A 259,706-nucleotide genomic window follows, 5' to 3' on the forward strand; every position below is an offset into this window, starting at 1 on the left:
GACCCTCCCCCAGGACTGTTTATGGGACGTCGGGGGCTGTCCCTTGAGGGGGGTGGGGGTACTGTCATGGTTCGGTGTTGATCTGCTGTGCTGGGGTGTGGCAAAAGAGGCCGAACTTGTGAAAGGAGCCTCGTCTCCTCTGCCTAAGTCCTGTTTTGACCATTGCCCCTGTCTGAAGTTTGGTTTTCCGATTAAACCATGGATGAGAACCGCTCCACCCGTGTCCTGCATTACGGTCCTAATCCTGCTCACTGTGACATTTATTTTATTTATGGTAATTTAAACGTGTATGAACCCTCCCCACATTGATATTAAACCACCTTTTATCTGTATTACCTTTTCCCGCACTCTTACTGACTGTTTAAAACACTTTTATATTAAAGAAAAGTTGCAGGAGGAACAATGAGTCTCCGAATGCAGTCCACACACTGATGCTGTCAGCAAATAGCATGCGCGTACGTTATCACATGACTACCTACTGAAAATCTGAGATGTAGTTAAGCTGCACATCTTGAAGCACAAATAAGCGAAAGATTATTGTATTGCAGTGAGGAGGACGACAAATGGAAGCTAAGACACTTCAACCATACATACCTGTGTTCATCCATTCATCTTCTAAACCCGCTTTAGTCGTTGTCACAGGTTGCGGGGAGCTGGAGCCTATGCCAGCCAACTGGCAGGTGTGAGGCAGAGGACACTCCAAGCATGATGCCAGTGCACCGCAGAGCCACACATATACAAACACGCATGCACACACTCACACCTACGGTCAATTTGGGACTGGACAATTAACCTGAAGCGCATGTTTTTTTGGAGGTGGGAGGAAGCTGTCTTGGGTCCCTTTTACAAAGCAAGTTTAGTAGAAACCCTGGGTATATTGACCCTGAAATGAGAGAAACCCAGGGTTACCAGTTTGACAAAGGGATGTAGTCCAGAATTTGTATATATATATTATTTTTTTATCTATTCTGCATTAATTACAATTTCTTTTCAATGTTTCATTCTTAAATTCTCAAACTATGGAATGAGGAAATGAAGATTTGTTATTTTATGTTAGTGTTCAAGAAGAATTTAAAATCTAAAATTATGATAATTGTGTATTTGTATTGATGCCTATCATGAAATGTAATGTGTGTGTGTATGTGCATGCACACGAACTTGTGTGTGTGTGTGTGTGTGCGTGCGCGCGTGCGTGTGTGTGCGTGTGTGAGTGTGTGTCTGTGTCTGTGCGTGTGCCTATTTAAAGAACAGAGACAAAACTCCCAAAAAAGAGAAACCCATAGTGTACAGAAGGGTTGGGAAAAAATTCAAGAAAGTAAAATGTATCAGAACAGAGAAAAACAGGAAAAAATATCAGGGGTTAGGGTTAGAAGGGGTTAAAAGGGGGTTAGGGTATTAGCCGTTAGTGTGGTGGTAACATGGTAAGAGTACTTTGAAGAGTTGATGAATGAGGAAAATGAGATAGAACAAAGACTAAAAGAGGTGACTGTTGTGGACCAGGAAGTAGCAAAGATTAGTCAGGATGAAGTGAGGAGGGCATTGAAGAGGATGTAAAGTGGAAAGGCCCTTGGTCCTGATGATATACCTGTTGAGGTATGGAAGTGTCTAGGAGAGGTGGCAGGAGAGTTTCTGACTGGGTTGTTCAACAGGATCTTAGATAGCGAGAAGATGCCTGAGGAATGGAGGAGAAGTGTGCTGGTGCCCATTTTTAAGAACAAGGGAGATGTGCAGAGTTGTGGCAACTACAGAGGAATAAAGCTGATGAGCCATACAATGAAGTTATGGGAAAGAGTACTTGAAGCTAGACTAAGGGCAGAAGTGGACATTTGTGGGCAGCAGTATGTTTTCGTGCCAAAAAAGAGTACTACAGATGCAGTATTTGCTTTGAGGATGTTTATAGAGAAGTACAGAGAAAGCCAGACGGAGCTGCATTGTGTTTTTGTCGATCTGGAGAAAGCTTATGACAGGGTGCCCAGAGAGGAACTGTGGTATTGTATGAGGAAGTCTGGAGTGGCAGAGAAGTATGTTAGAGCGGTGCAGGACATGTATGAGGACTGTAAGACAGTGGTGAGGTGTGCTGTAGGTGTGACAGAGGAGTTCAAGGTGGAGGTGGGACTGAATCAGGGATCAGCTCTGAGCCCCTTCTTGTTCGCTATGGTGATGGACAGGCTGACAGACGAGGTTAGACAGGAATCTCCATGGACTATGATGTTTGTAGATGACATTGTGATCTGTAGCGAGAGCAGGGAACAGGTGGAGGAGAAGCTACAGAGGTGGAGGTTTGTCCTGGAAAGGAGAGGAATGAAGGTTAGCCGCAGTAAGACAGAGTACATGTGTGTGGATGAGAGGGACCCAAGTGGAAGAGTGAGGTTACAGGGAGAAGAGATCAAGAAGGTGGAGGATTTGAAGTACTTAGGGTCAACAGTCCAGAGCAATGGAGAGTGTGGAAAAGAGGTGAAGAAGCGTGTATAGGCAGGATGGAACGGGTGGAGGAAAGTGTCAGGTGTGATGTGTGATAGAAGAGTTTCAGCTAAAATGAAAGGAAAGGTGTACAAAACTGTGGTGAGACCAGGGATGTTGTTTGGTCTAGAGACAGTGTCACTGAGGAAATGACAGGAGACATATTGTCCCAACTTGACAGCCCTTTCTGTCAAGTCAGGATAACATACTATATCTCTGAGCATGTTTTCTCTGTAACGAGAAACAATTAAACAAAGCTGCACTCAAGGCTCACAAAAAAGGCCTTAAATAACATCCTGAAATTGGCTACCATTGTGATGCCTGACATTGACACACTTGTGAAAGCTAAAAGATGCCAGGTTTTAGGAATTAAATAATGGTTAACCCCGCTTAAAATGCTGAATGAGATACTGCACCCTGATATAGTTCTGTGAAAATGATTGTCTTCTGTGGAAATTTAAAGAAAATTAACAGTGTGAGACTTACTGTAATAATGTCAGCCGCTGCAGTTCATAAGTTTGGTTTGTTGAAATTATTTGTGTATTACACAGCTTTTAGCTTTCTATCAATGAATAGTGTAGCATACAAGACAGAGAGTAAATCAACTCTCTTGAATAGTTTCTACCTAGGTTTGTATGGTTTGTTGCATCAGCAAAGGATTAATACATGGAAATTACAAATGAGAAATTTGATTTAAAAAAGTAGTTTTATTTATTATTTTGTATTTTGTTAAATCCCAAATAAGCTGTGACCTAAAGTTTAATAGTGTTGTAAATACACTGAGACAAAGTATAAGGGTTTTTTTGGGGGGAGTAAGACAAAGACAAACAATCATACGCTGTTATTTTTAAGTTTTTATGCCATGATTTAACTTTTCTAGCCCACTACAGAAAAGATTTTCCTCGGTCATAACATCAAAACATAACATCAGTATTCACAATACCTTTGGGTTTAACTTTATGGGTGTGTCAATCACTATTAATTTCTTCATTTATGATGTAAGACTTCTCTATGCGAAACATGTTTTGTTCTGACTCCCAAAAACCAGAGAAGTGATATGTCACTGTGGTTAACTTGTTAATATCAAATCAAAATCAAATCAATTTATATGGCACTTTTAACACAAGAACACTCAACACAAAATCCATCCATCCATCCATTTTCAATACCGCTGTATCCGCTGTCGCAGTGCTGATCCTATCCCAACTGACTGGGGTTGTGAGGCGGGGGACACTCCGGGTACAATGCCAGTGCACTGCGGAGCCACATAGAGACAGACAACCATGCACGCACACACTCACACCTAGGGAACATTTGAAGCCATCCAATTTGCCTAAAGTGCATGTCTTTGGAGGTGGGACGAAGCCGGAGAACCCGGAGAGAACACGCGCAGACACGGGGAGAACATGGAAACTCTGCACAGAGCGGGACGCAAACCCAGAACCGTCTTGCTGTGCGGTGACAGCGTTACCCACTGTGCCACCATGCTGCCCCATGCAACACAGTGATTCACAAAAAAAAACAAAAAAAACAAAAAAAAAACAGGGTCACCACACACACAATACATGGAATGGCAATATACAGGATACCCCTCCCTTCCCCCCCAAAAAACAAAATACGGACATCTGATGCAGTATGTCGCTCAGCAACGGACAGTAGATCAACCACCATCATCTGTCTGGTTCTTGGTTGGATGAGGGTTTCTTTTGTCGCCATCCAGCTTTACGCTCCTGGTCCCTCTCTCTTGGCTTCCCCCTGCCCCACTCCTCCCTGTTTTCCCGGCCTCCACGACGCCAAGAACCTTGTGAAGAAACAAAGATGGTCTGTAAGCAGAATCATGCTGATTTTATCATGCTGAAATATCACTCTGGTAAGATAAAGGTAGAAAGGTAAATTGTGCTCTCTGCTGATAATTACAGTATCTCCTGTTGTGCTGAATTGAGGTCACATATCAGATTAATAGGTACAGCTTGAAATGTAACTGAAAACTTTCAGCGTTTCAGCGAAAGACAGTGATTTGAAGAGAAAAAAAGACAGATGTGAAGCAGAAATGTAGCGTCTTCCACAGCTTGAAAGTACAACACACAAAATTAGTTAGTTTATGTTTCATAGATGAAAATGATGAAAGAAGTCCTAGGTTCCAAAGTTCATGTGAAAACAGTGATTAAATGTCTCTTTTCAACATTTCATTGGGTCTGTGGTGACATTACAAATTCTCTTGCCAAGTTTAAGAAAATACCATCAGGCAACTTTTGTGTATTATGTGGAACAGGTGCCTTTTATGTATGTATAAGATACTGCAGAGAGTTAATGGGAAGTGAGTTTCAAACAATGTCGCTTCACTTACAGGGGTAACAGTCTCGTTTGTCTTTCTCCGTTATAATAAACACAATACAACTAACCTCTGTCATCATCACTTCTGTGAGGAGCATGGTCTTTAAAGAAGCCTCTGCGAGGAGGATAATCATTATAGGAGCCTCTGCTAGGATCACGGTCATTATAGAAGCCTCTGCGATGAGCACAATTATCATCGAAGCCCAGGCGAGGAGCACAATCCTCACCACCACCTCGGCGTGGACCACGTTCCTCATCTCCACGTCGGCGTGGACCATGGTCCTCATAACCACCTCGGCGTGGACCACGGTCTTCAGCGCCCCCACGACGAGGTCCTCTGTCAGCTCTATGAAGACCTTCTCCTTGTCTATAGGGCATGTCTCTCTCCTCTCTGTCATTATCACGGCCGTCCTGTCTACAATACCTGGACACAATAGGTCTTGGTGAGAAGCTGTTTGTGGTTCAGCTGGGTTATCATCAAATGGTACAATTAGGTTAAGGTAAACAAGTAAACAAATACCTGTCAGAGATGGGATGACACCTGTCTGAATCACCTCCGCCTGTTTTTCTTCTCAATCTTCCCTCCTCTTTAATTTAGATAAAAAAGGCAACCAGGACAAATCATTTAGAACTTATTTACACATTAAATCAGAAATGTTATCTAATACCAACTGTGTTAATACCCGGTGAACGTGCATGGCAAAAATAGAGTTAGCTTTTTTATTGCTGTAACAGAATAAAGTGTAATTACACATCCGCTACAGTAGGTGGCAGTGGCGCTTTAACATGTACATGCTATGTGCCATTAACTTCAAAGTGTGTGAAGGGAGTATTTACTTCTCTGTTATGGTGTAGGTATCTTTAATTCTGTGCACATACGCATGTGCACAAACAGGGCCACCATAGAATGCATGTGGTGGAAGGTAGGGGGTCGCAAAATGGTTTCTTTCTTCTAGGAAAGCTTAACAGAAAACAATTGAGAAGCACTGCCCTAGACCAACACTGTTCAATCAAATCACCTGAACAGACCATTCAACCTAATGTACCTAAAACGCATGACTGGGGAAACTGGAGTACCACGAGAAAACCTATTCAGACAGGGAGTTTCCTGAGACACAAAAGTGATTTAAACAATCTATCAGAGTGTGGGAAAAGGTAATACAGACAGAAGGTGGTTTAATATCAGTATGGGGAGGGTTCATAAACGTTTAATTATTGTAAATAATGAGATAAATAGCTCATCACTATATCTCGGAATTCGTGATTCGAGTGTGGTTCCTAGGATGCATTAACTGCAAAGAACGGGGGCGCGCTGTACCTATGTATATACAACATGGTGAATGTCATTGCTAAACTGGAGCACAGCACCCCATTTCGAAAAAAACCCATCATGCACTGCCGAGGTGCCCTTGAGCAAGGCATCACCCACCCTCCCAGCCACAAAAGGCCTTTTCATTAGAAGCACTGTGTGTGTGTGTGTGTGTGTGTGTGTGTGTGTGTGTGTGTGTGTGTGTGTGTGTGTGTGTGTGTGTGTGTGTGTGTGTGTGTGTGTGTGTTTCTTTCTAGGGCCTATACACACATGTACATGCATAGCATTAGTCAAAAAGATCATTTCCCCATGGGGACAATAAGGATATATTTCTTCTTCTTCTTCTAAAGCAGTGCCACAGATTGGAATTCATTTCTGCGAAACTTGTCATGTCCAGTTTCACTTACCATCATCCAGAAAAATGAAGAAGTTGAAGATAACCTTCTACCTGAATTACACAAAAACACCACTTGCCACATTGTGACTTCATCAAACATGTCTACTACAGGTTCCTACATTTTCTTCCTCAATTAATTTTGTACTAAATGAAATCATGTCCCTCAGATCACGAGTGGATGGCTCTTGTGTTCCAATGTAAGCAGAAAAGAATTACCTTTCTCAAGCTGCTCCTTCCTGATCCGCTGTGCTTCCTCCTTCTGACGGTAGAAAGCATTACATCTGTCCTTTTTGCGTTGACCCTTTCTTTGTTCCATACGCTTCCTCCGTTCCTCCACCAAGCGCTCCTGGAAAACTTTCAGCTTTTCCTTCGAAGACAGAATAATATGAGTGAACGCGGTGCTCTGTTTGATTGATAGTGCTTGTACACAGGAGTGGTCTAAACACTCGATTGACGGATTATTCTAACCTAAATTCTTTTCATTTTCATTTTAATGTCCTTCATCAAGGAGGCTATATTCTAAACAGTAATGTTTTGTCTGTCTATCAACAGGATATCATAAAGTTTACCAGAGGAGTGCATGTAGCATGGAAAAACTCTTTGGAGTGGATGTGAAAGGGCCAGAACTTTGCTTCTAATTTTTTAACACTGGGAGAGGAGGTCTTTGGATGATATTTGTCAATTACTTTCATTTTCATGAAAATTGGTGGAAGAGTGAACAAAATTGAGTTTAATCAAAACAGTCATTGGCCTCTACATAGGCGCTAAAAACCCTTTTCACACATACAGTATGTAGCTCAGACTGGAAACAGATCAACACAGCAGAATTAAGCGCTTGAAGCCAAAGGCCAAACACTCTGTCACTGACCACTACTTAAAATACTCATGTCTTTAAGCATGTTAACTTGCAGAAAGCTATACTATTCAACATCCACGTAATAACTTCACTGATTGAGATAAGACAAGATGTCACTAAAAAAAACTTGCGCCATCAACTTGTCACTAAAAAAACGTTTGAAGGGTGGCTGACATTAAAACTGGAAATGCATTCGAGTGGAAAGTGTGAAAAGCGCAGCAACCACAATCTGTAGGACTCAGACTTCTTACCTCAAACTTAAATCTATGGGCAGAAAAGAAGTTGTTTTTGTCTTCTGTCATCCTGGACATGCGCTTCCTGTGCTCCATAGCCTTCTCCCATTCAATTTTCATGTTACTTATCTACAAGAAATAGAAGAAAATTTACCGTATATGGTGCATTACATTTCATTTTATGATATGCAATTTTAATGTTTGATTAATGAATGTCATTTTCACATATTGCTTCCTTAATACACACCCTTTTTTCTTCCTCGAGCTCCCATAGTTCCATGTCCTTGACACGTTGCTCCTCATAAGCCTTCTTAATAAGAGGAATTTCTTCAAGACGTTTTGCTCTCTCAAAGTAGTCCATCTGGAGAGACAGAAAATAGTTGCTTCCCATTCACATGCAGATGATCAGTTTTTTCCACTGATCTACCACTCAGGTACCTTCTTCTCCTGGTTCTTCAGACGCTCCTGAAGTTCTTTCTTCTCCTTCTCCAGCTGCTCCACTTGTTTGGCAATGATGAACTTAGGATCCAGCTCTTCAACATCCTGTGAAGACAATTTCTTAGTTTCATTTGTTTGTAGCGACTGAAGGCCTGCCAAGACCGTTCATAAGCTTTTGCAAAAATTTGCCCACTCAACATTTAAATTTACTAGGAAGAAAATAATTCAAAGCTTCCTTGACAAAATAAATAAATAAATAAAAAAATAAAAAAATAAATAAATAACCATTTGAGAGCAGACATTTGGTCCGACCCATTTCTAAAATTTCTTGCAATGGGCTCTACAATAATATCTAGTCAAAGACACAACGTTGAGAGTACTTGTTTAACAACTTGCAGTTAGACTAAGTACTGTATGCTGACAACTGAACTGGAATAGATCAAACACCATTTTCTGCAGTTAACAGTGAAAAATTGTATCATTATACTTGAGGTCAAAATCTGGATCTCCTTTGTAAAGTGCAAACAGGTTTGCAGGTCTTCACTTAGTTCTGCAAAAGGTAAGTCCACACCTACAACCTGTATGCATATAGACTGCACATAGATGTCGTTACACTATACCTCAATGCCAATATCTTTGAAGGCCTTAGCTCCGAGTTCAGTCTTCTTGATTTGCTTCAGCCATTCACCAACTGCCTTTTTCTTGACCTGCTCATGTTCTTGCATGATGCATTCCTTCTCCTTCTCTTTGGCCTCTAGGCGCAGATGCTCCTCTGCCTCATTAAATTTTTGTCTTTCTGCTTCCCATTGCTCCATCTCCTCCTTCTCACGCTGAATCTCTGAGCGCATAATGATCTGCCTGCGAGCCAAGATGCGCTGCTGATCTTTTGGGGCATTTTTAAGATATGCAGCTATGGCCTGCTGTTTTTGCTCCTCACATTCTCGCTGAAAAGAGACAAGAACATAACGCAGTTATGACCTGAAGAATAAAGCAGAAGATTTGTGGCACAATATACTGTGAACTGAAGTTGATGTATACATTTCAGAGTATAATGCAAGTTAAAGCTAATCTGAGTCAGTGATCAGGCGTCCAGTCTCGGTAGCTCTTCATACAAGGCTGGCCAGGACTGTAACGCCTATATGCTGGCACACTGTTGACAAACTTGATCCTACAGTATGAGGTCCATGTTGTTCTGTTTCTGTGATGGCACCAAACAATGTCACAGCGTTGGACATCTGAATATGTGAGCCACGTGCTGGTAGAGTAGAACAAGAGTGTGACAACCAGGACATTTAAAAAGGTTAAAAAATAAATAAGTCAACAACTGACAGAAGAGAAAAATAAACCAAAAACATTATAAAATGGGAAAGAGCACAATGTCCAGAAGCTCCCTCATATACAAACAGATGAAATCACATGCTACATGTCAGATAATGTGAATAACAGCTTAGTAAGAGTGAACTCACCAGGATAAGGGCAGGCTTGATGACCTGGGTGGCTTTGGCCAAAGATGCAGATATGACAGAAACTTGGTTCCTGATGTGCTCCGAGGGCATGTTCTGTAGGAACGGACCGGCAGGGGCGTCCTCTTTGGTGGAGTAGTTCAGGTCAGAGCCAAAGCTCAGAGTTCGAGAGATGTGATCGATACGGACCTAATGAGAAAAAGGACGCCAGCCAAGTAAAACACATCAAAACTGAACATTGGACATCGTCTGGACTACACTAACATTTTGTCAGTTGAACAAAAGATGTAATGCATTAAAACCATGGAATGTCTTCTAAGCTTAAAACTACCTGCAGATCATAGTGCCGGGCAGCATCCACAATGGAATGCTCCAACTGGAATGCATCCACAAATGGAAGAAGGGAAGCCAGACGGGTGAACTCGATGCTCTGATATATTTGTGCAACCTTGATAGAATGGATGCAAAACAATGGGACAGATTAATACCATTTGACTGTTGATATGATTTATGGTTAGAGGGATTTAGGTGAGCAATCCTCTGGAATTAAGTTAATTACCTGTTGCAGGACCCTCAGGATAGTATTACTTTGAAGATGAGGGATATACTGCTGCAAATCAGGATCCTTTCCAGCCTGGTCTCTTATCCAGCTCATCACCTAGTTGGAAAGTATGTTAGCCTTTTAGTAGGATCTGACTTTCACAATAAGTCTAATTAGTATAATTATGATCTAACCTAACGTACATCTACAGAAATAAAAAAAGATAGATGGGCTCTTTTCTAATCATCAACCTCACAGTCACTCGATCATTTACCTTGGTCAGTTGTCCACTTAGCTTCAGAGGATCAAAGTCTACTTCCAGACAGTTGTAAAGTTCCTTTAGGTCAGTAACCACATACTCAAGCAAGTTAAATTTCACCTAGAAGGCAAACATCAAAAAATATTTGTCAAAACATTTTTAAGTAAGTGGGGGGGTGGGTTTTTTAAATTCAGGGTCTGTTCTATAAAGGATGCTAAGAAAAGTGGGGATATAAGTTCGGGCCTGACTTCAATGAACCTAACAATTATAAGAACTGCTTCTAATCTGCTCTAACTGGTTATGGCAGATCGACCTATATTCAATCACTTGCTTCTTTAAATTGAACCTGGCTAAAGTCTGACTAGACGTAAAGTTAAGCTGCAACCATTTCGGCCACTGTTTGATTCCTTGGACTCAAATATCCTACCTAAACAACAGAATCAAATTGAAATCATATCTTTAACATCAGGTCAGTCTAACAAAAGCTTGGGTTAAACAATAGTTGACTACCCTGTCCTTTCCAAGTCTGAATTAGAAGGAATAAGGTATTGTTATATCATATTATGATGTTTTGCTTTCTGGGACTTTCTTTCAGTCATTCATTTGCTACCGCTTATTCCGCCTTTGGCTAGTCACGGGCATTGCTGGAGCCTATCCCAGCTGACTTGTGGACGAGAGGTAGGTAACACTCCGAGTATGATGCCAGTGCACCATGGAGCCACATGGTAGACAAACATCCACACACACACATTTACACCCATGGCCAATGTGGAACGATCAACTCACCTAAGACGTATATTTTCGGGTGTTTTTGCCGTACACGAATCACTGTCTACGTTTGACACATCGTGTCAATTCGTTATGACACGCCCCCCTTTGCCATCACTGGCTGCAGGTGATCATGCTACATCAATTAGCCTACCTGTGCTACATGGGATTTTGTGCACTGAGTAGTCGATTTATGCCTGTCGTGATGGTATGTCATCTCATAGCTTTCTTAATATTTTAATTCATAGTAACTATTTTGGTAACTATGGTATTTTTATTTTTATTTTATACTGCTTATATTTTAATTTAATACTGTTATATTTTTTAAATTTTATACTGTTTATATTTTAATTTTATAGTGTTTATATTTTAGTTATAGTTTAGTATATAAGTCCTGTTAGTGCTGAATGTGTCTGTTAGTGTAGTGTATGTGTTGCAGTATGTCCTGTGATGTCAGTGTTTCTTTTTCTCCTGGTTTTTATCCAGTATTATTCGTTATGGAATGCCTGAGCAGTGGATATATACAATTTCCTCCAGGATTAATAAAGTATCTATCTATCTATCTATCTATCTATCTATCTATCTATCTATCTATCTATCTATCTATCTATCTATCTATCTATCTATCTATCTATCTATCTATCTATCTATCTATCTATCTATCTATCTATCTATCTATCTATCTATCTATCTGTCTATCTATCTGTCTATCTATCTGTCTGTCTATCTGTCTATCTGTCTGTCTGTCTATCTGTCTATCTGTCTGTCTGTCTGTGTTGAGAAAAAAAAGAAGGTGGTCGGACGAATATGTGCAATGTGAATTTACATGTACTGTATAACAGAACGTGATGGGAGTCAGCATTCTGCATGATTTGCAATGTCAAGTTGAGCATCTCTAGTCTCGCACTGGCAAAAATAAAGGAACACTTCCTTAAGCTGCATTGAAAACAAAAGAAACAGACTTTGCTGTGAAAATGACATAAGAGTAGCACTTGCCAAGGTGAAGCCACGCATATCTGAACAGGTCTCTCAATAACAACAGCAGAAGTCACACTGATTTGCAGGTAGGTCATTTCATGTGAGTTCAACTGTCTTGGTTTTTTTCTTTGAAAAAGGTGACATTAATGCACAATTCATTAAATACACCAGTAAAACATATACTTATGTCTTAAATTTGGAAAAAAACAGCAACTTTTTTTTACTAAAGAAGTGTCGGTGAGTGAGCATATGAAACTGGCAGGGTTCGGTACCTCCAACAAAGTTAAGAACCACTGAAAACATCTACAGTATAAGATATTAATACTGACAAACAAGAGAGAACCATCGGCCAAATGGGAATCAGACCTTTCAGTTTCTACTGATGCCAATTTCTGAACCCAAGCCTGCAAAAAAACTTGTGAGGCATATTTAGTCTCATTATCTACGGACCTACCTACGTAGACTGACCTACTTTTCTTTGATCTCACCTTGTTGTGTCGTTTGTTCACTCCCCTTGTGCTCTGATTTATAATTCTTTGTTACATCATACACTGCGTTTTAATCTGCGGCCTTTGTTATGAGCGTACAAACTAACACTAATGACAATTAATCATTCATTCATTCATTCATTCATGTTCTGATTGCTTCATCCACTGTGGCGGGTTGCGGGGAGCTGGAGCCTATCCCAGTTGACTAAGGACGTGAAGCGGGAGAAACTCCTGGTGCCACCCCAGTTCACCGCGGAGTCACACAGAGATACAGACAAGCACACACGCACACAATTTGGACAATTTGGAACAGCCAATTAACCTGAAGCACATGTTTTTGGAGGTGGAAGGAAGCCATTTCATCCAAATATCATTTTGCAGTGTATATATCAGTGTATATATTGTGTGTGTGCACATACATACATACGTACACATGTACGATTCTTCAATCTGAAATAAAATAAGTTAGAAAGTAAGAACTATTTTAAATGCCTATAAGCTAAAAGCAATAAGGTATTTGAAACACTACAAAAGTTAGATTTAACCAAATAAACTCAGTGCATTTCTCACTAAAAACCTAAGATGGTTCTTTGAATCTCTTGAACATTTCATAATGCCGTCACTTAATCAAATTAAACAAGGCAGTCATAGACTGCAACATCCTGCGACTTACCCTGACCAATTTCCACGGTAGTTCAGGGTACCCTGAAAGAAGTACCTGATAAGTGCATAACTTTGACCTTTCAGGGTAGGTCAAAGCTATGCACTAGCTTTGACCATAGAAACAAAGCTAGTGCATAGGTAGATCAAAGCACTAGCTTTGATCTATGGCCTTACTCACACTGGCCTTCTCCCTTGTCTGTCTTTCTATCCTATCCGGTACCTGAGTGAACAAAAGTTGAAATTTGACCTTGACCTAATTTTCTCAAGGTCAAGGTTATCATCTCATTTTAATCCCCTTTGCTGCCCAAGTAATGTGCTTTTTGTTTCATCTTTGTATCTGCAACAGTTGCAACGATATTTGGTGGATATATGAACGAAAGAACGAAAGAACGGACAAGCGAATGGACGAACGAACGGACGAACACATGAACACTGACAATTACAGTACATGACCGATTTGAAGCAGGATGTGATTAAAGCAAACTAACCGGAAGCTTGGCTTATTTGATAAGCTTGCTTTATGGAGTAGTTTAGTGGAAAATCCAAAGTTTTAACCAATTGTCTTTCAAAGAAGCCGAAGGAAGGAGATCAAGTTGGTTAGACTTACTGTGACCAGAAAGAATTCTGGGACACTAATTTACACAGATGATGTACTGATGTGAGCATGACCAGTACCATGTCATTAATGAGACTCTGTCGGGTTGGGGGCGATGGCAAGCCCAAAAGTGAAGCCAGTCGGCGATGTTTGTCCACAACGATGTTGTCCATGTCCAGCAGCCGAGCAATGTCGGTGCACTCAGGGATGATGGGAATGGACAGAGTAGCAAGGATGACCCTTGTGGACAACCAGAAAATTGAAAGAGTTATCAACCATTTGCTGATTACCATAGTTTAATTAGCATTTCTAACAATTAGCAACAAATTATAAATAAGATACCTCTGCATTTCATCTTGTGTTACATTATCGCGCATTTTTCTAGAGACGTTGTAGAGGCAGTGGAGAGTGCAGGCATGAAAAAGAGCTTTCCCAGATTTCCAGAAGACAGTAGACAACTTGGTGTAGTAGCTGGCCATCAGCTGGGGTTGGGGAGGCTTCTTGGAAAGACCAAACAGACGATGGATGTCTTCAATAGCTTTAAATGCTTCCTAAAAGAAAACACCAAAACACATCACTAATGAGAACCAAAACAGTCAGAGACTGCAAAATCCTCCGACACCCCTGAATTCAAAATTTTACCCTGACCTACTTTCAGGGTAGGTCACGGTAAGTCGCGGAATGTTGCAGTCTCTGAATTCAAAATTTTAGGTAGCTGTGATCTATGCACTAGCTGTGATCTATGGTCTTACTCACACTGGCCATCTCCCTCGTCTTTCTATCTTACCCGGTTCCTGAGTGTACCAAAGTAGAAATTTGACCTAGACCTAGTTTTCTCAAGATCAAGGTCATCATCTAATTTTCATCCCCAAACAGAAAGCCCAAGTAATGTGCTTTCTGTTTTATCTTTCTATTTTCAATGGTTGCGAAGATATTTGGGGGACTAATGGACAGACATATGGACGAACAGAGGAACACACAATCACGCTGACAATCACAATACATCCCCCTTCACGGGAAGTAACAAGGCAGTCACAGATTGCAACATCCCGCAACACCCCTGAATTCGAAATTTTACCCTGACCTTCTTGCATAGGTCAAAGATCAAAGCTAGTGCTCTGACCTACTTTCATAGATAAAAACATTAGCTTTCGTCCGTCTATACGTTCATTCGTCCGTCTGAACACACGAATACTGACAATTACAATACATCAACGCTTTGAAGCGAAATAAAACAAAGAAGCTTCACATGTATGAAGATGATATCTGCAGGCTCTAAAATAACTTGTGCATCTCTTCACAAATCACAGTTGTAATGTAGGTCCTGTTCTCAAAATATGATTTGAAATAAAATTAAGAAGAAAGCTATGTTGACCAGTTTGAAAAGAACTCATGAAAAACAAATAAAATCTTTATAAATCCAATTCAATAACCCAATTTATGAAGCATCATTTAGTTAAAAACAATATTTTTACATGGAAATCAGAAACTTTTTCATGGGGACGTAATATGAATCACAACCGTAACTGACTCAGTCAGAAAAAAATGATTTATTGAGTTGTTTTAGTCCCTTGAGCTGAAAAAACATCCTTCCTGAAAGTTCACATCTCTTTCAAGGATCACAAACATAAATGGGATACACGTTGTAATGAGAGGAATGATGTTTGTATCCATATTACTATAATATAACATAATACCTAAGTTAATCAACACGGAGGTACAGCCTAACAAATTAGGCATGGATTTATGTAGTCCAATGTCATATGGTTACTTCTTAGCTGTTAAGGGTTAAACAGAAGTCCAGGTCCTGCAAATTCAACCTTCAGGGAGCACCATAACCTGAAGGAATGAGAATCTATCCCAGCATATCACCCTAGACTGTTTCTGTTAGCCTGATTTAAATATGGAGGTGGAATAGGCCATCAAAAAATCTTTGGACTTGGTTGGCCTGAGCGCTGTCTCAACTTGACATTCCCCACAGTGATTTGGGACTTGCGTGAGACTCAAAGTAACAAGAATTGCACACAGGCTATACAGAATGATGTCAGAATGTGCAGCTACCTGTGGTTGGCAGGTAAGGATTCATCATTGCCACATAACCAACCTCACCACCAAAGTTCATGAGAATTCTCTGTAGTTGTTTATTTTAACCCTGCCATCAAAAAATGGAACCAAACCTTCAACCCCTTTGGTAGAGGTAATTATTAATCCGGAGGTAAATGGATGGAGTGCAGAAGGTGACGGACTACACAAGTGTTAAGTTTTCTTTACATGCAACACCACCACTATTTACATCACTGCTGGCTATTTACTGTGTCATGTTCTGTCATATGTTAATAGCAGGATCAACAAAAATGCTAGCAGACATGTTTTTTAAAGGCTGAGTGTTGTGGACAGACCTGCCAGAGCTCCAGGCTTATAGCACTGTCCACCTGCAACAAACGTGTCTCCAGGTGCATCGACTGGCTCACAGGGTTCAGGCTGATGGTAGGACTCTGGCTGTGGTGCCGCTGCATCTGAGCCAAGTGTATTTGCAGGTTGGCACAAAGCTTGCAAAACTCTGCTTTTCGGGTGTACCGAACGCAGTACATAAAAGCTGTGGAAAAGATGTTTAGATATTAACAGCTGTTAATGTATAACACCGAACATGTATATTTAATCAGTTATGGTCAACATAAAAGGAATGGTTAGAATGAACATGACATGCATCTTGCATCTTTATTACTGGTGAAAATTTGTTTTTATTTTATTAACTTCTTTCAACACCAAAACATATCAAATGTAAAGGATTTTGTTGATGGTAACTTTTATGCAGTCTTACAAACTAAATATCACACTTCATTTTTTGATGATTACATGAAGACAAATGTACCAAAAGTGTTTAGTGTTTCTCTACCTTGTTGGGCGATGTCGTGGTACAGACACTCCAACTTGGAGTTGTTACACAGAAGGTCCAGACATTGGCGGTAAGACTCCCACAAGAACTTTACCCAGGGAGCGAGCAGCAAGTGATCAGTACAATCCTGGGTGTCCTCTCCACTCACAGCGCTCAAAAGCACACTACAATCAAAAACTCTTTCAAACCAGGTGTAATCAAAATACTGCATGACATACAATTAGCTTGTCATTACACATTACAAATCGCATTACTTTAAAAATAATTACAATGTAGAATATAACAAAATAAATGTACATCAGTGGATATCAATGATGGATATGATATGAGCACAGTCACCTCTCAGGAGTATGGATATTGTCTAAATCCTCAATATCCAAGACCACTTGCTGGGATTCCTCCTTTGCGCTCTCAGTTCTCTCCTCTGCCAGCTTCAGGTAAGCCCTGACCACATCCTCCAGAGATTTGATATTCACCTGAAAGCCAAAAAAGTATTAAAGTTTGACTCAAAAACAACTTCAGCGATGACTTCATCTGTCCCAACAGCAGAATTGCCCTCACACACCTGCTGGCAGATATTCCTGTACTGGTAGAGACCCTCTTTGGCGAGTTGACTCTTGCGGAGATCCACGCAGAGCTCCAGGAACTTGAGCATAGTGGACTCGTTGCTCTTCTGCCATGTCCGATATTTCTTGCTTTTGATGACATCATACAAAACATCCAAAGCTGGCTGCTTATTGTTAGTCTCAAGGAGCTCTGTAACATCCAGAGTAGCAACAAATACACACAACAAATTAACATTTCAATGGTTACGTACTGTGGCTCTATAGTAACATCAGCTGGCATTGCTGGGCTGTTGTGCTTAGTAAACGTGATATCAGCACTGGCTTACTACATGTAATACATAGACATAGACAAATTGTTTTGACATTACTTATTTCAAAATATTTAATCTAACGTATCCATCAGGCAAGGCCAGGATAGGCTATCCATCCTCAGGCTTTCAGTGTAATTATTGTGTATATTTGTATAATTAATGTGTATGTTTGTACAATCTTTTTTGGAGGCAAGTGAGTTAACAAGTGAGATTATGGCTTCATGCTATCATTTACTTTTAGTTACAGGTAAGAAAACAATAAAATCTTGAAACATCTTGGAGTGTGCATGTTTTTGTGCACCTCTCTACTCAACTACAGCTGCTGGCTCTATATAATTCATTGATCTTCATTCATCTTCAGCTCTACATATTATACAATATAATTTGCTGCAACATTTTAATTATAATGGATTTAAATATGTAAACATGAACATTTAAAAATGATCAGTTAAATTATAATTTAAAGTAGATGATATTGGTAAATATCGGGGGGGGTTTACGTTTCTGTAGCATGGCAACTCCGTTTGTGTTAAGTCTTGGTTTGAAATTCTCATAGAATTCCAAATTCATACTTAAAGTGACTGTCCAGTGCAAATCACAGGTCTGCCATTTATATTGTACTAGATCAAAGCCAGGCAGCTAGAGCAATCTTTGATCATTACGGAACACATCTATGCAAAACCTCAATTGATTGACAAAAGTTGATGTGAAAGGTCATCTTATGATGTCAAGTCTTAAATGACAATCGTGGATCAAAGTAAAGATCAAAGAAGCCATCAAGCTGTCCAGTTTAGACAAAGAGGAGGAACAGGCAAAACAAAAAGGTATGCAGGTTTCTAAGAGTGATGTGACTGACAGTAGACTATAGTCTATTTACTGTATTAGCCTTTCGCTAATATGTTGCCAAGCAACAGAAGACCACTGTATTTGTTATTTAATTTTGCTGATCTAGCTACAATTATAATTGAGGCATCATGTCATGCAACTGATTTCACCCATAGGCAGCCTAGTCTAGTTTGTTTTTTCATCTTTTCCTTTTGGCTTTTCCCTTCAGGGGTCACCACAGCGAATCAATTGCCTCCATCTAACCCTGTCCTTTGCATGCTCTTCTCTCACACCAACTACCTTCATGTCCTCTAATCACTACATCCATAAACCTCCTCTTTGGTCTTCCTCTAGGCCTCCTGCCTGGCAGGTCAAAACTCAGCATCCTTCTACCAATATATTCACTATCTCTCCTCTGAACATGTCCAAACCATCTCAGTCTGGCCTCTCTGACTTTATTTCCAAAACCTCTGACATGTGCTGTCCCTCTGATGTACTCATTCCTGATCCTATCCTTCCTGGTCACTCCCAGAGAGAACCTCAGCATCTTCATCTCGGCTACCTCCAGCTCTGTCTCCTGTCTTTTCTTCAGTGACACTGTCTCTAGGCCAAACAACATCGCTGGTCTCACCACAGTTTTGTACACCTTTCCTTTCATTTTAGCTGAAACTCTTCGATCACACATCACACCTGACACTTTTCCATTTTCCTTTTACCATCCTGCCTGTACACACTTCTTCACCTCTTTTCCACACTCTCCATTGCTCTGGACTGTTGACCCTAAGTACTTAAAATCCTCCACCTTCTTGATCTCTTCTCCCTGTAACCTCACTCTTCCACTTGGGTCCCTCTCATTCACACACATGTACTCTGTCTTACTGCGGCTAACCTTCATTCCTCTCCTTTCCAGGACAAACCTCCACTTCTCTAGCTTCTCCTCCACCTGTTCCCTGCTCTTGCTGCAGATCACAATGTCATCTGCAAACATCATAGTCCATGGAGATTCCTGTCTAACCTCGTCTGTCAGCCTGTCCATCATCATAGCGAACAAGAAGGGGCTCACAGCTGATCCCTGATGAAGTCCCACCTCCACCTTGAACTCCTCTGTCACACCTACAGCACATCTCACCACTGTCTTACAGTCCTCATACATGTCCTGCACCGCTCTAATATACTTCTCTGCCACTCCGGACTTCCTCATACAGCATCTGAAGTACTCTTTTTTGGCATGAAACCATACTGCTGCTCTCAAATGCTCACTTCTGCCCTTAGTCTAGCTTCCACTACTCTTTCCCATAACTTCATTGTATGGCTCATCAGCTTTATTCCTCTGTAGTTGCCACAACTCTGCACATCTCCCTTGTTCTTAAAATGGGGCACCAGCACACTTCTCCTCCATTCCTCAGGCATCTTCTCACTATCTAAGATTCTGTTGAACAACCCAGTCAGAAACTCTACTGCCACCTCTCCTACACACTTCCAAACCTCTACAGGCATATCATCAGGAGGATGCACCTCCTGATGATATACCTTTCCACTGCCTTTCCACTCATCCTCTTCAGTGCCCTCCTCACTTCCTCCTGACTAATCTTTTCTATTTCCTGGTCCACAACATTCACCTCTTCTAGTCTTTGTTCTCTCTCATTTTCCACGTTCATCAACTCTTCAAAGTACTCTTTCCATCTTCCCATCACACTACTAGTGCCTGTCAATAGACTTCCATCCCTATCCTTAATCACCCTAACCTGCTGCACGTCCTTCCCATCTCTGTCTCTCTGTCTTGCCAACCTGTATAGATCAGTCTCTCCCTCCTTACTGTCCAACCTAGCATACAAGTCATCATAAGCTTCTTGTTTGGCATTTGCTACCTCTACCTTCACCTTACGCTGCATCTCCCTGTACTCCTGTCTACTCTCCTCAGTCCTCTCAGTGTCCCACTTCTTCTTAGCTAACCTCTTTCTCTGTATACACTCCTGTACCTCCTCATTCCACCACCAAGACTCCTTATCTACTTTCCTTCCAGATGACACACCAAGTACTCTCCTACCTGTCTCCCTGATCACATTAGCTGTAGTTTTCCAGTCATCTGGAAGCACCTCCTGACCACCCAGAGCCTGTCTTAACTCCTTCCTAAAAGTCATGCAACACTCTTCCCTTTTCAGCTTCCACCATTTTGTCTTCTGCTCTGCCTTTGCCCTCTTCATCTTCCTCACCACCAGAGTCATCCTGCACACCACCATCCTATGCTGTTTGACTACACTCTCGCCTACCACTACTTTACAGTCACTGATGTCCTTCAGGTTACACCGTCTAAACAAGATGTAGTCTTACCTGTGTGCTCTTACCACCACTCTTATAGGTCACCCTATGTTCCTGCCTCTTCTGGAAGAAAGTATTCACTATAGCCAATTCCATCCTTTTTGCAAAGTCAACTACCATCTGTCCCTCTGCGTTCTTCTCCTGGATACCAAACCTGCCCATCACCTCCTCATCACCTCTGTTTCCTGCACCAACATGTCCATTGAGGTCTGCTCCAATGACAACTCTCTCACTTCTAGGTATGCTCTGCATCACTTCATCAAAGTCCAACCAGAATTTCTCTTTCTCCTCCAGCTCACATCCTACCTGTGGAGCATACCCAATAACAACATTGAACATCACACCTTTGATTTGTAGCTTCAGACTCATCACTCTATCCGACACTCTTTTTACCTCCAGGACATTCCTGACAAATTTCTCCTTCAAGATAACTCCTACTCCATTTCTCGTCCCATCTACACCATGATAGAACAACTCGAACCCTGCTCCTAAGCTACTAGCCTTGCTACCTTTCCACCTGGTCTCCTGGACACACAGTATGTCTATCTTCCTCCTCTGCATCATGTCAACCAACTCTCTACCTTTTCCTGTCATAAATCCAACATTTAACGTCCCTACTCTCAGTCCTATACTCTCGGCGCTCCTCTTCTCTCTCTTCGTGCGAACACACTTTCCTCCTCTCCTTCTTTGACCAACAGTTGTCCAATTTCCACCGGCGCCCTGTGGGTCAACAGCGCCGATGGCGGTCGTTGTTAACCTGGGCCTCGACTGATCCGGTATGGAAGTCATGGGTTTGATTCGCATCTTTGATTTGGCAGAAGTTTTACGTAGGATGCCTTTCCTGACGCAACCCTCTGTATTTATCCGGGCTTGGGACCTGCACAATAAGACACTGGCTTGTGTCCTCTTGTGGCTACATTTAGTTTGTGTTTTCATCACAAGTGCAAATTCACACATATCCTGACTGTGGCCTGTTTTTTATTGCCATATGTTGTATGCTAAGTTAAAGGTCCCATTTTATACTCTTTTTAATTAATGTCACACTGCAGCCACATGTCCAACTACACTATTTTTGAAATATATTACCCCAAACTGATCAATTGTTTTCAATATCCGCTGCCATTATGCTCTGCTTGTCTGGGCTGCTCCCTCTGTCAATGCCTGCTATACACCTCCGTTGATGTGGTGCACATGCTCCATGTGCCAGAGCACTTTAAACACTCTATTGTATTTAAACTTTTAGTAACTTTGTTACTATTTTTATTATTACATCCCGCTTCAAAGCGGTGATGTATTGTAATTGTTACCATTTGTGTGTTCGTTCATCCGTCCCTCCATCTGTTAGTCCATCCATCCCTCCATCTTCCACCGCTTATCCGTAGTCGGGTGGCGGGGGCAGCAGCTTCAACAGGGAGCCCCAAACTTCCCTTTCCCCGGCCATATCCACCAGCTCTGACTGGGGGATCCCAAGGCGTTCCCAGGCCAGTGTTGAGATATAATCCCTCCACCTGGTCCTGGGTCTGCCCCGAGGTCTCCTCCCAGCTGGACGTGCCAGAAACACCTCCCTAGGGAGGCATCCCGGAGGCATCCACACCAGATGTCCAAACCACCTCAAATGACTCCTTTCCATGCGAAGGAGCAGCGGCTCTACTCTGAGCCTCTCGCGAACAGCAGTGTTTCTCACCCTATCTCGAAGGGAGACACCAGCTATCCGCCTGAGAAAGCCCATTTCAGCCACTTGTATCCGCGATCTCGTTCTTTCGGTCATGACCCATCGCTCATGACCATAGGTGAGGGTAGGGACGAAGATTAAATGGTAGATGGAGAGATTCGCCTCTCGCCTTAGCTCCCTCTTTGTGACAACAGTGCGGTAAAGCAACTGCAATACCGCTCCTGCTGCCCCAATTCTCCGTCCATTCTTCCCTCACTCGTGAGCAGGACCCCAAGATACTTCAACTCCTTCACTTGTGGAAGGACCTCATTCCCCACTCGGAGAAGGCAGTCCACCGGTTTCCTGCTGAGGACCATGGCCTCAGATTTGGAAATGTTGATCCTCATCCCCGCCGCTTCACACTTGGCTGCAAACCGGACCAGTGAGCGCTGCAGGTCACAGGCCGATGACGCAAACAGGACTACATCATCTGCAAAAAGCAGCAATGCAATCCTCAGGCCACCAAACTGTAAAGCCTCCTCACCACGAATACGCCTCGATATCCTGTCCATGAAAATCACAAACAGAATTGGTGATAAAGCGCAGCCCTGGCAAAGGCCAACAGCTGCTCGGAACAAGTCCGAATTACTGTCGAGAACCCGAACGCAGCTCTCACTTTGGGCGTACAGGGATTGGATGGCCCTGAGGAGAGGCCCCCCACCCCATACTCCCGCAGTACTTCCCACAGTATATCCCTGGGGAGTCGATCGTACGCCTTCTCCAAGTCTACAAAACACATGTAGACTGGATGGGCATACTCCCAAGCCCCCTCTAGGATCCCTGCGAGAGTAAAAAGCTGGTCCGTTGTTCCACGACCAGGACGGAACCCACATTGTTCCTCCTCAATCTGAGACTTGACAATTGGCCAGACCCTCCTTTCCAGCACCTTGGAGTAAACTTTCCCAGGGAGGCTGAGGAGTGTGATGCCCCTGTAGTTGGCACACACCCTCTGGTCCCCCTTTTTAAAAAGAGGAACCACCACCCCAGTCTTCCACTCTTTCGGCACTGTCCCAGACTTCCACACAATGTTAAAGAGACGTGTCATCCATGACAGCCCCTCAACACCCAGTCCCCCATTTCCCCCTCATAAGGTGTCAGACAGTCCTCCAGAACAACTTTGGTGCCGTGTCCTTCTCCATAGCCTCTCCGAACTCCTCCCACACCCTCTGTTTTGCCTCCATCACAGCCGAGGCTGCAGTCCTTTTGGCCTGTCGGTACCCTGCAACTGCTTCAGGAGTCCCCAGGGACAACGTGCCCCTGAAGGCCTTCTTCTTCAGTCGGACGGCTTCCCTGACCACCGGGGTCCACCACGGTGTTCGAGGGTTACCACCCCTTGAGGCACCCAAGACCTTGAGACCACAGCTCTCAGCTGCAGCTTCAGCAATGGAAGCTTTGAACATCGACCATTTAGGTTCAATGCCCCCAGCCTCCACAGGGATGCACGAAAAACTCCTTTGGAGGTGTGAGTTGAAGGCCTCGAGGACCGAGTCCTCCTCCAGACGTTCCCAGTTCACCCGCACTACTTGTTTGGGCTTACCAGGTCTATCCAAAGGTTTCCTCTGCCAATGGACCCAACTCACCACCAGGTGGTGATCAGTCGACAGCTCTGCCCCTCTCTTCACCCGAATGTCCAAAACACACAGTCGAAGGTCAGATGATACGATCACAAGATCAATCATTGACCTCCGACCCAGGGTGCTCTGGTACCAGGTACACTTGTGAGCATCCTTGTGTTCGAACATGGTGTTAGTTATGAACAATCCGTGACTAGCACAGAAGTCCAACAACATAACACCGCTTGGGTTTAGATCAGGGAGGCCATTCCTCCCAATCACACCCCTCCAAGTGTCTCCATCATTGTCGACGTGTGCAATGAAGTCCCCCAGGAGAACAATGGAGTCCCCTACAGGGATCCCTTCAAGGACCCCATTTAGGGACCCCAAGAAGGCCGAATACTGTGAAGTGATATTTGGTGCGTATGCACAAATAACAGTCAGAGTCCCCCCTCACCCCCACAGCCTTAAGGCACAGGGAAGCGACCCTCTCATCCACTGGGGTAAACTCCGACACAGTGGCGCTCAGCCGGGCACTTCTGAGTATCCCCACACCCGCCCTGCGCCTCACGCCTGACGCAACTCCGGAGTAAAACAAGGTCCAACCCCTATCCAAGAGTTTGGATCCAGAACCAAGGCTATGCGTGGAGGTAAGCCCCACCAGATCCAACTGGTAACGATCCACCTCCAACACAAGCTCCGGCTCCTTCCCCGCCATTGAGGTGACATTCCACATCCCCAAAGCCAGCTTCTGCCGCCTGGGTCTGGTCCGTCTTGACCCCTGTCATCACTGCCACCCATATGGCAGCGCACCCGACCCCATCGGTCAGCCCTGCGGGTGGTGGGTCCACAGGGGTGGGAAGAGTCCACGTTGCCTTTTCAGGCTGAGCCCAGCCCTGCCCCATGGCAGACCCGGCCACCAGGCGCTCGCTGACGGGCCCTCCATCCAGGCCTGGCTCCAGACGTGGGCCCCGGGCTTCCTCCGGGCAGGGTCACATTTTTCCCTTTCCGATTTGTCATGGGATCTTCTGAACCATTCTTTGTCTGACCCTTCACCTGAGACCTGTTTGCCTTGGGTGACCCTACCAGGAGTACAAGACTCCCGACAACATAGCTCCCAGGATCCTTAGGGCATACAAACCACTCTACCATGATAAGGTGATGGTTCTGTTAGTCCGCCAAATATCTACAACCGTTGCAGATAGAAAGAAAACACAATACTCGGGTGCCAAAGGGGATGACAATGAGATGATGACCTTGACCTTGAGAAAACTAGGTGAAGGTCAAATTTTAACTTTTGTAGATTCAGAAAGACAAGGGAGAAGGCCAGTATGAATAAGACTATAGATCTGCAGCAGATACTGCTTTGATCAATGACAGTATGTGAGAGCACTAGCTTTGATCTTTGACCTGTACAAGTAGGTCAGGGTAAAATTTGGAATTCAGGGGTGTCGCGAGATGTTGCAGTCTCTGCCTGCTTTGGTTCTTGTTTTTCTTTTGTTTTTCACTCTTATTTTCCACTATATAATTCTTAATTTTTCTACAGTAATCATGGAGCTACTTTCTTAGTCAGCTGAATGTGACGATCGAACTGAGATCGACCTGTAAACACCGCAGAGGATTTGTTGAGAAAAACACTGTTTGTAAATCAGTGTAAGAAACAACAGATGAGTATGGACGTCTCGACAGGGCTGGTACTGAAGAGGTAAGAGGAAACGTGGACGTCTTTGTCTTCTTGTGAACTACATTGAACGATTGACTGTTGGGCGCCATCCCTGCATCACCCCCGACTGCCAATCCTATTTCGCAGTGAGAAGGTGGAATGGAAAATGGAAGCTAGGACATTAAACACTGTACTTACCTGTGTACACATTTTTTATTGTCCTATCTATTCTGTAAATATGATGTAAATATATTTACATACACAACCAAAGCAGAGCTTACTAGTTAGCCAAAGTCTAGCCGACTTCAGCAACAGCTGAAAATTTCAGTGTCTAGTTCTCAGCTGGGACATTACCACACACTGCTAGACATTCTTCAGGACATTTCAAGACTCTTGGATGTTTTTCTAGACATTACAGTCGATACAGGAACATTTTTCAGATTCAAGGAGTTGGTAGGGAGTTGCTAGGGAGGAGAACTTTATAGCTACAGTATGTGTGTGTGTGTGTGTGTGTGTGTATGTGTGTGTGTGTGTGTGTGTGTGTGTGTGTGTGTGTGTGTGTGTGTGTGTGTGTGTGTGTGTGTGTGTGTGTGTGTGTGTGTGTGTGTGTGTGTATGAGTGTGTGTATGTTTAGTTGATAGAATGTTGTTAATGTTTTTTTATTTGGGTAATTGATACATGTACGGTGTCAGTGTGATGTAACTTTCTTATTGCATCCTAATTGTAAATGAGGCACAGCAGCCACAGACACGGTCCCGGAGTCTGATGAGGAGCCATCTACCTCCTCTAGTTTGTTGCAGGAGGTGTGTGTGTGTGTGTGTGTGTGTGGTACATGTGTATGTTTATGCATACTTTTTTTGACTTTTTTTTTTATTACAAATGGTGTGAATACATAAATACTACTGATAATACTATTTTCTCTTTATTAGAAATTCCTCACTTAGAAATCCCACCAAATCTTTTGCCTGAGGATGAGCCTCTGTCTGCTGACCCTGCTAATTGGCCTTCAGGTCTGACTGACAGAATTCAAACACAGCGGGTTTTATAGAGGACCAAGTGAGGTACTTGCTGACTTAACTTTCCCCAGGAATGAGTTGGATGGAAGAAGCTGGCATCACCAATATTTTAAAAAGACCAGAGTTGCATTTTATTTTGCTTTTGTCAGGGATTTCTCAACCATGTGAAATTTATATCCTGTCATTTATTTATTAATCTTGTTTTTCTTTGCTCTGGTTACGTTTTTGTGTTTAAGATTATATGTCATAAAATAATACAAATACTGTATATCGTTGTTTTGGTGGTGCAATTCTAATATACAGTAGATAATAATCTAGTAAAATGCACTAATTTCCTTTCTGGGATCAATATACTATATAAAATAAAATAAAAAAATATTTAAAAAATTTAAAACATTGTTTTGCCTGATTTTAATTCTTTAATTCATACTACTGTATAAAAATTAACTAATTGGAAAATTCATCTGGATTGAGGAGAAAAAATGAAGCATTACTTTGCAGTCAATTGCTAAGCATGTGATATTAATGACATGACTCTATTTTCAGCAGTCTCTGTCATTGATGACATTGTGATGTCATCTTTACACAAGTACCTTGGTTAAGATAAGATTCACACCCTGTGATGTAGAATTAGCCGTTACGTTAGCTAGAGATAATTGTTTCCGGAATGTAGAGATTACGATGGTGAGAAAGCCAAAGTTTTGAAGTATGACCCCATTGGTGTTTTCTATACTTGATAAGTAACCCAACCTGAGGTAATGTTTGCAATATTTCTGCACTATAAGACGCACTGGATTATAAGGCGCACATTTAATGAATTGTTTATTTTATAATGTATTTAATATATAAGGCGCATCGGATTATAAGGCGCACTACGGGTTTATGAGAAAATAAACTTTTAGGTGCGCCTTATAGTGTAGAAAATACTGTATTATTTTTAAAGGTTAGCTTTGAGTCAACAAAACAAGTAAAGAGATAAAACGTCCCAAAGTTTGTTGGTAATTTAGAAAGATGCAACATGTCTTTGCCTATCAAATATATGCCCAAATGGCCTATCCTCTGTGTCTGCAAGTGACACACACGCATTCATGCACGCACGCACGCACGCACACACACACACATACACACACACACACACACACACACACACACACACACACACACACAGTGCTTCTAATGAAAAGGCCTTTTGTGGCTGGGAGGTCAGAGCTATTGACCAGTAGATGTGTGAGTAGAGTCCAAGCGTAGTTTTCCCACAGTCTCTCCATCCACTCACGGCTTAATACCCTCAGTCAACAATAGAAGTGTGCCATGGGTGAACAAGCAGGAGCCTTATTGTTAGTGCACTAAAGACCAGAGCAAGGTGCTGGGAGGAGATTTCAGGGTTTTGTTTGATAAGTTATTTGATCCTCTGTATTTCCAAAATGTAATATTCACCATTAATCCATATTCTTTAATGCAATTTTCATCTGGATGTCAGAACCCTAAATCATGATTTTATACTCTTATTAAATTTTGCTTGCTGGGCCTGCAATTTGGAAATTTAATTTCAATTTTATCTTCCACAACGCAAACTATAAATTAAAATTAATACAGAATCATGTTGGCCCAGTTACCTACTGCTACCTAGAGGAAGTCAGCAGTCTCTAGCAGTCTCATTTTATTATTATTTATTCCTCCGTATTCAACAAATCAGTGTACAAGCCATCAGAGATTTCTTTCTCCAAGTTTGTTTTTGTATTATACTAATAGGTAACATTATACTTGTCAAAAAAAGTTCTCAAAATTACGTTTCTGTCAAATTTTATTCTAATATTAGAAGATGTGTAAGATCCTGAAACATTTTTAAATGAATCTGTCTCATTTCTTCACTAGAAACTACACACTTACATCATTACATGATAACTGTCAATACCTTTCCCTTGAATGCTCCCAATTCATTAAATCCTGACTAATCAATCCCTGGAGGGGATCCAGGATCAGTTCCCTGGTGTAACTGGATTGTGAGATAAGCAGCAGCCCCTGATTGAAGACTGACAACATATCATTCTGTCTGATACACATCATGGGAATCGTTTTATCTCCACTAGTCAGCCTGTGATTGCTTCACCTCTGAGTTATTGATGTGCATTCCATTGTGACAGACTGCTCTGTTATGCTAATCACTCTCTATAAAAAGAAGAGCTGCTCCTCCAAAGAGATCAGTGTTATCCAGAGGAAACTGGATTTACATGGCTCCCCGCTGCACCAACTCCTCTGTTCTACAGCGGAGCTCAAAGGGAGGTATCAGAGTGAGTACTGAAGGAGATCATTAGTCTTCACAGTCACTGCTATGTTTCAGGCATGATTTCAGGCTCATTTACCTGCCTTCTCCTTTACAGCTGAGGAAACCTGTCGTGGAGAAAATGCGCAGAGATCGCATCAACAGCTGCATCGAACAGCTCAGGATCATTCTGGAGAAGGAGTTCCACAAGCAGGAGCCCAACTCCAAGCTGGAGAAAGCTGATATCCTGGAGATGACCGTGAGCTTCCTGAGACAGCAGCTGCAGCCAGGCCTCGGCCACAATGATTTCAACCAAGACTACCCTCCCCGCTGGAGGGACTCTGTGCACTTCCTGTCTGCAGCATCCAAAGCTGACGTGTTTGAGGCTCCTCTGCAGGGCATCCAGCTGCAGCAGCAGCAGCTCCATCAGGCCCAGAGAGCCAGCAACTCCCCAGTCTGCTCCACCCTCAAGGCCACCGCCCTGCAGGACAGCAGCAGCGGAGGCACTGTGTGGAGGCCCTGGTAGAGAAACACAGACACTGAGACCTGAGAGGAGCTGCTCTCTCCTCACCATGTGGGAAACATCCTTCCAGTCTGCTCTTTCATGCTCTGTTTATTGTTTCATCATATTGATGCTGAGATAAGTGAAAGGGTTTAATTAATTTTACCCTGAGCATCATTCAAATATGTTTCTGCCACCCAGTGAGGTTAGCATTGGCGGTTTGTTCATCTGTGTGACTAAAATATATTTATTGTGTGATGTTAAAGTATTCTGATGTTAAACATCTGTGCTGGAAATTATAAAGTGGTTAACCAAATGTGTCCTCTTTTAATTACAGTACTTGCCTTTAGTAAAGGAGTGTGTATTTTGCTTATGCAAAGGAATCAGCTTATTATGTATGTTGTTGTACATGCTGTGCATGACCCAAGTAAAATACCATGCATTGGGAACAGGATTGCAAATATTTTACTCTCTCTAAATATTTTTTTAATGTTGAATGTAAGTGTTGTGCCTCTAGTTATGGTGTGTCTATAGACAAGGTGAATTCCAAGTGACTGTGAGGCCTGATCACCCAAGACCAAACAACTCATACTATCTAAATGTGTATAATTTGTACTATTTGTACTGTTTTCATGAATGAGTTTATAAGTCAATTAAAGGCTGTCATTTCTAATGGAGTGTGTGTTCTGTGTAAGTAATTGAAGTGCCAGTACAACACTTAACTTTTAGTATTTCTCCCAGTCTCATTCTCAGTGAAGCTCATATCACGAACAGCAAAGACAAGACACAATTTAATTTAAGGACCTTTGCTGACAGGAAGCTCATGTTGTTCTTTTGAGGCCCAGATACTGATCCAGTAAAAAAAATCATGGCACACCTTCAGGGGACGTACCAGCCTGTCACTACATCCTATTCTGGCCTGCTAATTTTGATAATTTTTCCCTTGGGTGCATGAGTTGCCATGACTTGTATTTTGTTATGTTGTGGAAATATTAATAAGTTGTGCTCAAAAACATGTATAGTCAAATCATTGCCACTTCATAAAGGTTTAAACAGAGATTTAAGACACTGACATGAACCTTTCATTTATCTAAAAGCGGAAGTAGTCACTAGAAAGAGACATTTTTAAAATTCTTTTGGTTAAATGAAAATTTTTTTGGAATACAAAAATGAATAACACAACTTTTCAATGATTGTATCTCTTTATTGTTAATTGTCATATACAAAAGTTAGAAATGACCTTTAATAGCCCAATCGTGATGGCAAAACAGCGACATCATACATTCACACATCATCATCATCATCATCATCATCATCATCATCATCATCATCATCATTCTACGTAAAATTTGGCATAGATAAAACACAAGAGAAATATTCTCAACGGCAGCTGTCAGTACAACACAGTATAGCTGATATACTGTAACATCAAGCGATCCAAAGATTAACTCCACTGGAGTAAACATTTCACAAGATTTGACAAAAATATCATCACTCAAAATCAACCAGTTTCAAACACGATGGAAAAGTAAACAGATCTGAATCAAAATCAAAACAGGACAATCTTCAAATAAGTCAGACGCTTTGCTTTTACAACTTGTCCATCAATGTGATGAGACAATAAGGAAACCCACAATGAAAGAGCAGGCTGGAAAGATGTTTCCTACATGGTGAGGTGAGAGCAGCTCCCCTCAGGTCTCTGTGTCTGTGTGTCTCTACCAGGGCCTCCACACAGTGCCTCCGCTGCTGCTGTCCTGCAGGGCGGTGGCCTTGAGGGTGGAGCAGGCTGGGGAGGAGTTGCTGGCTCTCTGGGCCTGATGGAGCTGCTGCTCCTGCAGCTGGATGCCCTGCAGCGGAGCCACAGACACCTCAGCTTTGGATGCTGCAGACAGGAAGTGCACAGAGTCCCTCCAGCAGGGAGGGTAGTCTTGGTTGAAATCATTGTGGCCGAGGCCTGGCTGCAGCTGCTGTCTCAGGAAGCTCACGGTCATCTCCAGGATATCAGCTTTCTCCAGCTTGGAGTTGGGCTCCTGCTTGTGGAACTCCTTCTCCAGAATGATCTTGAGCTGTTCGATGCAGCTGTTGATGCGATCTCTGCGCATTTTCTCCACGACAGGTTTCCTCAGCTGTAAAGGAGAAGGCAGGTAAATGAGCTAATGCCTCAAATTAAACAATGAAGTGAAAAATATTTGATGCAGAAACTGATAGCTCTTTTACTTACTCTGATACTGTCTCTCTCTGAGACTCGGATGTGCTGAACAGAGTAGTTGGAGCAAGGTGCCATGTCTAAGATAAAATGAGTAGCTTCTTCTGGAGGGCAGTGTGGATCTGATGTCTCTTGAGGTGCTGCTCCTCACTTTATACTGACACATTAGCATAACAAAGCCATGTGGCTCAGGCAGGGCTGGGGTTCCCACACTCTGACCAGTGGGACTCCCAGCACAACAATGGAGACATGTCAATAACCCACAGAGCATTTATCTGTGTGAGGCGTGTTTCCCAAGATAAGCAACAGGTAATTAACACATTATCGGAGTATTTATAATGCCCAGAAGGTCACAGTAGAATTTCGGAGAGATAAAAATAAAGGAGAGTGATTCACACAAAATTGTGCATCTTTAAAAAAAAAAGAAAAAAAAAAGGGAGGGGTATAACTCGGAGCACTACAACAATAAAGCGACAAAAACCCCAAACTGCCAATTTTTCTTCAGAAAAAGCTTGTTTTCCCACAAACACTTATGGTAGCAGATAGAAGGGCTGGGATATGTGAAAATATATTGTCATGTTTTTTTGTTTTTTTTAAATCACAAATTTAGAACGGTCAGGAAAGAGATTCAAAAATATAAGAATGCGCCTGAAGTGAAAGGCAGGAACAAGAGACGTCTGAATATTTGATATAATTTTGCACCTGTTGCGTTTGCGCGCCTTCTTCTCTCCTCTTCCTCTCAAACCTCACTGACGCGTGAAGAAGGACGTCAGAGACCCGCGGACCGACACGCTTATCACAGGTCGTCTTTGGCGCGTCTTTGGTGTCATGGAAACCACAGGCGCACGCGCTCGAGAAGGCATTAGGAGCGCGTGCGGTGAGGAGTGTCGCGTGCGCCGAACGCTACACATGCAGATTTTTACATTTCATTCGCTCACCGGAAGACCTGCGGCTTTGCACAGAGATAAAAATAGAGTAAAATGTGGGCAGTTGACGCGTATTTTAATAGAGAACCCCCAAGAAAGAAAACATTTCATTTCTAATAAGCAGGAAACAATCAGGACCCCCCCCCTCTCCAAAAAAAAAAAAAAAAAATTAATTTCATGAGTTATAGTATACATTTTAGATGGGGAAAAAAATGGAATTAAAAAAAAAATCTGAGACAAAACCAGCTCACTATATTATTCTACATTAGAAATGTAACCAAGGGAACTGACAAAGTTAAATTCACAAGATTTCCTGAATTAAATAAAGCATCAAGTCATATAGATCCTCACTTTGTTTGTTCCTCTGTCCTGTAATGAGGTTAAAAAGATAAGGAGTACTCCCAAGTTGTCAGAGCTGGATAAAGATTATCGACAGGCACCTGTAACATTATGAATCAATCAAAAATAATTTAATATCCAAATAATCAAAATAGTTTACAGTTTAATTTAGAAAGAAATATTTAGTATTATTTCTGTCACTACCACATATTGTTTCTTTATGTAAGCAATGGTCTGTGTTGAAACAGATCGCAGATGAGTAGATGTTTGTTAGGTGTGTGTACTGCATGCAATCTCCAAGCTCTCTTATTCCAGCGAGGGGTAAAACAAGTTGTGAATGAAAAGTGTCACATTAGCATCATGTTAATGGTGCTTCAAGTGGCCGAGCGGTGGCCCTCAAGGGGCCTCCATCATTGGTTGGCCCCAGATGTGAAGCTGGTCATGTGGGTGCAGTGTGAGTAGTCGTGCCGGTCCAATTTCCCACCAGTGCCTAACATCAGGGTGAATGAGCCACAAAAGCCGCACCGTTCCTCAGTGCTCCGCTGGGAATGTTAATTGATCTTTTGTTGAGGACCAACAGAAAGTCTGTGTCCTGGTCCATCTGGGAAAAATCAAGTCAACTAGCTTCCCTTTCTGGCACAGTAAAGTCTTGTCTGCCTTTAGTCTGTGTTGTCTCATTAGTTTAGGTGGGGTGAGATATACAGTGTGTGTGTGTATGTATATATATATATATATATATATATATATATATATATATATATATATATATATATATATATATATATATATATATATATACTGTATATTTCTCCCACCTATATATTTGAATAAGCTCACTTGAAAACCTCACGCTGTCTTCCGGCGTCTACCCGGAAGTTCAAGCCACTAGCTGAGTTAGCTCCTGTCTTCACATTTGTCCATGTCTCACTTGCGGAGCCATTTTGGCTTCGTCAAACATAGCGGTTTATATTGTTTAATTGTGACGGACCTAACGCTGTTGTGTGGGGAACCCCCGATGCTTTATTCACCAGGACTGAACTCATGAAGCCAGCGTCTACCCAGATGGCCGGACCGTAACGCCGAAGCGGCCTTCGTCTTCGTGTTCGTCTGTCCCACACTCACGGAGCCGTTACGGCTTCATCAGACGCAGCGGTTTGTTTTCTTGTGCCGGCGAAGAAAAAACCCAAAACAAAACGAAGATGACATTATTGTTTTATGGTGGAATTTCCACGGGTTCCCGCTAGTATATATATATTTCTATCAATAGTCACATCTTAGGAATTCTTTGTTCATTCATGCCAGTTAACCTGCAGCGTTTAAACATACAGTAACTGCCACGCTGCCAAGTCACATCCATGTTTGATTTAATGATCTGTCCTCTCTATTGATTACACTGTCAACAAGTTTGTGTGAAGTTGTGCCTCCTCTGAAAAGTTAGTGTGCACTACATGTCTGCTTGGGGTCTTTGTCTACAAGTGTGTGTGAAGACGAGTTCCCCTCCCACCAGCAGCCTGAGAGCTCTGAATTCCTGCCATAAAGTCTCAGCCATCTCTCAGGCCTGTGGCGGCACAGGGCAGCTTCCCGTCAGCCATCTCTCTGTGAGTGTGGTATCTCCTGTTTCCCACACTCTGAGCCTATTCATTTGCCCTGAGACGAGAACAATAGAAGTGTGTCTTGTTACACATCACATTAGCTACGGTGTTTGATCTCTTGTTGAAGGGGGAGGGGAGGCGGCTTCAGCCGGACCATCTGGCCCGGCCAACTAAACCCTGAGAAAGTCCAACTAGACCCTGAGAAAGGCATGCCACATTCTCCACAACTTCTGCACACATAAATAGCTGTGAAAGACTTTTGTGGTACTTGAGACATAATTCAAGCACTAGACAGCATGCCATGACCACCACAACAGAAGTGGGCCATGTGAGGATCGGGGGTGTCTCCGTACCCCAGTGTTTCAGTTGTCTGTAGACAAACAAGGTCAGAAATAAGCAGAATGTGTGGGAAATAGCACAAAACAAAGCATGATATAGCAAAAAAACAAAAAAAAACCCCCAAAACAAAACCCATCCAACATCAACAAGACAGAAAACAATTTGAGTCAAACATGGACCGGAACAGTTTAATTTTGAAACCTGACTTTAACTGACTGATCAAGAAAAATCAAGTCATTAAGACTAAAAGTGATTGATAGTTCAATATCAATACAGGCACCCCCTGATTATATACTATATATATATGTGTGTGTGTGTGTGTGTGTGTGTGTGTGTGTGTGTGTGTGTGTGTATACAGTATATACATATATACACACATACTGTATATATAACTATAATAACTACCATGAGGCCTTCACATTTAAAACTGTTAAGCCTCAAAGATTCTCACGAAATCCATTAATGTTTTAGGCCCAAACATGTAAATCATCTTAGCTACAAGACCAGATTCAAAACCATTCTCTTCTCCTCAAAGTGCTGAGGCAAATTATGTATAAATGCAATGGTAATAAATATATACTACTTATTCCTATGAAATCAGTCAGTGCTACTCTTTATGGAAGTTATATGCACCTGCCTTTTATATTACTTTGGAATTCATTAATTCTTGAATTTAATTTAATTTAGTAATAGAATGAACTGAACAAACTGAAAAAGGAATTGAACTTTGATTGAAGTGAAGCTCCTGTATGACTGAATGTTGTACTCAATTTGATTTATCTAAATGTGTTACAGAGCCATTATTAAAACGTCAACCAAAAAACAATTAGAGAACATTCCTGCTCCTCTTTACATGGGAAGTAAATGTTCATGTAATCGTAAATGTATACATTGAAATCAAACTACTGTATACTTTCATGTTTTGTTGTATCAGTTAATCCTCTGACACAGGAAATTAATTTCCCTGATGGAACCTCCTGAAGGGATGAATAAAGTCCTACTCTACTCCACTCTACTCCACAGAACTTCAGTTTTTTAAATCAAATCAGACACAACTCCGGTTTCTATTTTACAAACTTCACATGAAGTTTTCCATTTATTTTTTTCACATAGGCAAACTTCTCAAGGAAGCAATTCAACACGTTGAGAATCAACATAGAGGCCTTTTCAAAAGGCATTCCTTCAAAGATGAAAAATCATCTGTAATGAACATCACAAGTTACAATCCCTCAAACATAGACCAAATAAAGGTCACATATAGTCGTAAGTGAGTAATCAGAATACGATTTACAGCAAAATTAGATCCATAGGATATTTTTATGGAATGTTATCAATTCATCAACATCAAGCTGATGAAACAGTGGTGACACTCAGTATCAGAAATAGTTGAGAAACAGTGATTCACACAGCGAAATAGATTCAACCCAATCTGGGTGTAACAACAAAATTAAATGTTTGCGAAACAAACAAAGTTCAAGACTTGTTTTTCCTCACGGGAACAATTCATACAATCACACAGTGAACATATATGATGCATATATTCAGTAAAACCTGAATGATTTCATTTCTTCCAAAGAAATACTGGCACACAGTGCCTGAGTCATGAGTACAAAACTCAACAATATTAAATCTCCTGCCAAAGCAAAAGGAAAAGACTCTCATCGAGTCTTCAACTTCCTGTCCGTGACCATCACAGACATAGTGCTCTTTCTCTTCTTGGCATCGCCTCCGTTCTACCAGGGCCTCCACAGAGCTGCGCCGGCCTGGTTCACACCCTTGTTGGAGCTGACTTGACGGAGCGGGGAGCCCGGAGGAGAGAGGATGGAAGGCGACTGGCTGCTGCAGCTGGTTGACTGCAGACTCTGGAAGTGGCTGAGCAGTTTTTTGTGGGAGCGAGTCTGGACCTCGCAGTGGGACAGGAAGCTGACGGCCTCCTGCACGCAGCGGGAGTAACCATCCCCAGCCTTCAGTAAGACCGAACTCAGGCTGGACTGCTGCTGCTGCTTCTGCTGCTGCCAGCCTCTCAGGTAGGACACAGCCATCTCCAGGATGTCAGCCTTCTCCTGCTTGGAGTCGGGCTGCTGCCTGAGAAACTCGGGACCCAGCAGGGACTTCAGCTGCTCGATGCTGGTGTTGATGCGGTCTCGGCGCAGTTTCTCCACCATTGGCTTTCTCAGCTGAAGAAGAAAAAGGAGAAAACTCGATTAGATAAGAAAACTTTTTGAATGATAAAAGTTCAGCTCAACAAACACAATTAGGTTATATATTAGAAATTCAGTTTACCTTATGTGCAGGAGTCAGGTGCTCCTTAGAGTAGCTTGCTTGTCCAAAAACAGTGGGTGCCATAGCTGTTGAGTCAGAGCGCTTCTGCTCAGTTCGAAGACCTGGTTGAATCTGAGCTGCTGTCTCCTCTGCCTCTGGCCTGTATTTATACACCCAAATCTCCATATGAATGTGTGGGTCTTGGGCACGCTGGACTTTCTCACAGTCCCTGGACCAATGAGAGCGCTGGGAAGGGCTTTGAGGAACGCAGGGCTGCCACATGCTCAATGAAGTGTTTATGGCCGTGGGGACAATGAGTGTGTCTCTGGGGAGCAGGTGGAGGAATAGGCTGTGAAAGAAAGAGCCTGGGGTAGGGTGGTGGGTGGCGGTGAGGGGGCGAGGAGGAGTGTAGCTGGGAGGCTGACCCTGTGCTTGTGATGATATGGGAAAGTGGTGACCCCAGAGGGAAGCACACCGCTGTCTCATGTCATCTCTGCCGCCACGTAATTGAGTACAAAGTGCCTCCACCACCAGGCACACGTGGGGGCTGCAGAGCGCCAAACAGGAGTGAAGACCAGCACGCAGCCATCTCCAGCAGGTTGTCACAGCAGAGTGGAACAGCCTCTCTAGGCTTGACCATGTACCACAATGATTTGCTAATAAAATGAACATTCAATTATAAAGTATAAAACGTTTTTCTTCTAAGAGATGCTTTCCTGAACTTGAGGCATCGTTGTAGTTCGGATCATTTGTCGAAACTCTAGTGGTAGCAGTAAAGTCAACCTCTCATATCTGAGTAAATAGTTTTCAATCAATCAATGAACTTAATTACGCCAACAGACATTTCCTAACCCTAACCCCAAGCGTTTGTACAGGGAGAGAAACCCTGTGAGTTCAATTTTGTCAAAACACAGAAACAACAGTTGAATCAGAAAATGGCAACTTTGGAGTGCTTATTATAAAATACACTTTTTTTTTAACGAACTGAAGATGCTGTTAAATGATTCTTCTTTTTTATTTTTAAGCTCCAATAGAAGAAGATGACAAGGAATGGAGATTAACCCAAAAAAGTTCTCTAAAATCATCTATATTCCAAGTAAGGACAAAGATGACATTAATACCAACACTAGGTATTTGTTTTTAAAAGGAATGAGTGGCTTCTGAAGTTCAAGATTTTCACTTTAACCTATACGCTTCAACTCTAAACGGTCTCCACACTCCCCGCACATGTTCACACATCAGGCAGCCTCCCTGATATCCACATAGACAACCACAGCTGCGTTCACTTTCCCTCCCACACACACACACACACACACACTCTCTCACAGCTGGATGACCCGCCTGGCGCTGGCCACGTCTCAGTCACACGCTCCCATCCTGCCCGTGTGCAACGTGGGAGCCGCTCTGGTCCCAGGCTTCCCACACTTCAGTGTTAATGACACTGAGGCCGGCTGCACAAAGGAAGTGTGCCCCATCGAACAAAGGCTGATCTGCCAGCCCCCCTCCCAGCACACACACACACACACACACACACACACACACACACACACACACACACACACACACACACACACACACACACACGGGAACACAGTTCTGTCAACAGGGCTTCCAGGCACACCATCTGGACGAATCATATACTATTGTCAGCCAATCAAGCCGGGGGGGGGGGGGTTCTTGCCATGAGAAGTGGAGAGACTGAGATAGAAAAAGAAAGTTAAAGAAGAGTATGTGACTAGAACAATAATGACTGTTTATTTTATATTTGGTTGCTCTTTAAATGAAAGCTTTTACAATTAGTCCCATTTTCAGACTAAAATCTCAACTTTTGATTTTGTTCATTTTTGTTTGTTAAATTGTGTTTTCTTATCTTCCATGTTCCCACCACATATCACTTCCAGTGAAGGGCCCCTCCCACCTGTTTGTTTGGATTGAGGCCATTGTGCCCCCTGAATTCTACCAATTCATTCGCATCCCATTGTCATAATGCTGCTTGATGATTGGTTGAACCGTGTGGGAATCAGCATCACATTAAAATCTATGAGAAAGTTGGAATACGTATTTAAACGAGGGCGATCTGAGTAAAAAATCATAACCTGCCAGCCTCTTGTCACAGACGTGGACTGATTCCATCTGACTTCACCATGAGGGATCAACACACGATGTAAGGATAAAGAGGGAACCTCCTCTCAAATGTTTGTCTTATTCAGTTAGTCTGGGGTCACAGGATTGTTTTGGTGTCTTTGTTTAGAGCTTAAACTCTTGAAGTATTAGGAATGAAGACATTTGACTCAGATTTTGATAATAGCCAGGTGGTAACTATCCTGGCTTTAAGGAAGATTTAGTGACATATCTTTAAGGGTTAATTCACCTTAAAGTAACCTTTTCAGAAGTTAGAACATTGTGGATTTACTTCCTATGTATTATCTAATGTTTCGCTTCTTCCTCAGCATGTGTAAAATGATGGTTCTGGAGAGGAAGAGCACAGACAGAGCACTTAGGCTCCGGTCGGCAGTGGAAAGTCAGCTCAGCACTGGGGTGTCCGGCTCTGATGTGTGGGACAAGACAGTCTCCTTCTTCACAGTAAAGAAGGCTTTGATTTTCCATAATGGATATAATAAAACCTCCAGAGCAGCAATGCAGCTGTTCCATTCACCTGCTGAAGATGTCACTCCGCTGTGCTGCCAATGAGGCTAAGATGACGTGAGGCGAGACTGGACATCAGCATCATGTCAAGAAGTTGCCAATGGAAATTCTCCAGGTGGAAAAAAAAGACTTCATCAGATGTTTTGTGATAAAGATCAGTTATTTATACGATTTACTGTGAAGACTGGTGCCAAAACGGACCTTAAAAATGTTCATTTCATGCCTCGTGTTATGTTTAATCCAATAAACTGAGAACCATGTTGGGTTTTTTAAAGCCATATTCCTTTGCATAAAGGGTAACTGTGTATGCTAATGCATACTTTGTTTTGCATTTTCTTTTGAGTTATTTTCAGTTGTGTGTAAAATGACTCAAAGTGCAATATGAGTATTAAAATGCAAGATGAAAATAAAGTTTGATTTCCTGACATGACTGTTGTAACAAATTATTTCCTCAGAAGAAGAAAACCGCAGCTTTATTGTATATTAGAGATTTTATGCGATTCATACATGGACAGGTGGTTAAACCCCAACAGAGCGCCACCCTCTGGTCTTCAGGCAGCTCTACTGACGGCTCAGGAGGACAAAGTCATCAGCCACAATAACCCTTTAATGTCCCTAGTTTGAATTAAAGGGAGGTGAAAAATGCACCTCAAACTGACATTAACACACAGAACTACGGAAAGTTTGTTATTGTTGGATGGAATAAAAATCTATAGTTTTTCGCCCATCCCCTTTGAATTAGAATTTGTTCCCTTTCCAGTTAGTCACTATAAACTCTCTCAACCACTATAATTTAGTTTAACTCTTTCAGTTTGATGTTTATTTAAACAACTATCCTGGTTGTCCAACAATTTACAATTTTGATGCATAAAAACATTAATATACACTCAAAATTAAGTACTGTATCTTAAAGGTTGACTGAGCAGCTTCACAGGGCATTGGCACTCATCTTTAAGATGTAAGAGACTCATCTCATGTATGTTTCCAGGTCCTTGGAACTGAAGCAGCTAAATAAAGTTCAGCCGTCATTATTTTGATTGACATGGCAGAATTTATGTGAAAAAAAACCGCTCTTTTAAATGTATAGAATGTAATGCAACATTTCTAAAAGTACAAAGCAACTGGAAAAGAGGTAAACCATCCTGAATGACATTTGGAATTATTACTGCTTTATTAATCATCGGCTAAATTCAAAATGCAGACATTCAGCAACAGTAGAGCAGCAGCAATATGCAAATACAATAAACTGGGTGGACTCCACACCATGCAGTCAGGTCTTGAGTACAAGGATGGCATTTTAACGTTTTATAGAATGAAAAGTTTAAACACTGAGAATGAAGCTCAGCAGTACTTTGCTTTCCAGATATCTGTTCTGGGGATTGACACAAAGTGTTGCCAGTGATTTTAGGGAAACAAACACCTAAAACTAATTGTATTAGTGTAGAGGCCCAAGACACAAAATCACTGATCTGGGAAAAACCCCCCCAAAACTGAATAGTATAATAATAAAAGTGGTTAAGGATGCAAGTCAGCCTGTTTTATTGTCTGATATTTAACTTGCAATAGATGGAATCGTTTACAAGTTCTTTCTGTTACAAAAGGCAAAGCTTTATGGAAAAAAAAATCATTCTCTTCCCCATTTCACTTCTAGGGTTGATAAATTAAACCTTACACAAACACAGAACTCAAATAAATTTTATTGTCCATCACTCAAATTCCAGTTAGAACCTACATAACGACCAAACAGCAAATGTCTGGGAGAAACTGACAGGCTAGTTCCAAACCATCAGACACCGAAACCTGCTGCTGGTTTAAAAACTCCTGACCATAAAACAACTTCAACCAAACACAGAAAAAGGAAAGCAAGATAAAAACCGAACACGAGGTGGATTGAATTCCAAGACATTTTTAAGATGGGGGTGGGGTGGTTTCAAAGCCAAGATCTCCACCCTAAAACAATCATTGTAACAATATTAATTTGTGATTCCTTCAAAACATATTATTGAAACTTCAGGTTTGTTGGTGCAACCAGAAAATAAGCAAAAACACCTCTAATTTAACGATCAGCATGCTCTTGAATCTCATCTCAAGCTTGATGAGAAATTCCTCATGAACTCAAATGATGCAGTCTCATGATGACAGAGACAAAACAATTTGTTTCAGGGAGTCCCCCCCCCACCCTTGAGCAGGATTATGTTTTACATGAAACATTACAGATGTTGCCCAGTGGATGATATCTTTAGACTACTATTTGTTTCTGCTTAAAGTTATTTTGAAGGTGACATACGGGGGAGGGAGTGAGAAAGAAGAATGCTATGTTGTGTGTATCTCAGTGTGTAAAAACAGGATCATTTATTCTTCAGTTGGTTGTTGTCCCAGCATTATTTGTGGGTCAGCTGTATGTTTTAGGGATGTGGGTTGAGGTCGGCCATCAGGGCAAAGAGTTGAACAGATCCTGGAGAAAGAGGTCGGGGTCTGGGATTTCAGAGAGGAGACCTGGCCGAGAACAACAGAGTCACAACATTAACACACACACAGACACCAGATAAGGATGAGACAAACCATCGTAAACTATAAAATAGAGTGGATGAGTTTAAATGGATTTCTCTCATTTATCAAATTCGGTAAAATTTTAATATCACAGTTTGGGATAAATAAAATATATATATATACACTGTATATATCTAATGTAACCTTAAAGAAAGTGCCAAATGATCTGTGTTTTAAGTTCATGTTTGTGCAGGTATACTAACCTACAACATCGAAGAACTCTGACAAGGACTCAGCGGGCATGAGCTCATCCTGGAAAGCCCTTAGCACGCGCTCCGAGGCCTCGTAGATCGGCATGTCGTTATGACGGACATATTCGGCCAGTGTGAAGGACCAGCCCCCCTCTGTGTTGCTGGTGGGAACTTTCTGTGTGACCAAAAAAAGGAAAGACAGCGAGGTCATTTCCTGTACCTTTGGATGCCAACAGTCTCCTTTTAGTGGCAATGTTGCTTTATAAAACAAATGAACGAGAACATCTCCTCAAATTCCTCAGTAACGCAGAGATGTTATTGCTAAATCACACATCATTTTATTAATTAAGTGTATTATGTGCTTCTAAAATCTATACCTATACTTTATTTTATAGTTTTATTCATCTGTTACTTTCTCAAGCATTATATGAGGAAGAGCCTGTTTGCCAGCAACTTGTCTACATGACTGATATTGTAAATGAAAACAAAGCCTTGATGAAACCGACACTGATCAGCAGCCACTAAATCAAAGGGTCCTCTGAATGTTTGCATCATCAACGAGCTCAGTAGTTTCAAAGAATAGTTACCCTGAACATGTCGTAGACGAGATCCACCAGGCCCCAGAAGAGGAGAGGCGAGCGATAAACTGCATATTCCTTTGGTGTTTTATCTGTGAGTCTGATAAGTCAAAAAAAAAAAAAGGATGAAAGATGGAGCTTTTTTTAAAATAAATTACAATCAATGACTGATAATTATGAAATTTCTGCATTAAGACAAATTAGTTGTAAAACAAAAGAACAAAAGCAAAGTAGTCGAGGGTCATACTTGTTGGTGCAGACTGCTGAGACCTTGCGTACGTGTGCGTTCACAAGAAGTCTCCGGAGGAAATATAAACGTGAATTCCTCCATCGTTCAGGCGGCATGATGTGCATGGCCAAAATGGTGAAATAGTGTGGTCCTTCAACATCATATGAACTCTCCACCCATTTGTCACAAGGCTGCTCCTGGAAACTCTGCAGGTTCTTCTCCTCCCGTGACGTAGCCCTCGTACTGCAGCGATAGAGTGAGACAAAAGGAAGAAATGCATGAGCCACATCTCATCACTCGCTACAGACTGATCAATAATCCATGGATCAGATACATTTAAAAACTGAAAAAGGAGCCCCACTTTCTAAAAAAAAAGCAGGAAAACGTACGTGTTGAGGACGTAGAGCACAGTGTGGATGATGTAAGGGATGAGGTGGATATTGCTCTCTCGGCCGCCTCCTCCTGTGTCCACACTGAATGATTGTTCAGTAGCAAAGCGGAGGAAGAGCAGCTTGGTGTCGTGGATGTTGAGTTGGTAGGTGGGCTCCCGCTGTCCGGTGCACTCCTGCAGATATGTATTGTGTCTGTGGAGCAATTAGAAATCCCGTTGAAAATAATTTGCTGTCTGCAACATGAAGGGAACCTTCAGCTGTGTGTATGTACACACACACACACACACACGGATGCATCTTTTGTTTTTTACCTCGCTAAGCAAGTAGCAAAGGCTGATTCTGGCACATGTGGCCCCCACACAGGAAGCAGTCCATTGCACTTAGTGTTGGCATTTTGGAGTAGAGCACTCTCCCACTCCTCCCGCCCTCGTGCCAGCCTTCACCAAGGAAAGACAATTAAAGCTCAGGTTACATAAATGAGAGGCAAAACTACGGTAGAGCATTTATAAAAGCTACTCAAAAAACATGAGGGATGACTTGATGATGCTCGTCTCTACCTGACAGCTGCCAGATGGCAGTCATAGTGGACTATGTTAAAGTGCGACACAGTGCTGTAGCCATGCTGCTTGCGAGGCTTGTTTTCAAAGTCTTCCAAGTGGACGCGCTTCGTAAAAGTGTAAATACCCAGGACTTTGGTTGGCTACAAAAACAGGGACAAAAAAAGTTAATTCAGAAAACATTTGCTTCAGAGAACAAGACGACTGCAGAGGAAAAAACTTGGGTTTCAGAGTGCTACCTAGTATGTCACACTAAACGTGTGATCAACAGATAGAAACCCCATGAAAAACGACAACTGCTAACATCCATATTTAAGTGTGACAAAAAAATGTGAAGGGTCCTGGATGAGGAGAGTACCTGAAACTTGTAACCCTCCCTACAGATACAACAGGTCAAGCCTGGCTCTTCTATCAGCTCCTCCATTTGCTTCAACAGTGAGGTCTTGGTCACCACCTGACCCTTCTCATTGGTCTGAAAACACACAAACCACAAATTAATCGAGACTCAAAGAGATTATATTAATAATAAAAAAACGACAAAGACAGCCACAATAAAAAATAAAAAAAAATCAAATTTCAACAACGTGAATAATAAAGAGGAAAAAAAACTGAAACGTTAGAGCAGCGTACGGTCATGCCCAGCGTTCCCAGAGCCTTCTGTCTCATGGCCATCGCCATACGCTTCTTCTCCGCTCTGGTCTCTCTGCGGGCCGCTTCGATCTTCAGGTTAACATCACTGTGCTCCCTCAGGGCCTCCAGGAGATTCTCCGCCAGTGTGCCGATGCCTTCATCACTGGATACCTGCTCCAGTTTGTGCAAGTTGGTTATTGAATCTGTACCTATGAGCACCTGGACAAGACGAAGAGAACACCCAGTTCGGTTGAATGGTTCATCTTGAAATTACTTGAGTATTGTCCAGAACGAGCTCTTCCTTATTGCAGGGCATTAAATGTTAACATCTTTGATAAGTTTTCAGTACCTGTGTGGGGGGATGCTGGGTTGCCAACCCACGCAGCAATCTGAGAATGAAAGGTAGCGCTGGTCTGGAGAGGAACTTCTTCCAGACATCTGCATCCAAACTGATCCGATACAGAAAGAGAAGAAATGACTTTAAACAACTGAGAAAATGCAATTAACTAGAACCAAGGCAGTCAGAGACTGCAACATCCCGCGACTTACCCTGAAAGTAGTACCCAAGTAGTGCATAGACTAGTGCATATGGAGAAGGCCAGCGTGAGTAAGACCACAGATCAGAGCTACTGCTTTGATCTATGGTCTTACTCACGCTGGCCTTCTCACTCGCCTTTCTATCATATCCAGTTCCTGAGTGTGCAAAAGTTAAAATTTGACCTTGACCTAGTTTTCTCAAGGTCAAGGTCATGATCTCATTTTTATCCCCTTTGCCGCCTGAGTAATGTGCTTTTTGTTTCATCTTTGTATCTGCAACGGTTGCGAAGATATTTGGTGGACTAACAACCGAACGAACACAGGAACACTGACAATTACAATACATCACTGTTTTGAAGCGGGATATAATAATGTTCTGCAAGAGTAGCTAAGGGAACACAATGTGTGCAGAAGACATACTTTTTAGCGTTTGGGATATGTTTCTTCATGTAGTCCAGTGCACTCTGTGTGATTCCCTTCTGGAGAATAAGATCTTTCAGCTGATGGCCGTTGCTGTTGTTTTTGATTCCAGCAGCAATTTTACAGAAGCAATCCAAAAACACTTTGTCATCAGCGCTGTGCTCCTCATCGTACCTTGGAAAAAAAACAATTCAAGGGTCAGCTCTACTGAGGCACAGGAGGTATTAGCAGAACATATCCTGATGAAACTGTCAAAAAGTGACACAGGTTCATCTGAAATGAGTTTTTCAGAACTTAAAACTACAAAGAATACCAATCATTTAAAAAACAAAACTTTTAAGTTGTAGTCATTTACAAGCGTAGTGAGGCCTACTTGTCAAAGCTGCAATACGGCTTGAAGCGTTCCACCAAGATTCTCATCTTCTCTAGTTCACCAAAGGACAAGTAAGGGATGATGCGTAGCAGACCCTGCAGTACGCTGGGGTTGGAACGCACAAACGGAGTGTTGATCTGGTCTAACAGCATCACCAGCTGATCTTTGTCTCCTGTCAGCAACAGGTTACCCTGCAAAAAACAAAGCATTTCCAAACACTCAAATTTACACCTTTCCAGGCTTTGAAATCATGGTGCTGAAAAATTCAGTCAGGTTCATACCTTGTCCTCTGAAATTTCAGCATTGGCTTCGTCCAGAATAATCTCCATGATGCTCAGAACCTGCTCTGCTATTGAAGCTCCACCGCTATCTTTGTTCTCCTGTTCCGCCACCAAAGCCTGATAAAGAGGAACATGAAGACTTTTCAGAAGTTCTCAATGTCGTTGATGAGACGGCCTTACAACTTGATTGAATTGTACAGAAACGCACTCCTCACCACACAGTCACACTCACCAGATTTAGAGTTCCCAGCATGACGTTGAGTGTGTTCATCTCTGGCTTGACAAGCTGCTGCCTGTTGATCTTCACCTTCACACAGTAACTGAATAACTTCAGCAAAACCTGTCAGCGAGGCAGATCAGGGACAAATAAATGTCCAACGAGTGTTTGAAACAGCATAAAGTCATGTTGTGTGATTCCAATACACCTTTCATGAAGCTTTGAAGGTCGCAGAATGACAATTATCATTTTATCCTAAAGGAGAAAAAGGAAAAAGAAAAAGCTTACCGTCAGCAGATGTCTCCCTTGTTTAAAGTCTTTGATTCCAGACAGCCGGTTCAGCATGCACTCCAGTCCTCCACACTGTGCCATAACTCCTGCCATCTTGTAGACTTCCTCATCATCTTCCTCCTCATCTGCAATACAAGGTAAATATTCTTTCTTCAATTGTGATGCAGTATTGAACATTTCCATAATTTTTAGCTAGCACGGCAAAGAAGCAGCTCGCATTGAGCAGCAGCCTTGAGGACCAAAAAAAAGGGCACATGAGCGAATGTTTGACTAAACATTATGAACATACTGAAATCTAACTGGAGATCTGACCTGTGGTTGAGTCCAGTGACTCTATGAACTCCTCTGTTGCGTCTCCCAGCAAACCTCTCATTCGATAAATGATTCTCATTGGCTCACCCTGGAAACAAACAAAGTAACGTAACCCATCCCATGACAGGGGGTAACTACTGCTCTGTTAAACTCCGGAAAACTCTCACCTCATTTGTAGCACACCAGACCTTCTTGTAGACCTCGGCCACTGACAGATCCAAGCTTATGATTTTGTTGTTCACCAGAAGCTGAAGAAAACAGAATGGGATCATGATAAGTGATCGGGACAGTTTTATGAACGCTAGCACTACAAAGAGTACATAAATTTTAAGTATGAATGGGAGTGAAGGGTCGTCTTCCCTGTGGTTCAAAAACAGAATTCACCTCCATGCCACTATCGTCTTCCAGCAGTGCCACCAGGTCACAGTCTTGACAGATCTTATTCTTGATGTCTCTCATCAGTGGACCAATGCCAGGCTCATTGCTACTGTAGGGGTTTCCTGGCATGCGGCCCTGCAAGAAGTCCTCCTGCTGAGGATCCTTCTCCAGGGTCACAAAGAATTCTGTCACCTCATTCTCCTCCTAAACATAAAGGATGAGTTAAAAAAAAACAACAACTCTACAGATGAAGACAACAAACAGCTACTCTGAATATTAGAGCACTCAGACACTTCCTACTGAAATGTATCACAGTAAATGTCACTCACAGGATAGATGATGCTGCACAGTCTCTCAAAAATGAACACTGGTGTTCTGTAGTCATCCAAGTTGTACCGCTTTGCAGTCTCTATGCACACTGCCATGAAGGCTTTGGTTTCAGATTCAGTACCTGCGAGCAGAACACAATGTAGAACGCTGAGGAGCTAAACACCAAAACCATTGATGAACGCCTTAATTTTACACAAATATTCCCATCTCCAGTGATACAGAAGTAATTAAATTCTTTGTGAGTCTTAATTATGATTAGGTAAAAAGTTTCAAGTTCAAAAACAGAATTACTATAACACCCAAAATGCAGAAATTGTTAACATGCTTAGATCTGATGTTGGTTTGACTTGAGACGGTGCAGACCTGTAGTCATGTCCTCCAGCATCTCTAGAAGCATGTCCTGGGTCTCATCGATGAGTTTGGTGCGCTGCACCACCAACTTCCTCAGACACAGGTAGCCATTGAGCACGGTGCCAACCAACCTGCTCTTGAAATGCCGCTTAATGGACTCCACTTCCACAAAAGATGAAAGCAATCCTGCAGTGATACCAAACACATCAAAAATACATTAATAATATGAACATTAAGACACGAATCTGCCTGAAATTGTAAAAATGTCTTCTAGACTGAAGGAAACCAACCAGTCAAACTCTTGAGCGCATATCCTTGTTGCAAGTCTGTGCTCAGCGTGGCTTCTTCCAGAGCCAACAAATTGGCTATTTCCTGAATTAAGAAGAGAATCAAAAGATAATTTTAATTAGTTATATTTACATGAAGTATGACTATTGATATACACATCCCCCATTGGTTCACTTTTATTTCAGCACAAACACCAAATATCGGAAACGCTTTGAGGGGGAAAATATTTTTGGGGTGCCGTTACCTTTGTGATAAGGTTACCGATGTAAGGAAGGACTCCACGAGCTGCCAGATAAATCTTCCAGTGTGTTGGTTTGATCAGCTTCTGATAAAGACCCAAGTACTCTACCGCACACTCTCCAGCCACACTCAGCTCATCCAGATAACTGAAATGCACACACAAAATTGTCAAAGTTGTAACTCTCGCCCTAAAATTGAGTTTTTCTTCCCGTTATTTGTTAAGTCAATTTATTGAACACACTACATGTTGCATGCGGTATATACTATCTCAGGAGGAAAGCTTGGGTAACAACGTGACAGAATCCTTCATTCTGGTTATTTGCTGGCGGCTTGTACCTGGTCAGCAGGTCCAGGACCTGTTGCTTGCGGCTGGGGATTGTGGTTAGAGCCTCCACAATAGTGCACGCTGCTTGTCTGGCTGCTTGAGTGGCAGGTGTGAAGAGGACCTGAAAAAATACCAAATCATAAATTATTGACTATTAAAAAAAAAGTACCTGAAAAAACAACTCAAATAGTTCAGTTCTTTTCATACCTGCCGCAGCCAGTTGTTGTGGCTCAGTTTTAGTAGACGAGGGAAGAGGCCTTCACCTTTTCTGGATCTCATGAACTGCTTCCACTTCCATGCATACTTCTCCAACAGGTACTGCCTACGCATCTCTGCCTTCCCCTGAGGCTTTGACACAGCCTCTTGAGTTGTGGCTATAGGAATTACGTTGTGGAAAAAACAAAGAAAGATAAGACACGCAGGTTCCTCCACTGATTTCTAGTAAATATTTTCAAACAGTATTTACCTCTTGAAGGGAGACATTTTTTCCAGGCTTCATATGATGCTTTTGGGTCCTTCTTGAGCCAGAGTTGAGCTTGGGCATGTATTTCATTGCTGTAGGGCCTGACTGTGGTCAGAGACTCAGTAGCAGCATCCTAAAACAACAAGCAGACTCAAACGGTCATGTCATTCTTCTGAATATCCCCGTGTATTGAGCAGCACATATAAATGTTGAGTATTTTCCCATCTGTTGAAATTCAAAGTAATTCTACGGTTATTTGTCAAAATTAAAACCTCCACGTTTGGTTCAAGTAATGACCTTACATTTTTCTCCTATTCACATAGATCTAAACCACACATCATCACTGATATGGTAATTTGGATCGTCTAAAAGGCAAAGATAGCTGAATGTTTAAGTTTTAACATTTTTACCTTGTTCTTCTTGCTGGTGGGGGCAGGGGGCTTGATCAGCTTTTGGAGGATTCTCAGGCACATAAGAGTAACGTTCTCCACCACAACAGGTGTTTTTATATTCACAGACATGAGGAACAGACTGAGGGCTAGGGACAAAATATTACACACAGTCAGGCTGAATGTTGTCCAGCTCTCTAATTAGAGAATATGTTTCATAAACTAAGCTAACTATTTATACAGAAGAGCACAGAATTTGTCTTTTGGGCCAAAGTAAAGAACATAATAGAATTTATCACCCATACAATAATATACACATCGTCTTGTGAATGGAAGAGGTGAGGATATCAGCCTTACCACAACGCAACCGCAACTCCCAGCATCCTCCTTCTTTTGAAATGGAATCCGTCAGCAGCAGCATTTCATACTGAAGATTACTGACCTGTTGGGAAAGCAAAGACATCACGTTGATAAAGAAATCGGGAACAGAATCCTGAGCTTCTATTTTCTGACGAAGTTGTAACAGAAAGAACATCCTTCATCAGATTCTTCTTTTCATCTGAATAAGCGTACCAGATCAGGACTGGCCCAGTGGCCTTTGAGAGCAGTTGACACCTTAGCAATAATGAGGTCATTCATTTGTTGAGTGGCCTCTGGATGATCTCTGAAGCAAGAGAATGACAGGAAAAGAGGCAGTTATTTAGATATTTAGTGACAACATAAGTAGTAAGTACAAATTTGAATGAGTGTGTGCCTGTGTGTGTATATACATATATATACATATATATAAATTCTGAGGTAGGATACCTAGTGAGGAGACAGACGAGCTGGCGCACCTCCTCCCTCATTGCTGCTGTGCCTCGCCGCAAGTTATACTCAAACAGCTCACGGATGAGACCCTGTAGAACCAGGATCTGCCGCAGGGCTGGGTTGGTGGCCAGTGCACGGAGCAGTGTTATGCAGTGACCAGTGACGGCTGAGGCACAGCCGTAGCACTTGGTCGAGGACGTGTGGCCACAGCCCAGCACAGAGAGGGCGCGATACTGGCTGGCAGTGAAGGTGGGCTGGTGGCCGCTGTTGCTACGGGATGACTTGGTCGCAGCCTCTCTCTGCTGCAGATCGTACTCCAGAAGTTCTTTACGAGACGCAAGCACTTTCTATAACCAAAGAGGGATCAGAGGTATTTGTGTGCGGGTATAAGACTAAATGCTACCAGTAAGAAGGAAAAGCATTATTGTTCTGTAACCTGTATGATTTTGGAGAGTTCATCAAATGACGTCTTGCAATCTCCACTGTACTCTTGAGCCAGCTGCTGAATGTATCTGTTCACATTAGCAGAGGAAGCACCAAGTCCTGCGCCAGATCCACTGTCATCCTGAGAGTAAAAGGAAGGGATAACAATAACAATCATGTAAAAAATAGTTTTACTTTAACTATTGACCTAAAAATACCTTTGGTAGTTCTGCTAGACAAATATATGACAAGGCATCATATTACTGCTATGCCAATGCTGGTAGCTGCTATCAAAGCCTTAAAAGTTCTAAAAAAAAAAAATACTTTGGAGAGACTAAATTAAAATGAGTATTTGTAATGCAGAAAAAAAGCATCAGATGCAGTAAAATTTATGTCAGATGTAGCGTGACAAATACACTTTCGGTGTATTTCTGGTGCCGACCTGTGGTTTCTCCGGTGCAGCCTCATTGACTTTAGACAGGAGGCTCTCCAGCTGAGGTCGGTGGCCCATCAGCTGGTGGTAGACCCGGTCAGCTTTGTCCAGCAGCGTATTGATGTTTGTCACAGCCTACAGGAAAAATTATTTTGAGTGGAGTCAGAAAATTCACTTAACCCTTTAAAGCAAGTGTGTCTTATTTGATACACTTCCAGGGTTTTCAGATTTCACAAGTTTGATATTTTTTTCCCCAGAACACCCTGATGTAAACAATCAGACACATGCATCTGGATTTAGCAAATATTATACAAATTAAAGCTCATAATATTTGGACAAATCTTTCAGAAAGTTTCATGAAGACCCCATTTTCCACAAATTAGATCTTTCTGTCAATTATTTCATGTTTCAGGCTTTGAAAGGTTAAGGGTCACAACTTAATCTGAAACCTGATTTCACTTATTTCCCAGAGCTAACCTTTTTCCTGTCCTCCTCATTCTCAATGGGATCCACGGCACAGCATGGTTTAGCATACAGCATGAAATCAAATCGGGCATATTTGCAGAAACCACAGGCATTGCACAGGAAGGGGTCTTTTTCATCGTAGTTGATTGACCTGTTAGGAAATAACCATCACTTTAAAATACATTGAACTTGTCCAAACATCTCCATCGTTTTCAGAAGTCAGGGACACGTCGCTCCTTACCTGCACTTATGGCACTGATAGACATTCTCACCGCAGTTACCACACACCCCAGGATTGGCTGGCACAGAGGCACTGCAGCGCGGACACTGCAGTGTCTCTGTGGAGGCCTGGTAGTTCTCGTAAAAGTCAGAGAACTCAATCATTAGGTTGGATGCCACGATTGGTAGAGGAAGGTCGATCTTCACCTCCGTCTGTCCAGGGGTCAGCTGTACTTTCTTGGCTTTGTGCCAACGAGCAGGTCTAAAAACAGACAAGTATTCTTTGAATTTTGCAATGTATTAATTAAAAATTAATAAAAATGATCAAAACTGGATTAAGTAAGAAACAGTAGTGTTACGCTAACGCCTACTTGTTCTTCAGCTCCACAATAGCCTGAACAGTCCTATTGTTGTAGTAGAGGTTGATGGTCCGGACCATTTTGGTGCGTTTGAGGTCACCGATCTTAACTGTGACTTTGCTGATGGTGTGGCTGCCAATGAGTTTGACAACCTGCTGTGTAGTGGTGTAGCGGGTGTCCACTTTGATAGATGAGAGTTTTATATTCTGGATAACAAACAAGACAACATTTAAAACAACAGTCATGGCAGCGTGGTCTTACAAACACTTGTAAGTGTAACTGTATAAATATTTTTTGCCAGATCTGTATCATAGTTAACATTAGAGGCATACAGATGAGAACCCCAAGCCAGTTCAAAATAAACACCCAAAACAAATCACCGTCTCAATAAACTTAAATAAAAGACATGTAACTTCTTTTGGTACCATTTTTTTATTTTTTGACTTCTGCCTTTAAAAAGGAATAATTATCAAATTTAAGCATGTTTATGTCTAGTCTCATTACAAAGTGCATTAAGGCAGAATCACAATGTTGTTCATGTGACTTCATCTCTTTGACAAAGTACTTTTTATCAGTGTTATTTTTATCTACTTGCAAAGTTGATTGTTTTTCAATTGCCTATGTAATAAATTACATTGACAGAAACATGAATGTAAAAGTTGAGATTACATACTGAGAAGGGAACTTCTGGATTGTTGCACACCAAGCACGGATCACTCTCCAGATAAAATCCATCAAATTCCACCAAACCAGACAGAGTGCTGCAGCAGAAACATCCAATCAATGCTTTTTATGTAAATAGTGACAGCATTACACACTCCTTGTTATTAACTGGCACATTATTACAGTATACACAAAGCATATATCTACATACTTGTAGATGTTGGAGTTTGGGTGGTTTGTCAGAATATGGTTCTGTGCCCTCAGGATTTCTACAGCTTTCTGGGAATATTCCTTCAACTGAAACAGAAAAGGGGAACCATTCCAACACTTTTCTCCAGAAAACAACTATCATTATGACAGTTATGTTCTCATGAACGATAAGGAGGCTTAGACGTCAAGGAAAACACTTTTTTATTGTAAATTAATCAAACAGTGTGGATAGAGCTATGTTATATTACTGTTTTTTTTAAAAACAACAAAGCCAAAGCACATCAAAAAGAAGCCAACAAATCTAATTCAGACAGCATGTCAAATGCAGAAAGTACTGGGGAAAATTCCTCAGCCTTCAGTGACAGAGCCAAGACTCTCAAACTATCTTGGAGAAAGTATAAACACTAAGGAACATAGGTCCAAAGTCAAACTCATAATTTCTAACAAACTCCTAGCAAATATTGTACGAAGCGAGCACAACCACAAACAGATGCATTGGAACAAACCTTCTTCTCTGTTTGAGGAGTTTTCAGGGAGAAATATCCAAGTAAGTCAACAAACTGAGCAGCTTTGCGACCGTATGCAGGCAGCTCAGGCCAGATGGCCCAAGTCAGTTCAAGCAGTAGCTCCTGCTGAGATTTACTGGAGTTCCTAAAGGGATATTCACAGTAAAATACTGTCATTTCAGTACACAACCATGTGTTACTTATGCATTCAATCCACCAGTCAATCCTTTTTTGATAGTACCGTTCATATTTTATGTTTAACAACAAAAACTAATCTTTGGGTCCAGTTTGGGTCAAAATTCATGTCGGTGTTTGCCTGAATTGAAAAGGTGTCAGCAGTACCTGTAGATGTGAAGGGCCAAGCAGTGGGCTTGCCAGCGTACAGCAGATGAGTTTGACTCCAGCAGGAAGCAGCGTAAAAACTGGATGAGGGTCTCCTTGTCTGCAAACTTATTGAGCTGACTGACCAAAGCCATACACAGCTGATCCTCCTGACTGCTCACTCCATCACCTGTAGTCATGACACAAAGATCCGATGAAGTCAGGGAACGAGCATCAGCTCGTTTCCGATAAACAATTGTCAGAGTCCAGTGTACCATTTAAACAACAGAAATGTTCTACTTTACAAGAAAATGCAACTGCTCTTCAAAAAACCCACTAATGTTAATGTGAACAGACCATAACCACTGTCAGTGAAAAACGTGAACAAATTCAAAGCAAAAGTTGCTCTGTTCAAACTGGGCCACAGTGTTGGCCGATCTGACAGGTTGTCATAGCAATGACGGGGCGGAGGCGTCGTCCACACTCCGTAACGCACATTGCCTCTTGTGGCGCGGCGCGTCACCAACAGTCAGAACCAATCGGTGTGTTTGGAGCTGTTCAGACTGTTCAAATTCGATTTGAAAATACCTCCTGAAATTGGTTTTAGTCTTGCAAAAATCGGATTTTATGTGGTATGTGACTGTTCAGACTACAAGAGACATCCGCCTTCAATCTGGATGGGCTAGAAATCGGACTTTGACTGCTAGTCTGAACACAGGCTAGGTTCCAAGAAGCCGTTCATAAGCTGAATTGTTTGTAATTCTTTATACTGTATATGTAGTTCCCCTTTGTGCCGCAACGCTCACCGAGCAGCACAGCTCCATACACACATCTCCTACACTCATCTGTCTTGTCTCACCCACTTCATTCTTGCAATTATAGATCGAAAATTTAATATATTATGACTTAAGAACAATTCAGCTTACAAATGGGCTCTCGGAAACCAATGCGTTTGTAAGTAGGGCACTGTCTGTAAATGAAATTTCAATCTATAACTGCAAGAACGAACTGGGCGAGATGAGGAAAATGAGAGTAGGAGATGCATTTATGGAGCAGTGCTAATCGGTGGGGGTTGTGGCAAAAAGGGGAACTAAAGCAGTTTTCCAAGGTATGAGCGTCCAACTGTTCTTCAGTCGGATGCTCCTACATACAAACATCTGAATGTTTGTATCACAAATGCACAAGTAAGCAAACTGGAGAAACTAATCATGCACTACAACCTCTGGTCCAATGTTCTGCCCTCTAGTGGGGAAATTACAGCATGAAGTCAGATTTCATTTGCTCACCCTCTTTCTCTTTCTCTTTGTCCTCTTTCTTGCTCTTTTTACTTGAAGATTTGCTCTGAGAGGACTGAGAAGGTCCCGTCTGTCCAGCACTCCCCGAGCCTCCTCCTGAGAACGATGAAGAGGAGGAGCTGGCCAGCACCTTACTGCCACACAGGGCACAGGAGAGCAATTGCAATAGTACAGGGGAAACACCTTCATCGACCAGGAAGCTGACCTGCAGCAGGAAGTATAACACAGCTGGACAAAGAAGAGAAAAAGATAAGAGCAGGGAAAGGGCACATCAACCAAGTCAACATAACAGTCTTTAAAAGTTTTTCTTCTAGTAAAAAAAAAAAAAAGTAAAACAACTTACAGTCATCCTTCATACAGAACTTTTGCCAATTGATTGTCCTTTGAGTGGCAATTTCAGCACAAGCTTTCAGGTGCTCCATCTGTGCCCAGCAAAAAACAATGACATTTTACCGTGTTACATCCAGGTAAAGAAGCTAGCAATAACAGGCTAAATGTTAAAAAGACTCACCAGACTAATGAGTGTGTCATACTGCAGAGCGGAGCCAGATGTAGCTGTGACCACGCTAGCCCGAAGGAAGATGCCCTGCTCCTCCAGAAGCTTCTTGATGCTGCGGACGTGGGAGTCAAGGGTGTGTAGATCCCGCAGCTGACGATATTTTTCCTTCGAACCACAGATGAACAACAGCAGCTTTCTGACTTGTCTCCTGACGAATGGTGTCTGTTGAATCATCAGATACTGGTACCAAAAAGACAACAACAACCAAGCAAACAAAAACAACAACAACAATTAGTTAACTTGTGTGCCTTCACTGATGACAGATACAAAAAGCAAACTCACAGTAGAAATACACTCATTTTTCTTACTTCAGACAGGTAGTAGAACCAGGAATGGTCAAACACTGGAGGAGGGATGCGTGGGTTGGTATCAGCAATTTTTTTGATCTGATACGGCAGCCGTAGTACCATTTCAGTCAACAGCTGAGAGTAAGCTTCAAACACATCAGAGGCATGTCCCTTATAGGTAGGAGAAGAAATGAGAGTAACTAAAACACATTTGATCCTTTTTGAAGATTTTTTTTTTTTATAATGAGATACCTTCACATATTGCCGCAAAAAGAATGGACTCATGTCTGGGGGAGAGGAGGCGGTGTGTGGGCGGAGAAGCTGGCTGGTGGCAACAGGCTCCTCTTCACCCTGCTGGCTCTTCCAGAACTCCAGGAGTGATTTAAGAACGTGGAGACAGTAGTCAATGGCACCTAGGCTCAGCAAAGCAGTTGCGGTGGCATTTGAAATGAGTGACGATGACTGGAAGAGAGAAGGAAAATAAATCTGCTTTTTAGTACACCATACACGCAAGTAAAAAAGCTCTCTAGTAAAAAATACAAACAAAACATACATCAGTTATGCAAGAACTTTCTATTGGCATTTTAAAGTGGTTTTGAGAACAGAGATACTGACTTAGGTTATGCACTTGGGTTAACGTCACTGTGTTTTAGTGTTAGCATTTCTTTCAAATACTGTATCAACAACTGGTTTATAAAAAAGAAACTTGGGAGCACCTCAGAGGAGGACTTGGAGCCAGACTTGGTTCGAGACATGAAGACACTGAGCAGTCTCATGATGACCAGATGAACTTCATTGATGGAGCTACGGTCGTTCTTCTTGGACACGTCCTGTGTAAGAATAACAGGAAAAAGTTGGAATCCTTATCTTATGGTTGTAAAAGCCATCACACCAGTCATCCTGAATTTTTCATGTCTGTCAAGATTCATATTTGCTGAGGTTTAAAAATTGCCTGAAGCTCAATATCGACAAAGCCAATAACCTTGTGTTTAAGTACCCTTCATAAATTGACATTGCTGCAAAAGAAATGCAATTATAACCAATTCAAGATGGGAATTTATATCAATTCCTGAGATATGATGCTGAATAATAGCGTTTTGGCAAAAAATCATTATATTACATTACAAATAGGAATGTGTCTCTGTGCTACCTTTGTTTCTTTTAACTTAGAGTAAACATTGTGAAATGCGGCACGGTGGCGCAGTGAGTAGCGCTGTCGCAGCACAGCAAGGCGTTACGGGTTTGAGTCTCGCTCTGTGCAGAGTTTGCGTGTTCTCCTCGTGTCTGCGTGGGTTCTCTCTGGGTTCTCTGGCTTCCTCCCACTTCCAAAGACATGTGCTTCAGGTTAATTGGCCGTTCCAAATTGCCCTTAGTGTGCGAGTGTGATAGCATGTCATTTTTTCCAACAAAAATGAAAATTTTACATACTGCTCAGGCATACTCATGACTACTGCCCACATCTAGGTATAACACCCAATGTAAAACAAGTCAAACAAGGCAGTCAGACTGCAACATTCTGCGACTTACCCTGACCTACTTTCAGGGTGGGTCAGGGTACCCTGCAAGTAGTACCTGACTAGTGCATAGACTAGTGCATATGGAGAAGGCAAGTTTGATCTATGGTCTTACTCACACTGGCCTTCTCCCTCATCTTTATATCTTATCCGGTTTTCTCAGAGTACAGAAGTTGAAATTTCACCGTGACCTACTTTTCTCAAGTTCAAGGTCATAATCTCACCTTCATCCCCCCCTTTGCCGCCCGAGTAATATGCTTTTTGTTTCATCTAAAACGGTTGAGAAGATATTTGGTGGACGAACGAACAAACGCTGACAATCGCAATACATCACCGCTTCGAAGTGGGATGTAACAATGGCCTCTTGAGCCTTCCTCATCACAAGCAGTAATTACCTTCTTGTACATGCCAAGCTCAGCAATCAGCTGTGCTAGCAGGTCATCCAATGCACCCTTATCCTTTTCATCCTCACCATCCAGGTCAGAGGTCAACATGAGGATGACCTGCATATACGGGATGGCTTGAACTCCACCGACATTGTGGAGCTGAGAAAGGTGCTGAAGCAAGCGTTCCAGAAGCATGAGACGGACCATGTGTAGCCTGCAAAACAAAATAAAATAATCAGAAGTTGTAACCAACTCGACAAAATAAGTCTTTATATGGGATTATTTTGGGGAGACTGCACTGCTCCCCGAAAACATTTATTCCTCATAAACATGGATGATGGAGAAAAGATGTGAGATGTTTGCCATCAGTACAACTTTAACTTGACATTGTGGATGCCTCACCTGTTGCTGGTGTGGATGTCCCCCTCCGTCTCTCCTTCTCCCTCTGAACCGTCACCTTCTTGCTGGGCAGTGATAGTGCTGATGGCTCCAGTGCTGGAGCTTACACTCCCTGGCCCTGCAGGGTGACCCTCCACTGCTGTGTCTCCATATGCACTGCTGCGTCCTGACACTGTAGGAACATGAGCAAATATCACATTTAAGTACAAAACAAAGATAAACTGTATGATAATCAACGTGGTTTGATGGTGCTCAGGTTGTTGTAAATTTTATCAGAAAATTATCAAGGCAATTTTTTAATAACTTTTCCAAAAAGAGTAGAAGGTTCTTTAAAGTGTCTAGAAATCAGTATGTAAAGATGAATTACAGAAAAGCACATATCCGCTTCTGAATTCTGACAGCCTAGCATAACAAACACGATTGTGGTTGTGTTCAGGGTAATGGGTGTTTTTCCTGAAATCACCCACCACTGTGTTCCCCAGCCACAGAATCGATTGCTGAACCTCCACTCTCGGAGCCTACACTGCCACCATGCTCAGCTGGAGAGGTTCTCAGTGTTGAGCCATCTGTAGCAGCTGTGCTGCCCTCGTCATCTGATGCTGGGGCTGAAATCATAGCAATAGCTGTAACAGTACATAAACCACGGTCAACTGGCCAGAATAAATGATTTTAGATCATACTAGTGTTCCACAAAGCTATAAAGCATGCTTTAAAATGCATAAATACAACTATAATTCCTACTAATTTGATCAAATGTGACGTAAGAAAGGCAAACAAGCACATGAAGATAAAACTGATAAATGAAAACTCGGTAGCCACTGAGATCTTGTAATATTAAAAGCTTGTTCGCTGCAGATCATGTTCTACCATAGAAGTCATCTTGTTACCTGATGCTGTCGTGTCTGACAGGGTGCCAGCATCCAGTGAGGAGGAGCTTGGGGCCTGGCCAGACAGGCCAAGACTCTGAAGGCCAAGAGCACTGCTGCTACTGCCTAAACACACCAAAATATGTCACACACGTTAGCAGCCTGCATAAAAAATAATGATCTCCAAAGTAATACTTATTCTGTTTTCATTTACCAGTTTGCTTTATCATCTGAGTTTAACCAAATGTCATATTTTATTGATGCAGTGTATACTGTATGATGATCCATCACAAGTTTTTGTTTTTTACAGGACCGTAAAAAACAAAATCCCGCGATATAGCGCCAAACTATTTTATTATTTATGGTAAATTAAACGTTTATGACCCTCCCCATACTGGCATTAAACCACCTGATATCTGTATTACCTTTTCCCCACACTCTGATAGGCTGTTTAAAGCGCTTAAACACAAGTGTTTCTTTAATACACGGAAGTGCGCTGCGTTCCGTGAATCTCAGAACGCAGCGCACACATGGATGCTGTCTGCCAATAGCATGAGTGTACGGTATCACGTGACTACAGGTAGTCGTCGACTTACGACCGCGATTGGGACCGACAGACCGGTCGTAACTCGACTTGGTCGTAAATCGACTCTTAAGTAAAAATTAAATCCAGCAGCGCTGGTTCTTGGCTGGGGGTCGTCCGGATTGTCAGCTGGGGCAGCGTGTGGGTTGGTGGGAGCGGGAGACGATCTTTTCATAATCATTGTGAGCTTTGTCTGAATTGTTCGTTTCTTTTTCTCCTCATAAATTTCACGATATGGACGGAAAGCGTCGTTTGCCATCCGTTCAATCCTTGCAAATGTTTCTATGTTCTATGTCCATTTCTTCAAAGTGTGCACGGAGTTTATTTAACAGGGAAAAGCCTTCCGACAAGCCTTTGGTGGTGAACATTTTTTCTGTTTCCTCCTCTTCTTTCTCTGCTTCTCTTCTCTCTTCTTCTTCCACTCTTTCTTCTTCCAGCACGATCAGTTCTTCATACAGCGCAATCATTCGTGAGTTCTCCAAGGAGAGGTTTTTTGCCAGTTTCACTATTTTCTCTCGAATCTGATCAAGTTCTTCGTCACTTTCAAATCCAGCATAAGAGTTCACGTAACGCTTGACAGTTTTTCCATACGCCATTCATACATTTCTCCGTCACAGCCTCCTAAGCAGCCCAGCCCATCAGTAGTGGGCTGGGCTATTGATCTCAGTGTGACTGAACAGCGTGTGTGCGCCGTGGGGACTGAAGAGAGCGCGGGAGTCTCAGAGCGTGAGTACTGTGGCTGGAGGGAATGCCCGCGTTGCCCGGACATTGTGGTCGTAAAGTCGGTCGGTCGTAAGTTGCATAGGTCGTAAGTCGACGATTACCTGTACTTACTAAAAATCTGCAAAGTAGTGAAGCCGTGCATCTTTAAGTGTGACTAAGCGAGGGATTACTGTACTGTTACACATACAGAAAATATCTGAACTCTCAGGCAGTCACACCACACAACTATTTTTTCATATTTAATTTTAGGGTCACTAACCTTGTTGATCCTGTTGGAGGCTAAGAGCAATAGCCAGCTCTACCATAGTTTCATCATCTGCATCAGGAGGGATATCGAGCATGGGAGGGAACCCCTCAGCACCCGCCAGCAGGGCCTCCAGAGGAGATGGATTTCCATTGTTAACATTCTCTGCTGTCTCCAAGACCATGGACTCTGACTGGAGGAGTCAATCAAACTAATGTTCAACATTTGTATCCAATTTGAAATTTACCCAACATGCCAGGGAAAGCTATTTTTGTATTCATATTTAGAATTTTTTTCAAGATTTGTCTGAGGTTTGACGTGCATAACATTTGTACTCACCACCATCTCGAAGTCTCCATGGTCAACCTCACCCTGTTCCTGGCTCTCCTGCCTACCCTCGTCTCCTCCAGTCAGCACTGACGACTGCATTTTGTCATCAGCATCGTCATCGTCGTCATCATCTTTGTCTCCTGATTAGAAATAAACAAATGATTTTAATACAAGTTCACATTGTTGCTGAAAGTGACAAATTTTTTTCTAAATTCTATTTCCGTGACTGTCCACATTCGTCTTTTTATGTGACACACATCTGATATCAGTGTAAAGGGTCTGTATAATGACCAAATATTTACAACAAGCATACTGATGAACAGAAAATGTACTGTAATTGCCATAACATTCAAATAAATTAGTTTTGCATGTATTCATTTTTTGCACGGTTTGCATTGCTACCAGTAGTATGGTGACAACACATCAGCAATTTATCTATTTATCCTGTCAATCCTGCCTCAGCCATGTTGCAACTCCTCTGCAATTGCTGATAGCTTGAGTAGTGATGCAAGTGTGATCAGGAAAAAACACTACATAAGTTGGTAGTTGGTAAGTTGGTACATAAGATTGTGTTGGCATCATTTCAGAGGGTATATAATTGCAGGCCAACTTAGAAAAGTAGCCCAAATCAAAACTGAACAGATCAGATTTCATGATCTATCACAGATCTATCCTCTCCAATAAATGAGCAAACATACAGTACATCAAAAAATAAGACTATCATTTTGACCTCCAATGTCTATGTAGCCTCAGAGAACCAAATCCACACATGGTCATGGGAGGTTTTAACTACTCAGAAATTGCTTTACTTTGCATAAGCATGATATCGATATCATATCTATATCAACCCACAAGTACCCAAAAATATTTTAATGTCCCGCACTTCAGAAATAACATTCACCCACAAAGTACGCAGCCAGTGCAAACATACCCATGGGAGTGTTGGAGCGTGGTGGAGAGGGAAGGGTCACGTGTCGTCGTTTATTTCTTGGTCGAAGCACTCTGATCAGAGCCTGCTTACATGCAAAGCTCACTCCTGTGTCCTGAAATTGATTTAATGACAGATGTTAACCAACGACAGGCTGCCTGTGACGCCCTTCAAAGCAGTACCCCACAAAAATGCAATTATGCTACTAGCAATCAACAGAAGTACAATACTTACTGGACACAGTAACATTTGCATGTAGATTTTGGAGGCTACATTGATGTTATCCAGTTCACATGTGCAGTATGCATGAATAATGTCCACCAAGGCGTTTACTGTTGCCTCTACATGAGTTAGCCCTTAAAAGAAAAAAACATTGATTTCAGTTCACATTATAGAAATCTGACAATGTGCAATAAGTAAAAGACAGAATGCTTTATGAGTACTGTAAATGTTCCACATAATATTCCAAATCTGAGCTGACAAATCATGTTCATTATCCCATAGCAACTGTTTTCCTTTACATTGTGGTCAGTGCAGGAGGCTCAAAGCAGTTTTTCACAATATTCAATTAAGGTTGAAAGTCAAACACGGTCAATGTAATGAGCAGGTCGTCCAATGTTCCTGAGAACGGCGGTTCAATTTCCGCTCCCGCCAAAAAAAAACACCCGGAGTGTGAGCTGACAGTGGGACGTGTCAGCTCACCTCCGGAGCACTGCCAAGGCGCCCTTGAGCAAGGCGCCATCCCCCTTTACAAGTTGCTCATTTGGGACGCTCCACAAAGGGGCTGTCCGCCACTACCTCCCCTTGCATGCTTACAGGAACCCTCGTGTGAGTGTGCATATGCTACAGGGGCCAGGTGCTACGTGTTAGTTTGTACTAACATATATGCGTTTGAAGTCCAGTATTTACTAACTGGACTGTGCTCTTAATTTCCCTTTGGGGATCAGACGAGTGTATAAAATTAAATTACAATTTTAAAAAAATGAATCAAGCTTACAATGGAATGTAATATGACACAGAAGATATATGTTCATACCACAAAAAAAACTTGCTGTGTGTACGAAATTTGCAACACATTTTTTCCGTTGGATATACGTATTCTGAATGACAACTAGACTGACATGTGCTTATTGACATTGCTATCACTATCACCAAAAAAAAAATAAAAAATTTGTTGGGTCTACTAAAGCAACAGTCCATTTGGTTTTACTTCAAACCTTACTATGTGCAAGACGTGAGTTGATATTTCAAAATTCATCGACACAACATGATCCAATTGTAATTTTAACTACGAAGAGGTTGATTTGCTAATGCTAACTGTTGCTTAGCTGAAATGTCAAATATGTCATTTTAATTTCTACTGACTTCAATCAGGATAAAATGAGATTTGTCAGAACCCCTCTCTCCATGTGATAAATAACTTTTAAGAGTAAGACTAGTTTAGATAAGTTTTAGCAAAGGTATAGATCAGTTATAGTTAATCTCCACCTAGTTTGCAAGCACTTAATGTACTTGTAAAAGTACATTTAAGTGTGGTGTCCAACGCTGAACTTACCAGGCAAGCAAGCAGGAGCAAGAAAGGCATTCTTTGGTTTCAGGGCATGGAGCTTCCAGAAGTTATTCATTAGCTGCATTATGAAATTGCAGCTTTCATTATCCACTTGTTTTTGCCCATCCTCTGTCATTTCTAGGTTAGAAAGGAAAAAATAAAAATTATAATAAGCCATGCAGACAGTCAAAGTGACAAACAACTAATCAGAAGAATTTCTGTGACAAGTAAAAACATACTTACTGAATGTGTAACCACCGATGTGGTTACACATTCAGTCAATACGTAAATTGCTAATGAGTAATTTACACATAGACTTACACACTTTTATACTCCTTGGGCAAAGATTGTCTCAAACAAAAACTTACCATAGTCATGCTGTAAAGACTTTGTTTCTGTGAAATGCACCAAGTTGTTTGGTCTCATAATTGCAATGGAGCGAGCAGTGATCACAATTCTTTGGAAAACGTCAGGGTCAAGCTCCCTCCCTTCACGGCTGCAGCTATTCAGACACTGCACTGCATTACTCAACAAGGATTGATCCTGGAGTGAGGAAGAAAATATTACATTTTGCATTAGTTCTAAAGCCCGTCATGATGAAAGACTCAACTTCTGAGGTTGTTTTGGAACAAATAATTATGTATCTATTGGTATCCGAGTTTTATATACGAAAATTTCATTGCTTGTTTTTGTTTATGCCCTACTCTTCCACCAAGTGTCATAAAAATCTTTCAAGTAGTTCCCACGTAATCCTGCTATAACCCAAATATACATAGTAACTCGGGTGAAAACATTAACTGGCCGAAATGCATTGAGACGGGATCTATCCTTGGTTGATTCCTTGCTTACTTGATTTCGTCAATAACCCAGGAAACTTTGACAACCTTCCAAACCTACCTCCATAGGAGACTTCACAGAATGCTCCTATGTTTGAAAAGAAATGTGCAGCTATTTTTACTTCATGCACCTGTACAGTAAAAGCCTTCAGATCTGATCATTTAACTTTTTTTTAACAGTACTGCATGTTGAAGTTGTAGATAACAATTTACAAGAACTATCTGCCCATTTGGTTCTTTTAAGTCCTTCAATCAGTGGTCGGATCTGTGCTTTTGTTGATATTTGTGATTACCCATCCCCCAAAATGTACTGCATTAACTGAATATCAAAAGCAACCACCTCGGAATGCGATGGACTTCTTGATAGTGCAGCAGTTACGTTTCTACAACTTATTCTTTATCAGCTGATGCTAATCAGTCTTCTCAGAAATCTTTCAGCCCCAAATTACTGTAGCTTTTAAGCTCCATTTTTTCAAAATACATTCGAGCTGTGGGAGAGGGCCAATGCAGAAATTGCTGAGTCATAGTAACATTGCCATTTGTTTGAAATCGAATGTGCCAATATCTTTAGCTCACCAATCTGCAAACCAGTGCAGTGTTCTGATTGGCTTGCAGTCCAATCATAATCAGCTTTTGTAGAAAGCATAAAGTGTTTGGAACATGTAACCATAAGTTTGTACATAAGCGCATTTATCAAAACACCAAGTTGGTACTTCAAAATGTCGTTGGGTTGGTGATAGAAACTTCCTCTGTTGCGTGGAACAACAACACATCCTGAACAGGAGATTCTTGTGTGGTCTGATGTTTGAGTATTTCATTTAATGTTACTTCTCAACCATCTTCAAAGAAAACTACTGTAATGGGAGTTAGAATCTGGAGAAAACCTGGTTGGTTGCATTTTGGATTTGTCATCTTTGTTTGATTTTTTTTAATTATTGATTTTTATTCTCTGCAGTATTAACTGGCCATGAATCTAAGGTCTCTTGAGTGTTGATTGATCTCCAGGTTGACCTATAATGAACTGGATAAAACCTTTGACATTTGTTTACCTTGTGGTTGTGGTAGGCAGTTCGACTGGTATGCAGGCTGGCAAGAAGTCCCTTGGTTTGCTGCTGAACACCAGTAGGAGTTGGCATAGACAGAAGTAGAGTGGCCAACTCCAAAGCCGCAGCCTTATTTTTCTCCTATAAATAGTTGAAAACATGCTGCATGTTTAAAAGTATTTTTTTTCCTTGAAATATGCTATTAAGAAAAAAATGTCACCTTTTCACTGGACGAACCAACTGCAAAGCAGCTTTCCAAGGACTCAAGGGAGCTGACAACCAACCTGAAATGAAATAAAATCAATACTGCTTCTACTGTAGCCTTCACCTTAAAATCACTCAAACCAACAAAGAAACAAAATTCAACCTTTTGCAATCTGTGCTGATCTAAATGCGAAAACAACACTCAATGCAAGAATTTTAAAAATAAGTGTTTTTGTTGTACACAAGTGGAAATGGTGCGTGGCATGTTCACAGTCTCAAGCATGGACACACAAACTTGCACACATGCACAAAACCACACAAACAAGCAGAGAAAGGGCAGTTACTAACCGGTCCAAAGTTGATAATGACTCAGTTTCACAACTTTTTACATTATTTTTGGGAGCAAAAGAAAAGAACAAAAACAAATTGTGAGGATCACTGAAAGAAACAAGTGAAACTGTATGATTCAGTTGAACATAAAAGAAGCATGCCAGAAAAGATGATATCACGATAGCCATGCACTGATTACTCTAATGATAACCTAACCCCACTGTTAATATATGTGCTTAACTCCTGCTACACTGCTGGACCAATGAACAAGAGCTACGTCAGGGATGGGCGATATGGAACCTATTGCAGTGGTCACATGTCATATTAATGTAATTCTTCTATAAAAAACAAATATCATATGTTCTAATGAAAAATGAACACTGATTTGCCAACAAGGGTCTTACCCATACACAGACAATACAAAGAAACCATTTGGAAACCAAAGAAATGGTAACAGTTACATAAAGTGTAATTAACAAAATGATGGGGGACACTGCTTTTATGAACCCCCAAGTGAAAAGACCATACCTCTCCAGTACACTGCCGCTAGTGGTGGTAGGTGTAGCTATGTCTCCATCAGAGTTGCCATTGCCCTGGTTGAGGTTGGGACTGCAGACATTGTTCACCGAGGCAGATGAAAAGTCTTCTGGTGGATCTTCGGGCCAACCAAACTGCTCTTTAGTTTTACCATAGATTTTGACTGAATCAAGCATGGTGACTCCAGCAGGGTCAACAGATGCTCCAACTTTAAAAAAGAATACAAAGGTGAAATTGCATTACAAGGGTTTGTTTAAAACTGCAGCTAGTCAGTCTAATTTATGTTAAACACACTCAACATTTTTTAACTCCAGTAAGTTTTAAGCTTACTGCATAGGTACATTAATAATTTAATTGTGCTACAGAGTTATGATAAAGATTGCCCCATTACTGGAGATTGAATAGAAGTCATTTGAAATGAAGATCAAAAACTTACTATATACCCAAATATGTAAATGAACAAGCTGAATATTTTTAAGTTCCCTCAAAAAGCAAAAATTGTCAAAAAATTAAAACACAAAAGGATATAAAAACTTATCCCAACAAATTTTTGTGTGACATTCAGCAAAGCAAGGACATATAGTTTGAGACAAAATGAACTCTTCAGTCACCCAGTGGCTCCATGGAAACAAAAAAAATACTTTTTGAACATTTAAAATATCAAAAAGCTTTATGATGATTGCTATGTGTGTGGTCTGGAGAAAGAAATAATATTTGCTTTTATAATATGCCCTAAAGGGACTAAGAATGAATGGACATGGATGGACATACGGAGATACTGATGATTACATTCTTGTCCTGTTATGGGGATGATGGAAAAAAGGGGACTTTTAAGTAACAATGAATTTGGGGTGACTAGCGGCACCCCAGGTTATCCATTTAACATAATGCAATTACTTACTAAAAATAGACAACTTCTTGTCAGCCTGCAGTGCTTCTTCTCTGGTAAAGGGGAAATCAAACCAGCGGGCTCTCGTCAGGTTTATCTGCATGGTCCGACCAAAGACCTCCACGTAAGAAGGAGCTCTCTCGATGGCCTGAGTGCCCACCTGCACTCGCATGCCCGTCATCACCATTGAACTATTGTTGTTGACTGCCTCCACAGTGAATCCCCCAGGCTAGGTAGAAAAAACATTGATAATATACTGTTTGATGTAATCTGGTTATAGTAGTCACTAATACTAGCATTAATTCTTAAATACTGTAACTGACAATACCCTGCAGAAAAAAACAAATACATGCATAATAGAAGCAATCCATTACCCATAGCATCTTTTTTTAAAAACAGAATATTTTTGTTGAAATGTGCCTACCTTTGTGTTTGCCACATACATCCCTGTCGAATTAAGCCTGTGTTTGATCTGCTGTCCATTGTAGACCTGCAGTAAGTCATTGCCCCCAAACTCCACCTCTGTCAGCTGCTGATTGTGCTCAAAGAAGTCCACAGGAAATGTCACCTGACTGGAGGTACGGGTGGCTGAAAGTAACACGACAGCATTAAAGACGTGTGCATGCCATAAAAATATCAGTCTATTATCTACATTGGAATCCGCTTGTTTTCATTTTTGGTGATTAAAAATATTTGCACTTTCTCAGCCTCAAACTCACTAGTAGCAGCAGCCTTGCGCTTGCGGACTGGTTTCAGGATACTAATACCACAGCTGGGCTGTAATGATGGCTGGAGCCAGTAAGAGGTATTGTCCACATTGGCCATGTAGATTCGTAAGCTTCCATCCTCACAGAGAAGAATCATGGTCGTTCGCTGTTGCTCATTACTGGCAGTGTGTCGGATTGCGACCATATCTTGTATCTGTGGTACACAAAAAAATAATTTTAAAATACTGACAACAAAAGCAAACAGAGCATGTTAATACATTCAAAATGGAGATCAGCAAGACAAAATCATGTTAAAAAGTACTTTTATCAAATGGTATGTGCATGTTAAGGTTCAACAGTGTGCTTGCCTTAGCTTTGGCTGGTAGAGTTTTGATCTCTTGGATGAGGAAGGTGTCTGGTTTGACCATGATGACCAGTGGTATGCCTGTTGTCTGCTGCACACAGCACAATAAGCCTGGGTGGTTCATTACCTCAGACCATTGGCATAGAGCAGGTGACATTTTACCGCTGCTGCTGCCATTAGAGCTAAAGAAGACAGGACAATAAAGATGTCGACATGAGTAGTGCACTTGCTTACATGTTATACTTCTTAGATCCAGTGCACTGGCAGAAAGTATATTTGTACATATGGTGGACATGTTACCCCTTGACATTGATGGGGAAGAGCCTCTGCACATCAGTGGTGCTACGACTAACAGTGGCAGCAAAGGACTTTCCCTGGCTGTAACTAAAGAACAGCATCTGAAGCACATGGGAGTAATAGACTGACACACCCCCACCGGCCACCTGCCCATTGCTATCCTGGAATTACAAAGAAAAGTTTGTTTTCATTTTGCTTTCAAAATTTTCAAAAAACCCACAAAAATGATGTGAAGTAGCCACACACCACAGTGATTCCATGTTCTTTATCAAAGGACTATAACCTGCTAACCTTCAAATCTTCGTGGGTTATCTCCAAAACGTTTGTGACATAGAATGGTCCATGTTGGGCACTGCTGGATTCATCCATGAGCTGAGTGTACATGTATCCTGCTGATGACATGATGGCAATAACATTTTTTCCTTCTTCGTTGAAAAGGAAAGTAGCATCACGGATCTTTGAACTCGGGAGCAGGAAGTAGTACATGGGACTCAAGGCATCCACTGACAGATCATAAACCTGTAAAAAGGAGGAGATAAAAAGTGTATAAAATAGGTGTTCAACACAAAAAGCATCATTAGTGCTGTATGTTCAGCCGATGTGATGCTTTTCCATCACACACGTAATTCATACCTTTACAAAATCAGCTGTAATGATGGCAAGTTCTGTCTGGGAGCCTGGCAACCAGATGGCTTTAATGATGAAGTTTCCAGTAGCCAGTTGTGGGTGCAACACCAGATGGTCAGACACAGAGCCTGTGCTGCTGAAAGTCAGTACATGGCAGTCCTGAAAAAGATTGAAAAATCAAATCCCAATTTCTATACATTTACAGGAAATTTTCTACAAAAAATGAATAATCCAAAATTAATGTGAAGAACCACTTGATGATTAACAGGTTTTTAAGGTTGGGTCTTTTCTCATAAGTCAAAAAACAACCTTGTTGTCGATTTTCACTTCAATAGTTTCTTCTAATAATGTTGGTTTCCTGACCTTGAGGCCACAAACAGCCAGATAATCTTCATTACAAGGGTTTCCTGTTAGACTGAGGACAGTGAAAGGGACTGGAGCAGAGGCCAGACGGGTCAGTGTTAGCTTTCTCTTGCTTGAGTCAGCTTGTTTTAGGAGAGTAGACAGCTGCAGAACTGTAATCTGTTGAGTAGAAGATGGAGACAAAATAGCTTACAACAAACAAGAAAAAGAAACTATAAATTATAAATTATAATTTATAATATTTTTTATATTTATATGAATTTATTCATAAACTTTAGTAGGTTGAAAGCAACACATTATTTAAATTCAAAAGTAATGATAATTATTAAATTGACACTGTCTTCCATCATATTTTTATTAATTCCTTCATTCCTATAGTACTTAAGGCCATGCAGGAATAGGATCTGCATGGTCTTAAATACTATTTAAAAAAAAGAAAACTAAAAAAACTCCCAAAGATACGAGTTTATGTGTTATTATAAATTAAATTGTACATAAATTCTCAACTCAAGATGTAATGTTTAATGTTCTAAGTTTCAGCTTAATCATTTAAAATTCTTACCTTTCCCTTTTCATGGCTGACTGCAAGGTGCTGGCGGCGTCCATGAGGTGAAGACAGGACACACATGGCAACACGACGCAAGACATGTGCACTAATGAGTTGGCGTATAGTTTGTCCCTGGTCACCACTGTAGTTCATCCTCACATTCTCAAAAGCCCCTTCCTGAGAGCCAAGCGTGGGTACCTGAGGAAAAGGAATTTTAGAATTTAGCTTTTAAACCAGCTTACAGGATAACAAAGATGATCTTTTGTGTAACCATTCCAATTTATACAGATCATCTTACCATTAACTGGTCTGTCATCTCCACAGTTTTGTCCTGAGTGTGCAGTTCATTGAGGGCACGCTGAGCACGGCTGCTACTTCCTACTGCTGATGCCTGCTGGAAGTTAGCCTGAATGGCTTCCATTAGAAACATGAGCATCTCCAGTATGACTGCTGCAGTGGATGATCCCATCTTTGGAAGAAAAAGAGCATCAAAAGGTTTGAAGCACAAAGTATTAAAAAAACGCCAGTGTTATTGTTCATTTAAGAAGTAAAAGAGGAAGTACAAAACAGACAAAAGAAAAAGTTACGAGACAATGTTTTTCCAAAACAGAATAACATATCTTCTCTCACCACTTGTGTCAGCAACTCCTCCTGGCAGCCTTCAATGCTCTTGCACACACTGCTCTTTTTGGGTCTATCTTCATCACCTGGTTTGCCGTCACAGATGGTGACCTTACCCTTGTCAGAGGGTGAGGCGTTCTGGTGGCGGATAGCACTGTCAGGCATACGCAGCTCACTTTGGAATGCAGACGATTCTTTCAGAGTGGAGCCGATGCCGCTGCTGGGGCTGCGCTTCACCAAGGCCTGAGAATAAAACGACAACGTAGTACAGTTAGAACAGTAACATTACTGATGTTGGCATTTATACATGACTGAGTATGAAAGCACATCAAACAATTAAGATAACTTGCTTTTGTTTGCATTTGCAAATTATAGCTAAGATAAATGAGCATCAAAGTGATTGATGGCGGTTCACTTTCATCTACTTGCAAAGTCAAACAAAAACACGAAGATTCAATTTTCTTTACTGCATGCCAATATCGATACTCGGCTATCCATTTCAACAAACCACTATGAGTCAACATAATCACAACTGCAATCACAAGAATGACATTGGAATGAACAGAACTGAAGGTAAAATGTAACTGATGGTTGATTACATGCATATAAAAAAACAAACAATAATATAAAGTTAGCTAGGAAAGTTGGCCTTCTCACTTAACAAAATGCTGACATTCATTATGTGATTTTCTGGCCACATGCGTGGGCTAGCTAAGGCACTGAAAAAATGAAATGACTGGATGGAGGTCGATGGGGGAATGACTTGCAAGCCAAAGTTACCGCTGTTGTTCTCTTCCCATGATGACCTGAGGTATTCGGTCTCACCTGGCAGCTGCCATCCTCTTTGGCACCGCAGTCACAGAAGAAAGAGCCATATTTGGCATAGGAGATCTCATGGTCTTTATGACAGACCTTGGCGCACACTGTGCACACACCTACCCCATCCACCATTTTACAGGTGTGACAGTGGTACCTGCAGAATGAAAAGCACCAGGACAGTAGTTGCATATAATATCAATGATTTCGTGAGGACAGAATTTCCTCAGCATAGATAACACATTTTTATATTGTGACCATATTTCAGACATAACAAGTCATTAGGTTCCTTCAAGTTTTGGTTTTAAGTCTATGAAAAGAAACCTTTGCTGTATTATGGCCGGTGACTGTTAAGAAAAAAATCCCAACTCAGTCATGAGTGGCATTTATTCAATGGATTCACCATTGACTAAACACATCATAATGTGAAAAAAATGATAGACCTGTGCTGTTTTCATGGACTAAGAAATGTCACATTTTTCCAATTTCCTGGTAACCTGCTGCATAGATGATATTCATGGGCCGCTTCTCTTCATCCATCGAACAATAAAACCCCACAGGTGGTCACAGTTTGGGAAAGCTGGACAAGGGTTGTATGACTTTCTACTTCCAGCAGTTTTTCATTGGTTATTAGTCATGTTTTCCACAACAAATCTGTGAACTGCATTTTACATGTTTGCACAGCAACATGTGGTTTATTACCTCAATCTCAGCGTTTGACGCTGCACTGAAACTAAAGTATCTGTCTATGACCATGTAACTGAAGCAATTGTACTTGTTTGAAATCTTGGTAGTTTTTACAAAAATATCTTTAAAAGAGTGTTAAATTTTTCATAATTAAAAAAACAAAAAAATTAGTCTAAATTAAAATATAAACTAAAACCACAATAAATAATAAACATTATGTTACCAGTGCTGGTTCATGAACTCCTTCTGAGTAATGGTGAAGGTGCATAGTTTGTTGCAAAGGGAGTCTTCATCCTATCAAACATGAACAAACATGTCAAAATGGACAGCCCCCCATGCACTCATGTCATTTGTAAAAATTACCAACATTCTCCACCCCGAATCAGAACAGCAAGAGCACTCGGAGAGGCTACAGGGGGTCACATTTTTTTCGCAGATTATACAGTAATGTTCATAATAATAGCAGTGTGTCTAAAAATGAGTAAACTTCAAAATTCTTCAAATAATTTTTATTTTAATGCACACAAATGCATTGGGGACACTTCATATTCTATTTCAAAGCAAGAAAAGTTGAGAAGGTTATTGAATATGATAATATTTAACAGAAAGTCAACAATGTTCAAAAAATAGTGTTGGCATCTTTCTTTAAAACTCAAATGTACTGCATAAAACTAAGAAATGCTTGAAGATTCAACTTTCCTGACAATCAAACTAATATTTTGTTGCATAACCACAGTTTTTGATAGCTGCTTCACATTTGTGGTGCATGGAGTCAACCAACTTCTGGCACCGGTCAGCAGGCATTCCAGCCCAGGACAATTGCACTAGTTTGCACAATTCCTCTGCAATTCTTGGTTTTGCATCTTGAACAGCATTTGTTAAGTCGGCCCACAAGTTTTCTATAGAATCGTGGTCTGGGGTTTGTGCTGGTCAATACAATAGTTGGATGCTGCTTGTCTGGATCCATGGTTTTGCTCGCTTGTGGGTGTGTTTGTGGTCATTGTCTTGTTGAAACACATTTCAAAAGGCACTTTTCAGCGTGCCTGGTATTTGATAAGTAGGACCAATACAATAGTGTGAGAAACATCCCCATATCATGATGCTTGTGTCATCATGCCTCACTGTCTTCACTTTGTACTGTGGCTTCATTTCAGTGTCCGTGGTTCATCTGAGAAACTGTCTGTGGCCCTTAGACCCAAAAAAACAACCCAATGTGACTTTGGTCAGTCTACAAAATTTTACGCCATTTCTCCTTAGGCATGTGGATGTAGTCTTTGGCAAATTGTAACTGCTTTCTGGATTTGGCTGCCATTTTAAAGCCTTTATAACTTCAGTTGAACACCTATCATGTTTTTCCACTTCTTTATAGTTTTTCCCCTCTTTATAAACTTCTCAATTAAAAAGCACTCTTCTTCTGAACAATATCTTGAATTTTACTCTTTTTCAGGAACAAATGCACAGCCAGCATCTACAGCACCAGTTGCCTTGATCCTTAACCAAAGGTCACTTGTTTAACTTTTTTCCCCCCCCACATAATCAATGTCATCACTAACTGAACTCAGCAGTACTCTTTTTTGAACATTGTTTGTTGACTTTCTGTAAAATATTACATTCAATGACTTTTTCCACTTTTCTGGTTTTTAAATAGAATGTGAAGAGTCCCCAATGCATTTGTGTGCATTAAAATAAAAACTATTTGAAGAATTGAGGCTTACTTACATTTTAGACACACTGCTATTATTATGACATAACTGTACATCTTGCTTACTACTATGGACAGAGTGACAGTTCTCTAAAATATAAAAATGGATTACCTACCGACTCTGCATCGCCACTACCTAGAAAACTAAAAATTCCACTGAGTTTTAGGGTTAGATCTGGTTACTGCACAAAAAGGAGCGAGAACTCACAGAGTCCTCTGCTTGGGAATCGTCATCCTCTACTGCGAGCTCTTCCACCCAGTCCGAGTCCACTTCCATTGCCTTCTCTTCCCCCTCCATTAGCAGTGTCGACGTGCCTTGGCCACTGCTTTGCCGCAAGGCATTCATCACATCAGCCAGATAAGAGATGATATGGCAGGAGCATTCCAGCATGCTGGAGTGCTAAATCAAGCAAAAGGTATACATTAGATGTTGGTAAATTATTAATTATAATTAGGGCTGTCAGTTTAACGTTTTAATTAGATTAATTACGCTGCAAATTAACGCGCTATAAAAATTAACGCAATTAATCATGGGTGGCAAGTCAATGCGCAAGCATTTTAAATTTGGCCCATTGAGGGACCCGTAGGCTGCAGTGGCACGTCACTTCGTACCTGCGCCACTAGTGAAAAGCAGAGTGACTGACAACAGATGGACTGCAAGAAGGTAAATTATAGCAAGAAAATCATACCTTTCCTTGGGATAAGTTTGTGCTCACTTTTTCCACAACATTCTTCTGTGTTAAATACTTTTTGCTGCAGGGGAACAGAGCAAATGTAAATGGATATCATGAAAATGTTTTTGATTGCTGCTTATCACTGCAGTTATGTCAACTATTGAAAACTCAGTCTATGGCAATTAAACCTCATTTCCTTGTTTGGATAAATATCTAAACTTGACACTATTTTTCTTTAAACAGTTCATTTTTGCAACCTTATCCTAAGAAGTGATGACAAAAAACAAATAATCAGTTCTCTAATTCTACCTAAGTCTATTTCTTACCATCTGGTCAGCCAGTCAATAGCTGCTCTGTGCAGTTGTAGGTGGCCAGCTCCTTGTCCAGCACTGGCAAGTGTAGCCATGATGAACATGAGCTCAGGAAAGCCTGTTCCATCACCATTGGTCAGCATGTCTGTTGCCATGGGAATGAGTGTGCTAAGGAGGACCGTGCACACCCCTTCGCCCACCTGGCTGTTGTCACGCACAATATGAGTGGTGAGCAGCTGCAGAAGCTGTCGGTTTTCCTGCACTATTTCCAGCTGCTCCGAGTCCTTTGGTGGGGTGGCTGTCATGCGGGTCAGCCAGGATTGTAGACGAGAGGGTTCCACACAAGCCAGCTGGGCCAGGGAGCCACACAGACACAACAGACTGGGGTTTGGGCTCTTCTCCGCTGTGTAAGACAGTGTCAGCTTGAGATTTGGGCCAATTGAAAAACCTGATGCGTCTGCAGTTTTCAAGATATGCAATTTGAATGTAATCACTTCATAGGTGATAGTATAGTTCATCATAAAACTGTCTTAAAGCACACCTACAAAACAACATCCTTTCAGCTTGTCCCTTTACGTGTTGCTACAGCACGTTTTTTTGATAAACGCTCATATTTGTTTGTCAGAGTTTTGACACTGGATTCCCTTCCTGCCGCAACCCTTTGCATTTATTTGAGCTTGGGATGAGCCTACAGGTGGCACTGGCTTGTGCCCCTGTAGGTCTGTAGATGCTGGGGATTGAACCCAGAGCCTCATACATATGAAGCATGCGCTCTACCACTGAGCTACATACCTGTTCCCCATAAGTTCCATGCAAGTGTTAAAAGGAGTTTATAACACTACACTTACTGAGTTGGAAAAGCTTGGTGAAGAATTTCAGCACCCTGTTGCAGAACTTTGCTGACAGATTTTCATTGGCTGTCGCCATCATTATCTGGACGAGCTCACCACTAGAAAAAAAATAAGCACAAAATAAGCAGGGCAGCTATTTAAAAAACACAATGTAAACCTCTTTCATCATTTGAGTAAATACCTCAAAGAAAAGAACTCTTCCATTGCCTTGCGGACTTGACTGCTCTCCAGCTGCTTTTCAAGGTACTGAAGGCATTCTTCAAGGACAGACTCATCCAAACCACTAAAAAAAGATCAAGGCTGATTAGAATGAGAATCAACAAAAATTGTAGGTAAAAAAACAAACCAATAAACATCAGAATAAAACAACAAAGTTGCTTTAAAATTCCATTTCAAATTATTAGTATTCTGATTCAAGGATAATGTAATGATTAACACAGCTTTAATTCATCTCAATGTACCTGTTTGGATCAGAGTGATTGGCAATAATGTTATAACATCCAGTCACCAAACGCTCATAGATGCGGGCAAGGAAGGCATCGGACTCTGAGGGGCCCAGGATGCGCTCCAATGAAGTACTGCCGATTTCAGCCACACTCTCTGTGCTGCTCTCCAGGAGAAGGGGCAATAAAGTGTGAACAATCTGTGAAGGATTCAGCTCCTCCGTGCTGAGAAAACAAATGGCAAATGTTTATCTTGAATAAATTTCATTTCATAGAACATTCAATGACTTCAAACACAACTGGACAAGCACTTACACAATAAGGTCACCAGTGAGGCGAACCAAAGAAAGCAGAATGTGCTTGAGTGAAGAAGCTAGAGGTAAGGACTGACAACTCAGTGTACCCAGGTGAGCTGCTTGGATAGCAGTGATGTAGCTCTCAGATGGAATGGTATCATTGGCAAATGCATTTCGCTGACAAAGGAAAAACATCCTGCCATTAGTTTCATACCTGCTGCTAAAATTATCTATTTTAAAGGACATGCAAAATAGGGCTGTGCTACAAGTACAAAAACATCTCATGACAGTCAGATATCCCCCTAATTTAGATTTAAGATCCTTTAACAGAATTTATACTGTCCATAACTAAATCTAAATTACATAGAAGTGTGCATCATGCTATCTTTAAAGCCTGAATGTGTACATGTTTTATGTTAAGCATGTGAAGCATGCATGAAGTCATACTCATTTACAGTGTTATTAAAAGAAAAAAGTAATAAAATTGACAGGAATCATATCAAAAAATCTGAGTATAATTCTATGAAGTGCAGTGATATATTAGATATATTATTATTATGTATACTTAAGGATGTACCATTTTGAGTCATCTTGTCTGCAGAGATTTGGAATAGGAGTGTATTATGCCAGAAAGGACTTTTAAAACTGTACACTATGTAATGTGTAAATTTTATGTTCTTGTACATCAGGATTTTTCTCCTCTATGCTATAATAAAAACTGACATTCACGGAGTCAGCGGCTTTATAGGAAGCTTACTGTTTGCCTACAAACCATTAAATGTTTGAAAGTTGTTGTTCTTTGGAAGCAATTTTAATTTCGTACCCATGAGCCAATGTTGGGAAATTCATTGGTGTGGATGCTGTTCCAAGTCTCACATATTGTCTGAACAGCAGACGGCAGGTTCTGCATAACACTGTGACCTGTGAATTTAAAGTCAAAGTTTAAACAGTGTGAGTTCAGAAAAATTGCCAAATTCAGCACAATGTTTCACAATTCTCCTCTGAAAGAATCCCTTCACACACCAAGTGTGTTTGCCTTGCAGCGGGTGGATCCAATGGACAGAACTGCAGCATAGCCTTGGAGCTTGGCATCAGTGAGCTTGTTCTCCCCTTCCTCTGGGATGTTCATGAGCAAGTAAGACCTGGTCATTACAAACATGCTTGTATTATTTTCTTGGAATAAATGGATGGATGAATTATGTACAGCTTGAGCCTGAGGATCGGTTTTATAAAGGCAGAAACAGTGGGCCTGCTCTCACCTTGTAAAGGCAGTGTAGATATCAGTGAGCTGTAATGTCGCTGGAAGAAGATTCTTTGTGATCTCAGATGACTTGTGGCTGTCTGCCTCAATGGCAACCTTGGACAAATGCTCATCAAGTGAAACTTGCACTTTAGAGATGACTGCATCCAGTGTGTAGATGGCTTGTAGGGAGGGTAACTGATGGAGTGGAAGGATAACATTTGGGTCCACACTGGAGAAGGTAGAAATCTGCAAAAGATTTATAAACAGTCAATAAGGTGCAAATTTTGGTTCATGTGTGATCAAACTATAGTTACACAGTTATCTTTGTTGATTGACTAAATAATATTACTTGTCTGGCAATGTACTCCTCTGCTAGCTCAACATCGTATTTCACAGTACTGCACTTTGCAGCTGTCATCTCAACCAGACAGGCTGCTTGGTCTGCTTTCATTCCCTGCTTCACCAGGTTTTCCTGTCAATGACAACAAGAGCAGTCATACATCAAGATAACCAAAAATGAAAACAAATTAAAATACTATAGTACTGGATTGAGCACAGCACAATATATGGTAATAAATCACACAACAATCCATTTCAGGAATGCAAAGGTTGAGAACCCTGTTTAAACTATTTATGGTGGTGACTTATGAACAGAATAGTAATTTAATAAAAAGTAAAATAACCTAACAATATCAAAAGTGACTCATCTTTGTCATCCATCATGATAATTTACAAAATGTTTGACTGTTAACATTTCCAGACCTTAATCCAGTTCACATAGGTAGACACCCGCAGACGTGAGGACCACCGCAGTGTGTGTAGAATGTCACTTTCACTGGGATCATTGCATCCAGTCTTAAGCATTTCCATGTAGGCTTTCGAAGGTGGCAACACACCCAGGATCCTCCACAGTATGAGGAAATAATACTGAAGGGAGCATGCCTCCTGAAAGGGTGACAAAAAACATGCACTGTATCCAATTCTATTTCTGTAGGACTACAGTTAAGCACAGCAGTTTGACAGTCTCCATGGTTTCACATGCAGTGTGTTCTCACCATAGGAGTGATGGGCTTGTTGTCCTGTCTTCTTGCTTTGTCAAACTCCGAGCCTGCCACCAGCAGTGAGATAAGCCAAGCATACAATTCATCGTACTTAACGGCTCCACTAAAAAGTTTTGGGAAGACCTACAAGGAAAAAAATCATGTTTGAATGCATTAATCCCCAAGGACTGCGAATGAAAGAAAACACGCACACACAAACTTATTTATAAAAAGCCAAATCTCACCTTGCTGTCCAGCCTGCTGATGTCATCTTCAGATGCCTCGGGGGATAGAACGCAGTAGAATTTGGGTAGAAAATTTGAATCTTAAAAAAAAAGGTGGAAAAACATGAACAGAAGATCAGAGGCCACAATTTATCCTGTTCAGTAAACAAATAACACCTCATAAGAATTATTGATTACTTATGTGAAATTTGCTGAGGTGAAATTCAGTGAATATTTCATACAAATTTGTGATGTTTTAATTTCCACAACATTCCAAACCTATGGTGAATACCTGTTCTTTCTCTTGTGATTTGACCTGAAAGTTAATTTCATTAACTTGTTTTAACTAACTTCCTTAACCCACCTGTTGAACAATGTTTGGCCCAGTTTTCTTCCACCTCTTTGAATCCGTAGTAAAGAGGGAGACTACTGCGTTTACCACTGTCCTGAGCAGAACCTGGCCCACTAGATGGTGGAGTGAGAAGATTATATTGTACCTACAAATAAAAATCATGGTAGAAAGAAGTTAAATTTCCTGTAATCACAAAACTCCACTCCAAAAGCCCCTTTTTCACAGATTGCATCAGAGCCACGACTCAGAACCTCCTCTACAGCACTGCACAAAGTGATATAATGTTGCTCTGGTCTACTTTGAATAGCTTACCAGTTGTCCACTGTAACACCTTACAAAATGTGTTGAACAGTTTTTGGGTAATGTCAAAAAAACAAAAAACAAACACCTAATCTGCCCAATTCATAAGATGAGCCTCTGTCTAAGATTAAAAACTGGAAAAGGATTTTTTAAAAATTAAACAGAATTTTCAAATAATTATCACTGTCGGACAATCACTCATTAGAAAATAAATTCACCTGTTCAAAAAGGTACAAAGGAGCCTTGGAGTAATGGCGCAGCAGGTAATCAAAAACCAGACACAGGCGTGCCAGGTTGAGGGGGACTGCCTTCAGCTGGGAGTCTCTGCTCTGGGCAACTTCAGTGATGGCCTGAGTGACCAGTGTCAGCACCGACCGCCGGCCACGCTCCGACAGATTGTGGAAAAGAAGCAACAGCAGCTGGAGGTGCTCCACATTCAGGTCATCCTCTCCATGAACAGAAGTCTGAATAGTGTGCTGCTTCAATGTTCCCAAAAATCTATGACAGCAGGAAAAGATGGGTGTAGAAAAAAGAAAAACGTAAGACTTAAGAAAGTTATGTCTTTTGTGGTTTCACTCACACAGTTTGGTACATCACAATCTAAGTTACTTAAAATCGATTGTAAAAATATTGTTCTGTGTTATCTAATATTGATACATATTCAAATATTGATGTAATCGAAAAAATAGAATGAAGCAAAAAAAAAAAGGAAGCCGTTACCACACCTTTCCCAGACTTTCATACATTCAGGCACATCTGGTTCTCCTTGCACATTGGCTTTATGCTGCCATATGAGGAGAAGTCTGGAGAGGACTGATAATGACTGAGGGTGGATGTACAGAGGCCAGGGACCCTCTGAAAAAGGTGCAACACCTAACTGCTGAAGAAGGGTACTCTGCAAATGACATAAGATACAGTAAACGGTCTAACATTTAGTATATGATTTCATGAATAATAGGGTCATTATTTAAGTTAGAGATTTTGGGTTAAAAAGTTACTGGCAGTCTTCCTACCTGCAGGGCTGGGGATGGAAGATCCGATGTTACCAGGGTGTGATTGAAATGATAAAGAGCTAAAGAGAACACTTCATCTGAAGAACCTGTGAAGAAGAAAAACTTTGCAGAAGTAACTGCTATCCAAAAATTACTGGTATTAGACAAGAAAAAAATAATTCTGGTAAAACTCATACATCTTGCATAATTTTTTCTCAGGATACCTTTAACATCCTTGTCCACATCTTTGATGATGCTGGCTAGTGTAGCCATGTGCTGCTCTGTAAGAGACACGCTCAGGTAATTGCGGATGAAGTTGTTCCTGGACTTCAGCATTGAGGTGGTGATGAAGTTCAGAATACTGGAGGCTAAACTCAGGAACTGTTGAATAAAAAACATTTGAGTTGATGGGTTGTCATGTTCTAAATTAAAAATATTAAAAAACTGTTAGCTCAACATGGCAGGTGTAAGAATAGCGCTGTACAATACTGAGGCAGGGGGTGGAATTTAAGGTTTTTTCCCCCAGTGAAAAACAATGACATCCAGAAAAGAACAGAAAATTTCATGAGAAACATTTGTTATACACAAACTAAAATTCTCAGCATTTTGGATATTCCAAAGGTCTATTCTTTTTTAACAAGAAACCATCTGTTTGACATTATTTTGACGGGTACACAAAAACTGCTCCTTACTAGGGCTGTCAAGATTCAAATAACTTACTTGCTGATAAAAAGTCATTTAAAAGTGATAATGAATTATTTTCAGGCCAATTTATCCCACCATTGTGGTCATTAAATGTCAAATCAATGCAAATCTGACAAAATGGCATCCAATTTATTGCGCTCACGTTTACAAATCAAAATCCACCCCCAGCAGTGTTTATCTAAATAAATGGTCCCCGAGGCTCACATTTCATTACAGACACAGCCATAATACACATAACTGAAGTGAAAGTTAGAATATTTAAAACAAACATTGCATTTGGTATAGTTAAAAGCGTACACGCATTTTTAAACTTGTATTGGCTGAGGTCAGTATTGAAATATCTGATCTGGGAAACAGAAAAACAATCTGTAGTTTGAATGACTAATTTCAGTCATAGAAGAGTAAGTGCCACTACAAGCACTAGTCAGAAAAAAGATGGAAATTGTGAGGGATGAATGACATGTCCATATCATCAAGCTGTTTTTATCCAAATGAAGTAAAATTTTCAACTTACGTAACCACAAACAAATAATTACAGTATTTTCCGCACTGGACTATAAGGCACACCCTCAATAATTTGTTGGTTTTATAATTTATTTCATATGTAAGGCGCGCACAATAAAAATAAATAAAATGTATTTGATAAACTGCAGCGGCTGCAGTTGTGCAATCCGTCCACTAGATGGAGCCGCGCTGCTCAGGCAGTCATGATTGCATTCATGACTTCCTGACTACCTTTGAATGGCCCCTATTGTTATGTGAACAAGCCCTTCTGAGCCGCATCAAGGAAACCTGATCACTTGATCACTTTGCCATCTTAGAAAGAAGTCAACACGCATATTAAAAAACCTGACATTAAAAACTGGTTAAATTCATTACGAGTGCAGTCAGTGCGAACAGGGCGGATTATTTCCTGATCTGAAGTTCGAAGCAGATACTTAAGCTCCGATGTTCGTCTTCCTTTATTATTTAAATATTGTTTCGATAGATCGGTAGTCCAGTCGGAGGTGAGGTGCAGCTATTTGCTGTTCTGTGTCCTAAACAATTTTTAACTAGTTTTTCATGTCAGGCTGCTAATTTACTGGGAAATGTGACACTGTTTTACTCCTAGAACTGACTTTAACGTCGGTGTCTCACCGCCGTGAATCTCACAGCACGTCACTGCAGACAGAATACACAAGCCTGAATGCGCCCCTCCGCCGCCCGCCCAGAGCTATCAACTACATCTGTAAATCAATGCAAGCACACCTGTTGGCACGTTTGTCTAGCAGTGACTCTGCTCTTGAAATTTAAGAAAAGGCTGGAAGTTCAGCTTTGAGGGTCTTTCATTCACCTTTATGCCAGTTTCTCCGTGTGTTTCCACAGACTAATAGAATGGACTGTCACTAGATTCCAGCACAATGGCATTTTTAAGACCAATTAAGTTTAAAGTGGGTTATTTCCAATGCCAAACAGTTAGGAAATACTGAGATCAGTCAGTCAAACTTTATTAATAGAATTGTTGAAAGTTCCTGGGCCTGAGTGCCTTGTGAGGGGGCTCCTCTGGTGGCGGAGTGCGGCATGACTGCCGGCCTTTTTTCAGCAATCATGTTTTTAACCAATATTAATATGAATATTAATCCATATATAAGACGCACTGGATTATAAGGCGCACTACGGGTTTATGAGAAAATTTTAGGCTTTTAGGTGCGCCTTATAGTGCGGAAAATACGGTGTGTAATACTGATTCTCACCAGTTCTGGGTCTTTACGGCCAGCTAAAATGTTCCCATTCTCACTAGGATTCTGCTTGCTCGGGCTTTTCAGTCTGGGAGATGTTTCCAAGGGTGGTGGAGGGGGTGGTGGTGGTGGAGCAACTTTGTCTTTGGAGGGTGAAATAGTCTCTTCAAACCAAAGCCCCAAGATGGGTTCACTGTCATCATCTGGAAATAAAAAGACAATCTACATTAGCTTCTTAGAAAGGATTGAAAACATACTGATAAGAAATTTATGGTGCAACAATGGTGTCATCAACAGGTAACAATATAACAACAGTGCATGACTCCTACAATAGTACGCAGTGGTATACGAGAGCCAAAAGCCAGAGAGGTGAACATATTGTGACGTCCTGTTAGTGAATATCCACTTAAAGAACGTTCCCACTCACTTAAAAAAAAAGAAAAAAAATAGCAATGAGGGAATGGCCAGTTATTGTATTTTCTTTTCATTTGTAAAATAAACTCATTTATTAATGTTTTTTTAATACTAACTTTATAATCCCCCAGAGGCAAAACGATTTTGTCTGTCTGTATTTGATCCATCCTTGTGCAGCAGTGGACAGCTCTCAAGGTGCCCAAAAAGAATGTGGGCTTTGAGTATCTCAAGGACACATGGGCATGCAGACTGGGACTCGAACCTTTAATCTTCAGATAAGTGGACAACACTTTGTCATATAATCAACAGTCACCCAATAAGTAATTAATTTCTATTGTTTTTCCCTAGGTTACTCAAGTTGATGAGAGCTTGTTTTCCATATTTTCATAGCTAAAATCCTCCCACTTCCAGTCTGTCTTATTGTGACAACCAAATGTTTTCAGATGCAAGCAGCTACAATCTTTGATAGAAGAACACATTCAAGACTCGTTATTAATCAGAAACATTTACATAGTAATTTTATCTTCCTATCTGTCATTGCACAGCTGACAATAAGACAAATAAGGTTTATGATTCATTTACTGTTTAAACAAGAAGCTGTAAATTTCAAACTGAAACACATCACTGCTTCAATGTTTCATAGCATTGTGAAACCATAGTATTCTGATCATGTCGTCATGGGCACTGTATAGTTTTTGCGTATAGTGTGTCTTGCACCATTGGCATTTTTCCGCCCTTGGCTTCTCAGCCACATGAGCATGCTACATTAGTGGAGAGAGAAAGCGATTGGTTCAGCCAAAAGGAAATCAGTGCCCAAGAAGAGTGCAAGTGAAGAAAAAGATCAAAAGGCTAAAGTCAGGAAAAAAACATTCAGAAGGCATTTCACATTTCAATTGATTTCAAGGGACAGTGACTTTCACAACAAACCAGCATCCTGACATCTAAATAAACCCACCGAAACAAATGAGCAAGTAAATGATGGTGTTTTTTTACGCTGGCACTGGCAGATCTAATTCAATGACAATAACATCAGTCATGGGACCGACATGTTCTGCTATGGAACACACTCCCGTGACCTCTTGGTCAGTGTTATGGACAATCAACAGCAACAAGAGAAGTCCCAAAACACCACTTGGGTTTAGTTCAGGTATCAACCCAATTTTCTTTTCTGCCACATTGTTAACAAATACTTCTTAAAACAAGGGGTTGGACCATATTTCAATACTGCTCTTGCTAATCCAAATTGTAGCCCACTTGCATATTGATTCTTGTGAGCAGTAGCTCAACAAGCTACTTCAAATTACTTAAAATACAAAAGCATGGAACAACTCTTCCTTGCTAGAAGAATATCACTAAGTTGATATTCACATTTGCATGCAACATAAAACATAACTTTAAGTGACAAAAAGTTGCAGAACACTGAGTTTAAGCACAGATTTTACAGGCAGAGCTTTAATTTATCATGTTCAAGAATAATACCACTGTTTTCACATGGGTCTATGTCAGTTTTTCTTTTTATATATTCAGTCATGTGTGGTGAAGAAATGTAAAGTCATATAAAAGGAATATGTGAGTATAACTGGAAAAAGTAAACAAGCTATGGCAAAACCAGGTCACATGATCCAAAATCAACATGACCATAATTTGAAATAATTATTAGCCCTGCATCCACAATTGTCTCGTGTATATTGATGGATTTTGTTTTACTTTGGTTTAACTAATAGCCTGATGTGTCTCACAACTGCTCTTTTCAGTTACATTCAGAAAAGAAGACGCGGTGGAACAGATTGGATGATTGACTCATGCTTTTAAAGACACGGTAATTGTTTTCCCTCTTATGTCAAGTTATTGTGAATGATAAAATCTGAAATTTTATTTGTAAATCATCCAGTTCTAATTTTTTTATTGATCAACTGATTAAAACAAAACAACCCACATGCCAACCCCACTGGTATTATCCTTTGAATCACACGAAGCCACAGATGAAAATCTTTGGCAAAAACAAAATTTTTACTCATGTTAATTCCAGCTGACACCTTCGATGAGCTCTTTCGCCAAAGCCTTTACATCTGTAGCTGTAGTCAATTTTAAGCTATTAGGGCCCAAATTGTGAGACAATAACAAAATGAAACCAGGACAGTGAAGTGGACATCAAGTCTTTGACCTGAGGACAGAAAACTGCTGACCTGAGACACAAGCTGCACTTGTCTTCTCCTGTCTTCTCTCTGGTGAAATAGTGGACACTGTCAACTACACTGTCATTTTGTGATGAAGGGACAGAAATGTAAACATTATGGACATTGCATATAAAATCAACCAATGCTGAAAGAGTTTTGATTTGACCGACTCAGAATGTTTATTATTTGTGCTGTAGCTTTAGTACTGTACTGTAATGATGCCTTGCAAATGCTACCTTCATACCATGACTACCTTCCCACTTATAAGCCCTCGAAGGAAAGCAATTTTGAACCCTTAAGTACACATGACATTTCCAGAGATGAAAAACACATTTGAATTATTTTATCTTTAGTCAATCCATTCCTGATATCACAATTTAAAATCAAAATCTTGCTTTAAGTCATCACAATTTGCACTTCAAACAATTGAGTAACTGTATTAAGATATATAAAAAACTGCATAAATTGCCAGCACTTGAGTAGAAATTCAAGCATCCTATAAGCAAGTGGAATTGATAATTTTTCCAAATACTGCAAGTTACAGGACATTTCAAGTACACCCACTTTGTGATATCTCATCATCATCATCTACTTCACATGTGTCAAACTCAAGGCCTGGGGGCCAAATGCGGCCGGCCACATCAAAAGGAAAGAGTGTCTAAAACTAAATGGGTCAAAAGTGTGCTTTGACCAAAAATTATATTTCCAACAATTAACCCATTTTAACTTTGACAAAACCATATTGAACAAAGATAATGTCTTGACTTGTGCTTGTTTGATACTCTTTTTTTTTAATTACTCAGATAGTTTGATACCCGATTGACAGAATTCTGTAGGGTTTTTTTACAGCCTGCCAAGGGATTTATGTTATAACAGAAACACACATTTTTCTGTGTAACTAATGTTTTTAACTTGAATAATTATTAGTTATTTAACATTAAGGAGAACTTACATTTATTTTGCATTACATTGAATTACATTTAGTTACATTTATAAGTTACATCTGGCCCTTTGAGGACAGACGTGATGTTGATGTGGCTCTCGGTGAAAATGAGTCTGACACCCCTGATCTAGTTAGCATTCTATCTGTGTCTGAACAAATTTTAGAACTAGTTTCCAAATTATTACACATGCCAATATAATTTGAGAGGCTGTAACTGAAAAACTATTCATGATATAGAGGTAAACTTTTGCATGGCATTATTAAATACACAGATATTGTAAAAAAAAAAAAAACATCCACTGACTCTGGAGTGGGCGAGGAGGTTCAGTGGATTGCACCGATTGATTTTTCATGAAATGACCCATTACTGAGAGCATGTGTTTATGTTAGCCTTTTCAATACAATAATAATCGAGACGCAGGCTATAATTGCAGACCTATTGTATATTTCTGCTCCAGTGACACGACTCAGCACTTTCACGAGCTCAGAGATCACACAAACATGTCTCGACCTGCAGCACCTACGACCATGAGGTCACAGAGACAAATTTGAGGCATAGCTTGAAGGAATGACATAGCTTTTGGGATATTGGCTTGTTAGTCAACTCATCCATTTTAACACATGTAAATGTCACTCCATTGAATCAAGTTATATGTATGTCAACATACATACCTTCACTTTATGGTACAATTTTATTGAGATGTAATACCCTATGCATTTGTGTGTCTTGAACACCTCAACTTCATAAAATTTAATCAAATGTTTATCCTGCATAGAATGTATTTCTATTTTTTAAGTAACATTTATGTTCAGAAATCAGTCAGGAAATATTTTTCCTTGACTTGCAAACCTAAAACTGCTCGAGGGTGATACAGAATAAGAAAATACCTTGACTGCTATCCTCCTCTGTGCTGCTGAAATCATCCTCATAGTAGGTGTTTGAATCCGTTGAAGCACTGGCATCGCTGCTGACTGAGCCTTTCCTCTGGCGCTGGAGAACACAAGCCTGATGGAAATTTAAACAGTTGAAATGACAATTACACTCATTCATTTAGAACGGCCAAAAAACACACAAACCCTTGTGCACTTTACTGAGACTTTTCTTATGTGTTTTACTATAAATAATTTACCATTACAGTCTTCATTACAGTATACAACAGATGCCAAGGAGCAACTTGTGGGTTCGGTGCATTTCTCAAGGGCACATCGACAGTGATCAGGAGGTGAACTGATACTTCTCCGACTACAAATTCACAATCAGTACTTTTGGTACATGTTGGACTTGAACTGGCCACCCTCCGTTCCCAAGCCATATTTCTGTGGATGAGCTACTGCCAAAGGCCAAGGTTCATGTGAATGTCACACTGCACTCATTGACTATCACTACATTTGAAAAATTCCATTAAAAAAATAACGAAAAAAGGAAATCCTAAACAAATGAAATTAGAACAGTTGATTAATAAACATATTTGTTTTCTTGAAAGTAAGCTACCTATTTGCAAGGCCAAAAGTATAACTGACCATTAAAAACAAATATGCAAGTCTTGAAAATATGTAGTGACGGCACCTTTTTGTAGGAGGTAGAGAGGAGGGTGAACAGCAAATTGGTCAGCGGCACAGAGTCGATGAGCCTTTGGACTCTCTGAATGGAAGTGCTCTGTGCCATGATGTTAAGCTCAGCTGGTGGCCCATCACTCGCCCAACCCTGCTGATGACAGGAAAGAAACTGGACTGAGGAGCATTGCTTTAATGGAATACAATATTTGCAATTTTCAAATTCTTGGCAAGATACAGTACATCAAATAGTTAATCAGTTATAATGACAAATCATTTTATATTGACTGCCTCACAACAGCACTGAAGATTTCTTTCCCTTTCCTGACTAGTTTGTGTCCTGCTGTAGTTTTATTAATGCAATAACAATAATGGCTGTGGTTAATTATACAGTAATAATGGCCAGAATATCAGACACATGCTGCCTTGATATAATGTAACATTTTTTTAAACTTGTAAAATGCAGCGTCGCTTCATTTACCCGGTGCAGAGCTTCGACTTGCAGATCTTGGAAAAGTGAAGTCAAAAGTTTGATGGCATGGTTTGCCAAGATAACGGACAAAACGCCAAATCCTTGGTGCCTTCAGAAAGAAAATAGACGTTAAAAATAGACAAGAAAAAAAGTGCCTGAGTTTAAGTGAGTTCATAAATTGTGTACCAAAAGGAAGAAATGTTTAAGGCTTGCCTTTGGTCTTGCAAAAATAGCAGACATTACAGGGGCTTAATTAACTTTTGCCTCACCTTAAATAATGAATTAGAAACATGTAACAAACAGATGATAGAAATTAACCTGATTTCATGTTAATTGCAAATTACCCTTTGCCAGGACCAAGTTTAGGTGATCCTGCGGCATCCTTGGTGCGTGCAGCAATATCCCGCACACGCAGGGCAGCCAGGGGATCCTTTTCCTTCCCTTTATCTGCCAGAGCGGTGGGGCTGAGGTTAAGAATCAGGTACAAGCTGTTCAGAAGGCACCAGGCTCCAAGCAGCTGGAAGTTCTGATAATGCTGTCGTAAAAATATAGAAATGAAATATAAATGTAAAATTAATTAGAAAATACACAACTTCAAAATCAGAAAATGCATGCGAGAGTCTGTGCATAGTCAGAGGTATTGGAATAGTATTAATTTTTATCGTTCTATTATTGCATTACCACTTACCTCTCCTCCAGCTCTACGGGAGTTGCTGATGGCTTGACCAATCATTTCATAGATCTCCAGCTGTATACAACACACATTTTTAACATATGACAATTTCTAATGTGCTGTATCTTAACAGAATGTACATGCCACTGAGACAGCAATTAAATATTCGTTGTTTTCTTTTAAAGTTTTCAATTTGATGAAAGTCAAAAAATAGGAAAAACATTTTACATCTCAAGAAAAATATCCTGCATTTCCCATCAACATACAAGATAATAAGCAGTTCTAGTGTTGCACCTCAATGTTTCACAACTAACACACAAGCACATAATAAGAATGTTGTACTTAAAATACTTACACATTTCTGGACAATTGTGGCTGCGTCATTTTCATAGTCCTCCTCTTTCGTACCAGTGGAAGCTGAGCGAAGCTGTAAGCCACTACCAACCTGCAGGATGGCCATGCAAGTGGCCACGCTAACACCTACAGTTTATAACATGAATTGAAAGTTACAAATGTAAATCAAAAATATGCAAACAATGACTTAATTGTTGTTTAAATAGGGCAAAGAACTGGAGTAGCTGTTGGTAGCACCAATAGGTTCGATCTCAAGCTATATTGCTGTATTATTTAAAAATCTACTGAAATGTACTGTGAAAAAGATTATAATGTTCCTGCCCCATGTAAGTTTCTTCTTATTCTTCTCCTTTCAGCTTTTCCCTTCAGGGGTCGCCACAGCGAATCAGTTTCCTCCATCTAACCCTGTCTTCTGCATCCTCTTCTCTCACACCTACTACCTTCATGTCCTCTTTCACTACATCCATAAACCTCCTCTTTGGTCTTCCTCTAGGCCTCCTGCCTGGCAGTTCAAAACTCAGTAATGCAGCCTTGATCCCAAAACAGGATATTTGTATGTTGACATACACAAAGTTTTAACCTACCAGCATACAGACAGCTCAAAGCCAGCACAGTCATATCGAGTAATCTCCCTGGTGTCAGTGGCTCCAGTACAGGCAGGGAGAGAGTGTCAAGAGCCATGGTTACGTCAATCACCAGTGAATGAAACCTGGAAGTGGTGTCATGAAAGAAATACAAACCTAGTATTCATGTATTTCACATGTGCCAACACATTATTATACTGACCCTTTAAAATGTTTCAAAGTATAACATTAACTTCGGTAAAACAACATATTCGATTATTTTGATCTAAAACAGATGTTAGGTAAATACCCATTGCGGACAGCCGTGGCATCAGCCACTGTAGCAGGCATGATAAAGAAAGAGTTGGCGGACACAGCATCCTGGAAACGGTTGATATAGCGAAGAAAGTAGGGCAGGTTGAGGCACACTCGTAGCAACTTCTCAGACCCACCTAGAAGTAAAAGTCATGGTAATAAATTACATGACAGTATCAAAATCTCATTGTGCTCTTATTCTTCTCAGGCCTGATAACGGACCAGTAGGACAGCGCTGCAAAGGCGGAGTGGTTTCACAAAGAGTACGTATGTGTTTTGTACATTTAATGACAACAAAAATAAATAGGTTACACTGAGGAATACTTACTCAAATAACTGATAGGAAATGAATTTAACAACTTATTTCAACTATTACATTTGTTAAATCTGTTGTGTTTGAACTAACCAATTAACAACTACTCACCAAGTTCTTGTAAGCTTGAAACATTCTGAGAGACAAAGGCATTCTTCATTTTGGCCTGAATGGCTTGATCTGTAGTTTGGTCATCGCATTCACTTTCAGCCTATATAAAGGAAAAATGAATGATTCTGATTATTTATTCCAACACCCAATGCAGTCTAGAAACAGCTCAATTTCATTTGCAGCAGACAACATTTTCAATTAATTTTCAGTATTATGTAATTTCCTTCAGGATAAAAAAAAAGTATTCATTTATAGACACAGGGAACAACAAGAAGCACAAAGTGATGCTAAACCTTGATGAGAGCACAGGGTGGGCAGGAGGGTGGTTGGTGTGTACCACTTACCTGCATGTGTGCTGCTGATGGTGAGGCCAAGATGGTGGTAAGGTCAGGGTTAAAAACTGAAGTCAGTTGATTGAAGAAGTTCATTTGCACCTCCTTCTGTCGAAGTTCTGGGTTCACAGCACTGGGCAACTCCTTCTGATCTTCCACTATTAAGTGACCAAGAACAAAAAAAATGTCATTTTCTTAAGATTTCACAAATACTTGTCTGTCAAGTTTTACCAAGCAAGAATATCAAAAATTCCTTAGAGAAAATATACTATTTAATATACAAAAATTATAAATTCAAAAGGTTGCAAATATTAGGCTGAATCAGAATAATATTTAGATTGCAAACTATTAAAAAATTGTAACAATGGCAGTCCTTTTTCTCAACAAAAACATAACCACTGTACTGACAGCAGTGTTGTGTCAGAGTTATTCAACTACTGTTCAACTTCAAATTGTCCACTTTGGGAGACTCACCATCTGAAAGGGTCTTGACAGTTTGAGGCAACTTGGCAGATTTCATCATAGCAGTGAACGTTATGATTTCTGTGCGATCTAATCTGCTGCAGCCAGTACAAAGTCCCTTTATTAGAAGAATCAGGTGTTTCTGTGAGAAAATAAATGATACTCAACTTAACTCATACATTTACTGTATATACCACAAATGGATTCAAGCAATAAACTGACGTGATTAGAATATTAAATGTTCGTCTATTTGAGTAACCACATCGTTAAAGCACACATTCAGTAAAAAATTCTCAAGCAAAACCACAGAAACATTATGTCTGACTGCTCATATCCCTTCTGACAAAACGGTGCAGTTTGCTTCTCTCACCTGGGATACTGCACAAGCCTCATCTGGGTTCTCCAAGCGTAACAATGAGAATTCTATCAATACTTTGCACGCTGCAGCAACAGACAGCAGCTGATTTCTTGGTACTAGGGAGCAAAAGAAAACATTGCATTGAGTGGAAGAAACAACCTGGAGCATTGAACATTTCATTCTTTTTATCAATGAAGACAAAAAAGATACATACTTTGGCCACATACTGTGGTGATGTAGTGTGCAGAGAGCGCCACAAAAGATGAGTAGAAAGGCTCATACTGTTTGTCATGGTGAAGGATGTCTGATTCGCTGCAAATGACAAGTGGAGACTTTCAGCAAGCGTGAACTGACATTTAAAAAACGTAGCTGAATTTTCTTTTTCATGAAGAAAGTAACAACAGCGTCATGGTGCTTTCATGAAAAAGCATCTCATTAACCAGATACAGGGCTCAATTGTGTATTTCATTTGCATTTGCTCCTACACAGAGGAAGTTCAAGAAAGTTAATTAAAAGGACAATTTGTTAGTGGGAGCATGGTGGTGCAGTGGGTAGCGCTGTTGCCGCACACCAAGGCGGTTCCAGGTTCGAGCCCCTCTCTGTGTGGAGTGTGCATGTTCTCCCCGTGTCTGCGTGGGTTCTCTCCAGGCTCTCTGGCTTCCTCCCACCTCCAAAAACATGCGCTTCAGGTTAACTGGCCGTTCCGAAATTGCCCGTAGGTGTGTGTGCATGAGACCCGGATGAAGTGGTTTGAAGATGAATGAATTTGCAAGTAGAACTTTCAGCTTATTTCTGACAATCATTAAAAAATGTTAGGTTTCTGTAAAAATGTAGTCAGTGACAAATAGTATAATGAAAAATGTTCCAGCACAACAGTATTCAAGTTAATGTTTGTTAAATGTGGCTTATCAACAGCTCCTGAAAACAGAAGTGCATTATTCTGTTGTGAATGAGAGGACAGATGGCAAGGTCGTGTCAGAGACCGTGGCTGGAGCAGCAGAAAAGGTTTACATAAAACACATTGGCAGGAAATGAACAATATCAAATGTTTCAAGTGGTTCATGCTGAATTCCTCATACTAGTCTTGTTGATTCTTTCTTAACTCAGTGCTTCTCAATTATTTTCTGTTGCGCCCCTCCCATTAAAAAGAAAACAATTTCCCCCCCACTCTTCGCCGCGACTAAATATATCAGTTGTCTATTAAATTGTTAAGGATACCTCTTTATAACATTGTATCCTTAACATTAAAGAAAAAAAAGAAATATAGTTCAATTTATAACAAAGAATAATTTTATGAACATTTTTTAATCTATAGCAGAAAAGACCAAGTGCATCAATTTGCCTGAAATTAAAAAATCTTGTTTAAACTGTAAAAATTTTAACCAACTTACCACACTGTTTGACACTGAAAAATAAAATTAAATAAAACCAATGAATAAATTCAAATTCAATATATAAAACACCATAACCTACAAAACAAAAATTAATAAAACAATTTGTTGATTTTTTTCTTCTTTTTTATTTCCTTAAAATGAGGAAGTCAGGATTAATGGCAACAATGAACTTGTTTAGGCAGCGAAACTGAACTCCCAGCTCCTGCTCAATGTTTCTGCTCCTCTGCTATGGTTTCAGCTCCACCTTAAATGATGCTACCAGACTGGGGTGTAACGTCTTTAAATCCTGCGTTAATTTACGAGGCTTCATGTTGTCCGTTGCCAGTAAACACACCAGTCTATCATCATCTCCTACTGCAGTCACAGTGAAGCTCAGAGCTACAGACGCTTCATCATAGTTCCTCGGGCTAATAGTGGGGGTACACCCCACTATTCGAGATGCTGCCTTAACTGATAAAAAACTGAGCAGTATTATCCTCAAGTTATGAATCACCCCAAGCTGTGGAAGACAGCATAACAGTCCCACTGCTTTCTGACCATACTTCGGAAGCCGAGAAGAAAAAGCTACATTTGCAAATCAGACAATGCTAAAAATGAACCACATTCATTTTTATTTTGAGCACAAAGATCGATATGAACCGACAATGCATCTTCGTCACACATCCCTGCCCTAAGTGTGTGTTTGATGAAGTTAATATCAAACATTCAACAGTACATCCACACTGTTGGAAAACTATTAGTCTTGCCTACTTTTTTCCCCCTTGTTTGCACAACCCCTTCCTTGCTATAAGACAGTTTTTTTTTAATCTAAAGATTATTTTGTGTAGGACTACCAATCAATTGTTTCCTACAGGCACATACATTCTAAACTTTTATAATTATTAATCTTTGAACCAATATTAAAAATTTCCTAACTTTGTACATAATGCAGGGTCAAATATTAATGTGTGTATTTCATTGTTAATAAACTGTGTTGTTTGATCATCTGTGATTGTGCTTCTGTATTTCCCAAAACAATTTAATAAAGGACCAAATTAATTCCTTGGGAAAAGTTTGGACTAATTTCTGTAATATCAACCTGTACAACACTACAAGCAGCAGCCAACATCTTTTGTAAAGCTGCCAATACATAAAATAATTCTGGAACTGAAGAAACTTGAAAAACACTGTACAAATGGTGACAACTGAACATCCATTGAACATGCCTGCTTTATGTTAATAGAACTTGTTCCACAGGGTAGGGGCACAAAGTTAAAAAGCACGCTCACCAACGGTCTTTCTGCAGACCTTGGGGACGCTCAAAAAAATGGGAGCACAGCTCACATGCAGGTGTGTATGTTTAAATCAGGTCTGACAGGTACTGTGGTATAATGCCATTCTTTATTTTAATGCAGTTCCTTACTTTAAGCTTAATACACAATACTCTTCGGGTTTATGTAGATTTTTGTTTTTCTTGTTTGGCATTTGGTGAATAACAGTTCAAGCCATCTACACATGTCTGTAGATGGTGTTATTGGATAGAAACGTCTTTTTGCAACTCATGATATGTTAGATAAGGATAATTTATTTGTATTTTGTAAATATATGCTCGTATTAATACAAGTAAAATCTGCAATATGTACCAAACAGTGGTACATCTTGAAGTTCACTGTTGTCCTTTATGCAGTCTTTTCTGCGAAACAGATGTGTTCTTTAACTCATTGTGTTTTGTCACCTGGCAAAATCATATAAAGGTTCATTACGCTGTTGAGCTTAACCTGTTGGTTGCCCTAAATACACAACTGTTGTGCAAGTTTCTGAGAAGAACTCAGTCGTACTTTCCAGAACTGGTATGAAATGTCATAGCCAAACAACACCTGTGCTCTAACTAGATACGTCCAACTAGAAGGAAGTCAGTTGACTGTACATCTGTAAAAGACACATACAACTTGTGTTCTCTTTTCCTCATCCACATACAAACCACATCAATTATCCTGTGCCAGATCAAAATGAAGTTGTATGTGTTAACAATTACAAATAGTACTAAATCAATAACGCATCTTTGTAACATTACAAAACAACATTCTTGTTCTCCAAGTTCAAATAACCAGCAGACCTCTTCTGACAATCACTAAAAAACCATTAAGACTTTTTTTCAGCGTCAGTGCTTGCAGTTTCTGATCTTGGCTGAATTTAAAATGAGAACTATGGTAAACAGTGTGAAGGCTTTATTTTTTGATTCACATCATGTGGTCTCCAGGTGCTTGACTTAAAGTCAAAGCAAACTAGTTTTGCAACACTCTTTCCCCCTAATTCAAGTCCCCCCATACAAAGGGTTCTGAAAACTACTGGATGGCAAGCAAAATGTTCCTGATTATGTTTTACATTAGATATTGTCGCTAACAAGATCACATTACTCATATTTCATGAAAATATGTATATCAGCCCAGTTGGTCATTTCATTTGAAAATTTAAACATAAGTCTATGTCCATGTAATTTTGTTCATATTTACATCCTGCTTCAAAGTGGTTATGTATTGTACTTGTCAGTGTTCGTCCGTCTGTCCATCCGTATGCCCACCAAATATCTTCACAACGGTTGCAGATAGATGAAAAAAAAAGCCCATTACTCGGGCGACAAAGGGGATAAAAATGAGATGATGACCTGAAGAAAAGTAGGTCAAGGTCAAATTTCAACTTTGTGATTCTGTTTGACAGGTGGGGAACAATTATGGAAGACAGGAAATCCAAAGGCCTGGAAATCCCGCCCCCAATTCAGCAACTATAGCACAATTTGGACTGTAAATCTATCTGGCCTATCTGCCACTCACTCTCTTTTCCTTGCCCTGTCTCTATCCCCAGTATATTTCCTTTCCCACCCAGGGTCCAGGCGGATGACTGCCCTCCACAGTCTGGGTCCTGCCCGGAGTTTCTTCCTCAATGAGGGAGTTTTTCATCACCACTGTCGCTTATGCTTACACTGGAGGGTTCTGTTGGGTTCTGTTGCCTATTGGGATGGAATAGGATAGGATGGCGATGCGTTCACACGCAGCCCTTCCTCTCTCTCCCGCTAGGGTGGTTTTTTCGTGTTTTTTTTACTGCCTGTCGTGCCTGTATGGTACATTTCATAATAAAGTTGACTGACTCAGGAATCGGATAAGATAGAAAGACGTTTCACGTTGAATGTTACGTCAGACAATGTAATCAGTTAACACGGCAGAAAGCTTTCCACTTGTAAGAGATGAGCTGATCCCCACTGGAGTGTCAATTGACAACATTACAATTATCTACTGCCTTCACTCCATGGCGGTGACCGACAGATTACAGATAGATAAATGTGTTTTCCCTCGCTCGATTTCTACAATAATAATTCCGATTTGCTTCAAATAGATCCGTCCACGTGCAGGAACAGCATCAGTTCCCTTGAAATTTAACAGCAAAAATGTAAATCTATCTTTTAGCATTAACTCGCGAAACATCAATATCACCAAGTTGTTTTATTTACACTAACATTAAGCGACAACAGTAATTGAAAACAAAGTTATCAACTATGTGAAGTAAGCCGACCCCGCCTCCTTCCAGCCCTGTCACTGTCACACCGAAAATACTGATATAGTGACCGGTTACCCTATTGATCAGTAAACGCATTAACTATTTGTTGGCATTTCAATGTTGGACAGAAAAGCATACTCCGTATTCAAACAAGCTTTCATTGAGTCAATTTAAGTTGGTCGTAGTCACATTATACTTTGGTCCGGCCATTTCATCGTTGCGGTTGTCCTGTCCCTTAGAAGGCCCTTTAGTTAGCTTGTTGGCTAATGTTTGTGTCAGCTAGCTAATGATGAAGCAAATTTTCAAAACGCTGAACTGGTGACGTCCGTTCATGTATATACAGGAAAGCCGATACATTACGGGTCGATGTCAATCGATCACGAACTGAGTCTTATTTCAAACCATTAATAAGATACTATTATGGGTAAGCTAAATTGCATTTTGAATAAGTTAGCCACCGTTAGCGTATTTGCAAACGTCAGCAAGTGACTAGATGCCAGTGCAACTTAAGCTCAAGTAGCTTGGTAGCCGCTAGAAGCTAAACCTGTGATGTTTCTCATCGAACTTAACGAAACCAAGCTAAGTTAGCAAGTTAGCAACCTTGCTAACTCTTGGGTGGGGACAGCCGGTGCTGTGCAAAGGAGAAAACAGAAATTGATGACAAGAAGCAGTTTACCTGTTTATTATAGACCCAATAAGCTGAGGTAGCTCTTTCGTTTCAAAAGCGGTGTACGAAGCTGATAGAAGCGGCCGTACTGCCGCTGTCCATTCGTGCTCCCCATCTCCTCCGCTTGACGCCATCTTGAAATCTCATAGAAAAAACTGGCTCCTGGAAGGTGGAGAGCAGACCGGCAATAAATCGCAGGGGGCGCTCGCTTTACGGCGTTCGGGCTAATTTCCTGCAGGTTTTTCCTCAATTGAGAAGTTTTCATCCCACGCCAAATAATGAGTAATAATGCAATCCAAAGTTTGTCATTCAAGAAAAAAAATGTAAATTTTCAATTATATTTTTGACAAACAGATGTATTGCAAATAGAACTACTACTTGTAACAAATTACTTATTCGAACGATTAAGTAACCAGCCGTTCAGAACTGAAGAAATCTCTTGAATGAGAGGAGAAATTCTCCAGGTTTTTCCTGCTTATCCAGCTGACTTTATTTAATTAACACAATTATTTATTTACTCTAAAACGATATAAACTGCGATAATTTCCGCTGAGCACAGTTTTTACAACACGAAAAAAAAACATTTCTGTAAATAATATGCGTTCCTCAAGCAAATAATTACTTTAAAAATGAGGAAATATAGCACAGAGGACATGCTTGATAATGTATTGAATAAGATTCAATTTGTTTCCACTACTTCATCGTTGAAATACTTGAGTCTATAATAGTAAAAGTACTTTATACATTACCAACAAATAAGCAAGGTCTCCTTATTTACTTTTATTCGTAACAATTTAAATAGTGTGAAAGAGTGAGTAAATAATGGATACTTGGAATCGTGATAATTTCTGTTTAAGCCTGATGTGTTATTATTTTAGTCAATGATTTCTAAATGGAAAAATTTCACGGCTTTAATATTTTGTAAATTATTTACATTTAAAGTCTTTTGAACTCGTACACATGAAAGCTAAACTTGCTGCTTTACATAGATTAAAGCGCAGGGGGCGCTGTGTGTCAGTAGCAGGAAATAAAACGCCGTTCACTTCCGTTTCCGTTTCTTGAAGAGCAAAGCCCCAGCTATTGCTGCAATGGCACAGCTAAATTCTTTATGTTTTACATTTATAATATTATGCGGTACTGTCGGAGCTGTATTTGAGGATCAAGTTGGAAAATTTGACTGGTAAGAGGAAATTTGAGAATGATCAAATATGTTTGCTATCTACAGTAACAATTTAATATGGTTATGCTAATGCTAACACTTGTGACAGGTAGTAGCTGCGACCCGGTTTATACGAGGTAGACTTTTTTTTTTTTTTGAAAGAACATAGAAAACCACCAAGTGTCTTTACTGGCATGAATACTCCATGGACTGTTACGTTGTTCTTAAAAGAAATGTTACATTTCGAGCCGAGTTTAGTGTCATTGGTTGTATCATTGTTATATTTGATTGGATTTTTAAAAAATTGTAACCAGTAACCAATGAGTAAAACAGTATTTTCTTTGAACTCGGTCGAGCTCGGTATTTGTGATTACTGCTTTTGTGAAACGATAATTGATTGATATGTCAGTATAATTTGTTTGTTGACCTTGTGGCTTTTTTTCCCTGATTCATAGGAGGCAGCAATATCTGGGCAAGGTTCGTTTTTCCCATTTTGATACATATATGCAGTCATCCAAAAAGATTCTTCTGGCCACAGAAAAAAATGTTTTTGCAGCAGTCAATACAAGGACTGGGGACCTCTGTGAGTATTTTGTTTTTATGTTGGAAGTGAATATTCTATTGGTTCACAATGACAACCCATCTGTCAGTGGACATTCATTGTTTTTAGTATTTATACATTGTCTGTTACAGTCTGGCGACATGTAGACAAGTCTGGACCTGAGGGCAACATAGATGCTCTTCTTCAACATGGACAAGGTGATTGTATCACTGTGGTGAAACGTAGAGGTTTTATTTTGGATAGTGAAAGCAAATGGCTTGTCTGTTCTTGTCTGTCCTAGATGCGGTTGTGGTTGTTGGTAATGGCCGTCTCCTGCGCTCCTGGGAGATAAATATTGGTGCTTTGAATTGGGAGATTCTGCTTGACTCTGGAAGGTAATTTTTTTGAGTGGCATTTATTCATTTTAAAATTGTGTTTAATTTAATCACATGCTGTATTTGCTATTCATTTCAGTTTCCAGGCTGCGTGTTTAATTGGACAGCAAGACAATGTGAAACACGTTGCTGTGCTGAAGAAAACTGTCATCTCTCTCCACTATCTCTCTAATGGTCATCAAAAATGGATAGAAAATCTCCCAGAAAGGCAAGTGGCACCTTTATGCTACTGAATATTTACAGTATTTTCCGCACTATAAGGCGCACCTAAAAGCCTTTAATTTTCTCAAAAACTGACAGTGTACCTTATAATCCAGTGGGCCTTATTGGTGAAAAAAGTTTTGAAATAGGCCATTCATTGAAGGTGCACCTTAAAATCAGATGTACCTTATAATCCAGTGTGCCTTTTATATGAAAAAGGCTTAAAATAGGCCATTCATTGAAGGTGCGCCTTATAGTCTAGTGTGCCTTATAGTGCGGAAAATACTGTAATCTCTATTTTGTCTACATACTGTTATTGTGAGGCTATCTCATAGACGCAATGCCTCTTTCTTGTAACATATCTTCAAAACATTGTGTACGTTGGTTAAAAATTTGTTAAATAACTTATACTGTACCCCTTTAAAACCATCAATAATGTTGCATCTATACATATACAAATATTGAACTGTTTAAGCAGCAGAAAATGAAGAATATGAAGCCGGTATTTTGAAAATTGTCTGTTTATATATCTCTGCAGTGAAAATGTGGATTATCAGACTCTGTATTCTGGGGGGAATGGTGAAGTGTATATACTGGGAGTTGTTCCCCATTCCCACATGGCTATTGTTGTCTACAGTGCAGAGGATGGAGAAATAATCAAACAGGTAATTTTGTTCAGATATAATAATGCAATACAGAATATTGTGGAAGTCCTGATTTTTTTATACTACAAATGATATTAGACACTGTAGCTGATGTAGCAGTTTATTGATTAAAATGCATATTGACCATGTGGGTTATTTTCAGATCTCTGTTGACGCTCCGTGGCTGTCCAACATTCCATCCAGTTGTGCTGTGGTTGGCAACGGGATGCTGATATGCGTGGATCCTACAGCTGAATCGCTGTACATGCTTGACTTGCATGAAGAGTCACAGTTTACCCAAATCCCATTTCAGGTATCCATATAAATGAAATTTATTTTATTTAAATTGATGTTTTGAAAGATAAACGGTTTCCTCATGTTCTCTTGTATTTCTGTATATGTCGTAAGGTTGTATCTCTCTTGTATCTCTACCAGAATGCACACATTTTTCACTTTTCTACTACTTGTCTGCTTCTAGTCCCTGGGGTATGAAGTCAGCCCAGACTTCCACCCAGTTCTGGTGTCCACCCAGCCCAACCAAGCCCGGCAGCCGCTATCTGAGTTTTTTCTTCAGCTTGGACACGAACATTACCTGCTTCTCCTGCTCAGCAATGGCCAGATCGTTACACTGAGGGACTTCAAGCCTGTATGTGACTGTACCTGTACCTCTCACTTGTACATGATCCAGATTGTGACGATTAAAATGTAGAATACTTGTTTGTAACATTTCATCCAAACATATCAGCCATAACTTTCTGGTGGTGCATTTGCTTTGTTTGATTTTTTTGTTTTTTTTATAGGCCATGCTGGTTTCATTTGCTACTGCTGGAGAGAAGACTGTTGCTGCTGTTATGTCACCCAAAAACAAAACGGTGAGTGAAAGTAAAAATCATAGAATCAGATTTGTATCACTGTGTACTTCTGTGTAGCTTTGTCCAGGCTTTGCCGTCTTTGTGACCTTACTGTGTAATGCTGGAATTACAGTATTTTCCGCACTATAAGGCCAACCTAAAAATCTATAATTTTCTCGTAATCCCGTAGTGCGCCTTATAATCCGATGCGCCTTGTGTATGGATTAATATTAATATTAGTATTGGTTAAAAACAAGATCGCTGAAAAAAAGCTGGCAGTCATGCTGCACTATGTCACCAGGGGCTCCCTCAGACAGTATTCAGGCTGTACTACGCCCCCTAACAACGGTAGTCAAGGGGCATCGCCGAAGTGCCGACTCTCACTCCTGCTGAGAAGAACACCGGTGACCGGCATGCTTATAGCCGTCTTCGAAAACGCACTGCTGCGTTTACGTGTGGACGGAGATTTTTTTAAAATGTCGTGTGGACGCGAATCGTTTTCGATGCGTTTTTAAAAAGTTACGTTTTTTTAAAAATCCGTCATCGTGTGGACTGGGCCTAAGATGGCAAAGTGATCAAGTTATCAGGTTTCATTGATGAGGCTCAGAATGGTTCATTGAAATAACAATAGGGGCCATTCACAGCTGACTAAAGGTACTCACAGTCATGAATGCTCTATCTAGTGGATGGATAGCGCAACTACAGCCACTAGTTTTTTAAATCTATTTTAATATTTTTTATTATATGCGCCTTATATATGAAATAAATTATAAAATAAACAATTCATTAAAGGTGCGCCTTATACTCCAGTGCCCCTTATAGTGCAGAAAATACTGTATCTGAATTACTAAGTTAAAGTTGTTTGAATTTGTGTTTTCTGCATTGATCTTTGGGAACAAAGATGGAGAATTTCCAATCTTGAGCTAAATTCATTGCTATTTTTCTTATTAAAAGTGATGCATTTTTAACTGCTGTCAAATATATGATTTATTTGGGGTTTTTTATCTTCAGGCCTGTAGCCTAAATCTCTATAATGCAGAAACTGGTCGCAGACTTCTAGACACAACGCTGATTTTTAATTTGGATCCGAATGGTGGGCAACCTGAGAAAGTGAGTCTAAATTTCTTCCTAGTGATACTGCATCATACAAAATATTGAAATCTCTCTTATTAAGTAAAAAAAAATTGTTGATGAATATGATTACTTTTAGAGATCCTCAGTTTAGTTTTGTGGGAGTGTCGTGCATTACAAGCATCAGGATGGTTACAATGTTCAAATATGCATGGTTTTTTTTTATTAGAATAGAAATATTTTATTCTCTCTTCCAGTTGTACGTACAGGCATTCCTCAAGAAAGACGATGCTGTTGGTTACAGGGTGATGGTTCAGACAGAGGATCACACTCTTACTTTCCTACAACAGCCAGGTACAGATGGCAAAGTCAGTTAAATGCCGTGTTTTTGCTGGTACCTGAACTATTGGTATGTTCTGCTTTTTGTAGTTCTTTCTTTCTACCACAGAGAGGCGCCAAAGACCGCATTTAAAAAAAACCCCAAAACGAATCATGAGCTTTATTTTTCATGAGAATTACATTTGGCCTGAAAACCATTTTGCTTTTTATCATTTATGAAAATGACAAGTGGTGAACAGATTTGAAATGTTCACTCATCCACTGACCTTCCCAAAACATGAAGTAGGTATGTGGTGAGCCATGAAAAACCACATGTAATTTATCTTGAGCGACTAAACAGCCTACAGGTGAAGTAGCTGACATTTAACTGTTTTCATTCACTTCGAGTCACAAAGTCGGGTAATATTCCTGAGTTTCAAGTGGTACAGTTTCAATCGAATGTCCTTTTTAAATGTTAATTGGTGAACTATAGTCCATCTATAGAAAGTGCAGAGACTGGTCAGCCATGCCCTGCCTCATGATGGACTATGGGTATTCCACTTCTTAATCATCAGAAGTACTGCCAACATGTGACCACTGAGAGCACAAACAGGCTCTCAGTTTTCACAATGTTCACATAATCTTGTCCTTTCCACTAGAATGAGCAGAGGAAAAAGTGTTTCGCATCGTAACTAATGGAAAGCATCAACACCAGTGGTGTAATGTTGCTGGGTGTCTCAAGTTAAATGAATGACAGAAGAGTAATGAATCCTTTTTTCCAGGGCGTGTAATGTGGACGCGAGAAGAGGCACTCTCAGATGTGGTGACAATGGAAATGGTGGATCTGCCCCTCACAGGAACTCAGGCTGAGCTGGAGGGAGAGTTCGGCAAAAAAGCTGGTAAATGTTGACCAAGACTCCTTTTGTGTTTCTTTTTTTCTGCCATATTTCCAGCTTTAGTGCTAAACTCTGCTGTGCTTTTACATAAGTGATTCATTGTATTTTACCTCACTTGTTCTATAATGTTTGAGCTCTACCGAGACCCTGAAGGCAGCTATTTCCTAACCTCCACAGTAGTTTGACAATGGTGTCTCGTCATCTCACTGTTTTCCAATAATGCACAACTAATAAATCAAATTATTTGTTGCTTTTCTTTCCAGTCTGAATTTTCAGACAGTGCTTGTCTGAACTGGCACTGTAGCTTTTTTGTTATTAACTGATGATATAACTGGATGTTTGCTACTGTTGGCTTCACTGTCTTTTGCTTTTGTCCTGTTTTTATTGCTACCCATGGACTCAGCCATTCAAGGTAATACTCTAATATGGGTCAATACAGCATGATTAATAGGATCTCTTGTTTTTGACTGAAGAATGAGCAGACAATTCTTTGAGCCATTTCCCACGGGCACTGATTTTACTTTAACAATAAGTAACATTTTATATTTCTGTTGAGTCAGATTTATCCAAAATCCCTGAACTGCTTCATTCAGGACATGAAGAAGAAGCTGAAGAAGAAGCATTAAACAGTTTCCGAATAAGACATTGCTTTAAATTGTGTTCTGACCATGATGTTTCCAGATGGCCTGCTGGCCATGGTGATGAAGAGGCTCTCCTCTCAGCTGATCTTGCTGCAAGCATGGATTTCTCACCTCTGGAAGTTGTTCTATGACGCAAGAAAGCCTCGCAGTCAAGTTAAAAACGAAGTGACGATTGAGAACCTCTCCAGAGATGAGTTCAACCTGCAGAAGATGATGGTTATGGTTACTGCATCTGGAAAGGTACAAGATTAAACCCATACTCTCTCTTTCAGCTGTTTTTGGCAGTGCTTTGGAAACAATCTGTATGAAGAGTTGTGTGATGTGCTTGCTCTTCTAATAGTTTCTGTTTTGTCTGTAATCAAAAGTGAAATGAAATTTGAATGAACAGACAACGGAAGTCTTAAACGTTGAGCATTCTATCACACGTCAACTTTTTTTTTTTTTTTTTCTTAAGCTCTTTGGGATTGACAGCAAGACCGGCAGTATTTTATGGAAGCACTACTTGGAGAACATCCCATCCAATGCAGCCTTCAAACTAATGGTGCAGCGGACGACTGCGCATTTTCCTCATCCACCACAGTGCACTTTGCTCATCAAAGACAAGGTATAAAAAACAGTGTTCTGAGCTGTGATTTAAACACTTCAGTGCAGCAGTCAGTGAATATCTTAAGGGACATAGGAGCAGAATTGAAGCCAGTGAACTCAAATCAGCTGGGCTTCAAAAGAGCTGCCAATTTGAAGCATGTCAAAAGATGAATCTCTTTTCTGCTGAAGCGTTGCTGGATGTGAAAACACTGGTTTTACCTCCTGAAGCTGCATAAATTAACTGTATTTTTCTTTTCTGTTCATAGGACACAGGCTTGGCCACTCTCCATGTATTTAACCCCATCTTTGGAAAGAAGAGTCATGTCTCACCACCCGCTCTGCCTCAGCCAATACTTCAGTCATTTCTGCTTCCTCTTATGGACCAGGATTACGCTAAGGTCCTACTTCTGGTTGATGACCAGTACAAGGTCAGTGATGGTAAACCCTGTTACATGCCAGATCATATTGTTCTGATGTGATTAAGCGCTATATAAATAAAAGTTGATTGATTGATTGAATAAAGAATAGAAATACACACTTCTTGTGTTTTGATACTATTGATTTCTTCACACATCTGTGTAGAGCCTCAAGGCTCTGGTTCAGTGACTCCTCTCATACTACGTCTACACAACACAACACAGTCCTGTAGAATTTAATGGCACTGCTAACTTTCATTTAGGCAAAACATGCAGAAATATCTTGTTAAAATTATATCCACCTTTTTTTTTTTGCCACAGGTTACTGCTTTTCCTTCTACTAAGAACGTGTTGCAGCAGCTTCAGGAGACGGCCTCATCCATATTCTTCTATCTCGTTGATGCCAGTCAGGGAAGACTTTCTGGCTACAGGCTTCGAACGGTAAGAATTATTTGACGGCTCCTTGCTGCACATAGGTCAAACATTTCAGATACTTTTTCGGAATCCTATCCGGTGGCAGTCCTGAGCTGTTGGTTGCCATTGATCACGACAATGGATGCTGTATTTCAGTTGTTTGAATGATGATTCTAGATTTCAGTGATGGAAAAGTCATGAATGATCAGAACTGTTATGCACAGCAAATGTTTACATGATGCACGAGGGTTTTTTTGAGAGAACTGAGTGGAGGACTGATACATACCAACAGTAATGGCACCAAAACAAATCTAAAATGTAGCATAGCCCACAGTCTGTTTCTTGTTCTGGCTCTAAATTTATTGTGAATCACAGACTGCCGATTGGCAGAAAGATTGATTCTGGACTTTTGTGTTTGTCTTAGGACTTGTCGACTGTGCTGATCTGGGAGGTTTTTGTTCCAACTGAGGTACAGAAGATTGTTACCATCAAAGGGAAACGGCCCAATGAGCATGTGCACTCGCAGGGCAGAGTAATGGGAGACCGGAGTGTCCTCTATAAGGTATGATTCTTCTTCTGTAACTTTGCCAACATTGTGGTTTGGAATGTGTGACAAATCATTGCCGCTCTTATTGATGCTGGATTATGTCAGTTTGGTCCTGACTTGGTTCTTCCCCACATCAGTCAGAAATGCAGTCCCTGATAATTTCCAAGACACTCTGTACCTTATGTCACTGTTCCCCAGTGAATAATACATTCTCTCCACCACTGACCAATGTAGAATAAACCGTGTTTCCACTCACACTTTTCCACTCAGCAGCTGTACTTCCTGCTTATAAGTCTTACTGAAGCTCTGTAGCCCCGCAAGGGCATGGTGGAGAATGAAATATTAATGATGGCCCTGATGTACACGTAACAGCATGAACGACATGCAGGTCTTTTTCTTTTATCGGTCGAGTTAAGTGGGTCAATGAAAACACGACAACTCATCACATAGGGACCAGGAACAGCCAATCATTTGTCCGGCGTTATTAGCAGTGTGGATCAGTGTGTCACATTTAGCCATTAGAACTAAAGAAAGAACTAAAGCTCTTAGGCATGTTGGTGAGTGTTCGGAAAATGTGACTACAGGTTTATGTCCGTGGAAAAGACGGGTTTATCAGCCTTGATCAAGACAATGGATTGTTATTCCTTTTCTTTCTGACAGTATCTGAACCCCAACCTGCTGGCTGTGGTGACGGAGAGCACAGATTTGCATCAGGAGCGGAGCTTTGTTGGGATTATGTTGATTGATGGTGTGACTGGTCGCATCATCCACGAGGCTGTTCAGAGGAAGGCCAGAGGGCCGGTGCATGTGGTGCACTCTGAAAACTGGGTGGTGGTGAGTTATCAACGGCTACAGTTATTTATTTTTATTTATTCGGTTTATTTTTTTTTTCTTTCCAGACATGTTATTACAGCAGACTTCACTTTCACCAGTTTTGGAACATCGACAACATTCGAAAAGGAAAAAAAAGGTTGACGGGTAGAAGCCATTGGCTTACAAAATTCCTGTTCCCTGAATCAACAACATTTCTCTCATTGCAACACATTATCAGCCAAATTCATACATTGGATGTCACATTTAGATTATTTTATTTTGGTATATTGTTTTGAATCGTCCATTCAGTCCGATAGACGTGCGTGTTTGCACACGTCTTCATCAGTTCTTGAAGTGAGTCCAATTTTGTTAATGATCTTTTAGTAGTCCATTCCATATGATGTTTCTGGAAAAGTTTATGGTGTCTGTCGTCTTCTTCTTCTTTTCCTTTTGGCTTTTCCCTTCAGGGGTCGCCACAGCGAATCAGTTGCCTCCATCTAACCATGTCTTCTGCATCCTCTTCTCTCACACCAACTACCTTCATGTCCTCTTTCACTACATCCATAAACCTCCTCTTTGGTCTTCCTCTAGGCCTCCTGCATGGCAGTTCAAAACTCAGCATCCTTCTACCAATATATTCACTATCTCTCCTCTGGACATGTCCAAACCATCTCAGTCTGGCCTCTCTGACTTTATCTCCAAAACCTCTAACATGTGCTGTCCCTCTGATGTACTCATTCCTGATCCTATCCATCCTGGTCACTCCCAAAGAGAACCTCAGCATCTTCATCTCTGCTACCTCCAGCTCTGTCTCCTGTCTTTTCCTCAGTGACACTGTCTCTAGAACAAACAACATCGCTGGTCTCACCACAGTTTTGTACACCTTTCCTTTAATTTTAGCTGAAACTCTTCTATCACACATCACACCTGACATTTTTCTCCACCTGTACCATCCAACCTGTACACGCTTCTTCACCTCTTTTCCACACTCTCCATTGCTCTGGACTGTTGACCCTAAGTACTTAAAATCCTCCACCTTCTTGATCTCTTCTCCCTGTAACCTCACTCTTCCACGTGGGTCCCTCTCATTCACACACATGTACTCTGTCTTACTGCGGCTAACCTTCATTCCTCTCCTTTCCAGGACAAACCTCCACCTCTCTAGCTTCTCCTCCACCTGTTCCCTGCTCTCACTACAGATCACAATGTCATCTGCAAACATCATAGTCCATGGAGATTCCTGTCTAACCTCGTCTGTCAGCCTGTCCATCACCATAGCGAACAAGAAGGGGCTCAGAGCTGATCCCTGATGCAGTCCCACCTCCACCTTGAACTCCTCTGTCACACCTACACACACCTCACCACTGTCTTACAGTCCTCATACATGTCCTGCACCGCTCTAACATACTTCTCTGCCACTCCAGACTTCCTCATACAATACCACAGTTCCTCTCTGGGTACCCTGTCATAAGCTTTCTCCAGATCTACAAAAACACAATACAGCTCCCTCTGGCCTTCTCTGTACTTCTCTATCAACATCCTCAAAGCAAATACTGCATCTGTAGTACTCTTTTTTGGCATGAAACCATACTGATGCTCACAAATGCTCACTTCTCCCCTTAGTCTAGCTTCCACTACTCTTTCCCACAACTTCATTGTATGGCTCATCAGCTTTTTTCCTCTGTAGTTGCCACAACTCTGCTCGTCTCCCTTGTTCTTAAAAATGGGCACCAGCACACTTCTCCTCCATTCCTCAGGCATCTTCTCACTAAGATCCTGTTGAACAACCCAGTCAGAAACTCTACTGCCACCTCACCTAGACACTTCCTAGTCACTGTCGTCAGCATCACGGTTCCTGGCCACAGCCTCCATAGAAAAAGCTTTTGGGTGATGTTGACCTTTAACCGAGCATTGGCCTTGTCCTGTCGGTCACTCCTCCTGGCCATGGCATCACTCAGCATCAGAGCCAATTTTCAGCAATCCTTTCCCCTGTCATCGTAGTCATACTATGACAGGAGACTCCTAAGGATGAGAACTGAAATGATTTTAAATTGTTGTGTAGTTTTTTTGGCCAGTTACAATCAACAGTCTTTGCTCAGTATAACTGTATATGAAAGACCTTGTAATTGAACCCTGAATTCACTTTCTGAATATGACAGGGGAGCAGAGGTGATGGATTATGGGCGGGAGGGTCACATGTTCTCCTTACTGAATGTATCCCTTTGTGTTAAACTCCACAGTATGAATACTGGAGCACCAAATCTCGCAGGAATGAGTTCTCTGTAATCGAACTCTATGAGGGGATGGAGCTGTACAACAGCACCACGTTCAGCTCGCTGGATCGACCGTTCGCTCCTCAGGTGCTTCAGCAGTCCTACATTTTCCCCTCCTCCATTTCTGCCGTGGAGGCCACGCTGACTGAGAAGGGCATCACCAGCCGCCATCTGCTCAGTGAGTTACAGCGAGCTCCTGCAAATTTCAGTAATCCTATAAGTATCTGAGAGTGAATAACCTTCTCTTTTTAACCAGTAAAAATCCTCTTTGTTAAGCCTATTTGAAATATTTCTGTTTATTTTTTTGTCACAGTTGGCTTGCCATCCGGAGGGATTTTGTCATTGCCTAAGATGTTCCTTGACCCCCGGAGGCCAGAAATAATTTCTGAGCAAAGCCGGTAATCTTATAGAAGATTAATTCAAGCATTTCAGTTACTGTTTTGTCTTTGTTTCGTCAAAAACCTTTACTTGATTTTCAGTGAGGAGAACCTGATACCATATGCACCAGAGCTGCTGATTCGCACAGAGTGGTTCATCAACTACAACCAGACTGTATCCAGAGTGCGAGGAATTTACACTGCCCCCTCTGGCCTGGAGTCCACCTGCCTGGTGAGTCACAAACATCATTACATATTAATGTAGGTTAGACTTGGCTTGTTTGCTTAAAATGTTTTTATATAACTGAGTATTGAAGTTTTTGTATGTGTCGGAATTTATTTTCTTTATTTTATTTTTTTTCATTTTTAAGATTTTTTATTAACTAATTTTAAATTATAGAATCGGGATTTTCTATTTGCTCGTCTCCCAAGTTAATAGATTCAAAAAACCACCAAAAACGACTAAAACTTCAGGATGTCGGGAATTGAATGAAGACAATCAGAATCAATTGTATTTATTAACGGGGGCTTCAAATTTTTCTTAATACTCCCATAATAGTGCAATAAAAAAAGAACTAGATCCAGAAGAGGTTTTGTAAAGTTAATGTGTTTTTATGTGGTACCTTTTCCTTTGTAGGTGGTGGCTTATGGTCTCGACATTTACCAGACACGGGTCTATCCTTCGAAACAGTTTGATGTGTTAAAAGACGACTACGACTACATGCTGATCAGCAGCGTTCTCTTCGCTCTTTTTTTTGCCACCATGATCAGCAAACGCCTGGCAGAGGTAAAGCTACTCAACCGGGCCTGGCGGTAAAAAAAATCCAACAAAGCAAAAACATCTTGACCCCATCTCTGACAGCCATGGGGCTGCTCAATGGACCTCAGCCCAAACAGATGAGACGGCTGGGGAACGCACCTGTAGAAGAGTGCAGGTCAAAGTTCAATAGGGCCCATCAAGAACTGCAGTGGGGTGGGGGTGATGAAAGGAAGGATAGTAAAGGTTTTAATATTTTTTAAATTATTTTGGAAGCACAAGAAATTGTCATAGCTGAATTAACTGTTTTGTTTGTGCAAGGTTATTTTGAGTAAATGTTTAACATATTATAATTCTGAACAGACTTGGGCCTTTGGAAATTGCTACACATGCAAACCTTAGATAGTTTTAAAATGTTAGGGGTTTTTTTTCCAAGATGATGTTTGTGACATTTCTGCGTCGTTAAAACGTTCTAATGGGGAGCGATAACATGGAGGTCAGAGGAAGGGAGACAGACGTTATTTGCTGCCGTAGAATAGTTGTACGGTTTGCACTGTCAGCCTGCTGAGTCTCTGAAACCCAAATGCCTTGTAAGTTAAATAACAAGTGAACTATAAATATGAAGTATGAAGACACACTGCAGCATGGACATAAATTGGTTATTGAAGACTCCCAGCAAAGGCACCGTCCAACTGTCATCACCATCACACACTCGATGCAAGAGGAGCATCGCCACCATTTGTTTTCTGTACATCAGTCATCCAGCAGCTCATGTTTCTGAGCACTTTTGCTCCACTGTCAGCTGTTGATGCTCAATTAAAAGTTCTCAGAACTCCAGTTTGTGGTTTCTCTGTTTTTACAGAGATTTTCAATAGAGATTATTTCATGTAGCATCCAAAATGCTTGTCATCTGTGCATATTTGAGACATTTCCCCATTAAATGTAGTGCTGTACTTTCTCTTTACCACCAGGTGCAGGATGATATTTAAGTAAAGATAATATGCTAACGTGCCTGCATAAGACATGACATTGTCCAAAAAATACCTCTGACCATATAAACCATTCAAATTTATCAAAGACATTGTTTATGGTGAGTAATTAAATTATTAATGAAACATTAATTTAAATCAGTAGTCATTTTACTGTGTATCACAATTTCAGTCTCTTTTACCTGGTGGAAAACTTTGTTGTTTTTTAGTCAGACATGTCAGATACACAACTAACAAAATTCAGAGGAAAAGTAAAAGGACCGTCAGAAAAAATGATGCTAAAAAACAACACTAACTCTATAATGGAATGAATAAGTTATTTTATTTTTAAATAGATTAAAATACCATTTTACAATGATTTCTTGATGCATGAACTGCCTTTGCTTGAGCGAACAGAACCTTGATGAGCACTTCCAGATTGTTAGTACTGAACAGAGGCTGTAAACGGGTCTGCACCTCAGCAGTGTAAACGTAACATGATTTCAATGCAACAACACAAAAACGAAGCATTAGGACAAATCTAGAGTTCTATCTGTCAACTATATTTTTTAGTATATGTACACATAATTTAACATCATCATTACCATTAAATTTGTGAACTGATCATTATTGAAAATAAAGCCTGCTCTTCTACTGTGTATAAAAACACTTCCGATGACTCGTGTTTGTTTGTATCACAAGATCTGTTGATTATTTTAAGGGTGACAACAGGTTGTAGTCGTGCTTTGAATTCTGGTGATGGGGCTGCTCTTTCTGCTTTCTTTCAATAAGTTACACTTTGTGCACAACCATAAGAACTCAACGGCTGACATACAAATGGTAGCTACTTTCGAGATGGACTTAGCTCAGTTTAAATGAAATTTAAAAGACTTCTGATAAATAAAAAAAATGATGATCACTTCCCAATGACCCTGAACACTAAGAATAGAAGCAGAAGTGTCGTGCTGTCGGCCAAACGGCTCATCGTTAAGTTTTTCATAGACATTAATGTGAAAATGATTAGATAAAATAATACGATCAAAAGTCTAGACCAAAGATTTCAAGCAGCATTGTCATTAAGAATAACTCACATGGGATGAACAGATTGGTACAAGCCCAGCTTATAAATACAGTAATTAGTTGCTTTCATGCATGAAATGTGGAACAAGCTCAGATTTACTTCTGTGACTGTATGGCTGTCAGATTAAAAATCATTGAGTGGACATTTTCACATCTCAAAACAAATCAAAAAACTTACAGGATGTAAATAGTTCTCCATTATTATCAAAACTGAAGGCTTGTGGTGTTTTCTAAAATACTGACAGGTAAAGTGTTCGGTTAGAAACCGACAAAATCCTCTGCTTGTGACTTGCTTGAAATGCATTTGTCGTTAAAAATAACCACAGCATATCCCTAGGTGTGAATGTAGTTTGGCGCTGGTGGTTTTTTAAGATGTCAAAGTGTGGCAGTAATAAGGTTCTTTATTGTGACGTGAATGTAAGTCTATCTGTTTTGCCACGCGCGACTGTTTCCGGCCCGCGTCGGCTCGCTCAAGAGTCTGTCTCGTCGGTCCGAGCGCCCTGGTCGGCCCGGTGGAAGGAGGATGTAGTGTGTGTTGCTGGCCTGTCTGCCATCCTTCAAAATGGGAACGATACAGGGAGTAACCTGAGGGGCTGCCATCGATCTTTCACTCTGCTGTCTCTGTAATGCCTTACTCACATATTTGGGGTTAGCAGCAAAACTCTGTGTAGCAGGCATCACGCCATTGATATAAATCGGAAGGCTTTTCGGGCTCGGGGTGCGTGGTGGACAGGGTGGGACTAAAGGGACCCTTGGGGGAACTTTGGGAGGCTTGTCCTCCTCAATCATGCTCACAGTCTTGAAGAGAGCAGCAGACTTTGGCGGGATGGGGACACGAGGGGGGACCACAGGCTTGTCAGTAGGGCAGGTTGGGCTGCTGGATGGAGGCTGGGCAGCAGGGCCTGTAGAGGAAAATGGATGAATGGAGGCTGGTTGTTGGTCTTTGCTACACAAAGTATCTGACAGGACATGCTGGTGGTCCTCTCTCTGGAGAGCCAGTGCCCACATGTTGGTTCCAACTGTTGGCCTATCATCTCTTCCTGGCCAAGAGAAAGCCATGGAGCCAATCCCCGCACCACCAGCTGGTAACAAGCTCTCCTGGAAGGCATAATTTACTTGGCCATAGTCTTTGTTCGCACCCCTGCAGAAGGATTTGGGGCAGCTTTTGGGCAAAAGACGGCGCCGGTCACTTGTGAAAAACTCCACCTCGCTGTCGGCTGCCTCATCAGACATCAGCTCCTCAGGGTCGGGCAGAGGCGGCAGGGGTTTGGCCCCTCTCTGGTGGTGACCCCATAATGCTGTCTGTTTCTGTGAAGAAGGGACAACCTGGTCGCCCTCCTGGGCCCGCAGTACGCTGCTAGATGTTGGGTTGAAAGCATCAGAACAGAAAGGAGATAAGGAGATGGAGGTGTTGCCTGGGAGAGGAAGAATATAATCACGGATTAAAACAGTGTCCTAAAAGTTGTACCAAGCAACCAGATACTGTTGCTTTGTTATACAAGGTTTTGCTATCACTGTTGCTTCCTTCAGTACAGAAACAACTCTCAGAGGAAGAAACATGGAAAACAACTTGCACTGAGAAAAAAACACTTAACTCAAGAGCAGTGACAGTGTAGGAGGGGGGAAAAACTAGGGGGGGGGGCCCTGCCCACTCAAAACCACCTCCTGTTTCGCTGAAGGTATCGTACAGGAAACGAGTTAAAACATCTTGAAAACAAGCGTTTAACCTAACACCCTCTTTGTCAAACATCAGCCACAACACCCTGATTAACACAGGAATCACCATTATCTCTAAGGCAGGCTTATAATCTTAACAGAGCTTCCCATGTCCTTCTCAGTGGAAACATCCGACGTGCCCCAGACTGCAGGAACAGCTGGTGACCAGGGAGCAATAGACCCCCCCACATTCAACCGGTGCTCCTCTGCTACACAGCTTAGCGATGTGAACCTCACCTTAGCTATGTGGACTCGAGAACAGACATATCCTATACACCAGCACAACTGCATAGATTATCTTAATAATTATAAGAATTTAAAAAATTAATGAGTGCTTATTAAACTCTTTTAAACAATTAAAAATGTCCTCTGTTGAACAATGTTGTACTGTAAATGTTTTGTTTACAGTACAATGTTGTACTGTAAATGTTTTGTTTACAGTACAATGTTGTACTGTAAATGTTTTGTTTACAGTACAATGTTGTACTGTAAATGTTTTGTTTACAGTACAATGTTGTACTGTAAATGTTTTGTTTACAGTACAATGTTGTACTGTAAGTGTTTTGTTTGGTGTCTTGAACACTCACCAAGATTTTAAATCTGACATCTGGGAACATAAGATAAATTATCTTATTTCAAAGTTGTTTAATAGCTACGTATACCTAAATTTACCATATTTTTAGATTGGAACAACTAATTTTAAGATTAAAATAAGTAAAATTAGTTTGATGCACAGACAAATAATTCCATTGAAATCAAATCATTTTCTCAAGCTAAATTTTTATTTCCTATACTGTATTTTAGATTTTCCCCCTGTGTACGGTCCCCTCAAGCTCCATGTTTAAATTTTAATTCTAATGACACCCAAACCAGAGTAAATCAGGTAATATTAACAATTCACCAAAAACATTCCAGCAATTATCTACAATTATAGATTTGTGTCTATCAAATATACCTTATTAGCCATTACAAGTGTTGTGTCTTTCTACTTAGGCTGAAATAATTTCATTGAATAAAAACTGTTTATTGATCAATATCCACACAAATGACAATGTAAAAAGACTCACAGTTAAACTGGGTGGTCACTTGCTGCTGAGGCTCCATCAGGTTGTGTTCCATACCAGCATTCAGGCCGAAGCACGTTCTGCAAAGCAAAATATGTTGAGAAATCCCAACATTCTGTTCATGTGTGTAAATCATTCCTGCACATAACCTGACATAGGTGAGTCATTATACATGAAATAACATGCATGACATAAGCGTTCGCAGAACAATAAGCTCCCCTTTATGGTGTATACTTATATTTTGTCATCACATCGAAATGTTGCTTGATGTCATCTCTCAGCCATCCTCTTGCCTCATTGTCAGAATTCTCTGTCCAATTCTTTTAATGTAAATATGTCTTTTGTTTTTCCCTAATCATTTTTAATCTCAGCTAATCCAGTTTTAAATGTGTAAAAATTAAGGACATTCCAAGAAAAATAAAAAGCTGTACAGCTTGTAAAGGTTGATACATGATTTAACCGTACTCAATAAATTAGCATCATGAAGGAAAAAACAATGTGGATCCTGACAACACACACCATTAACAATTAATTCTGTCAGATGGCAAAAAAAAAAAAATCATTATTTCACAGTATTCTTTCAGGATTCTGACATCAGGAGCTGAAATTGTTGATTTTCCTCTTTATACACTTTTATACATGTTTGTTTTGTGCCAATTATTTCATTTGAAGTGTCCAAGGACAACACTTGATATCGTAAGTTGAAGTTTAAAGTATATTTGTATGGTCATGTACTTAAAAACAATTACAATTACATCCTGTTTGTTCCTGTTGGAGTGTTGTTTGCAAACCTGTTAAGGTCCCGTCGTCCCCACATGTTGTTTTGATTCCTGGCCATGTTGTGGCAGAAGCCGTGTTCTTAAAGAGCATGAAGATCCGTTCGGTACTGGTCCACACATCCAACACAGGTCGGCTCCATCAAACCCATCACCGCTTCAGTGGTACGAGCTGTTGGAGACAAACAGACTGCTCACAAAGAGTTTCACATCTTCTGACAGCAGATGTGTCAGAATTAGGCTCTAAGCAAAAAAAAAACAAAAAAACATGGAACAACTTTAACATTTGGCTTTTGCATTACATCACTCCACTCAGCTGTTCCAGTCACACCTTCATCAGTGTGAAACATTCATAAACAGGGAATATAAACAGTGGACATCTGGAGCACAACCCCATCCAGGTCAGCTCCCAGCATGATCCCATTCTTATAGGCAGGTCACAGGTCAGGACAGACGCTCCACAATAAATCCTTAGAGGATTGAAACACAAACACATTCGACACCTACAGATGAGCTGCTCTCGGAACTGTGAACTGTTCCCTGTTTCTATTTCTATAGAGATGAGCCTCTCAGAAAACACAGAGGCCCATTAAAATATTTCAGGAGGCTGTGGCAAATGCCATGAGCGTCTCTCAGCGATTCCAACTTAAATCCATTGCTATCATGTGTAGGATTGCACAACTTCTGGGTCAGATGTGGGAGGACAGCAACACTCCTCACCCTCCTTCCTCCTGTGACTGTGAAGCTCGGCAATATCCGCCCTTCCAACAGGGGCTACTTGTCCAGCATTCCTGTGATGCTGACAGACACACCAGCACTGAACGCATTGAAGGGAGGCACCTACACACTTTGGAATTAGTGGGATTAGTTTTTAAATTAAAATATATTTCAGTTTAAGTCCTTAGTCATTCTGAAATACATTCATTGAAGGTGTGCCTTATAATCAGATACGCCTTATAATCAGTGCGTCTTATATATGAAAATAGTTTTAAAATGGGCCATTCATCGAAGGTGCGCCTTATAGTCCAGTGCGCCTTATAGTGCAGAAAATACTGTAAATCCCTTACGGGTCACGGGTCTGCTGGAGTCTATGTCAGCTGCCTACGGGCAAGAGGCAGGATACACCCCAGATGAGACACCAGCTCATCTAACAGCAGGTGTGAATCTACATGCTTACATAGAAGGCACACCACATCAGGTGATGTCATCATCAATATGGAATTTCAAGATTTACGATGATCATTTCTGCAGGTGGGGCGGCATGGTGGCGCAGTGGTTAGCGCTGCTGCCTCACAACACGGCGGACCCGGGTTCGAGTCCCGCTCTGTGCGGAGTTCGCATGCTCTCCCCATGTCTGCGTAGGTTCTCCGGCTTCCTCCCACCTCCAAAAGCATGCGCTTCAGGTTGATTGGCCGGTCCCAAATTGACCATAGGAGTGAGTGTGTGAGTGAATGATTTGTTTGTTTCTATGTGGCTCCGCGGTGCACTGGCGTCGTGCCCGGAGTGTCCCCCGCCTCACGCCCTGAGACTGCCAGGATAGGCACTGGCTACCCCGCGACCTGCGTTAGCGGATTAAGCGGATTTGGAAAATGAATGAATGAATGATTTCTGCAGGTGATGCTGACATTTTAACCAATAAAATTAGCCATAATAATAAAACCCATAATATCAATATCACAGATGGAAATATGTAAAGATAAAAATTACATAAATGGCTCTTTGATTAATTTCTTTTTCTACTACAATATGAAAACTGAGAGGAATGAACCACTACACAGAAAGAAGTTTAAAGCGTGTGTGCTCAACATCCATGCTCCGAGTGATCAAATACAATTTATCTGATGAAGTTTATTTAGCAGAATTTAATTAATACTGTATGTTCATTTCCTCAACTAGCTGGGGAAGATCAAGCAATGTCTTCATTTAGCTCATCTGAACAACAACACAACTCACTTTTAGAATATAATGACCTACATAAATTAGCAAACCCTTAACTGTAGGCATCAATAATTTAGCATTTATTCTGTTCAAACCTGAATTGTTTAGCTTGAAAGTTTAAAAAAAAACAACACATGGAATGCACTTCTAAGAGAGGATTTATTTCTTTAATGAAGTCAAATGAAGCTAACTTTGACAAAACCTAATGGATGCCTCAGGCTTTGTGATCATATGATGAATCTATAACACCTCTAATCTCCTCCAGATAAAAGATGTCTGGAGGACTAAACCACAGGGATTTACCTGCTAACCACTGAGTAATCACCACTGAGTAGTAACCCAACCCACTCACTCCTACAATTGAAGGATGAGATTTTCTATCCCACTGTAATCATACCCTTCAAATTCCTGCTTTGTTTCATGTCACTAGCAGTTCTAGAGTAAATGTGGGAAGCAAGCAATGCAAAGCATGCATAATGTATTAAAAAACACCACAAACAAAGCAAATGACCCATTCTTCCATCTGAATATTTATGTCATCCCTAAAACAACCGGGTGTGCCGTCATTTCCGCTGGAGAGCCTCGGAGATGGAAGATGCTGAACAATTATGAATTCTACCAGCAAGCACTCAGCGTTCATGAATGGAGGCACTCTCAGGCTTGAATGGGCCTTTGTGTCACTTTGGTGCGCAGCGAAGCCGGCCTGAAAATACAAGTGAACTCTCCCATGAGGTTAAGACTGAAGACACGCCATGGTGACAAGCAGACGTGGCCAAAGCATGAGCCAGTGCTGCAAATCCCCTCCAGGAGGATTTTGTCTACTGGCCCCCATGAATAGACAAGCCAGAGGCTAAAAAACAGTTTGTTTATCTCATGCAGGAGCCTTGATGGGTCGTCCTTGGCTGTTCCCACTTCACGTTTTCCAGGCAATAGGCCATTCACTAGACCATAACAAATGATTAATTACGACGCTGGCATGAAGTAAGTGCTTTCCATCACCTAATTACAATTTGCTGTAAACTGTACTGGCCAAGTAGCACTCACAGCTTAACAAGACAGGGTGGCTAGACATCTAACTAAATGCCTTCCTCATAAATAATCCTACCACAACATTACGAGGCTGTGACCCTAAAAGATGTAGTCATATTGGACTGAGACCACTTCTCAGCACCTGCATTTGCTGAAAATATATTTAACCCTTGAATTTAGATGAGTCACATATGAGGGGGCCAGGCATGATGAAGCTGACAAAACCTTCCACTGATAATGAGAATTGACTTCACACACACGATGACGACGCTTGAAGCATGTGGGTGCAAAAAGAAATCTGAATGAAAATTTGATTTTATTACAGGAAAAACAAACAAACGTTTCATTAATGGTTATTTTCTAAATCCAGCTCAGTAGTTTTTGAAAGATTTGTTCAATTTTACACCTAACTGAATCATTTTTGAATAATCCAGCTAACAGAACAATAAACCAACGTTTGAAAAAATGCTCCCACATTATGGATTTCTTATAAATTTAGTGCTAAATAATTTGTGAGAACTAAAGCATTTCGGTCCACAGTTTTTAAATAAAAAGAACTGCAGCGCACATCTAACCAATGTAAGTTAAAACTAGAACCAGGGCAGTTAGAGACTGCAACATCCTGCGACTTACCCTGACCTACTTTCAGGGTATGTCAGGGTACCCTGAAAGTAGTACCTGACTAGTGCATATGGAGATGGCCAGTGTGAGTAAGACCATAGATCAAAGCTACTGCATAGATAGCTATGGTCTCACACTGGCCTTCTCCCTCGTCTTTCTATCTTATCCGGTTCCTGAGTCTACAAAAGTTGAAATTTGACCTTGACCTACCTTTCTCAAGGTCAAGGTCAACATCTCACTTCCATCCCCTTTGCCGCCCGAGTAATGGGCTTTTTGTTTCATCTTTCTATCTGCAAGGGCTGCAAAGATATTTTGTGGACTAACGAACGGACGGACGAACACATGAACACTGACAACTACATTTCCGCTTTGAAGCGGGATATAATTATAATACAACCCCCTTCAAGGGATGTAATTATTTAATGCTGCTACTTCTATTTAGTTCCACCACTTTCTGACTCAACTGCACTGGGTTTCTTTAGCGCCCACTAGCGGCTGACCGTGGAACTGCGTGTCCGTAACGGACTCACCCGTCCCGCCTTGACGGGACTTAGCTCGGCGGATGCCGGAGAACTGCCTCGCTGCTCACAGCTTAGTTGAAACCCCATATATGAGCTAAAGTCTCCCACAAACGGTGAAATTCCAGGGTTTCTAATGTTTTAACAGAAAATGTAAAAGTTTTCCCCACCGTATCAACCTCCTCGTCGGGTTGGCTTCATGTATAAAGTGAGGTTTCCTGTGGGGAAGACTTCACTGTAGTCTGGATTGTAAGGTTTTAAATAAACAGACTTAGATCACAAATGACACTATCGTGACTAACCCTTTAAAGTTATTCCACTTTTAGCTTTAATTCAAATCGCACATCTTCGTCAAGGCTGAACAGAAGGATGTCTTACCGTGAAAACACGGACCTCTTGACCATCACGTGGAGCCGGGGCCGGTGGACCTCCTCCGCTCCGCGGTGTGAACGTGTCGCCCGCTTCGTGTCCCCGTCCCGGTCAAAAGTGAACCATGTGCAGCATCCCTCCACTGTCAACAAAACTGGGAGGTGAAGCTCATTTACTCCGTGACGCGGGCTTCCACATCTCCTTATAAAATCCTCCAGCGCCCAGAGCATGCTAATATAACTCCACCCAAGTTTGTCCACGAAGTTACTCATGCTACTATGGCGATGCCATATCCCGCCCTACTCTGTCTCTGATTGGTCTGTACCAGTATCCCTATTCTATTCTAACCAATAATCACTCACTATCACTATCACTCACCATTTCAACCAACCAGAGCAACGCGTGCTAGTTAATCAAGGCACTGTAGGCGGGTCATGCCTTCACCGTAGTAGGAAATTAAAAGTTTAGTCTTCAATTTGTTTTATGTACTGATTATAAGCCCCGCAGGGAAATTAGTAGTACAAATCAAATCATGCATATATATGTGTGTACAGGCCAGGAACACACAAACACACACCTGGGGCCTGTACGCATGTGGAGGTAGAGTGGTGGGCAGCTCCTTTATTGGTGCGCCCCAAATGACCAACTTGTAAGGGGGATGGCGGCTTGCTCAAGGGCGCCTCGGCAGTGCTCCGGAGGGGAGCTGACACTTCCCACTGTCAGCTCACCTCTGGGTGTTCTTTTTGGGCGGGAGCGGGAATCAAACCGCTGACCTTTGAAACATTGGGACCCGCTGTAAAGCGCGCTCTACCACTGAGCCACTGCCGCCACACCAAGTTGAGAGTGGAAAATAGGCCGTTCATTTTTGTTCTGTATTTTAAGTTCTCACAAACACGTTTTGTGCAGGTATATTTATTCAGTAAAATATACTGTAGACTACAGTCCTGGATTGCTCTCTAGATTTATTTGAAAGGAATTTAACAAAATACTAATAATATTAAATAATACGTACTAATATTATTTTTAGATGAACTACAAATATATATCAAAAAATAAGTTCCGTCCTTTTTTGGAAAGTTGAAGCTAATAATACTAATAATACTATCGTAATAGTGGTTCTTTAGGTCTACTTTTAGTTATACCAATGATTCAAACTAACAATATGCAGAGTACCTGTACTGTAAGCCAGAGCATTAGTTCTGCTTAATTTTCACTTTAAAATGCAACTGAAATGACAACTAATATCAGTGCAGGCATTCACTTCAGGTGCAGCTCTTATCATCCAAAAAATATATGGCCACAGTGTGTGGATCTTTTGTTGCGTTGTGACTACTTTTCAAGCTTTAATCTAAAAAAAAAAAAAAAAAAAAAAGCTGGTCATGTCATTTATTATGAGCTTCATTCTTTGTGCATGCTGATAGATTTTTTTCTGTAAAAGTTAATTCTGAAGGTCAAACAACATCAGTGCAAACCTCCAATTTTTTTTAAATTTGAACTGTGTGGGAGTCAGCAAGTATGTGGGTGGCTTTTGGCGTGCAGCTGACACAGACGAGTATGGGATTGGTGGATGAGAACTTGTTTTTAAGCCTGCATGTCACATAGGAGTTCATTGTCTGTGTTTGTCTTCACCCACGCTGACAGAGACAGAAGGACAATACAGGAGGTCGTTTACAAGAACATATCAGCAAAGTAAGAGCAATGTTAAATAAATCCCCAGGTATGTCTTCACAATAAAGGTTCATGACTGATGTCACATGACCTCATGACCTACTCAATTCTGTCTTATAAATTGTTCCACTGTTGTGACATATGATAAAATTGACATCGTTTATGAGAGGATTAAGGAGTGCCTTATACTTATACCTAAATCACAAACCCACAAAATAAATATGGTACGCATGGTATGCATGTAGCGCTGCAATCATCGCTTGCCCTCTCCCACCGACGTAATTTGTTTGCTAAAAGGAATACTCATACTTTTTAGCAAATATAATTTAATCAATGTTTGATCAGCTTCCGGTTGTGTAATGCACATGACTCCAGTGTGACACTCAGGTGGAGGTGGTGTCAGTTATCATGTTGTACTAAGTAAATAGAAGTGTAATTGCGCAATTCACGTCTTTATTTTGAAACTCTTATCATTCAGAATGTGTTCTGTTCCACTGAGGGTACAGAGCTCCATCCACAGCCATTGTTCTCTCCTCTGCCGCTCTGATGTTGCTCCACTGCCCTCTGTGGGCGCTTGTAGTGACCATGGTCAAAGCTGTGGGGGCTGTTGTCAGGGTGGGCCAGTCTCCCACAGAGGAGGTCAAGTCATTTCCTGCTCTGAGAGACCTCCATCCCTCACAGCTGTCAGTGCAGTCAGAAGCCTACTTCCCACATCTGCACACCCCCTCCCTTCCCGTGCTCTTTTTCAAAGATTTGATGGATTGTTCTGAAGCAACTCCCTCATGTTGCTGCAAAATTAATGATGGCCCATCAAAGCTGAACTGAAATCAAGAAGATGATGACAAATAATTCCTCAAAGGTCGAGCTGCGATGTTAGAACACATCCGTGAAGAGCAGGTAGCCACAGTAAAATGAGAATACAGAAGAAGATAAATGTCTGTCCTCCAGTCCTTCAGTAATGTCTCAAGATGGACCAGGAAATGTAGTAAGTAGGTGTTAACATACGTGTTCTATGGTAAATACATTTGAGTAGGTTGATGTGCTGACATGGTGACATAGGGAATTCTCTTATAGAGGAACCAGCTGTGTACAAACATGTAATAGTAGTTAAGGTTCTATTACAGACTGCAGACAGACAAGCTGGCTGTTTTTAAAGTCATGGTCGACCAGTCCTATGTTTGAGTTTCACATTCCACATTTCACACTCATTTCACATTAAAGTACTGTTAGCCCTGCAGTTCTCGTGGACTAATTCTAAAATTTATAACAAAAAAAAAAGTCTTTGGACATTGGTACTCCTCACTTACAGGTACAACATGTGTAAGATGTTAAAATTCCTATGCCTTAAGTCAAGAGTTTTGAGCTGATGAGTAAATCTGTAGAATGCGCCAGAGTCGGTACAAGGGGCATTGTCATCCAGAGTTCTTTTGAAATTTTCAGATTTATGTTGCCACTTCCACTTCCTGAGCTTTACATGATGGTCATGTTTGACTTTTTTTTGTAAATGGAGTGCTAAACAGAGGTGATGTTAAATATTTTATGAATTTATTTGATAAATACATGATACGAGTTTCACCAAAGTTAGGTTTACATTTGGAATCGGGAACACTCATTAGACATTGTCATCTGCAAAGTTATATGTGATCTGAAAAACACAACCTCTGTTTGATCTTCATAATTTACTGGATTGGAGACTGGGTCTGACAACATGGAGGCGTCAGGAAGGAATCAGGCTTCTCAGATGTCTGAGTGGGCTTTGCACCATGCCCTTTGACCTCATCCTGTGAGAAGACAGCTCAGTTATCAAAGAACAGGGACTGGGGAAAAACTGAGGACGTACTGAAGAATGATGTTGGTGATTAAATATGATTTTAGGGCAGCTCAGGAACACCCAATAGAAAATAATTTCTGTTAAATCTATTATGATGCCTAATTCATTTGCATTTTTATATTGCACAATAGAATTAAGTCAGTATTTTGACAATTAACAGTAGCTGCAAAAAAAGCCCTCATTGATTATGACAGGAAAGCAAAACACTTTTCTCCAAATGTCAACAAAGAAATACAAGAGAGTCAGCGAGGAAAGAAATGATTGAGGAAGTAGTAAGGATTAGGGTGATTTAAAACCTGTGACATCTGACTTCATGGGGGCAGTCTCAATGAATGTCACAGACCAGAACATAAAAGGGGGGTTTTTGTGGCCAGAATGCTGCACTGAAGGCTTCTTCCTTAACCGTGATTTCAGGCATCACTATGGGAAGAGTTTGTTCTTCGTATGTTCTCTTGTATCCTGTTCATCTCTTCTGTGTGGGTTCTCTCTGGGTGGGTTCTTCTCCACCACCTTCCTCCAAAAATATATAGCCTAGGTGAACTGCTCACTCCAAATTGTATGTAGGTATGAGCATTGAGTATGTGCGCTTGCTTTTTGTGTTGTCCTGCAATGAACTGGCGACTCATCCAGGGTCTACCCCACCTTTCATCCATAGCTAACTTAGAAAGTCTCCACCAAACCCGTGACCCACAACACGGATAAGCAGCTGTAGAAGAGATGATTACCAAAAAAATAGTACAGTATTTTCCACTAATATTTTCGGATTATAAGGCACACTGTAGGTTTATGAGAACATTATAGGCTTTTAGGTGTGCCTCACAGTGTGGAAAATACTGTATAGATGACAATGAAATACAGTTGGCAGTTCAATCTATGAACTCTTAATGTGGACAACATGTTTGACTTTTTTTTAAAAAGTGTTTGATCCTTACTTGCAAATCTTTGCTTTCATTGCAGCTGCCAAAATGAAATGTATTATTTGATGGCACTTACAAAATATTTCTTGGTAGAATAGTGTACATACTGAGTATTTCTCAATTTTGGGCAACCATGGCTGGAAGACACTGTCAATATTTGCTTGCCTTTGCAATGTCCACACGGAGGTCAAAGTCTTTTTGACAAACATGACCACCCTTCCCAAGGTCAACGGAAAGTAGTCAAATTTGGTAACGTTTTTGCTGGATGGCTGATTATTTACCATATGCCTGTGTACACGTCGTGACTTTATTGTGCAGAACAAAACAGGGGGTGGGGGTGAATAGGCCATTTGCATTTATGCAGTACAGATTTCCTGTAAAAATGATGGCATGGTTTGTCTTTGTCTTCTTCAACAACGCAGCTCAGAGCCCCGAGGTATGACAAAGCCAGTCCTCCTTTTTTCCTGAACTTTTTCCTCTCCTCTCACTCCCACCCTCCTCCCATCCCTTCTCTCACCTCACGTACTCCTGCTCCATCATTTCCTGTTGAGTCACTGACAGTCAGACTGCCCTGTGTTTCACAGTTTGCTCGTCTGTTCCTTGCTTTCTTCTTTCACTTCCTGAATGTTTGAACGGTGGAATGAAAGAAGCAACTGATCAAATTTGACACAATAAACTTATGACATCTATCTCTGATCTGAACTACCCTTTAGAAAACAGTTGTTTAATGCTACTGGCCATTTCCAGGCCGTTAAAGCTGGGGGAAGAGATGCTGTGGTGAGGTAAGGCTTCAAATAAATATAGTGTGTTTGAGGGAGGGAGGGCTGGAAGAAACGAAAGGGCTCCGTGGTGGATTGGTTGAGTCATTCAAAAATACATCTGCTGACTCAGTTGGCAAACGTTTCTCCAGGAGCACATCACCAATTTATTTGTGTGTGTTTGTGATTATTGCCTTTATTAGAAGACAGATCATTGTCAAAGACAGGATCAAGGAACTCCCCAGTGATCTCTATTACACTAAAAGGTCCAAAAACATTATGGTTTTATTGAATGAGAAGGTATTTTCTTGACGGTTTTGGTTTGAAATTGCTAGGAACATTATTACCAAGGTCATATCAAAAGGAAAATAAAGTCTGAAAGAGTGCCTTTTCACACTTGTGCTGTAATCGTATACTGGCACTCCCTCAAAGTTTTTCTTAGATTCAATCATTTCATCATTACTACACACCCATTTGCTCATATAAGTCTTAAAAATTATGTCAATGCAATTCCAAATTACAATGTGATCTAGCTGAGAATATGGACTCTAGGACATACTCCAGAATTACTCATCCTGGATGTGTCGCAAGGTCAACAAATGGTGTGTCATACTTGACATTACAATGATCAGAGGCTTATTTATTACTGACACATCCGCCCAAGATGAAATGTGATCTTCTGATGAAACTGTAGAGCTGTCTTACGTTCAGTTTACTATAAAGTGATTCATTCAGTGTTTAGAAGACTGTGTTTACAGTAATTCTCTGTTTAGCTTTACTTAGCTCTTTGAATTCTATCCCCATAAAAGAAAAAGCAATGATTGCATCAGCAAAACTTATTTTTGGAAAGACACCTACAGATGTGATCTGCATCACTTCAAACCTACCCTCCATTCTCTGAATGGGAGACCACATCTAAATTCCAGATGTGTGTTTGAACTATATTTCACCATTTCAAGTGCTTTCAGTTAGTATCGTTTATTTATATATTTTATTTAATGCAGTTTATTAGCAGGGCCTGGCCACATGGGTGAAGGCCTTGAAGGAGGTACCACCATTATCTGGCCTGTCACCAAGGACCTATTTACCATGGGTGATCCCACAGTGACACAGTGGGTAACATGGGTCCTCCCATCACCAAAAACATGTAATGGATTTGTGACCAATGTCCACTGGGATAGGCCAACTGTAAACAGCAACGCATCTTTTAAAATATGTGACGTAATAATCTGAAAATGAAACAAAGACGCTGCAGCATGCTCATTACACAGACATCAAGACGTGGCCTGATAACCACTACTGAATTATATAAAGTGTCTTTTGGAGGCATTATGTTTATCAGTAATAAACATTATAGCAGCTTTGTCTAAGGGTATTGTTTAACTTAAAACTCCTCAGAAACCAGTTGACAGAACTTGCTGAAATGTAACACTTTATAGGGGCCCTAAATGTGCTACTGGATTTTTAAGGCACATCGCAACTTAAGTTGCCTTTATTCTCGTTGACTGAGGTTATCATCTATTCAGAGTAACAGGAGTTTAACTTTTTCAGTTGGTAGGAATCTGTGTCCCCAGATTAGTTCTTCTTTGTTCTCCCCCAGTGACAGAATGCAGTTAGGGTAAACCACTATCCTTGTTTAATTGTGACAGTACTTTGACATTATTCATGACTTTTATTTATCACTTTTTATCATTCACATTGCCAGTACTAGTGTCATAGTTTTGCTGGAGGAGCTGATACTAAGGAGAAAAACATTTCACTTACAAGAAGGTTTGATGCCCTATCCCTGCAGATAACATCAGTGTGTGAATGTTTATTGCTCCTGATGAGCTGGGGGCATCTCACTTTGCATGACAGCCTGTGTGTGACAGAGTAAATGTTGGCTGGAGTTGTAAAGGGCTTGTACTTGTGTTAGAATGGAAAGGTGTTACATGTATATTTCATTTGTTTTAGTGGTTGTGTTACAGAAACATTCTTTTAATTATCAATAGTGCTGATTAGAATACAGTGAACAAACTGCACCTACATGACATTAAATTTTAGGCTACAATAATGAATTGTTCATTTATATAAAAATTATATACTGTACTTCTAAAAATACAGTATAAAAACCCCCAAAAAATTACAAGGCAGTCAGAGACTGCAACATCCCACGACAACCCTGAATTCAAAATTTTACCGTGACCTAAGCATTTTTGCGCCTCTAGCTTCCTGAAAATGTTGCTTTTTGTTTTGTGATTATATCTCATCAGGTTCCAGAGATGTGTACCTAAAAAGGTATAGAAGTGAAAATTTGACCTTGACCTAGTTTTCATGGTCAAGGTTGTGATCTAATTTTCACCCCTTTGCCTCCCGAGTAATGTGCTTTTTCTTTCATCTTTCTATCTGCAATGGTTGTGAAGATATTCGGTGGACGGACGGACATACACACAAACACTGACAAAAACAATACATCACCTTTTTGCGGGTTGTAAACACATGGTGAAGCTTCTCTTTCTGGAGTGTAGCCATCTTTAGAAGTCATCATACTTTTTAACTTTTACAACAGTAAAAACTTCACAAAATGTAATTTCATGCGTGGACCTTTACGCTACTATATTTTTCCAACCATTTATAAAAAGGAAATATCTCAGTAAGCCCCGACCATCTACTCCCTTGTAAAATCACCATTCAAAACTTTGCTTCACACTAAAACTCAGCTTGGAAATCCGACATACAGTATTATAAAAGAGATATAAAAACAGAGGATATCTGGAGTGGGTCCATTACATTTTAACAGCACTGAAAGTAGATTCTTATTTATGTTCTTAATAAATACATTTATGAATGGAATACATACTGTATATTCATTCATTCGTAGCTCTTACTCACAAATCATGTGCACACTGACAATCACATCATCATCAGTCAGTAGACTGAGACCACTAACTACCAAAACTAACATTCAATGATTTGTCTTTTTAAGGTGTTATTAAAATTCCAGGAATCATTCTACTGGTATAGAATGATTCCTGGATATAAGGTAATAATCTCACTTTATCTCAATAAGGTGGGATTATTTTTATAAACGTTTTTCAGGTGTCACCACAGTACACCACCCTGCTCTCCAGTCGTGAACGCTCAGCTTCAAACACCAGCAAATGGCTCATTAGTGTCTCCTCAAGACCGGAACGGATCAGGGATGGATCATTGTTCTGTTGTCACAAAAACAAAAACAAAACCAAAACCCAAACATACACAGGGAGAGAGACAGACAAAGAGAGACAGAGAGAGACAGAGAGAGGGAGAGAGAGAGAGGTCAGCCATCTGCAGTCAAACCCTACTGTCAAAAGGTGATTGAGCTTAATTTCTCCTCAGTTGTTAATGTGCCCACTATTTTCCTAGATCAATTTTCAACATAACATCAATGATCATAATGAAGCTATTTATATAAACAAACAAATGAACTGATTCTGGAGTATATCAACATGAAATATAAATGCTTGGCTGAAACAAGCTACAATGTTTATGGCATTTCTAAACACTCACTGCCACAGCAGAAATAAAGGCATCCATGAGGTGGTAGTCTGCTCCACCATGCCCACTCATTCCAAAGTGGATGGGGGAGTCCTTGGATGGTGTGTACCTTGTGGATCCCTTGGTCAGGAAATCAAACACACGTATCTCATGGCCATCGTATGACAGCTCCCCCTGTGAAAATATGGGTCACAATGTGGTTGCTCCTTCCAACATAGAAAAGTAAAGTCTCTGTGGTTACATGATTGTACAGAAGTTTCAGGTGATACATCTATTTTTCTTAATTTTTGTACCGCTTTACTGTTAACTGTCATCATATATGCATACAAATGATGTTGTGCAAAAATATACTCCTTCTATTCAAACTATCCAACAGTATACCATCAGCACTGCAGCACAATGTGTGGCTCACAGTGGTACGCCCCATATTCTCTGCATCTCTGGCCTAGTGCCGTGTTTCATGGAACAAAAATTAGTATATAAATTTTTTCTTTTTTTAAAAAGCCACTTAATTACACAAGGGAGGGCTCTGAACACCAAAACATACATTTATATTCCCACATTTGAGGAAAGACATCCCTAAAAACTGGGTGTTTGTTTGACACAACAATCAAACCTGTGATTTTGAAATACCATCTTAAACATATTTAAATATCCCCCCCTTACATCTACAAACACACCAAAGGTTGAGTAGATTTTCTCTTTTTGTTGTGGGTCTTTAAATGAGGCACATTTTCATTAAAGTACTTTACATCTTACTACTTCTTTTCCTACCTTGCTGCCATAGATGGTTGTATTTCGTTGACAGATCTTCTCAGTGAATGCTATCATGGTAAAGGCTGCAGTCACGCCTCCTTCAAACTCCAAATTAACAACCTTTACAAATGGTACAGAATACGATGACTTGAATGGAAACTATAGATTTAATTTTTATGAATGGATGTAGGTGTAGTCTGTTCACTGCATTATGAATACAGTATATTCATTCTGAGAACCAGAATGAATATACTGTAGCTCCATTCACCATACCCTCTCCAAAATACCATAATCAAAATCCACTGACAACAGACTGACAAACATACAAAAACACTTGCAAAAACACTACATCCATGATTGAGCTAATCCAACTAAGAAGGGAGGACATAAAAAACGTATCATGTTGTTAAAACAAGTACCGACAGTACAGCCAGTTGGTTAAAGCAAAGCATATTGTCACACAGTATTTAGCTACATCTGAGGAGATATATTAAAAGATTATCCTAGCTTTCTTTGAAAATCACCCAATAATCCTATTTTAGGGAGTTTTGGGAGGAACTCTTACATTTATAATGGATGACTTTGTTTTCCATTGCAGTATATGAATCTGGATTGAATATGTACGCAGCTGAAATTATTTGGCCTTATGTTCAATAGGACTATGCATACTAGAGTATCCCTGTAGAAAACATAATGGATTGGGCCTGTGATGTCTGCCAATCTTGGGTTTGTTAGCAGACCAATGATGTCTAACCTGGTTACTGCAGACGTCATTGTCACACTCGTAAACACAACGTCCGTATGGTCCAGTCCGCAGCACCTCAGTTACTGACTCGATGTCTGGGTAAGAGTTCTGACATATGATCGACACGGGGAAGCCAGTGTTTCCCTAACATAAGCACAGACACATTGACAGTAATAATGTACAGAAATTTAAGTATTATGCTTGTAGATGATCATCTGTAATTAAAATGTAATAATGTGGTAAAAGTACCTCTTTCACACTGTCTAGGTAGATTTTGCATGCTGAGTAAGGGCAATCTTTCTCTACGGAGCAATCCAAGCAGCGATCTGCAGCCCCTGCTGGCTGAAAAAATGCATTCAAACATCTTTAAGCATTAAAAAAAAAGACAAAACAACATGATAAGCACTTTGGCTTTTCTTCTATTGCTAGAGACCATATGGCGAGGGAATATTGGCAGCACTGATTAAAAACACCACCAACAAATGTTAAAATGGGTTATTTATCCATCATTTCATGAGCAATTTTCACATTGGTTTACAGTATATTACATTTATGTAGCTACAAAAAGTATTGTTGCTACAGGGCTCATAACTGAGTAAATATCATTTTTATTTACTTATTTATTTGCATTGGTAACACACCTTACTTTCTTTCCGGAAGTGGCTGAGTGATCCAAATGATGAAATCTTTACCCACCTGTCAATAATAAACCATGTTGTGAATGATTCATCTTTCGTAAAAAAGAAAAAAACTGGTTTGACACCACAAGATAAAGAAATTATTGAGCATCATTGAGAAAAAGGCACCCGATAACTTGATGCAGTCAATATTGCACTATTAACCCAGAGATATCCATTTTAATATTGACCTTATTTACCAACAAACTCATTTGTGGTGGTGGTTTACTTCGAGACACTGACAGCTTTCTGCTGGTTTACCTGCGTGGTCCAGCCCAGTGATGGATCAAGTCAATGTCATGACATGATTTGGCCAGAAGAGAGAAAGAGCTCTCAGACTCGTTCCTCCAGTTCCCCCGAACATATGAGTGAGCAAAGTGATAAGCGCCAACCTGGGACAAGAGAATAATGATTTTTTTTAAAGAAAGACTGAATTTTATGGGATCTATGAGGATTTTATTACTATACATTACATTTTGCTTTTACTATTTACTATATTAAAGCTCTATTGCTGTATTCATACCGGCTCAAGGTGCTGAATGTGGATCAGATCACCAATGACTCCAATGTCTATCAGCTCCTAGACAGATGATCACATTTCATTTATAGCAGCAAGGAAAATGCGATGTGATTTTTTTCACTTCTTGTCCATCTTTATGTCTTAATATTTTATCAAAATAAATTTTCTGTTTGGGAACCAGAACTGATATCCTTAAATTCTCAAACCCTAAGACAAATGTCAAATTTTTTCATAAACAGAAAAAGTTCACCTTTATTTGGTTAATGGTGGGATCATAGCGGAGAACATGACCCACAGATAGCATGACACCACTCCGATTGCAAACCTCCATAATTATCTTGCAGTCTTCAGCAGTGGTCTAAAGATTCATGAAAAAATTAATGTGGAAGAAAAAATGTGTTATAAAAATATTAAGGAAGAGAGAGTGAAGACAGATTTTGTTACCGCAACTGATAAGAATAGTTTTTTTTTTCAAAATATGTCATGTGTTTGAAAAAACATGTATTTTCTGTATGACAAAGCATATTGAAATGTAATGACAAAATACGGCATGGCTTATTTTTGACTGGTAATTTTAAGGAGAATTTACCTAGAGAAATACAACATCTTTGAAAACATGAACCTGTAGGACATGAAGGATGAGGTTATGTTAATGTTATGGATAATGTTTATTTGTTCACTCACTGCCATTGGTTTCTCCAGCAGAATATGATAGCCTTTCATTGCAAAAGCCACAGTAGGTTCCTGGAGAAAACAAAGTCTTAAATAAAATATAGTTTAACAAATTAACAAATGAGAACATCATAACATATTTACCTTATGAAGGCGGTCGGGAGTACAGATCAAAACTGCATCTGCAAACTTCTCTCTTTCAACCATTTTGTGCCAGTCTGGTTGGAAACATACATTCTATCTAGCATGACGCAATCAAAAATACTTCATTGCATTTTTGAAATTTAAATTCTCACCTTCGAATACGTTTTCGTCTAAAATGTTGTGTTGCCGTTGAAGTTCTGTGCGTGCAAATTTCCTTGGATCAGCTACTCCAACAACCTGAAATTGTGAGTTGAGTATTCAGAAAATGAAGTGAACAACTCAATGCATGGGCTTGTTGAACACTGTCAGTGGCAGCATCTTGAAGCACAACCATCCTCACCTCCATACGTTCAGGATGAATGTATGCAAACCGGGAGTAGATTTGGCCTCTGCAGCCAGCTCCCACCACCAGGACGCGGACGAGTCGAGTCATTCCGGAATCTCGAGAACTGCGGAACAAATCACACCTGACTCAAAGCTGATGCGGCAGGAGTATTCAATTAAAAGTCACGGCGGTCCGGTTATAAAAATTTCCTCTTCGTAAAAGGTCCAAACCCAAGTCCAGTTTGTGTCTTATAGCCGATCCCTATGTCCACATTATTGTTTATTATAAATTTTCAATGCAGTATATGTTTCAGTGAGTGCACAGCTAGCTCTTTTACCTCACCATAAATAAAAATAGACCCAGGCAAATAAATTTCAAGCCTTATTGTTAGATTGACACCTCAGAATTAAAAACAAAGTACAAAAAGATTAGAATAATTCTTTTTCTCGTAAATTAAAGACATCCCAGCCTAAAGAACTGAAGGCCTACACTTCAAGTGAAAAAACATTAACATGTTCAGAAAGCATGAATAAAAACTGGCTCTTTCAGGGGAAAAATGCAAACAGAACTTTCTTCATGAGAGAAAGGGGCATGTGGCCTGCCAGTATTTTACTTGTGCACAAGTAACCTTGTGCACACCTTGTGGTGATGGTCACCTTGTGGTGGTCTCTGTCATGTGTGGTGAAAGAGACCACTGGACTTTGTCAGCATCTTTTATTGCTGCATGTATGTCCTCTCCTCTTGTGTGTGTTTCATAGTGGTATTACACTCAGCAAAGAGCTCCTTATCTTTGTGAAGAAACCTGACACACCAAAAGCTACAACTCACTAATGGCAAAAGATATGCATAATGCTCTTTGAATAGCTGCATCTTCTTCTTCTTCATTTCCTTTCGGCTTTTCCCTTCAGGGGTCGCCACAGCAAATCACTTGCCTCCATCTAACCCTGTCTTCTGCATCCTCCTCTCTCACACCAACTACCTTCATGTCCTCCCTCATTACATCCATAAACCTCCTCTTTGGTCTTCCTCTAGGCCTCTCCTTGGTCTTCCTCTAGGCCTTTGAATAGCTGCATCAAGCTTCTAATATTTCGGATTTTCTGGTTGCTATTAAAGCTGACATTGGGAGTTTTTCCACACACCTCATCTTTCTGTTTTCCCTCAAACAATGTCTCAACAACAGCTTTTAAGCACTTATTCACAACTGTCCCATCACTAAAAGATATTTATGTTGCCCCAAACTACACCATGCCTTTAGTGAACATCCGTTTGCATTTTTCTAGGTCATTTTGCCCTCAGCTCAGACTTCAGGAGATAATTCTGCGCAAAAGCTCTGTGCTTTGTTTCGTATTGGCACTTCACGTTATTAATTAATTAATTAGTGCTACGTGTTCAGACTATGTGAGGTAAAATGGTTTTGAACTTCCTGAGGAGGAATAAACATAAATTTCGTCCACTTATTGTTAACCATTGGTTGTCCTAATTAACCTCCCTTCGTTTGGTGCTATGCTGTCCTCACTGTCTCCCTTCATCTGTGCTCCGGTAGAGGTGAACTCATAGTGGCAGGAGGCTGTCTCATTTCCAGGTGCGATGACACAGCAGGTAAACAAACGATCTGATTGGCTGAACTGAGTGGAACTATTACCGTATGAACTGGAGGAGCAGCGCCCGCCGTCTGTAGCCACGACCGTCAGCAAAAATGCGACAAGAAAATCTACTCGTGAATTTATCATGGAGTGGTCACGGGTCCGGACAGAACCATCACGCGGTCCGGATCCAGACCACGGTCACCATTTGGTGACCCCTGCGCTAAATCGTCAATACATGAAAGGGATATCGTACTATAATCCACGTAGTATTTATAGTTATCTAAATAACTAGTTATCTAAATGATTTTTGGACCTCTGCCTCAACACAACCTACTTCCAGTACAGAGAGAACTTCTATAGGCAGAAACACGGATGTGCCATGGGCATCTCCTATCGTGGCCAATTTGTACATGGAAGAGGTAGAACACAAGGCCCTAACCTCGTTCAACGGAATACCACCAAGCCACTGGTTCCGGTATGTGGACGACACATGGGTAAAGGTAAAAATCCACGAGGTGCAAACTTTGACCGAACACATCAACTCGGTGGACAGCAACATCAAGTTCACCAGAGAGGATGTAAAGGACAACAGTTTGCCCTTTTTGGATTGCGAGGTCAGCATAAAAGATGACAGAAGTCTGTACGTTGGTGTATATAGGAAACCAACACACACGGACCAATACCTGCTTTTTGACTATCACCAACCACTGGAGCACAAGCTGGGCGTCATCAGGACCCTGCAAGACAGGGCTGATAAGCTACCAACCAATGCCGAGGACCAGGTGAAAGAACACCAACACCTGAAAGGCGCATTAAAAACGTGTGGATATCCTGACTGGACCTTTGTGAAAGCTCACACAAGATCCAGAAAGGAGAACAACCCAGTGAGGGTGGAAGAGAGCAAGCGCAATGGTATAGTGATCCCGTATGTGTCTGGAGTGTCTGAAAAGCTGAGGAGGATCTTTAACAAACACAAGGTCCCTGTGTATTTTAAGCCGGGAAACACCCTCCGACAAAGACTAGTCCACCCAAAAGACCCCACACCACACAGTCAGAAGAGCAATCTGGTGTATGCAGTTAAATGCAGCGAGGAAAGCTCAGATGTCTACATAGGGGAAACCAAACAACCACTACACAGACGCATGGCTCAACACAGAAGAGCCAACACATCAGGACAGGACTCAGAAGTCTTCCTTCACCTCAAGGAAGAGGGACACTCATTTCAGGACACAGATGTTCAGATCTTGGACAGGGAAGATAAATGGTTTGAGAGAGGAGTGAAAGAGACCATCCACGTCAAAGTGGAGAAGCCATCTCTGAATAGAGGGGGTGGTCTACGACATCACCTTTCTCCCATTTATAATCATGTCCTTTCGAAACTCCCAAAAAGATTGTCACAGCAGATTGACCCAGGTGATGTGTCTCATACTAATGACCCTCATTAGCATACAAAGGTGTAACTCACATCTCAAAGACCCCCCTTTGACACCCCCACCAACAATCGTTGAAGAGCCAGACGGGTTTAACAGGGTCGTTGGAATGTGAAAAGACAAGTTATCTAAAGAAGTCTTAGCCATCATTTGAAGAATAAACCAGTCGAAAAAAAAAAGATTCACAATGTTACAAAATGACAGCTCTAACAGACAAATCATACTATACTATAGAACGCAGGCTCATTAAGTGTGCTCAACAATTTGACTTGTACAGTACCTATTTTGTCCCATGTAGCCCTCAACATGTGTGTCTCTCGCATCGATCTAACAACCATTGGACTTTCTCATCTGTAAACCTGATGAGAAGTGAACCGCCGGATCACTTCTCAGAAGCCAGGAGGTGACTCAGTGATTGCATTGCGGTGTAAGCATGATTAGACGATATGCGTTGGATAAACCCGTCATGGGGGCGGCAGTGGCTCAGTGGTAAAGCGGGCGGTAGAGCGGGTCGTCCTATGATTTAAGATCGGCGGTTCGATTCCCGCTCCCGCCCCCCCAAAAATACCCGGAGGTGAGCTAACAGTGGGAGGTGTCAGCTCATCTCCGGAGCACTGCCGAGGCACCCTTGAGCAAGGTGCCGTCCCCTTTACAAATTGCTCATTTGAGGCGCACCAAGAAGGAGCTGCCTGCCACTCTACCTCCCCTGCATGCCTACAGGCCCCCTTGTGTGTGTGTGTGATACAGGGGCCTGTACTCACAAATATGTATGCATGCGTTTGTAATCAGTAGCTAGAGTGTGCTTTCTTAATTTCCCTTCGGGGATCAAACCAGTATATAAAATTAAAAAAAAATTAAAAAAAAATTCGCTCCCCTCGTCGAGGGACTTCAGATCGACAAACAGACCGGCTAACCTTTACGTGAAGCATGACAAATATTTTCCTTTTAACGAACCACAGATAGACTTTTAGTACTACATGTAAGCCATTTAGTTTGATATGTGATATTTTACAGTCCCTTACCTGGTCGTAAAATGTTTCAGTACGTACCAGCAAACGGTTATATCATGACATGAACTTTAAACGCGCCCCTCTGATGTTCGACTACTTTGGTCTGATCTGAAGGCATCACGGGTCGAGCTCAGGTCACATGACGCCATTAACTGCAGCGCGAGCTCAGCTCTCTGGTAACAACCGATATATCTTATGCTAATTGGCGCAGGATTTGGAGATTATTAGGGTTTCATTTAAAAATACAACTTTCTTGTACAGCCAAGTTCTTTGTGAAACATTTTCAGAACCACGTAGCACGCAATTGTGGTTTTTGAGATATCGACGTTTCTCTTTGCTAGCTAGCTCAAGTTAGCGCTGAAGCTAACGGCTACAACATGAATATGGACAACGTGAACCAGTCTGTAACAACTGGAGTCTCATCGACCACATCTACAACTCCGAGCAACTGCATCGCAAATGATAACACAATAACTAACGCCAGCAGCGTCCCTTCGGTCACTAATAATGGTAAGGCTGTTTTGGCTAACGTTATCTTCCATGTTTTTCCGTCAATATCGGGACCATCGTTTTCTTCAGTAGAGATGGATGATTTGTTTGCTCAGAAATACGAATGAGAGGCAGGCTAAACGTGTTTTCTTCATTGCATGGCTCTGCATTTATGTTCTATTTCTGTAAATTAATTTTTGCACAGAGGTTACTCGCTAACACACATCGCTCAAATCTCTTTGCTGTACACGGTACAAACAGAATTGTAGCGTTTCATTGTGTGTTCAGCTGCAGTTTAATACCTTTCGTAAAACACTTGCATTGCAGCTTCCGCCTCGGTAGCCATGGTGACACCATCAGCAGATGCAGTCTCCAACGGCGTCTATGTACCTGCTGGCATCACCAATGGAGACGTGAAGCCTGCTGTCTCCACCACGCCTTTGGCAGATTTCCTCATGCAGCTGGAAGACTACACTCCCACAGTGAGTGCAGGTTGCTGGTGATATATATTAACACACTGGAATAATGAACTTTAAATGCAGTCTACTCAAGTTATTGAATGTGTTCTCTTGTTTAAATTGAACACAGCTGGCAACCTTGTGATCTATCCATACTATTTAAATATCATGGCAATTATTTTTTAAATTTAATGGTCATTAGTTAAAATACTTGTATACAAAGAATTCAAATAGGTTAAGTATATTTGCTTTATGTTTACCAGCTGAAGTAAATACTGTAATTGTTCAACTGAGCGACTGGAATTGTTTAAGTTGATGAATGCTGTTGACATTCACTGAATCTTTATATCTTGCTATGCTTTGATAAAATGAAATAATGCAGGCTTTTTTTTTATCAGACAGTGATACCCTTTATTTACCCCCACCTGCCTACTTTGGTCTGAATGAGGCTCAAGTGTCATTAAAAGTGAAATTGAAGCTGAATTTGAATTTTTTTTCTCAGATTCCTGATGCAGTTACAGGCTACTACCTCAACCGGGCTGGCTTTGAGGCCTCTGATCCAAGAATGTAAGTTCTATAATGACTTAGCTGATTACGTATAGGGAACCCCTCAAACCTCAGGTTTTTGGATTTGTCCCCATTCAGAGCATTTCACATTCTACATTCTACTTTGATGTGTTTGAAAATAGAAAGAAAATACAACTATTAAAATGGTGTTGCAGTGACTATTGCTGCTGCCTCACAGTAAAAAGGTCCTTGGTTCGAGTCTACCTGGGGCCTTCCTGTGCTCAGTTTGCATGTTATCCTTGTCTTTTCATGGGCTCTCTCCGAATTCTCCGGCTTCCTCCCACCTGCAAAAGCATGCAATTTGTGAAGATGAATCAATCATGGTAAATTCTCCGTAGTTATTACTGTGGGCTTGAGTAGTCAGCTGGGATAGGCTCCAATGTGACCCATGACCCGGATTCAGATGGGCTCTTCAAGAAGATGAATGAAAGACACAGTTTGAAAGCGTGAAAGTTAATATTCTACCTTCCATGAGAGGGAGCCGTAGAACTTTGCTGCAGTATCCTAATGTCTGCAGGAGCTGAGTGCAGCCTTCTTACTTCGACTTTGTCTTTAACAGGAACACCTTTGTCAATTTTGAGAGTGTACTTAGGGTTGGATTTCTTTTTCCTTTTTAATTTTTTTATCTGACTTTTCCATGAAAGTTCAAATACTGGCTGGCTGTCAAAGTGAAAACAAAAGCAATGATTTTCCTTTTCCCTTTTTATCTGTAGAATCCGTCTAATATCGCTTGCTTCCCAGAAGTTTATCTCAGACATTGCCAATGATGCACTACAGTACTGTAAAATGAAGGGCACTGCCACGGGAAGCTCGCGGAGTAAGACAAAGGTAAGTTTTTGTTTTTACATTTATACTTCGGTGCAAAAATTTTAATAACACTGTAAGAAAATAAGAGAAAATAAAAGTACTGCATGATGATTTTGACAGAGGTTGTTGTCAATAGCTCAAAATATTTATTTATTCCTTGTAATTTATGATTTTCTGTGTTGTTGTTTTTTTTTTCGTAGGATAAGAAATACACTCTGACGATGGAGGATCTGACTCCTGCCCTCACAGAATATGGAATTAATGTCAAGAAACCTTATTACTTTACATAGACTTGTTTCTGCTTAAGGCCTTTTGTTTTTGCTAGTTTTATCCCTTTCCTGACTCAAGAATCTGTTGACCCCTTTTGTTCAAATCCCAGTGCTTTAGTATAGCTTTGACAAATCTTTATAGTCGCTGCTTCTTCTTTTTTTTGAAGCCGCGTTTGTATTGTACGAAACAATAAGTTACGTTTTATTTTGAAAATAAACAAAAAAAATTCATGTGTGTGTGGTTGCTGCTACATCTGCTAGTGAATCATTATCAATATTGATGCTGAATTGGTCGGAAGTCATGCAGAATCTTAAACAGGTGGACGTGCCCTAAACATCTTACAACTTCCTGATGAAGCTTTTCTGGTGTCCATCTTCCAAGTAATTGGTTGGTTGCAAAGGTTCAAAAGTATTGTCTGTAATGCGTGATGGTCACTACTGTGGACAGCCATTTTTCATGTGTACACTACTGTATAATTGTTTTGATGGTGGTCGTTGATTTACAGCCTCCAACACTCATCTGGTGGGTTGCCACGCCAAACACCGCCACCTATAGGCCAGTCTGTGTAAGTGCACCACGATGATCATTGAATCCAAGATGGGCGTCAAAGTTGGAGACCCTACGCCCCGTAAAATTTTAGTACTTTTTGACATCAAGTAACGACTTCAGGGCAGTTTCCCTGTTGTGATTTGCAAATTAACATTTTTATGATAATATTATAACCAGTCCCTTAATGTGAACGTTGCTGACCAAAATTTAATTTCCAATTCATATCACTGAAGTGTTATCGTTATTGTCAGTGTTTCTTTTTCTCCTGGTGTTTATCCAGTATTACTCGTTATGTAATGCCTGAGCAGTGGATATATACAATTTCCTCCGGGATTAATAAAGTATCTATTGGAAATATTTTATTCCACAGTAATGTTTCCTGCTTGTGACGTTGAAGACTGAAGGTTGACTACATAGTAAATCCAGAGTGGATTCAGTAAGACGAACCATTTTTACAGCAACATTTTATGTTTCCTACTTTTTCAGTTGAAAACTAACGAAACGTTGTTCGTTTTGCAAAAATCTGAAAACTAAAAACGACACATTACTTTGCATGTCAATGCAAATACTGTTTTTATGATTACGTTTGAAACAACTTTAATTCGTACAGGAGAGCGTTAAATTACGCGAATAAACTAGAACGGCAATTTTGGAAGATGATTTTTATTGTCACGCCATAAAAATTCAGCAGCAAAAAATACCAAACAATTTGTTATTTTTAGTAAACTAAAATCAAAGTACAGTATTATTAAGGTACACTAGGGCCTCGAACGGCATTCGTTCTCTCGGCAAAACACCTTTGCGTTTTGTCGAAAGCTTGTACTTTGTCCCCTACTGCATTCCGTACAACGTTTCCTGTGAGGCGCCATTAATTGTAGCTGCGCATGTGCAGAAGTCGGTTTTGGTCTTTCAATTCATTTTCTTTCATAAAGTATTTCTCATTTATTTCGTATAAAGTCAGGATATCAGTTCCAATGTCTGTCCAGCTGTCGAATAACAGCAATCCCGTTGTGTTCTTCGACATAACAATCGGAGGACAGGTAGGTAGACCAGCGGAGCTAACAGCGGTTACTTTATTTCTCTAACCCCACGTTGATGCTTCATCTCGGAATACATCGATTTAAAGTTATGGCCTATATAAATACGTCTATGAGTTATTTTTGGTTATTTGGAAATACATTGCAATACATTACTGATACATCGTATTGCATAAAAGCTTGTTTTTTTTAGGTGCCCTGAGCCTTTGAGGGCTCCTTGTGCATCGCTGAAAACTTGTTGTAGCCCAGTGGTTCTTAACCTTGTTGGAGGTACCGAACCCTGTCGGTTTCATATGCTCACTCACTGACCCTTCTTAAGTAAAAAAAAAAACCAAACAACTTTTTTCAAGACATAAGTATGTTTTACTGGTGTATTTAATGAATTGTGCATTAATGTCACCTTTTTCAAATAACAAAACTGAGACACATGAAATGACCTACCTGCAAATCGGTGTGACTTCTGTTGTTATTGAGAGACCAGTTCAGATTATGCGGAGCTTGACCTTGGCAAGTGCTATTCTTATGTCATTTTCACAGCAAAGTCTGTTTCTGTTGTTTTCCACGCAGCTTAAGGAAGCATTCCTTTATTTTTGCCAGTGCGACACAAGAGGTGCTCAACTTGACATTGCAAATCATGTAGAACGCTGACTCCCATCACGTTCCGTTATACAGTACATGTAAATTCACGTTGCACACCAACACGATGTGTCGGGTGTTTTGTCTTGACCCCCGTCTCTGCCGAACCCCTGAGACCGACTTGCCGAACCCCTGAGACTGACTCACCGAACCCCTAGGGTTCGATCGAACCCAGGTTAAGAACCACTGTCCTAGCCTTTCTAATGAAATTGAATGTACGCACGTCCCATGCACTGAAGAGCATCATCTCTGTTTCTTGGAAATTTAAAATTGAACTTTTAAGGTAAAATCAGTTTGGTCAAATGATCTCTTAAATTTCAATCTTGATCTAGAGCAGTTGCTAAACAGAACTTTTCCAGAAGCTGCAGCATTAACTAACCATCTGTAGCCTGTACATTTACAAACTGACAATTTACAGTTAATTTCATTCTCTGCTTAAATACTAGACTTGCGTACTCATCATACTTAAACCCATAAAAATACTTTTGGACACCACCACACCCAATACTAAATTTGAGCAACGTTGCTTTGATTTTTGTTAGAAAAACAGAACATATTGTAGACATGCCTAAGAGTACCAAAGAGGAGGTTTATTGATGTAGTGAAACAGTACAAGAAGGTAGTTGGTGTGACAAAAGAGGATGCAGAAGACAGGGTTAGATGGAGGCAACTGATTCGCAGTGGGAACCCCTGAAGGGAAAAGTGGAAGGGAGAAGAAGAAAGCATCCATCCATCCATCCATCCATCCATCCATCCATCCATCCATCCATCCATCATCTACCGCTTATCCAGGGCCGGGTCGCGGGGGCAACAGTCTCAGCAGGGTTGACCATACTACCTTCTGCCCAGACACTTCCTCCAGCTCCTCCGGGGGGAGCCAGAGGCATTTCCAGGCCAGCCGAGAGACATAGTCCCTCCAGTGTGTCCTAGGTCTTCTTCGAGGTCTCCTCCCGGTAGGACATGCCCGAAACACCTCCCCAGGGAGGCATCCAGGAGGCATCCGGAACAGATGCCCGAGCCACCTCAGCTGGCTCCGCTCGAGGTGGAGGAGCAGCGGCTCTACTCCTAGCTCCTCCCTGGTGACTGAGCTCCTCAGCCTATCTCTAAGGGTGCGCCTGGCCACTTTACGGAGGAAACTCATTTCAGCCGCTTGTATCCGGGATCTTGTTCTTTTGGTCATGAACCAAAGTTCGTGACGATAGGTGAGAGTACGTAGATTGACCGGTAAATGGAGAGCTTCGTCTTACGACTCAGCTCCTTCTTCACCACAACAGACCTATACAATGACCGCATTACTGCAGAAGCTGCACCGATCCGTCTGTCAATCTCACGTTCCATCCTTCCCTCACTCGTGAAAAAGACCCCAAGATACTTAAACTCCTCCACTTGGGGCAAAGACTCTCTACTGACCTGAAGAGGGCACACCGCCCTTTTCCGATCGAGAACCATGGCCTCGGATTTAGAGGTGCTGATCCTCATCTCACTTGCGTCACACTCAGCTGCAAACCATCCCAGTGCACGCTGAAGGTCCAGGTTTGATGAGGCCAACAGGACAACAATGTCTGCAAAAAGCAGAGATGATATCCTCTGGTCCCCAACCCGGAGGTGGTTGCCAAACTCCTCAGTGGCAAATCACCGGGGGTGGATGAGATTTGCCCTGAGTACCTCAAGTCTCTGGATGTGCAGGGACTGTCATGGTTGACATGTCTCTGTAACATCACATGGCAGTCGGGGACAGTACCTCTGGATTGGCAGATCGGGGCTGTGGTCCCTCTTTTCAAAAAAGGGGGACCGGAGGGTGTGTTCCAGCTATAGGGGGATCACACTCCTCAGCCTCCCGGGGAAAGTCTATTAGAGGGGCCTGGAGAGGAGGATTAGACCTATAGTCGAACCGCGGATTCAGGAGGAACAATGTGGTATTCGTCCCGGTCGTGGAACACTGGACCAGCTCTCTATCGAGTGCTCGAGGGTTCATGGGAGTTTGCCCAACCACTCCACATGTGTTTTGTGGATCTGGAGAAAGCATTCGATCGTGTCCCTCGTGGTATCTTGTGGGGAGTGCTTCGGGAGTATGGGGACCGGACAGCCCTTTGCTGAGGGCTGTCCGGTTCTTGTATGACCGAAGCCAGAGCTTGGTTTGCATTGCCGGCAATAAGTCAGACCTGTTCCAGGTGCATGTTGGACTCCGGCAGGGCTGCCCTCTATCACCGGTTCTGTTTATAATCTTTATGGACAGAATTTCTAGGCACAGCCATCATAGGGGTTTTCGTACTGCTCTTCGTCTGGCCTGTCACCCAGGACCTGTTTGCCAAGGGAGACCCTGGCAGGAGCATTAAGCCCCTGACAACATAGCTCCTGGGATCATTCGGGCACTCAAACTCCCCCACCATGATAAGGTGGCAGCTCTCGGAGGAGAAGAAGAAAGTATACCTGCCTAAATTGTCACATAAGAGGGAGTGACTTAGTCTTGATCTCAAAGCGTTTTTGTTCATAACAAAGAACGTCTGCTCACATAAATATATGGACCCAAACAAGCTCAACATTTTCTTCGCAAATGTGCGCATCTCTGGAAACTTGCTGTCATCCAGCTGCCGGTAAAAAGACATGATATAGCTCCAGGTGTTAGTGCATCACTCGCTATCACACTGAAGCTCTGTCAACTCAGGCTGTAGCTGAGGTGGGGTCTCATCAGGGTCCACGGTGAAAGGAGAGGAAAATAACAATATGCCCTTTTTGATAGCAGCCAAATCCCTCGTTTAACTCACCAGCGAAGGACGTGATGCCTGCTGTATGCTACACCAGTTGTTCACCTGTAACGCCACCATGACGTTCTACAAAAGCTGGAAATGCGTGGTGCAGGGTTCTGTTGGCTGATTCCTACATTTTTTCCTTGAAGACTGGCATTCAGTGCATTAAGATGCTTTGTTCTGTCAACCAAAAAAAACCCACTAGGAACCAAGGCAGTCAGAGGCTGCAACATCCTGCAATTTACCCTGACCTACCCTGACTAGCTTTGACCTCAAATCGATGATTGATGTTACATCTCCATATTCATTCTGTGTTTGAGTTCCTTCACTTTTTCAACGTAGACGCTCTCAGATAGCTTTTATGTGTTGGCATAGTAATCATTTTAGTATTACCTAAGAATCATGGCAAATCAGGCAAATGGTTATTTCAGTTTTTATTGTAAAAGTATATTTTCCGCTGTTCCTTGAAGCTGCAGCGAAAACCTGCAGAGATCTCCTGAGTCACATCCCCTTTCCCAAGCAGGAGAGCTAGCATCTCACAGCACTGGCTGTGATGAGTCAGTTTTGTTCTTTGAAAGTTCATGACAGTTAACAGACATGTTACACTGCCCCTATGAGTTGAATAAAGGAACTGATATAGGCAGATGAGCATGTGAAAGATGAGTAAGCTATCTTCCTCCTCCACCCTCCCACAGTGAGTGTGTTTGCGGGTTTGTCTCCAGGTGGCTATGCGGTGCACTGGCGTCATGCCTGGAGTTTACCCTGCCTCACGCCCCCTGTCCGCAAGGATAGGCTCCAGCAACCCTGTGACAGTGGCAGAAGCGGGTATTGAAAATGAATGAATGAATTCACTGTAGTGGATGAAAAAAAAGTCAGCTAATACAGGGCATTAGATTAAACACCTGAAGAACATAGCAGTCAGTTCAGTTGGTTTGCCAATGTCCAGAAATAAGTCAAGATTTTCATCTTTTCGCCAGGCTGGAGCCTGAAGGTTCTCAGCTGCCACAGACATCACAGACTCTATGACCAAAGCTCGACTCAGTGAAGAATATCATCTGCCTGTTGCCTTTCATGGTGGACTGAAGTTTGACTTTTGAGATCGTTGTGTTTTCCCTTTGTCTGTAAACAATTAGCTGCAGAGTAGGTCGATGAGTAGATTTTGGTGTCATTGGATTATGATAACATTGATGCTCTTTGGAAGTGTTTGTTGTTGTTTTTTGTTGTTGTTTTTTTTACAATTTTCGATTCCGGTTCTTTGTGTTTCAGGATCAAAACACGCCACAGTTTATTTTGTTATATTATGTGTAAATGAAACATCATTGATTGCGTATGACTCGTGCAGGTATTCATGTCACATCTTGACATCACTAGAACTGGCATAGCAGCAGTACACATGATTTTAGTGTTCACCAACTGCAGACGGCAGACATTCATTTTCCAATTAATGTGTTCCAGGGTTTGCATTTGACAGTGTATTAGAGTCAGGCTAAGTATAATTCTCAAAGGTGACGTGATTCAACAGCATCATTTTTGTTTGACACTGAACTAAATTATTCTGTTTTCCGTTCAAAGGGAGCAGCTTCCTTGTATTAAAACTGCTAGTGTTGCTTCACACTACATTAGCGTGTCCAGGGTTCTGCTGCCTTGATAAGATGTGCATTTCGGTGCTGTCCTGACCTCCACAAGTATGTCAGGCGTGGAACAGGCTGACACCATATCAGTTCTCTTTAGCATTCAATCAGAATATTGAGGCAGAAAAGGAGCACCAGGCCAACAAATGAAAAAGCGGTCCGAATGAAACTGTTATGTGATTTTGTGTTCTAAATGTTAGTTTGGACTCATTAAAATGAAACGATGAACCAAACAAGGCGGTCCTGCTGTTTTTCAATCTTGGAGACATGCAGAATGTCTGTTTGACGACGCAGCATGAACGTTCCCTTTTTAAAAAGGCCTTATGTAATTTGACAATATCCTCAATCATGCGATCCGATGTCAACAAGTAATTTCATTCATATCATGTGGTCGACAATAATATCAACAATTATGGGTAAATCTTACACTTATTAGTTTTTTTTTCAGTAAAATAACTTTATTTCTGAATATTTATTGGGCTATTCTGAAAATCAAACCAGGCCATTAACAGGATGAAAATCCATAGTAATTTCATTCAAGTCTAAAATTATCTTTGAACAATCCTGTATGACAGAAGAAAAAAATATATATACAGTACATATATATATGAGCACAGAAGTCGACTCATGCTGCTTGATTCCTGAATATATGTACAAATAACGTTTATTAATGCATATTAATGAACCTTAATCTCTTTTCTCCATAATAATAATGAGTTACATCAGGAGTTCCGGCAGTTTTTTGTTAACATTTTGACTGTTATGTTTTGAGGAATCAGTGAAAGAAACACTTGCGCCTCCAGGCTTGGTTAATTTCGGGAAGAAGTGATTTTAAACATGTAACAACATTCATGCAGATGAACGACTCAGTGTTGGCTCACTTCCACAAAGTGTTGAGTCTCTTTCTTATATTATTTTATTACACCCAGAGCAGATTGTTTTTCTTTCCTTTTGATGGGTTGAACACAGCTACAGGAAGTTGATGATGTTGCATTCCTTTACTCAAGTACCAGTAAACAATCCATAAGCACACATTTTCGGGCAGATGACTATATGGACCTGATGTGTTGCTTTTTCTCCAGAACATGATACCAATGAGTAAACTGTTGGTGCACTCTAACCACATAATGTTAACAGAGATATAGGCAGGCACTCGAAAGTCAAGGACCATATAGGCCACAGACATGGTGAGATAAGGCATCCAGAACAAGCTGAAGCCTAGCGTTAGGGCGAGCCACAGAGGTGGGTGTGGCCAGACAGTCTCCTCCTGACTGTTATCACTGACTTCTGTCTTGGTAAGGTTGACTGAGATGTAAAACAAGTCGCTCTTCTGGGGATCCTGTTCTTCTCTCAGCACAGCTATCCTATCAGCCTCTTTCAGCCACAGGGGAATATTTGGCCAAAAGGGCACTGTTGCACAAAGTACTGCTATGAAAAGCACCAAAGTGAAGTATGAAATTAGTACAGACTCTTCTACATCACACACTAGTGCCTTTCTCCATGACATATTGTCCAGTTCCATCAGCTCTGCTTTAACCGTGGAAAGGGAGTAGACAACAGCTAATATCCAGCACAGCAAAACAAAGACTGTGTTTCTCAGGTATTTGTAGAACGTCCTCTGGTTGCAGAAGTAGATGTCATCCAAACAGTAATCCATTAAACCGAGGGACATCATTGGCAGCGGCAGCGCTCCGTAGGTTGCCGATGCGTTAACCATGAGGAAGCAAAGTGTCACGGGGGATTTCTCAGGCCCGAGAAACCACACCGCTGTTAACAGGGACACCATTACCAAGTTGGCCACGACTATAGACAGGCTGCACACATTTAAAAAGGAGGTGTACAGCTTCCGACAGCAGAAGTAAAAGACGGCTGCATCCAGTCCAAACTTGGAAAGCATGAGAAACACATATTTATCAAGGTTTGACTGACAGCCAAGCTCCTCACTCCATTGGCTTATAATGGCCTGCATTCTGACAAATGGGTGCTTTTCACGATCACCTCAGTCAGCGTTTGTTATTGTAGCATTTCTTCGGTTTTATACTAAGATGCTCCAGGAAATGCTGTGAAAGACAAGATGATATTGGTAAGAAGCTTTGGCCATGCAGTTAAACAAGAACAAACATGTAGCTGCATGTGTCAAGAAACATTACCTTATCCTTCGCAGATCTTATCTCATAGTAAACATTAATACCAATATGAAGGATGCCCCACTCCTACTTTTTTAGCTGCTCAAACAATAAAAGTATTTTGTTTGTTCATGGTTTTTAGTGAATTTTAAGTTTGTCCAAAAAGGTGCAGGTTGAGTAGTGACAGTTAGCGTTTGAATCTGGTACCCTGACTTTGCAGCAACCCTAAAATAATAGTCCTGTTGCATGTCACGACTTGCACTTGTGAAGAAAATAGTGAAGGATCAACAGCATTCTCACTTGACTCGGAACTGAAATGTTGATTTCCCCATTCCACATTAGTTCACAAATATGCTTTGTTCAAGCTTACCTGTTGCCCCAGTCTGAATTTCCTGAATTGTGGAGAGCAGTTTCTGCCCTTTTCTAACATAAATTTTACACAACAGTTAAAAACAAGAATTAGATTGTAATGGTAAGTGTGTACCTCCAGTCAGGTTTGTCCAAGTCCTTTGAAACTCAACAGAAATCTTGACACTTAACTCCCACAGAAATGAAAAGTATGTTCCAGAGAACGCTGACATGCCCGAGTCAGGATTTCTCAGAGTGTTGTTGGTGCAGTTGTTCCTGGTCAGTAAGTCTCCCTATGCTCCACCTTCCATTGTGAATGCAAACAGACTGATGGGCCACACCTTCTGTACTTTGAATGAAGCCTGCATGTTGGTGTCCTATTTAATCCTGCAGTCATAGATCTTTTTTTGGTTGATCTTCCTGTTCTGTAACAGGTAACAGGTGGAGATGGTTCATGTCTGCTGAATCTATACCCACTGACTGCTGGTGTTCATGTATAGAATTACTAGAGTCCTGGGAAACAGACATCTGGTGTTGAATGTAGGAACCCGATTCTATTTGTATAAGAAGACTTAGACAAATAGGTGAAGTTATTTATGCAGAAATACGCTTGATGCGGCACTGGGTTTTAACAATAGTAAATTCAACCTAATATGACAATAAAAATTTAAAATGTAAGTAGCAATTATAAACCTTTGAATACTTTTTATTTTACCCTAATTACTGGAGTGGTTTTAAAACCCAAAGGGATCCTTCAAGGGGGTCCCACACAAAAAATTTAATAGCATATTCTAATAATCTATAATAGAATATTACATCATGTCCATCAAAAAAGTTCAAAAGTGTCATACTTCGTTCTAAACTAAATAATTTATAATCTGCATAATTACATGCCATTATCTTACCTGTTCTGAACTGACTTCAGCCAATGGCATTCCAGGCAAATCCAGCGCCCTGCGTTTGGTTGTTTCACATCAACACATGAACTTAGTTGGCTGACTGTGTTGTTGAGACAGAGAAAAGGCAGGAGATCCAGTAGCTGCTCGAGTCAGGAGACCGAGTGAAAGGAGTTGTGTGGTGATGTCAGTGAGACAGACCACTCTTTTTACAGCAGCACCCACAGATTGTTTACACACACAGTTAGACACACGGACATTGTTCGAACAGTCAGCTATGGGCATGGCCCTTTGATTTGTGGGAGGCCTGGGTGGACAGACACCAACGTTGCCGTACGTACTGTATGCACAATCACACTGTTCGTAGAGGATTTAATGTACTGCATCATGATTATGACGTCTTCTCAATTAGTTGGTTGTATGACTTTTGACTGGGAAAGCTTACAGAACTGTTACGCAATTAATTACATTTCATTTCATTTTGTTTCATATCAAAGCAGTGAGCACAACGAGATGGACAAAAAGAAGTCCCAGATAAGTCAGTCATTTGTCAAGTCATGTTACTGGTTAGCCCAGCTAAGCATGTCAATACCCCTGATTATCTTTGTGAACCAGGAACTCGCTCTTCCTGTCTATTCAATCTAGGTTAGCCTGAAGCTCAACTGACCTGTTTTTTGTGAAAATGCACTCCAAGCTTAAATATTTGTCTTTGTTTTTGTTGTCTTCTTTTGTCAGGATGTTGGACGAATGAAGATTGAGCTGTTTGCCGATGTGGTTCCAAAGACAGCTGAGAATTTTCGGTAAAGAGAAAAACTGCCAGACAACAGTGATATCACAGATACATATTTAAATCGTAGTTTAATAAGTCCCAATATTCTTATCTTTTACAGGCAGTTCTGCACTGGAGAGTTCAAGTAAGGCTGTGAAGAACTGTACTTTGATTGCACACAGACACAACTAGGCCATGTTGGAGAGTAAAGCAGCCACAACCTGTTCTGTAACATCTGAGTAGTCCTGGCTTTGGGAGCAACCTGATACTTGACTATTAAACAATGTTTTCCTCTTCCTGGGTGTGGAAACAGAAACCCGATGAACATAAAATGTTTTTACCAGGGAAACTTAATTTATTCAATCACATGCAGACCTGGCTAGTCAGGTTTTTGAAGGCCTTTTATTTATATGCATATGTATGACAAAGCAAGTGCAGGGACGGTATCACTGCACGAGTACTGCACGTAAATGAAGTGAAGCAAGCAGCTGGGAAATAAACCCTTAAGTTTAGACTGATTAGTTCTTTGAAATACTAGAAATCTGTAAAACTCTATTGTACTTGTACTATGTGACTACTAAACACTGCCCTAAGGCATGATTTGGTGCAGTCAGATGGGTTCAAGCACAACTCTGCCTTTCTGATTTGCTTTTAGGTAGTACACAGAACTCCTAAGACTTTGTAAGAAAGGTTTATTGCATTAAGCTATTTTGTGTGGGGAAAAAAAGATCTGATTCTGCCAGACAATTAAGAACATACTACAGAGCAACAATTAATTAATAATGTAAGAATACAGCAGTCATTGGTAGTAGAAATTTGAATCTTTAACATCTGTGCAGATTCAAATGTAAAATGACATATGCACAGTAACACTTGTAACAAATTATACTAAACAGCTTTGCGTTACTGATATAGAGGCAGGGAATATCAGCTGAGTATAAGATACTGACATATCCCATTATTAACTGAATAATAGTAATTAATAAATAGTTTAAATATCCTCTTGTGGAATAAAGTATTTCAAATATTAGTAGGTAATTGTGGTCCTTCATGGTTGAATTTGCGTATGACAACTCCTCGGCGGCAGTAGCTCAGCCCAAAAGGCGTCAGTCATCTCCTGAGCGCTGCTGATGTGCCCTAACCCCTGAGCTCTGTTACGCTACATGACTGCCCATCACTCTCTCCCTCAGTTACATATGCATGGGCCGTCTGTGTGTGTATGAAATATGTACTGTAGTGTCAAAAGCTGATGATAAATAATCAATACTGCTATCAGGAGGACCAAATATGGGTGGAACTTGAAATTGTTCGGGTTTTGCTCTGAACAAAACCCTCTTCAGTTCTTTAGCTCGGTTGAGAGGTATATCTTCAATAGTGAGACAAATTGTATTATAAAAAGAGTTTACTGAAGAAGTTCAGCAGTTTACAAGTTGGTGAGGATACAGCGCTGGGCTCTCCAACAGACGCCGCAACAAACCTCTGGAGGAGAGTCCCGAATGTTCATTGGCCGTGATCTTTATAGTGCTTGGGTTAGACTGTCCTTGAGTCACCAGCCCCCTGGCTCAGCCTCGCATGTATCAGTATCTATGTGCTGTGCTCGTTCTGTACTTGTGTTCAGAAAAGTATGTGATAGACAAGAACTAGATAGACAAGTGTTGTGCTATCTATGTTTGTGTAAGCAGAGGCGTTTTGTGGTCGTTTCCATTGTTAAATGGCAATTCCCAACAAAATCATTCAACAGAACCAGAACAGCTTTATTCCTGGCCTTCCCATGATGTCAATTGACATTTAAATGTCCTCTCCAAGCTCACAGCAGATTGATTTGTGAGGTGTAGTTTACACTACAACACAATGTTTTTTGAATTTGATGCTTAATTTATTTTGTCCCATTTCAAACCTTTCTCCTACAGGAGGGATGGCGTCCCCATTGGTTTCAAAGGGTGTACATTCCACAGGTATGCCGCTTTTTCAGTGATTGTAATTCAAGTAGAGCACCAAACTCTCCAGGTTATTTTACATCTGCTGAAACAATCTCCTTGGATGTTTGCTTTCTGGCTTTTCTTTTATATGTCAGGTGCTAGAGGCTAATTAATGAAGTATGATCTTGGGCTTGGAATAAAATAATAGCATCTGGATGAGGTATTAAAAGTTGTATTGCTTTCACACTTTTTTTCCTTTAGTAGAGTAAATCAACAAGGTTTTGAACAAGTGTCTTTGGTGGTGATGCAAAAATTCATTGAATTCTGGTGGGGTTTGTTTCATAATCTGGATACATTTGTGGGATAATGTCTCAAATGCTTGAACAACAATTGCACAATGACATCTGTATTAGGTCAACCTCAAATCGGTCAGATCTGATACAACCGAACCGAACAAACCTGGAGCAGTTCGTTCGGTTCAGGTCAGATCTTTTTTGTCCCTCAATGGGAAATTGGATTTGCAGCAGAATAAAATAGTAAAATGTATCCAGAATAAATAAGAGCATGCCTTAAAATAAATAAAATGCTGCTGTGCAGTGCAGCTATTATGTTAGTGTAAAGCGCTTTTATTGCTCTAGGAACAAATAAAAATCTTAGTCTGTTGCTTTTCACCCTGGGGAACCTATAACTCCACCCCGATGGAGGAAACACAAATTTGTAAGAGAGCGGATGGTCAGCATAAGACAGGACTGACTGCGCCTTTTGCAGAATCTGCTTGTAAATATCTGTCAGAGAGGGCTGCGGAATGCTGATTATTTTGCTGTCCATTTTGACAATTTCAGACAATTTAAAAAGTCAATAGAAGATTTATAAAATAAAATCATTAAAATATTGTCCACATTAAAAGTGATCAGTCTGTGGAGGAAATATAGTCCCTGCAGGCCCTTTTTGCGGATTAAAATTGTGATTCAACTTTGATTTTTGTTTGTTTTTTGAACATTCAACTTCAGGTAGTGATGGTCGCATCACAGTACAGGTCCGTGATCACCCTCTCCATTCTGGAGCAGACAGATGAAAACAGTGTCATAAGCAAATTTCAAAATATGCCTGTCCTTAAAATTACACCTGAAGTCATTTGTATAAATATACAAAAAAGGAGATAGTACGCACCCTTGTGGTGAGCCAACTTCTTCTCAGATAAAATACCATTGGGTCTGACTGCCTGGTGCACACAAGTTAAAAAATAAAACACCGATTCTGCCATTCTAACATCAAGACTAACAATAGAAAGAAGTTTGTTAATTACAATGTGTTGCTGAATCGTATTAAAAGCTGACGGAAAATCCACAAATAACAGCCTAGCATGGGTTTTTATGGACCTGAGGTGTTTATACAGGTACAGTAGTTAGACTGATAGCATCATTTAACCCTCTTTTTTTTGTCTATATGCAAATTGCTGGCTCTAAACCTTGTCCATGAGAAAATGTTCCATCAGTCGCTCAAATGTATTCATTACCTTTGAGGTCAGTGCCACGGGCCTCAGGTTATTGAGCCCTTTGGAGTTTTTGTTCTTTGCGATCGGTACAACAATGGACTCTTTCCACAGTTTTGGGACCTTATGCTGGATAAGAGACAAGTTAAAAAGATCAGAAAAAATATGACATAAATGATCTGCACGGTTTTTCAAGAGTTTACCAGAAATCAAGTCTGGCCCTGGCCTCTTTTTAGTGTTACACATTAGGAACATCGATCTAACATAGAGGGTGCTGATTGTTGGCTGGGAGCTCGCAAAACAGTTACTCAGTGAGTTCCACGCATCATTGTGCACATTTTTAGAAAGCTGTTCATCTTTAAGACGTAAATAAAAGTCATTCAATGTATTTGCAAGGTCTTAATTTGACTTAAAACCATCAAAGCTATGGATTTTCAATTGTTTTATTCTGTCTGGTTGGGCATAACATTTAAAAGTTACTCATTCGCTTCAGTTGCAAGGATTCAAGTCACCATTAAAGTTTCTTTTACTCCATAATGACCATTGATAATAACACACTACTGTGGGATAGAAAAAAAAACATGCTTGATTTTAACTTAAGGTTAAACTCTAGCTGAAACTGCTTATTCAAAAGTTAGGTCAAAGATTCAAAGGTATTCAAATAATTATTAAAACATGGTTAAAAAAAACAATATTTAGACAAAACAGTAACAGCACACAATAAGGGTCAGACCCATTCACTACTTCTTGGTTTTTATGTTGTATTATTTTACAGAATATTGTCAAAGCACATGTTGAGGCGCTGCATCAACGAGTCTGACATGTCAAACTGAGTGACTGAAAATGTTCTGATTGCAGCTTTTGTCAGCAAAAATAATGAATGGAATGGTTTTTTTTGTTGTTGTTTTTTTTGGTAGGGTTATTAAAGACTTTATGATACAAGGAGGGGACTTTGTTAATGTGAGTACAGACACACACACACACACACACACGCACACAACATCACAGTTTCTGCATTACAACTGAACTGAGTGTTAAAATCAATTACTGTCCAAATTTTTATCAAGCAAATTGGTAAATATAGTAAGCTGACTGTAATCATTTCCCTGTAGCAATTTTAACAGAGTGTTAAACATAACCTGAGAGGATAGAATGGGGTAAAGATAAAATTAAGTTGTGAATTACAGAGACCAACATTTTTCACTGCGGCAAGTATCTCTTTGAGTGGAATATTTGATAGTTCTGAATGTGTAAAGAGGTAAATCAGTTTTTCATTCAGTTAAAAAATGTAAAAAGTTGCTTCAAAAGTTTGACGTATTCAAGTCACCATCAAGGGTGTGTGTCTTCCATATACAGTATGTTGACAAGACTTCTGCCGTCTACCGCCTCCCGCTGGACTGCTGAATTATTGCATATTTAAACTGAGGGTGAACCCTGCCTTATTACTGTACATCCTGTGAAGCGGTGATGTAATTGTCAGTGTTCGTGTGTTCGTCCATCCGTCCGTCCATTCGTCCGTCCATTCGTCCATCAAATATCTTCACAACCGTTGCAGATAGAAAGATGAGAGAAAAAATACATTACTCGGGCGGCAAAGGGGATGAAAATGAGATGATGACCTTGACTTTGAGAAAAGTAGGTCATGGTCATATTTCAACTTTTGTACACTCAGGAACCGGATAAGATAGAAAGACGAGGGAGAAGACCAGTGTGAGTAAGACCATAGATCAAAGCATTAGCTTTGATCTGTCCTGAGATATTTTTGCACCTATCTCTGGAACCGGATAAGATAGGAAGATGAAACAAGGGTATCAAAATTAGATCACAACCTTGACCTTGAAAAACTAGGTCAAAGTCACATTTTGACTTTTATACATTTGCAGGTACACATCTCTGAAACCTCATGACAAATAGAACACACCAGTTACATGTTGGATGATGAGTCTTTTATTAAATGACCCTGACCTATGAAAGTAGGTCAGGGTAAATTTTTGAATTCAGGGGTGTCGCTGAATGTTGCAGTCTCGAACTGCCATGTTAACTTTTGTTTTTGATGAAGGGTGATGGAACTGGCATCTGCAGCATCTACAGGGGTCCTTTTGCTGATGAAAACTTTGATCTCAGGCATTCATCCCCTGGTCTTTTTGCTATGGTAAGCTTGTGCATCAGTGTTCATATGAGGATTTAAAATGTTATTCCATTACTGTCACAAATGAAAATCACCCATTGTTTAACAACACTGGGTGATGATGAAGATGAAGTGTGAATGTTGCCTTGTGTTGCAAAACACAAGTGAAATCCTGTTTAAGTACAATCCACTACTCTTATTTCTTCTGTTTTTGTTCACCTCTTATACCATATATACCATTAAAGGCAAATAAAAAAAGTTACCACTCTACTGTGCTGTAAAGCTGATCCCTTTATCTGGCTTTCACACATAAGATCATTTTCCATTCCCCTAATAATAAGTAGGTGTAGAATTAACTGGTTTCACCGGTAAACTAGATATGTTGTGAGATAACTAAATGCTGTAATGTGTTAGCCTGGTAGGATATCAGTCTTAAATGGGTGATTTATATTAAAATCAACTTTTACATTTAGTTTTTTGTCGTGTTCAATATTTCAACAGATTCAACAAGTGTATGTTATGAGTACGCCTTCTCCTACTCGGTACAATATAAGGGGTTGTGGTCATAATAATCATGTCAAATAAATAATTAGTGCTATTGTTAAATTTGATTGATCAGGGTTGTGTCGAACTCCGGATGTTACACCTTATATCAGGAGATGAAATCTAACCAGAATGTCTTCCCAGTTTAATTCACTATTTAGCCTGAGTACAATAACTTTCTAACCGTAATGGAAATGATGAGATTTTAGAGAGCGTCTTTGTAACCATAGTAACAGACTCACACTCCTAACTGTACAGGTTGCAGAGGAGGGAGAAACCATTGATGGAGCTGCTGTGCTTTATTGCCATAACACATGGCAGCCCATTTTAAATTGTAATCAAAAAATGTTATCTGATTTCCTATGATGCTCTGGGATGGTAAAACCAATACAGTTACCTTTTTCCTTCATTCCTGTGAATCGACCATAATTAAGACTAATTTGTTGTAATATTACCATTTTTTCTGTGTGCCTCACTCAGGCAAACAGTGGTCCAGGGACAAATGGCTGTCAATTTTTCATTACCTGCACTAAATGTGACTGGCTTGATGGGAAGCATGTTGTTTTTGGTGAGTGGCTACAATATTAATTGTTTACTCAAATATATTTATTGGTCTTTTTCCTTTTTGAGTTAAATTAAGGGTTTTTTTGTTGATTTTTTTTTTTGCTTGAATTTTTTTCTTTCAGGAAAGGTCATTGACGGCTTGTTGATCATGAGAAAAATTGAGGTAAATTCTCAATGTAACATTGATTTATAGGAATTATTTTTATTGGTTATTGTACATTCTTCAGGGAACAAAATTACTGAAGGATTGAATGCTTCCGATCTGATCTGAGTTCATGTAATTTGCAGTCAGCCTTTCTTTCTCCTAACAGAATGCTCCTACTGGACCCAACAACAAACCCAAGCTCCCCATCGTTATCTCACAATGTGGAGAGATGTGACCCAACTTACTTCATGATTGCTTTCAGATTCTGAATTCTCATAAAAGATTTCACATTTGAGGTGGGTTTAGATACTGACAGGATGTAATTAATATATGGTATCGAAAGAAACCATATATTACAAAGAAGAAGAAGAAATTCCTTTCTAAAATGTGAATGTGTACCCCGTCATTAAAGAAAGTTGGACTTTTTTTGAGAAATTCTTATAGTTTAGTGTATCATATGTGATGAATAAATTTTTTTACATCCCAAAAATTTTGGAGGAAGTCTGGGAGTTTTTGTTAATATTTTCAAAGTTGTTTTTTGTTTACAATTCAGCTGTTTGGCTGAAATGTGTTGAGACAGGATCAATCCTTGGACCTTGGTTCTTTGGTCACTTGATTGGTTGTTTCATTAGGAAAAATCTTTGTAACTTGCCACCAGAGAAGACACCAGCCTTCTGCCCCTGCCACCATGGCAGGTTTTGCATATAGATTTGATGAACATTAAATATCAAGCTGAAATTTTGTCTAATGTAATTGAGCAGCACTTCAAAAATGTATGTAAATTGATGGTCGTGGTTATCCAAAGCTGTTTAAAACAATCCACTGGACTTAAGAACTGAAGAGGCCTCTTGGATGAGCGATGAAACCTCTTCAAGAAACTTTCTTCAAGTCCAGTGGATTGATTTAAACAGCTTTGGACAATGTGCTACTAGTTTTAGTTTATGAACCTGTGATGTTTTGGTTCTGACATTTTTTGCTTTAACAAGTCAAAATATGTACGTTGTAGAGAATTGAGTTTATTTAGTGATCTGATTGGCTTGCGGTTCTGTCATGATAGTTTTTTTCTGAAAGTGTAAACTGTTCGGAGCATGTAAATGTGTACCTTATTGATGAAATGGACTAAACGCTAATTTTTTCAGAAGAACTTGTTTCTTTTTGGTACACTCCAAATACATTACACTCCATTATATATTATTTAAACTAAGTATGTGTAATTGATTTTGACAAAATGCTTACAGTAGTGAATTTTAACTGCTGTCAAGTATTGTCACAAAATATATTTATTACAATACTGAAAACATGCACAATATTGTGCAGCGTACATCTCACAAACTGTATTATAGCTGCACAATTTGTTTAGGAATTGATTTACCAAGATACATAATAATTATAATAGGCTGGATTTAGATTTTGTGCTTTCATAAGCACTCAGAGCAGATTACACTGAGACCATTATTCATTCACACCACAGTCACACCAATGCTGGTCAGCTACATCTGTAATCACGGCTGCCCTGAGGTGGACTATCAGAAACATGGCTGCCAATCTGCGCCGACAGCCTCTCTGACCACCACCAAGCTTACATTCACATTCACACACACCAGCTCGAGACACTGGAGTCAAGGAGAATGACTGGGATGGAGCCGGATTTGAAAGTACTTTGAGTTTTCGACAAATCCTCTGTCTGTTTTCCATTGAAATATGATTTTATGGTGACTGAAGGCTGGTCATCTGAATGGCATATATTCAGAATTATGCACCACTGTAGGCCAACCAAAGGTATGGAGTACAAATCACATACTGATGCAGTTGCTATGCATTTTTTAAAGGGCTTAGATCAATATAAAGTCTCTTCTTAAAAGGAACAGCATTGTAATTATTTTTATCAAATTCAAGTCTGCATTTAATGCTACTGTGGTTTTTGTATGCTAATTTACATAGCCACTTTCATATCACATTCAGTTTCTGACAATAAAAAACATTGTTTTGGCTTGATTTATTGATGAGGGACTTTACATTGTCAATAATTTGGCTATGAATTGGTGACTGGTGATTATCTCTGTTCTTCTTGTGTTTGAGCAAAGGCATTCCCTGCTTTACAGTGAAAGACACAAGTCCTCCATTGCTCTGTTCAGTACCAAGCAAATCTGCTAAACTTATGGATACCTCCTCTTCCTGCAGCCACCCATACAAATCCTAGCCAACAGACCCCTCCCTCATCCACCCTGTCCCTCTTCTGCCTTGGACCTCCTTCTCTTGGCACAAAAGAATCCTTTCAGATGCAGACTGTTCTAATGGATGCAGGAAGAAGGTTTTTTTTTGTTTGTAGGAGGGGGTCTCATCATGGGGAGGCTTTCTGAGGTCAATGCTAAAGCCCATCTTTGTGTGGGAGAACCAGGCTTGGCCATCAACACCAAGCTCTACAAATCAGCCAATGCCCATAAACAGTGCCAGTGGAGCATTAACATGACAATGAATGGGGGGCCGTGGTGGGGTTGTCTCACACTTAGTCTGGGTCTGTCTGCTGGTTGCTGATGGAAGTGATTTTTAAGGTTTTTTTTACATGCTTAAAATTTATCAGCATTTTAAATGCTTTCCCTGTGAACTTGCACATTACCAGTACCTGAAAGATGAAAATACAGTTTCATCCTCTGTTAAAATTGTGAAGGACATGGTTCATCATGGTTGTAATGTTTCCTGAGATAAACTATTGAAAGCGGTTTTGTCTTTAATGAGACCATTCCTTTGTAGTTTTGACAGATCCAAGTTCAGTGCACGTAGGTGAGTAATATAAGAATCAAGAGTGATATCAATCTCAGTAGTGATAAGTCACACATTTTCATACAAAGCTAGGTCGGATTCCAATGTGCAACTTATTTTCCAAGGTTTCTGAGACAATTTTATTCCAAATTTCAAATTCAAATCTCAACAGATGAATATCATTCAAGAAAGACAGAAATCAACTTCATTAATCCCCGTAGGGTTTAAGGTAGATTATTTTAACACTTAGAGTTAAAGTGTGTGTGTGTGTGTGTGTGTGTGTAAGGGCCCGGTAAGCATGCAGATGAGAGGTAGAGCGGCGGGCAGCTCCTTTGTGGTTTGTCCCAATAAGCAATTTGTAAGGGGACAGTGCTTTGCTCAAGAGCACCTTGGCAGCGCCAGTTCACACTCCAAACTTTTTGGTCCCAGTGGGCCTTGAACCAGCAACCCTCTGGCCCCCAACCACCCTTGTCACATTGTTGATGTGAAAGTTGCTCAACGAAATGAGTCTAAAGAGTTACTATGCCCATCCAATTACTTACATCAATTAATTACATCAAATCAAGTCCTTGCGTCTTCTTCTCCTTTCGGCTTTTCGCTTCAGGGATCGCCACAGCGAATCAGTTGCCTCCAACTAATCCTGTCTTCTGCATCCTCTTCCCTCGCACCAACTATCTTCATGTCCTCTTTCACTACATCCATAAACCTCCTCTTTAGTCTTCCTCAAGGCCTCCTGCCTGGCTGTTCAAAACTCAGCATCCTTCTACCAATATATTCCCTATCTCTCCTCTGGACATGTCCAAACCATCTCAGTCTGGCCTCTCTGACTTTATCTCTAAAACCTCTGAACGTGCTGTCCCTCTGATGTACCCGTTCCTGATCCTATCTATCCTGGTCACTCCCAAAGAGAACCTCAACATCTTCATCTCTGCTACCTCCCACTCTGTCTCTTGTCTTATCCTCAGTGACACTATCTCTAGACCAGTGGTTCTTAACCTGGGTTCGACCGAACCCTAGGGGTTCGGTGAGTCGGTCTCAGGGGTTCGGAATAGACGGAGGTCAAGACAAAACACCCGACACGATGTGTCAGATGTTTTTGCCAAACATACACGAATCACTGTGTGCGTTTGACACACCGGTAAGTTCGTGATAAGACGCCCCCCTTAGCCATCACTGGCTGCAGGAGATCACGTGACGCTACATCGATTAGCCTACCTGTGCTACATGGGATTTTGCGCACTCAGTAGTCGATTTATGCTTGCCATGTAGAGATAAGATCGGGTCAAAAAATCCAGCCCGACCTGACCCGAGCCCACAGGTGTTAAAGCCCGATCCGACCATAATTATTGACATTTGTCTTTCTATCTGTAAAGTGCTTTGAAATGTCTTCAGATGTGATTAAGCACTATATAAATAAAAGTTGATTGATTGACATTTTGAGCCCAACCCGGCCTGTGGGCTCAGGTTTAAGATCTTACCTCTACTTTCATGATGGTCCGTCATCTGATTGCTTTCTTAATATTTTAATTCATAGTAACTATGCTGGGCGAAAAATGAAAGTGGTTGGACAAACATGTGCAACGTGAATTTACATGTACTGTATAACGGAACGTGATAGGGGCGTTCTGCATGATTTGCAATGTCAAGTTGAGCAACTCTAGTCTCACACTGGCAAAAATAAAGGAACACTTCCTTAAGCTGCATAGAAAACAAAAGAAACAGACTTTGCTGTGAAAATGACATAAGAATAGCACTTGCCAAGGTGAAGCCACGCATATCTGAACTGGTCTCTCAATAACAACAGCAGAAATCACACTGATTTGCAGGTAGGTCAATTCACGTGAGTTCATGCACTGTCTTAGTTTTGTTCTTTGAAAAAGGTAACATTAATGCAAAATTCATTAAATACACCAGTAAAATATATACTTATGTCTTAAATTTGAAAAAAGTTTAGGTTTTTTTTTACGAAAGAAGGGTTCGGTGAGTGAGCATATGAAACCGGCAGGGTTTGGTACCTCCAGCAAGGTTAAGAACCACTGCTCTAGACCAAACAACATCACTGGTCTCACCACAGTTTTGTACACCTTTCCTTTCATTCCACCTGAAACTCTTCAATTACACGTCACACCTGACACTTTTCTCCACCCGTACCATCCTGCCTGCACATGCTTTTTCACCTCTTTTTCACATTCAGCATTGCTCTGGACTGTTGACCCTAAGTACTTAAAATCCTCCACCTTCTTGATCTCTTCTCCCTGTAATCTCACTTTTCCACTTGGGTCCCTCTCATTCACGCACATGTACTCTGTCTTACTGCGGCTAACCTTCATTCCTCTCCTTTCCAGGACAAACCTCCACCTCTCTAGCTTCTCCTCCACCTGTTCCCTGCTCTCACTGCAGATCACAATGTCATCTGCCATCATCATAGTCCATGGACATTCCTTTCTTACCTCGTCTGTCAGCCTGTCCATCACCATAGCGAAAAAGGGCTCAGAGTGGATCCCTGATGCAGTCCCACCACCACCTTAAATTCCTCTGTCACACCTACAGCACACCTCACCACTGTCTTAGAGTCCTCATACATGTCCTGCACCACTCTAACATACTTCTCTGCCACTCCAGACTTCCTCATACAATACCACAGTTCATTTCTGGGCACCCTGTCATAAGCTTTCTCCAGATCTACAAAAACACAATGCAGCTCCCTCTGGCCTTCTCTGTACTTCTATATTAACATCCTCAAAGCAAATACTGCATCTGTAGTACTCTTTTTTTGGCACAAAACCTTACTGCTATTCACAAATGCTCACTCCTGCCCGACTCTTTCCCATAATGTCATTGTATGGCTCATCAGCTTCATTCCTCTGTAGTTGCCTCAACTCTGCACATCTCTCTTGTTCTTAAAAATGGGCATCAGCACACTTCTCCTCCATTCCTCAGGCATTTTCTCACTATCTAAGATCCTATCTAACAACCCAGTGAGAGACTCCACTGCCACCTCTCCTAGACACTTCCATATCTCCACGGGTAAATCATCAGGACCAAGTGCCTTTCCACTCTTGATCCTCTTCAATGACCTCCTCACTTCATCCGGACTTATCTTTGCTACTTCCTTGTCCACAACAGCCACCTCTTCTAGTCTTTGTTATCTCTCATTTTCCTCGTTCATCAACTCTTCAAAGTACTCTTTCCATCTTCCCATCACACTACTGGCACCTGTCACTAGACTTCCATCCCTATCCTTAATCACCCTAACCTGCTGCATGTGCTTCCCATCTCTGTCACTCTGTCTTGCCAACCTGTATATATCCGTCTCTCCCTCATTACTGTCCAACCTAGCAAACAATTCAACATAAGCCCCTTTTTTGGCCTCTAATTTCACCTTACGCTGCATTTCCCTGTACTCCTGTCTACTCTTCTCAGTCCTCCCAGTGTCCCACTTCTTCTTAGCTAACCTCTTTCTCTGTATACACTCCTGTACCTCCTCATTCCACCACCAAGTCTCTTTATCTACTTTCCTTCCAAATGACACACCAAGTACTCTCCTACCTGTCTCCCTGATCATATTAGCTGTAGTTATCCAGTCATCTGGAAGCACCTCCTGACCACCCAGAGCCTGTCTTAACTCCTTCTTAAAAGTCATGCAACATTCTTCCTTTTTCAGTTTCCACTATTTTGTCCTGTGCTCTGCCTTTGCCCTTTTCATCTTCCTCACCACCAGACTCATCCTACACACCACCATCCTATGCTGTTTGGCTACACTCTCGCCTACCACTACTTTGCAGTCACTGATCTCCTTTAGATTACACCGTCTACACAAGATGCAGTCTACCTGTGTGCTCCTACCTCCAGTCCTTTAGGACACCCTATGTTCCTGCCTCTTCTGGAAGAAAGTATTCACTATAGCCATTTCCATCCTTTTTGCAAAGTCAACCACCATCTGTCCTTCTGCATTCCTCTCCTGGATACCAAACCTGCCCATCACCTCCTCATCACCTCTGTTTCCTGCATCAACATGTCCATTGAAGTATGGAACCAATGACAACTCTATGACTTCTAGGTATGCTCTGCATCACTTCATCAAAGTCCAACCATATTTTCTCCTTTTCTTCCAGCTCACGTTCTACGTATGGAGCATACCCACTAACAGCATTGAACATCACACCTTCGATTTCCAGCTTCAGACTCACCACTCTATCTGACACTCATTTTACCTCCAGGACAATTCTAACAAACTCCCCCTTCAAGATAACTCCTACTCCATTTCTCTTCCTATCTACACCATGATAGAACAACTTGAACCCTGCTCCTAAACTTCTAACCTTGCTACCTTTCCACCTGGTGTCCTGGACATACATTATGTCTACCTTCTTCCTCTGCATCATGTCAACCAACTCTTTATCTCTTCCTGTTATAGTTACAAAATTCAACATCCCTACTCTCAGTCCTATGCTCTTGGTGTTCATCTTCTCTCTCTTCCTACAAACACACTTTCCTCCTCTCCTGCTTCGACCAACAGTAGTCCAATTTCCACCAGCACCCTGTAGGTGAACAGCACAGATGGCGGTCGTTGTTAGATCAGGCCTCGACTGATCCAGTATGGAAGTCATAGATTTGCATGTTTGATTTGGCAAAAGTTGTATGTCGGATGCCCTTCCTAGCACAACCCTCTGTATTTATCTGGGATTGAGACCGGCACAAAAAGACTGGCTTGTGCCCTCTTGCGGCTACATTAAATCAAATCCTTGTGTGTTTTTCTCAAATTATTTTAAAGTAGATAATGGAACCAACCAAGCAGTGTCAAAAGATTTTTTTCAGCCATTATTCAAATTTTTTATGAACGCAAAACTTGACAACAAAAATATCCAAACAAAAATCATACACATATGAAATACTAAATAATGGCTTTGATATAATATTTAGTTTTAAAAAAATCTAAAATTATGAATATTTCAAGACATTTAGGAGACAAATTCAATTCATGAAACTTTATTTGTCCCCAAGAAAATATTGTACAGTATGTCTAAAAATTTGTATATATACAATACAATAATTCGTAAAGATCCCTTTTTTGTCTAAATTTCTTTTGAGACCCGGTGTAGCGTCGAAACAAATGTAAGGACTAAATATAGGTCGTGTTTGTAAATTTCCAAATTCAAATCAAATATTTCGATTGGTCTGGGCAATCGAAACATTTCCGTTCAATACTTTATTTTTCCGTTTATATCAATTATGTGACATTAAGGTGGTGATTGAGGGTACAACGTTATATTTATTGGAATTTAAGGAATTCTTTGGATATGGCATTGATTTTTTTTAAAAACGTATGGTTCGTAGATGTGGCGGTTATCCATGTGACTTTTCTGACGACACGATGGTGCGGTAAAAAGGGACAGGTACGTTTTTTCAAGCCAATCATTTCCAACAACCTCTTCTTCCAACTAAAGATGACAACAGTCTTATCCAATAGGAGCTTGAGTTGTGTTGGCTCTCTCAACCAATTAGAAAAGTTATGGGCGGATTCCGAAACGGGAATATTGCCCGGCACTGCTACCCACTCTGCCCAGTTCGATCGGCAACGGGAGCGGAAAGAGGAAAGCTGAGAGCCCGAAGGCAGTACCCCCCACCACCGCCGGCCCAGGTTACCATCTAGCACCGGGAAACACAGCAGAGAGCCACCGCCGGCAGAAGCCATTAACAACCAGGAGTAACTATGAGCAGCGAGGCCGAGACACAACAACCACCGCAGCCTGCTGTCGATGCGGAGAGCCCATCCAGCCCGGCAGCCGCCGCTTCCGCGGGGGATAAAAAGGTCATCGGTAAGACTACTAGAAATGAGCTACTATGCTAAATTAGCTAATGTGGTTTGGGGTGCAGGAGATGCTAAAGTCACAATTGATAGTTGCTCATGTAGAACGAGCCGATGGTCTGTTTATACCAATCGTATGATGAAGGCTCGTCCAGTGTCGTGTGTATCTAAAGCGTTACGAGCACAACGATTTTACGGTTTTGCGGTTGACAAATGAACGTTCGTATGGATACCTCTGTCGTGTGGGGTGCCTTTCTGATATCATGTGAATAGTGTTAGCGATTTGATGAAATGATAAATGGGGTGTTGACAACGACAAATTGTTTCAAAAAATTTTTTTTTTTCTGTCAACGAGAGTCCAGTATTGTGATTAGCTTCCAGTATACATTTTAAATATCGTTAATTGTTATGTAGTTTAATGGTAGATCGCGAATAAATATTTAATACAGACATTATGTTCTAAAGGCTTCAGTTGTTCAATGTGAAATGAGGATATACGTGTGGTCATAGTAATCCTATATTTTTTTTTGCCGGTAATCTATGATCATCGGCCCTCAATAAGCCGCAACCCCCATGCCATGTCGCCGGCTTCTCGTCACATGCACGACCCTGAGGTTGTTTCAGAATCATTTTTTATGGTGTTTGTACAAGTGTTCCATAGCAAGTACAGTGGGAATTAGTATTAAAACATCATTGACGTCAGTATTGCTGTTAGTATTTGTAACATTATCAATACACCGAGTAGGTAGACGATAATTTTGCTGCCATATTAGCCGGCCAATGCATCTGCTGTCAAGAGCAAGCTAACTTTAGCTGCGGGTTGTCCCTTTGTTCACCTGAAAGAAGCTGAAAACGTGTTAATATTTTTTTTAAAGAACAATCAGAACACACACACACCTCTCATGTCAAACATAGTTGGCGAAAGAACCACATGATAGCTAGTCTATCTACACATTGCAACACACAACGGTTGTCGAATTTCGGTGGGCTTTTGGGAATAACATTAGCATTGTGGCCTAGCTGCTTAGCTAGCCTGGTGGCCAACGACGCTGCGCTAGCCTTCTAAGCTAGCATAGGGTTTTATATGGCTGAAAGGGCCGCTCAAAATGTCCGCCGAACGATTCCATTGATTTATATCGCCATTTAGTATCTTTGATCATTGAATTCAATAATCGATCGTTTTATTTTCTGGCTTTGTATTACGTTTTCAAAATATTTTGGTTTGTCAAGATAGTTTTCTACTTGCTGGCTGTAGTCCAACCACATGGTTACGACCCAAATAGCATATATGCTAATATACCGATTGGGGTTGCTCCTGGCTAACGTACCCGGGTGCAGCTCTACCACGTGTGAACGCCAGTAGAGAGCACTGCAACGTAAAATGTAGCAGTAGCTTTGTAGTGATTGGACTTGGAAATGTTGTAATCGACCATAACGCACTTTTTTTGTCAGCGTATACAACATTGATGTAATGAACTTGAGTATCTCTGAGACGGAAGCACTGGTGACAAGTCTGTGAGAAACCTAAAGATACACAGGAGAAATAGTGAAAGCATTACCGTCTCATAATATTTTTGGTTCATGCTTAACTCCATGTGCAGCTGGCACAGCGCACCCCTCAGCATTGGGATCTATAAAAAGGGTGACAGTTGCAGGTTAAATATATCATCCACATTATCAGTGGCCCCAGTTGGTTTTCGATCATCTGTTATATGATTCCTTGACTGTTTCCTATTTGAGTCCTTGTGAAATACAGACACCGGTTGTAACTTTACTTGATACTTGGAGTACAGTATCTTTACAAGGTAATTAAAGGACACGATTGATGCCTAAACTTGTTAAATACATTTTATCATTTCAGCAACAAAAGTCTTGGGTACGGTCAAATGGTTCAACGTCAGGAATGGATATGGTTTCATCAATAGGTATGTGAATGTCCAGGATACTGATATCAAGTGTGGGAAGGAATACACCTAATCCTATTGTGGTTTTGCTTAATGATCTTACCATACAATTTTTATCCCTGTCATTGTTATTTATAGTGCTTATTTAATCCTTAATGTTTTTATATTTAGTGGCAGCATAAATATTAAGTTAGGACATTGCTCAACAAGTGTATACAATCAATTATAACTGAGATTATCTCATTCTTTAGGAATGACACAAAAGAGGATGTTTTTGTACACCAGGTAAGTTGCAGGATATATTTTATATTTTTCCCGTCCTTAAATGGGAAAACCGCTTACCTGTGCCATTTTGATTTTTTTGTTTTTTAGACGGCCATCAAAAAGAACAACCCGAGGAAATACCTTCGCAGTGTTGGAGATGGAGAAACTGTGGAGTTTGATGTAGTTGAAGGAGAGAAGGTAAAATCACCTCGGTGTTCAGTATTCCATCTGAGTGTAACTAGGTCTACAGGTTATTTTTGTCTGAACAAGATAAATCTTGGATTCTAGAGCCATAATTTGGGTGATTGCATTACATAGAAAATTTGTCTTTGGTAGGGAGCAGAGGCAGCAAATGTTACTGGCCCAGGAGGTATTGCAGTCCAGGGAAGTAAGTACGCTGCTGACAGAAACCGCTACAGGCGCTATCCCCGGAGGAGGGGCCCTCCCCGTGGTGGAGACTATCCAGAGAACTACCAGAGTGATGGAGAGGGAGAGCCCGGCAGTGGAGGTCGTGACAAAGGTGGCCGAGACGGGGTCGAGAGTGCCCCTGAAGGAGATTCGCAGCAGCAACAGCGCAGACCCACTTACCCTGGGAGACGGCGTTACCCCCCATACTTTGTACGTAGACGCTACGGCCGCCGGCCCCCATACACCAACGCACCACGCGGAGAGATGACTGAGGTACGCCGTCACAGGGCTACTATCCTGAAGCAGGCACCCAGCACTCCCACGGCCAAGTTGGCAAACTTTGTCATACAAAACTCTAAATCCATTCTGGAATGCTGACGTGGTTGTGAACAATAAATCTTGGTGTATCGGGGGTCTTGCCAATATCTTGAGAAACATTCAAATAGGCCCCTAATATCAAATGGGCAACTTGAATATTAAATGGCAAACCAGTCATTGTAAATCCAAATGAGGGCCTTGCAATATATAAAAAAATGTTTGAAGATTTGCCCAAAGGCTCACTCTGGAAAAAGTTACGTGTCACTAGTTTGATCTTTGCCTTTAGGGAGGTGAGGGTGATGAGAACCAGGGAGGTCCAGACCAGGGCAACAGACCAGCGAGGCAGAACTACTACAGAGGCTTCCGACCAAGGTTCAGACCAAGGTTTGCATGTTGGCTTCATTGATGCAGGTTTGCAATAATGGGAGAGGAAAACATGGGCTATTACAGACCATAGCTCTAAATTCTCCAAATTTAATTCGCCATTTAAAATTGACCACAATTACTGGATTTTTCAGAGAAAACCCTCCTTTTTATTGCACCCTAACGTTGAACTGCAGCTGTGCATGTAAAAAAAAAAGCATCAATTGCCTTGCACCAATACATTAAAACTGCATTTTCTCTATTGGATTGATATTTTTTGCATGTTACAAGTATACTTTTTACTGGTATACTTTATTACTTTTCCTTCTCAATTTGTACCTATGTTGGTCATTACAGGGGTCCACCTCGTCCCAGACCAGTGCGGGATGGTGAGGAGGACAAAGAGAATCAGGGTGGCGAAGGCGGTCCGAACCAACAGGCACGTCAAAGGCGTCCCCGCCGCAATGTGAACTACCGCCGCAGACGCCCACAATCTGGTGGCAAACCTGGCCAGGAGACCAAGGAAGCAAAGGCAGGAGGTGACCCATCTGCAGAAAAAACGTCCGCTCCCGAGGCCCAGCAGGGTGGGGCTGAGTAGGAAAGTACCTGCCCACCGGCACCTACCATCTTTTACCATCGTCCGGGTGAGTCTAGGCCCTCTTTATCTGCAGGGAGTCAAGTTTTTCTTTAAAATATCTATTTCCCCACTGGCGGGCTAGCTTGTCATTGGCACAATACTAATACTTTAGAACTGAAATAATGAGATGAACACTAATTTCCTCTTTTGTCTTTTACAGTTTTTTTGTCAACAAGAAGAAACATCAAACAAGATCTGAGCAATAAAGATTTGACTTGACGATCGTCACAAGCTTGCTTCATGCGTTTGACCAGATTACCACCGATTGCCTGCAGAATCTATGCAGACTTGTTTTATTTCCATTATTTTTATGTGACGGCTACAAAAAGTTTTGGGGAAACAGCAAATGTTTTTCTAAACCTGTCCTAAGTTTTTACACCAAATGGTTTTTAAAGAAGAAATTTGATATCTGGTCAGTTTGACATTTTTAAATAACTTTTTATGTATTCAAACATTTTAACAAAATGCAAGCTAAAATAAAACTCCAGGAAACCAGTAAAAGTTTCTGTGTGGCTTTTTTTATATTTCACGGGACCTTTCAAAATGTTAAAGCATACAGTCAATAGTCAATGGGAGATTAAACTGACAAACATCAATATGCTTGACAGGTTTATTTGGTAAAAATTTATTGGTAAATAATCTCGTAACTAAAACATTTGTACAAATATCCCTACATAGCACTTTGACACCAATTATAAAACATTTAAATGTGTTTGTAGTCAAACATGTAGACAATTCTCAAGTTTTAAGTTCCTACTCATGGTTTTCATAGAAACAGGTCTTGGTGACTGAAAGGTGGTCGATGCATCTGGAGCACAAAACGAGATTTGATTAACCCACCATAAGGCAGTGGTTCGCAATATTGAATATTATAGAATACATCTCACTATCTTAGTGTTACACAATGATCAGTTCAGGTGACTTGCCAAGTCTTCCATTGTAAATGTCAGTTATTTCGCACAAATAGGTGGTCAAAAGCACCTTCATCTGCAGCAACTAATTTTATTGTCTTTCAACCAGTTTGGACAGTCTCAAAAGAGCAACAATGCAAGATTCCAATCAAAACCTTCATGCTTGTATTCTCTTCTAATCATGGACACAGAGTGTAACCATTTGTAGGGCATTTCATATTCCAGTTATGTCTCGGTATGTTTGTAAAAGCCTTCTGGACCACCGTTGGAGATACTGATTAATCAAATGTAGTCTCAGAAAAATCTGCGACTGACTGGATGTGTTGTGGTTCCTTTGTCCACCCTGAGGGTTTAACCGGTGCGTCGCTCAGACATTTGTCTCTTTGCGCAGCCGCTTCATACGTTGCACATTATTCTCCATGGCAGTGGGGTTGGTGATCTCAGTGGCACAGCTAGCAGGAAACCAGCCTCTCTCTCCATCTCGCATTCTCTCCCCATAGCACCAGGCTTTGAAGTGAAGACAATTTAGATGATTTTTCAGTTTGCATGGAAGTTAAAGTGCAGTCTATGTGCCGTTTATGCCCCCCCCCCCCACACACACACACACTTCCTCACCGTCTTCTTTCTGCACAACAATAACAAGCTCTGCTTGTTGCAGCCCCAAATCATCTGGTTCCTTTGGCATGTAGGCTTTGGTTGTCTCATACTGAGGCATACCTGAAAAACATTCCTGTCATTAAAGTGAAGCCTCAAACTAACAACATCTTAAACATTTCGTGTGCCTTTATTAAATGGCGTTGTAGTTATTCTAATAAGCTGCTATCTGAACTTAAAACAGTGATGCTCCTGAATATTGACAGTACAGTACTTGGAATCACTTCCTGTAATGTGTCAGGGAAAGATGCGTCATAATAAATAAAAGGTAAGAACACAACTTATCAGTTGTTATCTTAAAATTTTATACGTCATCTAACTTCAGAGTTAACTTGGTGCATTTCAAGGTACGACTCCCTTAGTAAATAAAGCATGTTGACCTACCAGCTGTAGGAGTGGAGACTTCATCCTGCTTGTGTTCTGTAAGAGCAACGATCCACTTTGCCCGGTCCACCCTTAGCAACACAGACGGCACAGCTACATTAAATAGGACCTAAACCTGGTAGACTTTAATGAAGCAGTTCCAAAACATTTCTTGGTCAGGGACTCGTCAACTAAAAGACCACAGACCCCCACATTACGAAACAGAAAAGCAGTCACAAAGGAAAAGATTCATCACATTATTGTTGCATTAAAAACAGACAGCATTGGAAAACAAGGGCTGTCTTTTTGCTGGAGACTTTCTGTAATCCCCTCAGGGAACCCTAAGGGTCCTCACACCACAGTTTGAAAAGCATTGACATGATGCACTGCGGCAATTTAGGTTGTCGTTAATACTTTTGACAGTAGAGGGAGCTCTACCCCAAAACATCAAATCAGATTTCTCCAGATCATGAAAGTCTACTGGATTTTTTTTTAAAAAGTTTCTTAAGGGCCATATTAAAATAACCATTAAAATCCAAAGGGAACAATGTTGTATTTACATATATGGATGATCAAAAATGTGAAGGAGTTCAGTTATTCTCCAAAAAGATCCAAGTGTCCTTCAGATGACATTGTGCCTGAAGTCATCAGGTAATAATTAACCCTTGTGCTTGAGTCTATAATTCCACTTTCTGATTTACAGTTCATGGCTAATGGGAGCAGCAGTACCTGGACTCAGCCACCAATGCGATCTGTTCCGCTCTACCCTCACTGTTCCTGCTCATCAACAGTCTGAAGTAAAGAGAGTTGCTGGAGCTGCTCTTGGAAGGCGAAGTCGAGCGTCCTTCTACATCCTCCCCGACCTCCACCTCCATGTGCTCCAGAGTGGCGTAGTCCATCACCACAAAGCTCTCCTCACTATACAAGCAAAACATTTTTACTCATATTTCCAACTGCAGGACAAAGTGTATCCCAATGGGTAGCAATATTCAAAGAAACAAATGAAAATAATAACAGACCACTTTGCACATAGTAGTGAAGCTGAGTCAGTAACAACCATGTATTTGTTTGAACACAAACAAATGTAAGTCACATTCTTTGCCTATCTGCTGATAGCACTTCCAAGACTCTGTGACAGTGTGGACGTTGAGACCCTGAAAATGATCCAACTGTGTGAGTAACTCCCTTCTCTGAGCTGACATTGTTCAGTTTCTCCCTAATTCAAAACAGAAAGCGAAGGTCTGTTGAGCTGACATACTGAATGCAAGTTTGAAGAATCTGAAGTATGCATGTACCACATCCATTCTCCGCTCTCTCTGTCCCTCTCCTCTTTTCTTGCACTCCATGCCTGCTGGCAGCTCCACTAAGTATCTACAAAATTCACCAAGACAAGTTGACTGGTTCTGAGCATTGTCTTCCTGAACAGCCACTACTTTAAGCAGATATGATCTATAAAGTAATTTGATTTGTGAAAGAGGGATTTTGAAGTGTTTAAAGTCAGTTATCCAGGTGTATACCTAGGTTTAAAAAAAGAGTAGGGACCATCGTACTTGAGGACATTTTTCCTTACATATTCCTGAATTACCCTGACAGTGTGTGCATTATGTTTCCCTTTACCCTCAAATACAGTATATATTTGTACTTTAACAAAATAGAAATGCAAATGATTGGTGTTACTGACATTGGTGTTACTGACATTGGTGTTACTGACCTCTTCTTTTTGGTGACGATCAGCACATCATTGAAGAGAAACAGGTAGTAGCTCTTGTGACTGAAAGCCCTCCAGATGCTGAGCTCTTCGGTGCAAACAGCCAGCTCTCCTCGCTTCTTCAGCCACCGTGACGATGACACCAGAGGAAACGGCTGCGAGGACGTCATAGTTATCATAGACCTTTTGACCAGTCACTGTCCTGCAGTCCGAACTTCAACCATGATGAACGGACATGTATCATGCCTACCTTTATTTTACCAAAATCCATCTGTTTCTGGATTGTGTACATCTGCTCCGTCCTCTCCATCCGTCTAGCACCATCATTGCAGCTACTGACCAACTGTTGAAATAAAAGTGACATGACAGGAATCACCACCCTGTGGCTGTTTGCTATTTGATCCATTTGCGCTGCAGTTTCATACGTATCTGTCCAAACTCTTCATTGCGGCATTTCAGACTTAAGGATTTTAATAAAAGTCAGTAAGTGTATATTCTTGTCAAAAGGACCTCCAGACTAAATTGATATGTATGTGACTAATATTGAGTGAGAAGTTTTGAAGTAATACATCAAGTCATTTCCTCATAGGACTCCAAATATTCAGACTTTTTTTTGAAATCGGTGGAGTCGCCACCTGCTGGTGATTAGAAGGAAATCAAGACGACTTTGTTATTTAAAGGTCCCATATTGTTGTTTTTAATTCATGTCATTCAGCTGCCAGATGTCCAACTACACTGTATTTGAAATGTCTTGCCCCAAAGTGATCCGTGGTCCTCAGTATCTTTGATTGAATATGATTAAAAACAATTCTGTTCTGAAATGCTCGGTGTTAATGGGTATGCCTGCGAGCTCTCTGTCACTACCCCCCTCCCCCTCTGAGCTGCCTCTATCAACACTTCCCTCCCCCTCGTGCTTACGTGCGTTTTGTTTAGGTGTGCCCACATTACAGATCGATAGATTGCCATAGTCTGGAACTTTTTTAACTTTCAGTAACTTCGCTGCTACGTATTTCACTCTTATTCTTCTCCTGTTTTGCATTCTCGTTTTTCATGATATAACAGTTGATTTTTCGGTGCCAAGAGCGGAGCTGCTTTCTCAGTCTGCTGAACAAAGACTCATTGCTCGTGTAAACACGATGAGACTGGCCGGTGAGATAATTAAAGTTGTGTTTTTCAACAATCGTCACGGACAATGATAGGTCGTGGATAACACGGGAGCTAAGCTAACGCAAAATAATGAAACGTGGGATTTTACCGGTAAGACCAAGTTTTGCTGGGGACAGCCTCGGGCAGACAATTACACACGCACACACCTGACTGGCTAACTAGTTATCCAAATGCTAGCTGACTTCAAATGGCTTGTGAGGAACTTTCAGTGTGTAGCTCTGATCCAGGTCATTACTACACGCTGGTACCGTAGCCTGATCACAAACGACGCACACACACATGACTGGAGCAGGGCTAACTAGTTAGCCAAATGCTAGCTGATTTCAACAGTTTGTGAGGAACTTTCAGTGTGTAGCTCTGAGCCATGTCATTACCACACATTGGTACCAAAGCCTGAACGTACTCCCTCTCGGGGAGGACCACATATCAATTGATGCAGGAAGCGTTTGTTTTCCAGATTCTAGGATTTGGTCGGGTTAGGGATGACCACTATGTATATGTAGAGACCGGAATTTCTTTTTTCATAATAGGACCCAGAATGCTCCAGTAAGGTTTAAAAGACATTAATTTCCCCTTTCAGCCTCAAATTTAAATCGTACCTTGCTGATGGCTTGCAGCGCCCACACAGCAGCAAAGTACTCCGCTGTTGTGTCTGGAGTTTTCTGGCAGATTGTCTGTGTAAAAGAATAAAGGCACAAAAAAGAATCAGGATTTTACATTCTGCACCACCATACATTACATGAGGTCAAATCTGAGTTCCTAAATCATTAACAACTTTAAAATGCCAGCGCCTATGGTCTTATATACAAAGTGGTAGTTGTTTATGTAGTTAATACCATTAACTCTCTACTGTTTAGCTGTACATGTTTTATTATAACACTGGTCAGGCAAAAAGAGCACACACACACACACACACACACACACACACACACACACACACACACACACACACACACACACTATGATGTAGGCATTAATACCTTGTGATTTTGATGCAAAATCATGAACAATTTATGGAATTGCAATCAAGAAATATAATTATCACTACATAAAGGTTTTATACTAGCTCTGAAACTTCAGAGCGATTGGCTGGGAATTTTATGGAGTTTTTTTCAATTTATTTCTCATCATAATTATACATTTACTGTTGTGATGTGTCATCCAATAAAGTAAAAATGAACCTTAAATTCAGGGTTATACCTGAACAATGCTCTTGTGTACACACATTACTCATTTACTGTCAGGGTAAAGCCACAGAGGCTGACAGTCACTCATCTAAGTGAATGTGTTTTAAACTGACATCTAATAGCAGGGGCAGTCTGGTGACTCGCTGCATAGGAAGGATGAGGAAAGAGATCATAGGCAGGCCTCCACATTCACTGCTTCCTTCAATCTGCTTTAGAGTCTCTTTAAACATGGTGTTGCTGGTCCTGACAGGCAAAGAAAGAGGGAAGTTCAGTTCATCCTACTGTTACTACAGAAACAGAAATTCCTCCTGGATAAATAAAGTACATTTCTATCATCTGTGAAGCTACTCACAGCAGCTTCTGGAGCGTCCTCTGCTGGAAAGTCTCATTGGAACAGTAGACGATGTAGGGCTCAAAGTGGTGGGAAGCATGGTTCTGAACGATGTCACTAATATCCCGGATCACTGGGTTGTCATAGTGACGCCGTTCAAGGTCCTCAAAAAACCTGAAAAGGTGGCAGAGCAGATTAATAATGCTTAAATGAAAGGACTGCATTTTTCCTCCCAGAGACTCTTTATCTGAGCAAGAAATCACCCAATGATGTTGTATATTGGCTGTGATCACACAGCCAATATACAAGTGGACTTTTCACTGTTTTTGGTACAATGTGGAATGCCAATCCAATGTGAACTAGAAACCCTGTATTACAGAAAGCAGTCCTTGTACATACAGTATATTTGTCACCGACTTTGTAAAGTCAAATAAACATAGTATTAAAGCCCCTTTAATGACAGCATCATTTAACCGAAGTAATGTTTTATGTAGGTGCTGTATCACTGGAAACCATTGCTACCAAGTCTGCTATTTCAAGACTTACAGTGTCATTTTGTATGATGGAAACATCATCTTAAAGTATTTTTTCTTTAAAGTAGTGAGCTCATTTGTAAAAGCTTTGTAAAAGCCTTGATTATTTTTACCATCACAGCATAAACTAGGAAATATGCATTCACAGACTGCAACATCCTGTGACACCCCTGAATTCAAAATTTTACCCTGACCTACCTTCATAGGTCAGGGTCTATGGTCTATGGTCTTACACTGGCCTTCTCCCTCGTTCTTTCTATCCTATCCGGTTCCTGAGTGTACAAAAGTTGAAATGTGACCTTGACCTACTTTTCTCAAGGTCAAGGTCATCATCTCATTTTCATCCCCTTTGCCACCCAAGTAATTTGCTTTTTATTTCATCTTTCTATCTGTAACGGTTGAGAACATATTTGGTGGACAAAAGAATGAACGGACGGACGAATGCACGAACACTGACAATCACAATACATCACCGCTTTGAAGCAGGATGTAATAACTTTAATCTCCTCCCACGTCAAGGGATTTTTTTTTTTTTAAAGAGGATGACACTTGAAAAACAGCCAAACCCAGGAACAGGTACAGCAGTCATTCACACCTAGATACTGTAAACAAGATACGTGAAGCAGCAACTTGTGAGACACAGTCTGTAATCTCATTTTACTGATCGTGTTCCAAATCTGAGAACAAGTGACTCAGAATAGAGGAATAATAAAAATTAAGTCAGTAATTCACAAACCAACCCTGGCTGCTCTCAGGCACCTTGTAATCTCAAAGCACCAGAATACCCCTTAGAGCAAACAGGCGGCAGAACCAGTTTGGCTGGCATGTTTAAACATGTCAAATGAGCCGACAGGACACTAGAGACTAACTAATGCTGAGGGCAAATATGCAATGTGAAACTTTAAATCAACCTATATTATCCTTGAGGAAAAATTACAGAGGGAACGCAGCACAAACTGTTTGAGAAGTCTGCAAAGAACAGCTGATACTGTATGCAAATAGAACATTAAACTGCTTCACTGATACAATCACTAGATTCCTTGATGTGATACGGTGAACTTCCCCCACGACTGGTTTTCCTGCACCCTCGTCTCTCCCCCTCTCACAAACTAAGAGAAGGTTTTGCCTACCGTTTGCTGACTTGGTGGATGACAGCGATGTTGGAGAAGAGGTGATGGTGTTCAGTAGCGGTCATTGTTTTCCTCAGTGCTTCATTACTCTTGAAGTGACGCACCAGGATTCCCAGGCTGTGCAGATATGAATGCTCTGAGGTGATGATCTCAAAAATAGCCTGTCAAATGAGCACACATACCCAAATAAGTCTGGATTTGACCGAAAAATGTACATTTCCAGAGTAATTCCACATTCCCTCATTGTCTGCCTCTCTTCCCTCCTCTATGACTAACAGATGAGTATTAAACCAAAATAGTGAAGCTATAACTTCAATCCTAACCTCTTCACATACTGTAGGATAATATTTCTCATTTATTATAGGTGTAACATATGCCAACAGAGCACATCTAGAGACAGTAAACATATCATCAGCGATTCATTTGCAGTAACTAGATTTTACTATAAGTCACTGTAAGCATTTTGATATGAAGGGCCTTGTGTGCATACGTAATCAGGAGCTTCAGTGAATTGTTGGATGGAAATAGACTTTGCACCCCTCCTCCTTCATGTAAAGGGATGGTGGCTCAGATCGGACCAAAGGGCAATAACTGAGCAAAACTACCAATATTACTTCCTTAAAAACTCATAGCAACATTGATGTTTCAGACTAACGCTCAAAATGTCACAAAAGAATAGGAAATTATAGATTTCCTGGTCGAATCTCCCGGATATGACAGAATAACAAATATAAGAGTAGTGTTTGCAGCTCATCCATGTTAGTCCTAAACGTCAACAAAATGCTTTCAAACCGCTGAAATGTTTCCTTTAAAGTTGTCATGTATAAATGGAGTACCGCAAAAGAAGCAAACCAAAAACAAAAGACATGTGATGATTCAAGGAACAAAAGAGCGAGACCAGCACATGAACTAAGCGTGATTACATTGGTTGGGTGTGGCTATATTCAGGGACTGCAGTGCACACATGGCTTCTCCTTTATTATGACACGGTATCTGGTGCTCGGCCACAAGTGAAGACATTTTACAAAAGGAAAAACCTTTTGCAAAATGGTTTAGTGTTTCACTAAATGGGCCAATCTGTAACGTCTCTCCAGGCGCTGTTTGGTGCTGTTGTGTTAGCTTTGGTCATCATGACCACATCACTGCAGACTGTTATCAGCTCTGGCTTCTGCTCTGTGATGTTTGTTTTTTAATCTTCCCTGAAAACTGTCAAAAAACCAGCAAAATCTTGGAGAGGATCAAATCTAGCTTGTTACCAGACAATGTTGACCTGGTCAAGAATGCTTTTAGGAAACACTGGAACTGAAGTGAAGGTGTAGCATTTAACAGCAGTGGGCATTAATGAGGGATTGGGTACATGACAAACGATGATTTCGAGCTGCATTATGGGAATTGTAGGGTCATGAATTTTGGGAGATTGACCCTTTCTGGGGACAGTCGGGATATTTTGACCTCCAGCGTCTCTTGTGAAAACCTGTATGTGGCATTAATACATTTGTGGACCACCTTTGCTTTGTAATCCCAGAAATATTTTTTACCTCTTCTAAGACATGTGATTCATTACTACTACCCCCAACACACACACACACACACACACACACACACACACACACACACACACACACACACACACACACACACACACACACACACACACACACACACACACACACACACACACACACACACACACACACACACACACACACACACACACACACACACACACACACACACACACACTTACCTCTTGTCTCTTTCTCTCTTGTGGTGAGATCAGGTCCAGGATGCCTGTGTCCTTCACCTTTGGAACATAAAGGAATAAGTTCTGCTCTACATCCTGCTGTACATTTAAGAGAATGTTTTAACTTAAAACTCTGGTATTTCAAGATTTACTTGAGATTAACATGAAAACCTTCACACAATAATTTCTTCAAAGACATATGGATGAAATCACCAGGTTTGAGTCTAATTTCTCAATAAATCCTGGAAGTGTGACTAAAGAAACAGGGTGTTGAATGGAACAATTTGTTTTAAATGTTTCCAAAGGGAAGTTCCAAAGACAAAAGTTGTGCCATCTTTCTAACACTAGTTCCAGGGTACAACTTCTTAGTGCAGTCAATCTGACTATTCAAGCATATGTCCCGTGCAGAACACGTCATGCCGAGAGTAATCACAGTGACTCTGTGAAAGGGGCTTTGTTTGTGCTTTAGCCAAGTACCGCAACTACAGCTGGATATTTCAAACACAATTCTGCAACCACAATGCAGCTGAAAGTTCAGGAAGTCTCAAATGGAAAAGGAGAGGAGTCACTCGTTCAGGAAGTATCCAGGTGTCAGAACTCAGAACCTCAGCAGGCTGCCAGCCTGCTGGAGTCATGCAGGTTATAGGATCAGTGGCATCCCCACACTCTGATTAATACAATATTCATAAGACCGACTTCATAAGGAGGACTGATTTTTTTTCTACCAGGACATTTCTACATGTAATCAAGAACTTTTAAAAGCCAAGATGAAACCTTGATCCCTAATACTTAATTGCCAGGTCTTTCTTTACCTGTGGCAGCTGGCTCCATGTGAGCTGTACAGGCCGGTAGCTCTTCACCACAATGCTCTGGTCTTCCTCTGGAGGCAACTCGACCACCACAAAGTCATCCAGCATCTCATCCTGGTTGGTGGATTGCAGCCCCCGTTCTCGGATCTCTTGGTAGAGGCGTGGAGTGGCTAAGGATTGCATCATCAACAAACACCACTTCAATCTCAATCCAAAACTTCAGTCTGCAGTTTGCAACTACTTAGAAATATAATGCTAGAAGGCCCAGTTCAAAAGGTTTAATATTGAGTTCAGGTTGACAGCAATCACACAGGTTCACAGTTCAGACTGGGATGACCTGTAGCTCCAAGCCAGATTTTAAATATCTTACAAATAAGTCAATTGGTAGAATTAAAGCAAAATACTGCTTTATTAAGAATAGGTATGTTTTGGCACAGACTCCTCTGAATCAACCATGGAAGAGCCACTTTTTAATTACTCCTTGAATGCTTGTTGAACTCATTGAAATGCATGCAGTAGAGAACATGGCAGAGCAGAGGGACCAGTATCACTGATGTCCATCCAAATAAAAGAAAAATTAGTTAATGTGGCCTACTTTGGATATCCAAAAGCCAAATGAGAGTTTGTCCTCAACGACAGATACAGGCTGTGAAATTTGGTAGCAAGTTTGTTCCTACAGGAGGAAACATTTCCAACTGGTGCACCGATCGACATGAACATCAGTCCTCTGTGAGGATCACAGTTTGTGTCCTATTTATGACTTTAAAACCCTAAAAGAGCAAAGTGTGTTTGTTCAACAACATTCAAACAAGTAGATGGAAACTTTTCTCCTGATACTGAAACAAACGGACTGTACGATACTTTCGATGTTAAAGACCTTATTGACATAATGTTTCTCATCTCCTGCAATTACATCACTGTTGATGTTGCTGATTTACTTACATAATCTATTAAAAAAGGTACATGACCGTTTTATTATGGTTATCAGTTTATTACTCAAACACTTCGTAAAAAGTCTAGAAATACTGCTAATTTAATCAGCAAATGGGAAAATATTGTAAGTTTCACCTTTTTTTCTTTCATTTAGGAAAGTACAATTTGATGTATTTATTTTTTTAGGAGAGGTTATATTTTTTTTAAATATCTTTTTAAATTAATTTTATTTACTGTTAAAGAGGGAACACTTTTCACTCGCACTTCCATAAAAAAAAAAAAAATCAAAGTAATAGAGCCCTTATTTTCTTTCTTTTATGGGCCAGTGAAAATGACAGTAGTCATAGTATTAATGATGCAAATAACAGTATTAGTAGTAAAATATCATAACCAATGTTATCATTCTGTGAATATCCCATGGCCTCGCCGTCATCATGCTGATGTGTAATAGTTGTCTAGACATTGAGATTGTGTATGGATGTTTCTAAAATTGTTCATGGCATGAAATAATCTTCTATCTTATACTGCCTCCAGCTTGTTGCACCCACCTTGCTAGTTCTCCATTCAAGATATCTTTGTAGTTTCCCATCTATTTGTAGTTCTCCACTTAAGTTTGGAGAAGTGGACAGAGTTACACATGAGTAACTTACCATCCTTGAAGGACCCACGCTTGTTTAAGTTCCTCTTTCTGCCCAAGGTTCTCTAGAGGGAAGAAAGCAGCACAATCTGAGTACAACACTGTGGGTTCCACATTTCTCTTCTGGGGCTGCCACCATCTCTAAATACAGAATTTTTCATAATACTTGAGTAAAATAAGTATGGGGAGTCCTTCAACAAGCGTGCTGTTTTAGAACATACAGTAAATATTCTCTTTTAGTCGTAAGCCATCATTCTTACGACTAAAGCAGAATACTATTAGCCACGCTGGCTGTGACTAAATGTAAGGAAAGAAACAATCTTATCCAAAAGCAATGACAGATTCTTTGAGTTTATGATAAAAGGATTTCGACCTCTAACCCCTCTCCCAGCGTACCTTTCTTCCAGGGCTGCGAGCTGGGCCAGGACTGGGTGCTCTATCTTCTCTGACGGGTTTCAGCGTGGCTGCAGACCCTCGTCCAGCTGCCATGGCTTCAATGTCAAGACTGGTCACAGCCGCTCTGTACGACTTGTTACGGCGGTTTCTCCTCAAAGCAAATCCATCTCCATCACTGTCATAATCCTCCCAGGACACATCTGGTCCCTGGGTGGAGTGTCGGCTACGGGACCCTCCGGAGAAGTTCTCCAGTCCCACAGGGAAGGTCACCACGGTTGTGTGGTGGCGGACCTTAGACCGGCTAGCCACAGCTAAATTCTTGGGAATAAGTTGTTGGGTGCCGGTCTTCTGTGCTGCAGGACTCCGGGTACTCAGAACCACTTGCGGAGGCACCACCACCCTGTCTACGACATCTTCCTGAGGGGTTTCACATTGGGGCGTGGGGGTACTTGGTGACTCATAGCATTCATCACCTGGCTCAGATATATGGAGTTCTGTTGAGAAGTGGCTCTCCAGGATTAGAGGGGCCTGGTTGCCCACACAGCTGTCTGACTGGCTGTGAGACATGATGTCCTCTCTGCGGCCGCTTCAGACTGGATGTCGATTGAGAACCTCACTCCTACAACATTGGGGGAGTCTGAAGAGGAGGTAAAAAAGGACAGAACCAGAATGAGAGACTAAAGTGACTGAATACAGCTGAAGAAAAATATTCAGCCCCCACTGTGTATTATGTGTATTGGAAAAATATACCACTGATCAGCTGTTTGTACAAACAAGTCAAACAGTTTAAATGCCTTAAAAACGCGGTTTTCAACTTTTTTTTTCTCATTCAACACAAATGCCATTTTTTTGTGACTTATGAAGTCTCAAAATTATTTGACATCCTGTTCAACACCCCTCTTGACTACAGCAGCAGAGTCCCAATGTTTTCTGTTGAAGTTTACATTCACTTAAGGCAGACCTGAGCAAACTGCGGCCTGTGGGCCACATCCGGCACTTTGTACATCCCTGTCCAGCTCACATGAGGCCAATCATAAATTAGCGATGCACAAATTACATAAATTAAACACAATGTTTTAGTCTTCCGACAAACAGCACCAGCTATTTGAAAGATTTAGTGTATTTTACAGTGGAAGAAAGTTGAACAGAATTAAGCTCAAGTTATTGGTAGTGTGGCCCTCTGATACAATTCAGGTTTTTCATGTGGCCCCATGTAAAATTAATTGCCCACCCCTGGTTTAAGGGCTCCATGCCAGAACTCCAAGACATTCACCTCCATTTACACAAAAGCACAAGAAAAGTCAGCTCCAGAGCAATTAAATCATCAAGACGAGCCAGAGAACCTTTTCCACAGGTCTGAGTTGTGATTGAAGACTATGCCAAGAAGAACACCTGACCTCCAGTGTTGCCATGAACCTGCAGGGTGAAGAAGGTAAGAAGGATTCCATAAAGTATCAGGAAATCCTAGAAAAAAGTTGAACCTTGGGCATCTTTGGACATTCCAAAAGAACAGTGATTTCAAACAGACCTCGAAGTCGAGGCGCTGCAGTGGGAATTTTGCCTGAGAAAATCTGTGGTGAGATTCGAAGATGGACGCAACAGCTTGTAAACCAAATAACAGTTCTGAACCAGGGGGCCTTTGCCCATGACGAAGGGGCCTGTGACTCCTCGGGAATGTTGACAAAAGATTTCGGAAGAGACCAGTAATACCTGCTCCATTAAATTATGTAAACTCTTCCTGTCTGGTTACTGCAAACAGCTGATAAATGATATGTTTTGCGAATAAACCTTTATTCCTTTCTTGTATGTTTACCCCAACCACTTGAAAAGGGACACAGGAAACAGCGGGGGGGGTGCATTGAGTGTCACCCATCTGGATGACCCTCATGTACCTCCAGAGGGACCGTCGATAAAAAGAAAATTTCACTCGTGATCTAATCCCCCACTCACACAGGGACTCAACCCGTGACTCACAGCTCACTCCCACGCTGGGCCACAACGTTAGGAGCAGCAGCAAATCCACAAACTACATGAACATGAAGCCGTACATGTTTCTACTGTTAAATAGTCCCGATCAGCCGTGCGCCTGGAATATTATGTCAAGTGCAGGCACGCAACAAGTTATTACGCAGGTTTAACTCTTAGAAATATTTGATAATGACAATGACGATATTCATACGTGAAATAAAGCGCCAACAAGTAGTTTTTAAACCTGTTAAACACCAAACAGCAGCATAAACAACTTGTTTTTGTCGCTGCCTGAAACACGGATTAGGGTGGGAGCAAAAATGTCCGCCTCACATTCCCATAGTTCATAAGTGCGGAGCGACGCGCACCGGAGCGGCAGCCGACAGACAGTCCGAGCCGCGCCGCATCTGGATCGATCGTGTCCGGTACCTTTAAAAGTCCAACCCGCTTTAATGGAACCAGGACGAACCGGCGTTCCTCCGGAGAGCTGCTGTCCGGAGGAGAGATACAGCTGCGTCCCCGTCCGCTCCACTCTCACCGGATTTCTTCCACTTCCTCTGTTCGCCCATTAAGACGCGCTGCTGACGTCACGACAGGTGAGCGTCAATCAGTCAGTGAGAAGAATCCAATTTAAACCCGACAACTGCGTTCAGATATGAGATACTATTTAAATCAGGGAATTAGATTTAGTATTGGGGGACTTTACAGTCTGGCTTAGTCGTTAGTGAATAATTCAAATCTCACGGAGAGTTTGATTAAAAGCCCACATTGCTCTAATATTAGAAGCAGGTCAATATGTTTAATTGTAGTGAATCTTCTGTAGACGTTTTATTTTTACATCTTTGTTTCTTCTTGATGTTTATTGCTTACAGTATTACTGATTAGCCACCAGTAGTTCCGGAGCGCCCCCTCGTGGCCGTCACGCCACGTTGACGCTGTCTGAGGAGGATCGATCTAGACGTTGATCGATTCAGTCTGTGATCACATGATCGGTCAGAGACCATGTACAGCCGAAAAACATCCATGTCAAAGTAAGTGTATACATCTTTGATGTCACCCAAATATACGATCAAGTATCAGAAGAAAATATCTGAAATTTCGACTTTAAAGTCAAAATACTGCGAGAAAGAGATTGTAATCTTACAAGTGAAAAGGCACAAAAATGCAAAAATTAAGTTCCAATGAAAAAATCAATAACGACAATAATACTGTGATCAACAAAAGCCGCTCAGTGTAACAGTATCTCATCTACAAAAGAAGTAATTTACACAAAGTCTGTCTTTTTCTCCAGAGCAGACACATTATCTTTCTCAGTTCTCTCAAGCTCTGACACTGATGTGGTGTTGATGTGACAAAAGATTATATATTTATTTGTGCATGGATTTCTGTTTAAGAAAACAAACAGTCAGTATCTAGTTTAGAGATTAAAGATTTATTGTCTTCATTTTAATAGTCTGAAAATATATTAATACATGAATTAGCCAACATTCTATTTAAGCAAGGCTGAAACATGTAATATATAATGCAATATGGAGACAATGAAATGACAAACTTCTGAGAGGGTCACTATATACAGAGTTAATATATATATATAGAAAATTAAATGGCAATGATGTTTACATCACATTCAATGTCAATATCATATGGCATCCGATGACAGTGAATTAGAATATTTCCAAATAACTTCCCAAATTGATGAACACATAACCCACACATATGAATGAGTTGACAGGACTGCAGGATTTATGAGTAAAAATAGCTGTATAATAATAAACCTGGTGCTTCTATCATTTCTGTTACATATTTCTATATAATTTTTCACCTTTTTATGAAGCATGTGTTAGAGCTAAAGAGATTTTTCTAATATCTGAAACTGGACTCTTCATGCAAGTGGATGCAGAAACACTGAAACACTGCTGGCGTTGGCTAAAGAAAGCTACACTATGCATGTTCTGGATGTTTCTGGCAGACAGAGAGCATTCTACGTCCTGTAAGTAGATCGGCTCATCAAAGATTTAGCCTCCAGGTTAGTGGAACAGAAGCTTGAAGACTCAGCCCAAACTGTTGACTTTTCTCTACTTTTGAATCATTTAGGGTCCAAATGAGACGTCTGGTGACAGATGCTGCTGCTCACATGTGAATATTTTTTAAAATGCCTTACGTGTAATTTCCCTCCGGGGATTAATAAAGTGTACTTCTTCTTCTTCTTGAGTAGAAATCAAGCAGAATTGCTCTCACATCATCTGTCTTTGTTTCTCTTTAGTTTTTTGTTTTTTACTAAAAACCCAAAGGTCCTGGAGTCAAATGTGCTGAAAATACATCACAATCTGTTTGATACACATTACACATCCACACAGCATTTCACATTCATGATCACGAAAGCATAACATTTATGTCACATAAAGAAAAAAAACAATTGAAATGGTACAACTTTTGACCAGTGACTATAATGAAATTCCAATTGCACAGCTACATAATCCTTATATTACTTAGGGTAAATATGAATATTTGATATCCACAGGAAGTGACAAGCTTATCTAAAGAAGCACAGTGGTTTGAGCAGTGTCATATTAACGACCCTGGCAACAAAATGAAGCCATTCAGAAAGTGCTACTCGATTGTGATACAAAAATCTCATGACAAAGTATATAACAGAACACAGATGTGATATTGTCTACATGCAGATTGTATTAGCTGCATAATGATTTAATAAGCATATGCAATATTGAGACACAACTGTCATAGAGCTACTTTTCCAGTTGTTATACAAAAGTGAGCTCAGCTAATAAAGGGACTGGAATGACAGGCTTCATCTTTCTATCACTTCATCTCCGTGAGTAAACATATGTAAGAGAGCTTTGACTGATTTTCAGGAACACAAAAAGAAATGCACTATAGATAAATCTAATGTAAATGAGGGAGAATGCATTTATAACAAAAGGAGATTTAGTGCTGCTCACAGGTATTGTTAGCACAATAAAACAGGTGTTTGCGTCCATGAGACTTTCAGTGGGAGGTGTTTCACCACTGTGTTTGACCCAAGTGGAGTCTCAAGGCCACCGTAGACAGCGGCAACCACAGGATGGTCCTTTGTTTCTGGAGGCTGAGGAGTGACACAAGCTCTTCCCCACTGTTTAGTATACAGTGCACAACCTAAGGGGGGTGGGCAGGGGTTCAGTGAAGGCCTTGGGGTGGGAGTCTGTGGGTCAGGAATGCTGCAGTGCAGAGAAGGGGAGACGGCCCGGTTCACTATTTGGCTATATCCCCTTTTTTCAGAAATAATTGTCGCTGCCACGAGGTGAGGTTGGTCTCATCGATCCCCAGGCTCCGTAGTCGTTCCAGCTCCATCCTCTCCTCCGTCTCCCTGGCCTGCTTGGCCTTCTCTTCGGCTCTTCTGGGTGTACCCATAAGGAAATGTAGAGATTAAGATTTGTTAAAACGATCATTAGATCCCACAGAAGCCACACATGCAGCACAAATATTATATACAAATGTTACAAAGCTTAGTTTAGTTCCCTGATTCTGGGATGCGATCATTTATAGTGCTGTTGCACCAACATCTTGTTAAAATGCTTTTCCAACAACTCACTTTTTTATATCTTTGGGTTTGAATTTTTGTCCCACTTTATCACAAAGGTTTGATGGGTTCGAGATAGGGACTGGCTCAAAACAAAATTTGGAACAGGATTTTTTTAAGGGAGTGTGTCCCACTGTGTTGTCATGTTGAAAGAGGAGTGGTCATTCAGCATACAGGTTAAAATCTACCATCACAGGTTTAGCTTTAGGGATTTGCTTCACTAGAATAACAGAACATTGATTTGATAATGAAAAAGAATGATTGAGGTATTTTGGTCTGGTGTTCTTGCATCAGCACAGTAAATTTATAAGAACTGAACCACGTCAGAAGTTTATATTGCTAAAAGTATAAACAAGTCATAAACATCTGAAAGGAAATGGTATCAAAAGAAAATAATCACACACTTAAAAGTTGTATTTACAAGAAGGCCTATTTTTACTGTGAAGTAGTATGTTCCCATGATCCTCTGTAAAGTTAGCTTGAACTGGTGGAGTGGGCGCCACAGAGTGGCGAGAGCTGTCATAACAATAAAACAGGATTACCACAGCACTTCCTATTGATGTAGTGTACTTCAACTGAAATCCACCTACAACAAGAAGGTTGTGTGCTAAAGAAATTATTATAGCAATTATTATGTTTGATTTTTTTTATATCCTTGTCTGATTTTTTTTACTCTAGCTCTTGTCACAATTACACATAACACGACATTTCTGGCCATCACAGTGAGGCCTTGATTTTAGATTCAATTTCCAGTCAAAAGAAAATTCAGGTTTAAACACGTTTTACAAGCAGTAATGAATCGATCAGTATCTTCTTACCTTGTCTGTTCTTTTTCACTCCTGTTAACATAAGAAAAAGGAGAAAGGCGTCAGAATCTTAAATTACAATAAGTAATTCCATTTTTTTAAAGAAATAGGGATATTCTGATGAGGCTGACCAAAGGCAAGTCAAACAGAGAATGTCACATTTTCATGCATGGCAAAAATTGTTCCCTTGAAACTTCATATAGGATATAAGTGAGTGCCTCACGCTTTGCCTTATCTTGTTCTGATGCAAACTGGTGTTTCACACGACACTTAAATTCTAAAAACTGATTTACACATATTTAAATATTTACACAGCGTTTTTACATCCCAAAATTGAAAATAGTAAAACATAACATTAAAAATAGGAAGGTTTTGTTCATCACCATTAGTTGTATCTTCAAATTAATATTTTTATGCATCTAATACTGGAAACCACATGAACCACTCAAAAAAAAACCAGTTTTTGTTCTAATTTTTAAGGGAAACAACTGTTATTGCAGTAAACTACATAAAGCTACTATGTGAATAGCAGGTTCACTTGAGAACAGATGTCAGATATGCCAGTACAAGTATTTGATTATTTTAATAATAAAATTCAAAGGATTTAGAAATGCATCACTCATTTGGGGCCTATTTAGGACAAATGTTCCTTATAAAACTGGTTGTAGATCTTTATAAAGGGTGACAAGCCCCAACCTAATCTCCACTAACTGTGAGGTGACAGCAGCATGAACCTCCTCCACTCTGTCCAGCTCTGACTGCTGATAACCCACAGAAGGGGATCCCGAGGTCGTTCCGATCCAAGAGGAAGAGTATTACTAGTGTAATCAATGCTGATGGGGACACTGATTACTGATGTTGTTCGCTCCCGTTGTGTCACCTGAGAAATATCAGATGCTTATCTCTCGGTGTTGTTTTAATGGTATCCCTCTGATTTTGTTCCTGACTGAATTAACACAATCACTAAAAGTTAATATGGAACAAAACCTTTTTATTCACACTCACCACCTAATGAAATGTACAAATACACAGTGGTGCATTTTTAAATCCCTTGACTGTGTGTCAGTGATTCTGTGTATTTTCTGTTGTGTCCATGACCCACTCTGCCTCGAACACATGGGACATTCCTTGTGTTTTCTTTTCATGTAGTCCCAACTCAGTTTTTTTGATGGCATAACTAATATAGACATAGAAACACCATCTTACACTGCATGTACCTTAAGATTGTGCAGCATCATGTTCACTGTCATCATGCTCACTTTCTAGATCTCAACCTGTGGATGAGACAGCACTGCCTTGACAACACCAAATCAGTGCTCTGGACAGAAGCTCACATCTGTATTTCTACAGGTTTCTTGGTGAAGACACACAACGTAAACAAAACTGAGCCAAGCCTTCATAAAATATGACAATTTATTTATAGACCGCCTTGGTGCTCACCTCTCTACTTCCATTTTCTTCTTTATCATGTCTCTCCTCCAGGCCGGCATGGATGCCAGGCGTGACACCTCCTCCTCCGCCTGTAGAGGGAGACAGGGATCAGAGTGGAGCTAGAAGCAGTGGTCCATATTCATCAGTGGAGGACAGCGATTGTAACAGCACCCCCCCCCCATAACTGACATCATTATTACTCTCACATAATTATTAACTTTAAGTTGCCTTTCAATCAGTTCCTGTGTGATGTTTATTTACTGGTTAGAGAATGAAAATCAGACAAAGCTTCTTTTATCGTTCAACATCTACCCGCTCTAAATACGTGACCTGTGTCACCTTCACCTACCAGAGTATCACACCTGTAAGCCTCCTCTACGTATAATTTGTAATGCAGCACATCATCAACAGTATAGTGGTTATAAAAATGATTATTATACATCTTCAATCTTCATAATTTTATAACTTTCCAATGCATGCAATGCATGATCAGAAACCCTATGGAAAAACGTTTTGACTCGAGAAAGTCAAACGCAGGCCGTACTGGGGTTTACATGTCTAAAATGTTAATCAAACCTACAATTTCATCAACACAAATTTTTGTGGCCTTTGTCTACATTTGTTTTAACATGTCCTCTCAAACAGCACACACACACAGTAACTGGATCCTTTTCTCCTATAAGACTGTGAATGGAGGTGAAGGGGGAGGGAAGGGGGGGGGGGGGCAGCCATCTTGAATTTCTCATCTTCTCCTGACAAGATACATTACACCCTGCATTCATCCCTACAAACAGGAACCCAGAAAAGATTATTCACACAGTGAATTTTTAATGATTCACCTGGGAATTACAGAGAAAGGAATCCATACTGAAAACAGGAGACAGATTTGCTGTGGAAAGAGAGCTGAGACAAATAACTAGTAATTAATTAATGTGATCAAATGAGGGTGTTCACACTGAAACATTGGTCACCAAGTTGAAACGGGACAGAGACAAACAATCAAACAAATAAAATAAGCACAAATTACTAAAGATCTTTTTTATTGAAGTGATATAGAAACCTACCTCGTGACACTAAACAGTGGTTTTAAAGCAAATCTACTTAAAGCCGAAAGTGCTAAGGCTAATACAAGCTAAATGTCTTTTTCATGGCGAGTTAAACCGACTGTAGTTGAATTAACTATAAATCACACAGATGATATCAAATTTATCAAATTTTATGCTCTTCATTGTCTGGACTAATTAATTCAAGAATGACTTCACATGTGTACTTAGAAGAAATGTTGTATTTCCATTCCCTAGATTTTGTGCACAAAACTTCAAATCTCTCTTGGCATATGTCTTTTATCAGCTGACCATCTTTCCCTTTGGGCTGTGAGTTGATCAAGATTCACTCTAACCTCCTTATGACTCCTGTAAGCCAGAGATAGCATGACAGCGGGTGGTGCTAAGAGGGTTATTTGAAGGTAATCTTGATGCTGCAGAAGAGACATAAGAATGGTGTTGTTCTTCAATAGTACAAGCATCACAGTTGAGAAGTAAGCACTCCAAGGCTGTTGCTTCATGCCGGCTCTTTCATTGGTTCATATCTCACATTGAGTAACTAAGACACAAAACTTTGACCTTGTGTCTAATCACATGCTTTAAATATTCTGGGGACATGTATTACAGTGGAGTATTCTCAAAAGTTAAGATAGAGTGACTCTGGAAATAACTACTAAAATCATATAATCACAAAAATGTCAACAAACTTTATTTCTAACAGCAATGTAGAAACCAAATAACAAAAGAATGCAAATTCAAATTATGTATAGTTCATGCTTATTTCCCCAAAACACTGAAATTATATATTGAGCAAGAGCAATCAGGAACAGACTTGTAAGCTGATGTTTCATGGGTCTAAATGATGCCTTGTCAAGTGACTTCTTTCATTGTCCTGACAAAAAATTGTTTATTTCAAATTCTGAATCATTAATATACCAAACACGGAGTTATCGCTCCTGGTATTTATCATGCCTGCTAAATCTTTGTAATCTACAGTAAACCAAAAGGCACGCATTGTATAAGCAAAATTGCAAGGTCCAAGACTTAAAAGATAAAGGCTATTTGTAAACCACAAAATATATTTAAACATTTGCAAATCCATGTTTGTATAAACAAAGTATGCATAGTTTTAGCAATCATCCCTCATCATAATAAAATTCAAGAAACACACATCACAACTTTTATGGCAAATCTTTACCTCTGAAAACTTGTTTTTCCCAGTAATGGTGTACCATGGCAATCAGACATACTAGATTCAAAGTACTTGTCAACAAAAGTCATAAAAAATATTGCAGTTAATGTGTTTTTTTTGACATGACAGGTGAAGTCAGTCATTGCAACATGGTCCAAATTGCAGCTCAGACATCCAGATCGTGGTCCTAATCGGTTGTGTGGGTTTAAAATGGGCCTTTGGTGGACCCTTACTTAATAAAGTTATTAGATATCAAAAAGTTCTGCTTCCTTTTCTTTCCAAAAAGCAAAGCTACGATCTATGTATCTAATGATCTCCTCATTACTGAACTCCTTTAGCTCATATATTACTTTAATAGAGTTTTCATTATGTTCATCTTTGGGTGGAGGTTCAACAACAGGAGGAGGAGCCTCTGCAAATTTAACAGCACCAGGTGGAACATGTTTAACTGAGCTTTCTGTCGTGTGTTGCACTGTGACAGCTTTTGCAGATGCGGCAGGGTGTTGGAGAGTTTCATTTGTCGAGCTGTGGTCCAGCTCTGACCTGTTGCCATTAGAAACCACTCCCTCCCTAGCTTTTACACCCCCCTCAGCATTGTCCTGCATGGAATCCTTCTGGGTTCCCTGCTCCACACACTGACCATTATCAGAAATGCCATTCGTAGATGCAGCAGGTGATGAAGATGGAGAGACATCTAACTGTACTTTAGTAGGCTGGTCATCGGAAGGTGGAGGTGCAGAATGTGTGGGTGGTGGAGGAGGTGGAGGATGAGAGGGTGGGGGAGGGAGTGACTCAAGTAAAGACATAACGGTCGTATCGGGAGACATAGATTGCAGAGAAGCGGTCATCACACCAACCCCATCATTAGAGTTCCCAAAGTAATTGATTTTTATGTCTTCAAAACCGTCCGCCCAGTCTCGCTTTCCTTTCTCAATTTCCTCCATGACTTCCTTGTGAAACTGCCTTATGACTTCCCATTTATGGCTACCGAGCCGGTCAAACATCTCATAGCACAACAGATGCCGGAATTTGCGTTCACTGCGAGACATGTTCATTTCCAATAACTGGAAGTATCCAAGCATGAACAGGTCAAGGGTTAGGCTCTTGTAGCTCACAGGCGAGCCGTTAATATGTGGCAGGAAGTGCTCTGGCCAGTATATCATCTGGGCACGACTCAACCTGCGGATCTGACGTGTGGGCACTTGACTCATGATTGTCCTCCAGTGACCAATTAAATTGCCTACTACCTGCTTTGACTTCATGAAAAGAAGAAGTCTGTCATCTTCGCTCTGCATTTCTCCAATTTGTGCACTAAACTGATTGTAGTCCTCCCAGCCTACATCTAAATGATTTCCTCTCCTGCCAGTATATTTCTCTCGATAAGATTCAGAGATGGTATACTTACGCCAGTGTTCAAGGAACAGGAAGACAATTCTTTCTTTCCTCATTTCAATGCATTCCTGAACATAACTTAGATCTGTCTGCACCTCTAAACTTCTTGTTAGTTGTTCATTGTTTAAAATGGGATCTGTAGAAAGAAGCTGGTTGAAGTGTTCGATGTTAGTTGGAGCCATTGCCTCAGATGGTGCATAGGTCTGAGGAGCATGAGATGCAATGATAACTGGCTCCTCAACAAGAGGTAAGACTGACTCCACGGCCAAGGATGCTTCTCCATTTGTGTGGGACTGAAGGACCTCAGCAGAAGAACCAACACCATCTGTCTCACAAACTGTTTCTGGACAATAACTAGACTCACTTACCACAGGGAGCGACCGCTTTCTTTTGTACACCCTATTTGTTTTGTTATCTGTCGTCTGTGACTGATTCTGAATTTCATAATTGGCCTTGAGGTTTTTCACTGAAACGCCACATTGCTTGATCTCCTTCTCCACCTCCTCCCTTGTGGAGAAGGACTGAGACCGTCCAATAAATCCAGTGCCAACTGACCCTGCTGGATCAAACTGACCTGTGCTTACATCCCTTGCCACCTCTTGAGAATATTCAGGACATATAAGATCCAAGATGTCTATCTCTTTCCCCCCTAGGGTGGCTAGAAGAATGGCCATACTCTTAAGTAGGGTTGAAATTTTGCTGCACCAGGCTGGAAGATCTTCAGCTTGACCGTGCACCTGCTTTGGATTGACAGAGAAATGCTCTTGATTGAGGGCAGCAGACACTGGTAGGAGCTGATGAAGCTCCCGCTCCAGTTCTTCCAGCTCCCTCTCAACTTCTGAGACCTTGTGCATGACTTGTAGGTTCTCAATCTGCTTCTCAATGCGATTTAGGTCATCCTCAGTCATCAGTTCCCCAAATGGGCCCAAAATGGCATTATGGACATAGGAGTAGTGCCATTCCTGAGGCTGGTAGTGTCCACTTGCAGCAAACTAAATCAGAGGTCAAAGGAGACCAAAAGACAGGAAGACAGGGAAGGAGGTATGGATTCCTTCAGCTTGAAGTTCCTGGTGTGAACACACACTTCAGCGCAAATCCATCTTGACACACAGGATTTACATGGACTTAGTGGTGCAATGGCACTGCCTCACTACAGTCGTGGAACCTTTTGTTTTTAATTTTGAATCAAGGAGAGAAAAATTTTCCTTTTTGAAATAACCGCCAAACTGCATATTAATTAGCCCAGTGGTGATATGTATAGAATATTAATAAATAAAGTGTTATAGGTTTAGCCACTTGACTGCAGATTGTTTCAAACTCTACTGGCTTGATTCCCTTTTAGAGTTTATTTTTGATTTATCTCTTAATTTAGGGAGCTTCAACAGAAATTTAGCTGTTCATCTGTCTGCAACCCAAACATGATGTAACACAGGACTACGATGTTACGTCACTGCTGGAAACTGGCAGCAGGTCAACAGACAGACACACTGCAGTCCACACCCACCAGTGAGAGGGTGTGGTTCGACTTGCAGCAGTGGTAAAACTGTCAACCCAAAGAGGTCTACTCAATTAGGTTTATTTTGTCTGGTAATGTATGGTAAAATCTTGAACATGTTATAGTCTGTTTGCAAAACATGAAGGAGATTACATTTATTTTTTCCTTACTGTACACATATTTCATATATATATGCACACATGGTATTTTGTTATTATTATTATTATTATGGGTTGACCTGTAGCGTGAATAGGCCCGACATCACACCACTGAATCAGCATGTAAATACTTGGAGCCACAAAAACTCCATCATCAAACACCAGCCCACACTGTGACGCCATTAGTCACATGTGTTAATGTTGTGATGGGCATCATAGCCAAGTACAAGATCACTGCACTCCAAAGAGTTGCTATTAACAGAGACTTTGAATGTGAGAAAAAAAAACATGCACAGAAATGAGCTAAGAACAAATAAGAAATATATATTTGTGAGCATGTGGATCTCTCTCTAGCTGCTTCATACAGTAACCTTCTGTGTCACAGACAACACCCCAAACACTTTATGGTCAACTTGGTTCAATGTTCAGGCCTGATAAGTAGCTGCTATATCTCAACAAATCTACAAACTACACTAAGTTAGTATTGTATACCTCCTGGAAGTTTGCTAAAAAATTATTACTTGCAAAATTTAATGAAAACTAAATTTTCTATCGAGTTATTTATTACACAGGACCAATAAATATTTAAATTGTTACAGTATGAATTAGTAATGAATACTTGTTTACATTCATATAATGTTCACACATCCTCAGCAACTATTGTTTGAGATAGAAGTCATCAACAGAAATAGATGTCGTTGATTTCAAAATCAAAATAACTAAATCTGGCATCAAATCTGAAGTTACGTATATGGAAAATTCTGCCAACTATAAAAAGGCTCAGAAATTATGAACTGCGATTTTGCTTCAACTGTCATGGCAAGAAAGAAGACAACACAGGTTCTAAACTAACTTGTATCTTTGACCCGCAGATAAAATTTTCTTTACCTCAAGTGATCATCCAACTAGTCAAAAAACATGAATTTTTTATCATGCATGAATAAGAACATAACATTTATGCAATGTTGTGGTTTGAAATCACACAAAAACAACACTCAAACCCAAGCGACAGCTATCCCCTTTGTGTTGTATTTACTTAAAACTGAAGCATACTCAATATAAATGAGGTTACAGAGAATTTTGAAACTACTTGACCACAAATGGGATAGCTGAGCCACAGCAATCTATGTCTTTCTACAACCTTGCATTATCTTGCCTACCTTGCGCTTGTGCTCCTCCTCTTTTTGCATCTTGTCCCGAAGTTTTCGCACCATCACCTGTCTCTTCCATTCAGGGATGGCTTTGCCCTGTTCATCATGAGTGGGCACAAGGGCTTCCACATCTACAAGGCTTGTCTTCCGTGCTGACTCTGCACATGCTGCGTTTTCACCACCATTCCCATTGATCACAGTGTTGGAGGACAGCTGCTCGTAGCTCACGGAGGTTGATAAGGTCCTGGCAGATCCAGAGCCGGTTGGGCTAGGACTAGGACTCGGACTTGGACTAGGAGTGGTGGGTGGGGAGGTTACAGACGTCTTGGATGGTGGGGATGACGGCAACTTGGGTGGTGGGCTAGATGCACGGGTCTCTGGTGGAGAAGCAATGTTTCCCTGGAGAAAAGTGAAGACAAAGATGGATGGGACGGCACCAAACACAAAACAAGGCAGTCAGAGACTGCAACATCCTGCGACACCCATGAATTCAAAATTTTACCCAGATCTATTTTCATAAGGGTCGAAGTAATGAATTCTACTGTATATTGTACTATTGAGTATTTGACCTTGACCTAGTTTTTCAAGGTCAAGGTTATGATCTAATTTTCAACCCCTTGCCTCCCTGAATATAACGCCTTTTGTTGCGTCTTTCTATCTTATCCGGTCCCTGAGATACGTGCAAATTTTTTTACAAAAGTTGACATTTGACTTTGACCTAGTTTTCTCAAGGTTAAAGTCATCATCTCATTTTCATCCCCTTTGCCGCCCGAGTAATGTGTTTTTGTTTCATCTTTCTATCTGCAATGGTTGTGAAAATATTTGGTGCATGGATGGATGGACGGACGGACGAACACACAAACACTGACAATTACAATACATCACCGCTTCGCGGGATGTAAAAAGATAACTGTTGAATCTTTCTTGGTGGTGGAGGAAGACTGTGGACCTACGTTGTTGCCCGTTGGTCCACTGGAGGAATAGACAGTAGTGTAGCCTTTACTGTGTGGTGTGGGCTTGAGGCTCTTCCCTGCCTTGATCTCTGCCAGTAGCTCTGAGTTGTCACCAGTGGGGGACATCATGTTGAAAGATTTTGCGCCTGTAGATAAAAGGATGGTGCAGAAAAGTGAAACCAAGTAGAGGAGATACACTGAAGAAGAGGCAGTGAGAGAGGGATTGGATGGCATTTCAGTGTTAAATAATTCACATGATCCGGCAGGTAACAATCCGGACCTGTTGTTAGGGTGTACCTGCTACCTCTCATTAACAAGCTTGTTATAACTTTCATTTTAGATTTGTTTACTTTGATTGGCAACGGCCTTCGCTTTCTGCATGTCACTTTCAAATGGCCTGATACAATATGCATTAATTAATTAAGGCATTGCAAAAATGAGATTTCAGTACAATGGGAAACAGTTGGTGTAAACTTTTAGAAGGAGGGGGTTCAAAATTATTTCACTTCAGTGAACCCAAAAAGAGGAGGAACACACCCTCTTTCAGTGTCACCTGATGTGTACATGGCTCAAGCACGGATAAACTTTAAACTTCAAAAAGTAGGACCGTGGTAAAGTCTATAGCATTCATGGACCCTAATCTGCTTAGAGTGAACAATGCAACAAATTCTGACAGTGTTCAACTATGTCCTCTGATGGCAATGCTTCTACAAAGAGACTTTGTTTTCACGTTCAAAGACCTCTAAACAGTATCTACATTTTTCCACATCTATACCTCACTTTTATTGTTTTCAAAACATTACTATTTCATAATAGTTTCTTCATTCATTTAATGTATTAAAAGAATACAGGTGTCAGAGGTAGAGTTTTTAAACAGGGAACAATACCTATTCAGCTGTATTTTTTTGATAGATCAAAGCAACAAACTTTTTGCGATACAGCTGGAGAAGCCTCTAATTCAAAGGCATAACCAGCAGATTTACATATAATTTTAGACAATTTAAATTTCAAGAACTTTGGCCCAAATACACCAAAGCCAAAAACAACCTCACCTGTTTTGGAGTGTATAAAACCTCTGATGAAATGAATATCCTCAGTCCCTCATTGGTGATTAATTTTCTACTTGGGGAATGGCATAAAAAAAAACAACTACAGTACTCCCATAAAAATGATCCGTGGTGAGTCGACCACAATGGTCTTGTTGGACATAAAGCCTCCCTAACCTGCCACCGTTCCTAGCTCTCCCTTTCAATCTCTCTCTTTCTCTCTCTCTCCCTCACTCTCTCTCACAGGGACAAGAGAGCAGCTTCCTATTGAACACCCATCATCACAGTCGGGGTAAATCTAAAGGAATCACCAGTAACTGGAAGTGACAGTGAGCTATTGGCAAGCATGCAGGACTTAACACGCAAACACACACAGACACACACGCACACAATCATCCTCCAATCCCCAGCTTGTTAGTGCACTCTACCACCCCGATCCTCACTGCTGAAAACCACACAGCTGCTCTTACACTGAATCTATACACAATATGCAGCCTGTGAACTGTTTATGAATCTAAAGAAAAAAACAGATCATTTATTCGTAAGTGTGGTGAGTGCAATCAAAACTCTTCTAAATAAATCTGAATACTGTACAGAGAAATAGAAGTTACAGCTTACCTTCGCCCATTCTCTCCTGATAGCTCTTCTTTAAAGAGCTCCAGAACACTTGATTTTCCGCAATCTCGTGTGCTTAAATGTTTAAAACATTTTGCAGGGCTCATATCTTGTGTCAGTAAACCATATTGGTGTGTTCTTCAGTCTAACATGGCGTGTTTGCATTAGATAAATTCTGTGAGGGCTGGAGGTGTGGACGGCCAGCGTCAGTATGAAGGAGGGTGGAGATGTGACAGGTAAAGAACATTTGACAAATGGCCTCTCCACACTGGAGAGGACATTTGTTGTTTACAGAGCACTCAGAGTTAGCATGAGTTGGGTTCATATTTTGAAGTATTACAAGTAAAATCCTCTCCTTCCTGTTAATAAATTGACGAAGAAAAAGTGAAGAAGTTGTACGTCCATCAGCATTTTCAATCAGCCAACTGATTTGTTGCTGGATGAACCCTCATCTTGAGCTTCACACAGATTGGTATCTTTTAAATTGATAACCTGAATGCCCTTTTATATGATTAAAACCGCACAACAGTTAATGAACACACATACAGATCTCAAGCATGTCAGTAAAAGATGCATCCCAGATAATATAAAAACAATTGTTTAATCAACAAGAAAGAACATAAAAAGACAAATCCTTTAATGCTGAAGCGTTGGTAACACATCAACACACATCTGAGCTGTGAATTCTTCCAGAGACAAACCGGCTTTTAATTTTCTAAATACAATTAACTCACTACTGTTTAGCTGTACATGTTTTATTATAACACTGACACTGGGAGGTCAGGCAAAAAGAGCAGACACACACACGCACACACACACTCACACACACACACACACACACACACACACACACACACACACACAACCAGTGTCACTTTAACTTCCTTGACTATCCGCTGTATATCCAGGTGATTTATTAATATTAAAAAAAATAATCAGGAGACTACAAAGATAAGCATATGTTTTTGTTGGTCAATTTTTAATATTTATAATTTATAATATACAGTACATAATATATATATAATTTATAATATATATAATATTATATAATTGTAAGACTAAAACCAGAACATTAAGGCCTGAAAGAGTAAGTGAGTTCATTCACTGTTTTAATACTAACTGTGTTCTGTTGACTGTATGGAGACTCAGCTGCTCTCTATCATTATGGATTCTAGCCTCAGTCTCTCTGTTTATTCTAAAGGCCTTTTCCCTCTGGTGGAAATGAAAGTCCATGACTTCCTTTCAAAAGGGGGCGACATTGCAGGCAAAGTTGCGTAATCTTTATCAAACTGTTCAGACGTTAGATTACCCTGATTTCAATATGTGCAGCAGAATGAACTGATGGAGATCAGAATGAGTACTCACACTTTGTTTTTTTCTGTTGCCCTTCCTCCTCCTGAGAGGCAGAAATATCCACGCCTTGACAGAACAGAGGTAAGGAAAGCCCGAGGCAGGAAAAGACAGGAAACAAAACAGAAAAAACAAAACAAAAGTGGAGACAGAGCCGGTGAAAGAAGGACGATGCAAAGAGAAATGTACATTAAAGACTTCAGGAGAAGAAAAATGTTGAGGAATGTTAGCAGCAGGACGGCGTAGCTTGATAGTCATGGAAATTGAATGAAAACAGCTTTAGTGTGTTATTGGTAATTATTACCAAAAGAAGAAAAGCTTTTGTTACTGTTGTCATGGAGTCTGTTTGACGGTGTTGGATGATTCGTTATCTTGGATTCCTGTTTTCTCTCAGTTCACCTCCGGAGTGCTGCTGAGGTGCTCTTGAGCAAGACATTGTCCCTGTTACAAGTTGCTCATTGAGCTCACCGTGAAGGAGCTGTCCGCTGCTCTGCCTCTCACTATAGATATTTGCATGTTTACAGGCCGTTTGCGTGTGTGTCTCACAGCTTCAACACTTCCTGAGTTGGATCCTGTCAGACAGCAGGATCTGGGGCAGAGTGGGTCATTTAAGGAAATGGCTGAACATTAATCCACTTCTCAGGGTAACGGTAGCCCTTCATCATTAATTCAACATCTGTTACTAGGGATGTCAGACTCAACTCCTCTTTGACCAATGAGATGATTTTGTGCCTATTGATGTCAGGGGGTCTGTTTTCTAAGAACAATTGTAGAACAATATATTCTCCAACAATATAAAAATGTGGATATATGTCTCATCCTTTTTAAAAGAGAATTTTAGTACCAGGAAACAAAATGCATAGAGACAGAAAATACCCACTTACTTCCACTTCCTGAGGAGGAAGGACGTCGTTGATTGGTGGAGGTCCTACCGGCAGACTGATTCTGAGTGGTTGCCGTCTCTGGGGGCAGTGGAGGAGGCGGAGGGGGGGTTGGCGTGGGGTTGCTGGGGGGAAGAGGGGGTGGAGGTGGAGGAGCCGGAGGTGGGACCGATTCGTCAGAGGTACCATTCTCAGAACTGTCGGTGGGAGTACTTTTGGGCTCCTCCAACAACACGGAGCCCTGAATGGAGAAGAGAGAGGAACACAGCAAAATATGTTACCCCCCTAACGGTGGATGTGGTTCTCCTGGAGTGGTTCTCATACAAAAAAACACAAAATGCTTGTGTCAGCTGTTTTTTTCTAAAAGCATACTGTATAAAAGATGTTAACAAAAATGTCAAATAAAGATCAATAACAATTGTTTGTTAATTACAAGGACAGTCATATGTATTTCTGATTCTGTAAAATAATTTTTAGACAAAATAAGCATTATTATTTATTCATTAAAACATGAATCAAACACAGACAGAGAATCTGTTTTCTGTCCTTGCACAGGCATGCCACCGAAAACTCCTGCTGAGCTGAGCGAGCTGTAAATTCTTGCGCCGACTGCCAGAAGTGACAGATGTACGCCGCTTTATTAGCCGTGTCCTCCCTCTGCTTCCTGCTGTCTTTTATCATCTCATGAAGACATAATACCAGATTGCTAACAACAGAGTTAATATGGCCCAATCTCTAGGGGGGGGGGGGTGTCACTGAGGGAAAACAGTGGATTGGAGCCATCTGTCAGTGCAAGTGATAGTGTTTTAAAACCCCCACCCAGCAAGCACACGTCTGACACGCTCCGCCAGCATGTCGTAACTCTGCTGGAAGCAAATTAATGGACCGTGACATTTAACTCGACCCCACCCCACGCCCACTCTGCAGACGCATGCTCATCATTGTTGCCCCCTTTACTTTTCAAACCCTCCAGAGAGTTTGGGGGGGAGGGGGGGTGTCCAGATGGGTGTTAGTAACACGAGCCGGAGCGCCGGTTGATTAGCCCGTCCATCTGCTAGGGTCCCTCTGAGACCTGGAGGGGCCCCACTGAGACCTTAATTGGCTCAATGGGGATTGTAGCTTGTTCCACCAAGGACTACCCCACCGATGACACCCATGAGATTAGAAGAGCACCTCCCTGGGGATGCTGATGAAATTCTAACAGACTCATTCATTCAGATGACTGTGGTTGTGTGAAGCGGCAACGTCAGGGAGCGCACACACACACACACACACACACACACACACACATACACACACACACACACACACACACACACACACACACACACACACACACACACACACACACACACACACAAGCTTTATTCATATGTATTTTCAAGTACAATATGTGTGTATTTAAGCCTGTAGGGTTGCATGTAAAATGTGTTTATTCATGTAAACATCAACAGATTGTCATATACTCATATTACAAAAAGTTTCAATGAAATAAATAAAAATAACGATGAATAATAAATATTTAGAGAATATGAAGATTATGTTATTTCACATCCTTTTCAAAATGTCCAAAAATCATTTCTAGCTGATAAAAAAGTGCTTGTGAAAAAATGTGAACAATTTCCCCACAGAATTCCTAAATGTAGTTTAGCTCCAGCAGTAATGGGGATTTATTCAAACAGAAAGAAATCATAAAGATACAAGCAGATTCCCTCAGCAGGCTTTACATACCAGAACCCCTACAGAACCAAGTTTAATCGCAGAATCAACAACCTTTGCCATTCTCTAGGATGGCTGGTCTTTGATGATTTTCTTTAAGTCTCTCTTGCCTGGGACTATGCTGAGTTTGTTCTAATGTAAATGAGAATGTTTGCATGTGGCCCCAAACAAAAGCTCAAGAAGACCCAAGATTATTCAACATTCAAGAGGAGCATGTTGTGCAGGCAAATATGGTGGTTGGTGCTGTAACCTAACACCATCATGCCATCACACAGCTAACCTCACTCTGAAGAAGACCTTTGAAAGCCTCTCTGAGACCTTACACAAACATGAATGCTCTGCAAATAAAGTACCAGAGAAAGTGATATTTTGTAATGTGATCAATGGGATGTGTTTAGTATCTTAAAGGGGCCTTATTATGAAAATCACACTTTTTCAGGTCTCTACATATACTGTAGATAGTGGTCCTCCCTAACAAGACCAACTCCTAGAATCTGGTAAACCAACGCTCCCTGCATCAATGGATATTTGGAGTTTTAGGAAGTCATGTCTCTGAACGACTCAAACTGATCATATTTCGCTAGATTCCCCGTTCTTGACGTCAGACAAGGGGCTCTGTGCAATTGGACAGAGTATTGGACGATATGGATTGGTTAACATGCTCAAGGGCGTGGCCATCCCCGATTCATGCAAGTCATATGATGTTGCTTTGGCTCCTTATGTCGTTACATTTCTATTGTACGGTTTATATTCACAAAACGTTAGCCTCTATGGAAAATGAAGTTTCTGTCCTGCAGATCTTCTATAATTTTTGAATATAGTCAACCCTCGGTTTCCGAACATAATCCGTTCCAGAAGGCTGTTCGAAAAGCGAGTTGTTCGAAATCCGAAACTATTTTTCCCCATTATAATTAATGTAAATAATTTTAATCCGTTCCAAGTCTAAAAAACAACTATTTCTAAGTTGTTTTTTTTACACTATTTTACACCATGAACTAAAAGGGGTAGAAATAGACACTGTGTTTTATTTTAATAAAAACTATCCTATCAAACTATCCTATGGAAACTGTCTTCTGAAATTATTTGCTGAGTGTCCTGTCTGCACCTGGAAATGTGACGTAAGGACCACAAAGCTGGGAACATTCCTGTCTGTGGAGCAGAGATGCTCCCATTGCGAGTTACGCAGGCACTGGAACAGTCAGCCTGTCCTTGGGAGTACACCATCTGGGAACCTGCACCTTTAGGCAGCTGTGTACCTCATTGGAGCTTCCTTTGTAAAAATTGCACAGGTAAATAATATGCAACTGCATTCCCTTCAATTCAAATGACTATTCTCACTGTAGAGTAACTTCCACACTCTACCTGGCTGCGATGTACTTCAATGAAAATGCAGACAGACCACAAGCAGAGACCCAGGAAGGTGTACCACTCTACAAGATCCACTTTCCAAAGGCTTTGAAGGGACAATGCAGAGTCAAACCTCACAAGACAGAGCCAACATTCTGTTAGTGTTGCAGTATTTTAATATTTCAAACAAACATGTTTTGAAATTATGCTGGTAATTGCTCACAACAAAACACAGTAAAAAGTAGCCATACAAATAAATAAATTAGTAGAAAGTACCAGGATGTATTTTGAACACAATTTTTCTAAACAAACAAATCAAACAATATCAATAAAAGTAAAGATATATCTTGGTGTTTTATTGAACAGGTTTTGTAGCTGACATGATGGACCTCATATTTGACAAAGTCTTGGTGGACCGCATACCACACACAAATGAGATGATGGCCATTCCTGTCCCAGAGAATTTCTGCCCAGTATGAACGTCCGGACAAGGAGGAGGTCATTGCCAGCTACATGACCAGATTCAACAGAGACTCAGTCTAAATCCAGCGTAGTGGCCTTTGTCTTCAGGAAACTCCTGGCGTATGCGAAGGACCACACAGGCTGGGATGACGACCCGGATTCTGCCTCCTAAGTAGCCCCAGCACCAGCCAACAAAGGTGCGATAGGCTTGATGTCTGCACCGTCTACAGAAAAAGGACACAAAATTATTTATTTCACAATGTTTTCAATCCTGAGTATTAGAACTGTTGTTGATTTCCTGATAGGATGGCCCTGTGTTCTCATTATTGTTATTGGATGTATTGTTTTATGTAAATAAATGCTTGTATATGTCAACAGAAATGGATTGTGAATACCAAAAGATGTTCAACATGTCTTTTAATAAGACAAAAATCAAGGTGTCGCAAATACAATATATTAGACTTTGTTGTACCTATATTTGTCATGTGTTACTGCATTAATGAAGGTATGCCTGATGAAGCAAAATAAGACATAACTAGTTTTTATTCTGTGACATTTTTCAAACGACTTACTGGTGTATTTGTCTCAGATGTGAAAGTTTAGCTGTGAGCATTCTACTTGTGTTATCTCCAAACAACAGATGTTTTCTGCTTCTGTTGGCATACGTTCACAGTGTCCACAGGAACACCTGCGCAATAAACAGAAGGTGAAGACATCTCAAAAAAGAGTAGATAAAGGCATCATTGCAATATGGTTGCATCATTTCATGATTAACCTGGTGTGATGGTAGCAGGTGTCAGCTCCGTGTGTCTTGTCACAGAGGACTGCTTCAAATATTTTGCAGCTTAGTAACGGATTAAATCAATGTGATAGAAAAATAAAGTAACTTAGCCGTGAGCAGAAGCTAGCATTAGCCACGTGGTAATAACTATCAGAACTACCATCAGACTTTACTGTCACTTAACTGTTATGTGTATTTATTTGTATCTTTTGTGAGCAAATGTCACCCTGAATTTCCCTTGTATCTATCCATCTATCCATCTATATCTATCCATCTATCTATCTATCTATCCATCTATCCATCTATCCATCTACCTATCTATCCATCTATCCAACTACAGAAGTACAGCAACATTTTAGCAGTCAACACATCTGTACATATACAAAATACATAATAAGACAGATATGACATTATTACTATGCAATAAGAGGCGGGAGTAGAAAAAAAAGCTACCAGACGATGCTCCGGTCCTGTGAGGACGTAGGTTAGAAAACACAACACAGAACCAACTAAGTAACGTTCACTCGTACTAACCATTCAGAAACGTCCTGCTGCAGCCGCACAGTCGGTGTTTCTTCAGGAGCCCCCGCTTCTGGGTCCGACTCAGGGTCATAAATGTACGGCGACACGATGGGGCCTCCGAACGTCATAGTGATAACAAATGTAATATCGGTCATTGTCCCGTGGCCTAACGCTCTCCTTCAGAGGGGCGTAACCCAGGTGAAGGAGGCGGTGACCAGCAGAGCTCATTAACATACTACAGCCGGAGGCCTGAAACGAAGCGTTTTGTGAGTAGCTCAGATGAGCGATTTTGAAGAGCTGATATTTAGGACCACAGATCACTTTAGGTCAAAAAAATACAGTCTAGTTGGATATCTGGCAGCTGAATGACATTAAGTTAAAAATACATAATATGGGACCTTTAAAATAAAATGTCATGAATAATCAATAGGTGAATTGGTGACAGGCGTATGTTAATGGATAAAAAAATTGGAATCATTGGAAGGTTCAGTTTTTGTGAGAATGGCATGGGATTGAGGTTTAAATCCAACTAGTATAAGGTGTTGTTTGAAATCAGCTTCCCAGATGGACAAAACTGTACCACATGAGAACATAACACATTTTTTAACAACATGACCATCACGTGTATTTTTTTTTTTAAGTATTTTTTTCTTATTAAACATGAATGGTATCATAAACCACGTACAATTTAAGCAGTCCGAAGTTTTTGTGATAATATGTTGACTATATTTACTAGTGTTTTACTAAGAGCTGATCCTATGGAGGTTGTCCCTGACAGCAGGCATCTGGTTTACCTCCTCTTTGGGCGCCATGCCTTTGCTCCCTTGGGGCTCGGCTGTGTTGCTTCCCAGGGACTTGTAGTAGTCCCCAGTGCTGGGCTGCTTGCTGAAACTCCTTGACTTCCTGTTTGAATCCACACGGCGTAGTTTGTCGTGGCCTTCTCCAGAACTCAGCTGCTGACCATGAAAAACAATGAGAAACTTTTAATTGTTTGTTTCCATCTGATTTTTTTTCAGTACAGGAAGTCCTCAAGATACATACATCCTACTTACGAACATTTTCAATAGGAATCATAAAGACAACCATGTGCGATGACTGCAGTCACCCTTTCTGCCCAAACCTACATTGAGCAGCATAACATTAACACCCCAAAGATTACGATTTCATATATCATGTCAAAATAACTCAGTAAATACCAGACTAAGAGACCATTTTGCTCTGATGTTGCACTTTATGTGGCTTTTCTGTTGGTGCATCATCTGCAGTGTTTCGTCCTTAATTCATTAATGACTCCTAAAAACTCCTGAGCAGGAAACAAACACACCATGTATTTATGCACATGGGGACATTGGTGAGCATCAAGACTACTAACAATTTGGATCAGGTTGAACATTAGAGCCAGCGATGTAGACAATAGGCATCTACAATCTGCTGTTAATTCATATTATTTTAACAATATTGATGGAGTTGTCCTGCTGTAGGAACTAAATAATGTAGGAACCAATGTGGCTGGGTTAGGTTTCTGTCAGGAAGCATTAACCTGTAAACTCTGAATGTTTCACTATTTGATGTGAACTATTGTTCGAGTTAATAGAGAGATTTATTAGAAATGACAGAATAATCAAGCATAAAGTGTTGTGTCGGATTTTTGATTACCAAGAAGCGCATCAGCGTGTTATTCACACGGTAGAATACCTCAGTGGCTTAAAGCTAGGCTTAACCTCTACACCCCCTGAGGATGAAATTCATTAAGCAGAGGTTGAGACGCGAAAGTTACATTACTGTACTACACTAGTTTATTTCATTGTGTATTTAGAGTAGTAATGGCCTTTAAATGACCTCAAATAGTGGGTATAAATTAAAATTTAATAAATAACGACTTACGAACAATTCGGCTGACGAACAGCCTTTCAGAACCAGTTGTGTTCGTAGGTTGAGGACTACCTGTACATAGTTTTTGTTGATTAATGTTAATTCCACTCTAAGAGAAAAAGGTCATTTGTAACTAAACATTGCTTGCTTGATTTTTGATTTTACACTTTTGCTTGAGGGCAAAAAGTTTTACACACCTGGTTAAAGTGCAACATTATTTTAATGACAGATACTGTAAAAGTTAAAGGGACAGGACACTCATTGTAAAGTGATATATATTTGATTATCATAATTTTAAAAGAAATTGACTGATGTCTAGCATCATCCCTGGTGTCAAGACACCTTAAAATCTGCGCTGCAGCAGCTCCGTCATGTGGGGTCACACATCATCGACGACACCCGTCGCTTCATCAGTCAGGGCAGTCATTACAGCACAATACGATCAATGAAGTGATACATCTGATAAAATCATGGTTACCTGTGAGGTGAATGGATGTTCCAAAAACACAGGAGTTACACACAAAGATAAGAACCTATCTGTCTTCAAAATACCTTCTGCAAAGATTGGTGAGACATGGAAAGCAAGGATAAACAGGGTCATAATGACCAAAGATCCAAGAATTTGTCATGAGCACTTCACCCTTCACCCATGATTTTGAAAGAGATTTGAAGGTATGATCATTTTCGGACAACCCATAGTATTTACTCTGAATTCCCAAGGTTTAGTAGATAATTAATTCATGTCTGGAGCTGCTGGAGGTATTGGATAAATGTTTTTATGACCAGATTATCATGTGATTATGGCACAAAGTAAACAATATCAAAAGTGATAGACAAGTCAATTGATTGGGTTTGTTTCCTCCGGGGGCATGTTACTAATTTATAACAATTACCTCAGATTTTGGGGGGTTGTCTCTTTGATTGGTATCATATAGGGGCTTGTATAGTTTACAGTTATAATGCAGTCATAACATCGGGTCGTAATTACAGGGAATACAGTAATCACATCCCAAGCTGGGTTGACAGGGAATTCCTCTTCCGAATCTGATGATAATGACATGATTTGAGAGGATTTTGTGATAAATATGATAATGGCTGGCTTTTTATGTTGTCGCTTGCTGTATATTTATATAATGGTGTTTATATGGATTCACTCCGATGTCTATGATTGCGTCACTTCCGCTGTCATGGAGCACATCGTAACTTATGATATATTTTGTTTGGCTAAGGTCCCTATTGATGATAAAAAAATAATAATTTCACCAAAATGTTTCTTTAATTAGTTTACTTCAAATAATATCCCAGGTTCATTTTGACTTTCTTGTCCCTTCAAGTGGTTTTTATTTCAGTCTAATTTTCTCTACTTAGTTTTTGTTTTACTTATATTTCTTTATCAGTATGAAGTACTGTAATTGCCAACGTTTTGAAAATTCAACAACCTCGGAAAATCCCCACAGATGTGTCAGATTCTTATATGTGATCATCTTCCGCAAACTGTTTTCTTACATGAAACAAATCAAATTTCATTTATTCAGGTTTTGTTGGAAGTCACATTAGACTCTTATTATTTATAGTTATTTCACAGAAAATAAAACAAGTACATACACTGTATATGACTTTTTAAAAATATAATTAGCCTGAAATTACTTGTAGTAATTTGCATTTTAAAACCTTTTTAATTCCTCTATGCAAAACAAGAACTAGTTAAAATGTGTGTGGTAATACAGAATAAATTATCTATAAATTAAAAGAAAAGGAGATCAAAGAAAACAAGGTAAAATTATGACTCCTGAGTGATCGCTGTGAGAGCAGATACCTGACTGACAAAACGACAGAAACCTTGATGTTTTAAATGACAAAGTGGTAAATGGCATAAAAGGCTTTAATGTGGCTAAACCTTTGGAGTAAGCCTATCATTCATGGTACAACATACAATGGAAGATGTACTTAGTTGATCTTGTTGCAATATTATCCTCTCAGATGACGAGAGCATCCTTATTTACACAACGCAACAAGCCTTTATTCAGTTCCAGTCAAACCATTGACGCTTTGAAAAGTTAAGACATTACAAACAACACAGAGTGAGTTCATATTCAGGTGCATCCGTCTATCCAGAGAAGGGTCAGAGGTCACTGACTTTAGTCAGTTGAGCCCTCTCACTTTCTGCTCTGACATCAATCTCAGACAAGTTACAAGACAGAATATCAGACTCTTGCCAATCCGAGAGTCGTCACTCTACACCACGTAAAATAAACATCAGGTCAGGCTGTTTGTATTTTAGAACTTATATTTTTCAGAAGAAACAAGGCAGTCAGAGACTACAACATCCTTCCACACCCCTGAATTCAAAACTTTACCCTGACCTACCCTGACCTGACCCTGTAGTGGTCACAGCAATGTTTCAGAGATGTGTACCTAAAAAGGTGTAAAAGTGAAAATTTGACCTTGACCTAGTTTTTCAAGGTCAAGGTTGTGATCTAATTTTCATCCCCTTGCCTCCCTGAATATAACGTCTTTTGTTTAATCTTTCTATCTTATCTGGTTTCTGAGATATGTGCAAAAAAATGTACAAAAGTTGAAATTTGATCTTGACCTAGTTTTCTCAAGGTCAAGGTCATCATCTCACTTTCATCCCCTTTTGTTACCCAGTAACTTACTTTTCCTTTCATCTTTCTATCTGCAATGGTTGTGAAGATATTTGGTGGACGTACGGAAGAACGAACACACAAACGCTGACAATTATAATATATCACCGCTTCGCGGGATGTAACAACATCCAATAATAACAAGTAACTATTATTTACAGCCCATGCAACAAACACCTGCAGATAAAGTGGATGGGTGACATTTTTAGATACATGTTTCTAATGCAAAGAAAGGTTTATATGTGCATTTCAAAGTTTGCTCAGAAACTTTGCATTACTTTTTGTGTGTGTCGTAGTAATTGTGTGCAATTACTATGTGGTTGAAAGTTTACAGCTTTCATAGATCAGCATCAAATAACTCATCAAAGTGCTCCTTACAGACTCTTTTCAATGAATCCAGACAAAACCCTTTAATGCCAAGCAGATGTCCAATGTTCAATGTAAAGCTGACCCCTGACCTCTCCCCCTTTGTGGTGTCATGTTCTGTTCCTATTAGCCTATTTTGTTGCTGTTAGTTTTGTTGACTCATGTCTGCTGTCAAAGAAATGGTCCCTGAGCACTCATCATCAGCTGGACGGGTAATGCGAGCAGGGAGTTGGGCTAACAATAGCAAATGTACAAAGCATTTATCCACGACCAAACACACAGACATACTTCATCTCCATTATCAACAGACCTGTCTGTCACCAAAAAGCCACTGCCGTTGTTTTTACGTTGCTTCTGTGTGCATTATCTAAGACAGTCAAAACTGTAGAGAACATTATTGAAAAACAGTCTTACACACACATAGGCTGTGTATGGAAAATGAATCTAATGTCACACACGCTACAACAGCCTGGTATACCTGTAATAGGAATGGCAAGGGTGAGGAAAGCGTGCAGTTCTGTTGGAACACATTTGATAACAACAGCTGGATGAGGCTCAGTGAAAACTGACGAGCTGCAGGAGCCTTACCCACAAAACCCAGCAGAACAACAACTGGACCTGTTGATGAGTCCAGATACAAAGAACACATTGCAGGATCACACCTCAAACTTCAACATTGCATCACACAGATAAAACAAACCTTTCTTATTCTTCTGAACACCTTACCTTCTAGTTAAAAATCCTCTCCTGCAGCTCGTCAGTTTTCACTGAGCCTCATCTACAAAACCCAGCAGAACTCAGAAAGTAGCTGTTACCAAATCCAGACTGTCAAGTCTTCTTCTCTCAGCGCTCTGGCTGTCACTCTACCTGCCCTCTCACTTTACCCATAGGCCTCATCAATAACCTATCAGGCCAGCCACAGCAGTGGCAATGATGTCACTGCTAGCACACAGAGCAACCACTCCCCAGTTCTGTCCAGTGCCTCCTATGCAAAACACAAAGACCAGGTGCTGCGCTCAGCATGGCCTACTGCATACTACTCAGCCATCAAGTACTAGAATATTCTAGCCTTCACACTCCAGCCTGTAACGCGTCCACAGGTTGTGAGAACTGATCAGCTGCGTTCCTGGATGAAGTTACCGTTCCCTGTTACTATGGTGCCCAAAGGCAGATTGTTTTTCCCAGTGTATACGGTACACTCTGATCTTATTTGTGTGTGTGTTTGTGTGTTTGCACGCACATGTGCATGCATTCCCAGCACTGTGTTTCTTGGTAAATTCTTAATGAGGGTTCACCCAGGCTGGTCACCTGGGTACCGGCCCAGGCTGAGGGGGTGGGGAGAGGGAGAGGGGAGGGCACTAATTAAAAACTCTCCGCCATATGGCTGATGGCGCATGCGTGCACACACAAACCCACACACACAACCCATTCTGGAGACAACATGCTACGGCCTGTGGAACCTTCTACCAACTAACAACTAACTCTGCATGGGAGACCGTCCCCCACAGCCTCTGACATTCAATAATCAATAATCTTGAAATACATCCCGATGAAATACAAGTCATTATTTATCATAACTGTAATATTCACCAATTTGATAATTAAACGATAACTTCACACAACCAGTTTGAATGCATTTTGCTGCACAGCTGAACCGCTAGAAGCAGAATTGAAACTCATGTGGATGCCAAACGTAATTGCTGCTCCATATCATCCTTTTGAACACTTCTTTTCGTGTGATCTGGAGCCAAATTAATTACTAGAATGATGAACAAACCCATCACAACTGCCATTGAACGTGTCCACCCAGAAGACCTGCCAAGGTAATGAGTATCTCCGTTAGCCTCGTTAGCCATGTTAATACAATAACATCATTGTGTGCACCCAGACTGGGTACATTGTTACACAAGAGAAATAGCCCAACTGATTAGACACAAGGGAAAATGGTTGCAAATGGACAAATTATTCCAAACACTCAGCCATGCATGCCACAGATTTACATCACAGCTAGTGACAAATGTTATTTTTATCAAAACTTACAATATGTGCAGTTTTAATGAAATATAAGGAGGTTATTTGAGCTATAATCACCATGTACCACAACATATTGTCATGTGCCTTGTATTATTCCATATTAGAAAGACTTAAACTCCTCATAAACCAGAGGACTAGCTCTGCAGTGAAACCTTTAGTTAGGCAATCAGAAATAATATTCCAATAAAAATGTAACTGCTACTCAATCTTAAGAAATTTCCGTCTCACTGAAGTCTTTGCACAAACCTGAGACTTGATTTACAAACCAATAAAGCTTTTGCGCTCATTGCAGGATCGTCCACCTCTGTACTTGCCTTCTTTTTGTGGCTGTTACTTTCCACATGCCGCAGATTGCTCTTCACCTTCAGGAACTCGACTGATGACGGCTCCTTCGGGGGCTGTGGAGCCGGGTAGCTCGGAGGTGGAGGAGGCGCCGGGGGCGTTTGTGGGGGAGGTGGGGGCGGATAGGTCGGTGGTGGTGGCGGCGGCGGCTTGGAGGTGGCATCAGCAGGAATTTCATTCTTCTTGGGCTGGTCGGAGCCAATGTCTGGGTTTAGCATGTCCATGTAGGCCTGCATGTCAGAAATGGCTGACTCTGGTGCACCTGAAGAAGACACAAGTTTATTCCAGGTGTTCTTCTTGTTTCAAAAGGATAAAGCAAGACTTTATGTAAACCTTTCATCATTTTGTTTTTCTCAATGACACCAAGAGTTACACTCTTATCCACACAGGCCACTAGAGTGCAGCACCAGTATACCATGCACCTGTGTGATGTGCATATGAGGAGTTAATCTGCTGTGTGATGTTAACTCCCCTTCAGTAGCTGGTGTAGATTCTGTATGTGTGAATTAATTCCTGACTGAAGTTAAGTGACGCACGTCTATACCTAATATGTGTAAGTTCATTCACTTCACTTTATGTGCTGCTGACCTGTGTGTGCAATCGTATTCAGCTGGGCAGGCGGGCCTCGTGATGTTGTCAAGCTGCTCCGTTTTTCCCCGGTGCTGGACTGGCTGGAGTTTGCTGAGTCGTAGTTGGACATGGAGCTGGATGGTGAGCTGATGTTGAAGTGTGCTGTCTGGCTGGCCAGGGGCATAGTTGTGTTCGGGGATGAGAGGCCTGAGTCCAGCTGCTTGTACTCCAGGTCTGTTGAGGGGCCCCGAGACAAAACACGGTGCTCCACACTCTGTCAAAGGATGAGCACCACACACACACGCGCACGCGCACGCGCACGCACACGCACACGCACACGCACACGCACACGCACACACACACACACACACACACACACACACACACTGTTGCCTGTTGAACTGTCCGATATGTAGATACAGCCAGAAGGAAAGTCATCGATCTAGCACTGATGTAATAATTCACTATTAAAAACGGCCTGGATTAACTTAATATAAAGTAAAGGTAGATCATCGTTACAGAGACAGATAAATGAATAACTGATATGAACTGTTTACTTTGCTCATTCATAAATTTTTAACCCCATTACCCTTCAGTCACTAATGACTTGCAGCATTGTGAGTTTAACTAGCACACATAATGAAGCATCTCACAGCTGATCAAATGGCCCTAGGGCCTCCTCCTCCACCCTCAGTGCAGCACATAGTTAGTTTAAATTCCCTGATGGCGAGACCGCAGGAGGTGGGAAATATGTTCCCCACATTCCACAGAGAATTCTGTATGGACGAGTGATTATTCTTCTAGCCACTTGGGGATTTTAGTAGCTTTTAAGCACTGGGGGCCAAAGTATGTGGAGTGTTAGCAGGCCTGGTTACTAGGAGGGATATTAGCTCAGCAGCAGCTGTTTTTTAACTGCAATAGCCTCACTCTAAAATTTTATTTTAGCTCTGTGGAAAGAATAGTGACTGTGAAATACATTAATTTAATATTTAAGAATATTCTAAATCAATTTATGGTCAGGGCGCGCTCTGTCAGGAGCAAATGCAGCTTGTTTTCTTCATTTGACGTGCAATGACAGAGCACCTGTGAGAATAATTAGTGCTCAGAAGTGCAAAACTTAACTTAATTTAACAAACTTAAACTAATACTGTTGTTAAACCAAAAATAGATAGATAGATTTGATTAATCCCAGAGGAAATGCTAATGAAATGATTATTATTGTAAAAGGATCTATGATGGTGAGATTAAGATTAACAGACTACATTACCTACATTACAGTAATATGATCCTCATTGATTAGTTCTCTTTATCCGAGTCCACAGATTGATCAGAAAGATGAATGCCTGCATGATATGGGTTCACAGCAGTGTCTCCTACCATGTTCTCTACCGTGCGCAGATACTTAGCACACTGGGAGTGACCGTTGTATTCAGCCAGATCTGCTGCTGTGAAGCCGTCCTGGTCTCTGACGCCCAGGTCCACTCCGTTAACCACGAGAATCTGACAGCACTGGAGAGCGAGATGAGAGACGTGGAGGTTAGGTATAAATACAGTAGACAAAACGAGGCAGGACTGCTGTTGTAAAAATGAAGTTAAATCACAGAACTGAATGTCTTATTAAGTAACATTATGAGAAAGAAGATGATGGATGAAGACATTTCATAGACATGATTTGCCTTCAAATGATGAAGGAAACCATTCTCTTCCTCTCTCAGTACTTTTGATTTTCTTTAATCAAATTAAAGCAGTTGTCTTAAATCCATTTAATAGCAAAGTGGAAGCCAGGCTAAATTTTCTTGTTCCAGACTGAGAACTTTGTGTTTAAGTTAAGTTTTAAGTTAAATTTAAAACCCTTATCACGCTCAGCAAATATAAGTCACTTATAATAATGTTCTCTATAGTTTAAATATGAAGTGTGAGCTCACACAATTGACCAAACCTGGTTACAGCAAATTTCTAGTCAAAACAGGCGGTCAGACTGACCATAAGCTAGAGGAAATTCATTCAAAACAGATGGTTATGTGGGAAACTCCTGTGAGCACCAAGAATCCTGATACTCCTACATGATTTATTAGATTATTAGATTTAATTTAAAATAAATTATATTTACTCTCTACTTCACTCATGACTACAACACAGCTTGTGTCAGTTTACACAAATGAAAGAAAATGAAGATCTCTATTATCTCCATTCTATTCAACAACAGGTTCCACTGGAAGTTCAAAAACAGACAGAAAACGTACCTCCAGTTCACCGTTTTCTGAAGCGTCGTGAAGCGGAGTCCCTCCCCAGCTGTCGGTGACGATCTCCCCGCCGTGCAGCAGCAGCCAGCTGAGCACCTTTGCGTGGCCCCTGCTGGCTGCAAAGTGCATGGCTGTGGCCCCGTCGTCATCCCTGTCTGTCAGGCTGATCTCTGTGAAGCTCATCTGAAAAGATGTCGAATAATGGCACAAGTTACAACCATTTGATGGAATACTACAAAAGAAGACCATTCCAATAATAAAAAAATATTTTAAACAAATTAAAACAAATTAATTACCTAACATGAACTGGTTAAGTCATTGAAATATGTGAGCTCATCAATTCAGATTTCATCAGAGCCTTCTCTATATTCCAACATACCAGCCAGACGATGACTGTGTTGTGGCCCATCTGGGCAGCAGCATGCAGAGGCGTCATCCCGTCATTGGCTCTGATGCTCCAATCCGCCCCACAGTCCTTGACCAGGTACTGGACAGCCTCCAGATGACCCTCCTGGCAGGCCAGGTAGAGCGGCGTGGCACCGTTTTTAGTTTGGGAGTTGACAACACTGCAGGGAAAATAAACAGTAAGGAGAAAAAGACACACATGGAAATATTATCAACTGAGGCCCGTCAGGCCTTCCCTGTATGGAAACATAATGATTGACTATAAAAAAGATTTGATGTGTCACTCATAACAATAAAATCTATTTACACCAAGAAATTACTATGTAAAAGTTAAATGAAACACACACACGCACACACACACACACACACACACACACACACACACACACACACACACACTGCTGTATGTGCTCACTACACAATCCCTGTATAGTAAATCTGCTGTCTTAAACTGACTTAAAGATTTAATGTAAATTAGAGAGTACATATAAGAGACAATAAGTTGTATGATGTGATGATGATATTGTCAACATAACTGGTTCTCTGTGATCTTTTGAACAGACTTCTTGATAAAAGTTCCTCTTACGGTTCAGCGATGTATCTTTTTCTGTTCACAACTGAAATGCCACAGCAGCTTGTCAACTGTACATATTATTTCTTTATAAGTAATGATTACAATAATAAGGCTACTAATTGTTCTTTAGACACTATCATTGTTTAATGAGTAAATAGGCTAATGGTAATAGCTAAGTGTGACAGGAAAACATGACTATTTTCAGAGCTAAATCCTGTTCTCTTTTATTCCTGAAGGCCCTTGACTCCACCCCCAAAGCAAAAGCTCATGAAATCCCTGCGTCCTTCCTTGTCCAGATCTTTTTAGGCAGAGCGGAATGTCAGGGAGTGAACGAGTGCTTCCCCACTAAATCCCATAAGGTTGCGCTTTATTTGGACGCCGACAAATGAGCGAGGCGTCCTATAAGAGGATTACCGCTCCACTGACTTCACCCAACCTGCTGCTTAGCCAAAGGCTGCACCAGTGGCCCGAGACAGTACATGAGGAGGATGAAGGAGGTGAGGAAACGAGTAGAAGGAGTTAAGTGGATGGGTGCATGGGTGGACGGGTGTAGCAGACACAAACATGACCCTATCCAACTTGAGGATGTGACTCAAGGCTGTAATTCTGTCTGAATACTAAACTTTAAAACAGTATGACACACAAAGCCGTATCTGCTCATGATCAGTCAGGGCCTAATCCAGGAAGGAGATACACTTTCTGAACAAAGCAACCTCTCACCGCACAATGGAAGTCTGAGTGATGAAGAGGGAAAAAAAATCCAAGTAAAAACAAGCACATCTTAAATATTTCAGAATAAAAGGGGGAGGTAATCTGTGGTTTTGTCATCAGGAAGTGGAGAGTCTGGTCAATAATTCACGAATGTAACCAAAGTTGGCTGAAGTTTACCTGCCCACTGGGGTCTGCAGGAAAGATGCTGACATCTGTTATTAACTCTGAATACTAATTGACAGGATTGAGATTTGATAAAGGTATAATTCTAATAGCAAAACCCACCTTCACATAAACTCTCCAACATGACAAGGTCCCTGAACACTCCACTGGAGAAGTCCTTCTGAAGAAGAGGTGTAGATTTCAATGAGCTAAGAAAGAGTTTAGCCTTGTGTGACGACAGAGCAAGCAAGAGGCACAAGTGGCGCTCCCTCATCACTTCATCATTCAAAGGAGGAGTAATATTCTCTGAAGTGGCCGACATTTGATATATATTCCAGTTCAGCTATGATGAGTAACTCACCTCAGTGAGTGCGCCCCCCCCCCCCCCCATCCCATGTAATAGTAACAAAGACCAAGGTTATCCTCATTACTAGTAAAGTAATTGATGTCACACTAATGGTCTTCTTGCCTGATAAAGGATTGCTCGCTCCTCCGGTCTAAATAATGGAGAGTGTTGTAGGTGAATCTGTGTACTTAATTTAACTCTGTAACTTAGGTTTCTTATGGCTGTAGCTTGCCCACAGGTCGACAGCTACAAGGAGACAGAAAATGTACAGCGGAAGTTTAGAGGCCACTGAAACAGGAGTTTAAAGGCCACTGAAGCTCCACTGCAAGTCACTGTTTTTGATTAAAAACATTACATCTAGAAACATGACAATCAAATAGTTTGAAATACTTTTTAAAAAAAATATGGCTTATTTATTTTTAGACTGGAATCAACTCAATTAAGATTTCTTGACAAGTGAAACATCTCGAGAAGCATATAGCTCTTCTCTTTAATACAAATGTATGATTTAACTTGAAAAGAATACTGTAGTGATATTTTGCTCTTTGCTCAACATTATCTCACATGCTATGCTGCATTTTCTCACTTTAAACCTCTTGTAGTAAAAGAGAACAAAAAGGGGGTTGTGTCCGGCTTGTTCCAAGAAGTTATTAAGAAGATTATTGCTTAAGAGAATAAGCGCAGCTCAGCCATTGGTTGAGTGAAAAACTGTTCTTGCCTGTTTATCCATATATTTCATAACTCAATAGTGAACTTACAAACCAACAGCTCAACAGTTTGAAGCTAAGAGACCATCACTGAATCCCTATGTGAGCGGCTTAATCCATACATAATGAACAACAGACGGTCTCATACATGTATGTTTTTTAATCTCAACAACACAGATGATACCCAGAGAAAAAGAGCAGAGGGTTATATCCTGACAAAACGCCTTCAGCATTTTATCTTCTTCACTCAATTACCTTGTAATAAGGTGAATGGGATTTTGGAACAACAACCGGAGATGGAGATCAAGACAAAGTGCTTTTGCAGAACATACACGAATCACTGTGTACGTTTGTCAATTTGTGATCCAATCCAATCCAATCCAAACTTTATTTGTTGAGCACTTTACCACAACCGCAGTCGACCAAAGTGCTGTACAGGCGAATGAATAAAAAAGAACAAACATTATAGATAAAAGACAAAATGGCTCAAATATTATAAGTAAAGTTAATCAACTAAAAACACAAAACATAAAATATGGATAAAAACAAAAGCAAATAATCAGAGCAATAAAAAGTAAGATAAAAAAGGTAAGACAAAATAAAATCCAGTGTCTATCTAGATGTTAAAAGCCAAGGAGAAGAGGTAGGTTTTCACACGAGATTTAAAAACAGACAGAGAAGAGGCCTGTCTGATTTGCTGAGGCAGATTATTCCACAATTTGGGTGCCACAACAGCAAAGGCACGGTCCCCTCTGAGCTTCTGTTTGGTTTTAGGCACATTCAGGGGCAGCTGATCAGCTGACCTGAGAGAGCGAGCAGGTACATAGCGGTGTAGAAGCTCAGAGAGGTAAGGTGGGGCAAGGGCATTCAGGGATTTAAAAGTAAATAAAAGAATTTTAAAATGGATTCTAAAATGTATGTATGGTTTTATTCTGGCCAGCTGCCTCAAATGATAAAAGCTGGACTTCACTACTGCCCTGATCTGGCTGTCAAGCTTGAGACCTGAGTCCAATTTTACCCCAAGATTAGTGATGGCTGGCCTGACATGCTGGGCCAAAGAACCCAGATCTGGAAGGGGTGTACCAGCGGTGCCACCAAAAAATATCACTTCAGTTTTCTTTTCCATAATTTGTGATGACACGCCCCCCTTAGCCATCACTTGCTGGAGGTGATCACGCTGCATCGATTAGCCTACCTGTGCTACATGGGACTTTGCGCACTCAGTAGTCGATTTATGCCTGTCATGATGGTACGTCATCTGATTGCTTTCTTAATATTTTAATTCATAGTAACTATGTTGAGCAAAGAAAGAAAGTGATCGGACGAATATGTGCAACGTGAATTTACATGTACTGTCTAACGGAACGTGATGGGAGTCAGCGTTCTGCAGGATTTGCAATGTCAAGTTGAGCAACTCTAGTGTCACACTGGAAAAAATAAAGGAACACTTCCTGAAGCTGCGTGGAAAACAAAAGAAACAGACTTTGCTGTGAAAATGACATAAGAGTAGCACTTGCCAAGGTGACGCTACGCATATCTGAACTGGTCTCTCAATAACAACAGCAGAAGTCATGCTGATTTGCAGGTAGGTCATTTCATATGAGTTCATGCACAGTCTTAAATTTGAAAAAAGAATTTATTTTTTTTATTGAAGAAGGGTTCGGTGAGTGAGGATATGAAACCAGCAGGGTTTGGTACCTCCAACAAGGTTAAGAACAACTGATCTACAATAGTATAAAGAAACAGTTCTTGTCACACGTTGCACCCAAAGAAAAAACAATGACTAAATATGCAATATATCATGTCAATATCTGTCAAAGGCATCTGAGCACAAGTTACAGGTGATTTATTTGATTTAAGCGATGAACCGATTGCCTTGAAATTCTTAAGTCAACTGTTCAGGTCCAATTAAGACACAATTTCAAATTTGATCAGGGTCCCACACTAATGACATCCATGTGCAACTATGCTGTTGAAGCAATTGAGCCACCTGCTGCTAACAGGAAGTAAAAGTCCTCTGTGACAAACATGATTTGATTTATATTACGTTGCATTTATCTGTGTGGTCTTCACTTCCATCGATATAGGAGCTATAAGCAGATACATGAATGAAATTTTTGGACAGCATCATTATGTGTGTTAACTTGTATGCAGTATTTAGTATGATTAAATGATGACTAGCAGGATTATCGATGTCATAGTGTGGGGTTAAGTTTTAATTGGACAATATGCCCTGGAACAAATGTCATCCTTCTCAATGCCATTTGGAATGATGGTTTGGCTAAAGATCTCAATCTGCACTGATTGCTTGCATAACCTGTTTGTCCCTTTTCTCTCTGCCTCATTCATTCACTCAGTCTTTTGTGTATTGAGGTTATCAGCAGGAAAACAGCAGGACATAGGCCTCTTGGTCTTGGTTGTCTAGGATGGACAGGCGAACAAACCCCCGATTCAGATGTCGCTTATAAATTTAACAAACACCAAGATATGAGGACACAAAGACATATGTGCTGCGTAAACTGTAACATAAAAAGCCTGTGAGTGTTTATTACATATAACATAGCAGACTCTCATAACATAGCAGTACTCTCCCTTGAGTTTTGTCTTTACTTCAGATGACATGTTCAGCTGTGCAGATACTAAAAAAACTTGTGTCAGACTTGCTATACTTATTCAAATACAACAGCAATATACTAAAGATACATGCCATTTTAGTGGGGACTGAAAGTATGGTGTTGTTTGTGTTAACACTTTTAATGTGTTATACAACTTAAAACCAACGGTTTAGTAATACGACAGAGAAATTGCACTAAAAGCTTTCACATGTATTTGCTGTTGCTTGTTCACTGTTTATCCCCTGCATGTACTATTACCACTATTAGCACTATGTACCATGTATTATGTCCCATCAATAGGCTGCCTGTTACTGAAGTGATGGTGTAACAGAAGAAGGCCTTCTGTTGTCTTATGAGAACAACCTCTGAGCCATTCAATTACTTTAAAAAAGCTCGCTGATAGAAATTTGCCATTTGCAATAAACCCTAAAACAAGAATGGTATCTCCCTTCTCCAAAGTACTGTTCTACACAAAGCTTGAGGTCAGTGAGTAGAACACAGTCGTCTATACAAACGGATTTGTTTTCCTCATTATCTTATCACTGGTTGGCGCTACTGTGTGTCGCCGTGGAGATGGTGGTAAACAGCAACGGAGGTAGAGGTGGTGGAGAAGAGTGAATGGGGCCCAGCTATCGGGGAGCTACCATGTCCCTCAGGCTCATTAAAATTTCAGCAGGTATGCACCTGTCTGGATGCAACTGGACAATACATGAGATGCAGAGCACAAGGTTAGTTCCTGGACAAACAGCCCGTCCTACGAAGGTCATCAAAGTCAAGCAATGTGACTGATGAGGCTGTTTGAAGATTAAATTGGAAATTCATAGGCTTCTATTGCTTTATGGTAGAACTGAGCACAGATAGCCAAAGCAGACACCAGCACAGAGAACATCAATTGGCTAAATGCTATCAGCTAATTTGACTTCTTTATCCGTTTATATCCCAGCATGGCTGATATCAATACTGTCATGGTGAACTGAAAAAAGTCACATAGCAAATAGTTTAACACTCAAATAGAAAGAACAAAGTAACACATATCTCTCAAGGGAGGTATTGATTGACAGAAATGCTGCTGAGATGCTTCTGAGTGAGTCACATCCTCCTGTCTGTTCACATTCTGTGTCATTTAAGTACCTCTATGTGTGCTTCTGCATGTCCATCCATCTTCAACTACTAATCCGGGGCCAGGTCACAGGGGTAACAGTCTCAGGAGGGATGCTCATACTTCCCTCTCCCCAGACACCTCCTCCAGCTCCTCCAGGTCGGATCCCGAGGTGTTCCCAGGCCAGCCAAGAGACATAGTCTCTCCAGCGTGTCCTAGGTCTTCCCCAAGGGTGGTCATGGCCCAAAGCTCATGACCATAAGGCAGAGTAGGAATATAGATTGACCGGTAAATTGAGAGCTTCGTCTTACGACTCAGCTCCTTCTTCACCACGACAGACCTATACATCGACCGCATCACTGCGTAAGCTGCACTGATCCGTCTGTCACCCTCACTCGTGAACAAGGCCCCAAGATACGAAACTTCTCCACTTGGGGCAAAGACTCTCCACCGACGTGAAGAGGGCACACCACCCTTTTCCCGTCGAGAACCATGGCCTCGGTTTTAGAGGTGCTGATCTTCATCCCACTCGCATCACACTCAGCTGCAAACCGTCCCTGTGTACGCTGAAGGTCCAGGTTTGATGAGGCCAACAGGATAACATTGTCAGCAATAAGCAAAGATGGATCCTTTGGTCCCCAAACCAGAGTCCCTCTGGATCCTGGCTGCGCCTAGAAATTCTGTCCATAAAGATTAAGAACCGGTGATAAAGGGCAGCCCTGACAAAGTCCAACATGCATCTGGAACAGGCAATGTGAACCAACCCCTGACTTTGGTCTTACAGGGAACAGACAGCCCTCAGCAAAGGGCCATACTCCTGAAGCACTCCCCAAGATACCATGAGGGACACAATCGAATACCTTCTTCAGATCCACAAAATACATGTGGACTGGTTGGGCAAACTACCATGAACCCTCGAGCACTCGATGGAGAGTGTAGAGCTGGTCCAGTGTTCCCCAACCGGAACGAAAACCACATTGTTCCTCTTGAATTCGATTGAATTCGAGTTCGACTATAGGTCTAATCCTCCTCTCCAGTCCCCTCTAATAGACTTTCCCCAGGAGGCTGAGGAGTATGATCCCCCTATAGTTGGAACACACCTTCCGGTCCCTCTTTTTGAAGAGAGGGACCACCGCCCCCCTGTTTGCCAATCCAAAAGTACTGTCTTCGACTGCCAGAGAGACATGTCAACCATGACAGTCCCTGCACATCCAGAGACTTGAGGTACTCAGGGCGAATCTCATTCACCCCCGGTGCTTTGCCCCAAGGAGTTTGGCAATCACGTCAGTGACTTCAGCTTGGGTGATGAACGAATCTACCTCTGAGACCTCAGCCTCTGCTTCCTCTGTGTAAGACATGGTAGTGGGATTGAGGAGATTCTCAAAGTATTCTTTCTACTGCCTGACAATATCCTCAGTCGAGGTCAGCAGCTCTCTGCCTGTAATGTAAAGTGTTGGCTGTGCATCGCTTTCCCCTCCTGAAGCGCTGCATGGTTTGCCAGAATTTCATTGAGGCTGACTGATAGTCCTCCTCCATGGCCTCCCCGAACTCCTAACAGACTTGAGTTTTGACTACTCGAGCTGCAATACGCTTGGCCTGCCTGTACCTGTCAGCTGCCTTTGGAGTCTCACAATTCAGCAAGATTTGATAGGACTCCTTCTTCAGCTTGACGGCATTCCTTACTTCAGGTGTCCATGACCGGGTTCGGGGTGTACCACCGCGACAGGCACCAGAGACCTTGCGACCACAGCTCCGAGCAGCCGTTTCGACAATGGAGGTGGAGAACATGGTCCATTCTGACTCAATGTCTGCAGCCTTCTGAACCCAAGCTGTGGGTGGAGGTGAGCCCGACTATATCTAGTCAGTACCTCTCAACCTCCTTAACAAGCTCTGGCTCCTTTCCCCCCAGCGAGGTGACATTCCATGTCCCTAGATCTAGACTCTTTCTCTGGGGATTGGGTTGTCGAGCCCCATGCTGATGACTGCCACCCAATCCCCACTGCACCCGTCCCCTATGGTTTTCTCTGCGGGTGTTAAGTCCAACGGAGGTTGGGCCCACGTCATCCTTTCGGGCTGAGCCCGGCCAGGCCTCGTGGTCAGAGGCCGGCCACCAGGCGCTCGCATATGAGCCCCAACCCTGGGTGTGGCTCCAGGGTGACGTCACGGTCCTTGATGTTTTACTTGCTGTAGGGGCTTTGTTACTGCTCTTAGTCTGGCCCGTCACCCACGACCTGTTTGCCGAGGGATACCCTGGTAGGAGCATAAAGCCCCGGACAACATAGCTCCCGGGATCATTCGGGCACTCAAACTCCCCCACCACAATAAGGTGGCAGCTCTCGGGGAGTGCTTCTGCATGTCAGTTATGAAAATGTATAAAACATGCAGTCAGAGAAGAAAAATTGAACAACATAACACAGAGCCAACGGCCTCCTCACAAAGTTCACTCCAGGTGCAGTACATGCTACGCACCATAAAACACACCTGAAAAAAACTACAGTTCACAAAGCCAGTGTGGCACATTTCTTTCTCACAGATAGGACAATGAAACAGATTCTAATAAAGGTACAGTGACTCTTGTCACTGTACCTTTTTTATTTCTGTGAATAAATGCTCATATTTTCAATGATTTAAAAAAAAAACTAAGTCACTTTTTAATTTTGTGGATGTTATGCTGCCAATTCTGCCAATATGCTGAAGTGAAAATCAACCAAAATCAAATTTTAATTATGAGTTAATCAGTAATCAAAATTTAAATAAGAACGCTGTAAAAAAATCTGAAACTACTCATCACAGTTTTGAAGAGCCCAAAGATATTTATTCTTTACTCCAAACCAGAAGACGAGTGCACACTATTGCCAAGAAAACCAGCACTTCTTTTCATTTAAGGAATCAGCAAATGTTTCATGTTTGTGCTTTAAAAATACTGAAACAATTGTTTATTTAAATATATGATATATTTTTCTATTACTATCAGCAATCTTAACCCTTAACCCTCTTTTTTAAAATCAGATATTCCCTGCAATCAGTCAGGCACCTTTGTGTCTGTGATATTGGTTTGTATTCATTTGGTCTTAAAACTTAACATTGCCTGTCATTCTACACCTTAAACATATCCAGTGCAAAGCTCATTTTGTCAGTTTTCATATAAATACAAAACCCAAGCTGAAAGTAATTGTAAGGATTTGCTGCTTTTCTTGTTCTGAGATTGAATTAATTTTTAAGATTTTGAACTGTTGGACATTTATTGTCGCCATCTTATTCTCTAGAATGCCATGATTGGGTTTTCATTTTTCTATTTTTGCATTTCAAACTATTATTTAGTTAATCAAGTGAAAATTTTGTATATCAATTAATTAAAAATTATTAATGTTGCACTGCAGTGCTGACTGCTAACAGTTATTTCATGGTTGAAATGACTTTCAAGCATTTGCACATACCTGAGTCAAGATTACAGAAATAATTCTTGATTTATCACATAAGCAGCACAAGGGCGTTGTGACTGAGCTGACTTTGGACAAAGCTGCACCCTTTGGAGGTATTTTCCAAAACAAAATTTATAGATAGTAATAACAAAGAAAGCTCTGATGGCCACCATCAGTACCAGGAGGTACCGTAACTGCTAGCTACTGTGATCAGTCCTTGTTTTTGTTTGGAAAGCCTCTGAAAAGACTTGAGTTGAAACCTTTGTAATCTAATAGATCATTTATTCATGTCAGACTGCTAAAACAACATCGGTCTGAAAACTAGACATGAACCGGCTGAGGCCTGTCTCAGTTACAAACTGACTAGAGCCTGCAAAAATAAAAGCAGTGATGATCTGTAAGCTCTTTTAACACTAAGTTTTTGCTGCAATCTCAATTTTCCTAGATCAATAAAAACATTTAACTATATCTTAAAAGTGAATATACATGTGTTTTTACTTTTAAGTCTTAATGTACTGTACATTTAACATAAATTACAATGCTACTGCATCTGTTGTTTATCTGTTTGAAATAGAGATCTCACATTTGTCAAATGTGGCATTACTTGCGCCTCAAACTTTATTGATCCATGAGGAGGAAATTGCTTTCAAAATATTTCTGAAAACATGGAGCATGGAAAGCATAGAATTGGACCACCAGAGAGTTGCCAATTGAAAATAACCTCTAGTGATCCGTGCTGACCAGTACATAATGACAATGTCTAGTGTTGTGTGTTACGACATCAGACAACCAGGCAGTCAAATCAGCTAATTTGATTTAGATTTATTTAGTCTTCAGATGAATGTGTGAATGAACTTGTGTCAACTGCTGTTTGTTTTAAGACATGCAAACACTGACACCCAGACTGCTTTAGGTTATTTGCCTTCCCTGCAATACTATAAATACTACATATTAATCAAAAATTAAATCACTTCCAGACAACAGACAGTGGAAGTCAATAACTTATCCTCAGGTAAAGGAAAATTCAAAGGTAAACAACAACATGTTGCTCTTACTTTGGGCTGTGCCCCAGTAGCAGTCGGAGCGAGGGCAGGTCTCCCTTGGCAGCGGCGTAGTGAATAGGCAGGGCTCCTGTATCGGTGGAGGCCCCGGGGTCCACCTCGTCACTCTTCAGCAGCCAGTCTGTGACCTCATGGTGACTGAAGCGGGATGCAAGGTGGAGAACGGTGGCACCAGAACTGTCCCTATGCTGTCAATCAAATACAAAGGGACCAGAGCTGAAATACAGAGTTAAGAATTCTGTGGGTCCAGATGGGGTCCCATTATGAAAATCACATTTTTACAGGTCTCTACATATACACAGCGGTCCTCACTAACCTGACCAACTCCTAGAATCTGGTAAACACACACTTCCTGCATCAATAGATATTTGGAGTTTTAGGAATTCATGGCCCGGGCCGAATCAAAACGATCAGATTTTACTAGAATGGCCATTTGTGACATAAATTACGTCACAAATGGCGCTCTGTGATTGGATAAAGTGATTGACAATACTGATTGGTTGGCATGTCCAAGGGCGGGTTAATCCTCGAGGGGGGAGTTTGTTCAAGCTATGGTATCATTATGCGGTAATGTCCTACCTCAGAGATACACACTGAAAGTTCCTCACAAGCTGTTGAACTCTATTAGCATGTGGCTAACTAGTTAGGTCCACTTCAGTAGTGTGTGTGTGTGTGTGTGTGTGTGTGTGTGTGTGTGTGTGTGTGTGTGTGTGTGTGTGTGTGTGTGTGTGTGTGTGTGTGTGTGTGTGTGTGTGTGTGTGTGTGTGTATGTGCATGCGCGTGTGTGGCTCGTGATCAGGCTACGGTACTAGTGTGTGATAACAACCTGGATCAGAGCTACACAAGTTCCTTGCAAGCTGTTGAATTCAGCGAGTATTTGGCTAACTAGTTAGCAGTCAGGCGTGTATGTGTGTGTGTGTGTGTGTGTGTGTGTGTGTGTGTGTGTGTGTCCGCCCAAGGCGCTCCCCAGCATCACAGCGAACACATAACCAGTTGCACATTAATTACTAATTCAGAACAATTGTCTGTTTTTTGGTGAATGAAAGAAGCTTTAGTTCTTCTAAGTGATCGGAGAGCTGCGCGTACGCACACACACGCACACACACACACACACACGAGAATACAAGAGAAAAACTTGGTTTTACCGGTAAAATCTCGTGTTTCATTAGTTAGCGTTAGCTTAGCTCCCGTGTTATCCACAATCTGTCATTGTCCATGAAGATTTTCAGAAAACACAGTTTTAATTATGCAAAGGATGGGGAACATGAGGAAGCAGGTCCACGCTTAGCGCCGAAAAATCAACTTATACTTCGAGTGGAAAACAAGAGAAGAAATAGAGTGAAGTACGTAGCAGCAAAGTTAGTGAAAGTTAAAAAAGTGCCAATCGATCAATCTGTAATGCAGGCGCGTTCGAGTGGCACAAGTAAACAAACACACGTGAACGCGCGGGGAGGAGAGGGGTTGATCAAGGCAGCTCAGAGGGGCGAGGGGGGAGGAGATAGGGAGCTGAGAGCTACGCCCCATTAAAACAGAGCTTTTGAGAGTGGAAGAGAATTTATCAATATTCAATCAAAGATATTGACGACCACGGATCACTTTGGGGCAAGACATTGCAAATACAGTGTATTTGGACATCTGACAGCTGAATGACATGAATTAAAAAAAGTTGGAAAAATAATAAAAGCTACCTCTGAAAAAAACTGAGGAATTAAACCCTCATTTCGTGCAGTGATGTGTGTGAAATGACAATCATACTTAAAGCCTGCCATGATCACAGTGGTTATTGATTAAGACTTTTTAACTGCTTAAAGACGTGCTGATCCAAAGTTGAATAAAAACAGCTATGCTGCCATTGTTTCATGTTAACTTTTTGACAGGAAAGACCAATATATAACACAAGAAATAAAGATATATCCAATTAAGTCTTTTAATCAGAAAAGCTTAATCTGCAGTTTAAGGCTTGTGGGGTTCTATGAATGAGCATAATCAAAAATAGATCAAATCTAGCTGCAACACACAGAAAAATACAATGATACAATGGTACAGGGTGGACGCTCACATTGGCTGTCCATCAAATAAATTGTGCTGCGACCAGTAACTGATAGGTTTGACTAAATGTCAGCCAAGTATCCTATCAGTTAGATGGTGGGGGGGACCGTCCTTTGTCACTCTTCTACAGTCAGCCCTTGAAAGTAATGGAGACAGAAAATAGAAGATGAAGAGTTCAGTGCTGTGTTATGATGTCCAGAGGGCAGGTCAATTGAGTCATATGTGACACTCCTTTTAGTTTGTATTAGGGAAAATCATTTGAAGTAGCAGAAGACATCATATTGGCAAATATCTCGGATTAGACACTTTACCGGTAAAGTGCTGCCTCATGTTGGGGGATGAATCTGATTCAGTTGGATTTGTATGAACTTCACATGCAGAGAAGGTCAAGTTCATCCACAGTTAAAACAACACTTTAGATCACTTGTGTTCTGGACTAGTGATCTCAACAGATGCTGACAGAAGCATGCTGGACAAAACCAGCATCAGACTACAACAACATTAAGTGCTGGTAAATACATGCAAGAGAAATTTCAGGACACCAAAGTAGAGCTTTCTCAGTACCTGCTGCATGCCGCTCCTGCTGCCAGTGATTTGCATCTTATTCCCAGCAGCTTCACAGAAAAGCGGAGTCGCAGGTCCTCATAAAGCTTTCAAATTTCATCGTCTGCCTTCTCAAACCATACCACACCACACTGACTTCTGTTTGAGCCTTTCATGAGCTTCTGAACATGTTCTTTAAAGAGTACTGCATTTGCAAATCCGATTTTGCATATTGATTACCATGCAGCAATGCAGAAGAGTAGATTTTAAACTGACACCAAACAGAGGACACAAACTTCTGATAATTTTAACCTCTAACTGTGCTGAGGTTTTTCAATTCAATATTATTTCTTTGTTTGGTAAATTCGCGAGCATTCAGTCTCTGATGAATATTTGGGGGCCTCTGCTCCTCGGGAGATTCAGTGTATTTCAGGACAACATGTTAAAAGGACATCTGTCTAAAATTAAAGATTCTAAATAACGATTTTGAATAAAGATTTTAAAGTCTGAATTAATTCTTGTTTCGCAGTCTGAATAGTTGGGTCGTTGAGGAGCGACCATTACCAGCCCATATTATTAGAATGCTTAGTTTATTGATAGAAAAGCACTAAACGCGTGGATACACTTTTAAAATCACACACTTTAATTAGAACGAAGCTGCCCCAGATCTAGGAGGAGTGGGCATAGGTGGGTGTCCAGCAGCTCGACTGACTCACCTCTGGCAGACATCCACCCTGGGTCAGCAGCCACTGTAAGCAGGACAGGTTGCCAGTGGCGGCTGCGTCATGCGCCGGGGTCGCCCCGTTGTTGGCCACACAGTTGCCCGGCAATCCTGCTTCCTCCACCAGGAAACGCAGACAGGATATTTTCCCTGATCGGGCTGCGTGGTGGACTGGTGTAGCCCCCAGCCCATCCTTGACATCGCAGGTGAGCGTTTTTGCGGCTAACTGTGCTTTCAGAGTCTGAACGTCCCCCTGCCGGGCGGCCAGCAGCGTCTTGTCCGCCTCCGCCACCATGACCGCTGCAGACTGGACGACTCCTTCCCTCGGTTGCAGAGTTTAGCCCCGATCGGTTCACCGTGCGCACAGCGTCAGCATTTACAGATCATCTCAGTCATCCGGTTATGGAACAGTTCAATTATGAGTTCACATTTTCTAGAAGCTCAGCAGTCAGAGGCAGCATGTGTTCGCCTCCGAGCACGTTTTAAAACGCGAACTGTAATGACATTCAGCTGACCAGCGTCTACCCCAGGGCGAACACACCTGCTCTATCCGTGGACCGAGGAGGAACTTCGGTTTCTGGCGATCGTAGGATCCGGAACACCTGTTGGAAAAGTTTGACTTGTTTTGTGTCCCCAGTAAACAACTTTTATGTAGCTGGTTTAGTCGGTCTGCTAACGTGTGTCCTGAGAGTATTTCGCGGTGTTTTCTTTCTATAGCAGATGGCATCGGGGGACTCTGCGCCTGCTAAATAATCCATCAGGAGAGGGAGGATCGCTGAGCCTGTTACCGGTTGTTGCTTCTGGAAATCGGCTCAGGAGTTAAAGAAGCAGGCTCCAAAAAACGTCGAGTCCAGCCGAACGGGAACGGAGAAAGTTACGCATTCGGGGTCTGGGGTCAGTCAGGCATGGCGCAAGGACGAACACTAATTCAGCGATAGACCTTCAGAACGCACGGCCGGTGTCGTTTACACGGAGCCTCATTAATTTAACAGAGAAATCCGCGTGGATCCGCGGAGGGGAAGGTTCCATCTGGTGGCCTTTTAGTAAACTGAGCTGCTGGAGAAGTTACCGTGGATGTGTGTAATAAAGGTTCTTCATATTGGGTGTCTAGTCTGTGTTGTTGTTGTAGGCTCTAGTCGGTACTTCATTAGATTTTCATTCTTGTACAATTAAATATAACTTATGCACAAATATCTCATTCTGAATTGGCAACTGATGCCCATAAATACTGTCAGGTGATGGAAACAGGAGTGACAATGATATGGAGGAAATTAGTAATTATTGGTTAGAATTAAGATGAACTTTGAGCCACAAAAATTGACTTTAGTGGGGCTTTCTCCATTTTACAACTACAGTATATAGGATAGATGTTTTATCCATCACTTTATTCTGGAATTAACCAGTTTTTTTTTACGAGTTTAACTAGACCACTACATACTTAACTGAGCCTATGTGCTTAACAGTTTATGAATATATTATCTCAACCCCGACCAGCTACAACAGTAAAAAATGTGGTTATGTGTTACTAGTTCCAAAACCCAATATTATAATACCTGACATCTTTTAACATCTGAATCTAATACATTTTATATTGCCATTTAGATTTATTTTTGATATTGCTATAACAAACAAAAAAAGTACTGTGGAAGCTGGGTGCACTGTAGGCGGCTACTGCTGCCAAAACAATAAAAATTTAATATGTATTATAATATAGTGTAATTAGCTCAACTCCTGGATATACCTTCAGGCTGATGACACCATTTTTCATTCTAAAGCCACTCTCCACTCTGTCATCCAATTCTGAAGTCAGTCTCACCTCTATTTTAGCATTTAGTATTTTAAATGTAGCCGCAAGAGGACACAAGCCAGTGTCTTATTGTGCCGGTCCCAAGCCCGGATAAATACAGAGGGTTGCGTCAGGAAGGGCATCCGGCGTAAAACTTTTGCCAAATCAAATATGCGAATCAAACCTATGACTTCCATACCGGATCGGTCGAGGCCCGGGTTAACAACGACCGCCATCGGCGCTGTTGACCTACAGGGCGCCGGTGGAAATTGGATTACTGTTGGTCGAAGAAGGAGAGGAGGAAAGTGCGTTCGCACGAAGAAAGAGAAGAGGAACACCAAGAGTATAGGACTGAGAGTAGGGACGATGAATGTTGGAACTATGACAGGAAAAGGTAGAGAGTTGGTTGACATGATGCAGAGGAGGAAGGTAGACATACTGTGTGTCCAGGAGACCAGGTGGAAAGGTAGCAAGGCTAGAAGTTTAGGAGCAGGGTTCAAGTTGTTCTATCATGGTGTAGATGGGAAGAGAAATGGAGTAGGAGTTATCTTGAAGGAGGAGTTTGTTAGGAATGTCCTGGAGGTAAAAAGAGTGTCAGATAGAGTGATGAGTCTGAAGCTAGAAATAGAAGGGGTGATGTTCAATGTTGTTAGTGGGTATGCTCCACAGGTAGGATGTGAGCTGGAGGAGAAGGAGAAATTCTGGTCGGACCTTGATGAAGTGATGCAGAGCATGCCTAGAAGTGAGAGAGTTGTCATTGGAGCAGACTTCAATGGACATGTTGGTGCAGGAAACAGAGGTGATGAGGAGGTGATGGGCAGGTTTGGTATCCAGGAGAGGAACGCAGAAGGACAGATGGTAGTTGACTTTGCAAAAAGGATGGAAATGGCTGTAGTGAATACTTTCTTCCAGAAGAGGCAGGAACATAGAGTGACCTATAAGAGTGGCGGTAGGAGCACACAGGTAGACTACATCTTGTGTAGACGGTGTAACCTGAAAGAGATCAGTGACTGCAAAGTAGTGGTAGGTGAGAGTGTAGCCAAACAGCATAGGATGGTGGTGTGTAGGACGACTCTGGTAGTGAGGAAGATGAAGAGGGCAAAGGCAGAGCAGAAGACGAAATGGTGGAAGCTGAAAAAGGAAGAGTGTTGCATGACTTTTAGGAAGGAGTTAAGACAGGCTCTGGGTGGTCAGGAGGTGCTTCCAGATGACTGGACAACTACAGCTAATGTGATCAGGGAGACAGGTAGGAGAGTACTTGGTGTGTCATCTGGAAGGAAAGTAGATAAGGAGACTTGGTGGTGGAATGAGGAGGTACAGGAGTGTATACAGAGAAAGAGGTTAGCCAAGAGGAAGTGGGACACTGAGAGGACTGAGGAGAGTAGACAGGAGTACAGGGAGATGCAGCGTAAGGTGAAGGTAGAGGTAGCAAAGGCCAAACAAGAAGCTTATGATGACTTGTATGCTAGGTTGGACAGTAAGGAGGGAGAGACTGATCTATATCGGTTGGCAAGACAGAGAGATAGAAATGGGAAGGACGTGCAGCAGGTTAGGGTGATTAAGGATAGGGATGGAAGTCTATTGACAGGTGCCAGTAGTGTGATGGGAAGATGGAAAGAGTACTTTGAAGAGTTGATGAACGTGGAAAATGAGAGGGAACAAAGACTAGAAGAGGTGACTGTTGTGGACCAGGATGTAGCAAAGATTAGCCAGGATGAAGTGAGGAGGGCATTGAAGAGGATGAAGAATGGAAAGGCAGTCGGTCCTGATGATATACCTGTAGAGGTATGGAAGTGTCTAGGAGAGGTGGCGGTAGAGTTTCTGACTGGGTTGTTCAACAGGATCTTAGATAGTGAGAAGATGCCTGAGGAATGGAGGAGAAGTGTGCTGGTGCCCATTTTTAAGAACAAGGGAGATGTGCAGAGTTGTGGCAACTACAGAGGAATAAAGCTGATGAGCCATACAATGAAGTTATGGGAAAGAGTAGTGGAAGCTAGACTAAGGGCAGAAGTGAACATTTGTGAGCAGCAGTATGGTTTCATGCCAAAAAAGAGTACTACAGATGCAGTATTTGCTTTGAGGATGTTGATAGAGAAGTACAGAGAAGGCCAGAGGGAGCTGCATTGTGTTTTTGTAGATCTGGAGAAAGCTTATGACAGGGTGCCCAGAGAGGAACTGTGGTATTGTATGAGGAAGTCTGGAGTGGCAGAGAAGTATGTTAGAACGGTGCAGGACATGTATGAAGACTGTAAGACAGTGGTGAGGTGTGCTGTAGGTGTGACAGAGGAGTTCAAGGTGGAGGTGGGACTGCATCAGGGATCAGCTCTGAGCCCCTTCTTGTTTGCCATGGTGATGGACAGGCTGACAGACGAGGTTAGACAGGAATCTCCATGGACTATGATGTTTGCAGATGACATTGTGATCTGTAGTGAGAGCAGGGAACAGGTGGAGGAGAAGCTAGAGAAGTGGAGGTTTGTCCTGGAAAGGAGAGGAATGAAGGTTAGCCGCAGTAAGACAGAGTACATGTGTGTGAATGAGAGGGACCCAAGTGGAAGAGTGAGGTTAGAGGGAGAAGAGATCAAGAAGGTGGAGGATTTTAAGTACTTAGGCTCAACAGTCCAGAGCAATGGAGAGTGTGGAAAAGAGGTGAAGAAGCGTGTCCAGGCAGGATGGAACGGGTGGAGGAAAGTGTCAGGTGTGATGTGTGATAGAAGAGTTTCAGCTAAAATGAAGGGAAAGGTGTACAAAACTGTGGTGAGACCAGCGATGTTGTTTGGTCTAGAGACAGTGTCACTGAGGAAAAGACAGGAGACAGAGCTGGAGGTAGCAGAGATGAAGATGCTGAGGTTCTCTCTGGGAGTGACCAGGAAGGATAGGATCAGGAATGAGTATATCAGAGGGACAGCACATGTTAGAGGTTTTGGAGATAAAGTCAGAGAGGCCAGACTGAGATGGTTTGGACATGTCCAGAGGAGAGATAGTGAATATATTGGTAGAAGGATGCTGAGTTTTGAACTGCCAGGCAGGAGGCCTAGAGGAAGACCAAAGAGGAGGTTTATGGATGTAATGAGGGAAGACATGAAGGTAGTTGGTGTGAGAGAAGACGATTCAAAGGACAGGGCTAGATGGAGGAAATTGATTCGCTGTGGCGACCCCTGAAGGGAAAAGCCGAAAGGAAAAGAAGAAGAAGATTCTCAACACAAAGAAGACAAAATGCATTCTTTTTGACCTGCCTGACGTTTCAGTAGCACAATAGAGCTTTCTTTGCCTGCTCATTCGAACACACTATGACAACTGTGATGACACCATCTACAGAATTACATCTCACTGAATCAAGAATCTACACACTTCATCATTCTGACATCCACTTCAACTACAACACTAACCACTGTGAGCTTTGTATTTCTGTTAACTGGACTTGTTTTTATATCAGACAACACTCCTCTACCTCTCCACCCTTTGAGCTTCTCCGGCTTTGACCACAAAGTCTAGCGATTGCATCAGACTCATAATCCCTAAAGTCAGCACCATCTTTGACTGCAATGCCTTCATTTTACTGCAACTGGGAGTACGAAGGGAGGACGAAGGGTTCTTCCTTCAAAATACCCTCAACATAAGCATCCTAACATCCCTCACTGCCTTTCAACAAAACCGACAACCTATCATCATCTCCTGCACCATCACCATCACACATAAATATTATTTATGCTGTATTATTCATACTGATCTATGAAGTTAATGGACATCTCTCTCACTCTCTATCAGCCCCCTGAAAAGGAAAAGGGGAGTCCCTTTGTGTCAAACTGCTTTTATATAAGAATTTATTCTTGCCTGCTATGTAAAGGTTAAATTACACACACACACACACACACACACACACACACACACACACACACACACACACACACACACACACACACACACACAGACACGCTAATGCATGTTAAGTTGAAATATAAGCCGTAAACCACAGATATTATTCACATAATCTACATGTTGTAGATGTGTGTAAAATGATGTCCAGCATACACACTAGTCGCGAACAACCCTTTAATTCTTGTCTCTTACGTAGATTTATTGATCGTGATTTGATATTGATTTCAACGTTTATCTTTAAGATGATAATAAAGCAGGTGCCCCCCCCCCCGTGTCCTTGGAGGTGTCTTTGTGATGAACTGTAATACTGTTTGTCACCAAACGGTGGCGTGAAAGCTTCACTCGTTGAGGTGGAGCCCGTCTACAACCTGTGGAAGACTTGTCAAGTCTTCGGGTTGCACGTACTGGTTTCTGGAAATCTCTGCAGGTCTCATCCAGGTTGGAACAGTACACTACATAGTACTTGATGTTAATAAACGTGTCCTGAAGTGCTATTCCAATACTGTTCCAACAATACAATCAATACAATTGATATACAGCATATCAATTGGAAAATATGAGAATAGGAGAACACATGTAAACTAATAGAATACTAACATTTGGTTTGACTTTCTAAGATGATGTTTTATTCTGATGCTTTATTACATCCCGCTTTTGTGACTGCCTTGTTTTATTTATGGTGTGTGCTGCACGGACATCGTGGAAATGACTTTCCACCGAACAGGAAGCTCCTACTTATTTAATGTCTCTTGTCTGTCAGCTCAGGTTCATTGACTTTTCCGCTCTGATCGCTTCTCCCTGCGGATGGACGGGGTGGGCGGGGTGGATGGGGTGGATGGGGTGGGCGGGGTGGATGGGGTGGATGGGGTGGGCGGGGTGGATGGGGTGGATGGGGTGGGCGGGGTGGATGGGGTGGGGGTACCGTGAAGTCTCGTGCTTGACGCGTGCCGCTCTCGACCATCTGTTGCTCCGGTCTAACCGTCTCAGACACTGGGCACAGATTGACAGACAGGACATTCCCACGGGAGGCCTGATGGGTTCAGTTCCCTGAGGGAAAGGCAGAATAGGGACTATAAGTTCATAAGTTCTTCTATATTATTCAATTATATTATTATATCTTGTGTGTGTGTGTGTGTGTGTGTGTGTGTGTGTGTGTGTGTGTGCGTGCGTGCGTGCGTATAAATATACGTATATACATTTACTGTGGGCTAAAAACGGTGAGGTTACTTTATATTTACCCCAACGTTTTCATATTTTTTGTCGGCTTTTGTGATGTTAATTTCGTTTAATGATGCTTAATAATCAGTAAAATGGCAATAAAACTATGTTAGTGGTTATCTATCTATCTATCTATCTATCTATCTATCTATCTATCTATCTATCTATCTATCTATCTATCTATCTATCTATCTATCTATCTATCTATCTATCTATCTATCTATCTATCTATCTATCTATCTATCTATCTAATAAATATGTTGTTCATTATTTGGTCGCGTTACAGAATGATATGCAGATACTCGGCATAAAACACAAAAGTACGGGAGACACAAGGTTTAATCATGCGCTGCTGATCTGGACTCTTTTCCCAGGGTTCCTTATTGAGGCTTTTCTTCAGCAACAAACTAAATCCCTATTGAACTGGAAATGATCTGCCAACGGTTTTCCTCCCCAGCCTGGGAAAGCTGGGATATTTCTTGCACGCGTCGGGCGTGCGACAGTTATTCAAATTGGTTTAAATTATTCAGGCGTGGGTCCAGTCTGTTGTCCACGGTCACAGCTGCTGCTGCGCGGGAACATTTAAATTACCACTCAGGTTCATGCTGTCAATCGCTGGGGTGCAGCTCCTACCGAGACAATGTCAAGCCTTCAGTTAGGAAGTACGACTTTGCTCTTATAAATTACACCTGACAGACCTGGCTGACCGTGCAGAATCAGCTTTATGAGCGGGTTTCCTGTCTCCTGTAATTTATTTTTGGATTATCACTAAAAAATAATTGGAGTAGCAATTTTCAAGTAAACAAAAATAATATGATTATTTATAATAATTGTTTATATATATTTTTTCAGTTACCATGAAGCATCATATATTCAAATCTACTCTGCTGTGACGTAATGGCCTGCAGGACACGTCACGGCCCAGCTGCTGGACGCGTGTCACAAAATAATTGCTATTGCTTGAGCGGACCTGGACGCGTGCAGGGAGAATGCCTTCAGTCCGAGTGGAGCCACTGAGAAAAACACCCTATCGCATTTATATGAGTTAAAATGTGATCGTATAAGATTTCCTAATTTTTAGTTGTAGTGAAAAATAAAATTATATTATATAAAAACGAGACTATAATTCACCCATTTGCTGTTCACCATAATTGATTGCAGGAAGTGTAAATATATGCTTATAAAGAAAGAGACGAGACAAGCACACTTTATTGATCCGTTGAAAGAAGACTAATGCACACAGAGAACAAATGACTTTATTTATCCTTCTTCATTCTCCCAGCACAAAACGTATTTTTGCATCACCCCCCCGTATCTGCTTTTCTTTGTTCTTCCGTTTGAATCTATAAGAATGAAAGAAATGAGAGAGATGAGAGAGAAATCACAGAGATGAATTCATACCAATACAAATGAAAGTACATTTAAAAAGAATAACTTGTAAATATTTTTCACACGTTTGAAATTCAAGAATGTCTGATACTGTCTTTTTTTTAATGAAAGGTTGTCAGGCCACCATTAATTACTTGGAATTGTGATATAGAATACAGGTATTATGCTTTTAATGAGCTAATTCATAAGCCATACAAACAAGCCTCTCTGTTATGCTTCAAAGGCGATTTGCTTTAAAAATCACCATTAAAAATTCCATTCCTGAAATGTCCATTCTAATTTTTTTCTCTTATTAGTAGACAGCATAAATAATTTTCATACAAATGTTATCATATTAGTTAAAAAAACAGACTCCAGACAAATGGATTTATAGCAAAGTATCGAGTTATATAAAAGTATGAATGCTATTCTTAAACGATCCTTTACTGTATTGTGATTATATGAGGGAAGTTCTTGTAATATAAGGTAATTATATATTTTGCTCCTGTTTTTCTTACAACGTTAAGACAAAAATTCGGATGTCCTCTGTCTCCTTGAACTCAACATGAAACCATGTTATCTGTCCCAGTCACCCACGTGTCGCAGTGTGAATTTCTTGTCACTCCCACACTCATTAGATGCTTACAGAAACAGGACAACTTAACTAGACAGGCGTTATACAAATGCAGCATTTATAGTGGAATGCTAAAAATGGTTTAGATACCTGTGTTAATATGTAAATATGTACAGTAGTTAAATTGTTTATCACTGTCTCCCTCTATTTAACGGTAAGGATAACTTCACTACGGACATGTGATATACTGTACAATACAGATTACATGTACAGCATGTCTCAACCAGAGTCACGTGTTGCAGTTTAAACATCCAAAAGCAGCATCTTACTGAAAACGACACCAAACGCACCACTGATTAAAAAGCATTTTACATTTACAGAAATAGACATCTATGCTATTTAAACAGCAAAATGAAAACAGTAGGGACATGAAGCTGATATATCACAAATACTACAGTATACGCTGCACATAAATAACGTGATCAAAGGATAAAAGGCTATCAATAAAATAATATTGGAAAATCACCTGCCAGGATGTCATTCTGTTTTCCCTCGAACCCTTCGTGCTCGCAGGTCTTCTCTGGTTGTGGTTATGGACTATGCTTGTATTCAGCGCCCATTTCCAGCGTGATGTTCGGGGCTCAATGACAGAGACGCGCTCTCTTGGTGGGCGGGCTCCTCGACAGGCCACGCCCCCCTCCCTTGACTCACCCGCTTCAGGACTGTGAAAAGCTGAACTGATAATGGTGAGATATTTAATGTAACAAAGGGATATTTGGTTTATTTGCGCAGTCTCCTTTAAGTTTGAATTTGCGTCTCAAATGCAAACAAGATGGCATTAAGTGTTGTTGTTGTTGTTGTTGTTGTTTTTAATATAATCTGATTCTATTATGAGCATCTTAAAAGTAAATTAAACACTTTTCAGAAAATAAAATAAATATACTCATAGCATTACATTCTGCTGTGCATATAGAATATCATCTTAACGTACACTAAATACCTTTTTCCTGATTAATCCCCATGCTCTTTAATTCCCCACCGGACCATTGTTAATGGCCCATGTGTCTGTGTAACCCCAAAATAATGCATGGGAGCAGGAAAGCCATCTGCTGCTTTTGTTCGCCCGGCTCGTGCTGTTCTCGTGCCTGATATAGTAGCACAATAGATCCCCTTCAAGCAGAAGTTCAATATTCAAAAAACCCGCCAGCCTGCCTGTCCAATGCCTGGCTGTCCAATGCCCCTGCAGCAGGTCCAGTCTACAAAAGACGCATTCTTATAATTTGCAAAAATAAATTGCAGTTTAGTTAGAAATCCTAAGATTATGAATTTATATAAATAAATGATCTTTAATTGAACAGTAAAGTTGTTTAAATAAACCTGATAACACGCGGAGGCGCACCGAGCTGGAGACGACAGCTGCGCACGGAGACGCTCATGTGACGCAAGAAGTTTTGTCAATTTTTAAGAAGCAAACAAATTTGCGCCACCAGATGTGAGGTCCACCCTGCAGCGTGGCTTTTGGCTTTGTTTGGTTGTCTGTCAAATCTTTTTTTTTTTTTTTTTTGAAACCTTACGCATGAACAATTGGGCAAAATGTTTCCCCGCCTCTGAAAACGACGCCACCGTCGATGCTCCTCACTGTTTGGCTAGACGTCATTTTTAAAGGTAACACTGAGCTGCACAATGAACCCCAAAGCGTCTGTTAGGTTATAAAAGGACGATTGGTCTTTGCGTGACATGTCTCAAACCTCTCAACAGTGTTTGCCCGATAGTTTTGATTAAAACATAACCTAAGCCTTCAGCCAACATTATTACTGCGTTATTGTGCACATATTTGCTTACATGAATGAAATTGACCAATTGACTGGACCTAAAGCTGATATTCAAGAACAAAGATCACAAAAGCAAATAGGAAAAACTTATAGAGGATGTAAAACAGCAAGATCTTTTCAGCCTGAATCAATATTTATGATAGCATTAATGGTAAAAAGCATGTCATCGTTTTTGCGGCACTTAATTTGATTTTTTTGCTCGGATTGTTGGAAGTTTTTTGTTAATTTTATTTAGTAATTCATCTACATCTTTCTTAGTGTTTCATTTACCAAATTAATCTTATTGGTGCTGATGCAGAATTTGGTGCAAAACAAGTGACTTCAAATGCATGAATACACTATGTATTTGTCGCTGGTGAAGCAGATGCTTTCTGAGACAGCGTGGTTTTAAGCGTGGGAAGCTTCCTCGCAAATTCTGATAGGTCCTCCGAGGAGATGTCACATCAGCATTTTGACAAAATCATAACATTTCACTGTTTTTCAGAAACATGAAATATTTTTAGAAATAGTTAGTCTATAGAATACAATGATAACTTTCCTCCTGCTGATTTAGTACAGTACAGTTTTTCCATCTGTAAACGTCAACGTTGCCCGCAGCTCAGTGATAGCCCCACCATAATGGGCAATGAATACAACAAAAATATATGTCCATAAAACTGCTACAGTATTAGACATCTATGAACCAGTAGAAGCTAGAAGTGAGTAATTTTTTAGATCAAATCTCTTCAGATAAATCATGAGACGTTTACCAGGTCTGGTCGTCCTCTCTAAACTGAGAACTAAAACTTTTCCTTACTAAAGTGAGAAACCTGCCCATGAAATTTTTTAGAGATGAACAAATACTATTCAAAAAGAGGATCATATATGCCACCACACTGCACTCAGAAAGATGAGTACAGTGAGATTAATACAGTCAGATGAATATTTTGAGATTGAGTTGGTGTGAGAGAAGAGGATGCAGAAGACAGGGTTAGATGGAGGCAACTGATTCGCTGCGGCGACCCCTGAAGGGAAAAGCTGAAAGGAAAACAAGAATAAGAATAATATTTTGAGATTAAGACAGAAATGAGTACAGCGACATGCATACAGTGAGATGAATGTTTTGAAATGAATGAAGTGAACACAGTGAGATGAATACAGTAAGATTGTGTGATGATCTGCATCTGCTATGTTCTGTTTTGCCTTATCCATACGTTTCTGACTTTGTCTTTTGTTTATTGGTTTTCAGTTCATGTACTTTTCTGGTTTTCTGTTACTGCCACATTCAAGATTTGCTGCACCTGGTTTGTTTCCCCTGATTGTTTCATTTTGTCTTTAGCCAATCCGTGTTTAATTTTTCCCTTAATTAATTAGTTGATCATTAGTTCCACCTTAAACTAATATAGCACCCTGGGGTGTCTATTTAAGGCCCCTCACTTCAGTTTGTTCGAGCAGGGATCCTTTTATACCAATCACGACTGTTACTCCTTGACCGCTTTTTGTACGACCACGAGTTTGTCTTGCCTAGTCTGTTCTTGTTCTGGATTTTGACTCTTTGCCTGTCTGACCACAATTTTTGTCTTCGATGCCCTATGTATGACATCTGGCCTGTCTGTTAGATTACGGTTTTGCCTGCCTCCTTTGTACCATCCTGCTTCTGGTCATCTGGTTTTGACTCCTGCCTGGAATAGACTATGAGTTTGGATATCCCCCTGGTGCTGTAATCTCTGTGCTTTCCCGGTTTCGAAAACGGACTGATTAAAGGATTTTCATTTTGTGACATTTTGACTCTCGTGCCTGGTTCCTTTGAAAACTATAACAGATTGATTAAGTGAGATAAATAAAATGAGATGAATAAATTGAGATTAATACAGTGACATGAGCACAGTGGTATTAATACATTGAGATGAATACAGTGAGATGAATACATTGAGAAAAATACAGTTAGATTAATACTTTAAGAAGGACACAATGATATCAATAGAGTAAGATTGGTACATTGAGCTGTATGGAGTGAGATGAGTACAGTACATGGAAGAGAGTATAGTGAGATTAATACAATTACATGAGTACAGTCAGATTGTACACTGTGAGATGACAATAAAATTGATATAGTGAGATGAATACAGTTAGACTAATACAGTGAAATGACTACAGTCAATTAGTACAGAGAAGTGAGTACGATGAAATTAATACAGTGAGATGAATACAGTGACGTGAGTACAGTGAAGAGAGTACAGTGAGATTAGCCGCAGTAAGACAGAGCACATGTGTGTGAATGAGAGGGACCCAAGTGGAAGAGTGAAATATCAGGGAGAAGAGATTAAGAAGGTGGAGGATTTTAACAGTCCAGAGCAATGGAGAGTGTGGAAAAGAGGTGAAGAAGCGTGTACAGGCAGGATGAAACAGGTGGAGGAACGTGTCAGGTGTGATGTGTGATAGAAGAGTTTCAGCTAAAATGAAAGTTATAAAAAACTGTGGTGAGTCCAGGGATGTTGTTTGGTCTAGAGAAAGTGTCACTGAGGAAAAGACAGGAGACAGAGCTGGAGGTAGCAGAGATGAAGATGCTGAGGTTCTCTCTGGGAGTGACCAGGATGGATAGGATCAGGAATGAGTACATCAGAGGGACAGCACATGTTAGAGGTTTTGGAGAGAGAGGCCAGACTGAGATGGTTTGGACATGTCCAGAGGAGAGATAGTGAATATATTGGTAGAAGGATGCTGAGTTTTGAGCTGCCAGGCAGGAGGCCTAGAGGAAGACCAAAGAGGAGGTTTATGGATGTAGTGAAAGAGGACATGAAGGTAGTTGGTGTGAGAGAAGAGGATGCAAAAGACAGGGTTAGATGGGGGCAATTGATTTGCTGTGGCGACCCCTGAAGGGAGAAGCCGAAAGGAAAAGAAGAAGTACAGTGAGATTTATACAGTGAGATTAATACAGTGAGATTAATACAGTTAAAAGCATGCAGCAAAATTTATACAGTGCGAATAATACAGCGATATGAGTACAGTAAGACTGATACAGTGAAATGAACATAGTGAGGTGAGTATAATGAGGTGTGGTTGATGACTGAATAGTGACGCTGTTCCTGATCTGAGAAAGCAGATGCCAGCAGCAGAATTTTTCTTTCATAGATTGGAAAAAAACAAGACTTAAACTTTTAGTGCGGTTGTCTCACAAATTGGCAGTCTTTGCCAAATAGTCAACATAATATTCAAAATTAAAGTTTTGTCCAACCAATTCCCAGGTGATCATTAACAGCCTGAATAGAAACACCATCAGGAGTATCAGCAAAGTTGTTGGACGATTTGATCTTGTAGAGAAAGGAAATCATGTGTTCATTTTTGGTTGATTGTTGAAATTCATAGTATTCAGATGAATTGAGTATGCTGCAAAAAGCCGAAATCTGCAGATTTCACAAAGCCAGCTTTGAGGTGGGGGCAGTGGGGTACACAGTTGTCATCTACTATATATACAAATGACACAACATTTTTCATGAATAAGGAGTTGATGTAATGATTAGTAATGGCTGAGCTACACTATCAGATGTTGTTACTATGGTCCTTTAACAGAGTAAAAAACCTGTCTCATGATGTTCTCATGATTGGATTTTTGTTAATGAGAGACTGATTAAGTTCTTGGACATTCTATATCTTTAGAGGTGACAACATAAAAGTAAGTGTGTAACGTATACAAAGAATATTCTTTTCTGACCTGCAATGTCATAGATCAGCATGAAAAGACTAAAAATCCAATGAGAGCAATCAATAAGTTTTAAACATGATCAGGGTTGATTTTCACTGCACTTCAGTGACACGTCCTAACGTTCATGTAGTTGGTGATTAAAAGGTAATTTCAGAAGAGATAAATGAAATAAGGACTAATTTCGTTGATTCGTTCCCATTGTCTTTGCTAATGCCTTTATGAAATCCAATAGCATGGGCTGGAGTTGGTTTTTAAAGTGAGCTACAGTGGATATAAAAAGTCTACACACCCCTGGTCAAATGCTAGGTTTTCATGATGTAAAAAAACTAAATCAAGACAAATGATTTAACAACTTTTTCCACCTTTAATGTGACCTTTAAGCAGTACAAGGCAATTGGAAAAACAAATCAAAATCTTTCAGGTAGGTGAAGTAAAAATAAACAACTCAGATTATGTGGTTGAACACCTTGTCATGATTAAGGATTATGGCTGTGTTCAGATTGGACCAGTAACATTCAAACTCATGTTTAACTTGTCAGTACTCACCTATCACCAATGAAGGTTCCTCTGATCAACCCTGAATAAAGTTTAACTGTTCTACTAGGTTGCACTGGCATTGTGCCCGGAGTGTACCCTGCCTCACGTCCTATGCCAACTGAGATAGGCTCCAGCTCCCCGTGACCCACTACGGCGGATGAAGCGACAGAAAAGGAATGAATGAATGAATATTCTACTAGGTTTTTCCAGACATATTTTTAGCCACATCTTCCTGCAAAAAACAAAAAACAAGTGTCAGAGGGATCTTATTATTCAAGGCATCAATCAGGGGAAGGCTACAAAAGAATTTCCAAAGAATTAAGTATACCATGGAACATGGTGAAGACCATCATTACCAAGTGGAGAAAGTATGGCACAACAGTGACATTACCACAAACAGGACTTCTGTCCAAAATTGATAATACGAGAAGAAAACCAGCCAGAAAGGCTACGAAGAGGCCGACAGCTACTCTGAAGGAGTTGCAGAAATATCTGGCAAGTACCAGCTGTATAGTGCATGTGACAACAATGTATTCTTATTATGTCTGGGCTATGGGGTAGGGTGGCAAGACAGAAGCCTTATCTAACACAGAAAAACGTCCGAGCCCGGCTGGATTTTGTAAGAAGACATCTGCAGTCTACCAAACACTTGTGGGAAAATGTATTATGGTCTGATGAAACCAAGGTTGACCTTTTTGGACATAATTCCAAAAGGTATTTTTGGCGCAAAAACAACACAGCACATTACCAAAATAACACCATACCTACATTGAAGCGTGGTGGTGGCAGCATAATGCTTTGGGGCTGTTTTTCTTCTGCTGGAACTGGGGCCTCAGTCAGAGTGGAGGGAATTATGAACAGGTCCAAATACCAGTCAGTGTTGGTACAAAACCTTTGGGTCTCTGTAGAAAGCTGAAGATGAAGAGGAATTTCAGGTTACAGCACGACAATAATCCAAAGCACACATCCAAATACACAAAAGAATGGCTACACCAGGAAAGATTAAAGGTTTGGAATGGTCCAGCCAGAGTCCAGACCTGAATCCCATCGAACATCTTTGGGGTGATCTGACAAGGGCTGTGGAAGGGAGATGCCCTCGCAATTTGAAAGATTAGGAGCAGTTTTGCAAAGAAGAGTGACAAATATTGCTACCTCAAGATGTGCCACACTGATAGACTCCTACCCACAAAGATTGAGTGACATGATAAAAGGCAAAGGTGCTGCAAAAAAGTATTAGTTTGAGGGTGTGCATATTTATGCAACCAGGTTATTTGAAGTTTTTTATTTAATGTGTTTTTTCTTAAAGGTTTCAGTTTGTTTTTCAATTGCTTTTTACAGTTTAAAGGTCACATTAAAGGTGGAAAAAGTTGTGAAATCATTTGTCTTGATTTAGTTTTTTTACATCACGAAAACCTATCATTTGAAGAGGGGTATGTAGACTTTTTATATCCACTGTATATAGTTTCATGGTTGGAGTCCATTTGAAAAGGGTGTACATAGATGATTTTGGAGCTAAAGCAGACAGTTACTTTTTTTTTTTTTGGACAAAAATACGCTCCATTTAATTAGGAATGCCCTATTTCAGCAACTCGAAGCAAAATAGTTTATAGACTGTATTAGCAGTGTTGTTAAAATCATATAGAAAAGGATATTTTTCAGAAAACATCAACGTAATTAAATTCAGCTTTTTATCTGCTTTTGATAAAAGAATGCACACAACCAAATGACTAAGTCACTGATGACCTCAATCTGTTCAGTCAACCACCAGTCTTTCAGACAGTTCAGGTCCCTGACATCACATCCAGAGCTGTCAGGTGTTCTCTGCATGACTTCCACTGAGATGGAGACAACTGGGTTACATGTCATACTTTATACAGGTCAGTATTAAAACAGGACTCCGTTTATGGTGTTAAACACATTACTGGACTCATCTTTTTAGCTTGTGAACTGATTTTCAGGGAGGGTTTGTAACACTGCAAACGAGAAACAATGCAAGAAAGATTTGCCCTATTCTGTGTCGGGTCAGGATAAATCAGAAAAATACTCCATCAGCTTACTATTTTGTCTTCAGGCCTAGATGATTTTCAAAATTTTGTGACTTCAAACCTTCATGAGTCATAGATTCAATAAGTCTACTCTTCAGGAGGTTACACACATCAAATATAATATGAATATTTTTGTACATTTGTGTTTTCTACACACTGTGTGTTTGTATAATCTGTTATTAACTACCATTTTGGGATTGTTACCTACTGTCCATTATTAACCTTTTTGTTTAGCAAGAAAAATAAATTCACTGTAATATTTAGAAAGATTTTAATGTTCATTGTTTCCAGTCAGACTCCCACAAAGTCTGATATCTAGATATCTAGAGTCAACAGTATAATTTTCTGTCTTCTATTCTTTTGCACTGTGTATTAAAACACGTCACCTTACAGATTTTGATTGGAAAAAAATTTTATTTATGCATTTTAAACAGTATCTCACAGCACTGTTTGATGAGGAGAACAGTGGAACTGTGGAAACAGTTCTAAAATGGGATGATACTTCATCACTATTATTTAAAGTAAAATTCAAGTGACAGTTGTTGGCTAAAACTTGACATCATTTAAGCATTTAACTTTAGCAATCAGCCATGAATGCCACCATATAACAGAATATAACATTAAAGAATATCATATTGCGGTTTTTTAAAACTAATTTTCTTTAAGGATTTCATTACAAACTGTGAACAACAGCTGGTTGATTCAAACTCAACTTGATGCTCCATAATGACGCGGACAATGTTGGCATAGCTTTTGACTTGGGATGCCAGACATCCTTTCAGCGGTAGGTTAAATTCACAAGCTGAAAACCATGCAGTAACGGGAAGCCTCAAATGCAGCCAATGGAGACTATCACCTCCCGTCCGTCCGGAGTCCGTTGGAGCCCCCGGCGTTACGCATCAAAACCCGGAGGCTCCAACTCCAATAATAATATTTAATAATCAGCAAAATGGCAATAAAACTATGCTTCTATCTATCTATCTATCTATCTATCTATCTATCTATCTATCTATCTATCTATCTATCTATCTATCTATCTATCTATCTATCTATCTATCTATCTATCTATCTATCTATCTATCTATCTATATGTGATATTCCTCTAACAAACGTCGTCAATCTACTTTTCAAACAAAGGGTCACTGTGTTCTCGTTTTGCACAGATGGATACCCAAGCTGAAACCAGGACAAAAAGGGTCCAACCGAAGCTTCTCTTGGACTTTTTTTCCTCCATACTTCCATGAGGCAGTTCCCAGACTGGACTTGGTGGCAGTTATTTCGGGCCCCATGGGGCAGGACGCGTGCAAAGCCGCGCATTTAATGTTTGCTCAAAGGAGGGTTACAGAAGAACCCCCCCTCCCCCCCAGCTCCAGCAGAACATCTTTCAACCGAGAAACAACTTCTTATTACAGATTAAATTAGATTATGTACATGGTCTTATGTTTGAAGAGCATCATTAAAACGAATCATAAAACTCCAAATTAATTTGATTCGTGCATTTAGTGAACTGTTTTAAAACAACTTGGTCATGTCATCATGTTAAAGGGGCCTCACCAGTATTTAAAGTTCAGTTCAGTGTCTGTGGAGTGTACAGCGTTTTAATAATATGTGTATTCTTTGCGGTGAGCACAGATGCGTCAGTAATCTGTTGTCAGGTCACTGTTGATTGTGAGGGGGTGGAACAGGAGATGCTGATGGGAGCCGAGCGGGTCCACGGCGGGACGCAGAGACCGGGGTGTGGGGTGTGGAGACGGGGGTTGAGGGGTGGGGGGTTGAGGGGTGGGGGGTTGAGGGGTGGGGGTGGGACTTGTTCCATCTGTTGAGCGGTTGTGGCGCGTGCCGAACGCGTGAATCCTGTGGCATGTCAACGCGCTGCTGCCCCGTCCGTGGAAAAGAGAAGACACCGTGGAAAGGGTCCAACTGAGTCTTGTGGTCCAAATAAATATGAACTGTTGGATTTAAAGATCTGCTTGTGGATTTTAAATATTTTATCAGTTGTATAAGCAGTTGCTCAAGGCTTTTACCGTTATTTCCTCCGATACTTTTTGCCATGCATGTTGAAGTAAACTTGTCTATAATTTTATATTATCATACTTTATATTATTATTATTATGGGTTTTATCTTTTTGGTGTTCAGAGGCGCACATAGCCGTCTTTGCTTGTGTTATATGTTGTCATGCAGTTTCCTCCCCCACTGCTCCAGGTAAATAACAAGTTGTTGGAATTGGAACCAAGCTGTTGAGGCTCCACAAACAGATGTTAATCCATACGTAGCGTGGCTTGGGTTTATTAATTGTTGGAATAGATTAGTCATCTCACCTCTGAGACATGTCTGCTCTGCTTTGTATTTGTTTTGGCGGGTAGACAAGCCACACCTTAAAGCCTATATTCAGACAGAATGTATGTGTTTGATTACTTTGTGCTTCGACAAGGACGAAAAGTGTTTACTTATAGTAATACATCAGTCAGGCATTTCCTCACACTAAACTACCGGTAATGATCTAGGATTTGAGCGCTCATGTAACAAAACGAACAAGATAATAAAATGAGATATATAATAAAAATGATTATTTTAACAACAAATATCGATCCATCTAAATAGGGCGCAGAAAAGGGACATACTGTAGAAAACCACCAACTTGCAACTACCTGAACATTTGTGAAGGAAAACAGCATCCTCGTAAGTCTGAGAATCAATTCAAGCATAAATAAACAAGGATTTCAAATTTAAACCCAACAATGTGCAACTTTATAAGAAAAATGTCGCATGCCAGCGGAAACCAGCGGCAACCAGCGGTAGACCGAGGGTCCCGATGGGACCAGATGGTCCGCTAATCAACCCAAAACACGACCCCACCCCCAACCCCCCCAGTGTCAAACGCCTAGACCGCGGCTTGTGTTCCCTCCCCTCTGACGCTCCGGGCTCACATAAATAGGAGCCTCTCCTTCTCCTCCGCACACTCGAGCTGAGCCGCTCCAGAAGAAGTTTCTCCCTTCAACAAGCACAACATCACCCACAAAGCGCAATGAGCCCCAGCCTTGCTGCCGAGGCCGACCGGCCTGTCACGGCCAGGTCCACTGTTGCCCAGAGAAAACAAGCCAACGAACTGAGAAAGGTAAGGAAAAGATTCTAAATATATCGTTTTTCATTTTCATGAATGTGTACCCCCCCCCCCTTCCCAATTGAGTCTGCAGACCAATAACGTGTCTTGTCCTTGATTTCTTCTAGACCCTTAAACCTTTGCTGGAGAAGAGAAGACGTGCACGCATCAACGATAGTCTCAGCCATCTGAAGAGTCTGATTCTTCCTCTGGTTGGTAAAGACAACGCACGCTACTCCAAGCTGGAGAAAGCCGACATTCTGGAAATGACCGTCCGTTTCCTCAGAGACCTTCCTTCCAGTCCCATCAAAGGTAAGCATCATTTCTTGAACTCCCATTCAAGTTATTTTATTTGACTTTCTGGATTATCTTCTGTAAATTCAAGCCACTGATCAACTCTTTTCCCCCCTCCAGATTCCGCTGACAGTTACAGAGAAGGCTACAAAGCCTGTCTCCAGCGCGTCTCAGCTCTGATTCCCAAAACGAGCCTGGATCGGGACGCGTGTCAGCGCATGAACGACTTCATCCAGCAGTCCGCGCCGGCTGCTGTCACCCCAACCTGCCTGAACTGCTGCGCTCAGAATTCCAGGAATCTCCCTCAGATTCATCAGAGACTCCAGAGCCTCAAATCCAGCTTCAGCACCAGACTGGAGAGCCAGTCACGCAGCAGCAGCAGCGCGGTGGCTCCAATCCGAGCGCAGCCGGGCCCACAAGCTGTCAACACGGCCATGTGGAGACCCTGGTAGCTCAGATGGACACTTCTCTCATGTGTGTTATTTATTTCATGATGCTATGTCATTTGTACTTTAATAGTGGTAGCTGAAGCAAATATGAGTATAAGAATAAGTGACTGTGTAATAATATTATTCAGTATTTGACTCATTTTGTGTTAAATGCCAGAGAGCACAGATCTCAAAGAAACTGAAGTCTATGAATGTTTCAAATGCAATCCTCTTTGGGGTTTCAAAGACATGGGTTGTAGACAACACTTTTGTAAAACCCCAAGGGTTATTTTGTTCGAGGTTTGCACAATTGACTTAAAAGTATTTTGGTCTGTGCAAAGAAATATATGTAAACACTATGTGTTAAATAGATTATGAGTCATTAGCATTGTGTTAAAAAAATGTTTTGGAATTTTGGAATATTCTGTCATTGTCAAAAGCGTGTCAATAAATTAACTCCAGATAAAAATGACCGGGTTGTTTGATCCTTGATTTTTATCGTGATCTAAGGATTTTGGGTTTATCATTAAATCTAAACTCTTCTTGAAAAGACTCCGCGTTTGAAAAGAGTAAAAAAAAAAAAAAAAAGGCGCGCAAACACACAAGAAAACTGGTCCGTCTGCACCCAGTCATGCCGATGAGCAGCTGCTCCATTGTTGCTGATGAGAGGCGCCTCTGAGTTTACCGCCAAAGTGGTGGGAAAGAGTCGGACTGGTTGTGTGAAGGGACACACACTGAGGTGGCTGCAGTTGTGAAGCACAATCACAAATTTGACATGATTTATTTCTCCGTGTTTTCGTCAGTACCTCCTTATGGGCGATTCAGTGGTCAGACTAATTTAATTTTTTTTTGCCCGGCCAAAAAAAAAGTCACAGTTTGGGTTTCAATAAGCGAATTGCAGTGTTATGATCAGGGGTTGCTTCGGTTGGTCAAGTCTAGGCTCAGCAATATTATTCAGCAAAAAAATTAAGTCAGGTGAGTATCTGAATGTACTGAATGACCAGACAATCCATAAATGGATTTTTTCTCCCGGATAGCACGATCATATTCCAGGACAGCAATGCCAAAATTTATCGGACTTGTGAAAGAGTGGTCCAGGGAGCGTGAGGAATCATTTTGACACATCAATTGGCCCCCACAGTCCTGAGCCCTTTTTTTTTTGTGGCCGGGCAGTGTATTTTATATATATTTACACACACACACACACACACACACACACACACACACACACACACACACACACACACACACACACACACACACACACACACACACACACACACACACACACACACACACACACACACACACACACACACAATTTCACATATTTGTAATATAATTTCACATATATATTAGTGTCTACAGGCCCTGAACACACAAACACACACAAGGGAAATTAATGAGTCAATTTATTTTTATTTTCATACTTCCTTTTAAATTTTTTTGCCGGTGCTGATTGTAATGCCTTCGTCCTTTTAGACTTATCAAATGCCTCTTCTAGTATGCATTGAAGTAGATCGTCTATTGAACAGCAGAATAGGTTTCCATGGAAGCAGAAAATTACAGACTAACCACTTATCCTGCCATGAGGAGAACATGTTATTCCTAACAGGGGCAGAATAATAACAACCAGTTATATGACTTAATTTTCTAAATGATCAGATGTGAAGTATTTAAAATTTCACAACACTATAAAGAAACCGTTGGTCTATAATGCTTACTGTGATACATAATGCATTAAAATATGCTAATTGAACAATTTGCCAGTGTTTGTTTTTGATCACTCAGAGTTCACTGTTGTGACTAGAAAAATGGCAATAAATATGTTGGCCTGAACCCGCAAATTAGCATTGTGTATATTCTTTGTGCTTAAAACTGCACTAAGCAGGGATCTGTTACACAATCAATATCATTACTCATGTAGGGATGTGCAGATGTTTTAATTAACAGTAGCCCCAAGTCTCTTTACGAACAGGCAAACTATTTAAAAAAAACCATACAGATGATGAAAGGGTAAATCTTTGAATAGCATGAATGAACTGGAGGAACAGGGGATTATATTTGAAAGCAATGTAACAACAAAGCTGAGCTGCTGAGCTGCTGTTGGATCTATGTGATGAGAACTCGTGTGGATTCCACCTACAGGCCCAGGTCATGGTAGCAGGTAATTAAGACTGACCGTTCATGAGAGATGCAAAAAACAGAATGATATGAGAAAAAAAACTATGACACGGGTTTTAAAGTTTAATGTCCCTGTCTCACTATCACTAGAGGTACATTTACCGGCGTCCCTCTTATCTTTAGCAAGTAGAGTGTGCTTGATGAAACCAGTGACTCCTGCCACATAGACAAAAACCTTTTTTAGGTTTAATCTATGCTTAGAGACAGGAAAATTAATCATATTCTCTTTATGTGGACCCATAATGGAACTTCTGTCTGCACTTCTATAGGTACAGGTGGGAATTACGGTTGCATTGTAGCTTGCCTGCATTTCTCAGTCGCTTCGGATAAAGGCGCCTGCTAAATGACTAAAAGGGATGTAAATGTTATCTATCCCTCAAGTAAATTATATTGATATAGTTTAATACTGCAAAACAAGTATGTACTTCAAGGAATTTCACAAACTACATCTAATACCCTTGATCAACAAACCTTTTATTTATATTTAAAAAAAAATCATCCAAAAAAGTCATTTTAACAGATAAAATTGGAAGAAATATGTAGATAGATTCTCCTTTCGCGATGGACAAATATCATAAATAAGAATGATAAAGTTATCTGTGGATAATTAAATGTGCAACAGGAGGACATGGAGTAAAAACAGAGGACAACACGCACACAAGGGACAGAAACAAGAAGGAAGGTTGAGTCTAAGGATAAACATCTGGCCAAAAAGCATCTGGCATGGTTCATTGATCTTCCACAGAAAGAAGAGAAATACTCCGAGAAACGGAAAGAACAATACGTGGGTTTCCACATTCACCATATTTACACCAGCAAGACAAATGTGGAGTGTATATGAGCAACGATCAAAGGATTTGTTGTGACAGATTAACCAGGAATACTTTGTACGCCTGATTTGTTGAGTGATGTAATCTTGCTATAAGAAGTGCTTTCAGAAAGAGGACCAGTTCTCCTTAAGTTCTCCTTAAAATGTTCTTTCATTTCTGTAAGCCGTTGACCATGAATCAGGTCAGAGACGCTAGATCGATTCTCTAATTGGTTAAAATGGAGTCAATGGCATTAAAAGCTACAGGATATCCAGCGGAAGCAATGCTTTGAAATCACATTGAAATAAAAAATTACTAGTAAATTTGTGAGCAAAATGTTGCTTCTAATAGTTCCAGATGGTCTTTGTAGGAAGGGCCAGTGTGTAGATTCAGGTTTTTGAGGGGGAGGGGTCCTTGCAGTTCATGCTGCAGCATTGAGTATGAAAAAAACAGTGGACATGGGGTTTCCATTTGCTTTCAGTTCATGATCACACCATGACCACAAAATAACAATAATGAGTGTTGCTGTCCCAAAACAGCCGCTGATCTAATATAATATTCTAGAATTTGATAGGTTAAATTAGTGACATGATGGCAGAGGAGTTCAAGGTGGAGGTGGGACTGCATCAGGGATCAGCTCTGAGCCCCTTCTTGTTTGCTATGGTGATGGACAGGCTGACAGACGAGGTTAGACAGGAATCTCCCTAATGATATTTACAGATAACATTGTGATCTGCAGTGAGAGCAGGGAACATGTGGAGGAGAAGCTAGAGAGGTGGAGGTTTGTCCTGGAAAGGAGAGGAATGAAGGTTAGCCGCAGTAAGACAGAGTACATGTGTGTGAATGAGAGGGACCCAAGTGGAAGAGTGAGGTTACAGGGAGAAGAGATCAAGAAGGAAAAGGAAGGAAGGAAAAGAGGTGAAGACACGTATACAGGCAGGATGGAACAGGTGGAGGAAAGTGTCAGGTGTGATGTGTGATAGAAGAGTTTCAGCTAAAATGAAAGGAAAGGTGTACAAAACTGTGGTGAGACCAGCGATGTTGTTTGGTCTAGAGACAGTGTCACTGAAGAAAAGACAGGAGACAGAGCTGGAGGTAGCAGAGATGAAGATGCTGAGGTTCTCTCTGGGAGTGACCAGGATGGATAGGATCAGGAATGAGTACATCAGAGGGACAGCACATGTTAGAGGTTTTGGAGATAAAGTCAGAGAGGCCAGACTGAGATGGTTTGGACATGTCCAGAGGAGAGATAGTGAATATTTTGGTAGAAGGATGCTGAGTTTTGTACTGCCAGGCAGGAGGCCTAGAGGAAGACCAAAGAGGAGGTTTATGGATGTAGTGAAAGAGGACATGAATAAAATGTCTTAAGGAGATGTCCCAGCTTTACTAAACTTGAAGGTTGAAGTGTACAGTGAGTGTTCACTGCAGTGATCCTCCCTTTGTTTGACCTACTCGTTGTGTCTGGAAAGAAGTTTGCGCGCTTCAGAAATGAATCTAGTCTTTGTCGACAATCTCTTGTCGTTTGTCCGTCTGATCCTTCGTCATTACTATATGTTCTTCTCTACAAATACATTATTACAATTCCTATGTTTGTGAGAGTTGGTGTGAGAGAAAAACATGCAGAAGACAGGGTAAGATGGAGAAAACTGATTCGCTGTGATGACCCCTGAAGGGAAAAGCTGAAAGGAGAAGAAGAAGAAAAAGAAATTCTTTAATTTTAGTACTTTGAGAAGAGCAAAACAATAGTCAACTAGACTTGCTTTAGGTTGGTTGAGGATGTTTTACCTCTCATCCAAGAGGCTTTTTCAAGTTCTATCTGCGTGGAGAACCAAGATATGAAAAACAAACAAGCACACAAAACAAACAAAATCACCAAGACGATGAGTTGTTAGGAGTCATATGGACTACACCGTCTAAGTGTGAGCAGTTTTCTGTTAGTTTTAAAAACTGTGTAAACTGTAAAAACAATAAAACAATAAAAATTAAAGTACAGTAGTGTGATTGACAAAGCATGATTTTATTGCTTTACATTCCCCTCCGGCTGTCTCATGTATTTCATCACCAGAGCACCAAAGCTCTGGAGCAGGAGAGAGGCTATAAATAGACTGTATTTGGTAATTTTCAACAGATCCTGTGGTTGGATTTGATTATCAAGTACATCTAAACTGGAGAACTAATGTGATAAAAATTAATTGCGTCAAATGTACAGATGAAATATAATTCTCTGTCCTCTGTGAGAGATATACAATTCAGATTGATGCTGTCCTCAAACCTTCAAATGAAACTTCATGTTATATTGGTAGAAGTCCTCATACATCTGTGGTCAAATATGGTTGCTATTAGACAGTTGTTTCACTCTTGTAATTGGTGTAAATGCTCTTGTATGGTGATTTTTTCTCTCTTTTTTTGGCTAATGTGATATTTTCATTGTTTTTTTACACTCAGTAAGACAGAAAGTGTCACAAATATAGGAAATGTAATCATGTATTTGAGCAGAACATAAAGTAATGATGAAGGATCAGATTAACAAATGACAAGAGACTGTCGACAAAGACTAGATTCATTCCTGAAGCACGAGAACTTCTTTCCAGACACAACGAGTCAAACAAAGGGAGGATCACTGCAGTGAACGCTGAAGATGTATAGTTTTTATTTATTCAGCTATAAAAACATAATTTTGTACTAAATATTATATCTTATATCAATAATTTTATACAATTTTTCAGTCATGACCTGCTGAGGGTCAAGTGCAGAGACCAAACGTTAAATAGGTGTTTATTCTCGGTTGTTGGAGAGCACGGAAACATTCAGAAGGCTCTCGTCTTCATCCAACTCATATCACGCTGCAGCTCCATCCGTGTTCCTTCTCATCCCAGAGTTTACTGGCGATTCTTAATTCCCATGAAGAGTTGGGACGGTGTCAAGACAATGGCTACTTGTTATCCGGTGGCACAGATGGGATACCGACGCCGAATTTTTTTTGAAAAGACAAAAGAGGACTCTAACCGTAAGGGGAAAACTGAGGAGAACCCTCCCTCATCCTCCTCCTCACCGCTCCATCCCAGAGGAGGGGCGGTGAGGGACGCGTGCAGCAAGTGTGCCTGTCACCCTCAGGGCATCCCATGTTCCAACCGAAACAATGGGTGATGTCTGCGTGTTGGTCACCTTCACATTTAAACTCTGTTTACGTTCTTTAATTTTTATTAAAGAAGGTAATTAATGAATTAAATACAAACAGATCTGCCTTGAAATATGCCGAAAAGCCTCCAAATGGTGACTAACGCGCTGTTAAACGCGAAAAAATTAAATTGACTGAATGATTCTGGAAAAAAAAAAAGCTTATACTGGACAAATGTAATATTTCATCACCATTTTTAAATATTATACATTTTAACTCAGTGTCCGTGTTATCGAAATCTACTTGGATGATCTATTTTGTAAATACTCATCCCACTATGAAGTGCGTTTTCAGAAAGAAGCCTACAATAAAGACTAGTCATGCAGTCTGCTCGTCAACACAAACATCTTTCAGAATAAGAACAGATTGAGCTTGGTGTGTGTGTGTATCCTGTAGTTATATCATATTCATAAACAACCGTCCTGTGATGGCTTGGACGCTAAACTATCCAGGAGTCAAGCCTGATGAGACAATTGTAGCGCAGCTTCAATGGGGGCGGTGGGGGGGGGGTTGTAGACGGGTTTGTTTCAGTTGTACACTAACATCATAGACACTCAGGAAGCATACAGATGGGGCACCCACGCCAAACCAGCGTGGAGATAATGTGTCATGCGAGTTCAGGTTATAGAAAAAGAGCTTGCAAACATGTAAAAGCACCAAACGGGTGTGAGGGTGTGTATGCGCGCGCATGGATGAAGGGGTCGAGCCACGGAACACGGAGATTGGCCACTCGGGATCCTGGTGTGGGGCAGAGGTGTGTGTGGGGGGCTGGGGAGCAGTGGAGGATGTGGAGAAGAGGTGTGGGGGGCTGGGGAGCAGTGGAGGATGTGGAGCAGAGGGATGGGGGGTGAGGAGCAGAGGGGTGAAAGCTCGGTAACAGAGGGCCATCTGGTAGCCGTGGCGCGTGCAACGCACGTGGTTCCCCAAGGTGCCGTGGTATTTGATGGGTTGTCACGTCTTTCCAGTTTTGGGTCCACAAACGAACTATCCAAAGCTGTTTAAATCAATCCACATGGACTTGGACTGAAGAAGACTCTTGGATGAGAGACGACACGTCTTCAAGAGCTTTCTTAAAGTTCAGTGGATTGATGTAAACAGCTTTGGACAACCATGACCTGGATGACTGACAACCTACACAGACATCGTCCACAAACAAAGCATCACAGCGGCAGAGGACTATGGTTGGGTGAGTAAATGAATAAAGTGGGCAAGTCTATATAATAAATAGTTATAAAACTCCTTAAAGTCCGGGCTTATTCACATATTTCGGTTATCACTGATAAGTGCGCCCTACCGACCCTCATGTTACTGCCCCCACCGCCCTGAACGAGCTGT

General features: G+C 40.8%; 15 protein-coding genes, 1 non-coding gene and 1 pseudogene across 29 annotated transcripts; 6 read left to right on the forward strand and 11 right to left on the reverse strand.

Moving 5' to 3' along the window:
- Window positions 1-3,313: 3,313 nt before the first annotated feature.
- Window positions 3,314-24,868, reverse strand: LOC137601683 (eukaryotic translation initiation factor 3 subunit A-like). Its single transcript, XM_068324027.1, has 21 exons — window positions 24,777-24,868; window positions 24,421-24,571; window positions 24,248-24,365; window positions 17,244-17,434; window positions 17,018-17,154; window positions 16,679-16,842; window positions 16,182-16,378; window positions 14,126-14,333; window positions 13,863-14,035; window positions 10,306-10,410; window positions 10,050-10,148; window positions 9,822-9,938; window positions 9,494-9,679; window positions 8,648-8,971; window positions 8,028-8,132; window positions 7,837-7,950; window positions 7,608-7,718; window positions 6,717-6,867; window positions 5,315-5,381; window positions 5,022-5,218; window positions 3,314-4,261 (listed from the first exon to the last, which is right to left on the reverse strand). Exons 1-21 carry the CDS (start codon window positions 24,866-24,868, stop codon window positions 4,131-4,133), a joined length of 3,138 nt encoding a protein of 1,045 aa, XP_068180128.1. The 3' UTR covers window positions 3,314-4,130.
- Window positions 24,869-28,873: 4,005 nt separating this feature from the next.
- On the forward strand, window positions 28,874-29,431 carry LOC137601691 (transcription factor HES-5-like). The gene is made up of 2 exons (XM_068324040.1): window positions 28,874-28,933; window positions 29,024-29,431. Exons 1-2 carry the CDS (start codon window positions 28,874-28,876, stop codon window positions 29,429-29,431), a joined length of 468 nt encoding a protein of 155 aa, XP_068180141.1.
- A 1,223-nt stretch (window positions 29,432-30,654) lies between these two features.
- her12 (hairy-related 12) lies at window positions 30,655-32,029 on the reverse strand. Its single transcript, XM_068342772.1, has 2 exons — window positions 31,629-32,029; window positions 30,655-31,533 (listed from the first exon to the last, which is right to left on the reverse strand). The coding sequence occupies exons 1-2, from the start codon at window positions 31,689-31,691 to the stop codon at window positions 31,123-31,125; spliced, it is 474 nt and encodes a 157-aa protein (XP_068198873.1). The 5' UTR covers window positions 31,692-32,029; the 3' UTR covers window positions 30,655-31,122.
- A 3,947-nt stretch (window positions 32,030-35,976) lies between these two features.
- Window positions 35,977-37,385, reverse strand: LOC137602557 (transcription factor HES-5-like; annotated as a pseudogene).
- A 3,854-nt stretch (window positions 37,386-41,239) lies between these two features.
- On the reverse strand, window positions 41,240-98,603 carry ubr4 (ubiquitin protein ligase E3 component n-recognin 4). The gene is made up of 106 exons (XM_068325416.1): window positions 98,473-98,603; window positions 93,086-93,183; window positions 92,884-92,987; window positions 92,526-92,655; window positions 92,064-92,209; window positions 91,720-91,819; window positions 91,291-91,432; window positions 91,002-91,126; window positions 90,419-90,543; window positions 90,079-90,138; window positions 89,735-89,925; window positions 89,400-89,499; window positions 88,932-89,069; window positions 88,253-88,370; window positions 86,431-86,469; window positions 83,846-84,033; window positions 81,632-81,788; window positions 81,429-81,514; window positions 81,141-81,310; window positions 80,634-80,913; window positions 80,128-80,260; window positions 79,785-79,864; window positions 79,555-79,683; window positions 79,262-79,444; window positions 78,849-78,971; window positions 78,516-78,745; window positions 78,280-78,398; window positions 78,080-78,177; window positions 77,276-77,433; window positions 76,979-77,185; window positions 76,699-76,800; window positions 76,515-76,615; window positions 75,682-76,069; window positions 75,371-75,434; window positions 74,890-75,081; window positions 73,203-73,273; window positions 72,257-72,449; window positions 71,486-71,719; window positions 71,154-71,324; window positions 70,871-71,053; window positions 70,309-70,467; window positions 69,952-70,104; window positions 69,610-69,837; window positions 69,322-69,479; window positions 69,026-69,203; window positions 68,670-68,871; window positions 68,375-68,538; window positions 67,963-68,179; window positions 67,053-67,269; window positions 66,543-66,575; window positions 66,211-66,274; window positions 65,997-66,131; window positions 64,480-64,654; window positions 64,118-64,249; window positions 62,797-62,918; window positions 62,566-62,677; window positions 61,644-61,774; window positions 61,320-61,497; window positions 59,776-59,880; window positions 59,356-59,493; window positions 58,892-59,060; window positions 58,499-58,703; window positions 57,306-57,419; window positions 56,842-57,051; window positions 56,611-56,760; window positions 56,255-56,482; window positions 56,087-56,165; window positions 55,735-55,971; window positions 54,470-54,638; window positions 54,128-54,272; window positions 53,623-53,708; window positions 53,422-53,509; window positions 52,761-52,954; window positions 52,412-52,651; window positions 52,183-52,321; window positions 51,715-51,840; window positions 51,286-51,414; window positions 50,847-51,196; window positions 50,613-50,703; window positions 50,397-50,481; window positions 50,061-50,188; window positions 49,654-49,783; window positions 49,395-49,561; window positions 49,199-49,308; window positions 48,867-49,008; window positions 48,625-48,706; window positions 48,347-48,520; window positions 47,983-48,104; window positions 47,660-47,857; window positions 47,443-47,523; window positions 47,276-47,363; window positions 46,961-47,088; window positions 46,688-46,795; window positions 46,456-46,572; window positions 46,175-46,365; window positions 45,802-45,975; window positions 45,194-45,293; window positions 44,845-45,063; window positions 44,573-44,686; window positions 44,215-44,357; window positions 43,969-44,094; window positions 43,655-43,849; window positions 43,284-43,508; window positions 43,046-43,136; window positions 42,471-42,633; window positions 41,240-42,213 (listed from the first exon to the last, which is right to left on the reverse strand). Exons 1-106 carry the CDS (start codon window positions 98,595-98,597, stop codon window positions 42,149-42,151), a joined length of 15,597 nt encoding a protein of 5,198 aa, XP_068181517.1. The 5' UTR covers window positions 98,598-98,603; the 3' UTR covers window positions 41,240-42,148.
- trnam-cau (transfer RNA methionine (anticodon CAU)) lies at window positions 76,389-76,458 on the reverse strand. The gene has a single exon. It is a non-coding gene; the product is annotated as a tRNA-Met (tRNA).
- Window positions 98,604-99,521: 918 nt separating the features above from the next.
- On the forward strand, window positions 99,522-112,999 carry emc1 (ER membrane protein complex subunit 1). The gene is made up of 22 exons (XM_068336160.1): window positions 99,522-99,643; window positions 100,078-100,205; window positions 100,316-100,381; window positions 100,465-100,558; window positions 100,638-100,766; window positions 101,298-101,424; window positions 101,567-101,716; window positions 101,882-102,049; window positions 102,204-102,275; window positions 103,266-103,364; window positions 103,583-103,679; window positions 104,426-104,542; window positions 105,221-105,420; window positions 105,635-105,784; window positions 106,032-106,193; window positions 106,503-106,622; window positions 107,020-107,157; window positions 107,803-107,976; window positions 110,196-110,406; window positions 110,542-110,626; window positions 110,708-110,837; window positions 111,243-112,999. Exons 1-22 carry the CDS (start codon window positions 99,552-99,554, stop codon window positions 111,420-111,422), a joined length of 2,889 nt encoding a protein of 962 aa, XP_068192261.1. The 5' UTR covers window positions 99,522-99,551; the 3' UTR covers window positions 111,423-112,999.
- On the reverse strand, window positions 112,657-121,646 carry LOC137609254 (ERBB receptor feedback inhibitor 1). Its single transcript, XM_068336172.1, has 4 exons — window positions 121,451-121,646; window positions 116,982-117,138; window positions 116,194-116,270; window positions 112,657-114,825 (listed from the first exon to the last, which is right to left on the reverse strand). The coding sequence occupies exons 2-4, from the start codon at window positions 117,026-117,028 to the stop codon at window positions 113,834-113,836; spliced, it is 1,116 nt and encodes a 371-aa protein (XP_068192273.1). The 5' UTR covers window positions 117,029-117,138; window positions 121,451-121,646; the 3' UTR covers window positions 112,657-113,833.
- A 5,154-nt stretch (window positions 121,647-126,800) lies between these two features.
- zgc:154075 (uncharacterized protein LOC556929 homolog) lies at window positions 126,801-138,888 on the reverse strand. 4 transcript variants are annotated; one of them, XM_068305187.1, is made up of 14 exons: window positions 138,788-138,888; window positions 133,986-134,094; window positions 133,798-133,882; window positions 133,646-133,719; window positions 133,514-133,573; window positions 133,080-133,187; window positions 132,833-132,889; window positions 132,571-132,701; window positions 132,274-132,328; window positions 131,882-131,974; window positions 131,642-131,776; window positions 130,906-131,007; window positions 130,144-130,305; window positions 126,801-129,809 (listed from the first exon to the last, which is right to left on the reverse strand). In XM_068305187.1, exons 1-14 carry the CDS (start codon window positions 138,829-138,831, stop codon window positions 129,690-129,692), a joined length of 1,335 nt encoding a protein of 444 aa, XP_068161288.1. In that variant the 5' UTR covers window positions 138,832-138,888; the 3' UTR covers window positions 126,801-129,689. The 4 variants fall into 4 exon arrangements, with proteins under 4 accessions (XP_068161288.1, XP_068161302.1, XP_068161310.1 ...); XM_068305201.1 differs by lacking the exon at window positions 138,788-138,888 and adding an exon at window positions 138,009-138,081; XM_068305209.1 differs by lacking the exon at window positions 138,788-138,888 and adding an exon at window positions 138,036-138,064.
- On the forward strand, window positions 138,044-140,817 carry taf10 (TAF10 RNA polymerase II, TATA box binding protein (TBP)-associated factor). The gene is made up of 6 exons (XM_068305221.1): window positions 138,044-138,172; window positions 138,338-138,506; window positions 138,813-138,967; window positions 139,446-139,510; window positions 140,224-140,338; window positions 140,518-140,817. The coding sequence occupies exons 2-6, from the start codon at window positions 138,374-138,376 to the stop codon at window positions 140,605-140,607; spliced, it is 558 nt and encodes a 185-aa protein (XP_068161322.1). The 5' UTR covers window positions 138,044-138,172; window positions 138,338-138,373; the 3' UTR covers window positions 140,608-140,817.
- A 1,192-nt stretch (window positions 140,818-142,009) lies between these two features.
- ppih (peptidylprolyl isomerase H (cyclophilin H)) lies at window positions 142,010-160,079 on the forward strand. Its single transcript, XM_068334280.1, has 9 exons — window positions 142,010-142,176; window positions 151,293-151,357; window positions 151,448-151,471; window positions 153,237-153,281; window positions 155,655-155,697; window positions 156,797-156,889; window positions 157,889-157,976; window positions 158,095-158,135; window positions 158,284-160,079. Exons 1-9 carry the CDS (start codon window positions 142,021-142,023, stop codon window positions 158,350-158,352), a joined length of 624 nt encoding a protein of 207 aa, XP_068190381.1. The 5' UTR covers window positions 142,010-142,020; the 3' UTR covers window positions 158,353-160,079.
- On the reverse strand, window positions 147,576-150,689 carry si:dkeyp-100a1.6 (probable G-protein coupled receptor 160). 2 transcript variants are annotated; one of them, XM_068342734.1, is made up of 2 exons: window positions 150,567-150,689; window positions 147,576-149,247 (listed from the first exon to the last, which is right to left on the reverse strand). In XM_068342734.1, the coding sequence occupies exon 2, from the start codon at window positions 149,154-149,156 to the stop codon at window positions 148,107-148,109; it is 1,050 nt and encodes a 349-aa protein (XP_068198835.1). In that variant the 5' UTR covers window positions 149,157-149,247; window positions 150,567-150,689; the 3' UTR covers window positions 147,576-148,106. The 2 variants fall into 2 exon arrangements, with proteins under 2 accessions (XP_068198835.1, XP_068198828.1); XM_068342727.1 differs by lacking the exon at window positions 150,567-150,689 and adding an exon at window positions 149,798-149,911.
- A 6,346-nt stretch (window positions 160,080-166,425) lies between the features above and the next one.
- On the forward strand, window positions 166,426-171,081 carry ybx1 (Y box binding protein 1). 4 transcript variants are annotated; one of them, XM_068303970.1, is made up of 8 exons: window positions 166,426-166,696; window positions 168,548-168,611; window positions 168,842-168,875; window positions 168,963-169,052; window positions 169,191-169,535; window positions 169,867-169,964; window positions 170,301-170,587; window positions 170,741-171,081. In XM_068303970.1, exons 1-7 carry the CDS (start codon window positions 166,591-166,593, stop codon window positions 170,539-170,541), a joined length of 978 nt encoding a protein of 325 aa, XP_068160071.1. In that variant the 5' UTR covers window positions 166,426-166,590; the 3' UTR covers window positions 170,542-170,587; window positions 170,741-171,081. The 4 variants fall into 4 exon arrangements, with proteins under 4 accessions (XP_068160071.1, XP_068160080.1, XP_068160089.1 ...); XM_068303979.1 differs by having other exon boundaries at window positions 169,867-169,952; XM_068303988.1 differs by having other exon boundaries at window positions 166,427-166,696; window positions 169,191-169,472.
- A 97-nt stretch (window positions 171,082-171,178) lies between these two features.
- Window positions 171,179-185,636, reverse strand: arhgef16 (Rho guanine nucleotide exchange factor (GEF) 16). The gene is made up of 15 exons (XM_068303960.1): window positions 185,481-185,636; window positions 183,084-183,720; window positions 182,701-182,752; window positions 181,121-181,287; window positions 180,312-180,368; window positions 178,565-178,725; window positions 176,923-177,075; window positions 176,684-176,813; window positions 175,983-176,057; window positions 174,467-174,559; window positions 174,220-174,371; window positions 173,238-173,426; window positions 172,530-172,600; window positions 172,107-172,208; window positions 171,179-171,998 (listed from the first exon to the last, which is right to left on the reverse strand). The coding sequence occupies exons 2-15, from the start codon at window positions 183,648-183,650 to the stop codon at window positions 171,859-171,861; spliced, it is 2,109 nt and encodes a 702-aa protein (XP_068160061.1). The 5' UTR covers window positions 183,651-183,720; window positions 185,481-185,636; the 3' UTR covers window positions 171,179-171,858.
- An 843-nt stretch (window positions 185,637-186,479) lies between these two features.
- On the reverse strand, window positions 186,480-232,527 carry espn (espin). Of its 7 annotated transcripts, XR_011033935.1 has the most exons (16): window positions 231,455-232,527; window positions 228,141-228,334; window positions 217,424-217,610; window positions 217,045-217,227; window positions 216,179-216,310; window positions 214,820-215,075; window positions 214,204-214,493; window positions 207,767-207,928; window positions 202,145-202,382; window positions 201,276-201,329; window positions 198,250-198,395; window positions 197,306-197,695; window positions 190,875-190,954; window positions 190,652-190,708; window positions 189,447-189,467; window positions 188,329-188,445 (listed from the first exon to the last, which is right to left on the reverse strand). XR_011033935.1 is itself a non-coding variant. In XM_068303926.1 (15 exons), the coding sequence occupies exons 1-15, from the start codon at window positions 231,752-231,754 to the stop codon at window positions 188,362-188,364; spliced, it is 2,727 nt and encodes a 908-aa protein (XP_068160027.1). In that variant the 5' UTR covers window positions 231,755-232,527; the 3' UTR covers window positions 186,480-188,361. The 7 variants fall into 7 exon arrangements, 6 of the variants coding, with proteins under 6 accessions (XP_068160027.1, XP_068160018.1, XP_068200111.1 ...); XM_068303926.1 differs by lacking the exon at window positions 190,652-190,708 and having other exon boundaries at window positions 186,480-188,452; window positions 189,444-189,467; XM_068303917.1 differs by lacking the exon at window positions 190,652-190,708 and having other exon boundaries at window positions 186,481-188,442; window positions 231,455-232,526.
- Window positions 190,962-195,400, reverse strand: LOC137608914 (espin-like protein). The gene has a single exon (XM_068335549.1). The coding sequence runs from the start codon at window positions 195,398-195,400 to the stop codon at window positions 193,346-193,348; it is 2,055 nt and encodes a 684-aa protein (XP_068191650.1). The 3' UTR covers window positions 190,962-193,345.
- Window positions 232,528-251,354: 18,827 nt separating the features above from the next.
- On the forward strand, window positions 251,355-252,254 carry LOC137587604 (transcription factor HES-2-like). Its single transcript, XM_068304129.1, has 3 exons — window positions 251,355-251,493; window positions 251,607-251,790; window positions 251,893-252,254. The coding sequence occupies exons 1-3, from the start codon at window positions 251,404-251,406 to the stop codon at window positions 252,222-252,224; spliced, it is 606 nt and encodes a 201-aa protein (XP_068160230.1). The 5' UTR covers window positions 251,355-251,403; the 3' UTR covers window positions 252,225-252,254.
- Window positions 252,255-259,706: the final 7,452 nt, after the last annotated feature.

The sequence above is a fragment of the Antennarius striatus genome, chromosome 2 (genome assembly GCF_040054535.1).
Source record: "Antennarius striatus isolate MH-2024 chromosome 2, ASM4005453v1, whole genome shotgun sequence".
Taxonomy (NCBI): domain Eukaryota; kingdom Metazoa; phylum Chordata; class Actinopteri; order Lophiiformes; family Antennariidae; genus Antennarius; species Antennarius striatus.

Coding starts and splice junctions, on each gene's coding strand:
- LOC137608914 (XM_068335549.1), bottom strand. CDS start 195,400: ATGACTGAGGATGACCTAAATCGCATTGAGAAGCAGATTGAGAACCTA.
- ubr4 (XM_068325416.1), bottom strand. CDS start 98,597: ATGGCGTCAAGCGGAGGAGATGGGGAGCACGAATGGACAGCGGCAGTA. Junction 89,070..89,399: donor AAGTCGAAGCTCTGCACCGG/GTAAATGAAGCG, acceptor TGTCATCAGCAG/GGTTGGGCGAGTGATGGGCC. Junction 56,166..56,254: donor ATGACACACTCATTAGTCTG/GTGAGTCTTTTT, acceptor TGCTGGGCACAG/ATGGAGCACCTGAAAGCTTG.
- espn (XM_068344010.1), bottom strand. CDS start 231,754: ATGGTGGCGGAGGCGGACAAGACGCTGCTGGCCGCCCGGCAGGGGGAC. Junction 214,494..214,819: donor GAATACGATTGCACACACAG/GTCAGCAGCACA, acceptor TGTCTTCTTCAG/GTGCACCAGAGTCAGCCATT. Junction 189,468..190,874: donor AAGAAAATGGAAGTAGAGAG/GTGAGCACCAAG, acceptor TTATGTTAACAG/GAGTGAAAAAGAACAGACAA.
- emc1 (XM_068336160.1), top strand. CDS start 99,552: ATGGCACAGCTAAATTCTTTATGTTTTACATTTATAATATTATGCGGT. Junction 106,623..107,019: donor CTGGCTACAGGCTTCGAACG/GTAAGAATTATT, acceptor TGTTTGTCTTAG/GACTTGTCGACTGTGCTGAT. Junction 110,407..110,541: donor CACCAGCCGCCATCTGCTCA/GTGAGTTACAGC, acceptor TTTTTGTCACAG/TTGGCTTGCCATCCGGAGGG.
- si:dkeyp-100a1.6 (XM_068342734.1), bottom strand. CDS start 149,156: ATGCAGGCCATTATAAGCCAATGGAGTGAGGAGCTTGGCTGTCAGTCA.
- ppih (XM_068334280.1), top strand. CDS start 142,021: ATGTGCAGAAGTCGGTTTTGGTCTTTCAATTCATTTTCTTTCATAAAG. Junction 151,358..151,447: donor AAGACAGCTGAGAATTTTCG/GTAAAGAGAAAA, acceptor TATCTTTTACAG/GCAGTTCTGCACTGGAGAGT. Junction 157,977..158,094: donor TGGGAAGCATGTTGTTTTTG/GTGAGTGGCTAC, acceptor TTTTTCTTTCAG/GAAAGGTCATTGACGGCTTG.
- ybx1 (XM_068303970.1), top strand. CDS start 166,591: ATGAGCAGCGAGGCCGAGACACAACAACCACCGCAGCCTGCTGTCGAT. Junction 169,536..169,866: donor CACGCGGAGAGATGACTGAG/GTACGCCGTCAC, acceptor CTTTGCCTTTAG/GGAGGTGAGGGTGATGAGAA. Junction 169,965..170,300: donor CGACCAAGGTTCAGACCAAG/GTTTGCATGTTG, acceptor TGGTCATTACAG/GGGTCCACCTCGTCCCAGAC.
- zgc:154075 (XM_068305187.1), bottom strand. CDS start 138,831: ATGGCTACCGAGGCGGAAGCTGCAATGCAAGTGTTTTACGAAAG. Junction 133,720..133,797: donor AGACGAAAACGTATTCGAAG/GTGAGAATTTAA, acceptor GTTTCCAACCAG/ACTGGCACAAAATGGTTGAA. Junction 129,810..130,143: donor CCTTTATTTCTGCTGTGGCA/GTGAGTGTTTAG, acceptor TTGTGACAACAG/AACAATGATCCATCCCTGAT.
- LOC137601683 (XM_068324027.1), bottom strand. CDS start 24,868: ATGGGGCAGGGCTGGGCTCAGCCTGAAAAGGCAACGTGGACTCTTCCC. Junction 17,155..17,243: donor ACAGGAATATCTGCCAGCAG/GTGTGTGAGGGC, acceptor TTTGGCTTTCAG/GTGAATATCAAATCTCTGGA. Junction 5,382..6,716: donor GAAGGAGCAGCTTGAGAAAG/GTAATTCTTTTC, acceptor TCTAAATTAAAG/AGGAGGGAAGATTGAGAAGA.
- arhgef16 (XM_068303960.1), bottom strand. CDS start 183,650: ATGTCTCACAGCCAGTCAGACAGCTGTGTGGGCAACCAGGCCCCTCTA. Junction 180,369..181,120: donor CATGGAGCCAGCTGCCACAG/GTAAAGAAAGAC, acceptor TATGTTCCAAAG/GTGAAGGACACAGGCATCCT. Junction 177,076..178,564: donor ATCCACCAAGTCAGCAAACG/GTAGGCAAAACC, acceptor CCACCTTTTCAG/GTTTTTTGAGGACCTTGAAC.
- LOC137601691 (XM_068324040.1), top strand. CDS start 28,874: ATGGCTCCCCGCTGCACCAACTCCTCTGTTCTACAGCGGAGCTCAAAG. Junction 28,934..29,023: donor GCTCAAAGGGAGGTATCAGA/GTGAGTACTGAA, acceptor TCTCCTTTACAG/CTGAGGAAACCTGTCGTGGA.
- LOC137587604 (XM_068304129.1), top strand. CDS start 251,404: ATGAGCCCCAGCCTTGCTGCCGAGGCCGACCGGCCTGTCACGGCCAGG. Junction 251,494..251,606: donor AAGCCAACGAACTGAGAAAG/GTAAGGAAAAGA, acceptor GATTTCTTCTAG/ACCCTTAAACCTTTGCTGGA. Junction 251,791..251,892: donor TCCTTCCAGTCCCATCAAAG/GTAAGCATCATT, acceptor TCCCCCCTCCAG/ATTCCGCTGACAGTTACAGA.
- her12 (XM_068342772.1), bottom strand. CDS start 31,691: ATGGCACCTTGCTCCAACTACTCTGTTCAGCACATCCGAGTCTCAGAG. Junction 31,534..31,628: donor CAGAGAGAGACAGTATCAGA/GTAAGTAAAAGA, acceptor TCTCCTTTACAG/CTGAGGAAACCTGTCGTGGA.
- taf10 (XM_068305221.1), top strand. CDS start 138,374: ATGAATATGGACAACGTGAACCAGTCTGTAACAACTGGAGTCTCATCG. Junction 138,507..138,812: donor CCCTTCGGTCACTAATAATG/GTAAGGCTGTTT, acceptor CTTGCATTGCAG/CTTCCGCCTCGGTAGCCATG. Junction 138,968..139,445: donor TGGAAGACTACACTCCCACA/GTGAGTGCAGGT, acceptor TTTTTTTCTCAG/ATTCCTGATGCAGTTACAGG.
- LOC137609254 (XM_068336172.1), bottom strand. CDS start 117,028: ATGGCCAGGAATCAAAACAACATGTGGGGACGACGGGACCTTAACAG. Junction 116,271..116,981: donor GGACGACGGGACCTTAACAG/GTTTGCAAACAA, acceptor TTTGCTTTGCAG/AACGTGCTTCGGCCTGAATG. Junction 114,826..116,193: donor AGTGACCACCCAGTTTAACT/GTGAGTCTTTTT, acceptor TTCCTCTCCCAG/GCAACACCTCCATCTCCTTA.